This window comes from Anomaloglossus baeobatrachus, chromosome 1 (genome assembly GCF_048569485.1).
Source record: "Anomaloglossus baeobatrachus isolate aAnoBae1 chromosome 1, aAnoBae1.hap1, whole genome shotgun sequence".
NCBI lineage: Eukaryota > Metazoa > Chordata > Amphibia > Anura > Aromobatidae > Anomaloglossus > Anomaloglossus baeobatrachus.
In genome coordinates, this window is record NC_134353.1 from 753943163 (window position 1) to 754231520 (window position 288358).

Genomic DNA, 288358 nt, shown 5'->3' on the forward strand with positions numbered 1-288358 from the left:
CGAGAGTGAGCGAAGCACTCTGCTAAGAGTCTGCACTGGATGAAGCCCCGACAAGAAGACCGTCCAGGGCAAAAGATCACTGCCAATCCCTAGAGGTGCAGGACCCTAATCACAGCTGCCCCAATGAGAATACTCGAGGGGCCGTGGCTAACCCCAAGGGAAGAGCCACGAATTGGACCACTCCGATTGCAAAACGTAGCCAATGCTGGTGTGAAACTGCGACTGACATCTGCAGATAGGCATCTCTGATGCCGATGGCTGCTAGGGAATCTCCTTGGGTTCTTGATTGATCCGGTGAAAAAGCACACGGAACAAGACCGAGACTCCATGTGAAAACGCCACACCTGACCATGCTTGAAAAGCTAAAGATCCAGGTCGGAAGGCACCGCCCTCTTCGGGGACTAGGAATAGATTTAAGCAAAAATCTCAGAACCGTTCCCAGTCGGGAACCGGTACAATTACTCCATTGGCCTGCAAGAAAAGCCACGGCCTGTGAGAAGGCGGCGGCCTTGGAGCCGGGGGGAGTTGACAGAAAATATCTGTTTGGCGGGTGGATAGAATTCCATCCTGTAGCCATGGGGGATAAAATCCCGCCCCCACTGAACGGAGACGTGTTAAAACCATACGTCGCCAAGTGGAGAGAGCCTGCCACCGACCAAGGAGGTTGTTGGCGTGGCTAGATAGCTCGGAGGAAGCTGACTCAGTGGCAGCATCTCCTGCGGTCTTCTGAAGACGCAGCTTCGAGCGCCATTTGGGTCTATGAACCTTGGCCGAGCTAGAGGACGAGGCCGAGGGCTTAGAGAACGATCAGATGGAGGAACGGAAACAACCGAAACCTCAACTGATTCCTGCCCTGGACCGGTTCCCTGGTTTAGGTTTGTGGCAAGGAAGAACTCTCCCCGCCAAGAGCTTCCTTAATTTCATCCAGTTAGTTCCGAAGAGACTGGTCCCACAAAAGGGAGCCCAGCAAGGAACTTCTATAGAGGCATCTGCCTTCCATTTCCGAAGCCACAGGAGCCTGCGGATAGCGAGGAAAGTAGCCAAGGCCACCGCCGTGCGGTGTCCAGCATGGCAGACATGGCATAGGATGAAAGGACTGAAGTCTGGAAGTTCAGGCAACCTTTTCAGGCATAGAGTCCCTGTGAGGGAATGCATCTCCTCTAGAGAAGCAGAGAAGGCTACAAAAAAACCGCACTGCTGTAAAGCTGAGGAGAACGAAGCTCCTGCCGCCCCCATACAGATTTGGCCAGAAGGACAACCGGGCGGACCGCAAAACCTTAAGTGAGGAGCCATCAGCCACTGACCTAACGGTCCGGGCTGAGCCACCTGAGGTGAATGAGCCCACTTCTTGACCACCAGTGGTGGAGAGGGAAAAAACAGTCCTAAGAATCACGCTTCATGGGAAGCGACTGTCAGAGCGGACCCTGGGCTTGGTCACAGTGGCCTGAAAACTGGAGTGGTTAAGGAACACACATTGTGTTCTCCTAGGCAAGGTAACTCCGGCGGATTGAGGTCCAGTACAAAATTAATGTACCGTGGGATCCTTATAGAGGTGCCGTCAGCCACTGATACAACTATCCGGGCTGAAAGTCTAGACACCGGAGGGACCACCCTTGGCGAATGAGCTCACTCCTTGACCACCTCTGATGGGAGGGGGAAACAGGCAGCAGAACCCCGCTTTGGGGTCTGACAGGACAGGCTGTGGGCTTGGACACAGTGGGCTGAAAACTGGAGTGGTTAAGGAACACACTCCTTGTCCTGTTAAAGGTATACTGATGCCTTTCTGCCAGCGGGGAATACTCCCCTGATACAGGCGGATGGAGGTCCAGTACAAGTATAATGGACGCAATCCAATCATTAGCATCTGCGTCACCTACGGACGGATCAATGGTACATAAAGTAGCGTCCGAGCCCCTGGTAGAGACATCCTCCTCGTCCAGTGAGTCAGCTAATCAGAAGTAATCAGAGCTGCGGGACGGGGAGGACAGGGGACCCTGCGTCTCCCTGTCAGGAGGACGGGGTCTGAGACCAGAAGGAGAGTCCTCTGTGAGCTTTGCTGAGCGAGCTGTAGCAGAAAACGCCCTGAGCAGGGGGCTGCATGCTCAGCAGATGCCGGGACAGCCGACCCCTGGAAATAGGATTCCAGCCAAACCAGGGGTCAGCCACCGAAGCCGGAGCAGCTGGAGGGACCACTAATGAGCCTCCAAGCTGAGGGGCCACAGTGGTTATGAGCTCGGTACAGCCGTACGAGACTACCTGCAGTGGATAATAAAAACAGCCTGCAGCCTCGCTCTGTGAGACATGCTGCAGAGGTGGGGGCTCTGTCTAGAATGGCCCCCAGCATATATTAAACAGATAAAATAAGCAGCTGCACAGACCGGAGGTTGTGGCTGCCAGATCGTTTAAACAGACATGTCTGTGCCCTCTAGCCCTCAGCCCAGGCCCCCACTTGTCACAATGTGGAATCTCTGTGCCTATGCAGGCACAGAGAACGCTGAGAAAATGGCAACCGGAGCGAGGCGAGGGGGCGGGGCCTACTCTGAGAGCGGGCAAATGAGGTATACAGGGGAGGGAATCCTTTCTCAGTGAGGAGTGTCCCATCCCTGTGCTGCGCAGCCGCTGGGCGGAGCCACACTGTCCCTCTGCCTGACTGACATGCAGAGGCAGTGGAAACCGAAACTAGGCCTCAGGCAAAGCCGGGGCCTAGAGTAAAACATGCTCCAGCAGGATCCTGAAAAAGGGCTGCGGATGGAGACCGGTCTCCTGCAAAGCAGTGAGAACCGTGTTGGCTCCCACTTCAAACCAGAGCCTCTCAGAGGATGTGAAGGAGCGCGGCATGTGAAGGCTCCAGCCTTGTAAAGTTAACCTTAACAGCACCGCCGACACAGTGGGGTGAGAAGGGACATGCCGGGAGTCCAGACTGGACCCGCTTTTCTTCCAAATCTTTGATCCAGAAGGAAAAATCAAAAATCAAAATCAGAGAATGCATGTGTGTGTGACCTCCTGAAACACAAAGCATTGAACTGGCTAGGACTGGCTAGCAGGGGGTGTATATGCTAGGAGGGAGGAGCTACAGGTTTTGGGTGTAGTACTTTGTGTGTCCTCTGGAGGCAGTAGCTATACACCCATGGTCTGGGTCTCCCATAGGAACGTTAAAGAAAAATGTTTTTATATTTCTAATGTCAGTGCAGAGTGGGGGCTTGTTTTTTTTTTAAAAAGACATTATGACATTTCCAGTGATACCTTTATACCTTTTTTACAGTCTACTTTTTGTGATCGCGTTTTACTCCTCTTTATTGGCTGTATTACAAGAAAAAAAAACTTCCATAAAAATTCTGAAAGATTTTCCAGGTTACTGTGACGTCACGTTTGCATAGTAGTTCCCTTGTCTGCCACTCTCTTGACAAGGTGTCTGTCACTGCAGTGGTCATGCTGACAATAGGCTCCCTTGCTGCCCAACTCAAGGGAACTGTCAATGGCAGTGACACCCCATCAACAGAGCGGAGGGGGGGGGGGGCTTAAGAAAAAGTTGACATGACATCACAGGAACCAGGGGAATAGTCATCAGAGGTTGTCACAGGGCAGAATAGGCAGCAACTACCTGCCAGTAAGTTCTTACCCCTAGAGGAAGAATATGCCAAATCGCAGATATCTCCCTGAAACAGGTTACAAGCAGCAATGGGCACACATGATGGCTGTATAACATCACCAATCACACGTGTGTGTCAACCACACAAGGTCACTTCAGCAATTGCATAATTATTCTTTTGATGCTGTACAAAGTTATTGTTTCAAAGCACCAAGAAAAGATTAAATGGTTTGCACGGACGGATAATGGCTAATCAACACTTGTAAAATGGTTAGACAGGACTAAAGTGTCTACAAATGTCCTGCCACACTATCAGTTTTGTTTCCCATTCATTATGTTACAATAAAAGGGCACATTTTACAAAGGTGCTGAGCACAGAACAGGTCAGTTTGGTAGCTCCATTCCAATACACTACCTGGTGTAACAGCCACATGACTTGTGGGATGCGTTTTCCTTATGACTCGTGTTGTACTTCAATTTGACCGATCTTTGTTTCAGTGACGAGCACGGGAGATTGCTTCATTTTTTTTTAGTAATTTGGGACCTTTTTCTTTTATCAAAATAGGAAACATTTGCTTTTACAAAATTAGTGCAGCACAAGGAAATAATAAAGACGCCATAATGCAACAGGGAACATTTAGAAAATGAAAAGCCAGAGTAGACTGTTTACTCCTTTTATTAACCCTTTATAAGTTTCTTAGAAGACCAGTTTGTGGGGATACATTCCGTTTGACAGATAAAACATGGAGCGCAGGTATCCACGAAGCTGGGGCTCTTTCTTGATGACCGTCAGGAGCTGCGAGTCAACAAACTTCTGGTCTGCTTTGCGCTGTTGTGTAACTGCGTATTTCTAAAAGGAGCAAAGAAAACAAGAGTCACATTATTCTGAAAGCATTTTTGTAGTCTATACAGCTATGAAGGATGCTTACACTTTCAGACGTCAACTTATAATTAAAGCATAACGACAGCGTTTTTTTTAAATTTTGTTTTCATTGCAGAGCTGGCGTGGCGCTTTAAATGCAAAGTCCCCTGTCACCACTTACACTCACTTTCTGGCGGCTCGCCACTGCGCCCACCTGTAACAAGGAATTTGTGACTTGCCGCCGGCTCCAGTGTTTGCTGGAGCCCGCCATAGGTCGAAACTCAGATGTCTATGAGAGCGTCGTTCTTGCTCTCAGACTTGCATTGGGAGTTTGTGACATAACTTCAGACTTTTGACCAGTTACAGTCACAAGAAGGCGCCGCGGGACCTGAGTGGTGATGAAAAAAATATGAAAACGCCGGAGGGAGAGTAGAGAAACCGGGGCAGGTGACTTGCATTTAACCTTAGTCAGGCTGCATAATTTTACAACGTTAACAGCGACCCCTTATCTCGGAAGGGGGTGGAGATATTTTATTGAAATTTGGCCAATATATTCTGGACCAAAACTGCAGAGATGTCACAAAATTTCAGCCCTCTACGGCTTTTGGTAAAAAAAAAAAAAAAAAAAAAAAAAATGTATTGCAATTTTAAAACGGAATAGTTACAATTGTACCTACTCAGCCGGACGAAGGTTAAAGCGCCACTCCAACGAGGAAATAAAAAAAAAAAAAAAAAAAAACAACCAACAACATGTTGAAGTGGTGCTTTAAGATCAAACTGCAATGAGATTTCATCTATAGCACCATGATGCTACATAAATAATCAGGGACCAACATATGCTAAAAGCCCATTGTATTCTCAGATTTTACACTTAACATTACTAAACAAGATTAACAAAATAGAAAAGGTAAAAGAACAAAACTTAAATAGCACAGGTCGTAACATTAAAGGGAAACAAAGCTCAAATACTGACATTTCAGAGACACGCAAAGACAAATTGGTGTGAGCAGAAATGCTTGAACATTAAGAAAAGAAACAACTTTTTAAAAGAGAACCTGTCTTGTAAAAACTGCTAATAACCTGCAGATATGGTGTATTAACCTGCAGATTAACTGGGTTCTAAAACTGCCCGGCCATAACCCTGAGAATCTCACTACTTTGAGGAAATAAATTTTATTCCTCCTGGGAGCCTATGGCTATCAGACAAGAGTGTGTCCAGTCACTCAGTATATACTGAACAGTGGCAGAGAATGGTAGTCAGTGCCGGGGTGTGGTTGCAGCCACCACTCACTGTGTACGGAGCGGTGACTAAGGCTGTGACTGACTGAAAGCTGAAGGCTGCTGGAAAGAACGAAGTCCATTTTTTTCAGGTAGCTGGGCTTTCAGTGCAGAGGCTGCATAACGTTAGAATGCTATTCACCTGCAGCTTAAGGCTATGTGCCAATGCTGCGGAAAATTTGCCACGATTTTTTTGCGGAAATTCAGCTGATTTTTTTAAAAATCCGCAGTACAGCGAGTTCCCAACCATTTCTATGGCATTTTGGAACTGCTGTCCCCATGCTGCGTTTTTTTCCGCAGCGGAAATAATGCAGATTTCCCTGCGGAAAAATCTGCAGCCTGTCAAATATTCCTGCGGATTTTTCCGCACGATCCTATACTTACCTGCCTTGATTGAAGACACAATAGTCCCCTCCTCCGGTGAAGAGGAGCACAGTGGAGCCAGGAGTGGGCGGGGCCTGCACTAGCTCCGGTCATGTGACAGCAGAAGCTAGTTCAGGCCTGCCCACCTTATCCTGCAAAGTGCAGACACACACGGCTGGAAAGTGAAGTGCTGCGTGATGGAGGCAAGTATGAACTCACCGATCACTCCAGCACTTGTTCTGTATTGAGGATGACGTGCCGAAGCCATGGTACTGTATCCTCAATGCAGAATGACTGCAGCATATCCGCAGGACATTCCGCAATTCATTCGCAGCATGTAAACAGACAAAGTTGTGCTGCGGATTTCTGGGAGCTCCTGCGGAATGTCGTGCAGATATATGCGCAGGACACTTTCCCCATGGGCATATAGCCGAATAATTTTTATTTTACATAACCAGATCCCTTTAAAACCCTTGATTAAGGGAAATCTTACAGCATTCCAAGCAAAGGGCTTTGTAAACCAATAGAACTTTGCAAGAAGTGTAATGTTACAGAGCTCTAGTAACGGCAATCTAAGGGGAGACTTTTCATTCTGGTATTTAGTGGTGGCCTGAACCGTACAAAGAGCTTTTGTTACATCCTTGATTAGCAGTTACTTACTTCCTTCTCTGTGTCAAAGATCTCTCCCTCCTGGTGTTTGGGTTTTCTCAGCTTCTTCTTCTTGAAGTAGGAGTCCGTTAAGTGTTTTGGGACCTTGACTTTGGAGATATCAATTTTAGTAGATGTGGCAATGACAAATTTCTGGTGAGCTCTTCTGAGAGGAACTCTGTTGATGGTCAGAGGACCTAATTTAAGACAAAGGAATATATAAAAGTTAAAGAAAAATATAGTCTCAGACTCCAGACTGCCATTTCTTATGTCACTCTTAAACTGCGCTGAGAAAGATATGCCAAATTCATTCAAAGGTGCATGTCTCTAAATGAATTTGGCGGATGTGCTTTGCCATGGACCAATCTCATGTGAAGTCCAATAACCTTGAGAAGATACCCAGGAAAGCGTAAAAACGTTGAGTCGCAACCTTTCTCAGTGATTATTGGCTGCAATATTTCAAGCAGTTTTAAGCCAGTATTCTGACTATAACTGTTTGATGAATCGGGGCAAAGAATTTGGAGTGCAAGACTTTATAAAACTTAACATCATGTTTAAAGCTATGTTCACACGCGTCATCTTTGACAGTGCATCTTAAAATACACCAAAACCGCACCGCATCAAAAACGCATTTTGCCCAGTACAATCTTAAGTAAAATCTATTGACTGGAAGGGCTCAAAAAAACTCTGTAAAAATGCAAAAAGAATGGACATGCTGCATCTTCAAAAACGCAGCCAAGATGCAGTGTGGACAGCAAAATAAAATCTCAGACTTTGCTGGGAGAAGGAAATGCATGCATTTTGGCGCATCTTTGTGACCTCAAAAACGCACCAAAAGATGCCCTGGGTGAACTTAGCCTAAAGGGTATAATATTTTGAGTTGGACACATCAAGATAAGTAGTGTCAATCTAAGGCTAGGTTCACACTTCCGTTAAATTATATCAGTCACAATCCGCTGCTCTGGTAAACAACGGAATCCGTTTAGCGGATTCCGTTGTTCCCATAGACTTGTATGAGCGGTGGATTGTGACTAATGCTGCATTGCACCCTCCGCCTGACTGATCAGTCGTGGAACGACTGACCGCGGGGCGGAAGGAACGCAGCCTGTAACGTTTTTTGAGCAGCGCAATCCGTAGGATTTCGCTGCGCATGCTCTCTGGCTCCCTGCACCCGTAACCAGGATACACATCGGGTTACCAAGCAATGCGCTTTGGTTAGTTACCCGATATTTACACTGGTTACGTGTGCAGGGAGCCAGCGCTAAGCGGTGCACGCTGGTAACCAGTGTAAATATCGGGTAACCAAGTAAAAAGGGCTTTGCTTTTAGTTACCCGATATTTACCCTGGATACGTGTGCAGGGAAGCCGACACTTCCCCGCTCAGCTCCGCCCCCTCCTGCACTCGGCATGTACACACACACACCTGTCCCCAGCCCTGCAGTCCCCACGGCACTGACGTCCTCAGCGCCACGGCCCCGCTTGGCTCCACCCACCTCGAACTCCGCCCCCTCGCGCTCCGCCCCCCGCACATAACGGAGTCCGACAATGAATTCTGTTCTTTGTCATCCGTTGTACAACGCATCAGTCACATGCGTTAAGCAAGGCAAGTGACTGATGCAAAACAACGGAAATGTGAACCTAGCCTTACTTAGAACATGGAGCTGTGCTGTTCAGTGCATACTACATGACACAACGTAAGGCCTATCTGCCCAATGAAAAATGTTCTCTTTACCCAGGATTTATTACATTTATTTTTAGCCGAATTCATCTGTTTGTTGAGTGAAGTGCACCCTGCCACACTTACCTGATACCAAGAGAAGACCAGTCTGAAGTTGCTTCAGGAAGACAACACGCTGCAAGAAGAAAAATATATTTAGTCTTTTTTCCCTTTAATCCAGCAGGAGTGTCTTGTGAATTCTGAGCTAGGAAACATACATCCATTACTTTATAAGGTTAGGTTGGTGTAACAGAGAAGAGCGTGGCCTTACAATAAGACAAGGGGACAAATGGCACTACAAGTCCAATATCATGCATGAACAAACAAAAATTCTGGAATCGCTACTCCCACCACCTACTACATGAAATTATTGTTTACTTATATTGCACCAACATATTCTGCAGTGTCCGGCCATACCACAGCCGAACATCCCAACTGGCGTCACAAACTCTTTATTTTTCTTTCTCCCTTTTTTAATTATTTTTACTCCCCATTACAAAAAGCCTGTTGCTCGTGCCTGGTACGGCCACATCACCGCTGAGCCACCGCCGTGACATCACAGGCCTCCAGGGCGGCACATCAGAGTCAGCCTTCATCAACACTGCTGGATGAATGGCTTTCAGCCCATCCACCAGGTTTCCTTTAAAATAAGACTGTCAATACTATTTTTGGCTCCAGAAGATGTGCTAGGGATTATTTTTGGGGAAACATGGTATGTATTTCCATTACCACTAAGTGTGATCTGAACAGTAGGTGAGATAACAAGATGTATTATCTCATCATGATACACACTATTGGTACATTTGCAGAAACTGAGAAAGTTGCTGGCTGAGACATGGTTGGTGCCTTATCTCAGGGAGAACAACGTGATAAGCCGTCTGAAGTCGGACATGAGTGATCGCCATCTCTCCCATCCATTAGTCGGTGCTCCCATATACATAGATTTTCAGCCGAACATGACGATATTAGTGGGTTCATCTGACATTAGTCTAATGTGTATGTGGGCCCTATATCAAGGAGATGAGTAATAAAAAATACAATTTATCTCCTTACACAATGCTGTTCACCTATTCCCTCAGCTGCACACAGCATTAGCAATAAGACTTGACATGCCAGAAGTTCAATTTCACGTCAAGGCTTATTTTAAAAGTGTACGTCATAGCACAATGTTCTGCTGCCGCATAAAGGTTTGTTTTACCAGTACATCTCCATCCATCAGCTCATCCGCAGATTGAACACCTGAGGACAAGCTTGTTCATGCAGCAGTAAGGCTATGTTCACACAGCGCTTTTTTGGTAAGTTTTTTTCCTGACCAAAACCTGATCTTGTGGCAGGAAATCTCATTTGAGTCATCTGCGTTTTTTAGTGGCGTTTTTGCTGCAGATTTGCTGCTTTTTTCCTACAAAATGGGTTGTATCAATGAAAAAATGCAGCAAATCTGCAGCAAAGAACTGACAGGCTCATTCTTTAAAAACCTGACCAAAAACAGGTATTTGACAAAACAGTCAGGAAAAAAAACCCTGTGTTTGTGTGTGAGCATGAGATTTCAGAAATCTCAGACCTTGCTGGGACTGTAAAAAGCAGCTTTTTATTATCACGGATTTGTATAAAACCAAGGCAAATCTACAGATAAAAAAAGCAAAATCTTACCAAAAAGCCCTGTGTGAACATAGCCTAATAGTCTAGTTTTAAAATGTATGTTGTCCACTTAGGGCCACTTCAATTCCATCCTCCACTCCTATCCCTGTGCCCTTTTCTACAAAGCTGCCATATATGCGTCTAGTACTAATTTATAGTTTCCGAACAGTCCATTTACATCTGAGAAGGTACTTGCCTTTCCCCTGTGACGTCCTTGAAGAAGAATCAGCACGGTCCCAGGGGTGATGGTGGAGCGCAGATTGCGCTTGTGCTCGCTGAAGGCTTTCTTCCCGTGGTTCAGAAGCTTACGTGGAACGTCTTCGGTAGGATAGTAGCGGGGCTGAGAGTTGGTAAAAATCAGAGGCAAAGTCATTAGAAGACCTCACAAAACATGCAGTTTGTGTCACATAATGTATTCAGACCTTACCATTTTGCGAAGTTTAACCACGCGTGTTCCGCCATTCTTATCTCCACCAACTGTCTTAGACACGGTAGCACGTGGCCTCTCCCGCTGCTTCTTCTCAATCTAAAACAGTATAATATGGGCAAAATATAATCAATATTACATGACTCAAAAATGAAACCACATTAAGGTGGCTTACAGGCAGAGTTCCTTACCTTAGTCTCAGGGGCCTTGTACTTGCGCTTGTACAGCGCTTTCCTTGCAATCATTGCAGATCGAGAATACTTCCCAATTCCGCGTACCAGTACTGGGTTGCGGCTGCCATGATGCTTCCTGACCTTCTTCACAGCCTGTTCTTCTGCCATCTGTAAGAAATAAGCTGGTTAGGAAGTATTGGAAATAGAAGCTAAAAGCGATAACGAAAAATCATGAGGGTGGAGAGATTCATAGTGCCCCTCTGGGCATAGGAGGCGAGTGGTGGTCTGACACCCGGTACTGCCACTAGTCATCTACTAATACCTTAGCTCCGGCAATGGCCAGTTGGAAATACTGAACAGAACGCTGTTCAATGTACAATGGCTGATGCCTGCATTTATTGCACTCACATGTGCTGCGGAAGTAATAGCCGTATTTTACACACGTGATCATCAGTCTCCATTGGGGCTCACAGTTTAAATTCCCTATCAATAGGTCTTTGGAGTGTAGGAGGAAACTAAAGAACCCGAAGTAAACCTACATAAACACAGGGAGAACATACATACCCCATGCAGATCAGCTCATTGTTTACATCCTGCCACTACCAGCAAGTGAACATTGGGGGTCAGACCCTCACCCATCGGGTAATGATTGGTTACCAAAACCAAAAGCTTTGAGAATGTTTTCACCAAATTTGTTAAACTTAATTTTTTCATAAGAATAATTTTTTTGCAGTTTTAAGTCAGTTTACTTAAAAAAAAAATGTTGCCCACCGGAACAAAATTTTTACTCATTTATTGAATAAGTCATAACTTGAAGCCGCAATGATTGGCACCTTTATCCTCGACACTATGGAGCAGCAGTGCGCAGGCTCAACGTCGCGCCATTCATTCCCTACGGAGCTGCTGAGCACGGCGCTCCTCTCAGAACACATCTCACCTGCCAAACTTACTAATGGGGATAAGAGGTCCCTGATCTGCGGATGGCTGCGGCCCCCAACGATCAGCACGTTACCACCCAGCCTGCAGACAACTTGAGCTCCCTGGATAAGACCTTTAACGTCAAAGCTACACAGAAAGCACCACAAGGAATAAACTAACAAAAATGAAACCGATGGATGAAAAACAATAAGCAAGAAACACAGGTCATAGAGTAACAACAGAATTACAGGAATAACCCTCCCCAGACGGGAGGGTGAACACCACTGATCATATCACCTGGGGGGAGGGGGCAACCTACACCCCAGAGCCTACACCGGCAGGGGCAACCTACACCGGCAGGGGCAACCTACACCGGCAGGGGCAACCTACACCGGCAGGGGCAACCTACACCGGCAGGGGCAACCTACACCCCAGAGCCAACCTACACCGGCAGGGGCAACCTACACCCCAGAGCCAACCTACACCGGCAGGGGCAACCTACACCCCAGAGCCAACCTACACCGGCAGGGGCAACCTACACCCCAGAGCCTACACCGGCAGGGGCAACCTACACCCCAGAGCCTACACCGGCAGGGGCAACCTACACTATCAGTACACTGATGGTGGGCAACCTACACCCAGCACCTACACAGACCAGGGCAACCTACACCATCAGTATACTGATGGGGGCAAGCTACAACCCAGAGCCTACACCGTCAGTACACTGATACAGGCAAGCTATAGCACAGAACTTACACCAATGGGTGCCATTAGGCTCCGGCGCCCAATACACCAGGAGAATGGCCGCGGACCCCACACACAGAGGCCAGACTCTCAGCTCTGCTTCCTCTGATCCACAGCCAATACCGACAGTTCCGGCCATGACGAGGCTGCAGCCTGCAGAGGGAGGCACGCACCGCTCGGCATGTACTCAGCCCCAGGCAGGGACACACTCGTCACACCGGCCATATTGTGCCCGCAGTGCAGCTCCGTTATCTGCTAACAGCACCGAGTATCCTGGGAAGGTGACGCGCGACCCCCGGGGCCGGATTACATCAGATTCATCTAGCAGGGCCCGCTCCATCCACAGAACATCCGCCATTCTTACCTTGGCTGAAAGGAAAAAGGGTTAACATCCGGGAAATGGCAGTATAAGAAACCGCCGTTTACGTCACTTCCGGAGCGCAGGATTCTGGGAGATGTAGTTCTAACGCCTGCTCTGCACTCTATACGACTTGCCGCCCGCCTCTGACGTCACGTCACCGCGACGTTGCCGGAGGAGTTAGTTCCTTCAGACGATGTTTTTGTAAATGACTCGTTAGGCCTCGAATCTTGGTCGCATTTCGGGAGAGACGGGCACACACCTGGCCCGGGTTCTGGCTTTCATCCATGCTGCCGGTTTACGCTGACTTCTGTAGTTTCTTCATGGCCGTTGCCGTACGCAGTCACACCACATAGCATTGCCCGGCCCGCTGTGTTACTTCTGTCATTCTGAGAAAAGTTACCGGAGGGCTGTCTGTGGCGGCGCGGCCTGATGACGTCATTGGTGGCCGCCCGGGTGGTGGTGGAGCTGCTGCTGGAGGCCTGCATCTGATCTCCACCCGATACTGTCTGCGCTGGGAGTAGCGCCGTTGTGTGGAGGCCCCGGATCACAGCAGCCAGAGGAGCCTGCAGCTGTACAATGACATCCAGGAGGTGAGACTGCTGCTACATTTAAAGGGGTCCTCCTGACGTGGGGGGCTCCACCTCATGACTGCTCAGGGGGGCTGGGGTCAGGGCTGACATCTACAGCCTTCTATTTGGGGTTGCCCCTAGCAACTAGTCTAGCTCAGATTACTCAGGTCTGGATAAAAGCGTCCGGATATCCTGATAGTATTCACATTCCGGTATTGCTCAGTAATGGTGACATCGGTGTGTGACCTGGTCCATAGTCCTCCTCATCTGTGCCTCTGCGTTTGCTCCCCCGGTCCGCTGCAATGTCATTGTCGTGTGACATCCCTCCAGGCTGGATTCGTGGGATGTTGGGAGGCAGCAGCGAGTCACAGGGCTCCATCCAGCGGCTATGGACCACTGAGGAAGCTGAGGGACCAGGTCCGGCAAATTCCCCCCAACCGTAGTATTCATATTTATGAGGCGTGGGGACAAACCCCGAAAATATATATTTAACGTTTAACCCATTAGAGCTCTGACATGTAGTGTGTGTGTCCACGCTGTCAGTTTCCCATTCATTCCTAAAGACTTGTGTCCGTACATCTGAGAGCAGACACTTGACAGGAGCGCGATGGCTGTGTAATAAGATGCATCACTACCTTCTAATAGACTGTTATTTATACATTACTAAGATGTCTGTTTGCTGTCAGTGACTGGAAACATTTGCCTTGACTTTCTCAGGGTGTGTTCACGCTATGTCCCCCGAGTGGAGCAGCATGGTGGCTCAGTGGGTAGCAATGTTGCTTTGCAGCTTTTGGATCCTTGGTTGAAAGCTCCTCAAGGATTATCAACATCTGTAAGAAGTTTGTGTGGGTTTCCTCCAGGTTCTTTGCTTTCTTCCCACACTCCAAAGACATACTGATAGTGAATTTAGATTGTGAGCCCCAATGGGGACAGGGATGATAATATTTGTAAAGTGCTTCAGACTGATGGTGTTACAGTGCCTTGAAAAGTATTCACACCCCATGAGCTTTTCCACATTTTTTCACGTTACACCCACAAAGTTAAATGTATTTTATTAGGATTTTATGTGATATCCGAGCACTAAGTAGCATGTATTTGTGAAGTATAAAGGAGATGATACTTGGTTTTCTAAATATTGTAAAAATATAAATTGGAAAATTGCGGCATGCATTAGTATTCAGCCCCCAAGTAAATACTTTGTAGGTCCACCTTTTGCTGCAGCTACTGCTGCTAGTCTTTTTGAGGCATGTCTACCATGTTTGCACATTTACAGGCTGACATTTTTGCACATTCTTCCTTGCATAGTATCTCTAGGTCAGTGAGATTGAATGGAGGCGTCTGTGAACTGCAATTTTCAAGTCTTGTCACAGATTTTGATTGGGCTTTAGGTCTGGACTGTACTGGGCCATTTACACATGAATACACTTTGATCTAAAGCATTCATTAGAACTATGCCAATATGTTTAGGTCATTCCCCTGGTGGAAGGTGAGTCTACACCCCAGTCTTAAAGGGAACCTGTCAGGTGCAATATGCACCCAGAACCACAAGCAGTTCTGGGTGCATATTGCTAGTCCCTGCCTAACCCTCCCTGTACACACTAGCATAGATAAAGAGATATTTAGAAAAAGTATTTCTAAAGATCTTTTACTGTATGCTAATGAGTGCAGGGGCTAGTCCTAAGGGTATTGCTTCCCTTGCTAGTCGGCACCATTAGCATTTTAGTACGCCCCTGTGAGCGTGCTAACATGCTGATGAAAGCACAGCATCAGAGGATGTTCTCACCCACCTCTCCGTAGCCATCGCCGCCCGACGCTGGATTTCGGCTCAGTGCACATAATCCCAGACTTTCGGTCATGCGCACTGCTTCAGTTTGAAGCCAGGATGCGTACACCCGGCTTCATAGTGCGCATGACTGAAACTCCGGGGTCATACGCAATGAACCGAAATTCAATGTCGTGCGGCCATGGCAGCGGAGAGGTAAGTGTGATCATCATCTGACACTGCGCATTCATTAGTATGCCCACAGGGATGTACCAACATGCTAATGGGACCGACTAGCAAGGGAACCAACGTCCTTGGGACTAGTCTCCCCGCTCATTAGCATACAATATAAGATCTTTAGAAATACTTTTTCTAAAGATCCTTATCTAGGCTAGTGTATACAGGGACAATTAAGGCCTCTTTACACACTGCAACATCGCAAACGACATCACTGTAACGTCACCGGTTTTGTGACGTAATAGCGACCTCCCCAGCGACATTGCAGTGTGTGAAACACATCAGCGACCTGACCCCTGCTGTGAAGTTGCTGATCGCTACAAATCGTTCAGGACCATTCTTTGGTCCTTTGTTTCCCGCTGTGCAGCAAAGTCTCAGTGTGTAAAGGGGACTTAAATGTGCAGGCAGCAGGAGCCGGCTTCTGCGGACAATGGTAACCACGGTAAACATCGGGTAACCAAGAAGCCCTGTCCTTGGTTACCCGATATTTACCTTCGTTACCAGCCTCCGCCGCTCTCACTGTCAGTGCCGGCTCCTGCTCCTTGCACGTGTAGCAGAGTACACATCGGGTAATTAACCCCATGTGTGCTGTAACTAGGAGAGCAAGGAGCCAGCGCTAAGCAGTGTGCGCTGCTCCCTGCTCTCTGGACATGTAGCTACAGCACACATCGGGTAATTAACCCGATGTGTGCTGTAACTAGGAGAGCAGAGAGCCAGCGCTAAGCAGTGTGCGCGGCTCCTGCTCTGTGCACATGTAGCTGCAGCACACATTGGGTAATTAACCCGATGTGTACTGTAGCTAGGAGAGCAGGGAGCCAGCGCTAAGCGGTGTGCGCTGCTCTCTGCACGTGTAGCTGCGTGCGCTGGTAACCAAGGTAAATATCGGGTTGGTTACCCGATATTTACCTTAGTTACCAAGCGCAGCATCGCTTCAGTGCGTCGCAGCTGGCTGGGGGCTGGTCACTGGTTTCTGGTGACAGCTCACCAGCAACCCGTGTAGCGATGCTCCAGCGATCCCTGCCAGGTCAGGTTGCTGGTGGGATCGCTGGAGCGTCTGACTGTGTGACCTCTCACCAGCAACCTCCTAGCAACTTACCAGCGATCCCTATCAGGGTGGGATCGCTGAAAGTCTCAGTGTGTAAAGGGGCCTTTAGGCAGGGATTGGCAATATGTACCCAGAACTGCTTGTGGTTCTGGGTGCATATTGGACCTGACAGTTTCCCTTTTAGGCCCTGTCCGCACGTGTTTTTTTTTTTTTTTTTTCTTGCGGTTTGGTTGCTTTTTAAACTGCACCGTGCCAGTGACAAAATGCATGCATTTTGCTTCCCCAGCAAAGTCTATGAGAAATCATAATTTCCATGTGTACATTTTTTTTTTTTTTTTAAGGCAGTGTTTTGTTTGACAAATATTTGTCAAAATCGTTGCCTAAAAAAAGCAGCATGTCACTTCTTCATTGCGTTTTGGTTGCATTTTCCACCCATTGACTTCTCAATCTCAAAATGCACTGATTAAAATGCGGCAAAAACGCATTGAAAATGCATTCTTACCACTTTTTTTTGTCATTTTTTACATTTGTCAAAACGCTGCAGTTTAAATATTAAGCCAGAACACAGACGTGCGGACATAGCCTAAGACTTTTGTAGCCTCTAACTGTTTTTTTTTCTCCAGAATTTTCCAGTTTTTAGCTTCATCCATCTTCCCATGAACTCTGACTAACTTACCTTCCTTGCTGTAGAAATGCATCCCCTCAGCATGATGCTGCCACCATCATGTCTGACTTTGGGGATGGTGTTTTAAGGGTGATGTGCAGTGTTGTTTTCTGCCACACATAGAACTTTGTGAGCTAAATGCAAAACAATACTTTGGTCTCATCTGACCAGAGCTCCTTCTTCCATATGCTAGCTGTGTCCCCTACATAAAAATTCACGGTGAGTTTCACTATCAGCACGGTGGTTAAATTATAGCAAATCTTATTTACACTCTGTAAAATTTATCTTCAGTGCGGATTTGAAAACAAGCATCTGGATACAGGTTATTTATGAACGTGATAAAATATGCTGCTTTATTAAAAACAGTATCCATTAGGCTGCATTCACACATCCTCATATCACAGACGGACTCAACAGTCTCATAGGCGTATAAGACTGTCCAGTTGGGGTCAGGAGACTCGCAGTTAGAACGTTCCGTGTGACGCCCGCATATCGTGCGATCGCACGAGCGATCGTACCCGCCCCCGCCGTTTGTGCGTCACGGGCAATTAGTTGCCCGTGGCGCACAGTCGTTAATCCCGTCACACGCACTTACCTCCCGGACGACCTCGCTGTGGGCGGCGAACATCCTCTTCCTGAAGCTGGATGGACGTTCGGCGTCACAGCGACGTCACACAGCCGCCGGCCAATAGACGCGGAGGGGCGGAGATGAGCGGAACGTAAACATCCCGCCCACCTCCTTCCTTACGCGTTGCCGGCGGGACACAGGTAAGCTGTCTTAATCGTTCCCGGGATGTCACACGGAGCGATGTGTGCTGCCTCGGGAACAATGAACAACCGGCGCACAGAAGAAGAAACGACTTTGAAAATGAGCGACGTGTCAACGAGCAACGATAAGGTGAGTATTTTTGCTCTTTCACAGTCGTTCGGAGCTGTCACACGCTACGATATATCAAACGATGCCGGATGTGCGTCACTTACGACGTGACCCCGCCGACATATCGCCCGATATATCGTACCGTGTGACGCCCGCATTAGTCCTTGCATCATCACCAATATGCAGACAGTGGCACAAGGTCGTGTGAACGCGGCTTTAAGTATCTACACTTTTATTTACAAGGAGATTCAGTGGCATCCTGGTGCTCTATGTATTACATGGGCCACGTATTGCTTCATTTTCCGAGCACTGCCCTTCACAGTGCAATTTACCATGTGATAACAAGTTGGCCAGACCTGTTGTGATCGCCCAGTTTTTAGATGTTATGTCTTTGGCATCTTGGTCTCTTTTAGGACAAGCATCCACTCCCTTTTCTGCCCCCCTCCCGAGACGTGCAGAGGGGCGGCTGCCTGGGATGGAGAATAACTGTAAGGCATTTGGGGCAGCCTTTTCCTGTCTGTGGTCAGCTTACTACTAGTTGCGCTGTTATTTCTTACGTGTCTGCAGAGAGGATGGGTCTGCCTGACTCTGATAAAGCAATAAAGACAGTTTTTGTTTTGGTTCGATTGGATATTCGGTGCCTTGAAGAAGTATTCATATCCCATGAACATTTGCACATTTTTTCATATGACACCCACAAAGTTAAATGTATTTTATTTGGATTTTACTGTCAATAAGTAGCACATTTTTTGTGAAGTGTAAAGGAAATAATACATGGCTTTCTAAATATTTTAATAATATAAATCTTATAATTGCGACATGAATTTTGTATTCAGTCACCTATAGTCTAAGGGTACCCACACATCAGCGTATTTCTGCCGCACTCGCAGATCCGGCATAAGGGCAGTACAGTACTTTACAGTTCACTGGCAAGCTCCAGGCACATAGGGTCATGTGACCGGAGCATGTGACAGCATGTGACCGGGGCTTGCCGCACTGTCTGTGAACTGTAAAGTACTGTATTGCCCTTATGCTGGATCTGCGGGTGTGGCAGAAAAACGCTGATGTGTGGGTACCCTAATAGATACCCCCCAAATAACATCCTGAGTGACCAATTACCTATGGTAGTCCTCTAATTAGTAAATTGAGTCCATCTGTGTGTAATCTATTTCCATTATAACTCCAGCCGTTCTGTGGAGGCCTCAGAGATTTCTTTCAGAACATTAAGGATCAAATATCATGAAAAGCAAGGAACACACCATACAGGTCAGGGATAAAGTTGTGGAGGAAAATAAAGCATGGTTAGGTTATAAAAAGGTAGGCCAAGACCTTAACATCTAATGGAGCTCTGTTCAATCCATCATCCAAAAGTGGAAGGAGTAAGGCACAGCTACAAACCTTCCATTCCATGGTCGTCCACCTGAACTGACATCCCAAGCAAGGACGGCACTAATCAGAGAAGCCAAGAGACCCATGGTCACTTTGGATGAGCTATTGAGATCCACAGCCCAGGTGGGAGAATCTGTCCACAGAACAACTATTGGTCGTGTACTTCCCAAATGTGGCTTTTATGGAAGAGTGGTAAGAAGAAAGCCATTTTTGATAGCAAGCTTGCAGTTTGCAAAAAGCCATGTAGGGAATACAGCTCGTATGTGGAAGAAGGTTCTCTGGTCAGATTATACTAAAATAGAACTTTTTGACCTAAATGCAAAATGCTATGTGTGGCGAAAAATTGACACTACACATCACGCTGAAAACACTATCCCTACCATCAGACATGGTGGTGGCAGCATAATGCTGTGGAAATGCTTTTCTTTATCACGGACAGGGAAGATGGGTGTGACTGAGTTTATGGGTGGAAGATGGAGCTAAATACAGGGCAATCCTGGAGGAAAACCTGTTAGAGGCTGCAAAAAACTTGAGACTGGGGCTTAGATTCACCTTCCAGCAGCGCAGCAACCCTAAACATCCTGCCAGAGCTACAATGGATGGTTTAGATTAAGCCTAATTATGTGTGTGAATATCCCAGTCACCATCCAGACCATTGAAAATCTGTGACAAAACCTGAAAATTGCTGTTCACAGATGCCTCCATTCAAAGTAACTGACCTCAACATACTGTGGAAAGAATGAGCAAAAATGTCAACGTCTAGATGTGCAAATCTGGCTGAGATATAACCCAAAAGACTTGCAGCAGTGATTGCGGTGAAAGGTGGTCCTTCAAAGTATTGATCCCGGGGGTCTGAATACAAATGTATGTCCCAATTTTCAGATAGATATTTAGAAAACTATACAGCCTTTCCTTTACACTTAACAAATACTTGCCACTTAGTGTTGTTATATATCACATAAAATCCTATTCAAATTTGTGGGTGTAACGTGAAAAAAGGGGAAGTTCACGGGGTCTGAATACTTCAAGGCACTGTACTTCCCTGAATATGAGGCAAATGGAGTGGAAATTTATTGCTCCACTTTCACTTTTTATAAAAAAAAAAAAAAAAAACTTGTCCTCGCCATGTCACTAAGGCCTAAGCCACACGGCGAGAAAATCGGTGCCAGTGGACTGCGATAAAACATCGCATTCCACTCGGACCAATTCTAGCCTGTGTGTCAGCGCACATGAGTGATTATTTTCTCCGCCCTAATTGGACAGAGAAAACAATCGCAGCATGCTGCGGGTGTAATGCAAGACTCTTTTCTCTCGCACCCATTCAAGTGTATGGGGCGAGAGCAAAATCGCACTGCACTCGCAGTACACCAGTGTACCATGAGTGCAGGGAGAGAATGGCAATAGCCGGCTACGGAGGAGAGAGGGAGAGAAATCCCTCCCTCCCCTCTGCAGCACCTGCCCGCCCCTCCGCAGCACTGGCCCGCCCCCTGCAGCTGAGGTCCGCTCGCACAATCGGACCTCTGTCGCAGGGATACTAGCATGACACTCGGCTCTGCTGTGCTGCCAGCGCGAGCAGAGTGTCATGCGAGCATCGCACTAGTGCCCCGTGTGGCCCTGGCCTTACACTTTGAATTTAACCCCTATAGAAATGTATAGGCCCATACTTCACCCAAGGGTCTCGAATTTTCTGCTGCTATCTGAGTATCCCACGCCTCAGAGAGATAAAAGACTGTGGACATATTGTTTCTATATGAAATAGGACCCTATAAGAACTTGGAAGGATTCCCTAAAGTTTGGACTCTGCCATATTTTCATCCCATAACCTGCAATGTTCATGTGCTTTACCTCCACCTGCTTTGGATTTTAGAGCAGGGCACTGAGAGTTTTTCCTTTTCTTACTTTATCTGTTAGGTGAATTGTGCTTGAGACTGTGGGCCTGAATACTCTATTAGGGCGTATGATGCTTTTATGAATGCAGCGATTTGGGTGCTAAAATTTTGACCCAAATCCGTGCGTTCATAAAATGAGCATGTCAATTAATTTGTGCGCTATGGATGCAGCTCCCACTCTGTCTATGGTGGGGGCAGCAGCCATAGCGCATGAAATCGTTTTTTTTAACAAAAAAAACCTGCATGCATTACGCAGTGTTTCTGCAGCGATTTGAAGCGCACATGTGCTGTCAAATCGCTGCAGAATATTTAGCAGTTACGTGCGCATGAGCCCTTAATCTGGTGTAAAACTACACAAAATATATGCACAGCTAGAAGTTGTACAAATGTGGTTTCACTGTTTGTTCTTTTTATACCAGTCCTGGCCATCTTTGTCAATGTTGGCAGAGCTGTAGTGGGATAGAGCATGGCACAGTGGCGTAAATTATGCCAGAAACGTACCCCAAGTACAAAAGACTGCCCAACACCTCCAAACAGAACAAGACAAGTGTGAATAGGAGCAGGCTGAGAATTCAGTATAATAAAAAAAAAACCAGCAGCAATCTGAAATGCTATAATATGCAAACAATTAATATAACCCGATTAAAGGCATATTAGGTTACGGTCCTACCAAAGGGATACGCCTTGTCGCTGGGTTCCCATGAGTTGTCCAATTTGTGCCCTATCTCATTTTTTAAACAGTTTCAATAGCAGTAATGCAGATCCAAACTCCTATATTCCATGTTTGAATGTTATACTATTTCGGAGAAATGTTCTTCAGTTCGTGTTTGGAGTAATACTTGCATGGATATTGTAATAAGTGCCTCATTAACTAAGAGGTGCACACTTAATGGATCAGGTGCTTCTTACTCCAGTGGTGCTTTCTTTAAGATGGGTGGATAAAACACCAGTCTGAAAGGTAAGGTGTGGCGTTTTTTTATTTTTGTATTAATAATAGTGATTATGAAATCAAGTATTTTTAAAAAAAAATTAAATTCACTGTTTATTTAGTTTTTATTTAATTCTAGTTTTACTGAAACACCAGGTGCTGCCATCTTGGATTTGCTGTGTGTAACGACAATTACTCACCTCAAATACGGCAGCTCTCAGTGCATAAGAGACTGTTGTCGGGCTGCGACCCTATACTTAACACAGAGACAGCGTCTGCTGTGAGGTGACCATACCCACTGGGCTGTCCAGATCACAGCAGAGGGAGGAGATTGCTGCCATCTTTGTGGCGCTCACAGCGTATGCTGTGTGCTGCACTTTCCCCCTATCTGCCGGGATGTGTGAGTACCTGTTCCAGGCTGCCGCTCACCCCGCTCTTGTGTGCTCACCTTGGGCCTCTGCTCCTAGCAGCTCAGTGGGGTGTAGTATACTGAGGAGCGTGGTAAAGAGCGGAGCGTAGTATACATTAGGGCGTAGTATACAGTGGCGCACTATGCCAGCGGTCGTCGGTGATACTTTGAACATTAGGATCACTTTGAGGTCACCAATAAAATGGCTTCGCACTTTGATCCTAAACTTTAGGAAACTTGGAAACACCCAGGTTGGGAGGGGGAGCTGTGACATCACACACAGGAGAGCAGATTCTGACCACTTTTACTGCAGTTGTAATGTGAGCTAGTTCTACAGTAGGATTTCAGCATCTGCTCCCCCTATTGTTTAAGAGTGGAAAATATCAAACTTTTAATATATTTTTTTTATATTTTGCTCAATTAAAAACAATATTTAAACAAAGCATTAATACTTTTATAGTTTTCGTTATTGAAAATGTAAAAAAAAACCCCCAAAAAACCCGACACCTTCCCTTTAAAGGGAACCTGACAGCTGATACATTCTGGCTGCATGATTTCAGTCATGTATGTTTGAGTCTGAAACCCTGGGGTGTTTCAGAGAAAAACCAAGCTTTACAAGAGCCTAAAGGGACAGGATGGTCTCTAGTGTCCTCCCCCTGCCACTGCCCCAGTGTGATAGGTATCTCCCTGTGTGTATATGGAGAGCGCTGTCACTCCAGGGTAGCAGGCAGGGGGACGACGACACTAGAGACCGTCCTGACCAAACAGTCCAGGGGTTATTAAATTATGTCTTTCTCTGAAACGCTGCAGTATTTCAGAATTAACTTACATGGCTGAAGTCATACGACCAGCGTCTGATGCATGCTGCAGATTGATCGGGCAGCATGTGTCAGCTTCTCTATATTGATATGGACACGTCCTGTGTATTCAAATTAGCCAAGAACATGATGTCTGCTTCCCACCTGGCTTTATTATGGTACATTTTCACCACACCATTATCTTCTATTTGCATTCCTTGGAACGCTCGTCTCCAAATAATCCTGCAGTAGAAACAGGCTGCAGTGCTGACCACTGAGGAAAACACTCGTATTATAGAGTGATATAATCTTTTTAGTTTTCTAAAAGGATCATTGTTCTCACCAACACTTTATATGTAAACTACGGTATGTAATGGTGGCAGTCTATTCATACATAATGATCTATCGTTGATCGTTCTGTGCACGTTAAATGTGATCAGCTTGTCTAAACAGGCAGTTAAATAAGTGCAGATGGGCAAATGTAGCTGATCGGTGGCCTTTTAACATCTGTGGGGTAGTGTGATTCCGGCCTTCGTGTCTGCTGTCTCTATAAGGGTGCTTTCACATTAGTGGTATTTCGGATCTGCCGGTTCCATCACAACTCCAGTACAGTGCAATACAGTTCAATGGCATCACAGCAAGCTCCGGTCACATGACAGCATGTGACAGGAGCTTGCCACGATGCCATCGAACTGTATTGTACTGTACTGGAGTTATAACAGATCCGGAAGAGCGGCGAAATGCCGCTAATGTGAAAGCACCCTTAGAGGTGAGCAGACCCATGGAAGTTCGGTTTGACTTGTTTCTGTTGTTGGCAGCGCATGCGCATTGACACAGTAATTTGGTCTTCATTAAAATTTTGCCGGAGTCTACACATGCGCGAACTGCGATCTCCAGTGCCATTTTATTGAAGACACTGCAGAGAAGACTATAAGTGGCAGTGGGGTGTGCGCAGATGTGTGTTAAAAAAAATGGCCGATGCCTCTCATGATCTTCACCGCGATTTCTTCAATAAAATAGCGGCAGATATCATGGTTTGCGCATGCACGGACTCCGGCACCATTTTAATGAAGACCACATCACTGTGTCAATGGGCATGCACCACCAACAACAACAATCACAGCGCAATATTCAAATAAAGAAGGTAGGGGGAAAGCCTGGAGGACGGCGGAGAAGGAACAAATGCCGAGAACCTGACCCATAAAGTCCCGCCCCATCAATCAAAGTACAGTGCTTTTCTGCAACTTTGCTTAACCCCTTCACGACAATGGACGGATCTTTCCGTCATGGATCGTGTCCCGGTAAGCCCCGCCCCCTGCCGCGGGCAGGCGGCGTGGATCGGCACACATATCAGCTGTTTTCAACAGCTGTCATGTGTACCTACATGTTCCGAGTGGAATCGCATTCCACCCGGAACATTAACCCCTTAGATCTCGCTGCCAAAGTCTGGCAGCGAGATCTATATGCACGCGGCCATGTTTTCTACTTACCGCCGCCCACTCCGGACGTCACGTGAGTGATCACGTGACGTTCGGTGGTTGCCATCGTAGCACAGGGTCATGTGATGACGCCTGCTGCTATGATGTTTCACTTTCATTCTTCCTCGGCACGGAGCAGAGGAAAAAAGAAAGTGACTATTTCTGCTGTTTACAGCGGTATAGCTGTGATCAGCAGATAGCGATCAGCAATCGGATTGCTGATCGCTATAGCCCTCTAGGGGGACTAGTAAAATAAAATAAAAAAAGTAAAAAAGTTTTAAAAAATTAAAAAAAAAAACAAAAACACCTAAAAGTTCAAATCACCCCCCTTTCCCCCCATTGAAAATTAAAGGGTTAAAAAATAAATAAATATACACATATTTGGTATCGCCGCGTTCAGAAATGCCCGATCTATCAAAATATAAAATAAATTAATCTGATTGGTAAACGGCGTAGTGGCAAAAAAATTCCAAACGCCAAAATTACGTTTTTTGGTCGCCGCAAGTTTTACGTAAAATGCAATAACAGGCGATCAAAACGTAGCATCTGCTAGATCCCAAAAAATAAGAACGCTACTTGTTTCGGAAAATGGCGCAAAACGTGCGCCACTTTTATTGGACAAACTTGTGAATTTTTTTAACCCCTTAGATACAAGTAAATCTATACATGTTTGGTGTCTACAAACTCGCACCGACCTCAGGCATCATACCTACACATCAGTTTTACCATATAGTGAACACCGTGAATAAAACATCCCAAAAACTATTGTGCCATCACACTTTTTTGCAATTTTTCCACACTTACAGGTGTGCCTGGATTCAGCATCTTACTGCTAGTATTTCACTACCTTTTAGTTCATATCGCAAAATCCTGGTGGTTGGTCCTCTTTAACTTTTTTTATGCATTAGGGCCTTTGTCTCTTTTTGATCCAATTTTGAATTGAAATAGTGTAAGCCCAGCCCTCACGAGGCAGATTCTTTGGTTATTGCTTTTTAAGCGGTTTTCTTAATGACCTAAAGTGAATATAAAAAGTCTACATACCCATGTTAAAATGCAGGTTTTTGACAAGTTAAAAAAAAAAAAATTTCATAACTTTGGCCACCTTTTTGATTTCTGTACAATTCAGCAGAATGACGAGCTAAAACCTTTACATGTGGAAAAAGAAAAGTAAATGAAATAATGTGGTTGCATAAATATACACAACCTTTAAGTTAAAATTTTGCTGTCATAAATTCAAGGGTTTCTTCAACATTCAGTCTTTTTGGAATCAGCAGCGAACATCTAGAATTTGCAATTTTTGCCCACTGCGACTCACAATAGTGCTCCAAGTCTGTCACATTGTGAAGACATCTGCTGTGTACGGAGCCCTCTTCAATTCACCCATGGATTTTCAATGTAATTTAGGTCTAGGCTCATGGTGTAGCTTTTTTTTTTCTGTATTGATTTCGAGGTATGCTGAAAGGTAAAATTCATCTTCCGCTTGTTAGCTTGAAGGTTTTGTTGCAAAATTGACTGATATTTGGCACTGATCATTATTCCCTCCACCTTTTACTAAAGTCCCATTTCCTATTGCTGAAAAAAATTGCCAAAGTTTAACCCTGCTTCCACCATGCTTCACTGTGGTTATGGTGATGTCTTGGTGATGCGCAATATTGGGTTATGCATCTGTCAAAGGTATCCCAAGACTTTTGCATAATGCCTCGTGTGGCTCGATGACTTCATCTACTTAGGTCTATTTAAGCCTCACTAAGGGTACCTTCACACTTAGCGATGCAGCAGCGATCCGACCAGCGATCTGACCTGGTCAGGATCGCTGCTGCATCGCTACATGGTCGCTGGTGAGCTGTCAAACAGGCAGATCTCACCAGCGACCAGTGACCAGCCCCCAGCCAGCAGCGACGTGCAAGCGACGCTGCGCTTGCACGGAGCCGCCGTCTGGAAGCTGCGGAGACTGGTAACTAAGGTAAACATCGGGTATGGTTACCCGATGTTTACATTAGTTACCAGTGTGAGCAGGGAGCAGGGAGCCGCGCACACTGAGCGCTGGCTCCTTGCTCTCCTAGCTACAGTACACATCGGGTTAATTAACCCGATGTGTAATGCAGCTACATGTGCAGAGAGCAGGGAGCCGCGCACACTGCTTAGCGCTGGCTCCTTGCTCTCCTAGCTGCTGTACACATCGGGTTAATTAACCCGATGTGTACAGCAGCTACATGTGCAGAGAGCCGGAGCCGGCAGCACAGGCAGCGTGAGAGCTGCAGAGGCTGGTAACTAAGGTAAATATCGGGTAACCACCTTGGTTACCCGATGTTTATCTTGGATACAGCTTACCTCAGCTGTCAGACGCCGGCTCCTGCTCCCTGCTCGCTTCATTTGTCGCTCTCTTGCTGTCACACACAGCTATCTGTGTGTCACAGCAGGAGAGCGGCTTTGAAGAAAACGAACCAGGGCTGTGTGTAACGAGCAGCGATCTCGCAGCAGGGGCCAGATCGCTGCTCAGTGTCACACACAGCGAGATCGCTAATGAGGTCACTGCTGCGTCACAAAAAGCGTGACTCAGCAGCGATCTCGGCAGCGAGCTCGCTGTGTGTGAAGCACCCCTAAGACCCACTTAATTTTAGGATTAAGGCTCTAGTGTCCTGTGACACTAAATGTGCTCCACCATTTGTGCTTCTACATGCAAATAGTCTATGATCCTTGCATACCTTCAGCTCAGCAGGTTAACCCTGTCATGTCTGGATTAACTCACTGGTTGCAGTAAACAATTTATTGCTGGACTCTATTCATATTATTAAATACAGCAATTCCAGTTAGATAGAAATATAGAAAGTGGTAGTCATGGGATATAAGTACTTAAATTCCTGTATAGTTATATTGCATATGTCCACACATCAAAGTGTATTTAAAAAGGAGAGGAAAGTGGACAATTATGCCATAAAAATTCAAATTTTTATTAAATTCATTAAAAGTTACACACAAAAGGACAGACAAAAACAGTAAGTGTGGGGACCGTGGTCCAAGATCACACAAGAATATAAGGTAAATCAAGATAATTTATAAATAGGCAATACAGTGCACAAAGATTATGTCATGACCGTACAATGTGTAGAACAAAAAACACCATTATACAAAGTGGCTGGTGCAGCAGCAAATGGGGCAGAGGAAGCCCTGCATTCATCCTTGCTGGATTTCATTTAAAGGGAACCAAACATCAGGATTTTCATGTATAAGGTGCAGCCAGTGCAGTACTGGCACTATCAGGCACAGTGTGTACATATCATCAGGGGGCAGCTCGGGTGTTTAGGCAGTGAAATCCAATTTTATAAAGTTTGAAAAATCAAGCACTTTTTGATTGTCGTGTGCACCTCTCTCCTAATGTCCGGGCGTGTTAAGCACTTGTATCCCCGCCCCCCCCTTGTTCCTCCCACTCTCTGGTTGTATTCAAATTTCTCTCTTCAGAAACATGGTGCCGGAGTTGGCACCTGCGCATAGCGCTTATCTCCACTGGCTGCACCTTATACATGAAAATCCTGATGTTTGGTTCCCTTTTAATGTGCACTACTGGCCCTGAGATTCTTGAGAGTGCTCTGTTCTCACTTCCCACATTTGTTCCTTCCTGCTGCACCAACACCTGGGAATTACGAATTACCCACCTGACCTGAAGCTTCGTGGATCCACCCCACCAGGTGAGCTTTAGGCTGCGGCCACATTGTCTTAAATGCGAGTGCATCGCATGACACTAGGCTCCCACTCTGCATGAGTGTTATGCCACTGTGTAGCCACTGTAATACGATCCTGCGATCACAGCACAGCACAGCCGCGGAGAGCAGGGCGGGCACTGCGGAGGGGAGGGATTATCTCTCCATTTCCTCCAATATCAGCTGATGCGATTCTCGCGCTGCACTCTGCTGTAATGCGAGTGCAATGTGATGTTTCTCTCGCACCCATAGACTTGAATGGATGCGAGTTAAAGCGAATCAGATTCCACCCGCAGCATGCTGCAATGGTTTTCTTGGTCTGATTAGGACAAAAAAAAAAAAAAATCGCTCATGGGACCACATGGGTCTGGGTGGAATGCGTTTTTTTGTTTTTTTTTTATCGCATGGGACACGCTCCGTTTTACTCGCCATGTGTGCTCAGCCTAACAGTTTGCTTTGCATCAAAAATACCTTTTGGAATTATGGGCAAAAAGTTAATCCATGGTTTCATTTGATGCTTTTGGTAAACTTTTATAGGCTTTGGCAAAACATTGCCAGTCTTGCATGTTTTTCTTGGTAAGAAAAGGCTTCCGTCGTGCCATCCTACCCCCCAGACATGTGAAGAATACAGGAGGTTGTTGTCACATGCAGTATAGATCCAGTACCTGCCAGAAATTTCTGCAGCTCCTTCAATGTTGTTTTATCCCTCTTGGCAACCTCCCAGACCAATATTTTCTTTCTTGTTTCATCAATTTCTGAGGGACCTCTAGTTGAGGATGATTTTATTGTTATGCCAAATTTAAGTCACAGCTGATGAGTCTTTACAGTGTTCCATATACCTAATACCTTGGACATTTTTTTTTTTTTTTTTTACTCTTCTCCTGACTGGTAACTTTAAACAATAAGATCCCTTTGCTGTGTTGTGAGCTGTTTACAGACTATGGCTTTTGATGTAAAATGCAACTAAGAAAGTGCCCAAAAAAATCCTACTAGAATAGCTAAACTTTCGATGGGGTTAATCAGAATCGCTGTGTATGATGGCCGCTGCGTTCTAGACGTCATCCCTCCTACAGAGATGTGAGTGTACTCCGCAGGAGAATGCAGTGCTCTGTGCCCACAATCAGAGTTCTGGGCGCTGTGGAATTTCAATGTGTCCCCCCCCAACGAGAATACTCGTCTCTGCAAGCATAAATTGACATGCTGCAGCTCGGATAGCGGTGCCATGTCAGTTTACGCTGCGGAAAAAGTACTGTGGGCAGGATATTTTTATAAATCCCATTCACTGTGCTTGTACTGTACAACGCAGCGTTTTGGACGCAGTAAAAACACGATGCATCCGAAGCGCTGCTGTTTCTGATCTTGGGCACATATCCTCACAGGTAAAGCTGCATGTTAGCAGCCTTGGAGGGAGCACAGTTCGAACTACAGTACCAATCTTCAGGAGCACACAGCTCCTCTGTCTCCCTGCTTCCTGATTTGCCAGGGGGTGAGGTGCACTCTTAAAGATTGACAGTGAAGCTGTATCATGGGGCAACTCCTTTTTAAAGAGACTGTGTAGCGTTTCAGTCTACATTATAGCTGGTTTAAATCATGCAGCCATGATGCCACTCACGCTACCCTTGGTTTGGGCAACATAAACCATGTGATAGATTCCATCTGAAAGGCGTTATTTAACTTTTTTTTTTTTTTTTTTTTTTTAAATTGTACAATTCATCCTTTAGGAAGACTATAAATTTTTGATTGGTGGGGATCTAACAGTGTAACTCCAGCCTGGTACCACAGACTTAAGGGTACTTTACACGCTGCGATATCGCTAACGATATATCGTCGGGGTCACGTAGTTAGTGACGCACATCCGGCGCCGTTAGCGACATCGCAGCGTGTGACACCAATCAGCGACGATCAACGAGCGCAACAACGTGATAAATCGTTGCTCGTTGACACGTTGTTCATTTCCTTTATATCGTTGCTGCTGCAGGTACGATGTTGTTCGTCATTCCTGCGGCAGCACACCTCGCTATGTGTGACACCGCAGGAACGACCAACATCTCCTTACCTGCGTCCACCGGCAATGGTGAAGGAAGGAGGTGGGCGGCATGTTCCGGCCGCTCATCTCCGCCCCTCCTCTGCTATTGGACGGTTGCCGTGTGACGCCGCACGAACCGCCCCCTTAGAAAGGAGGCGGTTCGCTGGTCACAGCGACGTTGCAGAACAGGTATGTGCGTGTGACGCTGCTGTAGCGATAATATTCGATCACCACATATCGCACCAACGACGGGGGCGGGTGCTATCGCGCTCGACATCGCTAGCGATGTCGCAGCGTGTAAAGCACCCTTTAGACTGGCTGTAATGGACAGGCTAGAGGAAAGCCGCTCAAAATACAGGACCTTTTTAGAACCCTGAAATCCTTTAACCCCTATACAAAGATTTGGAATTACACAGGGCCCCGGTGATCACTACCTGTGGAAGGCTGCAGTCCGATGAGAGTAGTAGTCAGGCAGGGTCAAACCAGGAATTGCAGAACAGGGACAGAATCAGGCAGGCAAGGACGTTATTAGGAAACCAAGCAGAGGTCAAATCCGGGACTGGCGGCAAGGTACAGAAACGGCAGGCAGGAGGGTAGTCAGAAAACAAGCAGAAGTCCAAACACAGGGGGTCACTAAGCAAACCACACACACAGGGAGCCAGGTAACAGGAAAACAGAACTATCTCTGGCAGTGGTCAGCAGATAGGAGAGAAATTAAGAAGGGTGTAGTGTCTTCCGATTGGCTGAGGCTGAATGAGGGTAACTTCATCTGGAAGACACACGCCACTTACAGTCAGCCAGTGGTACTACAGATTCCAGGGAAACCCAGCCTAGTGGATGAGCGAAGCCTGCGTCCACCAGAGTCACTGGCACCGACTCTTCTCCTATCACCAGCACTATCCATGGTGGGAACATGGCGTCACCTGGTGATTGAGGCAGAAGTCGCAGGAGTAGACTCCGGTGGGGATGTGACAATCAACACTCTGCGATCAACTGTTTATTAAAGTTAAAATGACTAGGCGGAAGTTGAAATTCTAGCATTAGGCGTACAGAGCTGTGCTGGGCCAAGGAGGGCCACATCACTCCAGAGTGGGTCCTTCAAACAACTGATTGTCGGGTGTTCATATCTAAGGCCTGGTTGCCATTACATTTTAGCAACACCTTCGCTCCGTCAGGGCTTACGTCTGAAGCCTTGTAAAATGGTCATGTTGGCGAATATGCCTGAATTCTAATTTTCAAGATTTCAAACAGAAGCCCCGATGGATACATTGACATGGCTAAAATCTGATATGATCACGGCATCCTCATTTGGAAAAGATATTGGATTAATGTGAGAAAAGCACCGCACCCTGAGCTTACTGTGCATGGTTTGTAGTGTGTTACATTTACCATAGACATAGGCTTTTTGGGTGACGCAATCTTTATATAGGCAGACTAGATATTCTGTGTTTGCACAAAACTGTATTTTTGCTGTACAAAGTTTGCCATGATGAGTCTTAGCTGTGTAAGGCCCTGTACGCACACTGCGTTTTTACCCGCGGTTTTGCTGCAGAAATTTCTTGAGAAATGTTTGTAATCTTTCTGCAGACATTTCCCAGCAAAACCTATGGGAAAAAAAAATAGCTGTGCGCACACTGTGTTTTTTTTTTTTTCCTCAAGAAAATTCTTTTTGCAGAATTTCTTGAGAAAATTTCTTAAGAAAATGTGCATGTCACTTCTTTTCTGCAGGTACCTGCAGTATTTCACTCCATTCACTGTAATGTAATCGCGAAATACCGCAGGTAGCAAATGATGTGCGGTATACCCCCGGTATAGCCGCGGTTTACCTGCGGTAATGTTAATCACTGCCTGCGATTTGCAGGGAAGTGATGTCATTATGACAGGAAGAGGAAGCGGAGCAGAGCATAAACACACACATCACACTCCCTGGACGCTGCACGGAAGCACTTCTGTGTGACCTCCGGGTGCCTGTGCAGTCTGTGTCCCGCTCCAGCCCCGCGGCTGCTCGCACAGCAGTGTCAGTGTTTGGCCGCCCTGCAGTATCAGCAGCTTCTCACACTGCAGTGCTGGCATCTGCGGGGATGACGAGCGCTGCTGTCAGGAGCTTAGATGAGATCATTACCTGCTGGGACGATCTCCTGCTCTACTGACGTCAGCGCTGTCACTGCCTTCTATGCCCGTCTAATGGGCGGCCCGAGACTGTCAGTAGCGGTGACGTCACGGGCTCTTGCGATCCTGCTGAGAACGTGGCGGGCATAGAAGGCAGTGACAGCGCTGACGTCAGCAGTGCAGGAGATCGTCACTGCAGGCAATGATCTCATCTAACCTCCTGAAGTCAGCGCTGGTCATCCCCTGCAGTGACCTGGGCTGACCTATTGATGTTAGCTCAGGTCACTGCATTGCTCTCCCAGCCAATGGGGAACATTCTGTTCTTCATTGACTGGGACAGTGACTATGGTATGGATCATCAGGGGACCCCCTTATTGGATTACGCCGTTCCTCGAATTGATTGTTTTTTTTTTCAATAAATTGGTGAAAGAGGGAATGTTTTGGGGAGTGTTTTTTCAAATAAAACTTTTTTTGTTGTCTATTTTTTATTTCTTACTGACTGGGTTGGTGATGTCGGGTATCTGATAGACGCTTGACATCACTAACCCCAGGGCCTGATGCCAGGTGACATTACACATCTGGCATCAACCCCATATATTACCCCGTTTGCCACCGCACCAGGGCAACAGGATGAGTTGGGGCGAAGCACCAGGATTGGCACATCTAATGGATGCGCCAATTCTGGGGCCGCTGTGGCCTGCTATTTTTTGGCTGTGCAGTGTCCAATAACAGTGCACCTCCTTAGTCTGAGAATACCAGACCCATCTGTCCGCTTTACCTTGGCTGGTGATCCAATTTGGGGGGGGACCCCACGTTTTTTGTATTAAAGGGAACCTGTTACCTAGAATATGCGTTCTGACAGGGGCGGCACCTTGCCCTATGGACGTCTGCATATTTCCGTGGTATCACGCCCCTGTGGGCGTAATCCAAGGAGCGACGTCCCCATGTCTCATTCTATCCTGCGCGCATTGCAGCAGGCTTCTCTTCCGGGTTCTCCTTGTCAGTTTCAGACGCACTGTGCATGCGCAGTGCATGTCTTAAGCCGGCGTGTAAACACCTGGAAAAGAAGTTTGCTGCAATGCTCGCAGAATAGGGGCGTGATACCACGGAAATATGCAGACGTCCATAGGGCAAGGCGCCGCCCCTGTGTCCACATTCCCTGCTATGTACATACGAGATATGAAGGTAATAAAACTTTTATTACTTTCATATTATACAGTTTTATAACACAGGGATAGGTAGAGAGTAGAGTTGAGCGTGGTTTGCGGTTCTCCAGTTCGCGGTTAGAGTGATTTTGGGGGCTGTTCTAGATCGAACTAGAACTCGAGCTTTTTGCTAAAGCTCAATAGTTCTGGTTACGTTCGAGAACGGTTCTAGCAGCAAAAAGCCAAGCTAATTACTAGCTGGCTTTCCGCTGTAATAGTGTAAGTCACTCTGTGACTCACACTATTATGAAATTTCAGCGTATAGTGTGCGGGAACAGCGCATTCAGATCACTGCTGCTGGGATAATGGCGATCACCATTTTTTTTTTTTTTGTCCTTGTCTTCCTTCCCTAAGCGCGCACGTGTAGTGGGGCGGGCCAGCATGTCAGCCAATCCTAGACACACACACAGCTAAGTGGACTTTTAGCCAGAGAAGCAACGGCATGTGTGATAGGATGTCCATGTCACATGTCCCTGCATTATAAATACGGGCATCTGCCCGTCTGGACGCCATTATCTGCCTTCTGCGTCTGGGTGTCAGTCACCGCTGGCATAGCTCCTGTCTCCGATACTGCTGTGTACGCTCTATACACAGCGCTATACAGAATAGGGATAGAAGTTTCTTTCAGCTCTTGTAAGGGCTAATTACAACAGGCTCAGAGCCATAGGTGACAGTCAGGTCCGTGGAAACAGATTTTAACAGCTACACAAGATAACAGCGTCTGCGTAGCTAAGGTCAGTGACTTCCTCGCTGCATTTCCCCATTAGGAGGGATATAAAGTCAGGCTTCCTTTCCTTTACCCAGACCCACAAACCTGCCACTGTACCCTCCTGCCCTTTGCACGCTCAAGCTCATTGTTGCTAAGCCATTATACTAGCAAACACTGAGGAAACTTAGTGGCATCCTAAAAGTGGCTGTTGGACTTCCATTATTGTCCCACTGGTGCAAAGCTATTTGCAGCACGTCTGCATTGCGCACTCAAACTCATTGTTACTAAGCCATTATACTAGCAAACACTGAGTAAACTTAATGGCATCCAAAAAGTGGCTGTTGTACTCCATTTGTGCCCCACTGGTGCCAAGCTATTTCTAGCACCTCTGCATTACACCCTCATGCACATTTTGCAACGCTATTTTTCAGGGCTGTGGAGTCGGAGTCGGAGTCGGAGCTCATTTTGGTGGAGTCGGAGTCGGAGTCGGTATAAAATGCACCGACTCCGACTCCTAAAATATATAATAAATTGGGGACAGGAGTGCAATGCAGAATGTGCTGAATATTTTACTAAATAACAACATTTAGTATAATGCTTATATTTAAGTGAAAAATTTATTGTAGTACAATGTGAACATCAGACATTTAATTGTTTTTATGATACAATAATCAAGATATTTGGATAGAACATAAAATATTTATTGGAATACAACTTTAGAACACAAAAAAACTAATAAATTGTAAATATGTAATATATATAATATATATATATATATATATATACAGTGTATATACACACACAAGATATATATGTAATCTACTGTATATTACATAGTGTATTACATATTTACAATTTATTACAGTTTTTTGTGTTCTAAAGTTGTATCCAATAAATATATTTTATGTTCTATCCAAATATCTTGATTATTGTATCATAAAAATTATTAAATGTCTGATGTTCACATACACATATTCATGTACTACAATAAATTTTTCACCTAACTATAAGCAATATATGTAGGAGCCGGAGCCGGAGCCGGAGTCGGAGCCGGAGTCGGAGCCGGAGTCGGAGCCGGAGCCGGAGTCGGAGTCGGAGCCGGAGTCGGAGCCGGAGCCGGAGCCGGAGTCGGAGTCGGAGCCGGAGTCGGAGTCGGAGCCGGAGTCGGAGTCGGTGCAAGAGAATTTGAGGAGTCGGAGTCGGAGTCGAAGGTTTGGCTTACCGACTCCACAGCCCTGCTATTTTTATAGCAAATTCAGGGAATTCCTTGCTGCATTTCATTATTAGGAGGGATAGAAACTGAGGCTTCCTTTACTGTCCTGGTACGCACAGAACACGGCCACTGTACCTACCTGCCCACTTTTGCCACGCTATTTAATTTGCCCAAAGAGCTGACACTTTTTCTGCCATCCTAAAATTCTCTGGAATACTAAGTTAGTGTTCCTTTGCTGCCAAGCAAGGTACAACACATGTGCATTCTACAGTCTTTTCCATTTCTGGAACGCAATTATTAACTGCAGGTAGTCCAGCCAATCTGTTAAGAAGATGCAGGCATGGATATAATGTTGCCTTCATCCAATGGTGGTTCTCTCGATGTCTGACAGCTCAACAATACCATCTGTTTCCACTTCCAAAACAAGTGACGACCGGCCAATCACACTCCCGCTTACGGGTAAAGGGGTGGAAGTTCATCATGAAAAAGCATGTGTGACTGCTGTCCCCACAGTCACAGAAGATGAAGAGCATGCAGATGCACTTGATGGGGCAGGCGGTGGTTGCACAGCCCCGATAGGCCGCATAGTAGCACAGTGAAATTCCCTTTGCGACTTATGCTTCATTTTAAGTCTTGTATTTGGTGGGATCCACAGTATGCAGCAAAACCACGCAACATGAAAAGCACTGTTTGCAGTTGGGTTCATAAATGATTCTTTCACTTTCCCAAAACAAACAATAAGAACCATGCATTAAATTGAAATAATAGAACAATCTATTCAGTTGCCTACTGCTTGCTAAGCCCTCTGCGTAGCAGCAGTAATTGTGTCTGTTTGTGTGTGTGTGCGAAGACAACTTACTAGTGGCGCATCATAAGAGCTTCCCAGTTATCTACCTAAACATAGACAAAACACATCACCCACCCTGAATACCCTTGTTAGCTGAAGCCTCACAGATAAGGCAGATGATAACAGTGTGAATGCAAACCACACAGCTCTGCAACACAGTCATGAAATCTTGAAAAGCAACATTCAATGCAAACATGTGTCGCTGTCCCTCTATGATTTAAACTGTACTTGACAATTTGACAGTGCAGAGGCAGCAAGTGTGATTGTCTATATAGTCGTCCTACCCAGAACAGATATGTGTTTTCATAATAAAACAAAGTGTTGCGTGCATGCATTACTGTCTGGGCGCAGCCTACCGTACCTGGGTAATGTGATGTCCATTTGCCATAAATACAGACTTTACGCTCCTATCATGGTTAACAGTATAGACAGCACCGGAAGAATGTTGGTCTGTGGCACAGGATGCTGCTCACTGGCGTTACGGTACTCCTCACCAAACTCCAAAATGACTCCCCTCACAATTGAACAAAGTGTTTCCGCGGTTGCTCCTTCCTGTGTGCTGATTTACCCCAGCCGCAGCCTAACTCCAGTGTTTCGCCAACTGAGTATGCTCTGCCTGACTGTGTCATTCCTGAGGCAAAGTCTTCATTTTGGGCTACAGCACATGCTCGTTTGGACTGTGCCTGAGTCATTCTGCGACCTGCGGCTCAACACACTTACACAGGGCCCTGGGGCTTGACTCACTCTCGGGAGGCCACTAAAACTAACTGCAGCCAACATCAGCCCCAGGTGTCCCCTTACACTGCAGTGGCGGTCCCCACTGACCGCAATACCGAGAGTGGCGTCACGAAAATACATAGAAAGAAGCAACCTAAGTGTGACCAGACTCTTCCTCCACGTGGAGTCCCTGAAGGTAATGCACCAACACAACACCTGTGGGGCTTCACACTGACTGAGAAAAGCCTCTTTGCACAGGTACTTGCACTCCGTGCCGGGTCTAAGTCCTGTGTTGTGCCTAGACAGCATGCTGAAGCGGATAGTCTTTTTTTCAGAAACTGTATTTCATGCTACTGAGCATGCTCAGGCACTTACTGCATCAGAGGCTAGGTCGGGTAATTAACTCTTTGGCCCTGCCCCTGATGTGGGGGGCCCATATAGACCACAGGGCATCAGGTGTCCTGACAATTTGGCCAGGCTACTCCCAACAGGCTTGCAGAGGGCCGCCCCTATGACTTGTCACCTCATTGTTGTTGGTCAGACGATGACTGTTGAGGTGTTTCGGTTGTGGCAGCCATGAGGTCATCATTCAAGTGGCGGTTCAAAATAGGATGCTAGTTATGCCACTCATGACGTGTCACTCTGCTTTTGTCTCCAGGAGGTGCATTGTGGTCCACCCTGGTTTCGGGCGGACCCAGGTTATAAAAGGGGCTGGAGCCAAGAAGAAGGTGCCCAGTCTTCTATTATGCTCCGAAAGAGCACACCTCCATGTGTTGAACCCATTGCGGCTTTAGGCCAGAGGCAGGGATAGGTCATCTATGCAGGCCGCCACCACAGTTGGTAACGCAGAACGGTTAAGACCAGCTCCTGTCCTACCAATCCTGCTTGTGCAGCCTAGTGGCATTAACAGGCCTGCTGCTGCTGATGCGCCTGCTGTCCACAGGTGTGTCCTCTACGCACACGGACAGCGTAACCAATGGCCCCTGTGTGTTTAACAGGGAGTTCCGGGGCTGGGTGGTCGTGTGGACCCTGTCACGCTAATGGGGCTCCCAGTCTCCAGATCCGAGTGGCGTCTAACTCCGTTCAGGCTACTATTTGTTTCAGAGTCAACCTGCTCTGTATCCTCCACCTAACCTTCCAGTTGCCAACCTCTCCTTTTCCATCTGTGAGCATGGTGGACACCGAATGGCGATTGGGATATCTACCTTTCTCTTTCTTTTTTTCTTAATATTTTTTATATAGCAGTAACATAGTATATACCACCTTATCCAAATCTGCCAGTCCCACCATACCAGATGTTGTTTCTTCAGCAAATGTTAATGTTGCTTAATCACCAAACCCACGGACACACAGTTTTTTACCCTTTCCAACACACCTGTTCCCCTTTCCACCAGCATCTGTCCTTTTTCAACTCCGTTTGTATATGACCAAAAATGGAACTCTGCAGAGACACCGTACTCAACGCCGTCTCAGCACAGCAGCCAGCCCTCGGTCCCTCAGTTGTGTGGACAAGTAAGGGTATGTGCGCACTAGGCGTTTTTTTTCACGCTGCGTTTTTATGTGCGTTTTTGTCTCAAAAAACGCACCCGCGGCTAAAAAAACGCGGCAAAAACGCATGCGTTTTTGCCGCGATTTGGTGCGTTTTTTGCTGCGTTTTTGCTCACTGCGTTTTTAATCAGTGCACAATGCCATTAAAGATTGTTGATGAAAGAAAAAAAAAAAAAGTGTGTCATTTCCTTCTTCAAAATGTTCATTGTATGCAGGAGAGCAGACAGCAGCTGCAGAACTACAAGGCTCAGCATCCTCCATTCACTAGTGTATGCAGGAGAGCAGACAGAAGCTGCAGAACTACAAGGCTCAGCATCCTCCATCCAGGACTGTATGCAGTTTTTTGCCCAAAAAGAAAAAAAAAAATGACGTGGGCTTCGCCATATTTTTGTATACTAGCCGGGTACAGCAGGCAGGTACGGGCTGCCCCCAACCCCCAGCTGCCTATTTGTACCCGGCTGGGAACCAAAAATATAGAGAAGCCCTTTTTTTTTTAATTATTTCATGAATTTCATGAAATAATTAAAAAAAAAAAATATGACGTGGGCTTCGCCTAATTTTTGAGTCCAGCCGGGTACAACTAGGCAGCTGGGGATTGGAATCCACAGTGAAGGGGCCCAAGCTTTCTGGGCACCCCCACTGCGAATTGCAGTCCGCAGCCACCCCAGAAAATGGCGCTTTCATAGAAGCGCCATCTTCTGGCGCTGTATCCAACTCTTCCAGCTGCCCTGAAGCCGGATGGCTAGCTAGGTAATAATGGAGTTAGGGCTAGCTGTATATTATCAGCTAGCCCTAAGCCCGAAATTCATGGTGTCACGCCAATATTAGACATGGCCACCATGAATTTCTAGTAATGATAAAAAAAAAAAAAAAACCACAGCACACATAAAAATATTTTTATTAGAAATAAAACACAACACAATTAGTGACTCCATCTTTATTGAAATAAAGAACCCCCCTCCGCAGTAATCCTGGGTCAGGGTCCCGCGCCGTCCAATCCGGATCCAATATCATCTGATCGGTTTGCTGGAAGGCAAAGCTATCAGATGATGTGTCAGGATCAAGTGCCTGAATCCCATCACACATCAGCTGATTGTATAAAAGCCGATTATACAATCAGCAGATGCATCAGTAGAAAAAAAAAAAATAATACTCACTTATGTGCTGTGCTGATTACCGGCAGCTCCTGCAGCGATCGATTGGACAGGAGTCTGATCCCATCCGATCGCTGCAGGAGCTGCCGGTAATCAGCTGATGAAGTCCCCGGACGGCAGGATCAGCTGATAGCTGGCCGGGCGCGAAAAAGCCGGCGAGACTACGATCAGCTGATGCGTCAGGTGACTGCATCAGGTGATCCACCGCCAGGTCCTGCAAGCAAGGTCCTGCCCCGGGGAGACTGCACACAGCCAGAGCGGCGGTGCCGGGAGGAGATGGGAGCGGGCATGGCACCGGGACCCTGCAGACAGGTGAGTATATATGACATTTCTTTTTTTCTACTGTTCACTTTGGTTTTCGCCGCTGCCTCCACCTCCCGCCCAGACATGGCGCCGCACGGAGCTGACATGCACAGGACGGGAGGTGGACGCAGCGGTGACGGTATCGGGAGGATTCATGCTTCTGTGTTTACCAACAGAAGGAATCCTCTTCCTGTACACGTCACTGTAGTACCCACCCCTTGCGTTTATAGCTGCGTTTTTAGTCATAGAAACGCGGCTTTATGCGTTTTTCATTGCGTTTTTAACATCTCATTGAATTCAATGAGTGGAAAACGCAGAAATAATTGCCATGCTAAAAAAAAAACGCTGTGTGCGGACAGCACTTATGAAAACCCATTGACATTGCTGGGGAAGCAATGTCACTGCGTTTTCAGCACAAAAACGCGGTAAAAAACGCCACTAAAAACGCAGCAAAAACGCCTAGTGCGCACATACCCTAAGACCATTTCCTCCTATCGATGAAAAAGCGTTGAGATTCACTCTGTGCACCACTAGTGTTTAGTGGAAAAGCAGATGTAAGATTGCGTAACACCTTCTGCTGATACTCCTGCATACGTTCGTCCCTTTCTATGGCAGGAGCAAGCCAGTAGTCAGCATGACTTGGAATTCGTACAATCCGAGGGTCATGTTGTAGGTAGTGCAGCAAGAAGGCGCTCATGTGTCTTGAGAATCCAGGAGGACCAAGTCCTTGGTGTGTTGGTGGCGGAGAGGTGAGAATTGTGCCTCCTTCCTCTGTCCTCTCCCCACAACCTCGCACATCCAAAATGTGAGCAAGCTCTCACTAATCGGCTGAGTCTTCCATGCCCATCGCCTGTTCGTCCTCCATTTCTTCCTGGGCTCCTGCATCTTCCTCAACTGTTTTGCTGATACTATGCTCCCTTGATAATCCCTCTCCCCCACCGTACCATGACTGCCGCCAAGGTACCGCTGACCGTCTGGACCTTGTAGATCTTGTTATCCCTTCCGCATATGACTCCTCCAGTACTTCCTCCCTTCCTCTTGGACCAACACCTGACTCCGAATAATACTTACAGTGTGCTCCATCATGTAGATGACCAAAATTTTCACGCTGAGAATGTCATCGCCAGTGTTAAACATCAGCGTCGACATTTGTAAACTGTGTAGAACGGTGCATATGTCCTTGATCTGACACCACTCCAGCAGCGTGATCTGCACCACCTCTGGATCAAGTTAGCCCAGGGTATGCGTCATAACGTATATCAGCTGGGCTCTGCGGTGCTGCCACAGACGCTGCAACATGTGCAGATTAAAATTCCTGCGTGTCGGAACATCGCATTTCTGACGTTTAACCGCCACACCTTAAGACTTCAAGAGCGATGAAAGTTGTTGAGCTACTGGGTGCGAACAATGGAAGTGAGTACATAGTGAGCGTGCCCGCTGTACAAGGCCATGTAGGCCGGGATGTTGTTTTAAAAATTGCTGGAGAATCAGATTAAACACGTGAGCCATACAAGTCACGTGTGTCACATTGGCCTGACGAAGGCACGCTGCCATGTTTGCATCATTGCCGCACACGGCTGTTAAGTCACCACCGTAGTCCGCTACGTCAATTTGTACTCCTGTCGCAAGGTGACAACGTGTTCCTTTCGTGCATAGTGCTGATGATGGGAGAAGAGTCGACGCCAGCGGCGCAGGTGGACACAGGTTATGCTCACCCACTGGGATGCGTTACCTTGACAAATGCAGAACCAATGGCTGAATGCAGGTGGTGGGTATCTCACAGATTAATTACCATCATTCAGCTACAACCAATGGGAAGACACAACACCCTTTTTTAGGCCCCTGTCTGAAGACCACTGCCAGACATAGCTATGAACCTCTGGTTACTGTTACCCCCAGTTTAGTTTTATGAGTTTATGTGCTTGTTACCTGACTACTTTTCCTGCTTCCTGTTTAGGTACCTCGTTGGCCGATTTGCATTTCACCTCTGCTTGTTTTCTGATTAAGTCCTGTCCCTCCCATTCTGTTCCTCTTCCTCAATTAATGTTTGACCCTGCATGACTACTATTCTCTGGAACTGCAGCCTTCCACAGGTATTGATCAACTTGGGCCCTGGGTCATTCAACATCACTGTATAGGGATTAAAGGGTTTCAGGGTTCTGGGGGTCCAGCTTGGTAAGTGGGTTCCCTCTAGCCTATCCTTTACAGCCCATCTGAGTGTGTCGATCTAGTCAGGCGTTACGCCGTGCCCTTGACAGAAGGACATGAAGGGCCGGGATAGTGTTTTAAAAATTTCTGGAGATTCGGATTCAACACGTGAGCCATACAAGGCACGTGTGTCACATTGCCCTGAAGAAGGGCCACAGACTGTTTAGCATCATTGTCGCACCCAGCATTCCCTGGCTGCTGATTGAGTGGAGACAACCATTGATGAAAGTCGGTCTCACTCTACAGAGCTAACCGTCCACAACTTCTCAGCAGTGTCTCACATTTCCCCTACATTTCAGAGTAAACATTTGACCGCCTGATGGCCTTGAGCTCTGCTGCCAGCATAGTAAGGAGGTGTGTGAGATTCCTTGGGCGCAGTTACAAGGAAGGGTGGCCTGACCACACAGGGTTTGGGCTGAGGTGCAGGAACAACACGAGGTTGATGAGGCAGAAGCAGTGGAGGAACTTGGACATACAGAGGAAGGATTGAAACACACAAATCGTGGGGACGGAAAGACTTATACAGCAGACACTTCTCCATCTATCACCATAGTTACCCAGTGCCCAGTCAGCGACATGTAACGCCCCTGTCCATGCTTACTGTTCCAAGTATCTGTGGTGAAATGCACCCTGTCACACACAGAGTTTCTCAAGCGGTGATGTTGTGTGCGACATGCTGTGTTAGCACGGGCACCCCTTTCTTGAAAAAGGAGTGGCAAATGGCCATCGGCTCTTGGGGCACTGCAATGGGCATAAGGTCTCGAAAATCCTCGGTGACAAAAGGGTGTAAAGGCAGCCTTTCTGTAGCCAACAAGTTTGAGATGCTGAAACTAAACCTTAGGCATGTCATGCACTTCGAAAAAACAGCGAGGGGACTCCAACCACAGTCTCCCTCGTTGCCACTAATTGGGCCACACACCCCACTTGACTGGCATCAGTTGATGCCCCTTTTCAAAATGAAAAAGATGCTTTGCATGAAGCACTCTTAAAAATATGCGTGCCTTTCGCCTCCCCTGGATGACCCAGGGGAAGAAAAGTCCTCTGAGAGCCATGTCCACATTGTCAGTGGACAGACACGTGTGATTATCTGCCAGCAGACCCCCAGCAGCACTGAAGACAGGTTCTGAGAGAACGCTGGCTGCAGGACACGACAAGATCCCCAAGGCGTACGTGGCGAGCTCAGGCAATTTATCCAGATTGGAAGCCTAAAATGAGCAGGGCTCAAGTTGCACAGTAATGGCATCGATGTTTCCTTGCATATACTCATATATCTGTGTCTCCTCCTCTTTTTCCTTGTCCAGCTCTTTTTTTGTTTTCGCATGAGTATATGTCCTTGTCACTTTCCCATGTGTTTGTGTTGTGTTGTGAGTTGTTTGTCACCTTTTGGACACCTTTTGAGGGTGTTTTCTAGGTGTTTTTATGTGTTTGTGATTGCCTGCCATTGTTTTCCATGAGGTTCGAGGTGGTTCGCCGAACCGGTTCGCCGAACCGGTTCGCTGAAGCGAACTCGAACGAGACCTCCGTTCGGCGAACCGAACTCGAGCCGAACCACGGCCGCTTAGCTCATCTCTAGTAGAGCGGTGTAATTGGGGCACACATGCGTCTGCTGATAGGTCAGAACGCATATTTTAGGTGACAGGTTCCCTTTAAATTATTTAATGTAAAATAACAGCATGGGGTGCCCTCTGTTTTGGATTACCAGCCAAGGTAAAGCTGCCAGCTGTGGTCTGCAGGCTGCAGCCGTCTGCTTTTTCTCTATAGCTGGCTACAAAAGATATGGGGGACCTCACGTAGTGTTTTTTTTTTTTTGTTTTTTTTTCTTTTAATTATTTTTTGGCTAAATACAAGGCTAAGCACTCTTTAGTGCCACATGACAGTCACTAAAGCGTGCCAGCTTAGAATATGCAGGGAGGTGGAACATTATATAGGTCTTTCTCATCTATTATCTATCTATCTTTTCATCTATCCATCTTTCTCTCTATCCATTATCTGTCTGTCTATTTATCGATTATCTATCTATTATCTATATTATTTATTGCAGTAACAGCATTAAAAAAGCAGGGACCAACCTGCGGAAAAACCGCGGCAAAAACGCACGCGTTTTTCCTGCGGTTTTGGTGCGGTTTTTTTACCGCAGGTGCGGTAATCTTCAACTCCCAGAAGTTTTTCAAGAAATCTTGAGAAAAATCACCTTTCTAGTGCGCACATAGCCTAAAGCAGCAATTCTCCACAAGAGGGCGCCCTGTGTCTGATAGAGGCATCACCATTGTACAGTTATCACTGCTGCATTCTGCACTACATTATATGTTATTTTTTCAGAGCTCTGATCTGTTCCCCATCTCTGTGCACTGGTCATCAGACCTTGTCCCTAGCATATATATATATATATATATATATATATATATATATATATATATATATATATATATATATATATATATATATATATATATATATATATATATATATATATATATATATATATATATATATATATATATGATATCTGTATCTTTTATTTATGCTATCTGACCTTCATGCAAAGAAAAAAACTGCATGCATCCAGCTGTGCTGTCCTGTAAAGGGTTAATGGTAGTATTATCACTGATAATCCCTTTTGTATTGAAGAAAGGACTGTTACCAGCTAATTGTTTTAGGTCCGATTTTTAATACCTTTTAAACAAGTGATACTTTTACCTTTTCAGTTAGCCACATAAAAGGATGTCCATTGCATGACCCCTCTAGGCCCCTGCTTCGTAGGAAAGAGATCTTGAGTTAGGCTAAGTTCACACTTCCATTGTTTTGCATTAGTCACATGCGTTGCTTGACGCATGTGACTGATGCGTTGTACAACGGATGACAACGGTGACAAAGAATTTCTTTGTCGGACTCCGTTGTGTGCGGGGGGCGGAGTTCGGGGGGCGGAGCTGAGGACGTCAGTCCCGCGGTCTGCATGGCTGGGGACAGGTGAGTGTGAGTGAGTGTGTGAGTGTGTGAGTGTGTGAGTGTGTGAGTGTGTGAGTGTGTGTCTACATGCGTGTGTACATGCAGAGTGCGGGAGGGGGAGGAGCGCGAGGGGGCGGAGCCGAGCGGGGCCGTGGAGCTGAGGACGTCAGTGCCGCGGGGACTGCAGGGCTGGGGACAAGTGAGTGTGTGTGAGTGTGAGTGTGTGTGTGTGTGTGTGTACACATGCGGAGTGTGGGGGGGGCGGAGCTGAGTGGTGAAGTGTCGGCCTCCTTGCACACTGTATCCAGGGTAAATATCGGGTAACTAAAAGCAAAGCACTTTTTGCTTGGTTACCCGATATTTATCTTGGTTACCAGCGTACACCGCTTAGCGCGGGCTCCCTGCACCCGTAACCACTGTAAATATCGGGTAACTAACCAAAGCGCATTGCTTGGTTACCCGATGTTTATCCTGGTTACGGGGGCGGGGAGCCGGATCGCGCTGCTCAAAAAAACGTTATATGCTGCATTGCTCCCGCCCGGCGGTCAGTTAAAAAACGACTGACCGCGACGCAGCGGATGCAACGCAGCATCATCAGTCACAATCCGTCACTAAGGCTAAGTTCACACATCCTGTGTTTTGCATCAGTCACAATCCGTCGCCTTGGGGAATTACGGTAACCTGCAAAATATTTTGCAGGAATCCTGTATTTCCCCATAGACTTCTATTAGCGACGGATTGCGACTGATGACCCTGCGTTGCATCCGCTGCGTCGCGGTCCGTCGTTTTTGACTGACCGCCGAGCGGGTAGCAACGCAGAATGTAACGTTTTTCGGGCCGTCAAAATTAACGCGCCGCGCAGGAATCCGTCGCCATCCGTCAAGCTTGTAATGCATGTCTATGGTGCTGGATTCCGTCGTAATCCGTCTTACAACGGAATCCAGCGCAGGATTCCGTCATGCTCTACTGAGCATGCCCAGCATGCTTGGCACGCCCACTGGGCTGTCCCAAACACAGACGGATCATGACTGATCCGTCAAAAAACGGACGCACAGCGGATGTAACGGACGCAACTGATCCGTTTTTTCACAGGATTCCTGTGAAATGAATCCTGTGAAAAACACATCAGTTGCATCAGTTGACATCTTGAAAATGACTGATCCGTTGCTGACGGACCTGACGGATTGAAAACACAGGATGTGTGAACTTAGCCTAATAGAAGTCTATGGGGAAAAACAGGATTCCTGCAAAATATTTTGCAGGATACCGTAATTCCTCAAGGCGACGGATTGTGACTGATGCAAAACAACGGAAGTGTGAACTTAGCCTAAGGGACCCTCTCCATGATGTTCTATGCACAGTGCACTTGTACAATTTTATGCCTGACAGATCAAGCTCCTTTACCCAAAACATGAAGTTAAGTAATGCAGAAAGTTTCTACTTCCCAAATCTGCAGCAACCTGCCATTTAAAATGAGTTTTCCGTGTTATTAGAAAATGGACCAATAATAAGTCACTACTTGCCCATTTATTCCAGCACCACATCCCTGATGATCCCCGCTGGCCTCTGTTTACCTTGGTGATGTGATGAATTCCCATGTACCCTTTGTGTCGGCTGCAACCAATCGCTGGTCTCAGTGGTCTGTGCTGTATACCACTGAGGCCAGTTGCTGCATCGGTCACGTAGGGTATATGTATGGGGGACAGGTGATTACAGACTTTAGCTATTTTATTACTAATTTTTAGCTTCGGATCATTTTAAGTAACAATGAAATCCCCGTTAGACACTCTCACAGCACCGTATCACATGGCTGAGTGCTATCCGATGTCTTATTAGATGGCACTCACTCCATCACTCCAGTGTTATACTAAGGCCCGTTTCACACGTCAGTGAAAAACACTGACGTTTTTCACTGGCGTGTAAAACACGCACATGTCCCTCCGTGTGCCGTGAATCACGGCACACGTGGGTTGTCGAAGTGCAATCCGGGCTACGTTCTCCGTGGCCCGTGATTGCATTTAGAAATCAACTCACCTGTGCGCGCTCCCGCTCTCCATGGTGCTGATCGCTCCCACGGTGCAGCATCCGGCCGTCGCTGACCCCCGCAGCAGCTGCTTCCGGGTCGGCTGTGTCGTGCATAATGAATATGCACGACAGTAATGAGCCGGCTCAGAAGCAGCCGGCAGAACGGGCTGCAGAGAGCGTCGCTGGAGCCGGGTGAGTAAAAATGATTTTTATTTTAAAAGCACGTTTTTTTCTGGAACGTGTCTCACGGATCACACGACTGCGTGGTCCGGGTCCGTGGGACATCAATGATGCCAGAAAAAAATGGACATGTCTCCGTGCGGCAATCACGCACACGCGGGTACGCCGTACGGAGACACGTGCAGTGAAAAATCACTGATGTGTGAGCAGACCCATTCATTATAATGTGTCTGCACATGTCAGTGATTCTGGTACGTTTAAAAAAGAAAGCACAAACGTACCAGAATCACTGACGTGTGAAAGGGTCCTAAGGGACACTGCAGATCTGCATCTTTCTTTTTTTTTTTTTTCTTTTTCAATGCCACTTCGGCGTTAGAAAAAATATCAGCATGCTGCAAGTGGCTCCCAAATTGGATCACGTGCACCCATAGAAGTCTATAGGTGTATGGGAAACATTGAACTGCACTTGGATGTCAACAGTGTAATCTGATTTACGTGGACACAGACAATGGAGAAGATGGAATTATGTTCTGTGACTTCTCACTTGTGCTCTGATTCTCTCATGTGAGGGAATTGGATCACAGTAAGGTAACACTCGTCTCGCACTGATCAGGGTTTGAGTCGAGTGTATATAACATCTCTCACATGAGAGAATCTATGGCTTTGTGACAGAGCCCTTAAAGGGAACCTGTCAGGTGCAATATGCTCCCTGGACCATGAGCAGTTCTGCCTAATCCCTAATCCCTGCCTAACTGTCCCTGTATACACCAACATAGATACTGTAAAGAGATCTTTTTAACAAAAGTATTTCTAAATATCTTTTATCTTATGCTAATGAGGCCAGCGACTAATCCCAAGGGCGTTATGTCCCCTGACTAGCTGCCCTCTTAGCATGGGTGTGTACTAACATGCTATTCAATTCAGCATCGCCAGCAATGACGCGCGTACCTCTGTTCGCTTTGATCGCGCTTCTGAATGACTGGAACTTCCTGTCGTGCAGTATGAAGCCGGGTGTACGCGTCCCAACTTGAGGTCTACTGCACATGACCGCAAGTGCCCGGCATTCAGAAGCGCATTGACAGCGAACACAGGTACGAGCGTCTCCGCTGGTGACGCTGCATTGAGTAGCATGTTAGTACACCCCAGTGGGCGGGCCACACGGGGCACTAGTGCGATGCTCGGCTCGCGCTGGCAGCACAGCAGGAGCCGAGTGTCATACGAGTCTGCCTGCATCTGAGGTCCGATCATGTGAGCAGACCTCTGCTGGGGGGAGGGGCCGGCTCTCAGGAGGGGAGGGAGGGATTTCTCGCCCTCTCTCCTCCGTAGTCGCCTATTGCCATTCTCACACTGCACTGGCAGTACACCGGTGTACCGCGAGTGCAGTGCGATTTTCCTCTTGCCCCATTCACTTGAATGGGTGCGAGAGACAGAGTCTCAGCTTACAATCGCAGCATGCTGCGATTGTTTTCTCGGTCCGATTAGGGCTGAGAAAATAATCGCTCATGTGTGCTGACACACAGGCTAGAATTGGTCCGAGGGGAATGCGATGTTTTATCGCACTCCACTCGCACCGATTTTCTCGCCGTGTGGCTTAGGCCTAAGAGAGCGGCTAGTCTGAGGATATAACACCCTTAGGACTAGTCCCTGGTCTCATAAGCATAAAACAAGATCTTTAGAAATATTGTTTGTAAAGATCTGTTTATCAAAGCTAGTGTATACAGGGACGGTTAGGCAGGAATTATCAATATGCATCCAGAACTGCTCGTGGTTCTAGGTGCATATTGCACCTGACAAGTTCCTTTTTAAGGAGTAAGTTGGTTTTCTACTTTGTTTTTTTCCTATTAATAGAAGACGCTTAACGGGAACCTATTATGTTGTACATGCATTCCTATCTGGGGGAATTATGTTATAGAGACGGAGGAGATTGATGTAGAGTTAAAACACAAACAAAAACAAAATCTTTATTTGACCTCCATTTAAACACTGCATATTTGATTCCGAACTTGTATTAACCTCTACTTTAAAAAGGCCTTGTTGTAGGGACCCCAACGTAGAGAAATACTTTGGCGTAGTGTTGGGGCTCTATTGCATTGATCAATTCAGTAGCTAAATTTCTCTTTATTCATATATTCATGGCAGTAATGCAGATTCCATTTTTCACATTTCATTCTTACATATAGCTATTGAATTTTTCATGTCAGTATTCACACAGCAGTTTCTGCTATTACATGTATTCCCCTTGCATAGTCACTGGTGTGCATACCTTATCTCCCCATAGTGATGTTTTTTAGGTTTTTTGCACCCAGTTCAGACATAGAATGGAGTTCCAAACGTTATTCCTTAATGTTGTTGTAGGCCGATACATGGGCTTGATACTAGCAAACTTTTTTTTCTTCTTTTTTTTGGGGCATTGATCTGGTCTATTCGTCTGTGGATCCTGGCCTACCATTGCTGTTAATGGGGTTGGCTAGTTTATCCTTATTTTAATAAATGTGTGGAGGACATAACTTTTTGTCATTTACTAATATGTAAGTTTTACAGGTCCCCCTCCTATTCGTACAACTCCTTATCTCATAATGGCTGATGGTGGAGGAGCAGTGACCAGACCTGTCCATCAGCTCTTGGAAATTGGAAAATGCCTTACATGGGAAAGCTGGTTTCCAATTGGAGAAGGTGGATGGACAGGTCATATGCTCCTCCCGCAGCAGCCATTATGGGGTCTGTGAAGAAGGCCACACCAAGAAGTGCAGGAGGAGAATCTGTCACATACTGCTCTGTCAAAAATTAAAGCAGGCTTTACACTCTACGACATCGTTAATGAATTATCGTTGGGGTCACGTTGTTTGTGACGCACATCCGGTCAATAGTTTGCCGCAGAGAGGTCGTCCTAAAACAAAAAATCGTTTACCTCTCATTAGCGATGTTGTTTTTTTTCCTACGGCAGCACACATCGCTATGTGTGACACCGCAGGAGCGACGAACATCTCCTTACCTGCCTCCACCGGCTATGCGGAAGGAAGGAGGTGGGCGGGATGTTACGTCCCGCTCATCTCCGCTTCTATTGGACCGCTGCCGTGTGACGTCGCTGTGATGCCGCACGACCCGCCCCCTTAGGAAGGAGGCGGGTTGCCGTCCAGAGCGACGTCGCCGGACAGGTAAGTCTGTGTGACGGGGGTAAGCGAGGTTGTGCTCGAACGGCAGCGATTTGCCCGTGTCGTACAACCGACGGGGGCAGGTAGAATCGCTTGTGATCTCGCTATCGAGATCGCAGCGTATAAAGCCCGCTTAAGAGACCACTGCACAGTTTTATAAAAATCAGCTTCTCTACATGTCTGACAGTCATTCCATTCCACTAACAGTTGAATTCCAACCAGAGTACACCTCATTCTACTTAATGTGCTTCTGATTAGGTGATGACCTGTTCCGAATCTTTACAATCCTTTTGCAATTGGACAAGCTAGATGGCAAAACAAGTGCTACTAATATCCCAAAAGTAATAGGAATGAAAAAATAACTTAAAGAAGTTGTCCAGTTACCAAAACTGATTTTTTTTTTTCTGATAAATCTTGCTAATATGTGCCCCTCAACACATCTATTATGTTTTTTCAGCAAAATTACCTTTCATTGTGCACTAGCAGCACATGCTCATTGCTGGCTCCAGCTCTGATGGGGTTAATGTCTCCTCTGACTTCCTGTGTTCAGTTCCTACAAGTCCCAGAATTCTTTGTGGCTCTAGGGCGGTGTCTGGCTTATCTAACACACCCATTGTGTCTAATACACCCACTCTGCTCCCACCCAAACCCTCCTTCCTGCCTCTTCCCAGTGGATGTGCACTGAGATCAATTACACAGAGACAGCAGCAGCTCTACACAGCCAGGGGAAGAAAGTGTGTGTGTGTGCGCGTATATACAGTGTGTGTATATACCGTGTGTGTGCGTATATACAGTGTGTGTGCGTATATACAGTTTGTGTGTATATACAGTGTGTGTGCGCGTATATACAGTGTGTGAGTGAGTGTGTATGTGTGTGTGTATGTCATACTCACCTGTCTGCAGGGTCCCGGTGCCATGCCCGCTTGCAGCCCCTGTCTCGGTCCCGCCGCTTCGGCTGTGTGCAGTCTCCCCGGGGCACGCACGAAGCTTGCAGAACCTGGCGGTGGATCACCTGATGCAGTCACCTGACGCATCAGCTGATCGTAGTCTCGCCGGCTTTTTCGCGCCCGGCCGACTATCAGCTGATCCTGCCGTCAGGGGACTTCATCAGCTGATTACCGGCCGCTCCTGCAGTGATGGGCCAGGATCAGACTCCGCTGCAGGAGCGGCCGGTAATCAGCACAGACGTGAGTATTTATTTATTTATTTTTTTTTCTACTGATGCATCAGCTGATTGTATAATCGGCTTTTATACAATCAGCTGATGTGTGATGTGATTCACGTAGTTTAACCTGACACGTCATCTGATCGCTTTGCCTTCCAGCAAACTGATCAGATGATATTGGATCCGGATTGGACGGCGCAGGACCCTAACCCAGGATTACTGCGGAGGGGGGTTTATTTCAATAAAGATGGAGTCACTAATTGTGTTTGTGTTTTATTTCTAATAAAAATATTTTTCTGTGTGTTGTGTTTTTTTTTTTATCTTTATCATTACTAGAAATTCATGGTGGCCATGTCTAATATTGGCGTGACACCATGAATTTCGGGCTTAGGGCTAGCTGATAATATACAGCTAGCCCTAACTCCATTATTACCCGGCTAGCCACCCAGCATCAGGGCAGCTGGAAGAGTTGGATACAGCGCCAGAAGATGGCGCTTCTATGAAAGCGCCATTTTCTGGGGTGGCTGCGGACTGCAATTCGCAGTGGGGGTGCCCAGAAAGCTTGGGCACCCTTCACTGTGGATTCCAATCCCCAGCTGCCTAGTTGTACCCGGCTGGACACCAAAATTAGGTGAAGCTCACGTCATTTTTTTTTTAAATTATCTCATGAAATAATTAAAAAAAAAAAAAGGGCTTCTCTATATTTTTGGTTCCCAGCCGGGTACAAATAGGCAGCTGGGGGTTGGGGGCAGCCCGTACCTGCCTGCTTTACCCGGCTAGCATACAAAAATATGGCGAAGCCCATGTCATTCTTTTTTTTCTTTTTGGGTAAAAAACTGCATACAGTCCTGGATGGAGGATGCTGAGCCTTGTAGTTCTGCAGCTTCTGTCTGCTCTCCTGCATACACTAGTGAATGGAGGATGCTGAGCCTTGTAGTCCTGCAGCTGCTGTCTGCTCTCCTGCATACACTAGTGAATGGAGGATGCTGAGCCTTGTAGTCCTGCAGCTGCTGTCTGCTCTCCTGCATACACTAGTGAATGGAGGATGCTGAGCCTTGTAGTCCTGCAGCTGCTGTCTGCTCTCCTGCATACACTAGTGAATGGAGGATGCTGAGCCTTGTAGTCCTGCAGCTGCTGTCTGCTCTCCTGCATATACTAGTGAATAGAGGATGCTGAGCCTTGTAGTCCTGCAGCTGCTGTCTGCTCTTTTGCATACACTAGTGAATGGAGGATGCTGAGCCTTGTAGTCCTGCAGCTGCTGTCTGCTCTCCTGCATACACTAGTGAATGGAGGATGCTGAGCCTTGTAGTCCTGCAGCTGCTGTCTGCTCTCCTGCATACACTAGTGAATGGAGGATGCTGAGCCTTGTAGTCCTGCAGCTGCTGTCTGCTCTCCTGCATACACTAGTGAATGGAGGATGCTGAGCCTTGTAGTCCTGCAGCTGCTGTCTGCTCTCCTGCATACACTAGTGAATGGAGGATGCTGAGCCTTGTAGTCCTGCAGCTGCTGTCTGCTCTCCTGCATACACTAGTGAATGGAGGATGCTGAGCCTTGTAGTCCTGCAGCTGCTGTCTGCTCTCCTGCATACACTAGTGAATGGAGGATGCTGAGCCTTGTAGTTCTGCAGCTGCTGTCTGCTCTCCTCCATTTACTAGTGTATGCAGGAGAGCAGACAGCAGCTGCAGAACTACAAGGCTCAGCATCCTCCATTCACTAGTGTAAGCAGGAGAGAAGACAGCAGCTGCATAACTACAAGGCTCAGCATACTCCATCCCGGACTGTATGCAGTTTTTTGCCAAAAAAGAAAAAAAAAATGACGTGGGCTTCGCCATATTTTTGTATGCTAGCCGGGTACAGCAGGCAGGTACGGGCTGCCCCCAACCCCCAGCTGCCTATTTGTACCCGGCTGGGAACCAAAAATATAGAGAAGCCCTTTTTTTTTTTTTAATTATTTCATGAATTTCATGAAATAATTTAAAAAAAAAATGACGTGAGCTTCGCAAATTTTGGTGTCCAGCCGGGTACAACTAGGCAGCTGGGGATTGGAATCCACAGTGAAGGGTGCCCAAGCTTTCTGGGCACCCCCACTGCGAATTGCAATCCGCAGCCAGCCCAGAAAATGGCGCTTTCATAGAAGCGCCATCTTCTGGCGCTGTATCCAACTCTTCCAGCTGCCCTGATGCCGGGTGGCTAGCCGGGTAATAATGGAGTTAGGGCTAGCTGTATATTATCAGCTAGCCCTAAGCCCGAAATTCATGGTGTCACGCCAATATTAGACATGGCCACCATGAATTTCTAGTAATGATAAAAAAAAAAAAAAAACACAACACACAGAAAAATATTTTTATTAGAAATAAAACACAACACAATTAGTGACTCCATCTTTATTGAAATAAACCCCCCTCCGCAGTAATCCTGGGTTAGGGTCCCGCGCCGTCCAATCCGGATCCAATATCATCTGATCGGTTTGCTGTAAGGCAAAGCGATCAGATGATGTGTCAGGTTAAACTACGTGAATCACATCACACATCAGCTGATTGTATAATCGGCTTTTATACAATCAGCTGATGCATCAGTCGAAAAAAAAAATATATAAATACATACTCACTTACGTGCTGATTACCGGCAGCTCCTGCAGCGATCGATTGGACAGGAGTATGATCCTGTCCCATCGCTGCAGGAGCTGCCGGTAATCAGCTGATGAAGTCCCCTGACGGCAGGAGCAGCTGATAGCCGGCCGGGCGCAAAAAAGCCGGCAACACCGCGAGAATCGATGAGCTGATCCACCGCCAGGTCCTGCAAGCTTCGTACGTGCCCCGGGGAGACTACACACAGCCACAGCGGCGGTACCGAGACAGGGGCTGGGAGCGGACATGGCACCGTGACCCTGCAGACAGGTGAGTATGACATTTTTTTTTTCTACTGTTCACTTTGGTTTTCGCCGCTGCCTCCACCTCCCGCCCAGACATGGCGCCGCACGGAGCTGACATGGCACCGGGCGGGTTGTGGACGCAGCGGTGACGGTACCGGGAGGATTCATGCTTCTGTGTTTACCAACAGAAGGAATCCTCTTCCTGTACACGTCACTGTAGTACCCACCCCTTGCGTTTATAGCTGCGTTTTTAGTCATAGAAACGCAGCTATATGCGTTTTTCATTGCGTTGTTGAACATCTCATTGAATTCAATGGGTGAAAAACGCAGTGAAAAACGCAGAAATAATTGACATGCTGCATTTTTGTGGTCAACACAAAAACGCAGCTACAAAAAAACGCTGTCTGCGGACAGCACTTCTGAAAACCCATAGACATTGCTGGGGAAGCAATGTCACTGCGTTTTCAGCACAAAAATGTGGTAAAAAACGCCGCAAAAAACGCAGCAAAAACGCCTAGTGCGCACAATGGCATAGACTTTACTCGGGAAGCAAAGTCATGCAGTTTTCTGAGTAAAAACGCACCAGAAAAACTGTGTGAACTTACCCTTAGTTGGTGACATGCAGCATCGCAGGTGACAGAGCAGAGCAAGTTGGTGACATGCTCTGCTCTGACACATAGTGTGCTGCATGTCACTGTATCCACTCTGGTACTTGTTGTGCAGGTGAGAGTGTATACAGTTGGTACTATGCAGTAGAAATCACAGAGTGGAGACAGATAGTGACATGTAGCATCCGGTCACCAGCACAACAAGTCCCAGAATGGAGACAGTGACATGCAGCACACTATGTGTCAGAGCAGAGCATGTCACTGTCTCCACTGTGGGACTTGTTGTGCAGGTGACCGGATGCTACATGTCACTGTCTCCACTGTGGGACTTGTTGTGCAGGTGACAGAGTGGAGCAGATTGGTCCCATGCAGCGTCCGGTCACCTGTGCTGCTGGGGGGAGTATATGACCACACTGCCGACACCGCCCGCTCTCCTGACAGCTGAGCACAGCGGGCGGGTGGACAGTATGATCACATACTTGCGTGACAGGGGGGATTTCAGTGGAGGAAACCCCCCCTGTACTCCACACTGGAGCCCGTACCTCCCACAGCTGAATGCTGGTAAGCGCACGCTCTGCCTTCACCGCTCCACACACTGGCGTCCTCCGGATCCTCCCCTCGATGCTGGGCTGTGACGTCAGGTAGTCACCGCCCACAGCCCAGTCAATCACTGTGAGTGGCGCCGGCATCCTGTGACGTACCCGTTTTGTTTGAGAGCCCGGAAATGCCGGGACGTCAGAGGATGCCGGCGGCCACAGCTCCAGGGGGTCATGTGACTGGCACTGAGGGTGCAGGATAGCGCCGCTCAGTGCCAGAAATGGAAACAGAAGCCAATGCAGAAGATGCAGACAATGGTAAGTGAGAATCATTGGGGAAAAAAAAAAAATGGGTGAACCACCCCTTTAACCATGCCAAAGAAGTTGAAAAGAAAAGTCTTGAGTGAGGAATGGAAGGGCTTAATTCTGGCTTTATAAGCAGAAGGATACAGTGAGCGTCATGTTGCCTCCATTACAACAAGGTCAAGCAGCAGAAGACTTTGGGGACAACAAAGCTACAGACCGGCAGAGGCCGAAAGCGACTCTCCACTGACCGGGATGACTTTTATCTTATTCAAATGTCACTCAGCAACCGCAGGATGACATCAAATGACCTACAAAAGGAATAGCAAATGGCAGCTGGGGTGAGGTGCATGGCAAGAACAGTCATGTAAAGCTAGAAAAAAGTCTTTCATCAATGAGAAGCAAAAGGAGAGCCAGGCTGAAGTTTGCCAAAGACCATGAGGATTGGATCATAGAGGACTGGAGTAAGGTAATCTTCTCTGATGAGTCTAATTTTCAGCTTTGTCCAACACCTGGTTGTCTAATGGTTGAACGGAGACTTGGAGAGGCGGACAAGCCACAGTGTATTGCACCCACTGTGAAATTTGGTGGAGGTTTGGTGATAATCTGGGGATGCTCTAGCTAGGCTAGAATTGGGCAGATTAAACTTTGCGAAGGACGTATGACTCAAACATACAAGGTTATCTGGAAAAACAATTGCTTCCTTCTGATCAAGCAATGTTCCCCCAACTGTGAGGACTGTTTTTTTCAGCAGGACAATGCGCCATGCCACAAAGCTAGGTCAATCAATGTGTGGATGAAGGACCACCACATCAAAACCCTGTCTTGGCCAGCCCAATCTCCAGACCTGAACCCCATTGAAAACCTCTGTAACGTAATCAAGAGGAAGATGGATAGTCACAAGCCATCAAACAAAGAACAACTGCTTACATTTTTGCGCCATGAGTGTCATAAGGTCACCCAAAAGCAGTGTGAAAGACTGGTGGAAAGCATGCCAAGACGCATGAAAGCTGTGTTTCTAAATGATTATGAACTTGCTTTCTTTGCATTATTTGAGGTCTGAAAGCAATGCATTTTTTTGTTATTTTGACAATTTCTCATTTTCAGAAAATAAATACAAACTTAATTGCTTGGAAATTTGGAGACGTTGTCAGTAGTTTATAGAATAAAAGAATACATTTACATTTTACTCAAAAATATACAGAAAAACTGAAAATTTTGCAGTTGTCTCTTAATTTTTGTAAGAGCTGTATATTAGTAAGTGCCACAAAATTCCATCCCCCATCTCATCTGTAATAATATAAGTAAAGTTGCCAAGCCCTTTGATCTCTGACTTGATTTGTGGAAAACATTTATTATAACTTTTATTGTTTTCAATGAAATTCCTGGTTATTCTGGGCTCATCGGTTGGGGGGGTGGTCCTAATCAGTGATTGACAGCTGGTCAAAAATAAAAGCTGTCACTCACTAAATAGGTCTGCCCACTGGACTCTTAAACCTATAAAGGGCAGGGATTTGTGTTCGGCAAATACAATATATACTGAATCTTTTCTCTTATAGCTATATATTAATATTCTTAGGCACCTGCTCTATAACAGTCCGCAGAGAGATCAGACACTGAGCATGACAGATTCCCTTCTAATGGCACTCTCCATATAATGGGAGACCTTAGCAGCACACCGTCACCAAGCTCTCCCTTCATCAGGTGCAGGTCAGAGTTCACAGATCAATCTCTTATCACAACTTCTACAGTAAGTGCTTGTTCAGGTATTTGGTCATCTTTGGGATCGCTGCTACATCACTACATAGTCGCTAGTGAGCTGTCAAACAGGCAGATCTCACCTGCGACCAGTGACCAGCCCCCAGCCAGCAGCGACGTGCAAGCGACGCTGCGCTTGCACGGAGCCGGCGTCTGGAAGCTGCGGACACTGGTAACTAAGGTAAACATCGGGTATGGTTACCTGATGTTTACCTTAGTTACCAGCTCACACCGCTTAACTTAGCGTGTGCAGGGAGCAGGAGCCGGCACTGGCAGCGTGAGAGCTGCGGAGGCTGGTAACGAAGGTAAATATCGGGTAACCACCTTGGTTACCCGATGTTTACCTTGGTTACAGCTTACCGCAGGCTGTCAGACGCCGGCTCCTGCTCCCTTCACATTCAGGATTGTTGCTCTCTCGCTGTCACACACAGCGATGTGCGCTTATCAGCGGGAGAGCAACAATAAAAAAACGAACCAGGGCTGTGTGTAATGAGCAGCGATCTCACAGCAGGGGCCAGATCGCTGCTCAGTGTCACACGCAGCGAGATCGCTAATGAGGTCACAAAAAACGTGACTCAGCAGCGATCTCAGTAGCGATCTCGCTGTGTGTGAAGTACCCCTAATGTGCAGGTCTGGAAATCTGAATCGCTTACAGAATAAACGATGCTCTGAATATTAGGGCAGATCTATTTACAGTGATCGATTTGATACCACTAGTGACACAGTGGCTCATGTGATGAATGTCAAAGATAAATGGAAGGTAAATAGTTGATGTTCCTCACACTCGCCCAGGATAGTAATGGCTAAAAAATGAAGAGAAAAAATAAAGACGACTGGCCAGTGTGACTGCTTTGGCTGCAGAGAGAACCAGGCACTAAGGTGCACCTGCTGGTGAAAGAGCATCTGTAGGGGGAAATGGCCGATTGGTTGGAGAGGTAGCTACTACTCTAACTGCGCTACTGAGTGACACTTACAACTAGTGTCTTGCAATTTTCGTTTCGGACAAACAAAATCAACTTCAACTTTATAGCCTCACATTCTCTCAATGGAAAGATCTTCAATTCCTAACGATGGGCTTGTAGTAAGAATGAACACACGTTACTTCTTTTGATGGTTCATTAATGTTGTAGAGATGCCGGTCTCATATATCTTAAAGGAGTTGTCCGACATTAGCTTAACAAAAAATTTTGAGTTTATCTGTGCTGTATTGTCATATTAATCACCCCATCATTGTTATTTTTTGTTTTCTAACTTTTGTTCCTCTTGAATTATCCCTTTATTCTCTGCAGCTTCTTGTTTACATTCAGATCCAGCAAACATGACCACTTCCTGTGCAAAACCTCAGTCAGATCTGCCACCACCCACCCCACTGTCCAGCCTCACCTCCTGCCCGCCCCCTGCACACACATTCCCTGTCAGTATTCTTCCCCAGCACCTGACCTGGTATCACTACAGCATTGCAAATAACAGCCCCACATCGGGCTCTGCACCGTACACATATGTTCTGCACCGCACACATATGGCTCTGTACCGCACACGCACACATATGGCTCTGTACCGCACACGCACACATATGGCTCTGCACACGCACACATATGGCTCTGCACACGCACACATATGGCTCTGCACACGCACACACATGGCTCTGCACACGCACACATATGGCTCTGTACCTCACACGCACACATATGGCTCTGCACCGCACACGCACACATATGGCTCTGCACACGCACACATATGGCTCTGCACCGTACACGCACACATATGGCTCTGCACACGCACACATATGGCTCTGCACTGCACACGCACACATATGGCTCTGCACCGCACACGCACACATGGCTCTGCACCGCACACATATGGCTCTGCACCGCACACGCACACATATGGCTCTGTACCTCACACGCACACATATGGCTCTGCACCGCACACGCACACATATGGCTCTGCACACGCACACATATGGCTCTGCACCGCACACGCACACATATGGCTCTGTACCGCACACGCACACATATGGCTCTGCACCGCACACATATGGCTCTGCACCGCACACGCACACATATGGCTCTGCACCGTACACGCACACACATGGCTCTGCACCGCACACATATGGCTCTGTACCTCACACGCACACATATGGCTCTGCAACCCCCCCATCCCCATCCCCATCGGGAACACATGTAGGGAGTACATACTCACCTGTCCTCGGTCCCCGCCGCTCCTGCACGTTCGCGCGCTGTCTGTGCTCTCTTCAGCACAGTAGTGACGTCACCGCTGTGCTGAAGAGAGCACAGACAGCCGGAGTGCTTCTCATCAGCACTTTCAAATGTACCGGCATCGGTGATCTGTGATGCCGGTACATTTGAATGTGTGATCCTGAGCAGGGGGCCCGGTGCTGGAGCTGAAACCACGGAAGCTGCCGCCAGGCCCCGCCCCCAGGTCACAGACCCCACAGCAGTGCAGGGGGAGGTTACTGGAGAGTAACAGAGGTGCGGCGGAATGTGTGGGAGGGTGCAGGGAAGGGGGCGGGGCTCATCACACTGTACAGCCCAGCAGGGAGGTGACATGCTGTTCCACATTTGCATGTCAACATGGCCCTGCCCATGTTGACATGAAATGACCGGAAGCAGCAAAATCGCGGCAGGAGCAGTCACATGACCGCTCTGAGCCGGGGGAGAGGGGCTGACAGCAGGGCAGGTAAGTGGTCTCTATCTACTTACCTGCCCCAATGTAGCCCAATAGGGAAATAAAAAAAAAAATGTCAAAGAAGCCGCGGATAACCCCTTTAAGACCTAACTTTTTTTCTTTTACCATCCTAACAGTTTGCACCACTTTCATGATAATCCAATGGTATTAATGCTGTTCAATCTCCTTCTGTTACAGATGGTTCCACCCCAATATCACTGGTGTAGAGGCAGAAAACCTTCTATTGACCCGCGGTGTTGATGGCAGCTTTTTGGCTCGGCCCAGTAAGAGTAACCCGGGAGATTTCACACTGTCTGTAAGGTAAGGGGGCTTTATGTGTTTGCCATCTGTCAACGTGACAAGAAGTTGTAATCGACTTCAGTATCTAAATTTAGATTGGAAATAAGAATGAAATGGGTGTTATTACTGGAATAGTTATTGGAGGCTCTTGGTTTGATTGAGTCACATAATTAACCCCCTAAGAACTAAAGCGGGCTTTACACGCTGCGACATCGCTAATGCGGAGTCGTTGGGGTCACGGATTTTGTGACACACATCCGGCCGCATTAGCGATGCCGTTGCGTGTGACACCGATAAGCGATTTTGCATCGTTGCAAAAACGTGCAAAATCGCTAATCGGCGACATGGGGGTCCATTCTTAAAAATCGTTACTGCAGCAGTAACTAAGTTGTTCCTCGTTCCTGCGGCAGCACACATCGCTGCGTGTGACGCCGCAGGAACGAGGAAGCTCTCCTTACCTGCCTCCCGGCCGCTATGAGGAAGGAAGGAGGTGGGCGGGATGTTACGTCCCGCTCATCTCAGCCCCTCCGCTGCTATTGGGCGGCGGTTCAGTGACGCTTCAGTGACGTCCCTGTGACGCCGCACGGACCGCCCCCTTAGAAAGGAGGCGGTTCGCCCGTCACAGCGACGTCGCCGGACAGGTAAGTATGTGTGACGGCTGTTATGCGGCACGGGCAGCGATTTGCCCGTGTCGCGCAACAGATGGGGGCGGGTACCCACACTAGCAATATCTGGACCGATATCGCAGTGTGTAAAGTAGCCTTAAGCCAATTTTATACTTTTTTTGCATTTCTGACCACTGTCACTTTCACAGGTTATGACTCTGGAACTCCTCTACAGATCCCGGTGATTCTGACAGTTTTTTCATGACATATTGTAGTTCAGGATAGTTATAAATATAGGATGATATTATTTTCTTTAATTTGTGAAAAAATCTGAAATTTGATGAAAAGTTTGAAAATTTCTCAATTTTCAAACTTTAATTTTTATGCCATTTTAAACCAGACAGTTATGTCACACAAAATAGTTAATAAATCACATTTCCCACATGTCTACTTTACATCAGTGCAATTTTTGACACAACATCTTTTGGGGGTTAGGAAGTTTGAAGGGTTCAAAGTTCATCAGCAATTTTCATCAGCAATTTCCAATTTTTTTTTTTCAAACAAAATTTACAAAACCATTTTTTTTTTTTTTTGGAACCACATCACATTTGAAGTGACTTTGAGAGGTGTAGATGACAGAAAATACCCAAAAGTAACACCATTCTAAAAACTGCACTTCTCAAATTACTGACAACCACATCTAAGAAGTTTATTAACCCTTCAGGCGGCTTCACATGACCTAAAGAGATGTGGAATGAAAAAAAATAAAAATGATCATTTTACCTAAAAATGTTGCTCTAGCCCCAATTTATTCAAGAAGAAATAACACAACAAAGTGGAACTGAAAATTTGTTACACAATTTCTTCTGAGCGCGCTGATACCCCACATGTGGTCAGAAACCTGTGTTTGGCCAAACTGGAGGGCTCAGGACAGAAGGAGCAATATTTTAATTTTGGAACACAAATTTGACTGAAATAGATTTGCCTGAGCCATGTTGCATTTGCCAGGCCCCTAAGGTAACTACACATCTGAAACCTCCCACTAGTGACCCAATTTTGGAAACTAGACCCCTCAAGGATTTTATCTAGGGCTATAGTGGGCATTTTGAACCCACTGGTACTTCACAGAATTTGATAACATTAGGCTGTAATATTGACAATTTTCATTTTGTTTCACAAAAATGTTGCTTTAGCACCAAATTTCTCACTTTTTCTAGAGGGAATGACAAAAAGTGTACCCCGCAGTTTGTTATCCAATTCCTTATGAGCGCAGTGATACTCCACATGTGGCCAAAACACTCTGTTTGGACAAACAGTAGGGCTCGGAATTGAAGACGCACCATTTGAATTTTGGAAAAGTTGACATAGGTACACCATGTCGCATTTGCAGGGCCCTTAGGGTACCTATATAGCAGAAACCCCCACAAATGACCCCATTTTGGAAACTAGACCCCTTAAGGATTTTATTCAGGGGTATAGTGAGCATTTTGAATCTACAGGTGCTTCTCAAAAATGTTGCTGTAGCACCAAATTTCTCACTTTTAGGCTATGTGCCCATGATGTGACACCACTTCTAGTATACAGTGCCAGCCCTCCTGTGGAGATGCAAGTGTTGTACACAGGAGAACACAGCTGCCCGTGCCCACGATTCAGGTTCAGGCTGCTGCGGACTTTAGCTCTATTCTCCCCACGAAGAACACTCTCGTCTCCACAGCATAAATTGACATGCTGAGGCTCAGGAAGCAGCGCCACAGGTCAGTTTATCCTGCAGAGAAAAGAAGCACAATGGGCAGGAGATTTCTAAAATCCTTCCACTGCGCTTGTATTGCACAACTCAGCAAAAACACTCTGTGTCCCAAAAGCAGAAAACCCTAATCGTGGGCCCGCAGCCTAAAAAGCTAGGATGGATGGATGTTAAACACATATATAATGTCCCAAATATAAAACAACGTGGGGTTCCCCCATGTTTGATAGCCTGCTAGGGTAAAGCAGACCGCTGCAGACCACAGACTGCTTCACCTTGACATGTAATCCAAAATTTATGGCATCCCAGGCCGTTGTGTTTTTTAAAATTTTATTTTAAATAAAAAAACAAATGTGGGGTCCTCCCCAAATTAGATTAACAGCCAAGGTGAAGCTGGCAGCTGTGGTCTGGTATTCTCAGGGTGGGGAGAGCCATGGTTATTTGACCCTTCCCAGGCTAAAAATAGCAGGCCACAGCCACCCCAGAAGTGGCGCATCCATTAGATGTGCCAACCCTTGCGATTCGCCCCAGCTCATCCTCTTGCCCTGGCGTGGTGGCAAACGGGGTAATATAAGGGGTTGATACCAGCAGTAATATCACCTGGCATCAAGCCCAGCAATTAGTGATGTCACGGTGTCTATGAGATACCCAACATAGCTAACTGTCAGTAATTAAAAAAAAAAAGACAAAAAAAATTTCTTATTTGAAAAAATGCTCCCCAACACATTCTCTCTTTCACCAATTTATTCAAAAGAAAAAAAAAATCCTAATTAGAGGTTCCATGACGATTCTGGACCTTCCAGAATATGGGGGGCACACTCAGGGGACGTATCCCCCATTTTCTGGAAGTGCAGACTTTCCATATGCGGAGTGTGGGTGCAGTGATACTCCACCCACTCTCTCTCTGGGTCCACAGCATGGCAGTATGAGCTGTAGGAAGCTCATCGTCACTGAACGCAGGAAGGCGGCCAACAGCTGCTCTGCACATGCGGCTACCATCTTTTGAGGAGGAGGAGGGGGGGTTATCGCTGCACCAGGTTATTGGGACACCAGGGAACACTGGGGAGGTTTATAGGGGGTGACCTGGCTGGACCTGGGGAGGAGTTTTCTGTTGCATGTGACATGTCACATGCAACAGAAATCAGAGGAGGATGAATACAGCCTGCGCATCACTAGTGTGGATGCCATCTTGGAAGATCAAGAGGAGGTCGGGGGGGCATTTTGACACCAAGAGACCGGAGGAAACAGGGGTGTAGAGATTTATCTCACATCTGACATGTTTGATCATGCCAGGTGGGAGATGAATGATTTTTTACCGGCGTCGACGTTTACTGTAACATGATCCTCTTTATACGGTGTATACCGATGATCACGTGACCAGGGACTGTAAAAACGTCCGGAATCATGTTCTCCAGGGTCTCAGACACCCCTGGTAGCTGAAATCTCTGAGATTTTGCAACGCTGAGGGGCGATATTCACTTTTTTTTTTTTATTTCCACCGTTTTAAATGGCGGAGCGGAATAAGTACCCTTTAATATCGCCGGTTTAACGCTGACCTCTGGACACATTAGAGATGCTGGATCTGTGGTTATCAGATGGATCCATTTTAAAATGGGCTATCTTCATTAACCTTTTTTTTTTTTTTTTTTCTGTACCTCATGGGATTATGCTATTGATGCACATCCCCTGCTTTTAGTTGGTTTGTTTCTTTTGTATATGCTTTTATTAGATATTATTGTTAGTTTCGCTATTGATAAATTATATTATCACATTTCTAATGTTTCTGTATGTGGCCAGACACACTGTACACGTATAATATATCTTGCTGATTGATTATAGTGTGGATATATCTTATATTGAAGGCTTGTATCTCTCTTTAGGAGGAATGGGGCAGTGACACACATTAAGATCCAGAACACAGGTGATTACTACGATTTGTATGGAGGGGAAAAATTTGCTACGCTTGCTGAGTTGGTTCAGTATTACATGGAACACCACGGACAACTTAAGGAAAAAAATGGGGACGTTATCGAACTGAAATATCCTTTAAACTGTGCTGATCCCACTTCTGAGAGGTGAGTGTACTGTGATGACAGAATTAGATCAGTATAATGTATACCAATAGATGCCAGTGTGCATGTTTCTACTGACCAATGCTTATGGCAAGGGCACTAAGGGGCCTTCATCAGTTTGCACCAGAAATCTGGTGTCAATGTATTTGAAATGCTGCACATTTGTTGGTCAACTGATAATTTTTGACATTTTTAACACCAAAGCGTTCCAGAAAAAAAACATACCTGCTGTGGTTTTGGCAGCATGATTCGTCTGACAGGTTACCGTTAATTTATTTGGTTCATCTTTTATTTTTTTTTCCTTGTACGCTCTTTATCAAGACTGGTATAAATACTCCCAGTTTTGATGAATGGGCCCCTGTGGCTTGTGCATTATGGAATACAGTCAGAGGATTAGATTACAGCAGTCATTACTTGTTTGGTCTATATGTCCGCAGGTTGTACAGAGGTTGTCATGCAGTATGACAGTTATTCAGGCTGATTTTAATGTGTGATGGATGGGAGCTCAGCATCTGGAACTTCCACCAATTCTTATAATCAGAGTCCTGGGACAGCATTGAGGAGCTTTATTCAGTGTTAATGACTGTATGGTGACCCCTTCATTACTTACCTCTTGAGATGGGCGACCATTAAAATGCTTGGGTGCTCGTTACTCCAGTCGAAACAGTTCAGACACTCTGAAAGGGCTCAAGTCGAGTAACGAGTGTAATGGAAGTCAATGATTGGGCAGTTCGTCTCACTGCCCATGTACAGCCAGCCATAAATAGAGCAATTCCGGGGGGAAGGATGGCAGGGGTTTTTTCTCTTTTTCACACACTACATCCAAAAATGTTGCTTTACCCTTAGAGACTGCGAGTGGCTCTCAATGGGGTGCCGGATACTATCACACAGTGAAGCGAGCCTGTGTGTTGGTCATTGGTTCACAGATGAAATCCGAGAACCACGATGCTCGATCGAGTACCGAAAAGTGGCGAGTATTCTCGTCCATCATTAGGTGCCTGTCTTTTGTCTTCTATGTGACGCAATGTGAGATACAGAGTGTAAGATATTGGTATATCCATAATTCTATATTTTCTCATTGATCTATCCTAGAAGCCATACATATAACATCCCTGTTGCGTTTGTAGATAAATCCATGCAGAATATTATTCCGTTTTCTGTTTGCCATTTAGGTGGTTTCACGGTCATCTCTCAGGAAAGGAGGCTGAGAAGTTGCTAACTGAGAAGGGCAAACATGGAAGTTTTCTGGTGCGTGAGAGCCAGAGTCACCCTGGAGATTTCGTCTTGTCTGTTCGCACGGGTGATGACAAAGGAGAAAGCAACGATGGCAAGTCTAAAGTGACGCATGTCATGATAAGGTGCCAGGTAATCTACTTTCAGAAACCTTTGACTTTTATTGTATTGATATGGGCAGAAAAGAAGAACATTGTTTTATAGGAGAGATTATGCTTGTATCTGATTTTATTATTATTATTTATTATTATAGCGACATTTATTGGCGCTTTACAAGTGAAAGAGGGTGTACATACAACAATCATTAACAGTACAAAACAGACTGGTATAGGAGGAGAGAGGACCCTGATAAATTTGCAAAGTGCAGTGAATACAATTGTGTTCAATCTGAAGGAATCATACCGCCCATCCAACGATCTCTACAGTAAATGGTCCCTGCGTGCAGGCAAGAAAAGATGTTGCTACAGGGCAACGCTCTGTTCAAAAGGTAGCATACCTTACAACCAGCGAAGGTTTCCTATGGGGACTTAATAAAAAAAACAAAACAAAACACAACTTTTACAAAATGTAAGAAAAACAATCGTTTTAATCACCCCCAATTTTCCTAATACATTAGTAATGAAATAAAAAAATAAAAATACACCTATTTGCTAGCACCAAGTCTGTAAAAGTTTGATCTATCAGAATATAAAATTACTCAAGTGTCATATAGTCATATATATTGTCATATTACCAGCATTGCACTATTTCAGTCTTCTCACCTTAGAAAAAACACGTCTGAGAGGAGGTCACATTTATATGTATAAATAAATGTGTGGTCAATATAAAGGACTGGCACTTGAATGACCATTTAATCTGCCCAATTTTTGCCCAATATCTAGAGTCAGGTAATCTTCTCTGATGAGTCTAATTTTCAGCTTTCCCCAATATCTGGTCATTTAATGGTTAGATGGAGACCTAGAGAGGCGTACAAGCCACAGTGTCTTGCACTCACTGTGAAATTTGGTGGTGGATCGGTGATGATCTGGGGATGCTTCAGCAAGCCTGGAACTGGGCAGATTAAACTTTGCGAATGAAGTATGAATCCAGCTGCATACAAGGTTATCTTTTAAAAGCAGTTGCTTCCTTCTGCTTAGGCAATGTTCCCCTACTCTGAGGACTGGATTTTCCAGCAGGACAATGTGCCATGCCACACAGCTAGGTCAATCAATATGTGGATGAAAGACCACAACATCAAAACCCTGTCATGGCCAGCCCAATCTCCAGACCTGAACCCTATTGAAAACCTCTGGAATGTAATCAAAAGGAAGATGGATAGTCTCAAGCCATCAAACAAAGAATATCTGCTTACATTTTTGCACCAGGAGTGGCATAAGGTCACCCAAAAGCTGTCAAAAAGACTGGTGGAAAGCATGCCAAGACGCATGAAAGCTGTGATAAAAATCATGGCTATTCCACAAAATGCTGATTTCTGAACTTTTCCTGAGTTAAATCTTTAGTATTGTTTCTAAATGATTATGAACTTGTTTTCTTGGCATTATTTGAGGTCTGAAAGCAATGCATTTCTTTGTTATTTTGACCAGTTCTCATTTTTAGAAAATAAAAACAAAATTTATTGCTTGGAAATTCAGAGACATGTTGTCAGTAGTTTATACAATAAAAAAATAATTTACATTTTACACTGTGTGTGTGTGTGTGTGTGTGTGTGTGTGTGTGTGTGTGTGTGTGTCCGGGATTGGCATCTACACCGTCGCAGCTAAAGCCACAAAATTTTGCACACTCATACGTCTGCACCCCGAGAGCGTCATAGGCTATGTTGTGAGGCGAAATTTTAACCCCGCGCGTTCCAATTTACCAATCAATTTTGCCCCTATCTACATAATGGGGGAAAAAGTGAATCGAAAAGTGTATCCGCACAGTCTCATTTACAATCAGGAAATTTTGCACAGACACCTCATGTGACCCACGGAACGTCGTAGACTATGTTTTGACAGGAAAATTTAACCTCGCACTTTACAGTTACTATCCAAAAAACATGCTTCCATTAAAGTAAATAGAGCCTGGAACTACAGGTTATTAGTAGGAGCTGTAATTGGTTTCTATAGGAACAAAACACATTCATAGTATAAGAAGCTTATATGTGAGATAATAAGATGTCGGTGGGGAGACTGAGAGAGACAGACCGACCCAGAGAGACAGACAGACAGACAGACAGACCGACCCAGAGAGACAGACAGACCGACCCAGAGAGACAGACAGACCGACCCAGAGAGACAGACAGACCGACCCAGAGAGACAGACAGACCGACCCAGAGAGACAGACAGACCGACCCAGAGAGACAGACAGACCGACCCAGAGAGACAGACAGACCGACCCAGAGAGACAGACTGACGGGGAAAGAGACAGAGCCAGAGAGACTGACGGGGAAAGAGACAGACCCAGAGAGACTGACGGGGAAAGAGACAGACCCAGAGAGACTGACGGGGAAAGAGACAGACCCAGAGAGACTGACGGGGAAAGAGACCGATCCAGAGAGACTGACGGGGAAAGAGACAGACAGAGCACATTATTTGGCCAATTTAGTTAAATCTGTGTGGAATATCTGTGGTGTTGAAATATATGTTGTGAAATGCTTCTATTAGCTTAGTTTTTGCCTTTTAATAATTACATTCCTATCTTTGTTTTGTGGTTTTTGTGTACAGAATAAATTTTTGTTAATACATTCTATTTTGGTAACAACAGTTATTAACCCAGGCGTAGACGGGTAGTACAGCTAGTATACCTATAAAGAGAGAAATCAGAAAAACTGAAACTTTTGCAGTGGTCTCTTAATTTTTGTCAGAGCTGTATGTACCTTAAAATGGTTACAATAAAATCTACACAAAACGTGACAGAAAAAAATAAAAAAACCTTAGGTTTCCAAAGTTCAAAAAGTTTTAACTAGTAAAATTTGAATAATGTAAAATAAAATAAATAAAAAAAATAAAAAAAAAATCAAGTTTGCCAAGTTATGACTGTTGTAAGAAGAAGAAAAAAAAATAAAAAAGGAGGGGAAAAAAAGCACATTAAAGCGAATTCACCAGTTCATGGGGTTAAAAGTATTCCAATGAAGTGGTAAACGAAGCAGATCCCTGTTCTCCTAATAGTTGGTGTTGCACGCTAGGACTCGCACCTATCATATATTACATATACTGTCTACATGCCTTACATGTTCTTGATCAGATTAGGTCTATATATTATTGTGGCTCTTAGGAGTGGCATAATATGACAAGGTGGCCCACAGGTGACAGTATGTTGTGCCTCCTTGGTCTGTACTGATCCATTGTAACGGCTTTGTGTTTCCTGTAATTGTACAATAGAAAAATAATAAAATACAATAGCAATCCATTAGGCACGAAACATAATCTCAAATGGAGGAAACCACGGGAATAACAATAAGAATGAACCGTGGAAAAGGATGCAAACCACAGGCAGCATTCAAAGACAGGAGGACAAAGGTGGCTAATATGCAAAAAATAACAAGTATTTATTAAATGGTGAACATATCATTACAAGAAAATATCGTGGAGAAGATAGAAAGGCATGACATCAAGCTGGCACAGTAGATTATACAACAATTAATGCAAAAGACTGCACAGGTAGCTGAAAGGATAAAATGCAATACAGTAACAGCATAAATACATGATCAATCCAAAAACATACCCAGTGCAGCCTATTTGACAAGGAGTAAAAAGATAAAGTGCCAGTAGTGCAGAGGACAGAGGTCTGGATACCCCCCTAGGAAGGGTAACGCGCGTTTCGCGTGTAAAGGGTAGCACGCTTCGTCAGACCGTGCTACCCGAAGCGTGCTACCCTTTACACGCGAAACGCGCGTTACCCTTCCTAGGGGGGTATCCAGACCTCTGTCCTCTGCACTACTGGCACTTTATCTTTTTACTCCTTGTCAAATAGGCTGCACTGGGTATGTTTTTGGATTGATCATGTATTTATGCTGTTACTGTATTGCATTTTATCCTTTCAGCTACCTGTGCAGTCTTTTGCATTAATTGTTGTATAATCTACTGTGCCAGCTTGATGTCATGCCTTTCTATCTTCTCCACGATATTTTCTTGTAATGATGTGTTCACCATTTAATAAATACTTGTTATTTTTTGCATATTAGCCACCTTTGTCCTGTCTTTGAATAGAAAAATAATGTAATCTAGTGGTTGCAATTTCTATGACGTGCATTATGAAATATCCTCCCATACTTCCCCCTTATACAAATACACAAAAATATATAAAAAAATATTTCAGGTGGAACTCGTACATCCTAATACCAGCTAGCCCATCATCACAGAAGTGTTATTAGTGTGAGGTATATTTGGATCAGTGTTGAAATCTCTTAACAAACATTACATTCTGTGAAATTTCAAAGTCACAGAATATCCTGAGCTCTTGTGCATTTCTCATAAACTTTCATTTATATCTCGCACAATGCAAACAGTGAAATCTGCATAAGATTTTTGCAGTGGAATCTTCAGTATGTGAACATGGCCCTACCCTAATGCCGGCGTCATACGGTACGATATATCGGGCGATATGTCGGCGGGGTCACGTCGTAAGTGACGCACATCCGGCTTCGTTTGATATATCGTAGCGTGTGACAGCTACGAGCGACGGTGAACAAGCAAAAATACCTTAACGTTGCTCGTTGACACGTCGCTCATTTTCAAAAAGTCGTTTCTTTTTCTGTGTGCCGGTTGTTCATCGTTCCCGGGGCAGCACACATCGCTCCGTGTAACACCTCGGGAACGATGAACACAGCTTACCTGCGTCCCGCCGGCAATGCGGAAGGAAGAAGGTGGGCGGGATGTTTATGTCCCGCTTATCTCCTCCCCTCCGCTTCTATTGGTCGGCCGCTGTGTGATGTCGCTGTGACTCCGAACGTCCCACCCCCTTCAGGAAGAGGATGTTCGCCGCCCACAGCGAAGTCGTGCGGGAGGTAAGTGCGTGTGACAGGGGGTTAACGACTTTGTGCGGCACGGGCAACTAATTGCCCGTGACGCACAAACGACGGGGGCGGGTACGATCGCTCGTGCGATTGCACGATAGATCGTACCGTGTGACGCCGGCATTAGTATGGTGACTTGTCTGTGTACAGCTTATTTGACCATATCAAAGCTGCACTTACCTTTTGATGTGGTTATTAGTAATGATGAGCGAGCACAAAAGTGCTTGGGTGCTCATTACTCGAATTGAGCAGGTTGTATGCTCTGACACTCGAGTAACGAGTACTATGGAAGTCCATTATTGAGCAGTCTGGCTCTTCGCCTGCATACAGCCAGCCATAAAGAGTAGAGATTAGTGGTTCCGTGGAGGTTCGGTTCGCCGGCAGCCAAGGAGCCGAGCTTCCACTGGCTCAAGCTTGACCCGAACCCCAGAGCAAGTAAGTGATTGGAGTGTGAGTCTCCGTCTACAAACAGCCAGCCATAAGCTGCTCACTTCCCGGGGGAGGGTGGGCGGACTTTTTCAAACTATTTTTTTGGTTTGCACGCTACATCTAATCGTGCTGATGTTACCCCCAGTATGAGCCGTTCAAGCACTGCAAGTGGCTCCCACACCAAGCGTACCTGAGCACAGCATTACGTGCGAGAGTGAAGTTCGCACATAAAGCATTCACACCCCGAACCTTGATTTTTCTTTTTTTTTTTTTTTTTTTAAGTTGGTGTTCGGTTCGAAAATTGAACCTCAGGTTCGCTCATCTCTAATAAAGAGAGAATTTCCAAACACAGCATCTGTACACATTGGTTCTCACTGGGAGTAAAAATCATTCAGAGACTAGGGTTGCCTTCTCCCACTATTCACTGAAATGATCCGGCTCCCAGTTTCTCTAGCAAATGAATACTGACAGTCTGCACCCAATCACTGACCTCGCACAGAGGGGTGGGCATGGAAGGGGGTGAATATGCATGAGGCATTTACATACACTTTTGACTTTGCAGAAAGTAATAAATATGCCTTAAAACATTTTCTGAGCATCAAAAATTCAAATAGAAGTGGACTCCTACGCTGTCGTAAGAAGATAGTCAGCAGTAATGGTTAAACGTGATTTTACTACGCATTTCAGAGATCACATCTCCTTCCTCAGATAAATCACACATGTACCTGAGGAAGGAGATGTGATCTCTGAATCTCTGAAACGCATAATAAAATCACGTTTAACCATTATGGCTGCCATCTTCTTACGACAGCGCAGGAGTCCACTTCTATTTGATCTTTTGACACTCGCTCCTCGTGGTGTCTGCTGCAGCCGTAACCTACACACTTTCAATAGCAGTTGGGACTATTTTCACAGCTGTATCAGGTGAGCACATCTGATATTTTACCTACAAAGGTTTGTAACGTTAGTACCCTATTAGCGCCTTTTGTCTTTTCAGTCTTTTTCACATTAAGACATTTTCTCTCTCTCTCATTATTCTGGCTTTTGGCAATATAAATAATTTTGATAATCCTGATTGACCTAAAATGGGAAAGATGTATTTTGATTTAATGTCAGATAGTGAGAAAAATATGCATGTGTCTTTATAGATAGTGTATGTAAACTTCAGGTTTCAACTGTACGTGGGGCCAGGTATAGGAAAGTGCAGTCTGCTAGGTATAAATGCTACAGCCCTATAGTAAGAATAAAGTATATGCATCTTTCTGCAAGCAGAGTTTTACCCAGTGCAGCAAAGAATGATGTGAACAGAGCCGTTAAGGGAATCTGTTAGCAGGTTTTTGCAATGTAAGCTGAGGACAGCATGCTGCAATGGTTAAAAAAAGAAAAAAATATTTTGCTTATCTGTGTATGAGCTATTGATTACATAAGCTAAAAGGTTATTACCTTGTGATTAGCATTAAAGGACTAGAAAGTAATGTGCCATGTTGTTTGGCACTCTCTCTACTGTGATTGACACCTCACAGTCAATGCACAATCTCTGTTGAGAGGCTGGTATGGGCAGGGATAGCTCCCAGCTCTGCTACACTCAATTCTTTGGTAATGTCAGAACAGCTGCACACAGTAATCTAAGTTAAACATGGTTAGTTTCAGAATCTCTTTGCCTACAACATGCTGCTCTCAGATGAAGTATTATAAAGCTGCTGACAGATTCCCTTCTAAGCTGTTGATGTATAGGAAGGAAGCCTTATTTTAATTTGAAGCTCCTATCACATTTCCCTTTCTAACTACTTGTAATGAAAATTTGGTTGTGGCCATAAGCTGACTTTGTTATAACTTGGTGCATTACGCCTTTTCTTTTTCCATTTGCCATATGTGCACTTTATTCTGCTATTGTGTGAATCTACTATCAGCCGAGCGGCTTTCATCTTGCTGATATAAGAATCTTTGCTCACAACACTAGGGTTCATTACGATTTAATAAGAAGCTGAAAAAAAGTGATTTAATCATATGGAAAATGCCGAGGCATTTCCAGTAAACATTAATTTGCAGATCTTGTCCTAGAGGTATGCTAGTAATCACGATGTCAGCAGACATTTTTCTATATCTAGAATTTTTCCGATGTCCTAGTTCTGTCTGTCAGGCTCCAGAGTTGGACCGGCGAGCCCTAGAGAATGCGATCCCGAGTAAGGATCCCATCCCCCATAGATGAATTGACACAATAGGATGTGCCGTTAGTGAAATGTCTTCAATTTGTGCACATGCTGCTCGCAATTGATATGTTTTGTATTTTATTAGCTGCATAAGGAGTAGGAGATTTCTTCTCTTGTTGGATTATATGAGAGAGAATCTGGATACTTAGAACCCAAACACTGACTATTATAGGTCCGTGTCACCAACTTGGTTATGCCACGTTCAAATGAGGGGTCTGCTGCCCACTTGATTCTCAAGACCACATAGGGGTTCCAATTCACAACCAATCTGTGCTCTCCTGATGTATTCAACAGCACAAATCGACACTGTTAAGTCAGGCCAGGAACTCCGTGGTTTGGCCTGGTATTGAGACCGTAACACTGAGTGTAAAATATGGACACTATTTCTGTTGTTTGAATTTAGCCTAACATGTTATGGTGTTTACAAAGCGTTCTGGACTGAAGATGAGCATTGCCGTTGATAGCTTATGCGATCCTGGTCTTTGTGCGTTCATATCCTGTTGTTGGTGAACTTCTGTGGACTGTTTGGTGTGTTGTGGAAATGCTCTTGTCTGATTATTTCCTCCCTTCCTTTCATTTCCTCCTGATCACGTAATGTCTATACCTCCTGTAAGTGATTTGCTGTGAGTTTGAGTTTTGGTTTTTCCCAGTCTTTTTATTTGTGTGGGATTAAGCACTCCTGTCCTGGCCCTCTCCTGGGTGAAAGAGGTGGGGCACTAAGCCAGGGTTGTTAAGGAGCTAGGGTAAGGAAGGTGGCCTATACATTGTCACTTTCAGGATCCGGGTCAGCGAGGGTGTCTCTAGCCTGAGGGCCAGTTTAGGATCCCCTGTTCCTAGTGATCCCATAACACCCTGTGAGAGTGAGGATGTGCAAAATCACCGGTGTTCTGAGCCTCTTGGCCGAACCAAGGAATCACCAAGCACCATAATTAGAATTCTTGATTACACTTAAGAACAGGACAGAAATTATAAAACTAAAGGTGCATTTTGTTTTTAATCTGTAATGACTTATGTCAAATAAAAGACTATGTGCTTACTTTACTGTCAGATGCAGAAGTGCTTAAATACAGTCCTGGCTAAAAGTGTTGGCACCCTTGAAATTGTTCCCAAAAACTAAGTATTTTTCCCAGAATATTACTGCAGTTATACTTGTTTTGTTATACACGGTTTTTCCTTTGTGCAAATTTGAACACCACAAAAACAGAGGGGAAAAAAATGCAAATTGAACATAATTTCAAACAAAACCCTCAAAATGGGCCAGATAAAATTCTTGGAATCTTTCCAAAATTGTGGGTAAACAACCTTGTTGTCAGGCATATGATGCTCATTCAAACTCACCTGTGGCAAGTCACAGGTGTGGGCAATATGAAAATCACACCTGAAACCAGATATAAATGGAGAAGTTGACTCAATCTTTTCATTGTGTGTCTGTGTCTGCCACACTAAGTATGGAGAAGAGTCCCGTCTAAGGACTTGAGAACCAAAATTGTTGAAAAATTTCAACAATCTCAAGGTTACAAGTTTATCTCCAGTGATTTTGATGTTCCTTTGTCTACAGTGAGCAACATAATCAAGATGTTTACAACCAATGGCACTGTAGCTAATCTCCTTGGACATGGTTGGCAAAGAAAAATTAATGAAAGGTTGTAACACAGGATAATCTGGATGGGGGAATAGAGGCCCTAATCAAGTTCAAAAGAAATTCAAGCTATCCTGCAGGCAAAGGGGGCATCTGTGGCAGCGTGAAATATCTGTCGACATTTGAATAAAATGAACTGAAGTGGTATGACAGGACACCCAGGGAGACCCCACTACTGACACAGAGACATAAAAAAGCTAGACTACAGTTTGCCACAATGTATGTGAGTAAGCCAAAATACTTCTGAGAAAGAGTCTTGTGGACAAATGAGACCAGGATAGAGCTTTCTGGTAAAGCAAATCATTTTGTTTACTGAAAACGGATTGAGGCCTTTTAAAGAAAAGAACACCTTACTACAGTCAAAGATGGTGGAAGTTCAAAGATGTTTTGGGCTTGTTTTGCTGCCTCTGGCACTAGATGGCTTGACTATGCAAGGCATCACGAAACCTGAAATTACCTATGAATTTTGGGTCGCTATGTAGTGCCCAATGTCAGAAAGCTGAGTTTGCGTCCTACTTCATGGGTCTTCCAGCAGGACAATTATCAATGTAGCCATGCACTCCAACGTAGTGACATGAACTACTTTAGTATGAAAAGCAGCAAATCCAATTTAAAGACATTTCTCTCATCAACATTCACCTTCATCAGTTAACTGGTAAATATAGAACTCAATATATCTAATATATAACACAAAAATCATGTCATAGATCAGAACAGGATTTTATGAAAATGGCATGTATGATCCTTTTACAAAGTGAATATTTTTCACACATAGGCTAAATAAAAGGCAAAGCAGGGGTAGAGAAAAGGAAAAGATAATTGAGATGAAAGAGAATGGAAAATAAACAGAATACAAAACAAGATAAAAAATAAGAATAAAAGGAAAAGCAGGACAATGACCCCAAACTTACTTCAAGAAGCCCCTAGAAATGGATGGAAACAAAGTGCTCAAGAGTTTTGACATGGCAGCAATGAGTCCGACTCTAAATGCCATTGAATAACTGTGAAGAGAGAATGAAAATTAATGTTGGGAGAAGGCACCCATCAAATATGAGACCTTGAGCAGTTTGCAAAAGAAGAGTCCAAAATTCCAGTCGGAAGGCGTAAGAAGCTTGTTGATGATTATAGGAAGCGATTGATTAAAGTTTTTTATTCCAAAGGGTGTGCAACTAAATATTAGGCTATGTTCACATTTCCGTTTTTTTGCATCAGTCACCTGCGTTGCTTGACGCTTGTGACTGATGCGTTGTACAACGGGTGACAAGAATTGTCATGAGAAAGCAGATTCCGTTGGTGAGATGCTTTCAGTATAAAAACGAGAGACAGAGAGCGATCAGCTGATCGCTTTCAAAAGCCGGCCGCCCGGAGGTCAGCTGATCGCTGTCAAAAGCCAGCGGCCGGCTTTTGAGAGCGATCAGCTGATCTCCCGGCAGCCGGCTTTTGAGAGCGATCAGCTGATCGCTCACAGAAGCTGGCCAATCAGCTGATCGCTCTTAGAAGCCGGCCGATCAGCTGATCGCTCACAGAAGCCAGCTGATCAGCTGATCGCTGAGAGAGAGAGAGACAGAGAGAGAGAGAGAGAGATTTGAATGATAAAACACAAGATCTGAGCTTGCGCAGTGAAAATAAAAGGATTGCGCTGCTCACAAAACGTTATATGCTGTGTTCCTGCCGCCTAACGGTCAGTCGGGCGGCAGATGCAACGCAAGGGCATCAGTTGCAATCCGCCACTCATAAGTCTATGGGACACAACGGAATCCGCCAAAAGGATTACATTGTTTATCAGAGTGGCGGATTGTGACTGATCCTAAGCAATGGAAATGTGAACATAGCCTTAACTGGCGGGTGCCAACAAGTTTGTCTTGTAGAATTTTATGTCCATTTTGTATATTTTTTTTTTCCTTTCTATTGTTCCGATACACACAAAGGAAATAAAGGTGTATAACAAAATGTGTATTTGCAATAACTTTCTAGGAGAACAATTTCAAGAGTGCCAACACTTTCGTCCATAACTGTATGTATCAGTCCTTATCTGTACCATTTATGATTAATAATTTTTTTTTTTTTTTTTTTTTAAATCCTAATTTTATGGCTTTTAGTCCTGGGCTATAACTCTGTGCCCTTGTAAATTTACAGAACTGGCTTAAAACCCCTTCAATCTAGGAGTAGCCAATCTGGTGTCTGACACAGCCAGAGTCCCTAGCTGGTTTTCAGCGAGCTCTGCCAATAGTACAGCTAGCAGAGCCTTTCTTAGAGTGCACAGTAGTTACGTCCTAGGATAGGAGTTAGCTTCTGACATCCCAATCAACTTTCTCCAGCCCATTGATGTCTATGCAGCAGTTAGCTTCTCACCTCACTCATTCTCCCACATTCGGGTCCTGACAAGCTGCTCTTATCAGTCCTGTAGAATCAACATTGAACTTTTTTTTTTAAAAAAAATGGAGTCATTGAATTGGAAGTAGTAGGGATTAATTTATATGCAGCAGGTTTGTCAGGAGTTTTATGACTGTTCTTTTCACTTGATTTATGCTTGTTTTTGAGAACTTTCCCATTCAAACATATGGAACTACTGTATTTTTCGGACTATATGACGCACTTTATTCTCCCCAAATTTTGGGGGAAAGTGGGGGGTGCGTCTTATAGTCCGATGGCTGCGGTGCGGTGGTGGTGGAGCGGATGAAGGCGGGTGCAGTGGTGGTGGAGCAGGTCATCAGAGGCAGGATCAGGCTGTAGGAGCGATACCCTGACCACGTGGGCCCGCTCATTTGATATGCACGCCCATCATCCCGCCCATCATCTCTCAGCCCTGAAGCCGGCGCTGACAGGTGGGCGGGATGATGGGCGAGGGGTGCACGCATACTAAAGAGTCGGCCCGCGTGATCACCCAAGGCAACTACAGCCTGCAGTGATCATGTGCGGCTGTATTCACTGCCCCCCTGTGCACCATCATCAGCGCGGGGGGCAGTGAATAAGTACGGTATACTCACCGTTCCCCTGCAGCATCGCGGAGTCCTCTTATCTGCCGGCCAGCTGATCTTTGTAAAGCGGTGAGCACAGCGATGACGTCATCGCTGTACACACGGCTCCACACAGGTCAGCTGGCAAGACGGACAGTAAGCGAGCGATGCTGCGTGGAGTGAAGAGACATGAGTATACAGCGGGAGTCCTCCAGCTGTTACCGCAAATCCGGCCGTAGCTGAAGTGACCGCGAGATCCGCGGTGACTTCAGTCAGGTGATGTGCGGTGACAGGTGGAGTCACCGTGGATCCCGGCGGCTCACTTCACTTGCAGCCTTACCCTCACAGAGAGCGGTCGTGTACTATGGCTGCTCTCTGTGATTGTCAGATGTAGCAGAGCTGGATGCGTCGTGTGACATCGTGTGGATTACATCGGACCTGTTTTAGGGGTTAATAAAGTGGTGAAAGAGGCTGTTTTTTGTCTTTTATTTCAAATAAAGGATTTTTGGGGTGTTTGTGTTTATTCTCTTTCACTTACAGCTTAGTGGTGAGGGGGGTGTCTCATAGACGCCTGCCATCACTAAGCTAGGACTTAGTGGCAGCTATGGGCTGCTGCCATTAACTCCTTATTACCCCGATTGCCACCACATCAGGGCAATCGGCATGAGCAGGGAAAAGTCCCAGGACTGTCGCATCTAATGGATGCGGCAATTCTGGGCTGCTGCTTGCTAATATTTTTAGGCTTGGGGGGCTCCCAATAACGTAAGTCTCCCCAGCCTGAGAAAAAAAAAAGTGGTATCATTTAAAAAAAAAAAAAAAAAATCAGATACCTCTTATAGTGCATTGTTTTATGTAAGTTTGTGGTACAACAAGTCACTCTCAGAATTGTGATACTGTTTATTTTCAGGACCTGAAATATGATGTTGGTGGCGGAGAGAAATTTGATTCCTTGACAGATCTGGTGGAGCATTATAAGAAGAACCCAATGGTTGAAACACTAGGAACCGTTCTGCAGCTCAAGCAGGTACTAAAGAAAAATGCATAGCCTAATGTGGGAGGAAAGATGTTGAACATTACATTTGTTGGAAATGTGGTCATCTACTACTTTTATATTGATCAGCTACGGCGGCTGTACAGAGTGAAAACCCACAGCTACATACACTTTGTTGTAGCAGCTGTCGTGTGCTGCTGATATGCAGTAATCCGCTGTGGTCACCGAATAGTGTATGGAGCTGTGGTATTCCATGCCGATCACCTCGTAACATCAAGCCATTGAAGCTCATGATTGGTTGGAGTGCAAGGTATCTGACCCTACCAATCCTGATATAGGTTAGGTCATCAATATAATAGCATTAGACAACCCCTTTAACCCATGCTGCAATTTCAACAAGAGTCTCCTATGCACATAATAACCCATGGTATTGCTTTATTTCAGCCTCTGAATACCACACGTATAAATGCAGCAGAAATTGAGAGCCGAGTGAAGGAGCTGAGCAAACCTGCTGAAACTGCTGATAAATTTAAGCAGGGCTTTTGGGAAGAGTTTGAGGTATGGATGGAAATAGCCTATCTATGTTTTTAGTTTTGTGATTGTTCAATTATATTTTTTTTAAATTAATCTGTGAGCTTTTATGGGGTTAGGGGAGTTTACACTTTACTGATTAGATTAGGCAATCAGATATACTATTGTGGAGGCATCTTAAAAGGGTGAAATAGATGTGTTCCATCACCAGCACATGGATGATAGTCATCCATGTTCCTCAATCCACCTTCGTACACAGAAGATAAATCACTCTGCAGGTAATGATGCTCCACAACCAAATCCATCACTAATCCGAAAGGTTTGAACAAAAAAGTTAAAACAAAAAACCCACTCCCATCATAATCCAGGAAACTGCAGTGTTGTCCCAGATTATCTCGTCCTTTTTTTTTTTTTTTTGCTTTTAGCCTCATTGCATAAAATTTAGTATTTTCACTTTATGGATGAAGTGTTGGAGACTACTATCGATTTGACTGTGGAACATTTATTAAAGTGAACCGTCAGGTGCAATATGCATCCAGAACCACGAGCAGTTCTGGATGTATATTGCTAATCCCTGCCTAACTGTCCCAGGCTTTAGTAGCATACATAGAGATATATTTATAAAAAGTATTTCTAAAGATCTTTTATAATATACTAATGAGCGCAGAGACTAGCCGTTATTTCCCTTGGCTAGTCGGCCCCTTAGCATGAAAGCACGCCCCTGTGGGCAGTGTCATAGGCATGGTCGCTCTCACCTCTACTGCCACTGCTGATTTTTGGTTCAGTGCTTACGATCAGAACGTCCCTGGACTTAGTCATTCTCACTGCACCAGTTTGAAGCCGGGACGCATACACACGGCTTCATAGTACGCATAGTACAATGATCATGCGCACTGTCAAAATCCAGCGTGGGGGAGGTGGCAGTAGAGGTGAGAGTGACCATGCCTCTGACGCTCCGCATTCATTAATATGCTGGCACGCCCACATGCTGAGGGGGCCGACTAGCCAAGGGAAGTAAAGCCCTTGCGACTAATCGCTGACCTCATTAGCATATAATGAAGCATCTTTCGAAATACTTTTTCTAAAGGTCTCTTTATGTATGCTACTAGATAAAGGGACAGTTAGGGTACCTTCACACTTACCGATGCAGCAGCGATCCGACCAGCGATCTGACCTGGTCAGGATCGCTGCTGCATCGCTACATGGTCGCTGGTGAGCTGTCAAACAGGCAGATCTCACCAGCGACCAGTGAACAGCCCCCAGCCAGCAGCGACGTGCAAGCGACGCTGCGCTTGCACGGAGCCGGCGTCTGGAAGCTGCGGACACTGGTAACTAAGGTAAACATCGGGTATGGTTACCCGATGTTTACATTAGTTACCAGCGTACACCGCTTAGCTGTGTGTGCAGGGAGCAGGGAGCCGCGCACACTGAGCGCTGGCTCCTTGCTCTCCTAGCTACAGTACACATCGGGTTAATTAACCCGATGTGTAATGCAGCTACATGTGCAGAGAGCAGGGAGCCGCGCACACTGCTTAGCGCTGGCTCCTTGCTCTCCTAGCTACAGTACACATCGGGTTAATTAACCCGATGTGTACAGCAGCTACATGTGCAGAGAGCCGGAGCCGGCAGCACAGGCAGCGTGAGAGCTGCGGAGGCTGGTAACTAAGGTAAATATCGGGTAACCACCTTGGTTACCCGATGTTTATCTTAGTTACCAGCCTCCGCAGCTGCCAGACGCCGGCTCCTGCTCCCTGCTCGCTTCATTTGTCGCTCTCTCGCTGTCGCACACAGCGATCTGTGTGTCACAGCGGGAGAGCGCCTTTGAAGAAAACGAACCAGGGCTGTGTGTAACGAGCAGCGATCTCGCAGCAGGGGCCAGATCGCTGCTCAGTGTCACACACAGCGAGATCGCTAATGAGGTCACTGCTGCGTCACAAAAAGCGTGACTCAGCAGCGATCTCGGCAGCGAGCTCGCTGTGTGTGAAGCACCCCTTAGGCAGGGATTAGCAGTATGTACCCAGAACTGCTCGTGGTGCTGGGTGTATATTGCACCTGACAGGTTCCCTTTAAATGCCTCTAAAAGATTAATATACAGCAGTGTCTTCATCAGGAAGGGTGCGGCGCTGATTTCCTTACATGGCATGTAGCTATCCTTCACTTGTCCCCTTCTTTAGCATAGTCATGATACTTTCCAGACTTGCATGCATCATGGTTGACTCCGGCTGATCAAATGTCATCAGCACCACTCTGATTTAGGGGTGCGTGTTGCTGTAAAACTTTAACAACTACACTCACAAGTCTTACCATCAAAGTTTATAACGCTGGTCAAACTTGTTCCTTTCTGTTGATACTGCAAGGTAAAGCAGCACATTGACTTCTTTTCTTTTTCTTTCTATTTTCACAAGCATTTCTCAGAGTTGCAGTTTTTCTGTCATTGAAGTCAATAGAAAAATCAATGGGAGGGAAAAAACCCAACCAAACAAAAAACCCTTACTCATAGGCACGCTGCGTCATCCTGTAAAACTAAGGCATCAATATGTGAATGGAAAAATCATAAATCTGCACTGACGCCATCTTTAGTAGATGTCAAGCATTACTGGTAATAAGTTATCTTTAGAAGAAACAATAGTGTATGGTGATATCTGCTGGGATCTAGGTACTTTGCTGAAAGTGTAACATCAGCAGTACCAGCAAACTGTCAGCTATTCATCACCTATGCAATGGTGCATGCGTTAGTATTAATTAATATTGCAGAGGTGATCTATAGCTGATTGTAGTAAGACTGTTTGCTGTAATGCTGTCCTTGCAGAAGTTACACACTTGGCTGTAAATACCTAGATAACAACAGATTAAAAGCTATTGGAAATGTTAAATGAAGGCGCGTGCATTTGCTAATTATTTTGCACAGATGTGTACATTTATGGTTATTGATAGTCATTTCTTGGCGATTTGCTTACTTTGCGTCCTATTTTACTCTGGCTCATTTTTTCTTTGTACTGTGGCATTGCAGCATTCTGTCTGTAAGAAAGCTCCGCATTGCCTGTATTATACTGTCTCATGCTGCAGTGTCGGAGGCAAGGTATAGTGCTGCATAATGAGAACTTTTGGAGTAAAAAGGCTAGACCTAAATGACCATGACTCTGTTAATTCGGAATTAACAGCTGCAAACAGATGGCCAAGGCATCACTTTGCCTGGCTTGTAAGCGCTGCTAATTCCTATTAATTATACACCGCACAGAAGGTAAATATATGTGATGCAAGGATGTCACGTAATGGCTGTATGTAAAGGGCTTAATTTTATCAGGAGGTGAAACCAGTTACTTAATAGAGAATTGTAATTAGCTGTAAAAAGAAAACTGTGAAAATAATGCATAAGGTAAGAAAGAACCTCAAGATGTAAAGCAAGGGAATTAAAGGGCTATCCACCTGAGACTATAAATCTTCTAATACAGGATGGGCCATAAGTATGGATACACACTGATAAAGTGCAAGTGGTTGCTGATATCACCTTACTGTTTGTGCCATATTAGTACATGGGAGGGGCCAAACATTTGAGGCCGGGTGACGCCCATGGAGGCCATCTGCAAAGCTACCATTTTGAATTCAACTTTACTTTTTTCAATGGGAATGGGTCATGTGACACATCAGACACAGAAATGAAAAACAATGGTGTGCTCATTTTTAACTTAGCTTTATTCATTATCGAGTTATTGACACGTTTGTGACATGGAGCAATGACAGTAAACAACTAAAGGATGTGCTCAAAGTGCTGCCCATTGTGTTGAATTGTCAGCGCGATTCTCTTCTCCTACTCTTGACACACCGAGAGCAAATGCTGCAGATCCAGGATGTGGGGCACCTGAAACACCGGATACAGGAGGCCTGAGGTAGCATTTCTTCTGCTGTATTGCTCTCGGTGTGTCAAGAGTGGGAGAAGAGAATTGCCACAAACGGTAAGGTGAGATTGGCAACCACTTCCATTTTTATCAGGGTGTATCCATACTTATGGCCCACCCTGTAGAACCACCATGTTGGCTATGCTTAGTTTCTGTTATCTTGGGTCTAGTTTTTACTGTCTATAGAGTTTATATGATCTTACCATTGGCCACCATTACAAAACCAAGTGTTGCAGGACAAAACCACCAAAGAAGAATTAAAAAAAATAATTTATTGAAAATTATTTAAAGGGAACCAACCATCAGGATTTTCGTGTATAAGGTGCAGCCAGTGCAGTACTGGCACTATCATGCACAGTGTGTACATACCATCAGGGGGCAGCTCGGGTGTTTAGGCAGTGAAATCCAACTTTATAAAGTTTGAATTTTCGTGCACTTTTTGATTGACGTGTGCACCTCTGCAGATAATGTCCGGGCGGGTTATGCAGGAGTTCCCCGCCCCCCCACCAGCCTGTTCCTCCCTCTCTCCTGATGTCCGGGCGGGTTATGCAGGAGTTCCCCGCCCCCCCGCGCTGCCTGTTCCTCCCTCCCTCCCTCCGGCTGAATGTAAAATGCTAATCTTCAGAAACATGGCGCCGGAGTGGGCCTCTGCGCATAGCGCTTATCTCCGGCGCCATGTTTCTGCAGCCCGCATTACACAGCTTGGTGTCTGCAGAACAGCTGATCGGAGGATGCGATCAGCTGTAGCTATGATGACGTGGCGCCTCAGGACACCGGGCCAGGACAGGAGCTTGCCAGCGACATCGGGGGTCAGGTGAGGTAAGTTCACAATGGACTCACATGACCCCGTGACGGCAGTGCTGCGAGACCCGGTCACGGTAGTGATATCGGGTGGCACTGTCTTCACGGGGTCAGGTGAATGAAATTACTAGCACCTGTGATGTCATTGCCCCAGCAGGCACGCACACATTATACACACACATACACACACTATATATATACACACACACACCCACACTGCTGTGTGTGCGCCCCTGCGTTGACCTGGGCTCACCTTCTGAGTTCCAGGTCACTGCAGGAAAGCACTCACAGCTGTGTGTGTATAATGTGTGTACGCACATGTGTGTATATAATGTGTGTACCCACATGTCTGTGTATAATGTGTGTACGCACATGTGTGTATATAATGTGTGTACGCACATGTCTGTGTATAATGTGTGTACGCACATGTGTGTGTATAATGTGTGTACGCACATGTGTGTGTATAATGTGTGTACGCACATGTGTGTGTATAATGTGTGTACGCACATGTGTGTGTATAATGTGTGTACGCACATGTGTGTATGCATAATGTGTGTACGCACATGTGTGTATGCATAATGTGTGTACGCACATGTGTGTATGCATAATGTGTCTACGCACATGTGTGTACGCATAATGTGTGTATGCATAATGTGTGTATGCAAATGTGTGTATGCACATGTGTGTATGCATAATGTGTGTATGCACATGTGTGTATGCATAATGTGTGTATGCACATGTGTGTATGCACATGTGTGTATATAATGTGTGTATATAATGTGTGTATGCACATGTGTGTGTATATAATGTGTGTATGCACATGTGTGTGTATATAATGTGTGTATGCACATGTGTGTGTGTGTGTATAGTGTGTGTGTATGTGTATAAATGTGTGTGTATATAATGTGTGTGTGCGCGCACGTCTGTATAATGTGTGTGTGCGCGAAAAATTCATTATACAACCGCAAGTAGTAGCAGCAGCATAGGTGGCGAGGACGCCGCAGGCAGCGGGGATAGGTAAGCTCTATGAATACTCCACCTCCTCCTACTTCTCCATCATCATTCTCCTCCTCCATCATTATTATCCTCCTCCTCCTCCATCATTATTATTCTCCTCCTCCTCCTCCTCCTCCTCCATCATTATTATCCTATTATACACACACACACACACACACACACACACACACTATATACACACACACTATATACACAGACACTATACACACACACACACACACACACACACACACACTATATACACACACACACTATATACACACACACTATACACACACACACACTATACACACACACAATACACACACACTACACACACACTATACACACACACACAATACACACACACACACACTATACACACACACACACACACAAACACTATACACACACACTATACACACACACTATACACACTATACACACACACACACACTATACACACACACACTATACACACACACACTATACACACACACACTATACACACACACACTATACACACACACACTATACACACACACACACACACACTATACACACACACACTATATACACACACACACACACTATACACACACACTATACACACACACTATATACACACACACACACACACACACTATATACACACACACATTATACACACACACACGCGCACACACATTATACACACACACACACACGCGCACACACTATATACACACGCGCACACACTATATACACACGCGCACACACTATATACACACACACTATACACACACACACACTATACACACACACACACACACATATATACACACACACACGTGCACACGCACATTATACAAGCGCGCACACACACATACACACGCGCACACACATACACACGCGCGCGCACACACATACACACGCGCATACACACATTATACACACGTGCATACACACATTATACACACATGTGCATACACACATTATACACACATGTGCATACACACATTATGCATACACACATTATGCATACACACATTATATACACACATGTGCATACACACATTATATACACACATGTGCATACACACATTATATACACACATGTGCGTACACACATTATATACACACATGTGCGTACACACATTATACACACACATGTGCGTACACACATGTGCGTACACACATACACACACGTGCGTACACACATTATACACACACGTGCGTACACACATTATACACACACATGTGCGTACACACATTATACACACACATGTGCGTACACACATTATATACACACATGTGCGTACACACATTATACACACATGTGCGTACACACATGTGCGTACACACATACACACACGTGCGTACACACATTATACACACACATGTGCGTACACACATTATACACACACATGTGCGTACACACATTATACACACACATGTGCGTACACACATTATACACAGACATGTGCGTACACACATTATACACACACAGCTGTGAGTGCTTTCCTGCAGTGACCTGGAACTCAGAAGGTGAGCCCAGGTCAACGCAGGGGCGCACACACAGCAGTGTGTGTGTGTATATATATATATAGTGTGTGTATAATGTGTGCGTGCCTGCTGGGGCAATGACATCACAGGTGCTAGTAATTTCATTCACCTGACCCCGTGAAGACAGTGCCACCCGATATCACTACCGTGACCGGGTCTCGCAGCACTGCCGTCACGGGGTCATGTGAGTCCATTGTGAACTTACCTCACCTGACCCCCGATGTCGCTGGCAAGCTCCTGTCCTGGCCCGGTGTCCTGAGGCGCCACGTCATCATAGCTACAGCTGATCGCATCCTCCGATCAGCTGTTCTGCAGACACCAAGCTGTGTAATGCGGGCTGCAGAAACATGGCGCCGGAGATGAGCGCTATGCGCAGAGGCCCACTCCGGCGCCATGTTTCTGAAGATTAGCATTTTACATTCAGCCGGAGGGAGGGAGGGAGGAACAGGCAGCGCGGGGGGGCGGGGAACTCCTGCATAACCCGCCCGGACATCAGGAGAGAGGGAGGAACAGGCTGGTGGGGGGGCGGGGAACTCCTGCATAACCCGCCCGGACATTATCTGCAGAGGTGCACACGTCAATCAAAAAGTGCACGAAAATTCAAACTTTATAAAGTTGGATTTCACTGCCTAAACACCCGAGCTGCCCCCTGATGGTATGTACACACTGTGCATGATAGTGCCAGTACTGCACTGGCTGCAGCTTATACACGAAAATCCTGATGGTTGGTTCCCTTTAAAATAAATATAACATAAATCAAAGAATAGAGGTAAAAAATAAAGAGGAAACTTATCCTAGGTGGAGAAAATCCAGAAAGGAAAGTATAGGCAGTTCAACCATAAAGTGCAGTGAAATAGATAACTCCTTGTTATACGAGGCATCAAGTGCGAAAACAATTAACACAATGTGGGCTACCAAATGCTGAAAAATTACCTATAGTAAAGTGCACAGTGCATAGCTCCCACACAACTCGACGTGCGTTTCGCTGAATGCTTTATCAAGGGAAGTTATCAATTAACCACCATGGTATGTTAAGTCACCGCCTCGGAATCCTAGTGCTCTTGGTTCCCACATTTATTATAGAGTAGCTAGGTGTGTACCACTGATCAGTAGTCCCACAAATGAAGCGTCCAATGGGGAAAACCCACCCAAGCTAGGAGACAAAATGTGGGTCACGAATACAAACTCTAAAAAACACATTTTGTATTTCTCGTAAGGTTAATTATTACCGGCAAAAAGCTTGAAAGAGCATTTCACGTACATTGTTGTTTTGTGTACGTGGTAATAAGTGCTTTGCATTACATTAGCGCAGCGTATCCAACACTAGGAGACCTATATGAAAAACAATAGAATATACTTTTCTCCATATAGTGTATTAGGAATACCATTTTTTTTAATACAGTTCCTTTCTCGCCTTTTCATTGGGGGACACAGACATTGGGTTATATGGTGTCTCCAGGGGAGGCGTGACACTAGGTTTGAAAAAAGTGTTAGCTCCTCCTCCCACAGCATATAACCCCAGCTAGGCGGGAACTAGCTCAGTTTTTTTCCTAGTGTCAGCAGGGAGGCTGACATGTCTGGACTGAGCTCCACCAGAGGTGCCTCAGGTCAGCTTATTTTTACTTTTTATTTTGTTTTTCTTTTCTTATTCATTCTATTTTTGATGGGGGGAACGGGGGTGGCAAGGCACCCTGGTATTGCCCCTGTGTACGGGTAGAGGAAACCTGACGTGCACAAGCAGTCAGTCTTCCCTCGCGCCCAAGTGGTCGGGTCTGCGTACCCCTCCAGGCTCTTTGGAAGCACCTCACACCAAGGTATCTCCAGAGGGCTAGCAGAGCCGAGGATCTGCTTCAGCCTTGAGCCGAAGATGCGTCCCCGAGATCCCCGCATCCCAGGACCGACGCATCTTCAGACTGAGCCAGGAGCAGGTAGGGAGACGACGAGTCATCTGTCCCCTGCATCCAAACCGCCGCCTGAAAAGGCGCAGGTGGGGCGATGCAGGCCGTGATCCCAGGGAAGCATCATTAATTTAGCTCCCGGCTTCGGCCTTCATTCTAGCAACGCCCCCTCCACTGCTCTAGAAGCCGCTCCCTCAAGTGGGCCGTCTCTCCCCTCCATGCTGCCAGAGAACACGACGCCATTACATGTGGGGAGCAGACATGGGTGAGATCGCCTCCTTGGCTCTGCGATTCTGCATCACTATATACCGCTCTGCTCAGTGGTATATCGCTGTCTTTCTAGCGGTGTGTGTCTGCTGGCTAGCGGTGTATATCAGCTTTTAGCAGTATATACTAACTGTGCCTGTAGGTATATACCGACTGTTTGACAGGGTGTGTTCGTTTACTCGGTATATACCGGCTCTGCATAGCAGTCATTTATAATACTCCTAGCAGTTCCTCACCCACAGCAGTCCCTTTATAATACTGCTAGAGGCTTACTGTACTTATTGTGGAGCTGTTGCTGACATGCGTAACCGCAAGGGTGATAAAGCTTCCCAGGCATCCTCTACGGACCTCTACTATGCTTGTACCACCTGTGGACGCTCGTTTTCTAATGGCCGAAGCTATCCACTATGCCGGGGCTGCGATGCCCCTACTACCGTGTCACAACAGCCTCCGCTGCCGGACCAGGAGGTCGTGCAGTCTGTGGATTTGGCTGCGGCCACTATCCAGGCAGTACCCCAGTCTGATGACGTTATTCCTGCCTGGGCTCTTCTAATGTCTAAGAGGTTAGATGACCTGGCCGCTCAGATATCCCAGCCTTCCACAGGCTCCCGCAGCCTCCCCCTGGCTCAGCTCCCCCAGGAGAGCCTGCCTTCGTCTGGTGTCTCGTTCCCAGTACGTAAAAAGGCTCCAAAAGGCGCCATTGCGACCGTTACGTCTCGTCCGACTCAGACGATGATCAGTCTGACTCAGGCTCTGTGACCTTTAGTAGTCACGATTCCCAAGACTCTGACTCTGACTCTGGTTCAGATGTCCCTTCTGAGTCTAGACATATGGAAGACACATTTAATTTTGGCTGTCAATCACTCTCGATTTCTGATAAGCCTTCGGACCCGACTTCTCAGTCGGCAATCAAGCGGGCCAAGAAGCCTCTTAAGTCCTTTGCCCAGGATCCGATTTTTCATCAAATCATATCTTAACGGTGGGATCACCCTGATAGGAGGTTTAATAAAAAAATCCTCCTCTTCATTCGCTTATCCCTTTCCATCGGAACTGGTTAAGCTCTGGTCAGTACCCCCCGTTGTGGATCCGCCAGTATCCAGGCTGGCTAAACACACGGTTATGTCTGTCTCAGACACCGCGTCTCTCAAGGACTCGTCCGACCGCGCAGTTGATGCTGCGGTCAAATCTATTTTCCAGGCTTCGGGCTCCTCTCTGCGCCCCCTGTTTGCCTTGACATGGGTGGCGAGAGCTATGAGAGTGTGGAGTAGGAACTTGCGCAAGTTGCTTCGCTCTTGCAATATTCCTTCAGAGGCTCCTGAGATCTTTGATTTGTTCTCTCTCGCCTCTAATTGTTTTTTTCACGGCTCCTTAGATGCAGCTAGTTTGTCAGCCCTAACGGCAGCCAACACTGTTTTTTCCCGCAGAGTCCTGTGGCTAAAGATATGGAACGCGGACAGTGCCTCCAAGAAGTCCCTGTCCACACTCCCCTTCCAGGGTCTTCGTCTGTTTGGAGAATCCCTGGACAAGCTTATATCTGAGACGACGGGTGGTAAAAGTACCATTCTACCACAAACGTGGCCTGTATCCAAAAATTTTAAAAAGTCTTCTCGGCGCAGGCAGTCCTTTCGGCCCGCCCCCCAAAAACCATCACAGGGGTCGTCGCAACGCTAAGATCGGGGATCCGGTCCCTCAAGGGACTCTTCCTGGCATTCCCACTCCAGGCAATCTAAACCCAAGGGACCTCGCCCCGCGAAGGCCCCTTCAGCATGACGCCGGGTACCCCTCAGAGCTGACTCCTGTTGGAGGGCGGCTTCTGCTTTTTTTGGGATATCTGGCTAGACCATACTCCCGATGCTTGGGTTCGAGAAATCGTCACCTCAGGTTACAAGATCGATTTCCATTCCCTACCGGCCAACAGGTTTCTCCATTCTTGGCTTCCAAGTCCACAACGCAAAGCCAGGCCTTATGTCAGGCCATAGCCTCTGTGCAAAAAGTAAACGTTGTCATTCCAGTGCCCCTGGAACAGCGCGGTAAAGGTTTCTATTCAAACCTCTTTGTCGTCCCCAAAAAAGATGGCTCTGTCCGTCCTATCCTGGACCTCAAAAGGCTAAACAGGTCCGTACGGATTCGGACCTTCCGAATGGAATCCTTGCGAGCCGTACTAGCTGCTATGGAACCGGGAGAATTCCTAGCTTCCATAGACATTCAAGATGCTTATTACACATTCCCATATGTGTATCACATCAACGGTTCCTTCGTTTTGCCGTAGGACACCGTCATTTCCAATTCAGGGCCCTTCCCTTTGGACTGGCTACTGCGCCTCGGGTATTCACAAAGGTCATGGCAGCCGTCATGTCCATTTTACACTCCAGAGGCGTCCTGGTCGTTTCCTATTTGGACGACCTACTTATCAAAGGGAGCTCTCTTCAAGTTTGCTCAGAAAGCGTGCAAATTTGCCCAGACACACTCTCAAGGCTAGGGTGGCTTCTCAACTTCAACAAGTCATCCCTCATTCCTCATCAGCGCATCACCTTTTTAAGTATGCTGATAGACACGGTTCAGGTCCGGGGTTTTTCTTCCAGAAGATAAGAGGTCTTCCCTGATCCGGGCCGCCCAATCCCTCCGTTCCCGCCATTACACATCCCTCCGGAGTGGGATGAGAGTGTTAGGCAAGATGGTAGCAGTCATGGAAGCCGTGTCGTTTGCCCAATCCATTTGCGCCCTCTACAACTGGATCTTCTGTCCTCTTGGGACAAGAATCCAGCCTCTCTAGACCGGTCAGTCCGCTTATCTTGGACTGCCCTCAACTCCCTCGTCTGGTGGACTCAGGTCTCATCCCTATCTCAGGGGAAGTCCTTCCGCCCTGTCCACTGGCACGTAGTCACGACAGATGCCAGCCTGTTAGGCTGGGGGGCGGTGTTTCTCTACCACACTGCTCACGGACGCTGGTCTCACCCCGAGCGATCCCTTCATATCAACGTTCTGGAGATCAGGGCCATATTTGTGGCCCTTCAGACCTTTCAACCCTTGCTTCTGGGCCTCCTGGTTGGATCCAGTCAGACAATGCTACGGCTGTGGCTTACGTCAACCGTCAGGGAGGAACTCGCAGCAGGGCAGCGATGAAAGAAGTCTCCAGGATTCTTCTTTGGGCAGAGATGCACATTCCCATTATTTCAGCTGTCCATATTCCGGGGATAGACAACTGGGCCGCAGACTTTCTCAGCAGGCAAGGTATAGCGGCAGGGGAATGGTCCCTCTACGACGAGGTGTTCCATCAGATCACTCTTCGGTGGGGGCTCCCAGATGTGGACCTCATGGCGTCTCGGCTAAACGCCAAAGTACATCCCTTCATATCCCGGTCGAGAGACCCGCTAGCGCTCGGCTCTGACGCTCTAGTCCTCCCGTGGTCGCAGTTTCGCCTGCCATACGTTTTCCTTCCGTTCCCTCTCATTCCGAGAGTAATCAGGAAAATCAAAGCGGAGGGAATCCCGGTGATCCTCGTGGCCCCGGACTGGCCCAGAAGAGCCTGGTTTCCAGAGCTCCTCCACCTTCTCGGCGACACTCCCTGGCGTCTTCCCGACCGCTCGGATCTTCTGTCGCAAGGTCCAATATTCCACCAGAATACAGGACAGCTGCATTTGACGGCGTGGCGCTTGAATCCTTGATTCTAGCCAAATCGCGTCTTTCTTCCAGGGTAGTTCATACCATGCTTTAATGCTCGCAAGCCTTCCTCCGCCAGCATTTATCACAGGACCTGGAAGACCTATCTGTCCTGGTGTGACCGTCATAATCGGTCGCCCCTTACCTTTTCAATCCCTAATGTTCTTGCCTTTTTGCAAGACGGTATGGACTCGGGTCTTGCTCTCAATACCCTTAAAGGACAAGTTTCCGCCTTGTCAATTTTTTTCCAGAAGCAGCTGGCTTCTCGCCCTCAGGTCCGTACCTTTCTGCAAGGGGTGGCGCATTTGGTCCCCCCTTATCGTCACCCCTTAGATCCCTGGAATCTGAATTTGGTTCTCGGAGCTCTTCAGCTTCCTCCTTTCGAACCCTTGAGAGAAATTTCTCTTTAACGGCTGTCTTGGAAAGTTATCTTTTTAGTCGCTATTGCCTCTATCAGGCGAGTGTCCGAACTGGCAGCTCTGTCCTGTCGCTCGCCCTACAATGATATTCCATCATGATAAGCTGGTCCTTCGGCCTTCCCCCGCCTTCCTTACGAAGGTCGTATCCTCTTTCCACCTGAACGAGGACATTGTGTTGCCGTCATTCTGCCCGGCCCCGGTCCACTCCTTTGAGAAAGCCCTTCACACTCTCTCGATCTTGTCAGGGCTCTGCGTATCTACATCTCCAGAACAGCGCCGTTGCGCAAGTCCGATGCCCTTTTCGTCCTCTCAGAAGGACACAAAAAGGGCGACCGGGCTTCCAAATCCACGATTTCTCGATGGATCAGGACTGCCATCTGTGAAACTTACAAAGCACGAGGTGTCGTTCCCCCTCAATCTGTGCAGATCCACTCTACACGAGCAGTGGGTGCCTCCTGGGCTATCCGCCATCAGGCTTCGGCGGCCCAACTTTACAAGGCCGCTACCTGGTCCAGTGTGCACACGTTTACAAAATTCTACAGAGTGCATACGCATGCCTCCACGGATGCTGCTCTTGGAAGACAAGTACTTCAGGCGGCAGTGGCCCATTTATAAGTGGCCACTGCTCGATTTTTTTGACAGTGTTTTGATATGTGTTCACTGCAGTTTCAGTTGTTAGTCAGCTCTTAGGCTGATGTTCTACACTGTTAATAGTTCAGTTCCCACGCAGGGACTGCTTTGGGACGTCCCAATGTCTGTGTCCCCCAATGAAAAGGCGAGAAAGAAAGGACATTTTTGTGTACTCACCGTAAAATGGCTTTCTTGGAGCCTTTCATTGGGGGACACAGCTCCCGCCCTTGTGGTTTTGGTTGTCCTTCTCCTACTGCTTTTACAACAAACTGAGCTAGTTCCCGCCTAGCTGGGGTTATATGCTGTGGGAGAAGGAGCTAACACTTTTTTTAAACCTAGTGTCACGCCTCCCCTGGAGACACCATATAACCCAATGTCTGTGTCCCCCAATGAAAGGCTCCAAGAAAGACATTTTACGGTGAGTACACAAAAATGTCCTTTTTTGATTTAGGCCCATAGCCAGTTATATAAAAGTCGCCCACCCCCCCCAACCATGCAAGCTGCCTTTTCCAAACATTTGTGAAATAATAGTCACTGAAGAGCTCACTGAATTCAATTTCGAGTGTGGTCCTGTAATAGGTCACCATCATTGTGACAAGTCAGTTTGTAGAATATTTACGAGGAAAGGAATTTCATGAAAAGTGGTTTCTAAACACTTCTACTTTCCAATAATATCAAAGTGACAAAGCACATATTGTTACAGAGCGGAGTCATCAATTTCTCCAGGGCATGGTAGATAAAAGTCACCAACGCTCTGCTAACTCAACAATTGCAAAGGCTAAACCTCTTCTGATGTTAACATCAACACAAAAACTTTGCCCTGGAAGCTTCATGGCATAGGTTAGTATGGCTGAGCAGCTATATACAAGCCTTACATCATCAAGCACAATGCCAAATGTCCATAGAGTGCTATTCTAAAATCCCTAATGATTGATCCCAAGCCCCTTAGTTCCAGGGAAATCTTAATGCTTCAGGCATTTTTGACAGTTTATGGCTTTTAGTTTTGTGGGAACAGTTTGGAGGAGGCCTTTTCTGTTATCCATGACTGTTTTCCAGTGCACAAAGCAAGGTCCACAAAGGTTGGTTGAGTTTGCTGTGGAAGAATGACTGGTTTACACAGATGATGACTTCAAACCATCACACTTTTTGGGCTGAACGAGAGCTAAAATTGTGAGCCAGGTCCTCTCGTTCAACATCAGTGTCTGACCTCACAAATGCTCTTCTGGAGGAAATTCTCCCACAGACTCACCATAAAATCTTGTAGAAAACCTTGTCAAAAGACTGGCAGATGATTTAGCTGCAAACGAAGGGCCATCTCCATATTTCTCCAACGTCTATGGATTTAAAATAAGGTGTCAAAAAAGCTACAGAAGGTGTAATGTGTAGATGTCCCAATACTTTTCCCCATTATAGTGCGTTTTGTTCTGTCGAGAAAATAAGAGCGCAATTATTGAATTCCCATACAATTGAATAACATTCACTGGAACTTTCACACTGAGATGCCTTTGTCTGAAGGTGCAGAAGTTGTCAGTCTCCTTTTTATATTTGTAAATTATACCCTGGTGATTCATTATTTGTCCGGTTGCCTCATCATCAGATTGATCTTAGCCGGTACTTTGTGGTCATTTTGAGGACACATACTGGCGATTGCGCTCCTAGACAAGAACAGTTACTAACACATCTTATGATAACTAGATTGGGGCAGGTCACAATAAAGAAATGAAATCAGCCAGGTGATCATTGTCGCATTTTCTTTTACACTGTTAGTGCCAAATAATTTGAGCTGCAGCTGGTTATGCTGTAAATGATCAAAACAAGCATTGCTTATCTGCTTAAGCCCCTGTCCAGTGCTTCCTCTTTTTTTGGCCCATCCCTCCCACCGGTCTTTACTGGCATGGCTACAGCATTGATTGCCCATCTACAGCACATTACCACTGCAGCCGGTCGTTGATTTCAACAGTGATTACATGGTGGATGACACAAAACTGTGATCGACTGCAACGTACTTTGAAATTTTTGAAATTCTACAGCATAACCTTATATATATGTGTGTGTGTGTGTGTGTGTATGTATATGTATATAATATGTGTATATATATATATATATATATATATATATATATATATATATATATATATATAATATATTTGTATATATGATACAGGACCACCCATTAAAAGCAACAATGGGAGAAGGGAAGGGAAAATCCAGCTCATCCACCGACTCAATGTGGATGTCCAGAAGGGGCGGGGCCTCAGCCAACATAGCTGATACCAGGAAGCGACATTATTTTTCTGTTGAGCTGTAGGGGGAAAAAGCGCAATAGGGTCTTACCCGGTATGAGGGTAGAGAGACAGAAAGAGGTACACTCACCTGGTAGGGTTGTGCAAGTCACAACTCCTTATGATCGCATGTGAGTGCCTTTTTGTGGTTTAGCAGCGGCCCCGGAATGCAGTATATAAAATATAGGTCAGGTAAAGAGAAAACCGGTTTAAATGCCGCGCTAAAAACCACTGATGTTGTAGATGAAAAAGATTTCCTTTATTTCATAATTCTACGCGTTTCAGAGACATCTCCGTCTCCTTCCTCAGGAAAATAAATCATATTACAAAAAAGGGGCAACAGAGCCTATATAAAGGAAGACCAGTAGCCACATATATGTATATAATTATGTGGCTACTGGTCTTCCTTTATATAGGCTCTGTTGCCCCTTTTTTGTAATATGATTTATTTTCCTGAGGAAGGAGACGGAGATGTCTCTGAAACGCGTAGAATTATGAAATAAAGGAATTATTTTTCTGTTGGCTGAGGCCCCACCCCTCCTGGGCACATGGGTATGACATCAGCACAGGTCCTTCTAGTCACATAGTATAACGATTCTATAATAGAATTAGTATAAATGACGGGGAGGACAGACAGGCAGGGGGGCGTGAATCACTATGAATACCCATCCCAGGTATCAGCTGATCGGCAGCTGTTGACACTCAAAAAAGATGCTCATTTTACAAACTTTCCTTGCTTGTGTTTCAAAACCTATACATCATATCTGACCACTAAAGGTATGTAGAGAATCAGCCTGATAGTGGCAGTATGGCACTGGTTTAGGTTATACAGTGGAACCTTGGTTTAAGAGTAACTTGGTTTGAGAGTGTTTTGCAAGACAAGCAAAGCTTTTTACAAATTTGTAACTTGGTTTAAGAGCAATGCTTTCCAATAAGAGCAAATATTCACATTGCACACGTCTGGATCTGTCTTTCACCGCGCTCTGACCTGCTCTGGAGGTAACTTTCTGTACATATGTACTGTATATTGTATACAGTATACCATTGTACAGTACAATATATACTATATAGCATGTCTATCAATTTGCATTTGTGGATACAGTATCGTACTCTTTCTGCTAACCAGTACAGCACATTGCTTATACTGTACCTCCTGCACACCAATTTTATTGTAAGCTAAAGTGCAGTTTAATTTATTTTAGATGTTTTTTTTACTGTACAGTACAGTGTTTTGTATTAGTCTACTGTAATAATTTTAAGTGAATACAGTCCATTATTTTGTATTACTGTAATAAGTTTCTACAAAATACAGCAAATATTTTTGGGTTGTGGAACGAATTGACTGTATCTCAATTATTTCCTATGGGAAAAGTTGCTTTGATATAAGAGTAACTTGGTTTAAGAGCACACTCCCGGAACCAATTATACTCATAATCCAAGGTTCCACTGTATATGAAAATCCTGGTGATTGGTGCGCATTAAAGGGATCTGCTCCAGTGCAACTGTCACTCGAGAAGCTGCTCATTGTACTACAAACTTCACTTTCTTGGATTTCAAAACCTAAACACCCGAGCTGATCAATAATGGAATGTAGATAAGCAGCCTGATAGTTCCAGTATAGCACTGGCTTTAGCTTATATATGAAAATCCTGGTGATTAGTTCCCTTTAAAGTACTTTGATCTGCCCTCAGCAGGGTAGGTAAAAGTGTACATGCGCAATAGAGCCCTTTGGAGTTATACAGCGTGGCCTGGGCTCTTGTATACAGCATTCTAAAATGCTGTATATAAGACCTAACTGGTGGTGGCCACAGTGATTTTATCAAAACTACACAAAGCCGCCCAGTAAGTGACAGATCACTGGAATCAGGATCTCTGCCCCTACGTTATGCTGCTCTCACATGATGTGGCAAAAACCTGGTGACAGATTCCCCTTAAATAACGGTTCTGTAGTGCATTTTTTTTACTCCACATGTATGAGCAGTTGCGTAGTTTTTTCTTTCCTATGTAGCAGATTAGTGGTTGTGTAATGCTGCATCCCTGTACTCCTTGCTCCCCCGCAGGGACACACTCTGATTCACCTCCGCTGGGTCCTTCCACGCTGCCCGGTGTCCCTGCGTCTCCTTGACGTGGGATTCTCTTCCCCCCTCGCCTCCCGGAGTTTGTGCGCTCGCCACAGGACCTTCGGGAGCACTCCTAAGGTGTGCATGTGCTTCTCTTAAAGGGCCAGGACGCCACTCTTAGGAAGTGCCTCTCAGTTTATCACTGGATGGTACTGAGTATTTAAGAGAAGCTACCACTAGGGGAGATTCCTGTTCAACACCATCAGTTTAGTCAGGTGATTTCTGTCTAGTCAGTTGTCAGGTCACCCTGTCTGTCCTGTCCTGTCCCACTTGTATCTGTCCAGTCCTGTACCCAGTCCCTGCCATCTGCCCTGCTAGTGACTTTGCCTGTCCATCCTATTCTGTTGGTGTTAAAGACTTTGCCTGTTTTTCCTGCCTGTGTTGTCTGCCTTAAGCCACCCTGGTGGTCAATGCCTGCACTTGAGACTCAGTCCTGCCTGCTCCTGTGTCCACTCCTGTCCTGGGGGGTCAGCTGCCACAGTCCCTGTCCTCTATCCCACATTAGAGTGGGCCCCCGTGTGATCCAGTGGCTCCACTTCAGCTCACTGCAGTACCATCTCCGGCGGCGAGCGTTACAGCTTGAACAGGCTATAGACTCCACTGACTTTGTTTTTTTGCCTCAACCTAAACTTTGCCCTGTCGTGGAAGTTCCCCGACTGAAAAAACCTGTCCACTTGGCTCCCTGTTTCCAGAGACCTTTTGTTTTTCTGAATTCTGTTTCCACTCTTGTTCTTTAACCTGTGGTGCATCTCCAAGCTTTCATCTGATGCCCTGGGAAGTCTTCATCGGTGTCGTGCGGGGATGGAATGCCCCAACCCGAACCTGGACACTTTGTTCTGTGGTGCATCTCTAAGCTCCCATCCACTGCCCCCTGAAACCTTTGTCTGTCTCGTGCATGGAAATCCCCATCCGATGCCCTCTGAAGCCTTCATCGGTGTTGTGCGTGGATGGAATGCTCCAACGCAAACCTGAACACTTAATTCTTGAACCTGTGGTGCATCTCCAAGATCCGATGCCCTGTGAAGCCTTTGTTGGTGTCGTGCATGGAATTCCCCATCCGATGTCCTCTGAAGCCTTCATCAGTGTCGTACACGGATGGAATGCTCTAACCCGAACCTGGCATTCTGTGCCTCAACCTGTGGTTCATCTCCAAGCTCCCAGCCTATGCCTCCTAAAGCTCTTGTTGGTGTCGTGTGTGGATAGAATGCCCCAGTCTAAACTCGGATTCCTCGTTTCTGATCTTGTGGGAGATACCTATTCGGAAAAGTTCTCCTTTGTTTTATCCTGTTTTTCTTGTCTGTTTTCTCTAGGTTTTGCCTTGGATCCGTGTGATTTTGTCTTGCCAGCCTGTCCTGATTTCCGCCTGTCTTCTGGCTACCATTGACTTTGTGGAGAGAAAGCCTCCATGAGTCCTAAAGAAGAGGGGGCGTAAAGGGGGGGTACTGTAATGCTGCATCCCTGCACTCCTTGCTCTCCTGCAGGGACACGCTCTGATTGCTGCGGCTGGGTCCTTCCATGCTGCTCGTCGTCCCTGCCTCTCATCCACGTGGGCTTTTCATCCCCCCCGCCTCTTGGAGTCTGTGCGTGTGTCACAGGACCTTCGGCGAGGGACCGCACACCGCTGGCCTTCTCTTAAAGGGCAAGCGCACCACTCCTAGAAAGTGCCTCTTAGCCTATTGCTGAGAGGCACTGGGTATTTAAGGCAAGCTCCCAATATGGGAGTTACCTGTTCAACAAAATAGTTTAGTCAGTTGATTTCTGTCTAGTCAGTTGTCAGGTCACTCTGTCCATCCCGTCCTTTCCCACATGTACCTGCCCAGTCCTGTACCTAGTCCCAGCCTGTCCTGCTTGTTAGCAACTGTTTCCAGTCCTGTTCCTGCCTATACCTGGCTACCAGGCTGTCCTGCCTGTTGGCACATGGTTCCAGCCCTATCCCTGCCCGTATCTGGCTACCAGCTTATTTTGCCTGTTGGCACCTGGTTCCAGTCCTGTCCCGCCCGTACTTGCTGCCTGTCTATCTTGCCTTGTTGGTACTAGTGACTTTGCTTGTCCATCCTGCCATGTTGGTGCTAGAGACTTTGCCTGTCCATCCTGCATGAGTTGTCTGCCTTGAACCACCCTGGTGGTCCCTGTCTGTACTTGAGACTCAGTCCTGCCTGCTTCTGTGTCTGCCCCTGTCCTGGGGGTCAGCTGCCACAGTCCCGGTCCTCTACCCCACATTAGAGTAGGCCCGGGGTCTCCATTTCTGCTCGCCACAGTACCATTCCCCGGCGGCGAGTGTTGCAGGTTGTTGCGGAATTTCTACCAATGCCGACCATTTACTTCTAATGTAAAGTGCTATCCTGGCAAGCTTGGAGGTGAAGGATCCAAATTCAGTTCTTGCGGGAGGATTAATGAGTCTACTAAAATGGTTTTCAGAATAATGCCATGAGCTCACAATGCAACAGCTCTGTTTGCCTCTTCCCTTGACAAATACAATCTGAAGGTTATTCCATGCTGTGTGCAATCATTCACTACTTAATAGAAGGACACTAAAAATATCTATATGCAAACCGTTCTATCTGTCTGTTACATTGTGGAGACCTCATACTGTCAAGAATCTGCTCCTCCATCACCGATTACCGTGTTATGTAACTCTTGAAAGTTAGTTTGGAAGAGTTCTGCACAGTATTTGTCTTTTTAATAAGAACTTATTGCTTTAATATTTCATATCGCCATGTTAGCATCCACAAATAAAATGCATTGCTTTTTATATGAGGTTATTAAAATATATTTTCCTGGGTGTTGAAATGCGTGTCCTTGAAATACAGTGCCGCGGATAATGGGATGCTCAGGTTATTTCCGCCTCTGCTTCTCCATGTAGGAATCAGTGGCATACCATCCACAAGAGGGGTGTATATTTTAAGACCGCTTTGACAGCAGACCTCATTGTAACTCTGACTGACAGGTAATTGCTCAGTCTGGGAGATGTAGCTGCTGGGGAGGAAGCACAGAACAGCTGCTTTAAATGACAAAGATAAATGTTTTTCTATTTCTTTTACAAAAATGAAACTTATTTTTTTTTTATTACTTTTTTTTTCCTGTTCCTAGACTTTGCAACAGCAAGAATGCAAACTGCTATACAGTCGTAAAGAGGGGCAAAGACCCGAAAACAAGAATAAAAACCGTTACAAGAATATCTTACCTTGTAAGTACAGGTTACTTTTTCTCTTTATAGGACTTGGCAATACTCCGGTTTCTAGAGGCTATCTAAGTAGCCGTGAAGGTGGTTGTCCACTACTATGAAATTGATGTTGTTCCTTTAGGATAGGTCATAATTATTGGATAAGAGGAGGTCACACCTCTACCCATCAGCTTTTAACAGCTCTGGAAGTGGTTGTATACATTGTATGGAGTGGCTGATGCCAATTACTGCAGATCATGCTCCTCAATCCCGCTAGGCAACAGCCACATGGTCCTGTGATTTGATAGATGTGGCGCTGTGCAAATAATCTAATGGGGGAAGGAACCATGTGGCTGCTATATAGAGAGAGAGCAGATTTATGAGTGTGGTCGGAGCTCTAATGTGCAAATGCACTTTAGCTTTGTCAGAAAAGGAAGTATGGGACTATAACATGCACTTTTTAGAAAGAAAAACATCTTGCTAAAAAGTGTGTGCGTTTTATAGTCTGTATGAAACTTTCTGTGCTTGAGAAGAACACTGACATAGTATCCTTCCCAATGAAAAAGAAACTGCTCTCTCTCCTGCCCGACTCTGATCTAAGATCAGTGCAGGGAAAGAATGAAGGCTACCAGGACCTTGACAGATGCTGCACGTCCTTAGTAGCTGTAGGTTCTTTCACCTTACTAGCTGGAGGACCTTTCAGGTCATGTAATTGGTCACATGCCTGAAAGCAACTTCAAAATGTGGTATTATATATGATGTGTGTTTATAGATGAGTTGTGTGTGGTTTTTTTTTTTTATGTTTTAGCTTAGTGATTGATGATGTAGCTGACCTGAGTCTTGTAGTATCAAAATTTCAGTGAGTCAGAAGTTTACATACATCAAATACACTGTTGACTTGGAAATTTCCCAGAAATTGATGTCATGGCTTCTGACTCCTAATTGACTCTATTTCAATTACTTGAAGGTGTACATTTAGCAGAACTTGTAGGACTACCTTCAAGGACTATTTGCCTCTTTTCTTGTCATCATGAGAAATTACAAACAAATTGGCCAAGATTTCAGTAAAAGAATTATGGATCTCCACAGGCCTGAATCAAACAAGGGAGTAAGTTCCAAACACCAAGTTTTTCTGATCAAACTACAATCTGATATGTGTAACTCCTTAGGACCACGTAACTTTCATGCATACTATTCTGGAAGGAGACATGTTCTGCTTATTGAGATCAATATATTTTACTTTGCTTCAATTGATTGGTATTTTTTGCCCTAAGTGACCGCCTGAAGATGCTGGAGAAGATGGGTGCAAATGTATTCTATACCAACAATATAATGTGTCCTATAGTTTGTAGTTGCAAGTGCAATACTATAATATATCCACTGGTGTAATGAAATAAAAATGGGCAGAATGTTTGCCAATAATGACCATTGGTTATGTATGGTTGAAAAAGCCAAATAATCGTGAAGTTTAGGGGTTTCAGCATCATGTGGGGTTATATAGCTGCAGGAGGGACTGGTGTACTTGACAAAATGCATGTCATGACAATGAAGCCACCTCTCAAGACGACAGAAATGAAATAAAATGTTGGTTGAAGATGGGTTTTCCAAATAGACAATGACTTCAAGCGTAGATCCAAAGTTGTGATAAAGTGGCTGGAGGACAACAAGGTGAAGGTACTGGAGTGGCCATCACAAAGCCCTGACCTCCACCCCAACAAAAATTTATGGGCAGAAGTGAAAACGTGTGCAAGCAAGGAGGCCTACAAATCTGTTCTGTTAGGAGGATTGGACCTAAATTCCAGCAACTTATTGTGAGATGCTTGTGGAAGACGACCTGAAATGTGTGAGCCAAGATATGCTGCTAAATACTAACCACTTGTATGTAAACTTCTGAGCCATTGGGAATGTGATGAAAGACCTACAAGATTAAATAAACCATTGTCTCTGGTATTACTCTATTTCACATTCCTGAAATGGAGTAATGATGCAAACTAATCTTGTACACTTATAGTGTATGTGAACTTATGAGTGACTATATGTAGAAAGATGCTATTTGAATAACCTCTTTATATATCTTCTTAGTAGATTATCGCGAGCAAAATGTACATGACAAAACTTGACAATCCTATAATGTATGTAATGTGAACAACGTCCAATATATCTATTGTTAGAAACAAGCCCCCATTGGCCCTCATGGCTTATTGGTTTTCTTCTAAACAGTTGATCACACAAGGGTTGTCCTTCATGATGGAGATCCTAACGAGCAGGTTTCTGATTACATCAATGCCAATACCATAATGGTGAGTAGTGTTCTTCCATATAAGTTGCACGTTGTCCTTTCTTACCATAGTGGGAATCCTATGAGTCTGTAATAATGTTCACATTTCATACATTACTTTGCAGCCTGAATTTGAAACAAAATGCAACAATTTAAAACCGAAGAAGCGCTATATCGCTACTCAGGGCTGCCTGCAAAACACCATCAATGATTTCTGGAGAATGGTTTTCCAAGAAAACTCCAGAGTTATCGTCATGACAACTAAGGAGGTAGAACGAGGCAAGGTGAGTCCGAAATAAGTCCCAATCGGTTCCCCTGATTCCTAGTTTATAATATCAATTTAATTTTTTTTTCTTGCATTACCATGAAACCTGTTGCACCTAAGCTCAAATATTGTATGGCCTTTTTTGTGCATTATAAACAAGATTCTTAATATACAAAGTCACCATAAGGTTTTGTTAATTAACCATTTAATAACCATTTTATAGACTTTTGCCTCTCAACATTTATATGACCATATTGTAAATGTACAGGGTTTTTTTCTCACGTGTTACTGTTTTTACGATTTACATTTTACTTAAATGACCTATTGAAAGAATTGTTGGGGTTAATAGTCATGTGGATATCTAATTTTATCTTTTTTTTTTTTTCTTTATTATTATTATGATGTAAAAATATATTTAATATGAAAAAGAAAGCTGTTGCTTTTTCAAGTAAGGGACGAGGAGGAGCTTTATATATATTTTCTCTTATTGTGTTTGTTTGTTTTTTTTTTCTTTTTCCTAATGTGCCCTAGGCATCCATAGGAGCCTAAGGTTCAGATACGTATAACACCCTATAGTGACACAGGTCACTGACAGAGCTGATCTGAGCCTGCGAGTATCCAGCAGCTCTGCTTTGCCAGGCAGATGCACGCTGATCATGTGATTATTGGGTCCAGTAGTATCAACGGAGATCAGCAATGACAGCCGGGAGCCCAACTTCCTTTTAGATTACAAAAGCTTTATTCTGCACTGTAAATTTACGATGACAAGGAATTAAAGAGGTTTTCTCATAAACAAAGTTCATTTTAACCAATAGATCGTGGAATAATAATAGGTTCCCAATTAGATGTGATTAAAAAGTAGAATTTTGGTACTCCCACGTAAAATCTGCTTATCGTTAGTCTTCATCGGGGGACACAGAACTCTGGATAGTCTGCTGCCACCTGGAGGATGTCACTGATATTACATAGAAGTAAAAATTAGCTCCTCCCTAACAGACTATACCTTGCCTTCTGGCATTGGTCTCCTCAATTTGGTCTTCTCAGTTTAGTTGGAAAGCAGGATGAGAAGCAAAAAGATAAGAAATATCAAAAAGAATAGCATAAATACACGCCCAATCACGCAAAGGGGTGGTAGTTGTGTCCCCTAATGAAGACTAATGAGAAACAGATTTTATGGTTAATACCAAACATCTACTTTTCTGGGTCGCTTCACTGTGGGGACACAGAACCCTGGGACGTCCAGAAGCTGTTCCTGGGGTGGAAAGAACACAAACTAATGAACATTCTGTTAATATTATAGAGCTTACTAGTGTAGCTCAAGTGGAAGCTTGATTAACTGCCACCTGCAAAACCTTCCTGCGCAAACGTGGATCAACAGAAGCAAAGGTATAGACCCTGCAAAATTTGGAAAAGTTATCCAGTGATGCCCAGGTAGCTGCCTTACAGAGCTGCAGGGCCGAGGCTTGATAACAAACCGCCCAAGAATCCCCCACCGCTCTAGTAGAATGCACCCTGACATTAAACGGGGAACCCTGTCCTTGATTTATAAGTTTCAGTAATGGTTGCTTTAATCCAGCAAGAGATGGTCGTTTTGGAATGGCTGACCCCTACGAGGCACATTTGGTAGAACAAATAAGCAATTGGACCGCCTTAAAGGGGCAGTGGTTGACAAATACTGCACTGGCCTAACCACATCCAGATTGTGTAGTCTTTTCTTCTATTGAGACAAAAAGAGAGCAAGGCATTGCACAGACCTTAAGCCAGAACTTTCATCAGATGAGTCCTGAGAAACCCCACATTGTTTAGATCTCATTTTAGGACGCATGATCATTTTTGTTAATCTCGTGAACTGGCTGTAGGATTCATTTTATCCAATACCGCTCGGGTGCTTACACATAATGCAAGGTGTTTTTGTTCTAGTGGGCCCACAAAACGGGTTTCGGACGTGTGCGCCGACTGGGCCCATGGCTATATTGGGGCAGATGGAGTCACTGTGCTCTGTCGTGCACCATTTTTGAAGGTATATGGTTTCTGGAGGCGGACACCCAGACATAGTATACTGCGTGGCAGGTGACAAAACAGATAACAGATTCTTCCTTTGAACTAAAAGAAGATATCTATGAGAAAGCATAACTGGAACATGATGTAAACTTGGCCTCTGCTGAATCATCCGATTTGTTTTTTTGTTTGCTTTTTCCATCTTCATGCAGTGAAATTAATGCTGCATTGTATGTTTTCAGAGTAAATGTGTAAAGTATTGGCCTGAAGAGCACGCACTAAAGGAGTATGGTGTCATGCGGGTGAGAAATGTCAAAGAGACACCAGCTCATGACTACATATTAAGAGAGCTTAAACTTTCAAAAGTAGGGCAAGTAAGTATTTGTATTAGTTTGTTCTTTTTACTTATACTATACTATCATTCTTATATACATACTTGCAGGTGTATGGCAATTTTTAGTTTATTTCACTCTATCATTTGGTGAATTTTTCTAATTCTCCCATCAATCACCAGCCTGTTGTAGAATCACAAGACTTAATACGACCAAAAAATGGGTTGTGGTGTTGTTTTTTTTCTTATTATTATTCATGTGCTGTAATTAAGGGTCTGTAATGCATTTGTATCTGTTATTTTATCGTAATGTTTTCCCAAGACCCTTTAGTCTCTGTGTGTATTGCAATCATTGCAGTCTTAACAATAATTTCATGCTTTGTGTGCTCTAGGGTAATACTGAAAGAACTGTGTGGCAATACCATTTCAAAACCTGGCCAGATCATGGAGTGCCTACAGATCCTGGTGGTGTCTTAGACTTTTTAGAAGAAGTTCATCACAAGCAAGATAGTATACCTGAACCTGGGCCTGTAGTTGTTCATTGCAGGTAATTTGCATCTAAAGCTTTTCGTCCTTTTATTAAAAAACAAACACACAAAAAAATGCAAAAAATGGAACCTAACAAATTATCCCAACATAGGCTCAAAAGAAAGCCATGATTGAAGGATTAGATTATCCAGGCTTTGTTTTTCATGGGGAAGCCTTATTTGATCAGGTACTGTAGGAAATTTTAATTTATGAAATTGAACCTGCTATTACATATGGAAGTAGTAGTATGGCTGCATAGGTACATGTCACCCATATACAAATTATAACTTTTTCTGGGGTATTCAATTTGCTAGTTATGATAGAAGCGATATGTCAGTGGAAGTGCAAGTGTTAGTGTAGTTGAACTGCTTCTTTGAGTTATATTTGACTCCGATCTGTCCTTCGCTCCCCACATTCTTTCACTCGCTCGTTCATGTCACCACCACCTCAAAAACATTCGACCTTTCTTACCGTTGACTCTGCAAAAACTCTTAGGCCTAAGGCACACGGCATGAAAATCGGAGCGAGTGGAATGCGATAAAACATTGCATTCCACTCAGACCAATATTAACACTCTGCTCCCGCTGTGCTACCAGCGAGAGCCGAGTATCATGCGAGGATCGCAGTAGTCCCCAAGTGGCCCCGGCTTTACTGTCGCTCTTATTCATTCATTCTCACCTGGATTACTGTAATTCTTTACTAATTGGTCTCCCTGTTACTAAACTCTTCCCTCTCCAATCCATTCTGAATGCTGCAGCCAGGATAATTTTCCTCTCCAACCGTTTCACTGATGCCTCTGCTCTGTACCAGTCATTGCACTGTTTGCCTATCCGCTGCAGAGTCCAATATAAACTTATCACTCTCATCCACAAAGCTCTCCACAGATCTGCACCACCCTAAATCTCCTCTCTCGTGCCCTCCATTCTGCTAATGACCGAAGACTGACATCCTCAATAATTCTAACCTCCTACTCCCGTCTTCAAGATTTCTCACGAGCTGTGCAAATGCTCTGGAGCACACTACCAAGAACAATTCGATTAATTCCCAACATCCACACCTTTAAACGGGCCCTAAAAATGCATTTCTTTAGACTAGCCTATTACCTCACCTCCCTGATCTAATCTAGTCCCTTTCTGCCCTTCATAAAATTTACTTCCAATTCTTGTCCCCTGTATCTTCTGATTGCATTCCTCCTCATGTACTTTTTTACACTCTGTATGTATAAATTCTGCCTGACGACCGGTCCGCACAGCTGGTTTTGAATCCCCTCTTCAATCGATGGCTGGTCCATACATGACAAGCTTCTCTCCCTCGACACCCCCCCCCCGCCGCCCAAATCATTCACCTTTTGTGCCTCCACTATTCCCTTATAGACTGTAAGTCTACGAGCAGGGTCCTCACTCCTCTTGGTATCTGAATTTTGTTATTTTGTAATGTCTCATTGTCTGTACGTGTCCCCTCTGAATTGTAAAGTGCTGCTGAATATGTTGGCGCTATATAAATAAAAATTGTTGTTACTATTATTATTGAAACGCCCTCAATGAACATATAACTTCTATGGTAGATTTCTCATGACTACCATATTGGATCACCGCTAAAAAGGTATCATTTTTTGGGGGGAACAAGCACCTATACAGACAAATTACTTCATTCATATGTGAAAACATGTTGACAGGTTCCCTTTTAAAGATGCTGGAATATTTATTTTAAAGGTGTTGAAATGATTGAAAAATTAATATTTGTAAAATATAACATAGCCTTACAGGGGTTGCGTGGTTTCATAGTTAACTGTCTCAACAGCTTGACTGGCTTTATAATATCCAAATTAAAGGGAATCTGTCACCACATGCTGTCTGGAAGATAACTCCGCCTCCAGAGTTTATGTTAAATAAAAGGGACATTACCAGTGTGATGGCCGCTATCTGCTCTCACTGCAGAGCTGTGTGTGATTTATTTGGGCTCTTTTTCACCTGCGTCCGCTTCCGATGCGGGAGCATTGGAAGCGATATGCTAATGACTCGGGTGGCAGCCGAGGGTCATGTGACTGTGATGCGATCTTGAGATCACATCACAGGTGTGGAGAAGATGGAGGGAGCACTTTCTCCCCATCTCCTCCACTGTCTGTCTCTGCGTGCACTGCACTGCAGTCACATAACATGCGAGTGCAGTGCGATTTTACACACATGTGAGCCGAGACTCGGTGCAAAACGCAGCATGCTGCGATTGCACCGAGAGCCTGATTCGTGTGGAGAAAAAAACAGGACAGAGGAAACTGTCTCATTGATTGATTAACACTGGTGCGAGTGCAGTCAAATTTTTTTATCGGATCGCACTCGTACCAGGAAATTGCGAGTGCCTAGCAAGAGAAAGAAAGAGAAAAAGAGCCCTAACTGACACATCTGCTGGTTCCTCTCAGCTTCTGCCTCCAGCTTGCAGGCAGACAGTGTTGTAACATTGTGCACTGAAGCAGAGCTCACTGAGCTGCAAAATATGTGTTTGTAAGAAGACAAATTTAATTTCTCTTGTTCTGCATCAGTTACTTGTCCCACTCTGGTAATTCCCCTTTTAGTTAATATAATCTCTGGAGGTGGAGTTATCTTCCAGGCAGCATCCGCCCCATAGCCTGGAAGAGCTCATTTACATAAAGTGATTAACACATGATTTTTCCACAACAAATCATCTAATGTGAGACCCAAAGATAAGACTATTGTCAGAATTCTATAACTTGTATGCCCATATTAACAGTGTAAAAAGGTGAAAGTGGTGACAGATTCGCTTTAATGCTTCTTTTCCATCTCATGGCTTCTACACCCAGTTACTGGACTTTGCTCCTGTAGGGTCTCCCTTCACATGAACTCTGAGCCCAGTGATTGGCTGTAGCAGAATTGTGCTGCAACTTGTCATCAAAGTGTACCTGGGGTTCCGTGCATCCTGATTGCCTCTTGATAATAAGAAGCCTCTGCCTTTTTATCCTAAATAATTTCATAGCTGATAAGGAAATGGGGAAAAAAACACAGGCTAACCTATAAAGGGAATCTGTCAGCTGATTTTTGCTACCTTATCTGAAAGCAGCATGTTGTAGACAAAGATCTTGAATCCAAAGATGTATCACTTAGATTACTGAGTGCAGCCATTCTGACACAATCAAAATTTTTAGATTTTGTCATGTAGCACAGCTGAGAGCTGTTCCTGCCCATACCAGGCTATCTATAGAGATTGTACATTGACGTGTCAATCAAAGGGGGGGCTTGCCGACCCGCCATGCACTTGACATTGTAGTCCGAGCAAAGAAAAGTCCTGCAGCTTAAACAAACAAATATAGCACATAAACAACAGATCAGACCTTGCCAAAACAGGCATCCCTGAAGTCTATATTTTAACCCTTACAGCATGTTGTCTTCAGCTTACATAGCAAAAACTTGCTGACAGATTTCCATGTTGACCCAGAAGAAGGCAAAAACCCCATAAGGCAGATGGTAATTACCCAGATTCTTGACTGAAGATGCTGTTCCTCATGCCCTCCTGCTGCTGATTAACAGCTTTCACCCTATACTTTGCATAAAAAGTATGCTGTTAATTAATTTTAGCAGTCGGGGGGAGTATCAGCTCATGTATATTGAAGACTCCTGAGCACACTGATCGGTGTCTCCATCATTACGTTATGCTGCCCTCAGGACAGCATAAAAATGGTGGCAGTTTACCTTTTAAGATGGCTTTTCTTTTAGCTATTTTTACTTGATCTGTAGTGACACTTTTATGAATACCTTTACACTGGGAGTGATGAATTGTATACATGTGACAGAAAGAATAGAACATGCCGCTCTGGCTGTGCGGTGTTGGCTGGAGGTAATTCTCTGCTCGGATTGTACCTGACATATATTCCGAGTGCAGTAGTGGCAGACTATCATTTTGGCATCTACTCTATAATAAATGTGTATTTATGTGCTGCCAGCTGGAATGTGTTGCCATTCGGCCTACACAATAAAGGCAGTGTTCTCATACTTTGGGACTCTTTTCTCACTGCGCTGTCGTTTTCTTTATTAACAGTGCAGGAATAGGACGAACAGGCACTTTTATTGTGATTGATATTCTCATCGATGTCATCCGCGAAAAAGGTAGGTATGGAAGTCGCTCTTATCTGCAGCTACCAGGGATTTGGACAAGAGACCTGAGCATATGGTTCTAGAGATATGAGGATATTGTATATTCGTTGCTATCATGTCGCGCAGAATCTTTCATCATAATTTTAACCCTTGTCCAGGAAAAACTGACGAGTCATTGTCAGATTTGTCACTATTGAATTGCAGTCATATATAGCAGATTAAGGCTATGTGCCCATGTAGCGTATTTCCATGCAGTTATGCTGCATTCTGCACCGCAGGGTAACTGCATGCGTCCTATGTCCCCAGCACAGTCTATGAATATTGTGCCTAATCCATGACCATGTGGCGTATTAGAACGCAGCGCTTTGGCTACTGCCGAAGCGCTGCGTTCTAAAAAGCAACATGTCACTTCTTTCTTGCGCTTTGTATGCAGGTCCCGCTCTGTCTATGGGAGAGGCTGCATCCAGAGCGCATGAAATCTGCTTTTCATTACGGATTGTTTCGGCAGCGATTTGAAGCACACGTGTGCTGTTTAAATCGCTGCAGAAATTTCTGCAGGGGCAGAACGCAATGTGGGAACATAGCCTAAGAACGTTCTTCAGGCACATCATCAATGTATTAGATCTCTCATTTCCCTTGACTAACTAGCACAAATCCCTGTAGCACCTGAACATTTTACTGCTCTCTACAGTCTTCATAGTACCAACTCTGTGATGGGGTGTGTGACCGAGTACACAGGGATGGCGGACTGGTGACCAATCAAAGAAACTTTGTGTCACTTGGAAAGTATTCCGCAGAACATTACCTTTATTCCCCAGAGTTTATAATACAGCAACAATGACTAAAGCAAGAAATCCAGTGACGCCAACCAGATATCAAGTGCCACATACAGTAATCCATAAAAAAAAAATCCAGCAGAGAAAACAAGGCAGGTGTCCATTTATAGGTGGCAGATGATCTCCAATTGTCTATGCAGTGGTACCAGGATGTGGCAGTAGATCCTAGCCCTTCCAAAGCTCAAAACACAGCTACAAGAGCCATACACTTGTCTTTTCACTGTTACCTTGTTCATTTCCTGACAGGGTTTTGTATTTGACAAGCCGCCTGCAGAGAGGAACAATGGCACCCACTGCCCCTCCCCCACACCACACCACTTGATGCATAACAAGGAATGCTAATGGAAGGGATGATTGCATTATTGTCCTTGATAGGCAAACTGGGGATGGCACACTGTCAAAATGTCCAGTAATGGGGTCCCCTGAATGCTTAGGGCAGTAGTTTATTTTGTACAGTACTATATTCTGAGAAAACTATGACCACTTTTGTTAGTACACTGCTCTGAAAAATGAAGAAAACCCATCCGAAATATCGTCAGGGTCACATCGTTAGTGACGCACATCCGGCGCCGGTAACGACATCGCAACATGTAAATCCTAGATGCGCCGATAAACGATCGCAAAAGCGCCGAAAATCGGTGATATGTGTAGCGTCGGTCATTTTCATAACGTCGGGTCGACCGCAGGTACGATTTTGTTTGTCGCTCCTGCGGCAGCACACATCGCTGTGTGTAAACCCTCAGGAGCGACAAACATCTCCTTACCTGCGTCCCGACGGCAATGCGGAAGGGAGAAGGTGGGCGGAATGTTATGTCCCGCTCATCTCCGCCCCTCCGCTTGTATTGGCCGGCCGATTAGTGACGTTGCGGTGACGTCACTGTGACGCCAAACGCACCTCCCCCTTGAAGGAGGGATAGTTCGGCAGACACAGCGATGTCGCCGAGCAGGTATGTGCGTTTGACGCTGCCTTAGCGATAATGTTAGCTTCGGCAGCAATCGCCACATATCGTATATCGTATGTGCGACGGGGCGGCTAGCATGGGCTAGCGATGTCGCAACGTGCAAAGTACCCCTTAAATCTAACATCAAATCTCGAACGAAAGATTTAAGCTGAAAATCTTTGTTGATCACAATAGAACAAAATGACGTCTCAACAGTGAATGGAAACTAGCTTCCTCAATGAACCTGGGGTTGAGTTCCAAATCATCCCATAAATCATAGAAAAAAGTGAAATCACGGGTAGATCCAATTTGTTTGAATTTAGTCAGGATAACTCATAATGTAACTCTGTAGTATGTAATCCTGCAACATGCCTTTTATGCATTCCTCACAATGCCTCGGCATGGTTTTTATGAGACGGCTGATGGTATCCTGGGGATCACCTTTCAGAACTGTAGTAGGGCATCGGTAAGCTCCTGGACAGTTTGTGGTGCTACTTTGTGGCATTGTATGTACAGGTATCTAATGTCCCAGAGGTTCTCGGTTGGATTTAGGGTTGGGGAATGTGAGGGCCGCTCAATGGGATGAATGCCTTCATCATCCAGTAGCTACCTGCATTCTCTGCTATCATGTCCTTGCATTGTTTTGCACCAGCAGGAACTCCGGGTCATTGCTCCAGTGTAAGATTTGCAAGTGACTCTGGAGAGTTCATCCCGGTACTCAACACATGAAGGTTTTGCAACCTTCCAAGGATATGACCATCACTGACTCATTGCCAACATTGTTATATTGGATGATGATGCAGGCATCATAATATTCACCACGGCATCTCCAGACTGTTTAATATGTCATGGTGTTCAGTGCTAGTGATGGACCTACCAATTCTGGTGTTGTCTGGCACATGCCAGTCGATCTGCATGGTGAGCTTAGCATAGTTTTGCATGAGAAACATGAAACTGGAACATTAACTGATTTGTGTAAAGTTCTATTAAAAAAAATGTAGGGCAGCAGTGGTCTTGACCGATGTCTGTGGGCGCAGCCTAAGTGTTCCATTAAAAAAAACAAAAAAAAAAACAGCAATTTATATACATTGGAGTTCAAGATTAGAAAACACACAATTTCCTAATGTTAAGGCCATTGTGTAGTTCCATGTGATTATGTCCTAACATGAGTAAACTAGCAGTATTTTAAGATTATATCCTAAATTGAATTTATTCCAAAGCACATAATAAAAATGTAAATGAGATAAATGAAAAAGAACCCTGATACAAATTATAGAACACTTTCACATACCTGCAAGTTATTGGTGTTTATCTGGCACCTGGTGCTAATTTCCTTAATTATCTGACAAACCCAATTTAACTGGCAGCCTAACTTTACAATCTACACTGACTTTGTAAAAATGATGTGCCATTCCAAAGTGACTGAAACTCCCTGGCAGCAGGTTGTCCAGATGAAGGCTAAAGGGGTGACCCTATCAGCCATAGCAAGAGAAGTTGGTCGTCCAACGCAGAGAATCTCCATGAGTAAAGCCTGCTTTACACATTACAATATATCTTACGATGTGTCGGCGGGGTCACGTCGTAAGTGACGCACATCCGGCATCGTAAGGTACATTGTAGTGTGTAACAGCTACGTGCGATTGCGTATGAACGGTAAAACGTTCATCGCACGCACGTCGTTCATTCCTCATGAATTGAAAGTCAGGTTGTTTATCATACCCGGGGTAGCACACATCGCAGTGTGTGACACCCCGGGAACGATGAATAGATCTTGCCTGCGTCCTGTGGCTTCTGGCCAGCAATGCGGAAGGAAGGAGGTGGGCGGGATGTTTACGTCCCGCTCATCTCCGCCCCTCCGCTTCTACTGGACGGCTGCCGCGTGACGTCTATGTGACGCTGAACGTCCCTCCCACTTCAGGAAGTGGACGTTTGCCGCCCACATCGAGGTCGAATGGACGGGTAAGTACATGTGACGGGGGTGAATCGTTTGTCCGGAACATTCAACAAAATTGAACATGCCGCACATACGATGGGGGCGGTTACGATCGCATACGATATCGTATGCAGAATTGTAACATGTAAAGCAGGCTTTATCGTTTCAACACTGCAGCTGGAATTGCTCGCCAATTCAGCACTCAACAGGGTTAGGATCTGCCTCATCATACAGTGTCACAATGTTTAAGAGCATTTGGACTGAAAGCCCACTCTGCAGTGACCAAACCTCTCATTAGCCGAAAGACTCACTAGACTCTCCTTTGGTGAAGAGCATGTTGTGTGGATAGAGAAGAAGTGGTCCATAGTTTATATTAGCAATGAAAGCAAGTTTAATTTATTTGGGCAGCAAACTGGGGAAAGACTGACGCCAAAGTGTGTTATGAAGTCAGTGAAAGGTGGTGAAGGAAATATTGTCATAGTTTGGGGAATGTGATCTACAGCAGGAGTTGGACCTCTCATCAGCTACATGGCAGAGTGAATGCAAGTGTGTATCTAAACCTTCTTCAACAACACTTGGTTCCTTACTCGTGTTGATCACTCAGTCAGCCAGCAATTTTCATGCAGGACAATGCCCCCTGTCATACTGCAAAACTGGTAAGGCTGCTTTCACACATCCGGTTTTTGCAGTGTGGCACAATACAGCGCTCTGCAGAAAAAACGCAACCGGTTTTTTGTTTTTTTTGCCGCTGGGTGCGTTTTGTCCCGCATAGACTTGCATTAGCGCCGTATTGTGCCGCATGGCCTTGTGTTGCGTCCGTTTTTTGCCGGATGCGGCATATTTAGCCCATGCGGCGGCCGGATGGAACGTTGCGATGCGGCGCGATTTACAATGAAAGCCTATGGACGCCGGATGCGGCGTCCTGCGGCAAAAACCGCATCCGGCCGCCAGATGCGTTTTTTTGCACTGGGCATGCTCAGTATCAAGCCGCATCCGTCAAAAAACGGACGGGCCGCATGTGAAAAACGTATGCAACAGATCCGTTTTTTTCGCCGCATTCATTGCATAGGTTTTTGAGCTGGTTTAATCCGCACTGCTAAAACCCGGATGTGTGAAAGCAGCCTTAAGCAGTTCCTTGAAACAGAAACCATGAAATGGCCAGCCCAGAGTCCTGATCTAAACCCAATTGGAAACCTCTGGAAAATCCTTGGTGACAAAGTTATGGCCAAGAAACCCACAACAGTCAAATAACTGTGGATGAGACTGCAAGAAGAGTGGACCAAAATCACACCAGAGCAGTGTGCGAGACTATTGATGTTTTGTGGCTGCAAATATGCGGACTTCATTCAAAGCAAAGGCCTGTACACTTCTACTGATTGGTGACTGTTGTTACCTTCAGAAAATTTACTTATAATCTTTCTCTGTGCTACAGTCATTGTTGTTTTCTAATTACGATCATCAGATTTTGGGCAAAATGAAGTTTTTATGTTGATAAACTTTGGATTGATTCTAAAACACTCTTCTAGTGGCATGGTGTACCCCTTACAAAAAACCTTCACATGTTGATCAATGTAAATTACAGTATTTGTGAAAAAAGCAAGTGATCATACATTGTTCTCTAATTTTGATCCCCAGTGTATTACACTTGATGTCCATTTTCACTTTATATGTAGAAACTGAAAGCTAGAAAAGATCGGCTCTGCTCAGCACTGGGAATTTATGTTTTCTATCCGGGCTAGGAAGTTCTCTTTGAGTTAAACACCTCCAGCACAAATCTCCTGTTCTGATTATTTTCTGCTGTCAGTGTAGGTAAGATGTATCAGTCTGGAGTGCGGGATGGGTAATGCACAAAGGCTTGCCGAGAATAGAACAGTTATATGCACTTCACAGCTGTGACCACGGTTAGTTCTGCAGGGATATTTTATAATGGGAACACTGCGGAAAGTTACAGGGTGAAGAGATGCTTAAAAATAGAAAACCATTTCAAACCAAGGTTGCTGAGTTCCATTGATAGTTGTGATTTTATTTTTCATTCTTTTAATGTTCAGTACAAGCATTGCCAGTTTTGCAATTTCTCAATGTGTAAATATCGTTTCAGGTGAGTGTTCAGAATTGGCTGCCCTGTTTTATCCACTATTTTTGATCACTATATGAGCTTATATTCTTCATTTTTAAGCAGTTTCCCCATTGCAGGGTCTAGACACGAGAAGCTGCATCCGTTTCTCTGTGTCTTTGCTTTGGTCTGCCACCAGCTCCTGCTCCCTCGCCTCTCTAGCAACCTCTGTAGGCAGCAGCTGTAATCTGATCCCTCAGTGAAAACAGATCTGAAGATAGATTTGAATTTTTTTCTGCAGGAAAACGAGGAGAAAAAAAAGACATTTTTCTCTAATAGGATAAATTCTAACTAATGTTGGTGCAAATTGATTTGCAGGACCCAGTCCAGTGGTCACAGTGGTAATCTCTGGCCACTGGATGGGTGCCCTGACAGCTGCCTCCTATCTCCCGCCATCTGTGGCTCTTCTTTTGATTAATAAGACCTGGTGTGATGTTGTCTTTGCGGTGTGACGTACATGTGATATTGGGCCAGGCCGGCTAATCAAAACAAGTGTCGCAGATGCGGGGAGATGGATGGTGGTTCTCAGGGCTCCCGTTCAGAGATGAGATTGCTGATCTGATGTTTCTTATTTTGTAGTGTTGACTTCTATAAAAAATTAAATGTTAATTAATTTTTAAGTATTAAGATAAGCTAAAAGTACTGCATATTAAAAGTAGGTAGGCTTATATTATTATAGTTAGTTAATAGCTTTCTGCTAGGCTCTGGTTATATTTGTATCTGCTGCCTTTCATACATTTCGCTTTATTTGATGGTATTAATAGGGCTGCATGCTGCAATCAATATTCTTCCATTCATCAAACATTGAAGACCATGATGAACCCTATTATAAATCAATAGTATCTTTTGGGCATTCGTCTTATTTGCTGTATGACAGATCCAGCATTGAGCATTCTATTTAGAATGCTGCCTCCTATTATTCTAATTTATTGATCTTTACCTAGGTGTTGATTGTGATATTGATGTCCCTAAAACTATTCAGATGGTAAGATCCCAGAGGTCAGGAATGGTTCAGACAGAAGCACAATACAGGTTTATATATATGGCTGTACAGCATTATATAGAAACTTTACAACGCAGAATTGAAGAAGAGCAGGTAAGTCATGTCATTGTGTGTTTCCAGTGTATATTTCTAATGCAAATGTATTTCACTATACTTGTGAGAATCCGACAAGGATTGAGAATTTGGTGACACCAGCTGACTGTAATATTCTTATTAGAACGTGCTGACACATCCCTACTGATGATTCTCTGCTCTCATAAGAAGGAAGACTCTCACAGAGGCATGCTCACGTCTCTAACGTCTCTATTTGTGAACCGTGTGTGTGTGTGTGTGTGTGTGTGTGTGTGTGTGTGTACTGGTAGTCCGGGGGAGGGACAAAAGTTGTTAGTGAAACAAGCATTCAGTCAGTGGCTATTAATAATTACAGTAGCTGTATCACTTCTTGCCAGTTTATTAGCTGAATGAGCATTTTTATCAGAAACGTCACCCCTTGACCAAGTGTGATCATTAGTTTACAATGTATTTATGTCCTATCGTACAAATAGCTTCTAAAAAATGTTCCAGCTTCAAATGAGCATTATTAAATGGTCAGTTAGACAGTAGATCGCTGTCATAAATAGGGTTTTGCTTTCTGAACACTTATTAGAATGGCAAACACCCCACCTGTGGGCTTGTACTCCAAATATTTGATCTCTAGACTTTATCAGCTACCGTGATTCCCTTAAGGCCCCCATACACATTACATAGCTGTTGGCCAAACAGTGCTTCAGCCAACTGCCTGACCCTTCCATACACAAGGGAATTCATTCTGCCAAGTGCTTCTGTGTTCTCTGAGAAAGCCGCGGACAGACATCTCTGTAGGCAACTCCTCTCCAGGAGAACAAAGTAATTGGCAGTCGGAAATGCCAATCAACAGCTGTCCCAACAATCAGTTAGCCGGTGCACCCGTACGCATTGGAATGATGACCGAACCTATCGATATTGGTGAGTGGGTCCAACATTAGTCTAATTTATTTGAGGGGCTTTACAATCAAGGCATTCAGTGAAACAATGTAACATTTTCTTCAGTTGTTAAAGGGGTCATCTTTTAGTCATTATTTTTCCAGCATAGTGTCATACATACAAGAGTAGCTTTGCCTGGTACTGTATTTCAGCCTCATCCACTTGAGTAAGTTAAGTTACAAAGCCAGGCTCTGCTAGATTCAAGATCAGTCTAAATGGCACTGTGCCTGGGTAAGCAGTAAAGGTCAGTGGTGCTAGAGGGAGTTTTGTCGCTCTGGCCATGTGCAGATCCGTGTAAGCTCCAGGATCAAACTGCTATAATGAAATGTCAGGTACTCATGTACAACCCCTTCATTTGTAGTTCCTGCTGTTTTTTCAGTACTTCTTACTGTAGCTGCTGTAGACAGCAATGAACCTATTATTGTTAGCAGTGCAAGCCTGTCCTAGAAGGGTACACTTGGATATTCTCTAGCATTTCATTGTAGCATTTAAAACGTATATTTTTTTATGTTTGCAGTAAGACAGTTTAAGGTGCGTTTACACTGCATTAATATCAGGAATGAGCATTCCTAAGGACTAGAGATTAGGCTGCTTTCACACTACGTTTTTTTAACATCCGTCATGAACGTTTTTTTAACGCAAAAACTGATCCAGTGCTAATGCGTTTTCATTTCAATGCATTTGCAATGGACTCGCGTCAACATGCGTTAACCTGCGTTTGCATGCGTTATAGTGAGGATCCAGCGAGTTGCAGTTTTTTAACATTTTTCAAAAACGCTACTTGTAGCGTTTTTGAGCTGCGTCCAAATACTGCAAATTGCTGGATCCTGACTATACTGCATGCAAACGCAGGTGAACGCTGGCATGCTGATAGACAGGATCCTGCTTGCTCTACTGAGCATGCACAGAAACCAGCCTTGGGTGATCAGTCTCTCTCCCTCTCTCTCCCCCTCCCTCTCTGTCTCTCCCCTCTCTCTCTCTCTCCCCCCCCCCCCCGCCTGAGAGCTGCGGACACTCGTAACCAAGATAGATATCGGGTAACCAAGGAAAGCGCTTCTCTTAGTTACCCGATGTTTACTTTGGTTACGTGTGCAGGGAGCCCGGCTCCTAGCATCTGCAGACGCTGGTAACAAAGATAAATATCGGGTATCCAAGCAAGTTACCCGATGTTTACCTTAGACTGGGAGCCGGCTCGTAATCATCACGTTCAGTTCCACTGACTCCCGATCACATGACTCCAATGCCCGCCCATAAACTTTAAGTGGCAGGATCCTGCAAAATAACACATGCGTTTGCATGCGTTTTTTTGCTGTAAAAGCAGGATCCGCTTTTACAGCAAAAAAACATTCATGACGCATGTTAAAAAAACGTAGTGTGAAAGCAGCCTTAGCGGATTGCTTCACACAACCTGTGGACAGGCTGTGGACAGGCAAAGAGCGAATTTCCTTACCCTCTGGGATCCAGGCATGACGTGACTAGCCGGGTTGGAGAGACTCCACCTGCATGAGGCACCAATGATGCCAGGCCGGTAGATCCAATGCCTTGCTTGGAACCCGGAAGCTTAGGAACTTTGTGCAGCTCCTGTAGATCAATGCCTTGCAAAGCAATCCACCCAACTTCACTGGGAGTGTTTGTTTCCTGATACCCATGCAGTGTTAGGCAGGCTGCCAGTCACCTGATGACCAAGCTGTAGGGGACACCTGGGTGTTGACTACACTTTTGTCTAAATGTCTGCAGTGAGTCAATGACAACAAAAGGAAAGAGTAAATGGAGTGCAAGTACAGATTTAAGTTTATGACAACACCATGCATTATATTGACTTGCCACTGTATTTCTCAAGATCATGCATCTCATTTGGTCTCTGTGCACTGTCGCCCACCCACTTTGCACATCTGTAGCCTCAGGGAATCACATGGCCAACCGAATGGCATCTTTAGCATAGCAATGAACTGGCCCTATGTAATATGCAATTAACCTTTCTTTATGGCACCTCGTTTGGGATTCCTTTTGGATTGGTGACAATTATTTATGGGGCGACCCCCTTCTCCAAGAGGTACTCCAGACTCCACTACAGTCACCCACGGCTTTACCTCTGGGAACAAACCAACTGTAATCTAATATAGCGACATTACGTACTGGCTCCAATCCTACAAATACAGAGGCTGTGGTTATGGTTATGTCTGGACAACGATGAATATTCACAAAGCAAATTTAATTATGTTATCACTCAGTATAAACAATTGAATATAGAAATATTTGAATGTATTCCATTACTGAAATGTTTTGAGCTGTTTTATTTTTCAAGATTTTTTTTTTTAATTCCCTTTTTTTGGTTTGTAGAAAAGTAAGAGAAAAGGACACGAGTACACGAATATCAAATACTCCCTCTCTGAGCAGACAGCGGGAGATCAGAGCCCACTCCCACCCTGTACCCCCACACCATTACCAACGCCTACACTTCCAGAGTAAGTAAAAATTTTTATAGTGTCATTTTATAATCATTTGTTTTGTGTGTTTTACATGAGGAATTACACCGATGACCATTGTATTATACTATCCTGCTTTTTTTTCTTTTAAGTTGTATCCTGCACTAAAAACCTTTGCAATCTTGTACTTTTGTTTCCGATTAGCTCATTACCTTTCCGCTCTCCATAGACTTTTTTTAGGCAGCTGGTATAATTTCCTCCATCGCTGCACACAAAACTCAGCACAGATTTCAACAGTTTTGAGAGTGAATAATTAGTTCAGGAGATAAATAGTGACTGGTAAACAAGGGAAGAGGTATATTTCTATAATAAAAAGTGTAGTTACTGTTTAAAGAGTACTCTCACCTGTATTTGGCTTCTCTCTATATGCTTAACAAAACAATGGGCAGCCATAGATGGATGATTTTACTAAATATAGTGTATGGAAAAAAAATGTCCTGAAGTGTCTTTTATGCCAGGTAAAAATCTTGTCCGAACTTCCAAGTTGTTGGGTCTCCACATGTAGAGTGGGATGACACAACCCTACATGGCATCCCTCACTGTGAAAGTGCAAAATTTTGCATGATATTGCGAGATGTCACCCTTTGAACTAAACCAGCAGTTGTGCATCATTTACTAAGTAGTTACTGTTCTTAATCCTTGACTTTCTACTGAAAAGCTAATAAAGATGTTCTCAGTATCTGGTGGTAGCCAAATCCTATGTTGTGGTCCTCTGCCTACCGTGAGAACCTTTCCTTTTTGCATTTTTCCTGCACAGAAGGGTTCCTTGACGTCCTCTTTGCAGGGAACTACAGAACCACATGAATGGAGCTGGGCTTCAGTTCCCTATACAATGGATGGGAGAAACTAAAAAGGGTGGAGCACATTATTCTGAGAACCAGTAAAGCTGCCAGCCCCTTGCTGATCGGGAAGGTTTGACATATAGTTACTTAGGTTGAAAAAAGACCTAGGTCCATCTAGTTCAACCTTCCATGTTGAAGTCATATGCCTATTTTTAATGGTAGGAAACTCCCTTTAATTATGCCGATGGCCAACAGGTAGAAATATGGCTTCAGGCTTTAGGGCAATATGATACAAAAGAAATACATTGAGACTTTAAAGAGGCTTTTAATGGTAAGAAGAGTTTGTATTAAAAGGCTACTCCGATGAGATAAAAAATTATTCTACAGTCCACGTCCTCAAATTATAAAGATGAGATCCACAGTGCTGTTCCTATTTGCTCACGGTATCTGTAATTCAGTGTGAAGCTGTAGCTGCTCCACCTCCCTTCTGGGAAGTTACATCACACATCAAGGGCCTGCTCCATGCTGTTAGTAACAGCCCTTTTCCTGATATTTGTTTCCTTGGAGTCCGAGAACAGGGGACGTAATAAGAGCATGTCTACACCCCCTGTTTTCGGACTGCAGGGAAGATATTGGGGGGGGGAGCAGACTGTTATGAACAGCATTGAACAGGCCCTCTGATGTGTGACGTAATGTCCCAAAAGGGAGTGGGAGCAGCTCCAGCTTCACACTGAATTACAGGTAGTGTAAGAATATAGGAGCAGCACTGTGGATCTCCTCTTTTATAGTTTGACGGTATGGAATTTTTTTTTCTTTGTCGCTCCATTGGGAGACCCAGACAATTGGGTGTATAGCTATTGCCTCTGGAGGCCACACAAAGTATTACACTTAAAAGTGTAAGGCCCCTCCCCTTCTGGCTATACACCCCCAGTGGGATCACTGGCTCACCAGTTTTGTGCTTTGTGCGAAGGAGGCAACACATCCACGCATAGCTCCACTTTTTAGTCAGCAGCAGCTGCTGACTATGTCGGATGGAAGAAAAGAGGACACACATAGTGTCCCCAGCATGCTCCCTTCTCACCCCACTGTATGTCGGAGGTGTTTGTAAGGTTGAGGTACCCATTGCGGGTACGGCGGCAGGAGCCCACATGCTGATTCCTTCCCCATCCCTTTTTACAGGGCTCTGGGTGAAGTGGGATTTACCGGTCTCCAGGCACTGAGACCGTGCTCCATCTACAGCCCCTGGAGAAGATGCTGGATGGAGCGGAGTACATCAGGGACATGGCCCTGCTTCCTCAAGGTACTCTGTGTCCCCGTGCATTTGGCGCTCACACCGCAGCATGCTGGGTGTTGTAGTGCGCCGGGGGACATCAGCGCTGCGGCGCCTGTGCCATGGCCTCATTCAGCTTTGCTGAAGCAGGCTCACTTATGGGAATTGGTCGCGCCGGCCGCTGGGACTGCGGCGCGGCTGGCACTTGTAGTGCGCCGGGGACTTCAGCGCGGCCTGCGCTTTTACGGCGGCCGCGCTGATAACTAGAGTCCCCGGCTTTTGCGGCCTGCTTCCGTTCGTTCCCGCCCCCAGACCTGCCAGTCAGGAGAGGGGCGGGACACTGGCCACTTCCAGGAATCGCTCGCGCCGGCCGCTGGCAGCGGCGCGGCTGGCACTTGTGGTGCGCCGGGGACTTCAGCGCGGCCCGCGCTTTTACGGCGGCCGCGCTGATAACTAGAGTCCCCGGCTTTTGCGGCCTGCTTCCGTTCGTTCCCGCCCCCAGACCTGCCAGTCAGGAGAGGGGCGGGACGCTGGCCACTTCTATGAATCGGTCGCGCCGGCCGCTGGAACTGCGGCGCGGCTGGCACTTGTGGTGCGCCGGGGACTTCAGCGCGGCCCGCGCTTTTACGGCGGCCGCGCTGATAACTAGAGTCCCCGGCTTTTGCGGCCTGCTTCCGTTCGTTCCCGCCCCCAGACCTGCCAGTCAGGAGAGGGGCGGGACGCTGGCCACTTCTATGAATCGGTCGCGCCGGCCGCTGGAACTGCGGCGCGGCTGGCACTTGTGGTGCGCCGGGGACTTCAGCGCGGCCCGCGCTTTTACGGCGGCCGCGCTGTTAACTCGAGTCCCCGGCTTCTGGGCCTAGTCTCCCTTCGTTACCGCCCACAGCCCTGACAGTCAGGGTAGGGGCGTGACGCTGCATAGAGCAGAGCTGAGAGCTGGAGTATGTTTTGCATACTCCACCCCTCTCACTGTGTGCACTGTGAATCCGGATTCCCGCACTTTCTCAGGCACGCCCACGGCTTCCTTCTCTACAAGGACACCGGCAGCCATTAGTGTCAGTTTCTGTACGATACAGAGACAAGTGTGGAAGACCCTGGCATTCTGATAGTCACACAATCGCTGCAACAGGCGTTAAGCAGCACCTGTGGTGCTAACCCCACTAGTGCAGAAGTGCACTTATAGATATGCTTGTACTATATACATTGCACTGTTTGCTCGCACGTTGTATATACCCTCCTGGATTATGCGGAGGAGTTATCAGCATATTCTCTGTGTAAAACAAAGGTGCAGAACCACATGTTTTTCTATACAGCTGGTACAGCATGTACGGCTACACGGCCGGCAGGTTACATAGACTCCCATTGTATGCACTAATGGCCAGGGGATGAGGACGGTGTCTGCAGTATTTACTGACAGATTTTCTGAGACTATGGCTATGATACTAGAAGCCTAGCAGTCCGGACATGTCTCTCACAATATGGGCACTGTTGAATCATTGATCCATGGCCCCCCTCAGTGTGAATAACTAACAGCTCCGGGAATGTCACACGCATCCCAGAGTCACGGCTCTGCACGGACGTCAGTCCCAGACAGCCTAAGTGGGCTCGCTATGAGCGGCCTCGGTTTCATCAGGGTCCTAACAGAAGGACTCGCTGTGTAATGAGGCGGAAGTAGCGGCTCAGGATTCTGATCCTGAGACCGCTCTCAATCTGGATACACCTGATTGTGACGCCATAGTAAATAATCTTATAGCGTCCATCTATAGAATGTGGGTTATTTCTCACAGCTCCTCCAGTGGAGGAGTCAGCTTCACGTTTTTTTCTGGACACTCTGCCTTCAGAGAGGCAGTCCAGGAACACCACGCTTATCCAGATATGCGCTTCTCCAAACGGCTTAGGATTCACGTTATCCCTGTCCCCTGACTTGGTCAAGGACTGGACCCAATGTCCCGAGCGGCATCCTCCAATCTCCAGGCTTGTAGCTAGATCCATAGTTGCAGTGGGAGATGGAACTGCAAACTCAAAGATGCCACTGACAGACAGATGGATCTCTGGTCGAAAGCCATCTATGAGGCTGTCGGCGCACCGTTGGCTCCGGCATTCTCTCCCTTGGGGCACTCCAAGCTATTTCAGCTTGTCTTACACAGATTGACACGGTTACACGTACATCTGTGCCGCAGGTGGCATCCTTAACCTCTCAAATGTCTGCATTTGTTTCTTACGCGATTCAGGTTGTCCTGGACTCTGCGAACCGTGCGGCGGTAGCCTCCGCTACTCCGTGTTTTTAAGCAGAGCCTGGTCTGATCGTTAAGTGAATGGAAGGCAGATTCTGCTTCCAAAAAAAGGTTGCCTAACCAGTTGCCTTTTTCTGCTGACCGACTGTTTGGTGAGCGTTGGATGTAACCATCAAACAGTCCAGGGGTAAGGATTCATCCTTTCCTCAGCCCGGACACAACAAACCCCAACAGAGGTCGGGGTTTTCGGCCTTTTCGAGGCTCGGGCAGGTCCCATTTTTCCTCGTCCAATGTGGACTCAAAAGGATCAGAGGAGCTAAGATTCTTAGCGGGCTCAGTCTCGCCCAAAAAAGCGTCAGTCTGAAAACCCGCTTCCAAGGCGGCTTCCTCATGACTTGCGGCCTCGGTCGGTAGCAGGCTCTCCCGCCTTGGCGATATTTAGCTGCCATAGGTCAATGACCATTGAGTGTGAGACATTCTGTCTCACGGGTACAGGATAGAGCTCACTTCTCGTCCTCCAACTCGATTCTTCAGAATTTCTCCACCTCCCGGCCGGGCCGCTGCTCTTCTGCAAACAGGGTGCACTCTATAGGCAGAAAGAGTGATGACCCCCGTTCCTCTTCAGGAACAAGGTCACGGTTTTTACCCCAAATTCTTTGCGGTACCTATAACAACGGGCCGTTCCGTCCCGTTCTGGATCTAAAAATGCTCAGCAAGCTCGTGGACACCAGGCGGTTCCGGATGGAATCCCTCCGCCATGTCATCGCCTCAAGGTCCCAAGGATATTTCCTAGCATCATTAGGCATCAAGGATGCTTATCCACACGTGCCGATTGATCCAGAGCACTAGCGTTTCTACGCTTCGTTATAGGAGACGAACACCCTCTGTTCGTAGCTCTACCTTCCGGCTAGCGACAGTCCAACTGGTCTTCGCCAAGGTCAGGGCAGCAGTAGTCACAGTCCTGCACTCTCAGGGTCACTCTGTGGTCCCGTATTTAGACGATCTACTTGTCAAGGCACTCTCTTAGGAAACATGCCAACACTGCCCGAACGTTGCGCTGGAGACTCTCTAGAGTTTTGGGTGGATCATCAACTTTTTAAAGTCAGATCCGACCCCGACCCTATCGATAACATATCTAGGCATAGAGTTTCTTACTCTCTCAGCGATAGTGAAGCTGCCGCTAGACAAACAGCATTCACTACGGGCTGCAAGCTCTTCTTTAAGAACCAGTCGCACACATTGAGACGCCTCATGCACTTCCTACGTAAGATGGTAGCAATGGAGGCAGTTCCTTTCGCGCAGTTTTACTGCGTCCACTACGATGGGACATTCTCCGCCAATGGGACGAGGAGTCGACGTCCCTCAACAGAGTCGTCGTTCTTTCTCAGGCGGCCAAGGAATCTCTACGGTGGTGGCTTCTTCTCACCTCTTGGTCAAAAAGAAGGTCCTTCCTATCCCCGTCCTGGGCGATAGTTACGACAGACGCGAGTCTATCAGGGTGGGGAGCAGTTTTTCTCCACTACAGCGCTCAGGGTACGTGGACTCAGCAAGAGTCCACTCTTCAGATCAATGTTCTTGAACACAGAGCAGTGTATCTTGCCCTACAATCCTTCCAACAGCGGCTGGAAAGCAAGCATATCCGACTTCAGTCGGACAGCTCCACAGCGGTGGCATACATCAACCACCAAGGTAGAACGCGCAACCGGCAAGCCTTCCAGGAAGTCCGGCAGGTTCTGATGTGGGTGGAAGACACGGCATCCACCATATCCACAATTCACATCCCAAGTGTGGAAACTAGGAAGCTGACTTCCTAAGTCGCTGAGGTGTGGCCGAAAGAGTATGGTCTCCTCACCCGGACGGGTTTCAGGAGATCTGGCGCCGCTGACAGAGGCCGGACGTCGATCTAATGGCGTCACGGCACAACAACAATGTGCCAGCTTCATGGCACGGTTTCACAATCATCGAGCTCTGGCGGCAAACGCCTTAGTTCAGCATTGGTCGCAGTTCCAGCTACCTTAGGTGCCACCTCTGGCATTGTTGCCCAGAGTACTGCGCTAGATCAAGACCGACTGCGGCCGCGCCATCCTCGTCGCTACAAATTGGCCGAGGATGTTGTGGTACTCGGTTCTGTGGTGCCTCACGGTAGGCTAACCGGGGGCACTACCAGACCAATCAGACTGGCTGTCTCAAGGGCCATTCTTCCATTTGAATTCTACGGCCCTCAACCGGATGGTGTGGCATTGAGTCCTGGAACCTAGTGTCGTCAGGATTACCTCAGGACGTGGTTGCCACCATGAGACAGGCTAGCATACCAACGTCCGCCAAGATTGACCACAGGACGTGGAAGATGTTCTTATCTCGGTGCTCGGCGCAGGGTGTTTCTCCCTGGCCGGTTGCATCGTCTATGTTTCCTTCCTTCCTGCAATCTAGGTAGGAAAATGGGTTGTCGCTCAGTTCCCTTTAGGGACAAGTCTCAGCGCTATCTGTATTTTTTCAGAAACGACGACTTCCTCAGGTACGCACGTTCCTACGGGGAGTTTGTCTTCTCAGCACTCCGTACAAGCGGCCGTTAGAGCCCTGAGATCTGAACAAGGTTCTAATTGCTCTCCAGATGCCGCCTTTCGAGCCTTTGAAGGATGTCTCCCTTCCCGTTTTTCACGGGAAGTGGCCTTCTAGTAACGGTCTTGTCTCTTAGGAGAGTTTCCGAGCTAGCAACGCTCTCATACAATCTCCCTTCCTGGTCCTTCACCAGGACAGGGTAGTTCTGCGTCCGGTTCCGGAATTTCTCCCTAAGGTGGTATCCCATTTTCATATCAATCAGGATATCACCTCACCTTCTTTGTGTCCTCGTCCAGTCCATCAATTTCAGAAAGATTTGCATCTGTTGGTTCTGGTGAGAGCACTCAGGTTCTACTTCCCGCATGGCGCTCCTGCGCCACCCGGATGCACTCTTTGTCCTTGTCGCTGGTCGGCGTAAACAGTCGCAAGCTTCCAGATCCACCCTTGCTCGGGGGCTCGAGGAACCAATTCTTGAAACCTACAGTTCTACTGGGCTTCTGGTTCTCTCAAGGCCGAAGGCCCATTCTACCAGAGCCGTGGGTGCATCCTGGGCATTACGGCACCAGGCTACGGCTCAGCAGGTGTGTCAGGCACCCACCTGGTCGAGTCTACTTACTTTTACCAAGCATTATCAGATGTATACCTACGCTTCGGCAGACGCCAGCCTAGGTAGATAAGTCATTCAGGCGGCGGTTGGCCACCTGTAGGAGAGGGCCGTTTGACGGCCCTATCATGAGGTATTCTTTTACCCACCCAGGGATTGCTTTTGGACATCCCAATTGTCTGGGTCTCCCAATGGAGCGACAAAGAAGAAGGGAATTTTGTTTACTTACCGTAAATTCCTTTTCTTCTAGCTCCAATTGGGAGACCCAGCACCCGCCCTGTTTTCTCGGGGTTTTTCTGTTTTTTCGGGTACACATGTTGTTCATGTGGTATGGTTCAGTTCTCCGATGTTTCCTCGGATTGAATTGGTCTTTAAACCAGTTATTGGCTTTCCTCCTTCTTGCTTTGGCACTAAAACTGGTGAGCCAGTGATCCCACTGGGGGTGTATAGCCAGAAGGGGAGGGGCCTTACACTTTTAAGTGTAATACTTTGTGTGGCCTCCAGAGGCAATAGCTATACACCCAATTGTCTGGGTCTCCCAATTGGAGCTAGAAGAAAAGGAATTTACGGTAAGTAAACAAAATTCCCTTCTTTTTAGCACCTCGGAATACCCCCCTTTAACTATTACCGCATCCAACGCTGCCTATCTGCCACTGTTCTGGTATTTTTAATTTTTTTTTTGATAGGCTACGTTGGTCACAAGTAAATCAGACATCAATTCTCCAACCAATCAACGGCTGTGCCAATGTAGAAGGAACAAGCTGTTGAACGCCGTGATTGGCTGCAGTTGTGTGCTTTTTAGTTGTAAAGTTACCAATGCAGTCTGTAAACATTCATGGGAGCAGCACCATAGAGGCAGCGCTGGACCTTAGGATGGTGAGTAACATCTTTATTTTTACTAGGCGCAGGCCAATAGGCTGGAAAACACTATTCCTAAAAAAGCCTTTTACATTTTATTAATATAAAATGTGACCCAACAAGCATCGGTTGTTGTTTGAGCAAAAAACAGCTAATTGATAAAAAGGTCCAATGTAGACTGGTGACAATCTTGCAGGTTACTATATGTTCTCCACATCAATTAACTGCAGAATACAAACCTGGCATATACCGTATTTTTCGGACTATAGGACGCACTGCCCCCCCCCCCCCCAAATGTTGGGGTAAAGTGGGGGGTGCGTCTCATAGTCTGAATGTAGGGCTGCAGGGAATGAGGGTGCTGCGGTGGAGTGGGTCATCGGTGGCACGAGCGGCTGTATTCACTGCCCCCCCGTGCATCATAATCAGCGCGGGGTGCAGTGAATCAGTACACTCACCGGCCACGATCCCTGCACCACCGCGATGTCCTCCTGTCTGTGTCGGCGGTGGCTGTGTGGACACTAGCGGTGCGCACAGCGATGACGTCATCGTTGTGCGCATGTGTCCACATGCAGCTGGCACAGACAGGAGTACATCGCGGTGCTGCAAGGATCATGGCTGGCTCCACACTGCGGCGCTGCTGCTGGCACAGACTGGAGGAGGAGCAATGCTGCAGGGAGTGAGGTAAGGTGAGTATGAACGTTTTTTTTTTTGTACCACAGGATGCGGGCTGTATACCAGGATGGGGGTATATCGCAGGATGGGGGTGTATAGCAGGATGAGGGCATATAGTAGGATGTGGTTTATTATGAGCAGGATGGGGGTATATTATAAGCAGGATGGGAGGTATATGAGCAGGATGGGGGTATATGAGCAGGATGGGGGTATATGAGCAGGATGGGGGTATATGAGCAGGATGGGGGTATATGGCAGGATGGGGGTATATTATGAGCAGGATGGGGGTATATTATGAGCAGGATGGGGGTATAGGAGCAGGTTGGAGGTATATAGCAGGATGGGGCCATATGCCAGGATGGGGCCATATGCCAGGATGGAGTATATAGCAGGATGCGGCCATATGCCAGGATGACGGTATATAGCAGGATGGGGGGGCTATACCAGGATGAGGGACATATACAAGGCAGGAGGCTCATTACCAAGATGGGGTACCTTAGTAGAGAATTTGGGGACATTACCCCCATAAGTGTCAGCAGCAGATCCTCGCCCCATAACCGTGTGTCATGACAACATTTTTTGCTTAAATTTTTATTTTCCTTCTCTAAAACCAGGGTGTGTCTTATGGTCCGGTGCTTCTTATAGTCCGAAAAATACGGTAATCTTGATGTGAGCAGATTGGCTTTATTAATGGACAACCTAACTGTGTCCCTGTAGTTCAATAAAATAAAAAATGTATCTATAGTGAGCACATGGAACACAAAAACATGACTATTGAAGGCTAAAGTGGTATTCTGGTTTAGAAAACCCAAATTTGGATATTCTAAATAAATAGATGTGTCTCCTCTTCAGGACTCTCATTTATTAGACAGACAAAGCAGTGAGGGCCTCTATATCCTTTAAAAGGGAATCTGTTAGTAGGATCAACCTGCTTAAGCCGTCTAAAGGCCCCGTCACACTAAGCAACATCGCTAGCAACATCGCTAGCAACATCGCTGCTAACGAACAACTTTTGTGACGTTGCTAGCGATGTTGCTGTGTGTGACATCCAGCAACAACCTGGCCCCTGCTGTGAGGTCGTTGGTTGTTGCTGAATGTCCTGGGCCATTTTTTAGTTGTTGCTCTCCCGCTGTGAAGCACAGATCGCTGTGTGTGACAGCGAGACAGCAACAACTAAATGTGCAGGCAGCAGGAGCCGGCTTCTGCGGAGGCTGGTAACCACAGTAAACATCGGGTAACCAAGAAGCCCTGTCCTTGGTTACCCGATATTTACCTTCGTTACCAGCCTCCGCCACTCTCACTGTCAGTGCCGGCTCCTGCTCTGTGCACATGTAGCTGCAGGACACATCGGGTTAATTAACCCGATGTGTGCTGTAGCTAGGAGAGCAGGGAGCCAGCGCTAAGCATTGTGCGCTGCTCCCTGCTCTGTGCACATTTAGCTGCAGTACACATCGGGTAATTAACCCGATGTGTGCTGTAACTAGGAGAGCAGGGAGCCAGCGCTCAGTGTGCGCTGCTCCCTGTTCTCTGCACGTGTAGCTCCGTGCGCTGGTAACCAAGGTAAATATCGGGTTGGTTACCCGATATTTACCTTAGTTACCAAGCGCAGCATCTTCCACGCGGCGCTGGGGGCTGGTCACTGGTTGCTGGTGAGCTCACCAGCAACTCGTGTAGCCACGCTCCAGCGATCCCTGCCAGGTCAGGTTGCTGGTGGGATCGCTCCAGCAACCTCCTAGCAACTTACCAGCGATCCCTATCGTTGTTGGGATCGCTGGTAAGTTGCTTAGTGTGACTGGACCTTTAGTGTGCATGTAGGTTATAGGAAGTTGGATAAAGTGATATCTTGACTTCTGCAATCTGAATCCAGATTAAGGCCCTGTGCGCACTGGAAAATGGAATTTTCTTAAGAAAATTCCGCAGGGTCTGAAAGATTACCGCACCCGCGGTAAAAAAACGCGGCAAACCGCACCTGAAAACTGCATGCCGTTTGCTGCGGTATTGTTCGCGGTATTGTCACGTGCGGGTTGGTACGTGCGCTTTAATGCTTTCAATGCAATAAAGCACATTGAAAAAAAAAAAAGGTAATTTCCTTCTGAGATAAAGAGCCAGATAGAGGAATAAATAGAATAGATAGAAAAAGGGATAGATAGAGTCCCTGTGAGCACATGCTGCATTTCTCCCGAGCGGTTATGTGAGTTCACATTACCGGCCGTGGGAAATGCCCTGTGGTTACCTCTGCAGGCTCGTTGCGAGGCTGCATTCAGCCTGTGTCTGTGTCACTCGCTTCTGGATGCAAGCAGCGCAAGACGTGGATTACACCGGAGCTGTGGGTTTCGTGGGGGAGGGTTAATAAAGGTTAAAGAGGAGGCTTTTTTGTGTTTTATTTAAAATAAAGGATTTTTCGGTGTGTGTGTTTTTGCACTTTACTTACGGGTTGATCATGTAAGCTGTCTCATAGACGCTGCCATGATCAAGCCTGGAGTTAATGGCGGCGATGCGCTGCCATTAACTCGTTATTACCTGGATAGCCTGCGCATCACGGCATCTGGAAGAGCCAGGGACACTCCGGGACTGCCGCATAATGCATGCGACAGTCCCGGGGCAGCTGCGGCTGATATTCTCGGCTGCAGGAGGAGGGGGGACATTAACCCTGCTGTGTGTTTGCCTCGGCTGGAAGGTAAAAATACGGCGGAGCCCACTTGTTTTTTTTTTCTATATTTCCGTTTGATTTGTATGTGTATTCTATATGTCTGTCTGTGTGTGAGTGATGTGTGTGTGTGTGTGTTCTATGTCTGTGTGTGAGTGTGATGTGTGTGTGTTTACTCTCTGCTCCGCTTCTTCTTCCTGTAATGACATCACATCACTTCCCTGCAGTATTTCACGATTACATTGCAGTCAATGGAGGGAAATCCCGCAGGGACCTGCGGAAAAGAAGTGACATGCAATTGTTTTTGCTGCGGGAATCCCGCAGCAAAACATGCAGCTGTCAAATTCCGCATAGTGCGCACGGCATTTTTTTTTTCCCATAGGTTTTGCTGGTGAATCACTGCAGAGATGTTATGAACATTTTCTGCAGTGAAACATGCAGCCAAACCGCAGGAAATCCGTGGGAAAAACCGGCAAGTGCACACAGGGCCTAATGCACATTTTTTTTCTAAACAGTGCTTCAGCTTCCATCTTACAGCCTCTGTGAGGGAAAGGGCAGGGCAGTTGAGATGACAGCACTGTGAGAGGTCAACTGCTGCTGCAGATGTGTTTTGTAATGAGACAATTCTGCTCTACTGTATTAGTCTGCTTTCCTGATCTCATTGCACAACTGAGCCTGATTACAGCTGTCAGTCAATACATGTCTCACACTAGTAACACCCCCTTTTATTTAAAATAAGCTCTGTAGACCGATTCTCAAAGTGAGATCATACATCTTAAAGGGGTTGTCCAGGCTTGTGTATAAAGACTGCAGTCACTCTTATGTGACCTGCAAACTTGTGAATCCTACAAAGCCGTCCATAATCTGTCTCCTCCGTATATCTCGGAACTAATCTCTCGCTACACTCCAAAACGTAATCTCCGGTCCTCCCAAGAGCTCCTTCTCTCCTCCTCTCTCATTCGCTCCTCATAAAACCGCCTCCAAGACTTCTCCCGAGCATCCCCAGTCTTCTGGAATTCGCTGCCTCAACACGTCAGACTATCTGCTACACTTGCAAGCTTCAAACGGAACTTGAAAATTCATCTGTTCAGGAATGCTTATAATCTTCAATGACCTCACTGCTTCACCACCACCACCGTGCGGAGCTGCCGCCTCACCACCGTGCGGAGCTGCCGCCTCACCACCGTGCGGAGCCGCCGCCCAACCTACACCCCACCTACGATCTCCTCCCCAAAATTCTATAGAATGTAAGCCCGCAAGGGCAGGGCCCTCTTCCCTCTGTACTAGTCTGTTTACTGTAAGTTGTATCTGTATTCTGTATGTAACCCCCTTCTCATGTACAGCACCATGGAATCAATGGTGCTCTATAAATAAATAATAATAGTGCTGTGAGGATTTTCCTGGAGTAGTTGGGTGCATGAATGCAATTTGTGTACATGCTTTCACGAGCAGGCGAGATGTATGCAGTGTTGCTAAATACAAGTTAATTAAGTGAGGCCAGAGACGTATAGTCAAAGTGTGTCCGGAAGTTTCCAAATCGCATATTTGTGGTCTGTGAGGATTCACAAGTCTGAGGTCACAGTGCGGCTGAAGACTTGAAACCCCAGCCAGGACAACCCCTTTAACAGCTCATTTACATATTAAGAAAAATATGGATTGGATTTCTCTGGGATAAGATTGCAGATCATTTTATTCAACTTCCTGCATGTCCATATAGTCTGGTTAGGAGGGTGCGTCCTACTGAAAGAGTCCCTTTATTACATAAACTGCTCATTGATTTCAGTGGGGACTTCACAATTTTTTTTCTTTTCATTATTTTGCTTAATCTTTATGAAGTAATGCTGGGTCATTTTGGTACTTGCCTGGGTTTGGTCTTTAAGCCTATTTGACTATTTCAAATTTCTTACACTGGGTTTGCTAAATCTTCAAAAAAGGGTTTTACAAAAGGAAGGAAAAGCCAGTCACTTTGTAGTCGATTAGTTGTATGGAAAGGCCTTGTGACCTTTGCACAGCGTTTGATATATCGCCTCATTGTGTGAAGTTCTCTTCTATATTTCTTTTTGGTGGCTAAATGGTAATTGTAGCAGAGAAAACTGCAAAGGCTAGAAACTTTATTCAAATCTGGAAAAGAAAGTGAATAGTGAAGGACAACATTTTGGAACAGCAGGTTCCTTGTAATCAGCCCTTTCAGGTTTTTTCCTTCTCTTGGGTTATTACGATATACAGTTAGGTCCAGAAATATTTGGACAGTGACACAATTTTCGCGAGTTGGGCTCTGCCTGCCACCACATTGGATTTGAAATGAAACCTCTACAACAGAATTCAAATGCAGATTGTAACGTTTAATTTGAAGGTTTGAACAAAAATATCTGATAGAAATTGTAGGAATTGTACACATTTCTTTACAAACACTCCACATTTTAGGAGGTCAAAAGTAATTGGACAAATAAACCAAATCCAAACAAAATATTTTTATTTTCAATATTTTGTTGCAAATCCTTTCGAGGCAATCACTGCCTTAAGTCTGGAACCCATGGACATCACCAAACGCTGGGTTTCCTCCTTCTTAATGCTTTGCCAGGCCTTTACAGCCGCAGCCTTCAGGTCTTGCTTGTTTGTGGGTCTTTCCGTCTTAAGTCTGGATTTGAGCAAGTGAAATGCATGCTCAATTGGGTTAAGATCTGGTGATTGACTTGGCCATTGCAGAATGTTCCACTTTTTTGCACTCATGAACTCCTGGGTAGCTTTGGCTGTATGTTTGGGGTCATTTTCGATCTGTACTATGAAGCGCCGTCCGATCAACTTTGCGGCATTTGGCTGAATCTGGGCTGAAAGTATATCCCGGTACACTTCAGAATTCATCCGGCTACTCTTGTCTGCTGTTTTGTCATCAATAAACACAAGTGACCCAGTGCCATTGAAAGCCATACATGCCCATGCCATCACGTTGCCTCCACCATGTTTTACAGAGGATGTGGTGTGCCTTGGATCATGTGCCGTTCCCTTTCTTCTCCAAACTTTTTTCTTCCCATCATTCTGGTACAGGTTGATCTTTGTCTCATCTGTCCATAGAATACTTTTCCAGAACTGAGCTGGCTTCATGAGGTGTTTTTCAGCAAATTTAACTCTGGCCTGTCTATTTTTGGAATTGATGAATGGTTTGCATCTAGATGTGAACCCTTTGTATTTACTTTCATGGAGTTTTCTCTTTACTGTTGACTTAGAGACAGATACACCTACTTCACTGAGAGTGTTCTGGACTTCAGTTGATGTTGTGAACGGGTTCTTCTTCACCAAAGAAAGTATGCGGCGATCATCCACCACTGTTGTCATCCATGGACGCCCAGGCCTTTTTGAGTTCCCAAGCTCACCAGTCAATTCCTTTTTTCTCAGAATGTACCCGACTGTTGATTTTGCTACTCCAAGCATGTCTGCTATCTCTCTGATGGATTTTTTCTTTTTTTTCAGCCTCAGGATGTTCTGCTTCACCTCAATTGAGAGTTCCTTAGACCGCATGTTTTCTGGTCACAGCAACAGCTTCCAAATGCAAAACCACACACCTGTAATCAACCCCAGACCTTTTAACTACTTCATTGATTACAGGTTAACGAGGGAGACGCCTTCAGAGTTAATTACAGCCCTTAGAGTCCCTTGTCCAATTACTTTTGGTCCCTTGAAAAAGAGGAGGCTATGCATTACAGAGCTATGATTCCTAAACCCTTTCTCCGATTTGGATGTGAAAACTCTCATATTGCAGCTGGGAGTGTGCACTTTCAGCCCATATTATATATATATAATTGTATTTCTGAACATGTTTTTGTAAACAGCTAAAATAACAAAACTTGTGTCACTGTCCAAATATTTCTGGACCTAACTGTATACTGAAATATTATTTTTTAATAACTGGTTTCTCCACTTGAAGGAGTCAAAATGAGGCTGAACCGAATAATCGTTATAATAAATATGCACCAATTATACAGCTCTCCTGTTGTAACTGTTAAAGTAGCTTCTAAATTATATACCGTATTTTTCGCTTTATAAGACGCACCCCCAAATTTGGTGAAGGACAAGAGAAATTTTTTTTTTTAATGTTAAATGGGGTCCATCTTATAATGCCAGTGTCCGTCTAACAAATCTTATAGGGTATATGTCCCTCATAGCTCCCCATCCTAAAATTAGCCCCCCTTAATCTGGATATGGCCCCCTTATATTGAATATAGCCCCCTTGTGCTGGGACACGTCCCCCTGTGCTGCCCATGGCCCCTATAGATGGCACACCTCCCCTGTGTTTGATATGGCCCCCATACTGCTGCCCCTGGTCACTATAGATGGCACAACTCCCCTGTGTTAGATATGCCCCCCATACTGCTGCCCATAATAAAATAAAACACTCTTTCCTTACCTTCTCAGCGCTGTCCCTCCTCGTGTCTCCCTCCTTGCAGTTGAGCTCCGGCTTCCTCCACTTTCTGATTCTTGCTGCCGGTCATGTGATCGGCACGGCAGAGTGATATCATCTCTGCGTGCCTGATCACAGACAGCAGCAGGAGACTGGGAGATCAGCGCTGGAGGTAAGTAAAGCTTTTTTTATTTTACTATGGGCAGCAGCATGGGGCGATATTTAACACAGGGGGGATCATGTGCGATCAAATGGGAGCGCAGGCAGATATAATATGCCCCGCTGACCCAGCCCATCAGCGCGATGCAGTTTCAGCACCATGCTGATGGACAGCGGCTGTGCATATTATATGAGCGGGAGCAGGAGATCAAAGGCTGCCTCCCGCAGCTTCACCAGCTCCCAGCACCGCTCCAGAGCGGACCCTGCACTATATCATATATATATTACACACACCCCCGTATATTCGGTTTATAGGACGCACCCCCTACTTTCCCCCAAAATTTGGGGGAAGAAAAGAGCACCTTACAAAGCGAAAAATACGGTGTATGTATGTATGTATGTATGTATGTATGTATGTATATGTGTATATATATTATGTGTGTGTGTGTGTGTGTGTGTGTGTGTGTGTGTGTGTATGTGTATATATATAATATATATACAGTTAGGTCCAGAAATATTTGGACAGTGACACAAGTTTTGTTATTTTAGCTGTTTACAAAAACATGTTCAGAAATACAATTATATATATAATATGGGCTGAAAGTGCACACTCCCAGCTGCAATATGAGAGTTTTCACATCCAAATCGGAGAAAGGGTTTAGGAATCATAGCTCTGTAATGCATAGCCTCCTCTTTTTAAAGGGACCAAAAGTAATTGGACAAGGGACTCTAAGGGCTGCAATTAACTTTGAAGGCGTCTCCCTCGTTAACCTGTAATCAATGAAGTAGTTAAAAGGTCTTGGGTTGATTACAGGTGTGTGGTTTTGCATTTGGAAGCTGTTCCTGTGACCAGAAAACATGCGGTCTAAGGAACTCTCAATTGAGGTGAAGCAGAACATCCTGAGGCTGAAAAAAAAGAAAAAATCCATCAGAGAGATAGCAGACATGCTTGGAGTAGCAAAATCAACAGTCGAGTACATTCTGAGAAAAAAGGAATTGACTGGTGAGCTTGGGAACTCAAAAAGGCCTGGGCGTCCACGGATGACAACAGTGGTGGATGATCACCGCATACTTTCTTTGGTGAAGAAGAACCCGTTCACAACATCAACTGAAGTCCAGAACACTCTCAGTGAAGTAGGTGTATCTGTCTCTAAGTCAACAGTAAAGAGAAGACTCCATGAAAGTAAATACAAAGGGTTCACATCTAGATGCAAACCAATTCCAAAAATAGACAGGCCAGAGTTAAATTTGCTGAAAAACACCTCATGAAGCCAGCTCAGTTCTGGAAAGTATTCTATGGACAGATGAAACAAAGATCAACCTGTACCAGAATGATGAAGAAAAAAGTTTGGAGAAGAAAGGGAACGGCACATGATCCAAGGCACACCACATCCTCTGTAAAACATGGTGGAGGCAACGTGATGGCATGGGCATGCATGGCTTTCAATGGCACTGGGTCACTTGTGTTTATTGATGACATAACAGCAGACAAGAGTAGCCGGATGAATTCTGAAGTGTACCAGGATATACTTTCAGCCCAGATTCAGCCAAATGCCGCAAAGTTGATCGGACGGCACTTCATAGTACAGATGGACAATGACCCCAAGCATACAGCCAAAGCTACCCAGGAGTTCATGAGTGCAAAAAAGTGGAACATTCTGCAATGGCCAAGTCAATCACCAGATCTTAACCCAATTGAGCATGCATTTCACTTGCTCAAATCCAGACTTAAGACGGAAAGACCCACAAACAAGCAAGACCTGAAGGCTGCGGCTGTAAAGGCCTGGCAAAGCATTAAGAAGGAGGAAACCCAGCGTTTGGGGATGTCCATGGGTTCCAGACTTAAGGCAGTGATTGCCTGCAAAGGATTCGCAACAAAATATTGAAAATAAAAATATTTTGTTTGGGTTTGGTTTATTTGTCCAATTACTTTTGACCTCCTAAAATGTGGAGTGTTTGTAAAGAAATGTGTACAATTCCTACAATTTCTATCAGGTATTTAAATGTTACAATCTGCACTTGAATTCTGTTGTAGAGGTTTCATTTCAAATCCAATGTGGTGGCATGCAGAGCCCAACTCGCGAAAATTGTGTCACTGTCCAAATATTTCTGGACCTAACTGTATATAGATAGATAGATTATAAATATATTAATATTTTTTTATTGCTGTTGGTTTTAAGGATGACTTTTTTTCCCCACTTGCTGTAGTTCTGGTTTTGGAAAGCAGAAAAAATACGATTCTATGGTATCACTGCTCTTGAAGAATGCGAAATGAGGCTGGGAAGCCTTTCAGATGATAATTAGCACAAGCTCCATACTGTGAAAGTGGCCCAATTGTTCTTTATAGGAGAAAATAAGGTTTATATATTCTATTTCAGCTGGGAAGCAATAAGAGAAGAGAAGCAAAACCTGATTGTTATGTTGTCTAGTGTGCATATGTGCCTATTAGTAGGCCCATAGCAAACCGATTGGAACAGAGCCTGAAAACAGAGCTTTCTAAAAACTGAGATATTCTCCATTATTTGTAAAGGTTTTTGTTTTTTGTTTTTTTTTATTAATTAATACAAATGGTTGTGTCAAAAAGACTCCCATATAGAAGATTTGATGACTGTGCCCACTTAGATTTAGAGATACATGATTTATATACAGGGAAAAGACCATAATGAAATGATGCAGAAACAAGAGAAAAAGACTGGGAATCACAAAAAGGTGCAACCCCCCCTCCCCCCCCCCAAAAAAAACCCAACAAAAAACAAACAACTTGATTCTGATCAGCAGCACTTACACCAGATAAAGAAATGTCATATATCAAAGGACAGATCTTCTTTAAGTTTCATTGTAAGGGTTCTATCTTTCATATTGCTTTACCTTCTCAATAAGGGAACTATAGCATGGGAGACGGTCTGGGGGACTGCTTTTTTTGTGATTAATTGGGGGTCTTTGATCAAAGCGGGTACAACTGCTAGCTTGGTTATCGCTTAAAGCATGATCGTCATTTTAATTTTTATTTTTATTTCCTAAATCAATAGTACACATCAAAATAAGCAACTTTGTAATATATCTTATCAGACAAATTGGATTCTTTCTCATCCTGGAGTGATCTTTCATTCTCAAAAATCTTAAATCTTTAGTAAAATCTGTATTCAGTGAAGACAGATTTTTAAATTGCCGATATAGGAGATGACAGTTTTTATAAGATTCTATTCAGAGAGGAGGGGAGAGGGGGAGGGAGCATCTCTGCCTCTCCTCCCTTTTACTATAATATAATCTTGTCAGTAGTAACAGTCATCTCTTTTCTCAGTAATCTAAAAATCTCGATTCACTGAAGACATGTTTTACCAGAGAATTGAGAAGTTTGAGAATGAATGATGCGTCCAGGAGGACAAAAAAACCCAAATCTGTCTGATAAGCAATTTTGTAATATATATCTTTATTTTCATGTGTATTGATTTAGGAAATAAAAATTACGACGACGGTTAGGCTTTAAGTGACTGGTTGATGATGGATGTAATTCTCTCTCCGCTGGCTCATGCAACTAGGGGACCTTCCGTAAATTATGTCAAATGCCCAAATGTCTGATCTATCACACTTCTTAACTGAAAAAGTCTTCCTTCTAAAACAAAAACATTTTTTACTCCTCTCCTGACCAGTATTGCTCCTGTGATATAGACGACTTATCTCTTAGCAGTTACGTGACATTGTTGTGTCACGCAACTTCCATAGCAGAATCTGATGGAATACTGAAAGGCTGCAGACAATTATCAGATACTGATTGGCTGCAGCGGTCCCCTGTCATAATAATGACGTGTCGTGAGGGACAGTCTATATCGTAGAAGCAGCAGCGGTCTAGGGCAGTTTTAGTTTTTAATTTATGTGGGGCATTTGGGTTTTCCAGTTCTGGACAACCCCTCTGAGTCTCAAGTCTTCCCTTCTGCAGCAGAATTCAAAAGTTATTCACATTACAAAAGAGTTTATCAAGTCCGTCTGAAGAAATATACACCGCAGGCTTAGTATAAGATGCTGTTCTGCCCTATTTAGGTGGATCCCCTGACAATTAGGATTAAACAGTGACTTAATTTGCCTTGAAATGAAGGGATGCTCGTGTGTTTTCATCTCTGCAACCTTCAGAATTAAAAAAAACAGCCTCATGTATAGACTTGAAACTTCTTATTCAGATGTATACGTGAACATACTTATTTTTCTTTATCATCTTCATGTACAGTACTATCTATATAATCAGTAATATCATGGATGATTTGGTAATTACTAGAACAGCTTAATAACTTGAGGCAATTTTCACAAATGACAGATCTGCAGCAGGCATAGATATCTGTACTGGTAAATGAGTAGGGCTTGAAATGATGTCTGGAAGCTTAATCTGGTAATTATGAACATGATTTCAGATTGATTTTAAGACCCCGGAGGTCTGTTGCAGCCATAATACAGTCATGGCAGAAAGTGCTGACACCCTTGAAATTGTTCCAGAAAATGGAGTATCTCCAACAGATAATTATTACAATTACAAATTTTTGTTGATTTATATATGTTTATTTCCTTTGTGTGTATTGGAACGACACGCAAAAGATAAATTGGACAAAATTTCACACAAAACCTCAAAAATGGACCCTAGAAAATTGTTAGCACCCTCAACTTAATATTTGGTTGCACATTCTTTGGAATAAATAACTGCAGTCTATTACTTCCCTTAACCATCAACAAGCTTCTTACACTTCTCAACTGGAATTTTGGCCCACCCCTGTCTTTTGCAAATTACTCCAGGTCTCATTTTCGAAGGGTGCCTTCTCCAAATATTTCTGACCCTGGGCACTACATTGTGACAAAAATTAATTTGGTAATCTTCAGATTTCATGTTGCCTTGCACACGGTCAAGGCCCCAAGTGCCAGAGGCAGCAAAACTATCCAAAACATCTTTGAACCTCCACTATATTTGACTGTAGGTACTGGGTTATTCTCTTTGTAGGCCTTATTCTGTTTTGAGTACACAGTAGAATGATGTGCTTTACCAAAAAGCTCTCTCTTGGTCTCATCTGTTCACAAAATGTTTTCCCAGAAGGATTTTGGCTTGCTCACATACATTTTGGTAAACTGTAGCCTAGGTTGTTTATGTCTCTGTCAGCAGTGGGGTCCTCCAGGGTCTCCCTCCTATAGTGTTTCATTTCATTCAAAATAATAGTTCGCGCTGACACTGGTGCACTCTGAACCTGAAGGAGAGCTTGAATTTCTTTGGAACTTGATTGGGGCTGCAAACCCACCATCCATACTATCGTGTGTTTCGACCTTTCATCAATTTTTCTCTGCCATCCACATCCAGGGTGATTAGCCTACAGTGCTGTGCGTTGTATTCTTAATTATTTTGCGCACTGTGGACAAAGTAACATCAAGGTTTCTAGAGATTGTTGATATCTTCCAACAATTTTGGTTCTCAAGTGCCTAGACCGTTCTTTTCTCCACTTTTTGTTCTCCATGCTTAGTGTCGCACACACAGACATACAATGCATATATTGAGTCAACTTTTTCCCTTTTTATCTGGTTTAAAGTGTGATTTTCATATTGCCCACATGTTACTTGTCATAGTTGAGTTTGAATGAGCATCACATGCTTGAAGCAAAGTTGTTTACCCACAGTTTTGAAAAAGTAAAAACTATTTTGTGTGGCCCATTTTTGGGGTTTTGTGTGAAATTATGTGCAATTTGCCTTTATCTCAGTTCGTTTTATAAACATGTGTATAACAAAACATGTGTAATTGCAATAATTTTTTGGGAGAAATACTTTATTTTCTGGCTAATTTCAAGGGTGTCAACACTTTCGGCCATGACTGTATATCTAACTACCTGTTACTCTGAGACAATATTTTACAGATACATTGTTTTTGTATAGTTACTATCTTTTGCTGTTTGATGACTATATACATCTCTAATTCTCCTGTTTTATAGCATGCGAGATGATGCTAGCCGTGTCTATGAAAATGTGAGCCTTATGCAACAGCAAAAAAGCTTCAGATGAAGTGAAACACTGCATCTCCACTGCAGATTGGTAATGTACCAGTCGCTTTTTTTTATTTTTTTTTTCCCCCAGTTATTGTCTTTATTTCAAATTGTAGTAATATACTTCACTTTATATTTATATTAACATTTGTTAGCAGCTGAAAATTTACCAGAATTTGTTCTTTTTCACACTAACAATCCTGTTAAGAGGTGTACGGTGAATGGAAGGCTTTCAGCATTTATAAGAACAGTGTGGATACTTTTTAAATCAGTGGTATAATGTAAAAAGAACTTGGCACACCAAATATAAATAAAGGTTTTAATTGTGGCAATCCAAAATCATGCTTATGACCTACGGATTGCTTGTGTATGAAAGGAAGAGAGTAAATACTGAGCGAGAAATTACCTCTTCCAGGAACAGGCATGCACAATTAGGTTGACGTCAGTTCAATGACTTGGATGTTGAAGAATATTCCTTTAATATTAATATTAGGTTACTTCTGTGGAATGATTTGGTCATTATCCATCTGACTGAGTATAATCACAATATATAGCTCTATACACTTCAGAATTCAATCTGCTACATCTATTATTAGTAGTTTCATCCTCATAATCCTCTATCCTCATCATCCTCCTCATCCTCCATCCTCCTCATCGTCTATCCTCCATCCTCATAATCCTCCATCATATAAACACCAATAATGCAGTTACATTGGAAGCCATTCATCCTCCATGTCTGACAAATGTGGTACTTCAGATCATGGGTTCTTTTTTTTCCTCTTTTAGGGCATATGCCTACGATCAGGACTCACTGCGGGGTCACATGTCTCTTCCGCAGGAGAATACAAGAGACTGCAGCTGCTCGTACCCTCGATCAGAGTTTAGTGCGCTGTAGTCTCTTGCTTGTGTTCTACCTACGTGTGTTCTCCCTACCTAGTGATTCGTTTACGTTGGTCTGCCCATGAAAATCGGTATTCAAACAACCGCTGATTGGTAACAGTTTCCCAATGAGTCCATGTAAACTGACTCTTAGGCGGGCTTTACACGTTGCGACATCGCAAGCCGATGCTGCGATGTCGCACGCGATAGTCCCCGCCCCCGTCGCAGGTACAATATCTTGTGAAAGCTGGCGTAGCGAAAATTATCGCTACGCCGGCTTCACATGCACTCACCTGCCCTGCGACCGTCGCTCTGGCCGGTGACCCACCTCCTTATTAAGGGGGCGGGTCGTGCGGCGTCACTGCGACGTCACACGGCAGGCGGCCAATAGGAGCGGAGGGGCGGAGATGAGCAGGATGTAAACATCCCGCCCACCTCCTTCCTTCCGCATAACCTACGGAAGCCGCGGTGACGCCGGTAGGAGATGTTCCTCGCTCGTGCGACTTAACACACAGCGATGTGTGCTGCCGCAGGAGCGAGGAACAACATCGGACCGTCGCGTCAGCATAATTATGGATTACGCCGACGCTGCACCGATGATACGATTACGACGCTTTTGCGCTCGTTAATCGTATCATCTAGGCTTTACACACTGCGATGTCGCATGCGATGCCGGATGTGCGTCACTTTCAATTTGACCCCACCGACATCGCACCTGCGATGTCATAGTGTGCAAAGTCCGCCTAACTCTTCCAGGTCTTCCACACCTTTTTGAGCCTCATACTGCTCCCATGAATAGTTACTACTTGCTTTTATGTCTAATTACACTTTTTTGCAAAATAATATGGCTGTCAACTATAATCTGCTAATACACTTCTTTGTAAACTGTAAGTCTAGACTTCAATCACATCTTGATGACTTTGTTTAAAATCCATAGTATTGGTGTATAGAAGCTAAATTGTTGTACACTAGAAATTATTTTTTGGTAGATGCTATACATTATATAATATTTTAGATGTGCTTGATATTGTGTGTGTATAGATATAATCTATTTGTTAGAACACGTTTTTTTTTTTGTTTTTTTTTTTCTGCTTTTTAACATTACCTAATTCTTCAAGACCTTGAAACAACACAAAACAGAAACAAAAAAGGATAATGGCATATATAGTATTTGCCCCTAATTTTATCTAATTTCTAGTCCTCCCGATGTTATATTTGTGCCAGATTGTTCGGCTTTACTGTATAGAAATGCACTAAAGTACTTGTACCGGTTGTGCTTGTGGTGTTAATTGACTTTCTTTCTTTCCTACAGAATCTAATTTTGAGAAAAGGCAAATGAATGTGAAGAAGATTGGGGAGAAATATGATCTGGCTTTACCCCTTTAAATAATTGGTGTGAAATCCTTGCACAGTTAAATTTACTAAATATTGAAGAAGTTTTGGAAAACCTGAGTCCGTTCTGTATTGCAAACATTTAGAACCGGTTCACTCTCTTCACAATGAAGCATTTTTCTCTCTATAACTTGATCCTGAAGAGCTTATTGGAAAGGGCATGAAGCTGATCCATTCTTTCTTCCATCAGAGCGCCCCCGGTGTTCAGTTATGTTAATAACACACTTGGTACACCTCTTACATTAGCAACCTATAGTGATAAGGTGAATGCCTACATTTTCATGGGAACAGTTTCTCTCCACAGTACGGATTGTGTCCATGGCCATTGCCCATATATACGTTGTCTCCATAACTGCGTAGTCCTTCATATGGATCCTTAGTTTATTGTGGATATGCTTTTAATGTGAATATCTGCAGTCTTCACATTCACACAATATAATATTATGGTGCTTTCTTTTTCTGTCTTGACTTAAGAGACTTTTTTAGAAGATCAGGGAGCCCGATGAGAGTATTGTATGGACAAAAAGTTTATGCCTAGTGCCAATTGTAACGTAGGTATTAGGATGTACTTGATGCCGATGTATCCCAATGTTCTGTCTCGATCACCACACAGGTATGTCAGGTGTAGAGATACAATGAAAGCATTGACATGCACTTTACAATGGTCAAAACCTGTTTTGCATTTTGAGACTGGCAAAGCTGTCATGCCCCTTTTATCTCACTTCTGATTGTCTAACCAGTGGGGAAGAAGGCCTTGTATCACCCACTACTTAAATCCTGGTTTTCTGTAAAATGCCTCATAGTGCACAAGCAGTGTTTTAGTAGTAAGGGACACTTCTTATTCCCATGGCAGGTCCTCCATTAACCATTTTCTTAAAGTGCCTTTACAGTCACAGTCTACCTTCAGTCAGAAAGCATTTAAGTGAGGCCTGATCTCGTCCCTCCACACTGTCGCCCCACAAGATGGATATTACGCTCTTCAAATGATTTTTTTTTTCTACAAGTGCTTCATTGTGTTCCAAGTTGTCATTTTAAGGTGTTTGCCAAAGACGTCTGCATTCTCTTAATTTTTTTTTTTTTTTTTTTTTAAATTCCATGCACGCAAGCCCCTTTCATCACATATGTCCCAGTGGTCATTTTTGTGAAACTCCTCTGAATTTAATAACCTCGTTATGTAACTAATTCACAGAGCACTCTCTTTTTTCAGCCACTGCTGCTTTTGTTGCAATTTTGCCTTTTTTTTTTTTTTTGCTTTGCTCTTCCAGGCAGGCTACGGGACATTAGCCCAGTGTCCTACATGAACTTCCCAATTCCACATTCTGTAACCGGTTTACCAATGCCAAGCAAAAGATGGACTCAAAAATATCAACCATCTGTTGTGCTCGATGTTGCTAGTTTAGTTCAGTGACTGCAAATGGTTGATAGTTCCTCATATGCAGACTATACTGATATTTTTTGCATTGTGTACACTTTGCAACCTCATTTTTATGTAGTGGGGCAAATTACATGTATATTCACACAATTTAAGCCATAACCATTTTATTGAATGTTGGAAAGGCTCTTGATACTTTGTATTTAAGCAGATTTAACCATTTTTGACGCAGGAACTGATTTGTTAATTTTTATTTTTTTTTATTGCTTGTTAGCAATTTGCAAAATGTTTCCTTTATTAGGTGCACAGTACAGGTGGTATCACTAATTTCTATTAAGAGGAATATGCCATGTAAAAATGTTATTAATCTTCAGATATGTGGTTAATCACGTTCTGACGTTGTGCGGCCAACGTACTGAGTGCCACGCTGCTGGGAGGAAATGATCTTTAACCCTCCGGGCAGCCTTGGCCTTTCAGTCATAGTGACACGCAGTCATGGCTCTGTGCATAGTGAGCGGCAGCTGTCACCGCACCCTGGTATAGAGTGACAGCCGGCTGTGTACTAATGCAATACTGAGCCAGCTGTCAGTCATTTCTGGAGGCTGCACCGCAATGGATGAAAGCCCCAGTCTGCTGTATATTTCCTCCTGGCAGTGGGGCTCTCAACGAGGCGGCCGCATGGCATGAGAACGCTATTAACCTCATATGTGCAGGTCGAAGAAGCACTCCCATCACACTCGGTAGAAAAGCAAAATGAGCAATTGTCAGTACACAGTACTATAAAATATGATATGATGATTGCAATATATTAAGAGGATAAAAGTTTTGATGGGTGTGCTTCTTTCATAGTGTTTTTTTTTCCTTGACAAGTTCCTTTTAAATTGATGGATGCTTTCTATAAGTTGTCTTTTTATGGTGTTAGCACGTCTCTTCTCTCGAGAAGATAATGAGTATATCAGAATGGTAATGCCCTATAAGGGAAAGCATAATCACACATAATAAGTAATGGGTATAATTTGTACGTTTTTGTTATAACACAGTTACTACAAGTGCCCAATATATTTGACCAACTCTTATATTACCACTGGGCATAATTGGGACAGTTAATTGATTTTTTTTACCCTGCAAACTAGGCCAAAATCATGTGTGTTCCCAAAATGACAAACCGTTTTTCTAGCTGGAACAGCTAATAAGTATTGAAAAGCACTATACTTTAATATCGAGGTTTTTATATTATTTGCTTCTTCATGAAAAACCTGAGTAGTAGATCGGCTATCTCTCATTTTACAGAAGTTTTTCCAATGTTAAGGTGTCAAACTTCCCTGACAGCCAGTAGATTGCTTTTAAATCGTGTTTTGCCAAAAATGAATTCTATTGCTTTTCGTGCATTGGGATGATTTGTCAAAGGAAGTGAATAATATATAGTGAAAAATGAGGAGTGGGTGATCTATATTTTACCCTCGTAATGATGTGACGCAGCCACTTAAAGTCCAGTAGAATTAGACAAGCTAGCTAGTTTTTTTAAGTCGACACTGGGGTTTTATGTTCACCATTGGGAGGGGAATAAAGATGGGTTTTAAAACTTAGAGTACCGAGTTATCTAGTACACTTTTTGTCATATATTTATACATTTACAACAGCTGTTTTTTTTTTTATTTGTTTTTTTTTTTTGTTTCTTCTTTTTTTGGTACTGCATTTATGTTTTTTATTTTTATGACCAAAACCTCAAGATAAGATGGTGAACAGTATAAAAATGTGTATGACTTTTTATTACTATGTCATATATAGGCATCAATGCTTTATTCTAGCAACTTGCTATATTTTGTACTTTAAGACATAACAAATTGGCATGTGGGTAACCAAAACCAATGGAGTATGGGCTGCTTTCTTGGCATTCTGATAAATGGTGGTTCTATATATACATCACTGACTGGGCTGAAGAAGAGGTATATGTACACAAAATGGATAACTTTATGGTGAATGTATTCTTTGTCACATGTGACTTTCAGTAAACAGCACATGCCAAAAACTAAAGGGTAGGTTGACCTTGTATCTACATTTTATAGTTGACATATATAATCTACATAATAAATTGAACTGCTTTATACATAGATTGTACTACATACCTGGTACTGATAAATCACAGCCTGTATTGTAGTCCAGAGCTTTATGCTGGATGGTACTGGAATTATTTGTGTATCAATGGCCATACACACGGCATCTTTGCTGAGGTCCCATAGTGTCATTCAATGTGGTTTTCAGTCTTAGATGTTTTTCTTTGACATTAATTTATGGTAAACTGTCTCTTGCAATGACTGTACTCCCAAAAATTGTAACCACCAAAGCAGTATAGGTATATATAGGTTATTTCCTATCCTAAATTGGGGTCAAATTGCTTCTATTCTTCATAATATAAGATATGCTTAGTGACAGTTATTTTTTTTTCTTATCATTTTTCCGTTGTACAATATATGAACTAAAACTTGAAATATGCCAGTACACGCCTGTATGTGATGCATTGATTTTAAGGAGATAGTTCTCTTTATAGAAAAGAGTCTCATGAGTTGGTAGATTAATGGCACATAATACTGTCTGGAAATCAGTTTACTATTTCACTTACTTAAATGAAAAGAACTTTCACGTTTCAACATCAACTATGTCTTTAAATGCTTTTAGAAAATGAGACTTTGTTATCGGCAGAATTTGGACTTCTGATTCTGTAAGGAAGCATTGGTAGACCTTGTACTTGTAAATCTGTTGTGCATAAGCATTTGTGCGTGTGGGCTGTTATATATCCACCAATGGACCTTCAAATAGTCATCTATAAAATGCCTTAAAATGGTTCTACAGGAAAAGAAATAATGAATTAAAATGTTATAAATAAATTTCAAAATACCTTTTAACTAGCAATTCACACTTGTTTTGTCTGGAATACATTAATATGGCTGCCATCTTGTTACAGTGACAGGATCCTATCCTAGAATGTTAAAGGGCTTATCCGAGACATTAACACTGATGATATATCTTTAGGATAGGTTATCACTGTCTGGTGGGGTTGCTGATCATTAGTTCCCGACAACGGCGGTGGACGGAGCTAATCAGTTGTGAAACTGCACAGCTCCGTCAACGCTATAGCGTCTGAGTACTGCACATCCACACCTTATTCATTTGAGTATGCAGTGGATATCCAGAACCCAGTTGTGCCCACTAAATAGTTTCGTCGTTTTTGCAGCTCTGCAAGTGAGTAGTTCCGGCCGCCGGTTCCGGGAACAGCTGATTGGTGGGAGTGCCAAGTTTTGTATCCTCAAAGATCAGACACTGATGACCTATTTTAAGGATAGATCCTCAATATTGACGTCCTGGACAACCACTTTTAATGAGACAGGTGCCTATGAGCATATGCAGTTGGAAGGTCTGTTGCTGTAGCTGGAGATATCCTATACCATGTACAATCAAGCAGCTACTCTAAAAGATTGGGTAGGCCACAGTATAATCAGTCTCATCTTAAATCAGTACCACTGGTATGTCCGGTTTTAAATTTGGTTATTTACTGGGAGTTTACTTTCCCAAAACATTAAGTGATTGGAGGAGCGCCCTACTGCACATGCTCACATTTCAATAAGACGCCAGCCGTGTAGAAATACTGCAGCAGTTACCTCCCTAGACAAATCAAGTTTAATTTGCTAATTAAAGGTATTTAGGAATTTATTTATAATGATATTTTCTTTTCTATATTCCTTTTCCTATTCACAGAGAACCACTTTTAGGAAGCAAATGTTCAGAACTCAATAGGCAGATCATTATATTTAGGGCTTGTCAAGCATCTGTATTACTGTTTAAGTCACTGCTATCACATTATATTACTGAATAGAAAGTTAATTAATTATTTATATCAGTTGTGGGCTGAATTGACTAATACCATGTCCATTTTAAAAAGCAGTATACATTGTATGATTTCTATATTTGTGTGCTAGTTGTTGTTGCTACATCCATGCCAGTTTAGTATTTTTCTCTACACAGACACCAGGTCCGTTTTCGCTGCGGACACAGTAGTCATGGGATTTCTAGAAGTCCCATCCACTGTGCTTGTACTGTACAACGCAGCGTTTTGGATGCAGCTGAAATATGCTGCATCCAAAGCACTGCAAACACTGATCGTGAGCATGCACCCTAACAGATGAGAACTTAGGCTTCGAATAATCAGATTTGTGAGAAGTTGTCATTAGCTTATGGGCAGCAAGATATTTCACCATTAATTGGCAACCCATTACATGTCCCTCACTGGGGGGCTATCTTGTGCATTGGGTGGATTCCTGTTATAGAATTTGATACTTCTGACTATATTTTTATAATATAGTAGCCTAATGTAAAAGTAGAATAGTATAGAGTAGAAGTATATCCTATTCTTGAAAGATATTATCCTCAAAAAACATTCAGGTCTGTTCACATTCCCTTCTTATGACCAACCACAGTACATTTACTTTTTACTACTAATTATATACTTGAGGCTCTTTTATCTTAGTGCTTTGTGTTGGTGAAAGATGGCAGTAATAGCTTTATTGACTGGGATTGTAAAATTTATTTGTATCAAGTCACAAGGATAATTACAGCTGAAAGTGCTATCCTTGTGGCAATATAATCAGCCATGACGTACAGCTGTAATTTATTTGTTTTACAGCAAAGTAGTTATGAAAAGGTTCCATCATAGACTCTTCAGATTTGTAGGAATATCTAAATACCGGGCTGGTCTTTTATCTGTTTCCAAGACTCGCAACATTTTTGCTGTAATATAAGTGGAGCATGGTTTGTAGGTGATCCCTCGTACCATATCTAGCACAGGAGCCAGTTTAATAATTAAGATAGAAATGTACTGTGACTCTTACATTGAGACTGCCAAAAGAAATTGTCACTTAAATAATTTTTAACATGAACGAGCTACAAGGTGACTGCTGTACCAGTTGGCCAAGATGTCCTCAAAGATAATAGTTTTTAAGGCAGAATCTGAGAAGAAAATATTTTACTGTACCGAAATTACTTCTTAATTAAAATCTGTAGTATTTTTCTTCACCATACGCTCTGGACAGTTTTTGTTCAGTTTTAGTTTTTAACATTTGTTGACACATTTTCAGTGACCTGCACTACACACATATAAAAATCATTTACATGCATGTACAGTTTGGGTGTAACACGTTGGAAAGCTTAAGGGAAGCTGTCACGTTGAATATTAATCTGCAAATATCGGGTTAATCTGCCGGTTAATAGCATTAAGAAGGTGCCTGACCGCCATGCTGAAAGTGCAGCAACCAGGAGAAAATTAACTTTTTCTCCTAGGAGCTGCTGGCTTTCAGTGATACAAGCTTGCTGACATGGCAACAGTCACTGTCCACAGCATTTTGAGTGGTGGCTGTAAATACACCCGGCACTCTTACGGACAGATGACTTAGCTCATTTTGCAAAGATGCACCGCAGAGCCATCAAAGTGCCAGGGCTGCTAACAACCTTCTCTCTGTGAGTGGTAACTGTAGCTGTGCCAGCATGTTAGTGACTGAAAGCCAGCAGCTACTGGGAAGAATAAAGTTAATTTTCTCTCAGGTGCCGCTCTTTCATTACTACAGGCGGACACCATCCTATGTCTATAAACCTGCAGATTAACCCTATATGTTCAGGTTACTATTGCTTTTCAATGAGTTAGATTCCCTTTAAAGCGTAAACTACACTTTAACCTAGATTGGTGGGAGAACTTTAATCTGACCCTCCTCCCCAAAGAAAGTCAAGCTGTCATACTATGTGTAATTAATTACTAAGGTGCCCTTTCATGCTTAGATAATGCATACAATTCAGCAATTTCTGCTCACGCAACACTTCGCTATAGATTCTGAAATAATTGAAATGTGTATTGGGTAAGCGTTGAGATGATTCTAAAAAAAAAAAAGTTTAATTGTGCACATTATCAAAGTATGTAAAAGGGGTTTCTGGGATATTACAGTAATTCAGCATTAATGTTAATAAGATTTTAAACAAGTAGTGTCCATTATTTTTGCTCTTTGCCTTCTCCATGAATGGGATTTCACTATTCCTGACGGCCTGATTTATCTCTTGTCGCTATCACTGGTAGGAGTGGAAGAGCCTGGAATCAGAGATACAACTTGCAGGGGCAAAATGTGCAGGAGGAGAAATGTATTGCATTAATTCAGAAAATGTGTAAACTGGAGATGCTGCTTATTATAAAATAGAACGGGAAAAGTGGTAAGCTGGGAAAACAACACGACAGGGACTTTATGCTGATTTTTTTTTTTAACTTGGATTTTGTGGTTGGAAACAACTGTTAAAAAGTGCCTAAACACTAACAGGTAGGTAGTTGCTAACTATCCGCCTGGTGTGCACGGTGACGTTCTTTGCCGGCACAAAGAGGTCACAGACTGCTCCTGTCAGAAATTCAGCTGCCTCTGCTGATGCCCTGTCAACAGAGCTACGTTTTTTTCTCCGCTATGCTCTGTTGACTGGCCATGACTGCCAACATCCTGCTGATTAACAGCCGGGTCCTAGCTGCCTAAGTCGAGGAGCCAACTGTCAATCAGCATGACATCTGCAGTAGTCCTGCCCGGTCACCAAAGCAAGATGGATCGAGAAGCCACCTTTTTTTACCAAAAGAAGCAGTTGAGTGCCCTGTTAGGAACTAATTGCCTGTAAATGCTTAGGCACATTTTATTTTTAAACAAAGTCCCGGATGTCCACTTTAAGATTCCATAGATCCTGATTGGCAATTTTCATACTCAAAAATGGAGTTGATTGGGAAAACTGATCTGATTTTTCATACATACCTTTCAGAAGATTACGTTTATGTTCTCTGTGATCTTGGACCACAACTGATTTATAGAACACTTGAGCTCCTTCTAGTAGATTCTTACTAGATAAAGCTAATCTATTGTTTTCTCAAGTGTCTCTTACAAGTTTATTTTTTAGTGGATTTTGCCTTAAATGTACATTTTGTTATTTCTTATTGCTCTTCTTTTGGTATCTAATGAGCACTGATCTGTGCACTGGGTTGAAGTCTACCTACACAGTTCTGTTACTAAAAACTATAAAACCTTCAGAAAATTGATGCAATGAAGAACTAACTGAAAAGCACTTCATTTTTACAGATTGATCATGCTTCTGTAGGCTGAGCCTCTAGCATCTCTCTATGTATGCCATGTGAGTTTAGAAGTGGAGGCAGGAATCCTTCCAGACACTGATCTTTACTTGAAACTATCTTTTACTAGATATAAGAAACTTGCTCTTACTCTGAACAGATAACTAACAATAATGTTCAATATATTCGTTTTGGTGCCACAAATGTCTTTGTCCAGTTTCTAAGGTCCCAAAAACCTCAAGTGGACGTTGTGGTTCAATAGCGGCAAATTTTTAATTGTAGTCTTTCTCTTATGTACTATGATTTTCTTAAGACAATGTAATGTATCATGCAAGAGTTTAGCAGATGGTTTTGGCTATGAAGAATGACTTTTCCTTTACTAGTGTTAATTCATGATCTTTATTTCTTAATATGTGTCAAACTGAAATGTTTCAACCTGGGGCGACTTAGGTATATGCCCAAACGGTTCATTCAGTCATAGAAAATAAGCAGATACAAATGCCACATTCAAGCAAACAACAAAACTGGTTTGTCACAAAAAATGACAGATGAAAAATGTATACAGTATATCCATCAACTTTTAAGAATTTTTTTTATGACTTATGAAGTATTGTACCAGAGTATTAGTTGAATTGTAATATTGATAATTGCTATCCTTTAAAAGGAATACATTTGAGATGTCATCAATGTCATCTGATGTGAACTGTGTAAATGTTAATAATGACAAACTCCATGTTTATTACATTTACTGTTAAAACAGAAAAAAGATGAAAAATTATTGCCTTTTTGACCACATCTATTATGTAATCCATGTACAATTGTCAAACAATGTGACATTAAAGAATAGTTTACATATAGAAATATTGGTGTCTGATTTTTCTAGTTTTTAAAGGGGTTGTCCAGGTTTTTTTAAAATTGAATGTGTGTATCTAGGTTGCAGAATGCTGACACTTTGTAATATACTCACTGTCTGCATTCTGCACTGATGCCTGGATACTAAAGTTTGGCATGTGACCAGCCTAACCTCTGATTCTGGAGGAGCTGCTTTCTAGTGTTAGTGACTAGTGTGACTAGTGTTTCCGTGTCCAAACTAGTTGTAACTTCACAACTGATGATGCCCAGTGTCTAGTAGATCCTCCTCCCTGTAAGTCTGCTTCTATCTCTTACTGCCTTCACATTGTTCTGAACGCCTCCTTGGCTGTCATGATCTCTGACATCCAGCCTCTGGCTGGGTATCAGAGAAGACAGTGATTTTTACTATATACAGCAGATTCCTCTTTATGCCACAAGTGAACAGACAATTGTAGATTCAAGCTCCTTAAGAGAATAGCACAAGTAAAAAGAGAAATAAAGTTGTTTTTTTATTGAGATATATACTGTATATGTATGTGTATGTATACATATTTGGTATCAACATGTCAAGAAAAGTCTGTATGAAAAAAATATATATACACGCACAGTGTGATGCCTGACTTAGACCCAAAGCCTGGACAGTCAATTGAAGTGCTAATTGGGCCCCCTCCACAAAATAAAAAATATTCAGAGGACTAAGCGGGGTCACAGTACATAGACATAGTCAGGGCTTAGTTGTGAGATACGCAAAAAAAAGCCCTTCACGGACTATTAAAGGTGGAGTAATTTTGTGCAAGTTAAATTCTGTTAATGTTTTCCCACACTATGATATCCCTTTAACCCCTTTATGACCGGCCAATTTTGCGCATTCATTTTTTTTTTTTCGATATTCTTCCGAGAGACGTAACTTTTTTATTTTTTTTTTATTTTTCAGTCAATATGGTCATGTGAGGGCTCGTTTTTTGCAGAACGAGCTGTACGTTTTAAATGAATCCATGATTTTTACCATATAGTATACTGGAAAATGGCAAAAAAAATTCCAAATGCGGAAAAATTGCAAAATAAGTGCGATAGATTATTGTTTTTGATATATTTTATTCACTGTGTTCACTATATGGTAAAACTGATGTGTCGGTGTGATGCCTCATGTCGATGTGAGTTCCTAGACACCAAACGTGAATAGGTTTACTTTTATCTAAGGGGTTAAAAAAAATCAGACGTTTGTCCGAAAAGAGTGTCTTACGTTTTACGCCATATTCTGTGACCCATTGCGTTCTCAATTTTCGGGATCCATGGCTCAGTGATGGCTTATTTTTTGCGTCTTGAGCTGACGTTTTTAACCATACCACTTTTGCGCAGATGCTACTTTTGTATCGTGTGTTGCTGCATTTAGCGCAAAATTTGTGGCGACCAAAAAACATAATTTTGGCGTGACCCTGTGCTACCGTGACACCTACTGGAAATCACGTGATCACGTCACGTGACTAATGGTATTGGGCGGTAAGTAAACGTTTACCACGATTATAATGGCGCTGTCACTTATTGACAGTGCCATTTAAGGGGTTAATCAGCACGGGCGGATAACTATTCCGCTCGTACTTAGCAGGCACACATGTCAGCTGTATAAATCAGCTGAGATGTGCGCCGATCTTCCTCTGCTGCCGGCAGCAGTAGTCTGAAATTAACACTATGACCTCTAGGACGTAATTTTATCGCCCGCGGTCGTTAAAGGGTTAATGACCATAAATTATGGTGAACGAGAGAGGTTTATTCTGATTTCAAGTCAGATAGTGAGAAAAACCTGCACATGTGTCTTTTTAAATAGTGTACACTATGTAAACTTCTGGTTTCATCTGTCTACCAGGGGTAATGTAGGGGAACATGCGACAGCTCTATGACCACAGTGGATCTGATGTGAGGTGAGGTGTAGGTGATTGGGACTGCACTTTCCAGGGTCACTGCTCTGTGACTTCCAATGCTGGAATGAATGATAAAAGTCTGAGCTGCGTAGATTACTAACAGCCAATAAGTGTGTAGTGGGTGGGATGGCAGAGGGTGGTATTAGCTCTGACTGTGAGGTTAGAGAGAAAAAAAAAAAAAAAAGACAGGCAGCTGCCTAGTCTGAAGAGCAGCATGTAAACAAAATGGATGCAAGCAATGAAGTGAGATTCAGGAGGAATGAAAGGTAGACATAACCCCCCCCCCCCCCCCCCAAAAAAAAAAGAACAACAAACATTTATAGGGTGTTATATATTTCAATACAGCACAGCTTAACTTTTTTTTTAATTATTATTGTGGTGTGACAATATCGTTAAAGTCTAAATAGCATTCCAGCTTCATGGAAATATATTGTTGCACTTGCCTTGAATTTTTGATGTTGCTACAAAGACAAGCATTGTAAAGAGGACCAATGCGTTGTGAGAAAAAAAAACACCATAAAACCTGGTAGTAGATAAAATTGTTAGATGTCTCCAAATTATAATTAATAAATCATGATTTTGTTCAGTATTGGAGAAGATCCTCTTCTCCAAGAGATGCTGAATGTGAGGGGACACTGATTCTGTGTATCATCTGTATAATGTAGTAAAATGAAGCTTTATGTGCATATCTGGCTTCTTTTCCCAACTCGCTGATTTCCAGAATATAATGGTAGAATTCAGTAAAAGTAAATCAACTAAATGCCATGTGGACAAAAATTTAACTTTCCTCCTCCAAGGAACCTACACTAAAGGCTGCTTTACACGCTGCGATCTCGCTAGCTAGATCGTTATCATGCGTACCCGCCCCACCGTTTGTGCGTCACAGGCAAATCGCTGCCCGTAGCGCACAAAATCGCGCGAACCAGTCACACTAATTACCTGCCCTTCGACGTTGCTGTGACCGGCGAACCACCTACTTTCTAAGGGGGCAGTTAGTGCGACGTCACTAAGCGGCCGCCCAATAGAAGCGGAGGGGTGCAGATGAGCGGGACGTAAGATCCCACCCACCTCCTTCCTTCCTCATTGCTGGCGGCTGCAGGTAAGGAGATAGTCCTCATTCCTGCGGTGTCACACATAGTGATGTGTGCTGCCACAGGAACGACGAACAACATTGTAACTGCAGCAGCAACGATAATTGGGAATAGGGAGGCATGTCACCGATTAGCGATTTTGAACGTTTTTGCGACGATTCAAAATCGCTCATAGGTGTCACACGCAACGACATCGCTAACGCGGCCGGATGTGAGTCACAAATTCCGTGACCCCAACGACATCGCTTTAGCGATGTCGTAGCGTGTAAAGCGGCCTTTAACCTCTAACTGAACATTGTGGGGTTTTTTTGTAATGCTTTGAGACGTTCCTGTGTATAATGCAGCAAACATAAAGGATACCATTGCTTGTAAAGAGCTAATTTGCAAAAAAGGGAATCTGCTACTGTAACCAGATTGCAATTGCTGTTTCTAGCCTCCTACTGCTGCTTGATGGAACACAGCAATCTTGCATTTCCTACTATCTAAAACATCCATCACGTCCCTTGTGTATTAAGACTGTAACCATGTCTCCCCTGTTTATGTGCTGCACCCTGCCTGTCTTTCCCCAGATAGTGGCATCTCCCAGCAAAGGAGGAAGTCTCAAACTATTGCCAAACAATGAGGCAGCAGAGAGCACTGATTTAAACATTTTTTTTTTATCTAGTTTTTTTAATTATACACTACAGTTCAAACGTTTAGGGTCACTTAGATATTTCCTTATTTCTTTGTCGCTCCATTGGGAGACCCAGACCATTGGGTGTATAGGCTATGCCTCCGGAGGCCGCACAAAGTATTACACTAAAAGTGTAAAGCCCCTCCCCTTCTGCCTATACACCCCCCGTGCTCCCACGGGCTCCTCAGTTTTTTTGCTTTGTGCGAAGGAGGCAGTCATGCACGCACAGCTCCACAGATTAGTCAGCAGCAGCTGCTGACTATGTCGGATGGAAGAAAAGTGGGCCCATATAGGGCCCCCAGCATGCTCCCTTCTCACCCCACTCTTGTCGGCGGTGTTGTTAAGGTTGAGGTATCCATTGCGGGTACGGAGGCTGGAGCCCACATGCTGTTTTCCTTCCCCATCCCCCTTAGGGCTCTGGGCGAAGTGGGATCCTATCGGTCTCCAGGCACTGAGGCCGTGCTCCATCCACAGCTCCCGAGGATTCTGCTGGATAGGAGCCGAGTATCGTTCAGGGACATGGCCCTGCTACTTGGAGGTACTCTGTGTCCCCGTGGGGACCGCGCACAGCAACACTCCAGCATTGCTGGGTGTGCTAGTGCTCCGGGGACCGCGGCGCTGACCGGGTTAAATGTGCCATTACACACTGCAGCGTCGCTGAGTGTGTTTGTGTATGGGGACTACCGCGCTGACCGCCGCTGCCATGGTTAACACTGCGGCGCGGCTGGGACTTGTAGTGCGCCGGGGACTTCCGCGCCGGCCGCGCTTATACGGCGGCCGCGCTTATTACTCGAGTCCCCGGCTTTTGCGGCCTAGTCTCTTTTCCTCCCACCCCCAGCCCTGACAGGCAGGGGAAGGGCGGGACGCTGTACAGGACGAGCAGCAATGAGGGATGGAGCATGCTTTGCATACTCCACCCCCTCACTGTGCACAGTGGGGCACCAGTTCCCGCACTTTCTGGGTCACGCCCACGGCTCCCTCCTCTCCTCAGGACACCGGCAGCCATTCCTGTCAGCTCCTCGGACGCTGCAGAGGGGGACAAATTCTGGGAGACCCAGGCAGGGATTCGGGTGGCCTCAACCGCTTTAAGCGGGTGGTAAGCAGCACCTGTGGTGCTAGCCCCATTGTGCAGAAGTGTAATTATAAATTATATGTTTATGGTATATACTTTACACTGTATGGTGCACAGTTGATTTCTGGCTATATACCCTATTGTGTTGCTCAGGGAAGACAATAGCATGGCGCCCACAAAAGGCAGGGGTGCCAAAACACAGGCTTACTATGCTGCCTGCGCCGCATGTACGACGCCGCTACCGGCAGGTTCCACTGACCCTCATTGTGTGCACTGCTCGGCCCCTGCTGCACTTACTCAGCCGGAGCCTCTGCTAAGGGGGGCCCAGGGGGAACCACCTGCTGACACTGTCCAGGTGACGGGGACGGAGTTTGCAGTCTTTACGGGTAAACTCTCTGAGACTATGGCTAAGATACTAGAAGCCTTGCAGTCCAGACCGGTATCTCAGCACAGGGACACTGTTGAATCATTGTTCCCTGGCCCCCCCTCATTTGGACCAACAATGTCCCCCCGGGGTGTCTCATAGATCCCAGGCTGAGGGCTCTGACACAGACCCCAGTCCCAGACCGACTAAGCGAGCTCGCTGGGAAATTCCCTCGACATCATCATATTGTTCAGGGTCTCAGCGGGGGGAATCTTTGGTTGATGAAGCGGAGACAGCTGATCAGGATTCTGATCCTGAGGCTGCTCTCAATCTTGATACTCCTGACGGAGACGCCATAGTGAACGATCTCATTGCGCCCATCAATCGAATGTTGGATATTTCTCCCTCAGCTCCTCCGGCGGAGGAGTCAGCTTCTCAGCAGGAGAAATTCCGTTTCAGGTTTCCCAAGCGTACACCGAGTATGTTTCTGGACCACTCTGATTTCAGAGAGGCAGTCCAGAATCACCATGATTGTCCAGATAAGCGTTTTTCTAAGCGCCTTAAGGATACACGTTATCCCTTTCCCCCTGACGTGGTCAAAGGTTGGACTCAGTGTCCCAAGGTGGATCCTCCAATCTCCAGACTGGCGGCTAGATCCATACTTGCAGTGGAAGATGGGGCTTCACTCAAAGATGCCACTGACAGGCAGATGGAGCTCTGGTTGAAATCCATCTATGAAGCTATCGGCGCTTCTTTTGCCCCAGCGTTCGCAGCCGTATGGGCGCTACAAGCTATCTCAGCAGGTCAAGCGCAAATTGACGCAGCCACACGCACGTCCGCGCCACAGGTGGCGTCCATAACCTCTCAGACGTCGGCATTTGCGTCTTACGCTATTAATGCTGTCCTGGACTCTGCGAGCCGTACGGCGGTTGCATCCGCCAATTCGGTGGTACTCCGCAGGGCCTTGTGGCTACGGGAATGGAAGGCAGATTCTGCTTCCAAAAAGCGCTTAACCAGTTTGCCAATTTCTGGCGACCGATTGTTTGGCGAGCGTTTGGATGAAATCATCAAACAATCCAAGGGAAAGGATACATCCTTACCCCAGCCCAAACCGAACATACCCCAACAGAGGAGGGGGCAGTCGAGGTTTCGGTCCTTTCGGGGCGCAGGCAGGTCCCAATTCTCCTCGTCCAAAAGGCCTCAGAAAGATCAAAGGAACTCTGATTCATGGCGGTCTAAGTCACGTCCTAAAAAGACCACCGGAGGTGCCGCTACCAAAGCGGCTTCCTCATGACTTTCGGCCTCCTCAATCCGCATCCTCGGTCGGTGGCAGGCTCTCCCGCTTTTGCGACACCTGGCTGCCACGGGTAAAAGACCGTTGGGTGAGAGACATTCTGTCTCACGGTTACAAGATAGAGTTCACCTCTCGTCCCCCGATTCGATTCTTCAGGTCATCCCCGCCTCCCGAGCGAGCCGAGGCTCTTCTGCAGGCGCTGGGCACTCTGAAGGCAGAAGGAGTGGTGGTCCCTGTTCCTCTTCAGCAACAGGGTCACGGTTTTTACTCCAACCTGTTTGTGGTCCCAAAGAAGGACGGGTCTTTCCGTCCTGTCCTGGACCTGAAACTGCTCAACAAACACGTAAAGACCAGGCGGTTCCGGATGGAATCCCTCCGCTCCGTCATCGCCTCAATGTCCCAAGGAGATTTCCTTGCATCGATCGATATCAAAGATGCTTATCTCCACGTACCGATTGCTCCAGAGCACCAGCGCTTCTTGCGCTTCGCCATAGGAGACGAACACCTGCAGTTCGTGGCACTGCCGTTCGGCCTGGCAACAGCCCCACGGGTTTTCACCAAGGTTATGGCTACTGTAGTAGCGGTCCTCCACTCTCAGGGTCACTCGGTGATCCCTTACTTGGACGATCTGCTGATCAAGGCACCCTCTCAAGAGGCATGCCAACACAGCCTCGACGCTACTCTGGAGACTCTCCAGAGTTTCGGGTGGATCATCAATTTTCCAAAGTCAAATCTGACACCGGCCCAATCGCTGACATATCTTGGCATGGAGTTTCATACCCTCTCAGCGATAGTGAAGCTTCCGCTGATCAAGCAGCGTTCACTACAGAAAGGGGTGCAATCTCTCCTTCAAGGTCAGGCACACCCCTTGAGGCGCCTCATGCACTTCCTGGGGAAGATGGTGGCAGCAATGGAGGCAGTCCCTTTCGCGCAGTTTCACCTGCGTCCTCTTCAATGGGACATCCTACGCAAATGGGACAGGAAGCCGACGTCCCTCGACAGGAACGTCTCCCTCTCTCAGGCGACCAAAGCTTCCCTTCGGTGGTGGCTTCTTCCCACTTCATTATCGAAGGGGAAATCCTTCCTACCCCCATCCTGGGAGGTGGTCACGACGGACGCGAGTCTGTCAGGGTGGGGAGCGGTCTTTCTCCACCACAGGGCTCAGGGTACGTGGACCCAGCAAGAGTCCTCACTTCAGATTAATGTTCTGGAAATACGGGCAGTGTATCTTGCCCTGAAAGCGTTCCAGCAGTGGCTGGAAGGCAAGCAGATCCGAATTCAGTCGGACAATTCCACAGCGGTGGCATACATCAACCACCAAGGCGGCACACGCAGTCGGCAAGCCTTCCAGGAAGTCCGGCGGATTTTGATGTGGGTGGAAGCCACGGCCTCCACCATCTCTGCAGTTCACATCCCAGGCGTGGAAAACTGGGAAGCAGATTATCTCAGTCGCCATGGCATGGACGCAGGGGAATGGTCCCTTCACCCGGACGTGTTTCAGGAGATCTGTTGCCGCTGGGGGGTGCCGGACGTCGACCTCATGGCGTCCCGGCACAACAACAAGGTACCGACGTTCATGGCACGGTCTCAAGATCCCAGAGCTATCGCAGCAGACGCCTTAGTTCAGGATTGGTCGCAGTTTCAGCTCCCTTATGTGTTTCCTCCGCTGGCACTGTTGCCCAGAGTGTTACGCAAGATCAGGGCCGACTGCCGCCGCGTCATCCTCGTCGCTCCAGACTGGCCGAGGAGGTCGTGGTACCCGGATCTGTGGCATCTCACGGTCGGCCAACCGTGGGCACTACCAGACCGACCAGACTTGCTGTCTCAAGGGCCGTTTTTCCATCTGAATTCTGCGGCCCTCAACCTGACTGTGTGGCCATTGAGTCCTGGATCCTAGCGTCTTCAGGATTATCTCAAGAGGTCATTGCCACTATGAGACAGGCTAGGAAACCAACGTCCGCCAAGATCTACCACAGGACGTGGAAAATTTTCCTGTCGTGGTGCTCTGCTCAGGGTTTTTCTCCCTGGCCTTTTGCCTTGCCCACTTTTCTGTCCTTCCTTCAATCTGGACTGGAAAAGGGTTTGTCGCTCGGCTCCCTTAAGGGACAAGTCTCAGCGCTCTCTGTGTTTTTCCAGAAGCGCCTAGCCAGACTTCCACAGGTACGCACGTTCCTGCAGGGGGTTTGTCACATCGTTCCTCCTTACAAGCCGCCGTTAGAACCCTGGGATCTGAACAGGGTGCTGATGGTTCTTCAGAAACCACCATTTGAGCCAATGAGGGATATTTCTCTCTCACGCCTTTCGCAGAAAGTGGTTTTCCTAGTAGCAGTCACTTCTCTTCGGAGAGTGTCTGAGCTAGCAGCGTTGTCGTGCAAAGCCCCTTTCCTGCAGGGTGGATAAAAATCTTGATTTTTTTAAAAAAAATCAAAAAAATCAGATTTTTTTGATTTAAATCAGATTTTTTTGATTTAAATCATTTGATTTAAATCAGATTTTTTAATCAAGTTGTACACAAGCAAAACTTTGTCTTTTTGCAAATCTAATTGTTTTACACAAAAATATTAAAACAGTTGATTATGAAACCTAATAATTTTTATTTGCACTATTAGGCTATGTGCCCACGCTACAGGATTTACCGCGGATTTACCGCGGATTTTGCCGCGGATTTACCGCGGATTTGCCGAAAATCTGCAGCAGCAGCACTTCCAAGCCATTTCAATGGCATTTTGGAAATGCTGTGCCCATGCTGCGGATTTTTCCGCGGCGGATTTGCCGCGGATTTTGATCCGGAAAAATCTGCAGCATGTCAATTGTTTGGTGCAGATTTGGTCCGGATTTTTGGTTTTGAATGGGGGAAAAAAAAAAAAATGAAATCCGCGGCAAATCCGCGGGTGCGGATTTGCCGCGAAAGTCGCGGATTTTCAGGCAGAAAAATCCGCAGGGACATTCTATCGTGGGCACATAGCCTTAAACACTCAGAATTGAACTACAGAGAGTAAGTACTTTTTAACAATAGCCTATCTCTAACGTTTGAAGTAAGCAAACATCTTCAGTGAATACATCAGTCCTTTAAGCCTACTGTTTATTTAGGACTTTTAATAGGAAAACCAGTTGTCCTGCTTTAGCAGTTCCTAAGCGGTTTCGGACTGTTGTGTGCACAAAACCAAATGAAGAAAACAATCTCTCTACTCCTGCGGATGAAGCCGATGCAGTCAGTAGCTGAGTAGCTAGATTTATTATCTTTGCTGGAAGAACAAGTGATTGCGACTTCCACCAGTCCAGTGGTTTTAGTTCATTAACGACGTTATCTGCAAACATGTATTTTTGAAATGGTGCAGATTCACACTTCAATTTCAGCACAGTTGCCACAATGTCATGGTTAGTATTGGCGAGCCACTCCATTGCAGAGTTGATTTCCGCCTCAGATAATTTTTTCCCTCTGTAGATGGGATGCGAGATATTGGCTAAATAGTGTTCTTCTTTTAATGCTTGGTCCTTGCGGTGCTGTATTGCAACCTTTACATTGTTTGAGAGGTTCAAGAGATCTAGAGAACCTTCTAAATCTTTCCAAACTTCTGTGGCATCAGCTATGGTTGCAGTATCTTTCTGCATTTTATCCAACGCAATCGATATTGGCTTTAACCTTTCCAAAAGGTCCTCGGCATTTCTCTTCACACCAAGATTTAATACTTTGCTTCGTATATTACCATCAATTTTATCCCGATGTGTTTCGCAAATGGACAGTAATTTTGACCAGTTGTTAATAAACAGTTCCAAGCAGTCAGCCAAGGTATTCCATCTAACATCTTGTGGTAGAACCAACTTCAGTCCTCCCATTTCCTTGTAGGTTGCATGTGCAAAATGATTATTGCGGAAATATTTAACAATTTCTATAACATGTTCCTTGACACCCAAAATATGCAGGTCTTTTGCCAAAAGATGCAACAAATGGGCAGAACAACCGTATGTAATGACATTTGTGTCATCCTGTGCCAGTTCCGCTCGCATTTTTGCCACATTGCTTGCGTTATCAGTAACTAAGCTCCTTACTTTACATCCAAACTGTTCTTGGCATTGGTGAATTGAGTTCTTAGCAATTTCAAGTAAATATTCAGCAGTATGTGAATTTCCAGATGTGTCGATTGTGTCTGTAAGGTAAGTTTCACCATCTTCTGTTGTGACACAAGTGCAAATTATGGGGTCGTTGTGGATGTTGCTCCAACCATCCAAGCTCATGTTAACAACCTTGTCTTTCAAATATTTTGTACAAGCCGCTCTTTCTATGTCGTATACAGCCTGAAGATGTTTTCCTGAGATATCAAATCTACTTGGTGGTTTGTAGCCTGGTCTAATTCCTTCGATCATTTGTACAAACAATGGGTGCTCAACTAGTCGGAGAGAAGAATTGGTTGCAAATATGAATTTAGCAATTAATTCATCAAAATGTTCTTTCTGGCTCGTCGTAGTCTTTAAGATGAATTTTTCTACACTTTGTTGCACGCAAAGTTTTTTTTTTGGGCTGCTTTGTTGAAGTTGTACCCAGATATTGATTGTCACGTGCAGCACAAGCCATATTTGACCCTGAAAGCACAGAAATTAAAAATATAAATCGACTGCGTATTTGAAGAAATATAACGAAAATATTGAAACAAACTTTTTGAACAATGTAATGGTCCTCGTCCTATAAGGGCTGTCTCAAAAGTTATGCTACTCAAGTTTTCCGGTGAGGTTGCTGTAATACTGGTAACTAATATCAGAGCCTCAGCAACTGAAAAAAATTATGTCACAAAAGTTTTAAAAATGTTTTTTTTTTTTTTTAAAATGGTCAATTTGGCAGACTTCAAAAGTGAATTGCAGCCTACAATAAAAAAAAAATAAGCGTATACACACTTTATTTTTACTTAAAGGACATGTGCACCTTTATTTTTTAAGGTGCAGCCAGTCACAGTGTGCACATGTCCTCCCCCCGCAGCTCTCTTACCTCCGGTGTCAGCGCTGCGGGGATCCTTGGCTTCGTTCTGCCCGTCCGCGAGCGCGCCTCCATTCATTTCAATGGAGCGTGCGGCCCACTGACGTCACGCCGCTGGATCACTGCGAGTAGGCCGCAACCGGAGGACGGGAGGCGGACGGTCAAAACGAAGCCACGGATCTCAGCGCTGCGGGGATCGGAGGTAAGAGCGCTGCGGGGGGGGACATGTGCACCTTAAAAAAATAAAGGTGCACATGTCCTTTAGCGTTAATTTTCTGTGAAATATTGCCTTAACATAAATTTAAATTCTATACTCCAGAACTACCAGTGCTAGAAATTTTTCTTTTCATAGACTTTAACCATCCCAGTAAAATGTCTGTTAAAAAAATAGGTTGTAAATTAATTGCCAGACTTACCACTAGTACTAGGCTCCTGGTGCATAAGAAGCTGTGGGGGTTCATTGACATTAGTTGTATCACTATCAACATCTTCATTTCCCTTCTGGTTGCAGTTTTCATAATATGATTTCAAACGGCAAACAAGTCCTTGGATATCCTTTTGACAGTATTTGCACTTTGCTCTTGCACCTTTCTTTCCAAGATCTGCTGCTGGCATCTCAACAAAATGAACCCAAATAGGGTCTCTCTTACGACCTGCTGCCATGGCAGGCTCACACAGATCACTTATGAAGTTTGATTGTTACTACAGCCTGAGCCAAGCACTGCTGATGTTACTACAGCCTGAGCCAAGTACTGCTGACTATCCAACAAGTTTGGGCATGTCAACTGAATGCAGGGAAAAAGAAACTAAACCAAAACTGAAACCAAGCTAGAAGTGTGGAATTAAAGGGGCAGTATGAACAAAATGTGGAGGCTATTAATAGTTTATACAATTAAGACATGCTGCTTTTAAACACCTACCTATTGCCATATAGTAAAACAAAAAAGATTTTTACTTACTTTGGGGTCCCCCCCTCACCCTGGCGTTAGATCGTTGCCCCTAGTTTCGTCCGTGTAACTATGGGCGCACATGCACACTGCTCTCACTTCTCATTTTAATCGTGATTTATATTAAAAAAAACCCTTTTGATTTAAATCAGTGATTTAAATCATGATTAAAATCATGATTTAAATCGATCCGATTTAAATAGAAAAAAATCTTTTGATTTAAATCGTGATTTAAATCATGATTTAAATCGGCGTGATTTAAATCAATCCACCCTGCTTTCCTGGTGTTTCACCAGGACAAGGTGGTTCTGCGTCCGGTTCCGGAATTTCTCCCTAAGGTGGTATCCCCCTTTCATCTCAATCAGGATATCTCCTTACCCTCTTTTTGTCCTCATCCAGTTCACCAATGTGAAAAGGATTTGCACTTGTTAGATCTGGTGAGAGCACTCAGACTCTACATTTCTCGTACGGCGCCCCTGCGCCGCTCGGATGCACTCTTTGTCCTTGTCGCTGGCCAGCGTAAAGGGTCACAGGCTTCCAAATCAACCCTGGCTCGGTGGATCAAGGAGCCAATTCTCGAAGCTTACCGTTCTGCTGGGCTTCCGGTTCCCTCAGGGCTGAAGGCCCATTCTACCAGAGCCGTGGGTGCGTCCTGGGCTTTGCGGCACCAGGCTACGGCTCAGCAGGTGTGTCAGGCGGCTACCTGGTCGAGCCTGCACACTTTCACGAAACTATCAGGTGCATACCTATGCTTCGGCGGATGCCAGCCTAGGTAGGCGAGTCCTTCAGGCGGCGGTTGCCCACCTGTAGGAAGGGGCCGTTTTACGACTCTATTACGAGGTATTATTTTACCCACCCAGGGACTGCTTTTGGACGTCCCAATGGTCTGGGTCTCCCAATGGAGCGACAAAGAAGGGAATTTTGTTTACTTACCGTAAATTCCTTTTCTTCTAGCTCCAATTGGGAGACCCAGCACCCGCCCCTGTTTTTTTGTGTACACATGTTGTTCATGTTGAATGGTTTCAGTTCTCCGATATTCCTTCGGATTGAATTTACTTTAAACCAGTTTATAATTTTTTCCTCCTTCTTGCTTTTGCACCAAAACTGAGGAGCCCGTGGGAGCACGGGGGGTGTATAGGCAGAAGGGGAGGGGCTTTACACTTTTAGTGTAATACTTTGTGCGGCCTCCGGAGGCATAGCCTATACACCCAATGGTCTGGGTCTCCCAATTGGAGCTAGAAGAAAAGGAATTTACGGTAAGTAAACAAAATTCCCTTCTTTTGAAAGAAAAGCACATTTTTTTTCAATGAAGCTAACATTAAACAGAAATATACTCTATACATTGTTAATGTGGTAAAGAACTATTCTAGCTGCAAACGTCTGGTTTTGAATGCAATATCTACAGAGGTGTATAGAGGCCCATTTCCAACAACCACCACCAAGTGTTCTAATGGTAAATTGTGTTTGCTAACTGTGTTAGAAGGCTAATGGATGTTTAAAAATCCCTTGAAAACCCTTGTGCAAGTATGTTAGCATAGCTAAAAACAGTTTTTCTGATTAGAGAAGCTATAAAACTGACCTTCCTTTGAGATAGTTGAGAATCTGGAGCATTACATTTGTTGCTTCCATTAAACTCTCAAAATGGCCAGAAAAATAGAACTTTCATGTGCAACTCAACATTGTTTTCTCGTTCTTAGAAATGAAGGATATTCCATGCGAGAAATTGCCAAGAAACTGAGGATTTCCTACAACTGTGTGTACTACTCCCTTCAGAGGGGACGACAAACAGGCTCCAACCAGAGTAGAAGGAGAAGTGGGAGGCCCCTGCACAACTGAGCAACAAGACAAGTACATTAGAGTCTCTAGTTTGAGAAATCGACGCCTCACAGGTCCTCAACTGGCAGCTTTAAATAGTACCCGCAAAACGCCAGTGTCAACGTCTACAAAGAAGGGAAGAATCGGCACATCCAAGAATAAAATTTTGCTGCAATTAATTGCTGAAAAGAGAGCATTCTTTGACTAAAGCAAAGTTAGAAGGAGAAAATTATTATTTCAAGTAAAAATCATTATTTCTAACATAGTCAATGTGTCGACTATATTTTCTATTCATTATGCAACTCATTTGATAAATGTATAATTTTTCATGGAAATTGTCTGGGTGACCCCAAACTTTTGAACTGTAGTGTATACTTTTACACCATGAGGTTTTCCAGGATATAATGTGTGAGATATATAGAGATAGATAGATAGATTTATTTATATTTTTAAGAAACATTTTTATTTTGGAGTCTTTTTACATCATGAGGTTTTCCAAGAGGGGACAGGTTATCTTTAAGATCTTCGGATCTTTAATGGTTAAAGAAATTCAATCCTACAGTGCCTACAACTTGTCATGTTTTAAAGATTTTGCAAAAAGGAAAAAAACCTTTCCACCAGCGTAATAATCTTTACAATGTTATGGAAATTCTGAATATGTAATATGTTGTTTTTTAACAATAATCTTCTAGCACACTACAGGTAATGTACGAGTGCATTTCAATAAATTAAATATCATTAAAAATGTTATTTATTTCAGTAATTCAATACAAAAAATAAAACACATATGAAGTCATTACAAACAAAGTGATCTATTTCAAGTGTTTTTCTGTTAATGTTGTTGATTATGGCTTACAGCCAATGAGAACCCAAAAGTCATTATCTCAGAAAATTAGAATAATTACCACAAAACACCTGCAAAGGCATCTTAAGCATTTAAAATGGTCCCTAGTCTAGTTCATTAGACTACACAATCATGGGGAAGACAGCTGACTTGACAGATGTCCAGAAGGCAGTCACTGACACACTCCATAAGGTGGATAAGCCACAAAAGGTCATTGCTAAAGAAGTTGGCTGTTCACAGAGTGCTGTATCCAAGCATCTTAATGGAAAGTTGAGTGGAAAGAAAAAATGTGGTAGAAAAAGGTGCAGAAGCAACCAGGATCACAACAGCCTTGATAGGATTAAGAAAAGGTCATTCAAAAATTTGGGGGAGCTTCACAAGAAGTGGAGTGCTGCTGGAGTGAGTGCTTCAAGAGCCACCACACACAAACGTATCCAGGACATGAGCTACAACTGTCGCATTCCTTGTGTCAAGCCACTCATGACCAAAAGACAACACCAGGAGCTTCTTACATGAGCTAAGAAAAGAAAAAAAAGAACTGGACTGTTGCTCAGTGGTCCAAGGTGTTGTTTTCAGATGAAAGTAAATTTTGCATCTCATTTGGAAATCAAGGTCCCAGGGTCTGGAGGAATAGTGGAGAGGCACACAATCCAAGCTGCTTGAGGTCTAGTGTGAAGTTTCCACAATTAATGATGGTTTGGGGAGTCTTGTCATCTGCTTGTGTAGGTATTCTGTGTTTTTATCAAGACCAAAATGAACACAGCCATCTACCAGGAAACTTTAGAGCAATTCATGCTTCTCTCTGCCAACAAGCTTTTTGGAGATGAAGATTAACTTGGCACCTGTCCACACTGCCAGAAGTACCAATACCTGGTTTAATAACCACAGTATCACAGTGCTTGATTGGCCAGCAAACTTACCTGACCTAAACCCCATAGAGAATCTATAGGGTATTGTCAAGAGGAAGATGAGACCAAGTATTGAGTGCATGAACTGTACAGACTTTTTAGTCGGCGCCAACATTTCTGAGTTTAAAATCATTTTTTCAGTTGCTCATTTATAGTATTCTAATTTTCTGAGTGACTTTTGGGTTGTCATTGGCTGTAAGCCATAATCATCAACATTAACAGAAATAAACCCTTGAAATAGATCACTCTGTAATGACTATATACTATACTAGCTGTTCTCAGCTAGCGAATGCTCGGCTCAAGGGTATACAGCTCACCTCCCTGGTATATAGCTCCCCCAAAGGTACACAGCAGTCCTTCCCCCAAAGGTTATACAGCTCTCCTCCCAAGTGTAAACCACTCCCTCCCCTCAAGGGTATACAGCTCCCCCCCAAGGGTATACAGGTTCCCTCCTCTTCAAGGGTATATAGCTCTCCTCTCCAAGGGTATACAGCTCTCCTCCCCCACAAGGGTATACAGCTCTCCTCCCCCACAAGGGTATACAGCTCTCCTCCCCCACAAGGGTATACAGCTCTCCCCCAAGAGTATACAGCTCACCTCCCTGGTATATAGCTCCCCCCAAAAGTATACAGCTCTCATCCTCAAGGGTATACTGCTCTCCTCCCCCCAATTGTATACAGCTCACCTTCCTGGTATATACAGTACAGACCAAAAGTTTGGACACACCTCATTCAAAGAGTTTTCTTTATTTTCATGACTCTAAAAATTGTAGATTCACATTGAAGACATCAAAACTATGAATGAAAACATGTGGAATGAAATGCTTAAAGTGTGAAACAACTGAAAATGTGTCTTATATTCTAGGTTCTTCAAAGTAGCCACCTTTTGCTTTGATTACTGCTTTGCACACTCTTGGCATTCTCTTGATGGCTTCTTGAAGTAGTCATCGGAAATGGTTTTCCAACAGTCTTGAAGGAGTTCCCAGAAATGCTTAGCACTTGTTGGCTCTTTTGCCTTCACTCTGCGGTCCAGCTTACCCCAAACCATCTCGATTGGGTTCAGGTCTGGTGACTGTGGACGCCAGGTCATCTGGCGTAGCACCCCATCACTCTCCTTCTTAGTGAAATAGCCCTTACACAGCCTGGAGGTGTGTTTGGGGTCATTGTCCTGTTGAAAAATGAATGATAGTCTAACTAAACGCAAACCGGATGAAATAGTATGCCGCTGCAAGATGCTGTGGTAGCAATGCTGGTTTAGTATCCCTTCAATTTTGTATAAATTCCTAACAATGTCACCAGCAAAGCACCCCCACACCGTCGTACTTCCTCCTCCATGCTTCACGGTGGGAACCAGCCATGTAGAGTCCATCCGTTCACCTTTTCTACAAAGACACGGTGGTTGGATCCAAAGATCTCAAATTTGGACTCATCAGACCAAAGCACAGATTTCCACTGGTCTAATGTCCATTCCTTGTGTTCTTTAGCCCAAACAAGTCTCTTCTGCTTGTTGCCTGTCCTTAGCAGTGGTTTCCTAGCAGCTATTTTACCATGAAGGCCTGCTGCACAAAGTCTCCTCTTAATAGTTGTTCTAGAGATGAGAAGGTGTGTCCAAACTTTTGGTCTGTACTGTAGCTCTCCCCCAAAGGTATACAACTCTCATCCTCAAGGGTATACAGCTCTCCTCCCCCCAAGGGTATACAGCTCTCCTCCCCCCAAGGGTATACAGCTCTTCTCCCCCCAAGGGTATACAGCTCTCCTCCCCCCAAGGGTATAAAGCTCTCCTCCCCAAGGGTATACAGCTCCCCCCCCCCCACAAGGGTATACAGCTCTCCCCCCAAAGGTATACAGCTCTCCCCCCCCCCAAGAGTATACAGCTCACCTCCCTGGTATATAGCTCCCCCAAAGGTATACAGCTGTCCTTCCCCCAAGGATATACAGATGTCCTTCTCCCAAAGAGTATACAGCTCTCCCATCAAGGTTATACAGGTCCCCGCCCCCCAAGGTGTGATACAAATGGGATGAGTATGTGTGTGTGTCTGGACTCAGTGATTATGGAAGTCATGCTGCCTAGAATCAAGTAGCAGAAAATCTAACCTCAAGTAACTTTTGAAGACCATGCCATGGTCACGAGGAGTATATTCGTAAAAAACAACATACTGCGCATGTCTTCATGTGGAGAACACGAGCCAGAAGTAGTAACTGTACAGCTGCAAGCCTGATCTGTTATATAACAATGATGTAGTTTAATTCTACTGCGCAGCTTCGACAAAGAGATACGTGGTTATGTGTATAAAATGCGGGGGCTGAGTCAGCGAGTCAGGGAAAACTTTCCAGAAGCCACTAGTGGACGCACTTCTTTTGTGATGCAGATACCAAAGTATGTTCCTTCTCGCTGACAGTGTCCCTCCAATTGAGAAGTGATGCTACAATACTTACTAACGAATTGATGCTTATTTCTCGATATACTATGATTTACATTAATTGAATCAATAGAACAGGGTAATATTACTTCTGCCATTCCATAATTGAACATTATCCTGATGTAAATCACAGTAAATTGTTACATTATTTTCTTACCATAAATCTATTCAGTGTGCCTAATTTGTATATTAGTGAGCGCTACGTAAGTAAGGGCATATCCGTCCTGTCACTTTGACGTGGTAAGACACAAGGGTATACAGCTCTTCTCCCAAGGGTATACAGCTCCCCTCTCCTCAAGGGTATACAGCTTTCCTACCAAGGGTATACAGCTCGCCTCCCTGGTATACAGCTCTCCCCCAAAGGTATACAGCTCTCCTCCCAAGGGTATACAGCTCCCCTCCCCCCAATGGTGTTGAGCTGTCCTTCCCTCCCCCCCCTCAAAGGCTTTCCCGGCGGGATGGCGGTGTAACGGTTTATCACCATGACACTACACTGCAAACTTGAATATTGGCGGGTTTCCCGGCGGGTGCACGGAGCTTGGGAATGCAGCCAGGAGCAGGCAGTCGGATTCACCGGAGAGGAGGCGTGGCAGGAGAGGAAGAGGCAGTGGCAGCGCATGCGAGATTATGTGTGGGACAGCTCGGCTGTGATGATGTCACATTGAGGGGCGGGATTAGCAAGTAACCACAAGTAATCACAACGGGTCTTATATATATATAGATACGTTTTCTTTTTTGTATTGAATTACTGAAAAATTAAGTTTTTGATGACATTTTAATTTATTGAGATGTACTTGTATATTGCTAAACTGGTTTATTACAACATACTTTTAGAAGAATGGTGTTTTAGGGAGTATGCATGGAAAAACTCCTTAACTTTTTCCTATTTTGTTTTTGAGGAGATAACCGTTGGTCATTTGTCAGCATATATAATAAGAAGGAAGTTTTCTATCTTTTAATGCCAATTTAAAATTGACAGCCCAAATTGGAAAAAAAAATAGCGGATGTGAAAAAAACAAATATTTTTTTCCTGAGATCATTTTTATAAATCCTTTAAGCTGTTGATAGGAACTGGTAAAGGAACAGCTTGAGCATCTTCCCTTCATCCTAGATAGAATTTCTACCAGGCACAGAATCTTAGTCTCCTTAGAATTGCAGTGTTTCCTAATATACAAGCACACTGAAAAAAAGTGTTTACGCTCCTCCATATGTTGCATGTTTTTCTTTGTATGCAAATAACCTCTTCACAGAAGAGTAAGGACTCTAGTGCCACCTGTTGGAAGTAGCAAACATAAAAAGCAATATCGACCCTTACTTGCCCTATGACTTTAGGGGGTTTTGTCCTTCATCAATGCAAAGAACAGGTTGGCTGGGTGAGAGATCTTTTGAGTGTCTCTAAAGGATAAAGTTTCTCCTTTATAAGCTTGTGATTATTTTTTTGCTGACTTTCTATAATATCAATCTTTCAAAAAAGGATTATGTTGCCATTTTTATATGGGCATTCAAATTTGGAAAACCAACCTCATCAGATCCAAGAGGTCCATTATTATTAATGAATACAAATATGCTATCAGCTCACCACACTTGCTGCAGTTCCATAGTAGTAGATTCAGCACACGGATGGTTAGAAGTCTCTGGGTAGATATAAAGTACAAATCCAGCGCAATCTCATGAAATAGTAAAAATATATATATTTTCTTCTTTATTCATAAATTTCCATAAAAGCCAAAGGGTACATGCAGCATAAAATTATTAGATGCCCATGTCAGAGCGACGCGTTTCAACAAACTGTCTTAGTCATGGTCTGAACCAAGACTCCCCAAATCCTTCTTTAAGAAGGTTGTCCACCCCAAGTAATTGCTCACCTGTGAGGTAGGCTTACTAGGGGTTAACATACAAGAAAAACAGACACATTCTAAAAACACATGCAAGCATATAGATACCATATCTATTAGTGAAAGAGTGTAAAAATATATCAGGAATCATGGTAATATTCAAGGGGAAAAAATAGTCAAATTATTAGAATAATTTTAATCTAATTATTCATTATTAATATTTTCTTATTTTTATTTTTTTTTAACTGTTTTCTCACTTGAAACTATTCACATTATGGACATATTGACCGTATTATAACCGAATATAGAGAAAGAGAGAAGAGTGCAGCAATGCAAAAAAGATTAAAAAAATTCAACAATGTAGAATTAAATCCTGTCTGCTATTGAGGCCATGGGGGTATCTACTTTCCAGGGTGAAGATCCAGAAGGTCTCTCGGTTGAGAAGTTTCCTCCTGTGATCTCCACCCCGTAATGGTTTGATGACTTTTTCAATTCCCATAACTTCCATGCTATTTAAACTACCACCATGGGCATCGCTGAAATGTTTTGAAACCGCAGATGCGGCTAATGCTCTAGGGTTCCCAGCATCTAAAATATTACTCCTAGTCCTCACTTTAAGTGGCCCACTAGTACAACCTATATATTGAATGTCGCATAGTGTGCAGACTATTGAATATACCACATATTCGGTGTTACAATTGATGTAATTTTTAATCAAAAATTCTTTTTTGTTGTAACTAGAGAAAAAAAACTTTTATTACTTTTGACATATCTACAAGTTTTGCATCGGTTCGTACCACACCTATAGAAGCCATCTGCATTCAACCATGTCTTCTTATTAGTACCTTCTATATAGAGACTTGGTGAGAGCAGGTTGGCTAGAGTAGGCACTCTTTTTGCAAAGCAATGTGGACCGTTACTTAAGATTCCTTTTTAGTTTTTGATCCTCATTCAAAACTAGTAGATATTTATTTATTATTTCAACGATCTTTGTATATTGCAGACTATAATTTGGTGTAAAAACTACATTCCTATTCTTGATATTTTTATGCTTATTATCATTAGCAAACTGACCGTAATGAAACTGACCGTAAGTTCATTACGGTCAGTTTCAACCATTAAGGATTTTGCCCTGTTTAAACAGGTGGGGTAACCTCTATATAATAATTGTTCATATACCATCTTTTCTTGTTTCTTATATTCCTCTGTTTCAGTGCAGTTACGCTTAATGCGGGTTAGTTCACCCACAGGGATATTTTTTATAGTATGCGGCATGTGGCAGGAGGAGGCTTTTAGAATTAAATTAGTCGCAGTCAGTTTTATGAATGGTGTAACAATGACCTTATCGTTTTTTATTTTTAAAGATATATCCAAAAAAATTACATCATTAGAATTTGAATATGATGTAAATTTGAGGTTGAAATCATTGTTATTGATATAGCACAGAAAATCAACAATATCCGTGTCGGAGCCTACCCAGATGATCAACAGATCATCCAGGTATCTCCCATACCACAATAGATTATGACTGAAAAGATTCTACTCACTATAAAGCATGTCCTCCTCCCACCTAGCCATCACTAAATTCGCCAAAGACGGTGACAAGTGAGCTCCCATGCTCACGCCGCGTCTTTGCAAGAAAAATCTCCCATTGAAGTAAAAATACTTCAATAGGAATTCAACTGCAGAGATCAAAAATGTTTTCAAGTTATCCTCATACTGACTAAATTTATTAAGATGGTCTGCCAAGCAACGTAGAGCTACATGATGTGGAATAGAAGGATATAAAGAAATTACATCACAACCAAGCCATCGTTACGATGACTTCCATGGGAAACAATCAAGTGCCTTTACCACCTCCTTGGTATCTTTTTAGAAACCAGGGATTTCATTTATCAAGGGTTGTAAATAGTGGTCCACCCACCCCCCAAGATTCTCCCCCAATGACCCGATTCCCGAAACAATCGGTCTCATTGGGGGAGGAAAAACATTTTTGTGTATCTTTAGGAGTGAGTGGTAAATGGACAAAACCAGATTAGATACATATAAGTAATACCTCATTTTTCCATCAATCACTCCCATAGCCAAACCCTCTTCCAAGAGCTTGTACAAAAGAGAGTTAAAATTATTAGTGGGGTTACATTTAATCTCTAAATATGTATCAACATCTTCCAAATCCTGGAGGTTGAGTTTTTCATACTATCCAGCATTTAGAAGAACTATTGCTCCCCCCTTATCTGCCTTCCTAATAATTAAATCCTTATTATTTTGTAATTCTTGTGAGGCAAATACGTTCCCCTCTATTCAAATTATCACTGTTTGTTTTCAAGTTGTTTTTTAAAACAATAAGATCGCTAACTACCAATTCTTGGAATACATTAAGTGCTTTTGGGCGTGACTTGATCGGGTAAAAACTGGGATTGCTGGTAGAAAACAGCATGTTAGTTTTGCTAGCATCCTCCATAGCAATCGACTCACCTCTAAGCTGTCTGAGACACTGCAAGTATTTTTGTTCATTAAATAGTGGATAGCTATTATTAATAAATTCATTACTTACATCGTACAATGTTTCAGAATCATCACAAGCAATCTCATTGTTATCAAAATGGCATTTCAATGTGATATTACGTGAGAATTTAACATCTAAAATTGTCTGAAAGATGTCACAGTCCACGGTAGGGCAAAAACCAAGTCCTTTTGAAAGAAGGGAGATCTGTTCTTCTGATAGAATGTAGCTGGATAAATTCCATATAGGAAGGTTTAACTCATTAAAGTCACTGTCCTGGAATATTATCGATCTTTTCTTATGCTTCCTCCCACCGCGCTTTCTGCGGTTTTTTGGCAGGGGTCCGTTTTTATTCTTATTTTTATTTTTGTAATTTTTTTTGATCTTGTAGATAAATTGTTGTATTCCTGTGGCGGAATGGAGTTATCTGAGGTTCCCTCAGATGTAGCAAAAGAGAAATTATATACCGAGGAGTTGGAATCATCAAAACTCACTCTATTACCATTGTTATAGTGATTTTTCTTGAGGATTGGGCGAGGTATTTTTGCCTAATTATATACCTCATCACGTGCATAGTCATTAGAGTCTCTGGTAAATTTTCTTTTCTTTAGATCCATAATGTTGGTTTCAAGCTTATTCAATTTTACTTGGATCTTATCATATGTATTTTTATATTCCTCTTGTGAAGTGTAGCCCATGAGGGATTCCCGGATTTTCTTTATATTATCCTTCAAAATAGACAGTTCATTCTCTTCCTGCTTTACAATAAGGCTCATCAATTTTAGCGAACAATCACTTAAAATCCCATTCCATCTTTTAATGAACTCATTATTGTAGGGACATGTGGGGAGTTTTTTAATCTGAAGTCCCCTCGGTATCATATCCTTCTCAATTTAAGTTTTTAAAGAAGTTGCATCCCACCAGATTTTCATTTCTTTGGTTAAATTAATCTCCAGATCCCATTGTAGTTTGTGCATGGAGTCCATTTCAGCAGGGATCATATTCCTGTTGCTATTAAAGATTTGTAGACGAGGAAAACGGGTTGTAAATCCGCGCCAAGGACTCAGAGGATTCAATGGAGATTTATGCTTCTTTTATTGGCATGCACATGTCTACGCGTTTCAGGAGTCACAGCTCCCTTCGTCAGGACAGCAAGCAAGGAACATCAAATCTCATTTGATGTTCCTTGCTTGCTGTCCTGACGAAGGGAGCTGTGACTCCTGAAACGCGTAGACATGTGCATGCCAATAAAAGAAGCATAAATCTCCATTGAATCCTCTGAGTCCTTGGCGCGGATTTACAACCCGTTTTCCTCGTCTACTTTCTGTTATCAGCCAAATTTGGGACTGCTTCCGGACTTGGATTCTTACATGCGTGCATAGTGGTTGTGACTGGCACAACCATTATAGGTGAGTGTAACACTTTCTTTCACCCTCCCATCACCTGGGTAAGACCCTATTGTGCTTTCTCTTCCACAGCCCTTTTATCTATTAAAGATTTGTGCAATTTTTAAAAGTCTATCATTATACTCCTCTCCCTCCAACACATGATTCCTTTGATTGTCAGTCATTATAAGGGCTTAATTGTCATAGAATTGTAGTGATAGCTGGGAGCACGATAAAACTTCCAAGATAAATGAATACAAATGTGGTATCAGCTCAACAGAGCATTAGCCGCATCTGCGGTTTCAAAACATTTCAGTGATGCCCATGGTGGTAGTTTAAATAGCATGGAAGTTATGGCGATTGAAAAAGTCATCAAACTATTACAGGGTGGAGATCACAGGAGGAAACTTCTCAACCGAGAGACCTTCTGGATCTTCGCCCTGGAAAGTAGATACCCCCATGGCCTCAATAGCAGACAGGATTTAATTCTACATTATTGAATTTTTTAATCTTTTTTGCATTGCTGCACTCTTCTCTTTTTCTCTATATTCGGTTATAATACGGTCACTATGTCCATAATGTGAATAGTTTCAAGTGAGAAAATAGTCAAAAATAAAAAATAAAAATAAGAAAATATAAATAATGAATAATTAGATTAAAATTATTGTAATAATTTGATTATTTTTTCCCCTTGAATATTACCATGTTTCCTGATATATTTTTACACTCTTTCACTAATAGATATGGTATCTATATACTTGCATGTGTTTTTATAATGTGTCTGTTTTTCTTGTATGTTAACCCCTAGTAAGCCTACCTCACAGGTGAGCAATTACTTTGGGGTGGACAACCTTCTTAAAGAAGGATTTGGTCAGTCTTTGTTCAGACCATGACTAAGACAGTTTGTTGAAACGCGTCGCTCTGACCTGGGCATCTAATAATTTTATGCTACATGTACCCTTTGGATTTTATGGAAATTTATGAATAAAGAAGAAAATATATATTTTTACTATTTCATGAGATTGCGCTGGATTTGCCCATTATTATTATTGGTAGTTTCACTATTAAATAATTTATCCAGTTTTTATTGTGAAATTTGCAATAAAATCCTTTGTTCAGTAAACGCCTATTTCTTGGGCAATACACCCTTATCACCTGTGTCAAATATTGCCCACCCCATTAGGGTACTTTAACACATGCTGATTTTGAGATTTTGAAAGCCAAAGCTAGGAGTCGGTTGAGAAAAAAAAAAACTCCTAGTGAACTTTGATTTCAGCTTCAGACTTTCACCGTCTGTAGAGAAATAACCTTGCTGACAGTAAGTAGCTGACAATTATATCCTATAAAAAATAATCCGTTCAAATGGTCACACAGAGGTTCCTTCCTTGGTTCCTTGGAGTATCGAGTCTGCCTAATTTACTCCTGAAGTGCTATGAGAGTTCATGAAGGAGCTCACAAGTGGAAAAATAATTCAAAACCTTCAGATCTCTCTAGATGAGACTTTTGATGTGCCTTAACGGAGAATAGCAGTCTATCTTATTGTAAAGTCTGTCTAGTACGCCAGAAAAGCAGCAAAACATGGTAGTAGATGTTTGATGATGTGTGAATTTTCTATGGCTTCATCATTGCAGGAAGAAACTAGTGAGGCCACATCTCAAACCATTTGTGGCTTCGAGAATAAAGGGGACAAGATCGCATTAGGGGACCATTAGTAAGGGTTATTCAAGAAGACAATGGTCAATATTCATCATTTGCGTTTTCTTAAGCCACTTTTCTTTTTTTGTCTTGTGGTATTAGGTGACATTTATTGTGCCAAATTCTCAAACGCACCTGGTTCATGAATTTTGCAGAACGTTAAATATGGGTTTTGATTCTGTCATTAAAAACCTTTGACTTTTTAAGCAAAATGTTGCAAAAATATGCAATGGGGTAGAGTTGCGGCAAATATTCCCCCTTTTTTTTTGCTTTTGTTTTATTTGTCTAATAATGTGTTTTTTGTATAAAGCTCTGAAAATTTAGCACGGAACTGTTTATGTGGAAGTTGTCTAATATTTGGATATGGATATTCAGTGCGAGTAATGGAGACATCTGTTGACATTTTTATATAATAAGTACTGTTTCTCTCCTTGTTAATTGTTCATAGATGTCAATACATGTTTCATGATGTGGAGATGTCTTTTTCAAATGGATAAAATTTGATTTACAAAAAAATTTGCAGTTCATGTATCAGTCACAAACATCAGAAATCACTAAACTCCAAAATGGAAAAAAAAAGCGAGCGCATATAAAAAAAAGGTTCAAATAGAATAATAAATTCGGTTCAAACAAAGCACAATACTAGACAAAAAACAGGCACAAAAGCAATGATGAATCAGGCCAATGCTTGAAAAACGAAAAAAAAAAAAAGCCTTTAGCCATTCAGTGTAAACTATAGATTAGAATTTTCAATGTCATTTATTAACTTAAAAACAGAAACTGGTTATAGAGACACTATTAATTTTGAGTTGAAGCTGAATTTCCCACTAAAGCAGTGTATATGTAGTATTCCGAGAACCTCAGTTATGCAAAGTATAGTAATCTGGTGAAATAGAGCATTAAATTTAAAGCAACCTCTTCAGGGGCCGCTTAGGGCAAGCTGACTTTTCAATGACCTTTTAGTCTTTAATGATTTTGGTAGGAAGAACATACTGCAACTAAACCCAATTTGTTACAATTCACACTTCTTTATTATAGTGTATCCGGTTTACAGTATTTTATTCTGGAGCACTTAAGGCTTATTCCCACTGCTAGTATTCATGACCTATATTTAGTGAAGTTTTGAAGATTGGCCTGTCAATTCCACCTTGGCACCACCATAGCAAGCAAAGTTTTAGTAGCAGTCATCTGTTACACAATTCAAAGGTTGTCGACTTAGAAAAGGTTGAGCATATGCAGATGCTGAACTAGTAGTTACTGAGAGGATTCACTTAGGACATGTTTACCCGTGGTGCACAATACGCGTTGTGATAGGGTTACTCACTTTGCTTGCTTCTTAGATGTAAGGACAAGACCACTTTCTCTTAACAAAAGTCTTGCAGGTTTAGTTGACCTCACATAAACCTCTTTCCACCAACATAACACAAAGCCTCTTCCGGCTTAACAAAAAACATACAAAGTTCGTTTTACTTGCGGTATGCCCATTCAGGTTCTGATATACTTCTCCAGTTTTCCAGTGGAGCTATATCCGCCTCCACTCACTGACCCCAGCAAGTATACACACCCCTTTTCAGAGGTACCTTCTGGAGGAATAGCAAACCTCCATACACTGACCCTGGTCAGACAAAGTGAACCTTCTCTTCACTCAGAGGATCACTTCAAGAGGCTTCATAACCTTTTATACACAGTCCCAGTCAGGACAATCTGATCTTTCACTCTCTGAGGATTCCTTCCTGAAGACATCTCAGTCTCTCCACACAGACCTTGTGGCAAGCAAACAGTCTCCACCTTAACAGATTAGTCACACCAATGAGCGGAGGTATGTGAATAGCCAAACCCGCAATCTCTCCAGTTATCCAAAGAACTTGGCCCTGGTACACCCTAACAAGACTCGTGGCACTACAAATCCCTGAACGGACATCCAGGTTTACATTACTTGTCATACATACTGGCCTCCATGTTACAGTGTGTTATTGATATGTTTTTCTGTGCCTCTTTGCAGCATTTTTCACCCAAAATGCATCACTGCTCCAATATATGTGCGCAAACATAAACCGCTCGTGCATGAGATTTTATTATTATTATTATTATTTATTATTATAGCGCCATTTATTCCATGGCGCTTTACAAGTGAAAGAGGGTATACGTACAACAATCATTAACAGTACAAGACAGACTGGTATAGGAGGAGAGAGGAACCTGCCCGCGAGGGCTCACAGTCTACAGGGAATGGGTGATGGTACAATAGGTGAGGACAGAGCTGGTTGCGCAGTGGTCTACTGGGCTGAGGGCTATTGTAGGTTGTAGGCTTGTTGGAAGAGGTGGGTCTTGAGGTTCCTCTTGAAGCTTTCCACGGTAGTGGAGAGTCTGATGTGCTGAGGTAGAGCATTCCAGAGTATGGGGGATGCACGGGAGAAATCTTGTACACGATTGTGGGAAGAGGAAATAAGAGAGGAGCAGAGAAGGAGATCTTGTGAGGATCTAAGGTTGCGTGCAGGTAGGTACTGGGAGACTAGGTCACAGATGTAGGGAGGAGACAGGTTGTGCATGGCTTTGTATGTCATGGTTAATGTTTTGAACTGGAGTCGTTGGGCGATGGGAAGCCAGTGAAGGGATTGGCAGAGTGGCGAGGCTGGGGAGTAGCGAGGGGAGAGGTGGATTAAGCGGGCTGCAGAGTTTAGGATAGATTGGAGGGGTGCAAGAGTGTTGGAAGGGAGGCCATAGAGCAGGAGGTTGCAGTAGTCGAGGCGGGAGATGATGAGGGCATGCACTAATGTTTTTGAAGATTCTTGGTTAAGAAAAGCACGGATCCGGGAGATATTTTTGAGTTGTAATCGGCATGAGTTGAAGAGGGCTTGGATGTGTGGCTTGAAGGATAGAGCAGAGTCGAGGGTTACTCCAAGGCAACGAGCTTGTGAGACTGGGGTGAGTGAGCAACCATCAAGTTTGATGGAAAGGCTTGTTGGAGGAGGTGAGTGAGGAGGAGGAAAGACAATAAACTCTGTTTTGTCCATGTTAAGTTTTAGGAATCGTGCAGAGAAGAAGGATGAAATAGCAGACAAACATTGTGGTATTTTGGTTAGTAGAGAGGTAATGTCAGGTCCAGAGAGGTAGATCTGTGTGTCATCGGCATAGAGATGATACTGGAAGCCGTGGGACTCTATGAGCTGTCCCAAGCCGAAGGTATAGATGGAGAACAGCAGGGGTCCAAGAACTGAGCCTTGAGGGACACCGACAGATAGGGGGCGAGCTGAGGAAGTGGTGTGAGAATGGGAGACGCTGAAAGTTCGGTCGGTTAGGTATGAGGAGATCCAAGATAGATCCAAGATTTAAGAAATATCACTGATTATTCTAGTACTGTAAAATGCTTAATCTCTGTATTATACTACAGATGGCACTATGTACTTAATACTGCACAGTGAACCAGTTGTGACCCAAAAATATTTGGGGTTGAATAGGTTACCAATGTCTTATTGGTGAAGGTACAATCAGACATTGTTGACCAACTGAGTAATTCTGGCCAGTGGCGGCAGCTATTCCAGTTGCTGCTGCTGGGCAGAACTACGTAGTTTCAGAGCTCTATATCACAGCTCCATCAACGGAATAGTGGCTTGGGCCAGGTTCTGCACATCTGGGTACTACATTTCCCAGCCGCGGCTCCTAAACACTTGACAAAGTTGTGTGGTGCAGCTCCGCATCTGAGCAGTTTCGACCAGCAACGGCAAAGGAAACAGCTCATCAGTGAAGGTACCGGTTGTCGCACTCTCATCAAACAGACATTGATTACATTGATTATCTATTCTAGGGATAGGTCTTCAGTTGTAAAGTCCCGGATAACCCCTTTAAGAGAGTAAGCAAATTTATTTTTTAAAGCTCACAATTGCCAGTGGATAGTTAGAAAGACAAGGTTTTGCTTTATTATAATTTATTACAGAGCAAGGCTAAATTGCCGCGGCTCAAAAACATATTGTATTTTCACTGCGCATTCATTTGAAGAAGATAAGCTACGTTTTACAATGCTACTGTGTTTTTCCAAAAATAAGACTGTCTTATACTTTTTTTTGAGCCCTCAAAAAAGTGCTAGGGTTTATTCTTGGATAGGTGTTATATTTGGGGAAAAACAGTTGGGGGTAAGTTTACCGCCCCAAAAAAGCAGACCCCCCTTCCCAGGAGAATCATTCTTACCAGACCCTCGCCGTCGCCCCCAGGTCGTCTTGTGATCTTCAGCGTGCACACCCAGCAGGTATGCTTCACAGTGGTCTTCCCCTGCTTCTGGCCGACACACTCACATACATCAGAACACACACACACACACACACTCACTCTCTCTCTCTCTCTCTCTCTCTCTCTCTCTCTCATATTCACTCACTCTCACACACACACACACACACACCCACCACATCCAGCAATACCGATTGCTTCTGACCAGTAAGGGAAGATGGGATGCAGTGGAGTAGAACGCATCGTTTTGTTCCATCGCAAGTTCTCTATGCATTCCACCGCATTGCATCCCAGATTCCCCTGCCAGCCAGAAGCAATTGATATCGCTGGATATGGTGAGTGAGTGTCTGATCTGGTGTGTGCGTGTACGTGCGCAATATCTGATGTGTGGGTGTGATCTGAATGTGTGCGTGATCTAATGTGTGTGGGTGTGCTATCTGATATGTGTGGTTGTGTGTTCCACTACAGGTCCTCCCGTTTGGCGTCTAGTGAGTATGATTGGGGTCTTCTTTATTCTCTCTTTTGGGGGTGTCTGCTTTCAATAATGAAGTGTCCTGCAGTATTCTTTAACTTTTTTAGCTGCATGGACACTTCATTATTAAACCGCGACTAGGGCTTATTTTTGGAGTAGGGCTTATATTTAAGCCTTATGCCAAAAAGGCTGAAAATTGCTGGTAGGGCTTATTTTTGGGGGAGGCCTTATTTTTGGAAAAATATGGTAGCATATTGCATGAGATTTTAAAAAAAATCTCATGCACATGCTGCAAATTAGATCCACAGCACAAATTGAGAGATGTTGTACGTTTGAGATCTGCAATTCGTCAATTTATGTTGCAGATAGGTGTGAATTTCACTCTTTGCAATGCAAAGTTTGAAATATGTGGCTACTGTGCTCATTTATCTCAATAATATTGCTATGAGAACCAGAGCCGGTTTTATACAGATTGGGGCCCGGGGTGAAATTCAAGGTGGGGGCCCAAAATCCTGAAATGGCAACATGAAACACAGTCAGCTCACCCTTAAAACCAATGCCGGTGGCTATGCCTTAATCATGGTTATCTTGAAATGTTCCAACAACAACAATGTTAAGTTAGGTTTACACGAGCATATAAAACATCAGATTTTCATCCACAAAAGTGAGACAATTGTTTTCTCAATTGCCTTTTGTGTACAATCTATTTGTGTTGGGTTTTTTTTTACTCGGCAGCTATTAATCACTTACAGAACTATTTACAGTTTCCTATGTTACAGAATTTCAATATATCAGTCAAAAATGTATACTATTCTGTGGTTCTATGGTTTGTGGTTCCACCAAAAATAAGGTCGTATAAATCCCTAACTCTAACACTTGAAGTACCGATGCTCTGGGTCACTTTGCAGATATAACAGAAAGTGCAGCCACAAGATCACTGCAGCCAAGTGCGAAGACTGAGAGGGACCTCTGGAGCATTGATGCTGGAGCCGTGGCGGATTTATAATTTCAAGTTCATTTATTTTAGGATAGTTCAGATGGTGCATAAGTTGGCCAAATCAAGTTCCAAAGAAATTCAAGCTGTCCTGTAGGCTCAGGGTGCGTTTGTGTCAGCACAAACTGTCGACATTTGAATCAAATGAAATGCTATGCCATGAAGGAGACCCAGGAGGACCCCACTGCTGACACAGAGACATAAAAGAGCTAGACTGTAGGTTACCAAAATATATGTAAGTCAAAATCCTTCTTTAAAGCGTCTCGTGGACATATGAGATCATGATAGAGCTTTCTGGTAAAACGCATGATTCTACTGTTTACCAAAAATTGAATGAGGCCTACAAAGAAAAGAACACAGTATCTACAGTCAAATATGGTGGAGATTAAAAGATGTTTTGGATTTACTTTGCTGCCTTTGCACTGGGTACTTTGTGTGGAAGGCATCATGAAATCTGAAGATTACCAAAGGATTATAGGTCGCAATGTAGTGGCTAGTGTTAGAAAGCTGGGTTTGCGTCCTAGGTCATGGGTCTACCAGCAGGACAATGACCCCAAACTTTCAGTGGCATGTAAAAGTTTGGGCACCCCTGATCAAAATTGTTGTTATTGTGAACCTATAAGCAAGTTGATGAAATAATCTCTAAAAGGCATAAAGTTAAAGATGACACATTTCCTTTTTTAGGCAACAAGAAAATTATTTTAATCTTTTTACATTTAAAGAATTACAAAAAGGAACATGGGCTGATGGAACAGTTTGGGCACCCTTGGAGATTTGTTTGGTAAGATAACTTTGACCAAGGTTTCAGACCTTAATTAGCCTGTTGGGGTTATGGATTGTTCACTATCATCACTACGAATGGCCATGTGATGTAACTTTCACAACTTTATAAAAAACCAGTCTCATCTACCGTTGTGCCAAAAAACATCATCCATGGTTTCTTCTAAGCAGCTGCTTAGCACTCTGAAAATGAAAATGGTGTTAGCCCACAATGCAGGAAAAGGCTTTAAGAAGATAGCAAAGCGTTTTCAAGTTGCCCTTTCTTCCGTTCAAAATGTAATTAAGAAATTTTAGCAAATAGTGGAGGTCAAGATAAGGTCTGGAAGAGCAAGCAAAATTTCTGTGAGAGCTGCTCATAGGGTTGCTAGAGAGGCAAATCAGAATCCCTGCTTGACTGCAAAAGACGTTCAGGAAGATTTAGCAGACTCTGGAGTAGAGGTGAGCGATGATCGAGGTTCACCAATTTCATGTTCGAGAGATTTTGGGGGTGCTCGAGATCGAACTCGAACGCGAGCTTTTTGCTAAAAGCTCGACAACTTGAGTTACGTTCAAGAATGGTTCGACCAGCAAAAAGCCTAGATAGTTACTAGCTGGCTTTTCAATTTCACTGTAATAGTGGCAGTCACTCTGTGATTTACACTATTATCAAATTTCAGCGTATAGTGTGCGGGGGGGGGGGCGCGTTTAGATCAGAGCAGCTGGGATAATGGCGATCGCCATTTTTTTTTCCCTAAACGCGCGTGCAGTGGGGCGGGCCAGCATGTCAGCCAATCACAGACACACACACAGCTAAGTGGACTTTTTTGCCAGACAAGCAAGGGCATGTGTCATAGGCTGTGAATGTCACATGTCCTTGCATTATAAATACGTCCATTTTCCCTCACGGCGCCATTATCTGCCTTCTGCGTGTAGGTGACAGTCACCACTCACGCAGCTCCTGTCGCCGCTCCTGCTGTGTACGCTATACACACAGCGCTCTACAGATTCGGGACAGAAGTTTATTTCAACCCTTTTCAGGGCTGATTTCCTGGGGCTCAGAGCCATAGGTGACAGGAAGGTCCGTGGAAACGCTGTATACAGATTCAGATAACAGCGTCTGTGTATCTAAGCTCAGGGAATTCCTTGCTGAATTTCACCATTAGGAGGGATAGAAAGTGAGGCTTACTTTCCTGTCCACTGACCCAGAGAACCCGGCCACTGTACCCACCTGCCCACTTTTGCCACGCTATTTTTTATAGCAAACAGTGCTGAAACTTAGTAGCATCCAAAAATTGGCTGCAATACTCCATTGTTGTCCCATTGCTGCCAAGTAAGTCCCACCACCTCTGCATTCAACCCTCATGCACATTTTGCTACGCTATTTCTATAGCAAACAGTGCTGAAAATTAGTGGCATCCAAAAAGTGTCTGCTATACTAATTTAGTGTCCCACTGGTGCCAAGCAAGTCCGAGCACCTCTGCATTCAACCCTCATGCACATTTTGCTACGCTATTTTTATAGAAAACAGTGCTGCCAGTTTTAGGGCCATAGTTGCATTGTCAGGGATAGTCAGTGTTGGTTCTTCAGCTGTCAATAAATCTAGACCACCTCTGCAATCTACACCACCTCTCAATTTTTGCTACCACATTTTAAGTGACTAATCTTGTTGCTAACAAAATGAGTGGCAAAAGGACAGATGCTGGTGGAAAGAGGAACAGGTGTGTTGGAAAAGGAAAAAAAGTTTTTGTCCGTGGGGAAGGTGGCAAAGCTACATTAACCCCTTCAGCCCTAAGCCTATTTTGACCCTAAAGACCAGGCCATTTTTTGCAATTCTGACCAATGTCACTTTATGAGGTTATAACTCTGGAACGCTTCAGCGGATCCCGGTGATTCTGAGATTGTTTTTTCGTGACATATTGGGCTTCATGTTAGTGGTAAATTTAGGCCGATATTTTTTGCATTTCTTTGTGAAAAAAATGGAAATTTCACGAAAATTTTGAAAATTTTGTAATTTTCAAACTTTGAATTTTTATGCTCTAAAACCAACGAGACATATGACACAAAATAATTAATAAATAACATTTCCCACATGTCTACTTTACCTCAGAACAATTTTGGGAAAAAAAAAAAAAATTTAAGGAAGTTATAGGGGTTCAAAGTTTATGAGCAATTTCTCATTTTTACAACAAAATTTACAAAGCCACTTTTTTTAGGGACCACATCACATTTGAAGCAATTTTGAAAGGTCTACATGACACAAAACACCCAAAAGTGACACCATTCCAAAAACGGCACCCCTCAGGCTACTCAAAACCACATTCAAGAAGGTTATTAACCCTTCAGGTGCTTCACAGTAACTAAAGCAATGTGGAAGGAAAAAATGAACATTTTACTTTTTGCAACAAAAATGTTAATTTAGCCTCAAATATTGCATATGCACAAGGGTAGCAGGATTAAATGAACCCCCAAAATTTGTTGGGCAATTTCTACTGAACACGCAGATACCTCATATGTGGCGAAAAACCACTGTTTGGGCGCACGGCAGGACTCGGAAGGGAAGGAGCGCCATTTGACTTTTTTGAACAGAAAATTAGCTGGAATAGTTAGCCTCACCATGTTGCGTTTGGAGAGCCCCTGAGGTGCCGAAACAGTGAAGCTCCCCCACATGTGACCCCATTTTGGAAACTAGACCCCTCATGGAATTTATCTAGATGTTTATTGAGCACTTTGAGCCTCTGGGGGCTTCACAAAAGTTAATAGAGTTGAGCTGTGAAAATAAAAAAAAAATTTTTTACCACAAAATTGTTACTTCAACCAGGTAGCTTTTTTTTTCACAAGGGTATCAGGAAAAATTGCACCATAAAATGTATTGTGCAATTTCTCCTTAGTACACAGACACTTCATATGTGGTAGAAATAAAATGTTTGGGCGCACAGCAGGGCTCGGAAGGCAAGGAGCGTCATTTGACGTTTCAAACGCAAAATTGTCTGGGATAATTAGCGTATTCCATGTTGCGTTTGAAGACCCCCTGAAGTGCCGAAACAGTGGAGCTCCCCCACATGTGACCCCATTTTGGAAACTAGACCCCCATGGCATAGAAAAAAAAACAGCGGAAGATGGGGGGGGGCGGCAGATGGGGCGGAAGCAGATGGGGGGCAGCGGCATATAAAGGGAGCATCTGTGATTGTGAGACGGCGGCTGGGATAGGGTGGGGGCGGATGGGAGAGGACGCAGTGGATGCAGGAGCGGCAGACGATGGGGGGAGGGGGCGGGTGGGGGGGATGGGTGGGAAGGGGAGTGGGAGGTGAGATTGGGGATAGTTACCCTACAGGATGGATCTAGGCAGCTGGATCACAGGAGATGAAGGAGGCAGCAGATCGGGGAGGGTGAGAAGTGGGGGAGGGAGCGCAGCGCAGATCACGGAGGAGACAGGTGAGCAGAGCACAGATCACGGAGGAGACAGGTGAGCAGAGCACAGATCACGGGGGTGAGAGGTGAGGGAGAGCGGACAGCAGATCACGGGGGTGACAGGTGAGGGAGCACAGATCACGGGGGTGACAGGTGAGGGAGCACAGATCACGGGGGTGAGAGGTGAGGGAGCACAGATCACGGGGGAGACAGGTGAGCAGAGCGCAGATCACGGGGGTGAGAGGTGGAGGGAGAGTGGACAGCAGATCACGGGGGTGACAGGGGAGGGAGCACAGATCACGGCGGTGACAGGGGAGGGAGCGCACATCACGGCGGTGACAGGGGAGGGAGTGCACATCACGGCGGTGACAGGGGAGGGAGCGCACATCACGGCGGTGACAGGGGAGGGAGCGCACATCACGGCGGTGACAGGGTAGGGAGCGCACATCACGGCGGTGACAGGGGAGGGGGCGCACATCACGGCGGTGACAGGGGAGGGGGCGGGTAGCTGACCACGGGGGTGAGAGTTGGGGGGAGCGTGCAGCACATCACGGAGGGGAGGGGGCGAGCAGCACATCACGGAGGGGAGGGGGCGAGCAGCACATCACGGAGGGGAGGGGAGGGGGCGAGCAGCACATCACGGAGGGGAGGGGAGGGGGCGAGCAGCACATCACGGAGGGGAGGGGAGGGGGCGAGCAGCACATCATGGAGGGGAGGGGAGGGGAGGGGGCGAGCAGCACATCACGGAGGGGAGGGGGCGAGCAGCACATCACGGAGGGGAGGGGAGGGGGCGAGCAGCACATCACGGAGGGGAGGGGAGGGGGCGAGCAGCACATCACGGAGGGGAGGGGAGGGGGCGAGCAGCACATCATGGAGGGGAGGGGAGGGGAGGGGGCGAGCAGCACATCACGGAGGGGAGGGGGCGAGCAGCACATCACGGAGGGGAGGGGAGGGGGGCGAGCAGCACATCACGGAGGGGAGGGGAGGGGAGGGGAGGGGGCGAGCAGCACATCACAGAGGGGAGGGGGCGAGCACCAATCACGAGGGGGAGGGGCCGGGCAGCAGATCGGAGGGAGCGGTGGCACTATGACAGATGGAGCAGGACAGGGTGCATGATCCCAGTCCTCCTCCATCTGTCATAGTGCCACCGCTCCCTCCGATCTGCTGCACGGAGGTAAAGGGCCGGGCAGCAGATTGGGGGGAGCTGTGGCAGACGGAGGGAGGTGTGGGGGTGAGGGTGCGGGCAGGAGATCGGGGAGACAGGTGGCAGATCGCGGAGGGCAGCGGCGGCGGATCGGGACGCTTTTCGTACAGTGCAATGGCAGCGCGGCAACTTCCGGGTCCCATGCTCCGGTCTCATAACAGCATGGGACCGGAGCTTGTCGCCCTGCCATTGCACTGTGTACACTCACTGTGTGTGCTGGCGTGCTGCAGGGACGATGACGGGGGCGGTCACCGGCAACAGGTCCACTGTGATTGGAGAAATCGGTCACAAGGCCGATCTCTCCAATCAGAGCATTGGAGCTGGGGGAGGGTGATCCAGTGAGGTCACCCAGCTCCAGCCAATGGCCAGTGCTACAGCTGCACTGGCCAGGGCTGGATTTTAATGTTTCAGTCATTTTAAATGGCTGGAACATTACAGTGGCTGTGATTGGTTGAGCGGCGTTCGTCAGCCAATCACAGCCTCCGTAGGTCCGGGGAGGAGGCACCACCCCTCCTAAGGTCAGGAACAGGTCCCCTCCTCTCCGAATCTGTGGTTTTTGTTAACATATTGCAGTCACCGGAGGCTCCGGTGCCGCGATTCCGCCATGACGGAAAGATCCGTCCTTGGTCGTTAAGGCCCAGGGCACAAGGACGGATCTTTCCGTCCATGGTCGTGAAGGGGTTAACATCTGCTGAAGATAAGCCATCTTCCAGGAAAAGTAAGATGTCTACTACTTTCCGTGGACAATCCGACGTGCTCCCTTTTTTACGGACCCGAACAACTGTAAGAAAGGTAGATGGTGCACAAAAAAGAACATGCTTGAATGGATCTCAAGTGCTCCACAAGTGCCCTCTCCTCCACCTCAACTACCACATAAAAAACCAGTTCTCTGAGTTGTCATCCCAATCACACTTGCCACTTGCTTTCTCCCAGCTCTCAAGTCTCCACCCGCCCTGCACAGTATGGTGTAACAGAGATGGCTGAGTCTGCAGAGCTGTTCAGTCACACTATAGCCTAGGAATCAGAGGTCTGCTCCCAAGCTACAGTGAGTACAGACCAGGAAATGTTCTGCAGTGATGCCCAGAAGCTTTGTGACTCAGATTCAGGCCCTGATGACCAAGTTTATGAGCATAATGTAGACCCTCATTCACAAACTGTAACACCTGTTGGTGTAGACAATGAGGAACATACTGATGACAATGAGACGCAGCTACCAGATTGGGATGACAACTTAAATATTCGGTCAGGGCAGGAAGAGGCTAGGTCTGAGGGCGAGGGGAGTGCAAAAACGCTTGATGATGACGTTCTAGATCCCACTTACTGTCAACCCATAGTCAGGCACTTGAGGAGGTCAACAGAGGTGGTGGAGGAGGATGCAACTGACGACGAAGTTACCTTGCGCCTTCCTGGACAGAGTCGGAGTACTGGTAGCACATCTACAACTGCATCCTCAGCCACCACTCTGCCTCTGAGCACAAGTCGGGGTGGCTCTGCAGGTTGCATGTCCTCTAAGCCTTGCCTAGCCTGGTTGTTTTTTGACCCTGCAAAGGATCTCCCAAATCATGTGATCTGTAAAATTTGTCATGAATCTATAAGTAGAGACAAAAAGCTCACCAGTTTGGCAACGTCTTCCATGAATCATCACATGAATACCAAGCATAATTCCCAGTGGAAAGCTCACTGTGCTGCAATGCGGCCTAGCGTAGCGGGCCAATCACCGCCTGCCCCTTCCAGTGCATCCGCGCGCTCTTCATCTTCTATGACTGTGGGGACAGCTGTCAGACCTGGTTTTCCACGCACACCTTCCACCACTGTAACCGCAACAGGCAGTTTGCTTGGTAGGTCGTCAGTTGGCTTGGAAGGGGAAACTGGTGCGGGTGTACAGCTGTCTCAGACATCGATGGCACCAACGTTGGATGAAGGCAACATCATGTCTCCGCCTGCACTTTCCTCACAAACCTGCATTTTTCCAGGGACACACTACTCACCACCATCTACACACAGCAGCCAGATCTCTGTCCCTCAGATGTGGACAAATAAAAGGCCATTTCCTGCGACCCATGACAAAGCTAAGAGTTTGACTTTATCCCTCTGTAAGCTCTTGGCTACCGAAATGCTGCGTTTCCGCCTGGTGGACACACAGGATTTTTGAGACCTTATGTCCGGCGCTGTGCCCCAGTACCAGATGCCCAGTCGCCACTACTTCTCCAAGAAAAGTGTGCCTGCGCTACACCAGCATGTTGCACACAACATCACCACTTCCTTGACAAACTCTGTGTGTGAACGGGGGCATTTCACCACCGATACTTGCACCAGTAAGCATGGACAGGGGCGTTACATGTCGCTGACTGGGCACTGGGTAACTATGGTGATAGATGGAGAAGGGTCTGCTGAACAAGTCTTGCCGTCCCCACGACTTGTGCGTCAATCCTCTGTATGTATAAGTTCTGTATGTATAAGTTCTTCCAGCGCTTCTGCCTCCTCAACCTCATCTGGGTACTCCACCTCCGCTCCAAGCCTGCCTGGTCAGGCCACCAGCGTTGTAACTGCACACAAGGAATCATGCACACCTCCTTACTATGCTGGCAGCAGAGCGCAACGGCATCAGGCGGTCTTTAGCTTGAAATGTCTTGGAAATAAGAGTCACACAGCAGCTGAGTTGTGGGCAGCTCTGCGGTCCGAGTTTCATAAATGGTTGTCTCCACTCAACCTGCAGCCAGGTAAGGCCGTGTGTGAACCTGGGTGCGGCCCTTTGCCTGGGCAAGGTGACATGTGACTTGTATGGCTCACGTGTTGAACCTTGTTGTCCAGCAATTTTTAACACACTATCCCGGCCTAGATGGCCTTCTGCACAGGGCACGAAAACTGTCTGCTCACTTCCGCCGTTCAACTGCCGCAGCTGACCGACTTGCATCGCTCCAGAAGTCTTACGGCCTGAAATGCGATGTGCCGACACGCTGGGATTCGACTCTCCACATGTTACAGCGACTGTGGCAGCACCGCCAAGCACTGGTGCAATACGTCATGACGTATAGCCTGGGCCAACGAGATGCAGAGGTGGGGCAGATCACCCCGATGGAGTGGTCTCAGATCAAGGACCTATGCACCCTTCTGCACAGTTTCGACATGGCGATGAATATGTTTAGCGCTGACAATGCCATTATCAGCATGACAATTCCAGTCATTTTCATGCTGTTGCACACGCTAAACACCATTCGGAGTCAGGGGGTGGTTCAACAGGAAGGGGAGGAAGTACATGAGGATTGTTATGCGCAAGGTGTCAGAGTTCCGGGTTTTCCAGTTTTCTTTTTAAAGAGCTTGCCCTTTGTTAACATGGAGTTTTCTGTTCTGTTGCCCTACTTCCTGTCCATCTGTTTAAAAGCCGCCCCTAAAGCTTAGTCCAGTGCCTGAGTATATTGCTTCCTGTGTACTCCTGCCCTGCTGCTCTCATCTCCTGATTGCTGTTTGGATTCAGTGGAAACACCTGACACCAGCTCTGGACTTCACCTCTCATCCAACTGTGCTCGGACTCTGTCTGCTGTCTCTGGACGGCATTTCTGCCTGGTCCCTTCCATTCATATCCACCCTAGGACTCTCATCACGTACGGACATTTTCTGGACTATATCTGCTGCCCTTTGTGTCCCGGCTGCTGTGCATTTAGGCCTTCTGGGGTGATTGCCGGACAGCCCCTGTATAGGAGTTCGCTCTTGGTGGTCTCCCTGGGGGAGTCCGGTGTGCAGCCTGGGAATTCCCTTTTGCTCTGAACCCAGCAGGTATTTACTGTGTTTATGTTCCACTGTGTATATACTGTTCTGTGTGCATTTTGTAGTTACATATTACTGTGTATATCTTTGTTCTGTTTACATTTTGCAGTTACATATTACTGTGTATATCTTTGTTCTGTTTACATATTGCGGTTACTTATTATTTTGTATTTTCTGTTCTGTGCACATTTTGCGGTTACATATTGTAAAACGTCTTTTGCACCAAGAACTCGTCTCTGGTTGTCATTGCCCTAACGCAATCGAAATCCTCAGTACATACAGTAGTATTACACAAGGGATGACAACATCACCAAGGTCCAGATTTTCATCATCACCAAGGTGGCAGGCATGAGACGGTGGGGGAGAGGGATTAACAAGGGCGCATGGTAGCAGGCAAAATGTTGAGGAAGGTGCACGAGAACATGAAGAAATGGAGGACGAACTGTCCATGGACATGGAAGGCTCAGCAGATGAGGGAGATTTTGGTCAAATTTCAGTTGAAAGAGGTTGGGGGGAGATGTCAGAGGAAGAAAGAACGGTTAGCACCTCTATGCCACAAACACAGCGTGGACTTTGTCTGCATGGCTGCGCAAGACACATGAGCGCCTTCTTGCTCCACTACCTCCAACATGACCCTCGTATTGTCAAAATTAGAAGTGATGATGACTACTGGCTTGCCACACTATTAGATCCCTGGTACAAGTCCAAATTTTGTGACATAATTCCAGCCATAGAAAGGGACGCACGTATGCAGGAGTAACAGCAGAAGCTGTTACTCAATCTTAGCTCGGCTTTTCCACCAAACACCAGTGGTGCACGGAGTGAATCTCCCAGTTGTAACTTGACAAACATGGGACGGTCTCACCATCAACAGTCTAACCGTACCAGCAGCACCGTATCTGTTGCTGGTAACAGCAATTTTATTGAATCGTTTCATAATTTTTTTAGATCATCCTTTGCAAGGCCAACAGAGACAAGAAGCTGACACATAGTCAACGGCTGCAGAGGATGATACAGGAGTATCTCCAAATGAACATCGATGCCATGACTTTGCAACTGGAGCCTTGCTCACTTTTGGCTTCAAATCTTGAAAAATGGCCAGAGCTCTCCACTTACGAATTGGAGATCTTGTCGTGTCCAGCTGCCAGCATTGTCTTAGAATGTGTCTTCAGTGCTGCTGGGTGTGTGCTGACAGATAAGCACATGCGTTTGTCCAGTGACAATGTGGACAGACTAATGTTCATCAAGATGAACAAGTCATGGATCCGCAAGGACTTTACTACCCCTGTGTCATCCTGGGGAGAGTAAAGGCTTGTGGATTTGGAATGTGCTTGATGCAAATGTACCTGTCAAGTTTGCAACTGGGGCACAAGTGCTGCCACTGAAGGGGGTGTCTGTGTGGCCCAATTTTGGGAATAAAAAGGGAGACTCTGCTTGGAGTAACCCTTGCAGTGTTTTTAAAAATGATCCAAGATGAACAGATCTGGGATCAGCAAAGACTTTGCTAGACCTTCCCCGGTGTCATCCTGGGGACAGTTAAGTATGGCGTATTTTTGAATGTGCTTGATGCAAATCAACACATCCAGTTTGCAACTGGGACACAAGTGATGCCACTGAAGTGGTGTGTGTGGCCCAATTTTTGGAAAAAAGTGAGACTCTGCTTGGAGTCAGCTTGTTGTGTTTTTAAAAATGAGCCAAGATGACCAAGTCCTAATTTAGCAAGGACTTTGCTACCTACCCCGGTGTCGTCCTGGGGACAGTTAAGGCTGGCGTATTTTTTAATGTACTTGATGCAAATCAAAACATCCTGTTTGCAACTAGGGCACAAGTGATGCCACTGAAGTGATGTCTGTGTGGCCCAATTTTTGGAAAATAGGGAGACTCTGCTTAGAGTCCCCTTGCTGTGTTTTTAAAAATGAGCCAAGATGAACTAGTCATGGTTCAGCAAAGACTTTGCTACCTAACCCAGTGTCATCCTGGGGACAGTTAAGGCTGGCGTATTTTGGGATGTGCTTGATGCAAATCTACCTGTCAAGTTTGCAACTGGGGCACAAGTGATGCTACTGAAGGCGTGTCTCTGTGGCCCAATTTTGGGAAAAAAGGGAGACTCTGCTTGGAGTCTCCTTGCTGTGTTTTACATGAGTTTATAAGGGCATGCCATGCCTATATCTGTGTCTCTTCCTCTTTTTCCTCGTCCAGCTGTTTAGTTTTCACATGGATATTTGTCTTTGTCACTTTCCCATGTGTTTGCGTTGTCTTGGGAGTTGTTTGTCCCCTTTTGGACACCTTTGAGGGTGTTTTCCAGGTGTTTTTAGGTGTTTGTGATTGCCTCCTAATGTTTTCAATGGGGTTCGAGAGGTTCGTCGAATGGTTCGTCGAACGGGGCACCGTTCGACGAACCGAACTCGAACTCTAGGGGGTGGCTCATCTCTACTCTGGAGTTGTGGTACATTGTTCTACTGTTCAGAGACACTAGTGCAAACATGGTCTAAATGGAAGAGTCATCAAAAGAAAACCTCTTCTGCATACTCACCAAAAAATTCTGTGTCAGAAATATGCAAAAGAACATCTAAACAAGCCTGATGCATTTTGGAAACAAGCCATGTGAAATGATGAGAATGAAATAGAACTCTTTGGCCACAATGATGAAAGGTATGTGTGGAGAAAATAGGGCACATCATTTCAGGAAAATAATATCTTGCCAACCATTAAACATAGGAGTTGATCAAATATGCTTTGCAGTTGTGTTGCAGCCAATGGCACAGGGAACATTTCATAGATAGAGGGAAGCATGGATTTAATGAAATTCAACAAATGCTTGATGCAAACATAACACCATCTGTAAAAAAGCTGAAGTTTAAAATAGGATGGCGTCTACAAATGGATAATAATACTAAACAGATCAAAATCCACAATAGACTAACTTAAAAGGCGCAAGCTGAAGGTTTTAAAATGGCCCTCAAAGTCCCCTGATCTGAACATCATTGAAAATCTGTCGCTAGACCTCAAAAGAGCAGTGCATGCAAGATGCCCCAGGAATCTCACAGAGCAAGAAGACTTTTCCAAGGAGGAATGGATGAAAATCCCTCAAAAAAGAATGGAAAAAATCTTGTTTGGCTTGAAGAGTGTTTACAAGCTGTGATACTTATCAAAGGGGGAGCTACTAGGTACTGACCATGCAGGGTGCTTAAACTTTTCCATTGGTCAATTTTCCTTTTTTGTTAATGTTAAAATGTAAAAGATGAAAATATATATTTTTTTTTCCTAAAATACAAAGAAAATCTGTCATCTTTAACTTTATATTAACACAGTTGACTAAATGGCCCCAAATACTGATGGAAATAGAATATATATTTAATGGATAAATACAAATATCAATATATCCCTATATTTAAAATAATTTTATTAATTAAAATAAAAATATAACAAGGCAAAAAAGGGTCAGAATTATAAAAATGACAATAAATACACTGCTCAAAAAATTAAAGGGAACACTCAAATAACACATCCTAGATCTGAATGAATTAAATATTCTCATTGAATACTTTGTTCCGTACAAAGTTTGTGCTGACAACAAAATCACACAAAAATCATTAAATAGAAATCAAATGTTTTAACCAATGGAGGCCTGGATTTGAAGACACACACAAAATGAAAGTGGAAATAAGTCAAAATGAAAATCAAAACAAGTCAAAATGAGGCACAGTATTGTGTGTGGCCTCCACGTGCTTGTATGACCTCCCTACATCGCCTGGGCATGCTCCTTATGAGGTTGCGGATGGTCTCCTGAGGGATCTTCTCCCAGACCTGGACTTAAAGCATCCACCAACTCCTGGACAGTCTGTGGTGCAATGTGACGTTGCTAGATGGAATGAGACATGATGTCCCAGATGTGCTCAATTGGATTCAGGTCTGGTGAAAGGGTGGGCCAGTCCATAGCTTCAACGCCTTCATCTTGCAGGAACTGCTGACACACTACAGCAACATGAGGTTTGGCATTGTCCTGCATTAGGAGGAGCCCAGGGCCAACCGCACCAGCATATAGCCTCACAAGGGGTCTGAGGATTTCATCTTGGTACCTCATGGCAGTCAGGCTACCTCTGGCGAGCACATGGAGGGCTGTGCGGTCCTCCAAAGAAATGCCATCCCACACCATTACTGACCCACTGCCAAACTGGTCATGCTGAAGGATGTTGCAGGCAGCAGATCGCTCTCCACGACGTCTCCAGACTCTGTCACGTCTGTCACATGTGCTCAGTGGGAACTGCTTTCATCTGTGAAAAACACAGGGTGCCAGTGGCAAATTTGCCAATCCTGGTGTTCTGTGGCAAATGCCAAGCGTCCTGCATGGTGTTGGGCAGTGAGCAAAACCACCATCTGTGGATGTCGGGCCCTCATGCCATCCTCATGGAGTCGGTTTCTAACCGTTTGTGCAAACACATGCACATTTGTGGCCTGCTGGAGGTAATTTTGCAGGGCTCTGGTAGTGCTCCTCCTGTTCCTCCTTGCACAAAGGCGGAGATAGCGGTCCTGCTGCTGGGTTGTTGCCCTCCTACGGCCTACTAGCCTGTCTCCTGGTAGTGCCTCCATCCTCTGGACACTACGCCGACAGACACAGCAAGCCTTCTTGCCACAGCTCGTATTGATGTGCCGTTCTGGATGAGCTGCACTACCTGTGCCACTTGTGTGGGTTGTAGAGTCCGTCTCATGCAACCACAAGTGTGAGAGCACAACCAACATTCAAAAGTGATCAAACCATCAGCCCGAAAGCATTGGTACTGAGATGTCGTCTGTGGTCCCCACCTGCAGAAACACTCCTTTATTGAATGTGTCTTGATAATTGCCAATAATTTCTTTCTGATGTCTATTCCATTTACACAACAGCATGTGAAATTGATTGTCAATCAGTGTTGCTTCCTAAGTGGACAGTTTGATTTCACAGAAGTTTGATTAACTTAGAGTTCTATTTGGTTGGTTAAGTGTTCCCTTTAATTTTTTGAGCAGTGTATGTTACTGAATACAAAAACCAATGAGTAAAAAAGGTTGCATATCCAAACAGTTATACATAATCTAATATATAGAGCTGAGTGTATGTGTGTGTGTGTATGTATGTATGTATGTATGTATGTATCTATGTGTGTGTGTGTATGTCCGCTAAAGGAATCTGCACTGTCGCATTTACAATCACAAAATTTTGCACAGACACCCCATGTGACTCAAGGAACGTCATAGACTATGTTTTGACAAGAAAATTTAACCCCGCGCTTTACAGTTACTCTCCAAAAAACATGCCTCCATAAAAGTGAATGGAGCTGCGAGCTACAGGCTATTAATAGGAGCTATGATTGTTTGCTATAGGAACAAAGGACATTCATAGTATAAGAAGCTTATGTGTGAGATAATATGATGTCGGTGGAGAGACGGATAGAGAGAGAGACAGACTGAGAGACAGACAGACAGGCACAGACAGAGAAAGAGGTGCACAGGGAAAGAGACAGAGATAAATAGACACAGAGACTGATAGGAAAAAAAAGCCAGATAGACAGAGAGAAACAGACCGAAAGACACACGGGGAAAGAGACAGAGACAGACAGGGAAAGAGAGATAGACAGACAAGGAAAGAGACAAACGGGGAAAGAGACAGAGAGACAGACAAAGACAGATGGGGAAAGAGACAGACAGGGAAAGAGACAAAGAGACAAGGAAATAGACAGATGGGGAAAGAGATAGACGGGAAAAGAGACAGGGAAAGAGATAGACGGGCAAAGAGACAGACGTGAAAAGAGACAGACAGAGAGACAGACATAGACAGAAAGGGAAGGCGATGGGGAAAGAGACAGACAAGGAAAGAGACAGACAGAGACAAAGACAGACGAGGAAAGAAACAGATAGGGAAAGAGACAGACTGGGAAAGAGCCAAACGGGGAAAGAGATAGATGGGGAAAGAGACAGAGAGACAGACAAAGACAGACAGGGAAAGACGTGGAAAGAGACAGACATGGAAAGAGACAGACGTGGAAAGAGACAGACAGCAAAAGAGACAGACAGAGAGACAGACAAAGACACACAGGGAAAGACTGGGGAAAGAGACAGACCTAGAAAGAGACAGACAGAAAAAGCGACAGACAGCAAAAGAGACAGACAAAGACAGACCCGGAAAGAGACAGACCCGGAAAGAGACAGACCGCAAAAGAGACAGACCGCAAAAGAGACAGACAGAGAGACAGACAAAGACAAGCAGGGAAAGACTAGGAAAGAGACAGACCAGGAAAGAGACGGACCGGGGGAAAGAGACGGACCAGGGGAAAGAGACAGACCAGGGAAAGAGACAGACCAGGGAAAGAGACAGACCAGGGAAAGAGACAGACAGAGAGACAAAGACAGACGGGAAAAAGACAGACTGGGACAGAGACAGATGAGGAAAGAGACACACCTGGAAAGAGACACACCTGGAAAGAGACAGATGGGGAAATAGACAGATCTGGAAAAAGACAGACCTGGAAAGAGACACACCTGGAAAGAGACAGACAGCAAAAGAGACAAAGAAAGACAGGAAAAGAGACAGACTGTGGAAAGAGACAGACGGGGAAAGAGACAGACGGGGAAAGAGACAGACGGGGAAAGAGACAGACCTGGAAAGAGACAGACCGCAAAAGAGACAGACAGAGAGACAGACAAAGACAAACAGGGAAAGACTGGGAAAGAGACAGACCGGGAAAGAGACGGACCGGGGGAAAGAGACAGACCAGGGAAAGAGACAGACCAGGGAAAGAGACAGACAGAGAGACAAAGACAGATGGGGAAAAAGACAGATGGGGAAAGAGACAGACGAGGAAAGAGACACACCTGGAAAGAGACACACCTAGAAAGAGACAGATGGGGAAATAGACAGATCTGGAAAGAGACAGACCTGGAATGAGACACACCTGGAAAGAGACAGACAGGGAAATAGACAGACAGCAATAGAGACAAAGACAGACAGGGAAAGACACAGACTGCACAGACCGGGGAAAGAGACAGACGGGGAAAGAGACATACCTGGAAAGAGACAGACCTGGAAAGAGTCAGACGTGGAAAGAGACAGACTGGGAAAGAGACAGACAGACAGACACAGAGAGGAAGAGAGACACACATAGAGATAGAGACAGACAGAGAGAGACAGACACAAAGATAGAGACAGACAGAGAGCTAGACACAGACAGACACACAGAGACAGACAGGGAAAGAGAGAGACAGACAGACAGAGACTGTGAGAGAGACAGAGAGACAGTTACTATCCCGGGCAACACCCAGGTACTACAGCTAGTCTAATATATAAAGCTGAGTGTATGTGTTTGTCCGCTAAAAGAATCCGCACCATTGCATTTACAATCACGAAATTTTGCATAGACACCCCATGTGACTAAGAGAACGTCATAGACTATGTTTTGATGGGAAAATTTAATCCCGAGCTTTACAGTTACTCTCCAAAAAACCTGTCTCCATTAAAGTCAATGGAGCTGCGAGCTATAGGTTATTAATAAGCTGTGAGTGATTACTATAGGAACAATATAAATTGTTAGTATAAGACTCTTATGTATGAGGTAATAAGATGTCGGTGGGAAGACGGATAGAGAGAAAGAGAGACAGAGACAGAGTAAGAGGCAGACAGGGAAAGGCAAAGAGACAGACAGACAGGCAAAGAGACAGACAGACAGGGAAAGAGACAGAGAGGCAGTCAAAGAGACAGAGGCAGACAGAGACAGACAGGGAAAGAGACAGAGAGAGATACAGACAGTCAAAGAAACAGAGGCAGACAGACAGACACCGACAGACAGGGAAAGAGACAGGCAGGTAGGGAAACAGACAAAAACGGGGAAAGAGACAGAGACAGGGAAAGACACAGAGACAGATGAGGAAAGAGACAGAGGGGGAAAGAGACAGACCTGGAACGAGACAGGCAGGGAAAAAGACTGACAGACAGACACAGAGAGAGACAGACAGACAGACAGAGATAGAGAGACACAGACAGACAGACATGGATAGAGACAGAGACACACATGGATAGAGACAGACACAGACAGACAGAGACAGACAGACACACAGAGACACACACACACAGACAGACATACAGACACACAGATAGATAGAGACAAACAGACAGAGACAGACAGATACAAACAGAAAGAGACTGGGAGACAGAGAGACAGTTACTATCCCGGGCAATGCTCGAGTACTACAGCTAGTATACAGTGTGTTTACCCATATCCTGTCTACTGCCATTAACTTGAGAATGGCAGCAGCTATACGCATAGAAGTGTTGTCTTGGTATAGTAAAGTAGCCATGAGCTATACAATGAAATCACCTATAGCGCCACCTGGTGGAAAACAATGGAGTTAGCATTTTTATCCTGACAACGGAACGAGATAGAGAAAAAAAGTGAATTACAAAGTTGCAGAGAATCATCAATCGACACCTTGCATACAGAAATGCTATGATATGAAACCCATGACTGCCCCCCCAAAAAAGCATTGAATACTGGTCATGCATATGGCGCTCATTTAACTTTAATGCTCAAAGTGGCCACCGTCAGCTGCAATGCACATCTAGATTCTGGACAGCATACTGTATCTTACTGCACGTTGTGCAATATGGTAGGTGAAACGTTTGCAGGGCCGCCACTAGGAATTTCAGGGCCCCATACTGGCGAAATTTGGAAAAAGAGAGAGAGGGAGAGAGAGAATATATAATATATCATGCGTGTATATATATATATATATATATATATATATATATATATATATATATATATATACACATACTAGCTGTACTACCCGGCTTCGCCCGGGTTAATAACTGTTGTTAACAAAAAAGAATGTATTAACATTCCCGGGGTAGAATGTATAAATAGAATGTATTAACGCCCGGGAAAGTAACTGTCTCTCTGTTTCCCTCCCCGTCTCTGTCTGTCTCCCCCTCTGTATATGTCTCTGTCTCTCTCTCTGTCTGTCTCTTTCACTGTCTGTCTCTGACTGTCTCTGTTTCTTTCTCCATCTGTCTCAATCTCTTTCCCTGTCTGTGGCTTTCCCGCTTTCCCTCTGTCTCTTTCCCTGTGTCTGTCTCTTTGTCTGTCTCTTTACCTGTCTTTGTCTGTCTCTTACCCTGTCTGTCTCTTTCCCTCTCTTTCCCTGTCTGTCTGTTTCCCTGTGTCTGTCTCTGTCTCTTTGTCTGTGTCTGTCTGTTTACCTGTCTGTGTCTGTCTCTTAACCTGTCTCTCTGTTTCCCTCTCTTTCCCTGTCTGTCTCTTTCCCTGTCAGTCTGTCTCTTTGTCTGTGTCTGTCTCTTTGTGTCTGTCTCTTACCCTGTCTATGTCTGTTTCTTACCCTGTCTGTGTCTGCCTCTTTCCCAGGCTGCATTGTGACACACCAACATTCCATTTAAGGGCGTGGCTGCGCATTCTTCTGAAGTTCTGGCTGCACTGTGGCTCCCAGCTCAATTCGCTTTAATGGAGGCAGGTTTTTTGGTGAATAACTGTAAAGCGCGGGTTTAAAATTTCCCCTCAAAACATAGACTATGACGCTCTCGGGGTCCAGAAGTGTGAGTGTGAAAAATTTTGTGGCTGTAGCTGCGACGGTGCAGATGCCAATCCCGGACATACATACACACACACACACACACACATACATACACACATTCAGCTTTATATATCATATATATATCTATATATATATATATATATATATATATATACAGTTAGGTCCGGAAATATTTGGACAGTGACACAATTTTCGCGAGTTGGGCTCTGCATGCCACCACATTGGATTTGAAATGAAATCTCTACAACAGAATTCAAGTGCAGATTGTAACGTTTAATTTGAAGGTTTGAACAAAAATATCTGATAGAAATTGTAGGAATTGTACACATTTCTTTACAAACACTCCACATTTTAGGAGGTCAAAAGTAATTGGACAAATAAACCAAACCCAAAAAAAATATTTTTATTTTCAATATTTTGTTGCGAATCCTTGAAGCAACGGCATGTGTGATAGGATGTCCATGTCACATGTCCCTGCATTATAAAAACGGACATTTTCCTCCAGCACGCCATTGTCTGGCTTCTGCGTCCTTGGTGTCAGACATCACTGGCGCAGCTCTGTCCTGAGTCCTATCGCCGATACAGCTGTATGTGCTCCATACACAGCGCTGGACAGCTTAGGGAGAGCACTTTCTATCAGTCCTTTTAAGGGCTCGTACCGGCAGGGTCAGAGCCATAGGTGACAGGTCCTGAAAACAGAGACAGCGTCTGTGTAGCTAAGGTCAGGGATTTCCTCGCTGCATTTCCCCATTAGGAGGGAATAGAAAGGCAGGCTTCCATTCCTCTACCCAGAGCCCCACAATCCTGGCACTGTACCCTCCTGTCCTCTGCACACTCCAACTCATTATAACTAAGCCATTATACTAGCAAATACTGAGTGTACCTAGTGGCATCCTAAACGTGGCTATTGGACTTTTGTATAGTCCCACTAGTGCAAAGATATTTGCAGCACGTCTGCCTGCATTGCACACTCAAACTCATTGTAACTAAGCCATTATACTAGCAAACACTGATTGAACCTAGTGGCATCCTAAACGTGGCTATTGGACTTCTGTATAGTCCCACTAGTGCAAAGATATTTGCAGCACGTCTGCCTGCATTGCACACTCCAACTCATTATAACTAAGCCATTATACTAGCAAACACTGAGTGTACCTAGTGGCATCCTAAACGTGGCTATTGGACTTTTGTATAGTCCCACTAGTGCAAAGATATTTGCAGCACGTCTGCCTGCATTGCACACTCAAACTCATTATAACTAAGCCATTATACTAGCAAACACTGAGTGTACCTAGTGGCATCCTAAACGTGGCTATTGGACTTTTGTATAGTCCCACTAGTGCACAGATATTTGCAGCACGTCTGCCTGCATTGCACACTCAAACTCATTGTTACTTACTAAGACGTTATAATACCAAAAATTGAGTAAACTTAGTGGCATCATAGAACTGGCTGTTGTATTCCATTAGTGCCCCACTGGTGGAAATCTATTTCTAGCACCTGTGCAGGATACCCTCCTGCTCTGTTTTTAATAAGCTATAATGATAGCAAAAAATACTGCCATTTAGTGGCATCATAGAACTGGCTGTTGTATTCCATTAGTGCCACACTGGTGGCAAGCTATTTCTAGCACCTGTGCAGGACACCCTCCTGCTCTGTTTTTAATAAGCTATAATGATAGCAAAAAATACTGCCATTTAGTGGCATCATAGAACTGGCTGTTGTATTCCATTAGTGCCCCACTGGTGGCAAGCTATTTCTAGCACCTGTGCAGGACACCCTCCTGCTCTGTTTTTAATAAGCTATAATGATAGCAAAAAATACTGCCATTTAGTGGCATCATAGAACTGGCTGTTGTATTCCATTAGTACCCCACTGGTGGCAAGCTATTTCTAGCATCTGTGCAGGACACCCTCCTGCTCTGTTTTTAATAAGCTATAATGATAGCAAAAAATAGTGCCATTTAGTGGCATCATAGAACTGGTTGTTGTATTCCATTAGTGCCCCACTGGTGGCAATCTATTTCTAGCACCTGTGCAGGACACCCTCCTGCTCTGTTTTTAATAAGCTATAATGATAGCAAAAAATACTGCCATTTAGTGGCATACAAAAAGTGGCTGTTGGACTCCTTTATTGTGCCACTTGTGCCAAGCAATCTCAAGCACCTCTGCATTCTACCCTCATGCACATTTAGCTATGCTAATTTTATAGCAAACTCAGGGAATTCCTTGCTGCATTTGATCATTAGGAGGGATAGAAAGTGAGGCTTCTTTTACTGTCCTGGTACCCACAGAACACGGCCACTGTACCCATCTGTCCACTTTTGCCACGCTATTTAATTTGCCCAAAGAGCTGACTCTTTTTCTGCCATCCTAAAATTGTCTGGAATACTAAGTTAGTGTTCCTTTGCTGCCAAGCAAGGTACAACACATGTGCATTCTACACTCCTTTCCATTTCTGGAATGCAATTATTAACTGCAGGTAGTCCAGCCAATCTGTGACGAAGGTGCAGGCGTGGATATAATGTAGCCTGCATCCAATGATGGTTCTCTCGATGTCTGACAGCTCAACAATACCTTCTGTTACCACTTCCAAAACAAGTGATGACCTGCCAATCACACTCCCTGTTGCGGGTAAAGGAGTGGAAGTTCATCATGAAAAACCATGTGTGACTGCTGTCCCCACAGTCACAGAGGATGAAGAGCACGCAGATGCACTTGATGGGGCAGGCGGTGGTTGCACAGGCACGCTAGGCCGCATTGTAGCACAGTGAAATTCACATTGCGACTTATGCTTCATTTTAAGTTGTGTACAGGGTGGGCTCCCCAGTATGCAGCAAAACCAGGCAACAGGAAAAGGACTCTAGGCAGTTGGGTTGATAAATGATTGTTTAACTTTACCAAAAAAAACAATAAGAACCATGCATACAATTTAAATAATTGAACAATCTATTCTGTTGCCTACTACCTGCTAATCCCTCTGCGTAGCAGTAATTGTGTGTTTGTGTTTGTGCGTGTGTGTGTGTGTGTGCGAACACGACTTACCAGTGCCGCATCACAAGAGCTTCCAAGTTATCTACCTAAACATAGACAAAACACATTACCCCCCCGAATACCCTTGTTAGCTGAAGCCTCACAGATAATGCAGATGATAACAGTGTGAATGCAAACCACACAGCTCTGCAACACAGTCATGGAAATCTTGAAAAGCAACAGTCAATGCAAACATGTGTTGCTGTCCCTCTATGATTTAAACTGTACGTGACAATTTGACAGTGCAGAGGCAGCAAGTCTTATTGTCTATATAGTTGGCCTACCCAGAACAGATATGTGTTTTGCTAATAAAACAAAGTGTTGCGTGCCCGCATTATTGTCTGGGCACAGCCTACCGTACCCGGGTACTGTGATGTCCAGTTTCCAGAAATACAGACTTTACGCTCCTCTTACGGTAAACAGTATAGACAGCACTGTAAGAATGTTGGTCTGTGGCACAGGATGTTGCTCACTGGCATTACGGGGCTCATCATCAAAGTACAACATGACTCCCCTCACAATTGAACAAAGTGTTTCCGCGGTGGCTCCTTGCTGTAACACACACCTTTAGCTTTTCCTTCTGTTCATAGACAGCATCTCCAAGTCCACATCCGAAGAGCAATTTGATATTGCTATAGTGACCAAACCAAGGCAGATCCAAAAAAACAGCAGCCCCTTGTGTGTAGTCTACAACAATGCATGCAATGGCAAATAAGCATGTTGCATTGACAGTGGCTAAAGCTGAGCAATACACCTTCACGCTATCAATTCATATCCATGTGACACTTCAAGGAGGAACTACTCAAAGGTGTGAGTTTTTTCCTTCTACTTACAGATTGTTGACAAATCTTACAGATTCCATGACTTGGGTGATCCTTTGCAATGTCCAAAAATTCACAGGCTAGGCAAGGCTTACAGCCCATGCGACCTGCATAGCCAACACGACTTCTGCTCAGAGTCAAAGTTGTGGTCCAGGATTCAGTTGTTGACGTGCTTCCAGTACTTTGTCGCTGGCCAGGAAGACGCAACGTAACCTCGTCGTCAGTAGCATCCTCCTCCACCTCCTCTGCTGACCTCATCGACTGGCTGACTTTGGTTTGACAGTAAGTGTGGTCTCCAACCTCATCAATAACCCTGTGTGTTTTCATTCCCCTCGTCCTGAGTCCGAGAAAACCTCTTCCTGCCCTGACAGAATAGTAAAGTTGTCATTCCAATCAGGTATCTGTGCTCCTCATCATGTTCCCCATTGTCTCCACCAGGAGGATTGACTTTTTGGAAATGAGGGTGTAGATTAGGCTCAGCACCTTCTTCATCGGGGCCTGGATCCCACTCACAAAGCTTCTGGCCATCTGCGCAGATCATTTCCCCTGTCTCATGGAACTCGCTACCTCAACACGTCAGATTATCTGCTACACCCGCAAGCTTCAAACTGAATCTGAAAACTCATCTGTTCAGAAATGACTATAACCTTCAATGACACCACCACCATACGTACTTGACGCTCAACCTACACCACTCCTACTGTCTCCTCCCAAAAATCCTTTAGAATGTAATCCCGCAAGGGCAGGTCCCTCTTCCCTCTGTACCAGTCTGTCTATAATTACTTGTATATGTATTCTGTATGTAACCCCCTTCTCATGTACAGCACCATGGAATCAATGGTGCTCTATAAATCAATAATAATAAAAATAATAATAACTTCCTTGTCTGTACTTATTGCAGCTTTGGAGCAGACCTCTGATTCCCAGGCTATAGTGCGACTGAACAGCTATGCAAACTCAACCATCTCTGTTACCCCATACTCAGCAGGGCTGGTGGAAACTTGAGAGCTGTTAGGAAGCAAGTGCGATTGGATTGACACCACAGAGGAATGGAGTATTTGGGATCTTGAAATTGGGGTGGAGGAGAGGCCACTTTATGGAGCACTTGAGATCCATTGAAGCAGCTGCTGTTTTGGCCTCATCTACATTTGTTAGCGATGGTTGTGTCCGTGAAAAAAAGGATCATAGATTATCTATGGGAAGAAGTACACCTGTTCTTTTGGATGGTATTTGTTGTTACAAAACCTGTAACCTGAAGCCTGCTGTGGTTTCATTTGCGCCCAGGCGTCAGCTGCCATTTAGGGCTGGGCCTTGGGTTGTCCAGCTGGCTGCTTTCTCCTCCACGTCTAAGTGTGGAGAGGCAGCTAGTGCGCATGCGTGTGCCGATTTACCCCAGCCGCAGCCTAACTACAGTGTTTCGCCTAGTGAGTATGCTCAGCCTGACTGTGCCATTGCTGAGGCTAAGTCTTCATTTCAGGATACAGCGCATGCTCCCACACTTAGTGCAAAAAGCCTCTTTGCACAGGTACTTGCACTCCGTGCCGGGTCTAGGTCCTGTGTTGTGCCTAGACACCATAAAGCTGATAGTCTTTTTTCAGACACTGTATTTCATGCTACTGAGCATGCTCAGGCACTTACTGCATCAGAGACTATGTCCGGTAATGAACTCTTTGGCCCTGCCCCTGATGTGGGGGTCCCATATAGACCACAGGGCATCAGGTGTCCTGACAATGTGGCCAGGCCACTCCCAAATGGCTTGCAGAGGCCCGCCCCTATGACTTGTCACCGCATTATTGATGGTCAGACGATGACTGGTGAGGTGTTTGGGTCATGGCAGCCATGAGGTCATCATTGAAGTTGCGGTTCCAAATAGGACGCTAGTTATGCCACTCATGACGTGTCACTCTGCTTTTGTCTCCAGGAGGTGCATTGTGGTTCACCCTGGTTTGGGGCGGACCCAGGTTATAAAAGGGGCTGGAGCCAACAAGGAGGTGCGCAGTCTTCTATTATGCTCCGAAAGAGCACACCTCCATGTGTTGAACCCATTGCGGCTTTAGGCCAGAGGTAGGCAGGGATAGGGTGTCGATGCAGGCCACCACCACAGTTGGTAACGCAGAACGGTTAAGACCAGCTCCTGTCCTACCAGTCCTGCTTGTGCAGCCCAGTGGCATTAACAGGCCTGCTGCTGCTGATGCACCTGCTGTCCACAGGTGTGGCCCCTACGCACACGGTCAGCGTACTCAATGGCCCCTGTGTTGTTAACAGTGAGTTCCTGGGCTGAGTGGGCATGTGGACCCTGTGACGCTAACAGGGCTCCCAGTCTCCAGATCCGAATGGCGTCTAACTCGGTTCGGGCTACTATTAGTTTCATAGCCACACAGCTCTGTATCCTCCACCAAACCTTCCAGTTGCCAACCTCTCCTTTTCCATCTGGGAGCACGGTGAACACTGACTGCTGATGGGGATATATACCTTTCTCTTTCTTTTCTTAATAATTTTCGGTATATAGCGGTAACATAGTATATACCACCTTATCTAAATCTGCCAGTCCCACTGTAACAGATGGTGTTTCTTCAGCAAATGTTACTGTTGCTTAACCACCAAATCCACGGACCAAAACTTTTTTCCCCTTTCCAACACACCTGTTCCCCTTTCCACCAGCATCTGTCCTTTTTCAACTCATTTTGTATATGACCAAAAGAGTTGTAGGGACACCGTACTCAACGCCATCTCAGCACAGCAGCCAGCCCTCGGTCCCTCAGATGTGGACAAGTAAAAGACCATTTCCTCCTATCCATGACAAAGCGTTGAGATTCACTCTGTGCAGCACTGGTGTTTAGTGGAAAAGCAGATCTAAGATTGCGTACCACCTTCTGCAGATACTCCTGTATACGTGCGTCCATTTCTATGACAGGAATTATTTTGCCAAATTTTGTCTTGTACCGGGGATCTAACAGTGTGGCAACCCAGTAGTCAGGATTACTTTGAATTCGTACAATCCGAGGGTCATGTTGTAGGTAGTGCAGCAAGAAGGCGCTCATGTGTCTTGTGCATCCAGGAGGACCAAGTCCTTGGTGTGTTGGTCCTCCTTCCTCTGCCCTCTCCCCACAACCTCGCACAACCGAAATGTGAGCAATCTCTCACTCATCTGCTGAGTCTTCCATGCCCATCGCCAGTTCGTCCTCCACTTCTTCATGGGCTCCTGCACCTTCCTCAACACTTTTTGCTGATACTATGCGCCCTTGTTATTCCCTCTCCCTCACCATGACTGCCGCCTAGGTGCCGCTGACCATCTGGACCTCGTAGATCTTGTTATCACTTCCGCATATGACTCCTCCTGTACTTCCTCCCCTTCCTCTTGTCCCAACACCTGACTCCGAATAATAATTACAGTGTGCTCCATCATGTAGATGACCCGAATTGTCACGCTGAGAATGGCATCGCCAGTGCTAAACATCTTCGTCGACATTTGTAAACTGTGTAGAAGGGTGCATAGGTCCTTGATCTGACACCACTCCAGCAGCGTGATCTGCACCACCTCTGGATCAAGTTATCCCAGGCTATATGTCATAACGTATTGCAGCAGGGTTCGGCGGTGCTGCCACAAACGCTGCAACATGTGCAGATTAAAATTCCTGCGTGTCGGCACATCGCATTTCAGGCGTTTAACCACCAGACCTAAAGACTTCTGTAGCGACGAAAGTTGTTGAGCTGCTGTGTGCGCACGATGGAAGTGAGCACATAGCGAGCGTGCCCTGTGCACAAGGCCATGTAGACCGGGATGGTGTTTTAAAAATTGCTGGAGAATTAGGTTCAACACGTGAGCCATACAAGGCACGTGTGTCACATTGCCCTGACGATGGCCCGCAGCCAGGTTTGCATCATTGCCGCACACGGCTGTTAAGTCACCAACGGAGTCCGCTCTGTCAATTTGTACTCCGGTCGCCAGGTGACAACGTGTTCCTTTCATGCATAGTGCTGATGATGGGAGAGAAGTCGATGCCAGCGGCGCAGGTGGACGCAGGTTATGCTCACCCACTGGGCTGCATTACCTTGACAGATGCAGAATCTCTGGCTGAATGTAGCTGCTGGGTATCTCACAGATGAAGTACCACCACTCAGCTACAACCAATGGGAAGACACCACACCCTTTTTTATGCCCATCCTGTCTGCAGACCACTGCCAGACATAGCTATGAACCTCTGGTTACTTTTACCCCCAGTTCAGTTTTATGATTTTGTGTGCTTGTTACCTGACTACTTTTCCTACTTGCTGTTTATGTACCTTGTTGGCCGATCTGCATTTCACCTCTGCTTGTTTTCTGATTAAGTCCTGGCCGTCCCATTCTGTTCCTGTTCCTCAATTAATGTTTTGACCCTGCCTGACTACTATTCTCTGGAACTGCAGCCTTACACAGGTATTGATCAACTTGGGCCCTGTGTAATTCCTAATCCCTGTATAGGGGTTAAAGGGTTTCAGGGTTCTAGGGGTCCTGCTTGGTGAGTGGCTTCCCTCTAGCCTATCATTTACAGCCCATCTGAGTATGTGGATCAAGGAAGGCGTTACACCGTGCTCTCTGCAGAAGGCCATGTGGGCCAGGATAGTGCTTTAAAAATTGCTGGACAACCAGGTTCAACACGTGAGCCACACAAGGCACGTCTGTCACATTGTCACAGTGAAGGACCGCACCCATGTTTGCATCATTGTCGCACCCGGCCTTCCCTGGCTGCTGGTTGAGTGGAGACAACCATTGATGAAACTCGGTCTCCAGAGCTAACCGTCCACAACTTCTCAGCGGTGTGACTCACATTTCCCATACATTTCAAAGTAAACCTTTGACCGCCTGATGGCATTGAGCTCTCCTGCCAGCATAGTAAGGAGGTGTGTGGTATTCCTTGTGCGCAGTTACAAGGAAGGGTGGCCTGACCACACAGGGTTTGGGCCAAGGTGGAGGACCCACACGAGGTTGAAGAGGCAGAAGCAGTGTATTAACTTCTACATACAGAAGGATTGACACAACTCGTGGGGACGGCAAGACTTGTACAGCAGACCCTTCTCCATCTCTCCCCACAGTAACCCATTGCCCAGTCAGCGACATGTAACGCCCTTGTCCATGCTTACTGGGCCAATTATCTGTGGTGAAATGCACCCTGTCACACAGAGTTTCTCAAGGAATCAGTGATGTTTAGTGCGACATGCTGGTGTAGCGTGTGCACGCCTTTGTTGGAGAAGGAGTGGCGCCTGGGCATCGGCTCTTGGGGCACTGCGATGAGCATAAGGTCTTGAAAAGCCTCGGTTAAAAAGGTTGGAAAGGCAGCATTTTGGTAGCCAACAGTTTCCAGATGCTGAAAGTCAACCTCTAAGCCATGTCATGCCCTTCTAAAAGCATGTAAAACACAGCGAGGGGACTCCAACCACAGTCTCCCTCGTTTCCACTAACTGGGCCACACACACCCCACTTGACTGGCATCAGTTGACCCCCATTTTCAAGCTTACAAAGATGCTTTGCATGAAGCACTCTCAAAAATATGCGTGCCTTTCGCCTCCCCTGGCTGACCCAGGGGAAGAAAAGTCCTCTGAGAGCCATGACTTGTTCATCTTGGTTCTTTTTTCAAAAGCAAGGGGGACTCCAACCACAGTCTCCCTCGTTTCCACTAACTGGGCCACACACACCCCACTTGACTGGCATCAGTTGACCCCCATTTTCAAGCTTACAAAGATGCTTTGCATGAAGCACTCTCAAAAATACGCGTGCCTTTCGCCAACCCTGGCTGACCCAGGGGAAGAAAAGTCCTCTGAGAGCCATGACTTGTTCATCTTGGTTCTTTTTTCAAAAGCGAGGGGACTCCAACCACAGTCTCCCTCGTTTCCACTAACTGGGCCACACACACCCCACTTGACTGGCATCAGTTGACCCCCATTTTCAAGCTTACAAAGATGCTTTGCATGAAGCACTCTCAAAAATACGCGTACCTTTCGCCTCCCCTGGATGACCCAGGGGAAGAAAAGTCCTCTGAGAGCCATGTCCACATTGTCAGTGGACAGACACGTGTGCTTATCTGCCAGCAGAACCCCAGCAGCACTGAAGACAGATTCCGAGAGAACGCTGGCTGCAAGACACGACAAGATCCCCAAGGCGTACGTGGCAAGCTCAGGCAATTTATCCAGATTGGAAGCCTAAAATGAGCAGGGCTCAAGTTGCACAGTAATGGCATCGATGTTTCCTTGCATATACTCATATATCTGTGTCTCCTCCTCTTTTTCCTTGTCCAGCTGTTTTGTTTTCGCATGAGTATATGTCCTTGTCACTTTCCCATGTGTTTGTGTTGTGTTGTGAGTTGTTTGTCACCTTTTGGACACCTTTGAGGGTGTTTTCTAGGTGTTTTTATGTGTTTGTGAATGCCTGCCATTGTTTCCTATGCGGTTCGAGTTCGGTTCGTCGAACGTTCGACGAACCGAACTCGAACGGGACCCCCGTTCGGCGAACCGACCTCGAGCCGAACCGCGACCGGTTCGCTCATCTCTACTCCTGGGTAGCTTTGGCTGTATGCTTGGGGTCATTGTCCATCTGTACTATGAAGCGCCGTCCGATCAACTTTGCGGCATTTGGCTGAATCTGGGCTGAAAGTATATCCCGGTACACTTCAGAATTCATCTGGCTACTCTTGTCTGCTGTTATGTCATCAATAAACACAAGTGACCCAGTGCCATTGAAAGCCATGCATGCCCATGCCATCACGTTGCCTCCACCATGTTTTACAGAGGATGTGGTGTGCCTTGGATCATGTGCCGTTCCCTTTCTTCTCCAAACTTTTTTCTTCCCATCATTCTGGTACAGGTTGATCTTTGTCTCATCTGTCCATAGAATACTTTTCCAGAACTGAGCTGGCTTCATGAGGTGTTTTTCAGCAAATTTAACTCTGGCCTGTCTATTTTTGGAATTGATGAATGGTTTGCATCTAGATGTGAACCCTTTGTATTTACTTTCATGGAGTCTTCTCTTTACTGTTGACTTAGAGACAGATATACCTACTTCACTGAGAGTGTTCTGGACTTCAGTTGATGTTGTGAGCGGGTTCTTCTTCACCAAAGAAAGTATGCGGCGGTCATCCACCACTGTTGTCATCCGTGGACGCCCAGGCCTTTTTGAGTTCCCAAGCTCACCAGTCAATTCCTTTTTGCTCAGAATGTACCCGACTGTTGATTTTGCTACTCCAAGCATGTCTGCTATCTCTCTGATGGATTTTTTCTTTTTTTTCAGCCTCAGGATGTTCTGCTTCACCTCAATTGAGAGTTCCTTAGACCGCATGTTGTCTGGTCACAGCAACAGCTTCCAAATGCAAAACCACACACCTGTAATCAACCCCAGACCTTTTAACTACTTCATTGATTACAGGTTAACGAGGGAGACGCCTTCAGAGTTAATTGCAGCCCTTAGAGTCCCTTGTCCAATTACTTTTGGTCCCTTGAAAAAGAGGAGGCTATGCATTACAGAGCTATGATTCCTAAACCCTTTCTCCGATTTGGATGTGAAAACTCTCATATTGCAGCTGGGAGTGTGCACTTTCAGCCCATATTATATATATAATTGTATTTCTGAACATGTTTTTGTAAACAGCTAAAATAACAAAACTTGTGTCCCTGTCCAAATATTTCTGGACCTAACTATATATATATTGCAATTATTATTATTTATCCCTCTCCTGGGCGCATGTGGGTATATATGTTACCAGCTTGGTTTCTGCCCCTCCTGGTAAATACATATGTCCTCCTTCTGGTATATATGTCCCATCCTGGGGGCCTTCTGGTATATATAATATATATCCCCCTCCTGGGTTCATGCGGGTAAATATGTTACCAGCTTGAGCACGGACAGAGCTGGCGGTGGCACGGACAACACTAGAGGGGCACAAACAGGACTAGATGACATGAACAGGACTGAGGGAGCACAGACAGCACTTGGGGGTGTGGCACACAGCACTGGAGGGAGGGTGGCTCACAGCAGCGGGAGGCAGGAGGCTCACAGCACTAGGAGGCAGGAGTCTCACAGCACCGGGAGGAAGGAGGCTCACAGCCCCGAGAGGCATGAGGCTCACAGCACCGGGAGGCAGGAGGCTCACAGCAGGGAGGCAGGAGGCCCACAGCAGGGAGGCAGGAGGCTCATAGGAGAGAAACAGGAGGCTCACAGCAGAGAGGCAGGAGGCTCACAGCAGAGGGAGGCTCACAGCAGAGAGGCAGGATGCTCACAGCAGAGGGAGGCTCACAGCAGAGAGGCAGGAGGCTCACAGCAGAGAGGCAAGAGGCTCACAGCAGGGAGGCAGGAGGCTCACAGCAGAGAGGCAGGAGGCTCACAGCAGAGAGCGGCTCACAGCAGAGGGAGGCTCCATCAGGAGAGGCAAGAGGCTCACAGAAGAGAGGCAGGAGGTTCACAGTAGAGAGGCAGGAGGCTCACAGCAGGGAGGCACGAGGCTCACAGCAGAGAGGCAGGAGGCTCACAGCAGAGAGTGGCTCACAGCAGAGGGAGGCTCCAGCAGAGAAGCAGGAGGCTCACAGCAGAGAGGCAGGAAGCTCACAGCAGAGAGGCAGGAGGCTCACAGCAGGGAGGCAGGAGGCTCACAGCAGAGAGGCAGGAGGCTCACAGCAGAGAGGCAGGAGGCTCACAGCAGGGAGGCAGGAGGCTCGCAGCAGAGAGTGGCTCACAGCAGAGGGAGGCTCCAGCAGAGAAGCAGGAGGCTCACAGCAGAGAGGCAGGAGGCTCACAGCAGAGAGGCAGGAGGCTCACAGTAGAGAGGCAGGAGGCTCACAGCAGGGAGGCAGGAGGCTCACAGCAGAGAGGCAGTAGGCTCACAGCAGAGAGGCAGGAGGCTCACAGCAGAGAGGCAGGAGGCTCACAGCAGAGAGGCAGGAGGCTCACAGCAGGGAGGCAGGAGGCTCGCAGCAGGGAGGCAGGAGGCTCACAGTAGGGAGGCATGAGACCACGGGTCGGAGGTTCCCCACCCCTGATATAGCTGAAGCAAGGCAGGGGCTGGGGTCGGTGTACTTGCAGTCAGAGGGCTTGCGGTCGGCGGACTTGTGGTCAGTGGGCTTGCAGTCAGCGGGTTTGTGGTCAGCGAGTCTGCAGTCGATGGGTTGGCGGGCCTGCGGGCGGCCCCAGGCAGAGATTAGCAGGCCCCCCTCGCCTGGGATCAGCGGGTGGGTCTCCCCACCACCTCACTTCCTGGCGATCATCTTCAGCTTATAGCGCTTACCTGTCCCCGCTGGCTGCAGCGTCTTCGCCACCTCTGCGTTGTCCGCAGTACTGTGATGAGGTGCAGAGTGATGACCTCATCACATTGGGCTGTGGGATGACGCGCCGCCTCCCTGCTCTACTCGCTTCCGGCCACATGGATAATTTGCATGCGATGCCCTAGGAGGGCTTCACCTGCAATTTAGCCGTGTCTGCAGTGGCAGAAACAACACGGCTGGGCCCCTCTGCTGTGGCTGTGACTGGGGCCCAGTGAAGAGAAGGGGCCCGGTGAAGAGAAGTGGCCCGTCCTGGGGCTTAGCAAACCCAAGTAATTACCCCGGACCTGGCCTGGCCCCCTCTCTTCACGGGGCCCGATACACCAGGCACAGTAGTAATGCCCTGATGGCGGCCCTGCATGTTTGCACAAGCATCTGTGATACGTTGTCGTAAGTCCTGCAATGTTGGTGGAGGGGTTGCATACACCTGCTGTTTGATGTGACCTCACAGAAAGAAGTCCAATGGAGTCAGGTCAGGTGAGCGTGGAGGCCACTCCACGCTGCCACCATACCCAATGACTTGTAGGAAGGTCTCCATGAGGTATTGCTTCACATCCGCAGCCTTGTGAGAGTTTTACACGTTCTAATCATAGCACTTCTGTATGCAAGGTGTCAATTCGTATTGAATTGATGATGCCCTACAACTTTGTAATTCACTTTTTTTCTCTATCTCGTTCCGTTTTCGAGATAAAAATGCTAACTCCGTTGTTTTGCACCAGGTGGCGCTATAGGTGGTTTCATTGCATAGCGCATGGATACTTTACTATACCTAGACACCACTTCTATTCCTATAGCAGTTCTCAAGTTAATGGCGGTGGACAGGATATGGGTGAACACACTTTATGTCCAAAAAATCAGAAGTATCATGTAGTTAATTATAGTACCTGGCCACATATGTAATATATTAGTGTATATAAATAGTAAAGTGCATAAAATAAATGACAATAAATGACAATAAAATATAATTTAATACCTGGCCTGTGATAAAATATATTGGTACAGATACAGTTAGGTCCAGAAATATTTGGACAGTGACACAAGTTTTGTTATTTTAGCTGTTTACAAAACATGTTCAGAAATACAATTATATATATAATATGGGCTTAAAGTGCACACTCCCAGCTACAATATGAGAGTTTTCACATCCAAATCAGAGAAAGGGTTTAGGAATCATAGCTCTGTAATGCATAGCCTCCTCTTTTTCAAGGGACCAAAAGTAATTGGACAAGGAACTCTAAGGGCTGCAATTAACTCTGAAGGTGTCTCCCTTGTTAACCTGTAATCAATGAAGTAGTTAAAAGGTCTGGGGTTGATTACAGGTGTGTGGTTTTGCATTTGGAAGCTGTTGCTGTGACCAGACAACATGCAGTCTAAGGAACTCTCAATTGAGGTGAAGCAGAACATCCTGAGGCTGAAAAAAAAGAAAAAATCCATCAGAGAGATAGCAGACATGCTTGGAGTAGCAAAATCAACAGTCGGGTACATTCTGAGAAAAAAGGAATTGACTGGTGAGCTTGGGAACTCAAAAAGGCCTGGGCATCCACGGATGACAACAGTGGTGGATGATCGCCGCATACTTTCTTTGGTGAAGAAGAACCCGTTCACAACATCAACTGAAGGCCAGAACACTCTCAGTGAAGTAGGTGTATCTGTCTCTAAGTCAACACTAAAGAGAAGACTCCATGAAAGTAAATACAAAGGGTTCATATCTAGATACAAACCATTCATCAATTCCAAAAATAGACAGGCCAGAGTTAAATTTGCTGAAAAACACCTCATGAAGCCAGCTCAGTTCTGGAAAAGTATTCTATGGACAGATGAGACAAAAATCAACCTGTACCAGAATGATGGGAAGAAAAAAGTTTGGAGAAGAAAGGGAAAGGCACATGATCCAAGGCACACCACATCCTCTGTAAAACATGGTGGAGGCAACGTGATGGCATGGGCATGCATGGCTTTCAATGGCACTGGGTCACTTGTGTTTATTGATGACATAACAGCAGACAAGAGTAGCCGGATGAATTCTGAAGTGTACCGGGATATACTTTCAGCCCAGATTCAGCCAAATGCCACAAAGTTGATCGGACGGCGCTTCATAGTACAGATGGACAATGACCCCAAGCATACAGCCAAAGCTATCCAGGAGTTCATGAGTGCAAAAAAGTGGAACATTCTGCAATGGCCAAGTCAATCACCAGATCTTAACCCAATTGAGCATGCATTTCACTTGCTCAAATCCAGACTTAAGACGGAAAGACCCACAAACAAGCAAGACCAGAAGGCTGCGGCTGTAAAGGCCTGGCAAAGCATTAAGAAGGAGGAAACCCAGCGTTTGGTGATGTCCATGGGTTCCAGACTTATGGCAGTGATTGCCTCCAAAGGATTCGCAACAAAATATTGAAAATAAAAATATTTTGTTTGGGTTTGGTTTATTTGTCCAATTACTTTTGACCTCCTAAAATGTGGAGTGTTTGTAAAGAAATGTGTACAATTCCTACAATTTCTATCTGATATTTTTGTTCAAACCTTCAAATTAAACGTTACAATCTGCACTTGAATTCTGTTGTAGAGGTTTCATTTCAAGTTCAATGTGGTGGCATGCAGAGCCCAACTCGCAAAAATTGTGTCACTGTCCAAATATATCTGGACCTAACTGTAGATAGTAAAGTCCATTAGATAAGTAGCAAACTATAGAAAGTGCAATGTGCAATAGCATCTATAAAGTCAATGTTTTTTTGGGGGGGGCAGTCATGGGTTTCATATCATAGCATTTCTGTATGCAAGGTGTCGATTGATGATGCTCTGCAACTTTGTAATTCACTTTTTTTCTCTATCTCGTTCCGTTGTCGAGATAAAAATGCTAACTCCATTGTTTTCCATCAGGTGGCGCTATAGGTGGTTTCATTGCATAGCTTATGGCTTCTTTACTATACCTAGACACCACTTCTATGCCTATAGCTGCTGCAGTTCTCAAGTTAATGGCGGTGGACAGGATATGGGTGAACACACTGTATGTCCAAAAAATCAGAAGTATCATGTAGTTAATTATAGTACCTGGCCACATATGTAATATATTAGTGTATATAAATAGTAAAGTGCATAAAATGGATGACAATAAATGACAAAAAAATATTATTTAATACCTGGCCAGTGATAAAATATATTGGTACAGATAGATAGTAAAGTCCATTAGATAAGTAGCAAACTATAGAAATTGCAATGTGCAATAGCACCTATAAAGTCTCTGAGTGCAACATCTATCATATAAAGTGACTGGACTGTATATATACATATATATATAGACAGTGTAATATGCTAATCTATGGAGCCATAATGAATGTTAAGCATACTATAATCAAGTTTATGCCAAAATGTGACCTGAATAGGGATTTTGTCCAGCCCATTTTGGGGATTTTGTGTGAAATAATGTCCAATTTGACTTTTCTTCTCTGTTTTTGTGTTCCAATAGAGTTAAAGGAAATAAATGCTTTTAACAAAATATGTGTAACTGCAATAACTTTCTAGGAGAAATACTTCACTTTCTGGAACAATTTCAAGGTTGCCAACACTTTTGGCCATGACTGTGTATGTGTTTTATGTATGTACTGTATGTATGTATATATATTAAACACACACACCCACATATATATATATATCCAGTGTATATAAAGTATACACAAAATATACTGTATACACAGATAAATATTCAGTTTACACATATTTACATACATATACAGTATATGTGTGTAAGGTAGAGAGTGCAAGAGAGACGCACCAGGAGGAAAGAGGATGCATGTCACACTGAAGTGCATTCACTGTACACTGCATGGAAGGGCAGCAGTAGCAAGGGACCCCCATTTTGGATGGGACTCTAAGCGACTGTCCAGTCTGCCCTCAACACCGGCCTTGGTGGGAACGCCACTGCATTTACGTCCATTGTGGAAATGCTAGTTGGGAACATAACCCAAGAAGTGCATATCTTGTCCTTGCACAGGGGGCTTGGCCAGACATCGTTTCATTAAAAATTTTAAGAGAAACATGCATAAAGGTCAACTTAAGAAATAAGTCTTTATTAATGCGCCAACATTTATTTCTTACCCAAACTATCAAGTGACAATTTTAAAGGATTGATTTTATGTGATTTTGTATTATATGATGATTGTAAACGTTTTCTTTATTTGTAGTATTTTTGGTTTTGAATGGTACAGTTTTTTAAAAGATATAAGCTACAATCTATAATCTCAAGGCGCTTAGCAGGTAAAATTGAAGGCTTATTGTACAATCTCTCAGTTGAATTATTGGTCTATACAGTATCTCTGTGTAAGAAATAAAAAAACAAAGATATTGGAAGAAAGTGGTAGCATTGCTGAATTTTAAAAGCATTCTGCCTAATTTGAGAGAAAAAATAATGAAGGATCGCAAAAAGCTGTCCATCAGGGGTGTGGGTGGCGTTGCACAGAGCTTAACATTCAGAGAAGTGCTAGATCTGCAGCAGATAAAAGTTTTTAATACAAACTGCAGTACCCAGTAAAGTGATATATTGTAGAAATCAGGATCTCTGTCCATACATTAGAGCTCTCAGAAGCACCTGATTACAGGTATCTTTTAAAAAAAAAATAAAAAAATACTTTGAGAGTAAAATATAGTGCAAAACAGGAACACTTCTAGAGGCACACAGAGTTCATACAGCTACTGTACATACCGTGTTGTTCCCAAAATAAGACACTGTCTTATACTTTTTTTGCACTAGGGCTTATTATTGGGTAGGTATTATGTTTGGGGAAACTCAGTTGGGGGTAAGGATGTGTACCGCCCCGTGCTCGGCTGCAGCCGAGCCGCTCGGATCTGGGCTCGTTGGTGGGTGGCTCGAGCTCCTCCGGACCCGGGGTCACTTCGCTCTGAAAGGATGCTAGCGCTACGTAGGTGGGTGGTAGGTAGGTGTACGGCCGGAGCCGTGTTTGAGTTTGTGACGCCACCTATGGGATGTGGTGAAGGTGTGGACACCACCGCTGCGGTTACGGGGCACCTGGGGGGATGGTTATGCAGGAAGATGTTAACCCCTCCGTTGGCAGGGATGATGGCCCCGGGACCCGTTGGGGCGAGCTGGGTGGTGCAGGGTGGTGCGCGGCCAGATGGCACTGTTGTACTCACTGTGATTGACACACACAAGTCTCTGGTAAACAAAGTTGATGGTGGTCAGTACCCGCAGCCAGCTGCGTCTGGTCCCCCATCCGGTTCGGTGGTCTTTTCCTTTTTCCTGCACCATGTAGTGTATGTGTAGACTGCCTGCGCTTCAGCGACGGGAGTCCGCTCCCCGGCTGTATGTATGTCGGGAAAGCCCGTTTGCCCGCAGACGCTGGCCCGTGGGATCTCTCTGCCTGTGTGGTGGCTTTCTATCCCCCTCGGTGGGCTGTTGTCTTCAGTCGGAACTTGGGTGGGAAAGGACCTATAGTCCAGACCTCAATCAGTGAATTAACTCAGTCCAGTGGCTTCTGGACCTCGTTTCAGGGTTTGAGTACCCCCCCTGTGTGCTCCGGTTTCCAGTCGGTTCCCCGGGTCGGTACCGGCGGGCCACTACCCTGTCCTGGTCCACCATGGTTCCACCGAGCCGTCTTCCCATCTCTTGCAGGCTAAGCCACCGTCTGCCTCCTAGCCAAGGTACCAGGGCTATGACCCTGGCACCTGTCAGTTTGACACAGGCCCGTACCACGGGCCTGACCTCCTTACTCCTCAACACTCCTGACTGAACTGACTGACAACTGACTGACCTTTTTTCTGCCTCAGGCCCTCTGAACTACTCGGTGGGCATGACAACCGCCTGACTCCGCCCCCCCTGGTGTGTCTATTAAGCACTGAGGGAGGTGACTAGGGTTTATGTGTTTGGCTGATGTTACCTAATGTGGGACTGGTGTTGTGCGGGGCGCTATCTGTGACTACCTGGCTAGTCCAGGGCATCACACTCCCCCTTGGTTAACTACAGACCGTCTGCGGGCTGTCCGACCACCACCGTTTATTTTGCTGAACTGAAAAAGATAAAAATAAAACATTACAAGTATAATGACATATTTACAATCACGGAGGTTTCCGTTTCTTCCCTTGACGGAGGCATTTGGCTTAAACGTTGCAAACATGTAAAACATTTTTATTAACTGGGAACGGGACAGGACCGGGTCCTTTCAGTTGCCCACCCAAACAAACCTGAACCTTGATGCTGCCTCTAAAAACAGGTCAGCACCCCTTTTCCCCAGTCCAGGAATCAGGTTCGGGTGTTGCCCAAACGGGCCAGGTACAAAGTTCCATACCCGGCAGTCTCTCAGGGGCCCCACATCCAGGGGACCCCTGACCCGGAGGGTAGTCACTGGTTGCAATGGTGATCATAGTATCATAGTATCATAGTTTTTAAGGTTGAAGGGAGACTCTAAGTCCATCTAGTTCAACCCGTAGCCTAACATGTTGATCCAGAGGAAGGCAAAAAAACCCCAATGTGGCAAACAAGTTCCAATGGGGAAAAAATGTCCTTCCTGACTCCACATCCGGCAATCAGACTAGTTCCCTGGATCAATACCCTGTCATAAAATCTAATATACATAACTGGTAATATTAAATTTTTCAAGAAAGGCGTCCAGGCTCTGCTTAAATGTTAGTAGTGAATCACTCATTACAACATCATGCGGCAGAGAGTTCCACAGTCTCACTGCTCGTACAGTAAAGAATCCTCGTCTGTGATTATGATTACACCTTCTTTCCTCAAGACGTAGCGGATGCCCCCGTGTTCCAGTCGCAGGCCTAGGTGTAAAGAGATCTTTGGAAAGGTCTCTGTACTGTCCCCTCATATATTTATACATTGTGATTAGATCCCCCTAAGCCTTCGTTTTTCCAAACTAAATAACCCCAAGTTTAATAACCTGTCTTGGTATTGCAGCCCACCCATTCCTCTAATAATCTTGGTGGCTCTTCTCTGCACCCTCTCCAGTTCAGCTATGTCCTTCTTATATATCGGTGACCAGAATTGTACACAGTATTCTAAGTACGGTCGCACTAGTGACTTGTACAGAGGTAGAACTATATTTTTTTCATGAACACTTATACCTCTTTTAATACATCCCATTATTTTATTAGCCCTGGCAGCAGTTGCCTGACACTGGCCACTAAAGTGAAGTTTACCATCCACCCATACACCCAAGTCTTTTTCTGTGTCTGTTTTACCCAGTGTTCTACAATTAAGTACATAATCATAAATGTTATTTCCTCTACCCAAGTGCATGACCTTAGATTTATCTACATTAAACTTCAATTGCCACTTCTCAGCCCAATCCTCCAATTTACATAAATCTCCCTGTAATATAAAATTATCCTCCTCTGTATTGATTACCCTGCAGAGTTTAGTATCATCTGCAAATATTGAAATTCTACTCCGCATGCCCCCAACAAGGTCATTTATAAATATGTTGAAAAGAAGCGGGCCCAATACTGACCCCTGTGGTACCCCACTATGAACTGAGACCCAGTCCGAGTACGTACCATTAATAACCACCCTTTGTTTCCTATCACTGAGCCAATTTTTAACCCAGTTACACATATTTTCCCCTATCCCCATTATTCTCATTTTATGTACCAACCTTTTGTGTGGCACCGTATCAAAAGCTTTTGAAAAGTCCATATACACAACATCTACTGCATTTCCCTGGTCCAGGCTTGAACTTACCTCTTCTTAGAAGCTGATCAAATTAGTTTGACAGGATCAATCCCTCATAAACCCATGTTGATACTCTGTCATAAGGTTATTTTTCTTGAGATACTCCAGTATAGCATCTCTCAAGAAACCCTCAAGGATTTTACCAACCGTAGAGGTTAAACTTACCGGCCTATAATTTCCCGGCTCAGTTTTTGTCCCCTTTTTGAATATTGGCACCACATTTGCTATGCGCCAGTCCTGCGGTACCGACCCTGTTATTAAGGAATCTGAGAAGATTAAAAATAATGGTCTATCTATCACAGAACTCAATTCCTGTAGTACTCTGGGGTGTATGCCATCCGGGCCCGGAGATTTGTCAACCTTAGTGATTTCGAGGCGGCGGCGTACTTCCTGCTGGGTTAAGCAGGTAATATTCAAGGGTGAATTTATGGTATCACTGGTCATGTCATCTGCCATGGCATTTTCTTGTATAAAAACCGTAGAAAAAAATTCATTCAGCAGGTTGGCTTTACCCTCATCCCCTTCCACCATTTCACCAAGACTATTTTTAAGGGGGCCAACACTATCGCTTTTCAGTTTTTTACTGTTTATGTAGTTAAAGAATATTTTAGGGATGGGACCTCGGCCTCCTCTGCTGCAGGCCCTTCCTCCAACCAGCCTCCCCGGAGGACCTGAAAGGGTGGTCCGGGATTATTTACAAGCCCAAAAGTTATTGGGTGGCCTGCAAGTTCTCAGCCTTGTTCATATAAACGGGGTAAAGAATGGGAAAATCAACAAAGTCCCAACGGGGACGGGCAGTATGTTAGCCGAAGACCGCTACCTTAACACTCCTCTTCGAATGAGGTGAGAGTCTCGGGTGATTGGCACTCATTCACACACATATATACATAATCAACCTGTTGCACCCATAGATGGCAGTTTCCCTGTATCTAAGCAGGGGCTGACCTAGATTAGGGCGCGTGGACCTTCTTGGTGCTATGCTTTCTGGTGGAGGTAATGGGGGAGAGGGGACAACTGGTCCCTCTTCCCGAGTGTCCGGTATGGTGGGTAGAGACCTGCGGGGGCATGATGTAGGTGCATCCCTGGGCGCTTGCTCGAGTGGCTCACTGGCGGACATCTCCGGCTCCATTCCTTCCACGGGTTGTGGGAACATTATTACAGGAACAATCACCGCGCCGTTCTACGTAGACCAATCAGCTGGAAAGTCACCCATCACTGTATGGATCACCCCTCTTTTCTCCTCCACGCTTGGCATGGGCACGAGGACCTCTTCTACCAGTCTCAGGGGACCCGGGCATCTCTTCAGGTGGTCCCTGGAAACAGTGGCCATAGTTTTTCCCTGGTCGCGACTAATCAAATAGGTCTTCTCGTTCTCCCGTCCAGTTGGCTGTATGATGTAGGGGGTCCTTTCCCACTGATCGTCGCGCTTATGTGTTCTCCCTTTGCGCTTCAGCACCACATCCCCAGGTCCAAAAAGGGGCAGCCTGAGCCCGCTTGTTGAAGCGCTGCTCTTGCTTTTCTCGAGTTTGACGCAGATTCCTTTCCACGTACTCTTGGATCCGTCAGTACTGCGTCTGTCGCTTGGCATCCCAGTTGGCAGTGGGAGGAAGAGTTTCGGGCACCTCTATGTCCATTTTTATGTCCACAGGCAGCCGCCCCGGCCGGGCTCTCATCAGGTATGCAGGTGTTCACTTGGTGGAGCTGCAGGGGATGTTGTTGTACATGTCCACCAAATCGGGCAGCTTCTCCGGCCACAGATTCTGTTCTTCCAGGGGTAGTGTCTTTAGGGGGTTAAGGACCAGATGGTTCATTTTCTCGCACATCCCATTAGTTTGGGCATTGTAGGCCATGGTCCGGATCTTCTTGCATCCGTACAAGTGGCAGAACTCCTGGAAAACCTCCGTTTCAAAGGCCGGGCCCTGATCTGTGAGCACCTTCTCCGGGTAGCCATGCGGTCGACAAAAGTAGGCCTGGAAGGCCCTGGCTGCAATGCGACCTGTCAAATCTTTAACGGGGACAACCACCATGAATCTTGAGTAGTGGTCCACAATGGTCAGGGCGTAGGTATACCCGCTCCGGCTGGGCGTAAGCTTGACATGGTTCAGGGCGACCAACTCCAATAGCTGGTGGGCGACAATTGGCTCTAGCGGGGCCTTCTGACTTGTTTTGTCCCGTCTTCTCAGCGTACAGGGACCACACTCTCGGCACCAGGCTTCCACGGACTCCCGCATCCCACTCCAGTAAAACCGCTCCCTTAGCAGCATTTCCAGCTTCTTCTAGCCGAAGTGTCCTGCGCCTTTATGGTAGGCCTGCAGGACCTTGGGTACGCATGCCTGGGGCACCACCAGCTGGCGAACTTTCTCATGGGTCTTCGGGTTGATCAATCCCCTATACAGCATCCCTTGATGTAGGTACAGACGGTCTCTCTCTTTCCACAACCGCTGAGCTTCAGAGGGGGTGTGGGATTCATCCTGGAAGAACCCTGGGCAATCATTGTTTTGACCAGCTGCACTGCAGGTTCCTGATCCTGGGCTTCTTGCCACCCCTGGCTAGGCATCGGGTCAAGGTTCACCTGCTGCTGGCTAATGCAGGGCTTATCACCTCGTGGCCGATGGAAAGTGGGTGGCTCGATCTCCTCCAGGCTGCCTTCCTTCATCCCTTCATCGGGCAAATGTGGCATTCGAGACAGCGCATCCGCATTGGTGTTCTTGTGGCCAGCGCTGTACTTGATGGTGAAGTCGTAATTGGACAGTCAAGCCATCCACTGCTGCTCTAGGACACCCAGCTTAGCCGTATCCAGATGGGTTAATGGGTTGTTGTCCGTGTAGGCAGTGAACTTCGCCGCCGTGAGGTAATGCTTAAACCTTTCTGTTATCGCCCACATGAGGGCCAAGAACTCGAGCTTGAAAGAGCTGTAATTCTTGGGGTTCCTTTCTGTAGGCCGGAGCTTCCTGCTGGCATAGGCAATCACCTTCTCCTTTCCATCTTGTACCTGGGACAGGACCGCACCCAGGCCCACATTGCTGGCGTCGGTGTAGAGGATGAACGGGAGGCCGTAATCAGGATAAGCCAAGATTTCTTCCCCTGTCAGGGCCAACTTCAGTTGTTGGAAGGACTCCTCGTGCTTCTCACCCCAGGCAAACGGGAGTCCAGGAGATCTTCCATTCTTGGTCTGTCCCACAAGGAGGTCTTGCATGTGCATAGTGCCATGTGCTCAGCCTCTCACCCTCCCGTCCTGTGCACTCAGGCCTGTGTGCTCGGCTCTAGCATCGCAGAGGAGACATAAGAGGAGAATGAAACCAGCGTTGATTGGCCACACATTAACCCCTTAGTGTCCGGATGCTGCCTCCATCTTACAGGAGGGCGTTAGGCAGGAAATTGTGCTGCACTGAGCTTCCAGGGGCAACTAAGCAGCAGTTATTTATATCTGAGCTAAGTGTGTTTATGTCTAATATATATCACCATATATCTAATGTATTAGGGACTTCGATGTTCAGTGTATGTGTGCTGTATATGTCCAGTGTGTGAGTGCTGTATAGAAGGTGTGAGTGCTGTATAGAAGGTGTGAGTGTTGTATACAAGGTGTGAGTGTTGTATACAAGGTATGAGTGCTGTATAAAAGGTGTGAGTGCTGTATAAAAGGTGTGAGTGCTGTATAAAAGGTGTGAGTGCTGTATAGAAAGTGTGAGTGCTGTATAGAAGGTGTGAGTGTTGTATAGAAGGTGTGAGTGCTGTATAGAAGGTGTGAGTGCTGTATACAGGGTGTCAGTGCTGTATACAGAATGTGAGTGCTGTGTATGGCTTGTGTGAGTGCTGTATATGGCGTGTGTGAATGCTGTATAAAGGGTGTGAGTGCTGTATACAGTATGTGAGTGCTGTATACAGTGTGTCCCTTGTGTGAGTGCTGTGTAAGGCATGTGAATGCTGTATACGGTATGTGAGTGTTGTATACAGCGTATCGCATGTGAGTGCTGTGTATGGCGTGTGAGTGCTGTATACAGTATGTGAGTGCTGTATACAGCATGTCGCGTGTGTGAGTGCTGTATACGATGTGAGTGCTCTATACGATATGTGAGTGCTCTATACGATATGCGAGTGCTGTGTACAGCATGTCGCATGTGAGTGCTGTGTACAGGGTGTGAGTGCTGTGTACAGGGTGTGAGTCCTGTGTACGGCATACAGTATGTCCAATGCATATGTACTGTATATGGCCAGTGTGTGTCGTGTGCAGTATACAATATGACCAGTGTGTCAAGACTGTGTGCAGTATACGGTCAGTGTGTCATAGCTGTGTGTAGTATATGGTCAGTTTGTCATGGCTGTGTGCGGTATACAGTCAGTGTATCATTGCTGTGTGTGGTATATGGCCAGTGTGTCTGATCGGCCGGGGTCCGGCACCTGGCACTTTCGCCAATTTACTGTTTATTAGGGAACCTGTCAGGTGCAATATGCATGCAGGAACATGAGCAGTTCTGGGTGCATTTTGCTAATCCCTGCCTGTCAGTCCATGTATACACTAGCATGGATAAAGAGATCTATAGAAAACGTATTTCTAAAGATTGTATTGTATGCTAATGAGAGAGGGGACTAGTCCCAAGGGCGTTAAGTCCCATGCTAGTCAGCCTCATTAGCATGTTAATACACCCCTGTGGGCCTCTGTGGGCATGCTATCATGCTAATGAATACGAAGCATTAGAGGATGATGTCACTCACCTCCCGGCTGATGTTGCCGCCCGATGCTGGATTTCGGCTAAGTGGGCATGACTCTCGAGGTTCGGTCATGTGCACTATTTCATTTTGAAGCCAGGAGCGTACACCCGGCTTCATAGTGCACATGACTAAAACTCCGGGATCATGCGCACTGAGACGAAATCCAGCTTCAGGTGGCGATGGCAGCATTGCATGATGAAACATCTTTAGAAATACTTTTTCTATAGATCCCTTTATCTATGCTAGTGTATACAGGGACAGTTAGGCCAGAGTCACACTTGCGAGTGCCTCGCGTGTAACTCGCGCGTGTCTCTCATTGAATCATGCGGCACAGACTCGCACTCTCCTGACAGGAGCGGGTCGGTTGCATGTATGTCTATACAGCTGAGATGCTCCTGTCCTGAGAGTGTGAGTCCATGCCGGGTGATTCAATGAGAGACTCGCGCGAGTTACACGCGAGGCACTGGCAAGTGTGACTCTGGCCTTAGGCAGGAATTAGCAATATGCACCCAGAACTGCCCGTGGTTCTGGTGCATATCGCACCTGACAATTTCCCTTTAAATATTGACGGCAGCAGCAGCAGACGGCTAAAAGGCTCACTTCCAGATCTGCTTTGTCTTCTGATAGTGACCGCGGCCAGGTACTGTAGATCTGTTCCCACGCTAATCAATGAGGCGGATGTGCAGTACTTGGCATAATTGTGCTCACATGATCCTCCACTCTTGCCACTGGCATGGGAGAATCCTAAAAGTGTGCAGAGCATGCTTTGTGAGAATTCAGAAGCCTGCAGTCACCTAGAGTGACTGCAGACTTTCATCATAAAATATTAAAATTAAGCTTTGTAGCCCAATGTTAACGTATAATATACTCACTGTCAGGATTCAGCTCAACTCTCTGTTTCCAGCAGTCATCACATTGCCGCACACAGCTGCAGTGGGGAGGGCCAGCGCTGCGGAGGGGAGTGCCGGAATTTTTCTCCCTCACTCCTCTATTGCCAGCTGATGTGGGATTCGCACAGCAGTCGCGGTACACTGGTGTAACGTGAGTGTAGTGCAATGTTTCTCTCGCCCCATAGATTTGTATGGGTGCGAGTGAAACAGGCTCGCATCACACTCACAGCATACTGCAACTGTTTTCTCAGTTCGATTAGGGCTGGGAAAACAATTGCTTATGGGAGCGGGCACATAGAGTAATATTGGTCCAAGTAGAATGCGATGTTATCACATTTCACTCGCTCCGTTTTTTTTTCTTCCTGTGCATGCTAGGCCTTAGGAAGAGCAGCTCGTCTGCACATAACTAAATGTGCAAATCATATATGAATGAGCAGCCACATGACGACTACCCAAACCGCGGGGCGGTGGGGGGGGGTGGCGCTAAACAGGATTCTTGCCCCGGGTGCCAGAAAGCCTAGATACACCTCTGCATTATGTGTCTTTCTGCCATTATAACGACAGAAAAGACTGATATGAAGTGTACAAGCACTGTAAAATCACCAGAGCTCTACGCTGTGAAAAGCAGTAGAGAGTGGCACTAGAGTGATCATGTGACTGCCTCATGTAGGTTGAAGCTATGGATCCTGGGTAAATTTATGTATTTTCCCTCCTTCAGTGTTTTTGCAGTACGCAAAAAAATGGAAGGCCCACGGATGACAAACGGATGACATACGGACAGTATACAGAACGGAAACGGATGCCACACGGATGCATCTGTGAAAAAAACTGACCTTTTTTTTGCGGACCTCAAAAAACGGATTGGTCGTGTGAATGTAGCCTTATTCTGATCTGCCGTTTATAAACAGCAGGTAGAAATAAGTGAATAGCGCCCCCCAGCGTCAGAAAATCTCCGGGGTTTCAGGGGGTAGCTGAGACCCTGGAGATCATGATTCAGGCCGGTTTTTCCGGTCCCCGCTCACGTGATCACCGGTATACACCGTATACCGATGATCACGTTACAGTAAATTACAGCGCCGGTAATAAATTATTTATCTCCCATTTGGCATGAACAAACATGTCAGATGGGAGATAAATCTCCTCCTCGTCCCCTCCGGTCTCCCAGTGTCGCCAAAGTGCCCCCCGACCTCCTCCCGGAAATCCAAGATGGCCGCACGCACAGCAGCGCGCCAGCCGCATTCACCCTACTCCTCTCATTTCTGTCGCATGTGCCATGACACATGCGACAGAAAACTCCTCCCCAGGCCCTGCCAGGTCACCCCCTATAGCCCCACTGGTGTTCCCCAGTGTCCCACGGTACCTGTGCAGCGTTGATCCCCCGTGGCCCCCTCCTTCACAATAGACGCTGCCGCATGCACACAGCGGCTGTCAGCTCAGCTTCCTGTGTTCAGACACAGTGAGTGGCGGTAACCATGTATCTGTAAGCTACTGCAATGCCCTGCTCATGAGGTAAGAAACATAGTTGATCAGGAGAGCTATACTACATTTCCAAATGGAGGTATTTGATTTTATAGTTGCCCTGCTAAACGACTACCAAACATGAGAGTCTGTTATACGCCACAAGAAAACATGTCTAAATATAGAGCTCTGTTGTTTAGTATTCATTCAGCTGGATAACTGGACTTAACACTAGAACTACTGGACTCGTGACACCTGTATAGAAATACATGGTGCAAAGTAGTCAAAATGACTACCTCAGTAGTTTTAGTGTTAAAGGGGTATTCCATCTCCAAGATCCTATCCCCAATATATAGTAGGTGGAATAGCAATAATATCAGCAAATACCAATATTTGGAAATGTACTGTAGAATAATTCTCCTGATTAGGCATGCCCTTACCTCATGAGCAGGGCATTGCTGCTTCGGTAGCAACAGTTACGACATGGACGACATGGCTGCTGTGGATTCGGGGAGAGTGGGTGCAGATTTATTGCAACCGAGCCGCTCGGGTCCGGACCTTCAGTGGGTGGCTCGAGGGTCTCCGAACCCGGGGGTCCTGTGGTCACTCCGACCAAAAAGGGGCTGGCGGTTTGGGGACATAGGTGTACGGCCGGAGCCATGTTTTAAATTCGTGACACCACCCACGGGATGTGGTGAAGGTGGACACCACCGCTGCAGTTACAGGGCACCCGGGGGAGATGGTATGCAGCAACTTGTTAACCCCTCCGTGGGCAGGGATGGTGGCCCCGGGACCTGTTGGGGGTGCTTTGGCGGTGCAGGGAGATGGGCAGCCGGAGGGCTCTGGTGTACTCACTATTAGGGTGGAAACACATCTATGCGAGTAAAATCGGTCCGACTGGGCTAAAAAAACTCGGCTGATTTTAGTTCACGTTAGGTGCGAGTGCAACGCAAGTGCGATGCTATTTCTGAATAAATTAATGATTTTACTAGCGTGTGTAATGCGTGTGTAATGCGTGTGTAATGCGTGTGTAATGCGTATTTTTTACTATGTCATCTGCCATTCAGCGCTGACAGCAGACACAGACAGCCATGTAGCAGAGCTGAATGGCAGATGACAGCAGACACAGACAGAGCCGCACAATCAGAATGAACTCGGGTTAACTTCCCCCGACTTCATTGTCATGCTGCGGCTCTGTCTGTGCCGCGTCCTGATTAGCGGTCACCAGTGAAGGACTCACCGGTGACCACTAATCCCCCGAGTGACTGAAGTTAGCAGCCCTCTCTCATACTCACCGATCCCCGGCGCCGCGCTGCACAGCATTCACACTGCTCCGGCGGTTTTTACTATTTTGAAAAAGCCGGCCGCTCATTAAACAATCTCGTATTCCCTGCTTTCCCCGCCCACAGGCGCCTATGATTGGTTGCAGTGAGACACGCCCACACTCTGAGTGACAGGTGTCTCACTGCACCCAATCACAGCAGCCGGTGGGCGGGTCTATACTGTGCAGTGAAATAAATAAATAATTAAAAAAAATGGCGTGCGGTCCCCCCCAATTTTAATACCAGCCAGATAAAGCCATACGGCTGAAGGCTGGTATTCTCAGGATGGGGAGCTCCACGTTATGGGGAGCCCCCCAGCCTAACAAAAGGGAATACGAGATTATTTAATGAGCGGCCGGCTTTTTCAAAATAGTAAAAGCCGCCGCAGCAGTGAGAATGCCATGCAGCGCCGCGCCGGGGATCGGGGATCGGTGAGTATGAGAGAGGAGGGGAAAATGACCGACAGACTGTGAGAGAGGGACAGAGATAGTGACGGACTGACAGAGAGAGAATAGAGACCGAGAGGGAGAGACCGACTGACAGAGAATAGTGATTGACAGACATTGGGAGACATCGCTCGTTTCCAGTGTTTTAGGAAACATGCGAGAAATGTATTTAGAAAATCGGATGTCACTAGGATGGTGTGAGTGCCGTCCCGTGACATCCGATTTTTTACACGCTCCCATAGACTTGCATTGGAGAAACTCGCAGTAGAAACTCGCAAAAAAGCAGCATGCTGCGATTTTTTTCTCAGTCCGATTCGGACTGAGAAAAAAATCGCAGATGAGAGCTGAATCATTCACTAACATGTGTCCGATTCCTATGCAAGATTTTCTCGCATTGCTCTACTGCGAGAAACTCGCAAGTGAGAAGCAGCCCTTAGAATGAAACACTCGAGTCTCTGGTAAACCAAGGTGATGGTGGTCGGTGCCCGCAGCCGGCTGCAGTCGGGTTCCCCCACCCGGTTGGTGGTCTCTGCCTTTCTCCTGCACCTGTTTGAGATGTTGGACTACCTCCACTTGCAGCATCAGGAGTCCGCTCCCCAGCTTGTGGATGTCGGAAGAGCCCGTTTGCCCACAGACGCTGGCCCGTGGGATCTCTGAGCCTTGGCGGTGGCTTTCTATCCTTCTCATTGGGCTGTTGTCTTCTATGATGGACTTTGGGTGGGAAAAGACCTAAAGTCCAGACCGCAATCAGTTAATTAACTCAGTCCAGTAGTTTCTAGACCTCGTTTCAGAGTCTGAGTACCCCCTCTTGTGCTCCGGTTTCCAGTCGGTTTCCCGGGTCGGTAGCGGTGGGCCACTACCCTGTCCCGGTCCACGACGGTTCCACCGAGCCATCTTCCCGGTTCCTGCAGACAGAGGCCTCCGTATGCCTCCTAGCCAAAAGTGCCCGGGCTCCAACCCCTGTAAAAATAAATCAATAGCGCAATCTAAGAGCACCCGATGTATTAGTGTTAGATTAGTGTAGTTAGAAGTTGCTCACCTGCTTTGGTTGTGCGCCCTCGCACAACCTCGGTGATGAGCGTGTAATTCCTCTGGATATGAGGGGCTGTGGTAACTGGAGTTATCTGATCCTTTTGGCTGGATGGAGCTGGAGGTTTACCGCTGATGGCTCCTGGTTCACCGACTCCTTTGATCCTGGAGCTTTCAGGTCGGCTCTCCGTCCACCCGCTGGATTATTCAAAGTGAACTGATAGATTCTGTGATCCTCAGCAGCTCTTTGCCGGATTCCCCTTCAGGAGCAGGCAATGTAGATAATAGTGATGAAACCGGTCTTTGAGCGCTAATGATGGATCAGATTCTAAATGTTCTTTTGAAGATTAGGCTTTATTGTTAAAAAGATAAAGCTCTTGTTATCACTTCACAACGCGTTTCAGCAAGATCCCCTTGCTTTCCTCAGGTGCTCCAACCCCGGCACCTGTCAGTCTGTCGCAGGCCTGACCTACAGGCCTGACCTCCTCCACTCCACTTTCAAAACAAACTGTTTACTTTTTCCTGCCTCAGGCTCTCTGAACTCCTCGGTGGGCATGCCAACCACCTGGCTCCGCCCCCTCCTGTGTCCATCAAGCACTGAGCGAGGTGACTAGGGTTTAATGTAGTTGGCTGGTGTTACCTAGTGAGGGAACTGGTGTTGTGCGGGGCGCTATCTGTGACTACCTGGCTTGTCCTTGTTGAAAGAGTGAATGTTTTGGGGAATGTTTTTTCAAATAAATTTTTTTTGTCTATTTGTTTTGTTAGTACTGACAGTTTGTGATGTTGGGTATCTGATAGACGCCATCACATCACAAACTGCTGGGCTTGATGTCAGGTGACCTTACAGCTAGTATCAACCCCATTTATTACCCCGTTTGTCACTGCACAAGGGCACAGAATGAGCTGGGGTGAAGCGCCAGGATTGGCGCATCTAGTGGATGCGCCTCTTCTGGGGCGCCTGCGGCCTGCTATTTTTAGGCTGTGAAGGGCCAATAACTATGGACGTTCCCACCCTGAGAATACCAGACCACAGCCGTCTGCTTTACCTTGGCTGGTGATCCAATTTGGGGGGACCCTACTTTTTTTTGCAATTATTATTATTTATAAAATAATTATAAAAAAGAGCCTGGGGTGACCTCCACATTGGATCACCAACCACAGTAAAGCTGCCAGCTGTGGTTTTCAGGCTACAGCCGTCTGCTTTACCCTAGCTGGCTATCAAAAATGGGAGGACCCCACGTCATTTATTTTTTTTTTACTATTTTTTTTAAATAAAAAAAATTAATGGGCTTCCCTGTATTTTGATTGCTAGCCAAGGCAACGGCAGGCAGATGGGGGTGGCAACCCGTAGCTGTCTGCTTTATCTGCACTGAGAATCAAAAATACCATGGAGCGCTACGTCATTTTTTTTAATGATTTATTTTTACTGCACTGTGATGTCAGGCAATCAAAATACAGGGAAGCCCATTTTTTTTTAGTTATTTAAAAAAATATTTAAAAAAAAATATATGGGCTCCCGCTGCATTTTTTGTATTGCTAGTTAAGGGTAATCCAAGCAGCTACTGGCTAACCCCCACTGCTTGGTGTTACCTTCACTGGCAATGGAAAATCCAGGGAAACATTTTTTATTTTTTTTGCCAAAAAAAAAAAAATGACGTGGGCTTTGCCATATTTTTGTATGCTAGCCAGGTACAGCAGGCAGGTATGGGCTGCCCCCAACCCCCAGCTGCCTATTTGTACCCGGCTGGGAACTAAAAATATAGGGAAGCCCCTTTTTTAATTATTTCATGAATATCATGAAATAATTAAAAAAAAACGACGTGGGCTTTGCTCCATTTTTGTGTCCAGCCGTTTACAACTGGGCAGTTGGGGATTGGAATCCGTAGCACAGGTTAGCCCGAGCTTTCTGGGCGCCTCTGCTGCGAATTGCAGTCCGCAGCCGCCCCAGAAAATGGCGCTTTCATAGGAGCGCCATCATCTGGCGCTGTATCCAACTTCTCCAGCAGCCCTGAAGCCGCGTAGCTTGCTGGGTAATGATGAGTTAATACTAGCTTTGTTTTACTAGCTAGAATTAAATCAGAGATTCTTAATGTCAGGCAAATTTGACCCGGTCATTAAGAATCTCCAATAAAGGGTTCAAAAAAGACACTACACAGAGAAAAAATACTTTAATAGAAATAAATACACAGACACATTAGAGACTCCATGTTTATTACTCCCTGTCAACCCTCCACAATCCTGCTCTTCTGTCTTCTTTCCCCTTCAACCCATGCAGCTCTGCTACATCAGACAGCACTGCATGGGAAGAAGACGCTGCTGCTCCGTGCAGTAATCACTCAGTGTGTGACCAGAGGCTGCAAGCGGTGACGTCACCGCTGACAGACGGGCTTCTATAGTAACGATGCTCCGATCACGTGATTCCCGGTGACGCTATTTACCGGCTGGGACAGCCAGTCCCTGCATGTGGGCTGACTCTGTAAAGAGCGCCGACATGCATGGACGGGGAAGCCCATCATGTGCCAGAGCATCTCACTGGTAAAAGGACATGCTCAAACGAGCACCGCTTACCGGAGAGATGCACTGACAGGACCTAGCATGACATCATAGTCATGTGACCAGTCTGTAGCCAATGAGATAATAGACACGTGACTGGTCACATGGCTATTTTGACATCACAGAAGGTCCTATCATCAGTGCTAGTTACCGGGAGGACGTATCGATTATCGGAAGGAAAAGCGGTGGGAGACAGAGTGCAGGACGCGTCGCGGGGATCTGTAGTGTTATGGCAATGTTTATTAACTGTATGTGTACATGTATAATGTGTTTTTATGTGTTTGTGTTTGCCTCCCATTGTTTTCAATGAGGCTCGAGAGGTTCGTCGAACGGTTCGTCGAACCGAACTCGAACAAGGACTCCGTTCGACGATCCGAGCCGAACTCGAGCCTTCAGATGCTCGCTCATCACTAACAATAACATTAATTCTAAGTAAATACCTTCTATATCAGGCGCATATCTGACTATTAAGTCATCTATTTCTTGGCTTATACTATTAGGAATTAATTTCTTAAAAATGAGGTTTCTACCAATTTGACTTTTATATGCAAAATACTGTGGCTTTCATTCATTTGTCTCCAGCAGTTAAAGCTTTGCATATTAGCATGGCTTCTGAAGCAGGACCATTGTGTGGTTGCCTATGACAAGCACTTGTGACGTTTACAGGTGTGCATTAAGCGCTATTGTGTAAAACGAGAGCAAATTATACCATTGTCATGTGTAATGTGTGTGAGAGGCTGAAGTTGACAGAAGATTTAATAAAATGCAATAATTACATCCCGATACCCCGCATGGCTTACATCGCTGTCAATATTTATTACACTTTGTGAAGTTGTAAGCGGAGGCTGAATAATTATGTAGTAATGCTTTAGAGATTCTGTAGGATTTTAAAACCAAATCTCCATGGATACAGGTCCCTGAAATCCTCTGTTGCTATGGTAGCGTTATTGTGAACTGACACATTGGTTATTGTACCAAATTGACATGGAGGAATGTGAAAGGCAGCAATGTAGGACTGGTAAGGAGGAGCCATCAAGTGGAAACCACGCAAAACATAAACCTACCAGTCTCCTCTAACAGTCAGACTGGAAGGGTACACATGCCAACATTATTATGGTATGTGTTCTGTATACAATCACTCTACTGACTGTACTTTTATATAAAAGAGCCAAGAGGCTCCGGAAGACAGATGACCGATGACAACGATGTGGTCGAGTTAAATTTTTTTCACTTTTTATTTCATTGCAGCCACTTGGTAAATTAAAAAAAACAACATTTTTTTCTCATTAATGTACACTCTGCACCCCATCTTCACAGAAAAAACAGAAATGTAGAAATTTTTGCAAATTTGTTACACTAAAAAAACTGAAATATCACATTGTCATAAGTATTCAGACCCTTTGCTCAGCATTGAGTAGAATAACCCTTTTGAGCTAGTACAGCCAAGAGTCTTCTTGGGAATGATGCAACAAGTTTTTCACACCTGGATTTGGGGAACCTCTGCCATTCTTCCTTGTAGATGTTCTCCAGTTTCGTCAGGTTGGATGGTGAACGTTGTTGAATAGACATATTCAGGTCTCTCCAGAAATGCTCAATTGCGTTTAGGTCAGGGCTGGCTGGGCCAGTAAGGAATGGTCACAGAGTTGTTCTGAAGCTACTCCTTTGTTATTTTAGCTGTGTGCTTAACGTCATTGTCTTGTTGGAAGGTGAACTTTCGGCCAAGTCTGAGGTCCAGAGCACTCTGAAAGAGGTTTTGTTCCAGGATATCTCTGTACTTGGCCGCATCCATAGTTCCTTCAATTGCAACCAGTCATCCTGTCCCTGGAGAAGAAAAACACCCCCATAGCATGTTTCACTGTTGTGATTGTATTGGGCAGGTGATGAGCAGTAAATTAAGCCAAAAAAGGAAATAGAACTCCATTGCTAACTAGACATTAATATAGCAACACTCACCATATCAAAACTATTAGCCAATAAATAGAGTCTGCATAGGACTGAACAAATATAAAAAAACCCTCTATGGTTAAGAATTTTAAATTTTATTTTAATAAAGCCTCCTTAGAGCAATACCTTTCTCGAGGGATAACCCCTAGGGGCCTTAGAATCCAGGTTTTTCCCTCATTTGAGGTGTCTGATGACATTTTTAAAAAAAGATGGGAGGAGGCCTGTAGTTTGTGTTCTAGAACTCCTTATTGGTCTCGACAAGAAGAAACTAGAGTCCCTTGAAACTGAAATCGAACAAGTAAACGCCGAAATTAGATTAAAGATGTCCAAAGAGTCCATTGATGTTTTTGAGAAAGATATACAAAAGGAAACTGCACAATGGGAGAGTGATATAAAGCAGTTTAAACAAAAAAAAATTCCAGCGGGATATTACTGATCATGAAACTAACAATGTATTCAGGTGGCATCATTTGAGGCGATTTGGTTCAAGATCGAGATTCAGATTCATACAAAGAAACAGCTCATTTTCCTATGATGATCCCTCGAGAAGTCCTCACCCTAATTTAGACCATATACAATCTGGTGATACTTCTGAGAGAACTGTGATAGGTGGAATGATGACATGCAACTCTTCAAAGAGAAAAGCAAATTATCCGAATGATGGCACAAAGGATTTTGGCCCTAAGGATAACCTTAAGGTAATTAACCTTTTGGATAGAATACTTACTCAGGAGCAGCTTGAGGTCTTATAGTTAGGATTATCTTTTTCACCAGTGGCTATATTTGACAGATTCACGGCCATAAAAAATGTCCAGCTGTTCTGTCGTAAGCTTCTTTAAAAAAAATATTTTGCCAAAGATAGGGATGAGGTAGATCTGATCACTCTATCTACACAGGATAGAGAGGTTGTTGAACTTTGTTTGAAGTTTGCGATAACATTTACGGTCATTCAGTTGCCTGCATGCCTGATTTTCAAATTTCACAGTGGACCACAATACCACATTGCCCCCCTTGTCGGCCTGTTTCACCACAATGTCCCTCATTTTAGATAACTTATCAATTGCCTTCCGCTGACCCCGATTCAAGTTATCATGTGATCTAATTTCTGGAAGTTTTCTTAAATCCTGAATAACTAATTTAGTAAAGAGATCTATTGTGGGACAGGACGACAAAGGGGGGAAAACTGTGGATTTCTTTTTGACAGACTGTGGAAATTTAGCCAAAGTCAGGCCTTCCTGCTCAGCCAACAGGGATTCCAAAAAGTTCAATTATAGTTAAAAAGGACAAAATGGGGAGCCCATGTGCGGCACATGGGTTCCCTATTTTGTCCCTTGTAACTATAATTTTTATGTCCTTTACAATAAAGCTTGCAAAAGATTTTATATTATTCCGGAACCTGGATTTTTTTTTTTTTTCTTCTATTTGATCCCTGCACTGCCAGAGTGTTATCCTTGCATGCCGGACCTTGCCACAGCTGAAATGGATCATCTTTTTTTCCAAAAACCCTTGTAGCGGTGTTCCATTACTTTAATGTCCTGGTGAAACCACTCGCCTTGTTCATCGCTTACATCCCCAAGATTTTGAGGGAAGAAATCTAAATGTGAATGAAAAAAGTGAATTTTCAGAGATATGAGACATCCAAGACACTGGTATGCATTCAGCAGTTCCTCAACACCTTCAACATATTCTATTATATTTTTTTTTTCCTAGGTAGTTTTCACATATTTACTTGAAGCTTTTCCAAGATCTCAATTCCTTATCATTAACAGTTTCTTCAAACACATCATCTCTTGTAAGCCCTCTGAATCTGAGGACCAACAAATACCCCTTCCTTCAGTTTTGCTAGGGAAATGCTGGAGAATTTCTGTGAAATGTACTGGAACCCTTGTGAATTTGTCTTTGCCATGGTTTTCACAAAGTTTTTAATCAATCCCAACTTTATATGTAGTGGAGGAAGAAAGATTTTTGTTGGAGCAACTAAAGGATTATGCTGAACATTGTCTCTACCTGGAGCATAAATGTTTCTCTGTCCCTAATCACGAAGAACATAATGCTCTACTGTATTTCTACTGTCCCAGAAACACAAGAAGCAACAATATTTTGTGAAACCTTCTTGCATTCCCATTAGCAGACCAATCACTTTCAAATCTCCACAGATATTCCATTGATGATGCTTATATTGTATAGCATCCAAAACAACTGACAGAGTTTCATAATTTTCCTTTAGATGACATGAGTGAGCAATAGGGATTGATGGTTTCATATTTCCATTGTGAAGCAACACTGCTTTCAATCTTCTCTGGGAAGAGTCAATAAACAATCACCAATCTGCAACAAAATACTCTTGATTCAGTTCTTCAAAGAGGCCATTCACATTGTTACAGTACACCATTGGTACACCAACTGTGAAAAATTGTGTTAAAGTGTTACTTCTGTTTCGGTGGTAACACACTTTGACATCATCATGAAGAAGATTCTTCTGTTTCAATCTAGATGCAAGAAGTTCAGTTTTATCTTTTGACAATGAAATGTCTCTGATGAAATCATTTAATTCATGTTGAGTAAAGCGTTCTTGCTGCTCGACAGCTCCATCAGGTACATAATTATCTTGGAATTTTTATTGAAACTCTTTAAAATTAGTAACAATTATACCTTTAGCACAGTAGGGCAATGAAAGACAAAAATGAGTCCCTCCTAACAGGGGAGGGGTAGGTGCAGGCACACAACACCATCTGTACTGGTCAGATAGAAATAGCCACATCAAATTGCACTGACAGCCACATGTTATTAGGACCTGTCAAAAACCGCCACTCATAGAGTGTCTCCAGAGTACACTCCACGTAGCTAACTAGTGTAACAGAGGTCAATCAGCTATCTATTAAAGCTTATAATTACAATTTGTAGTTACTCTGAATAGTAGATTTCTATTGAAACAATGCCTAGTAGGGTGAGTCCATGAGGGAGGGCATCGCCACTGCACTGAATGCAGAGTATATAATTAGAGTAATCACTGCAGTAGTAGCACCCTGCCCCAAGCTCATCCGTTCTGCTAGAGGGCAGACACATTAACAGGAAAATCCAGGCAATACAAGAGGAGATGAAAACAGTACATTACAAATAATACAAGTAAACAGACCTGACAGATGGAGTGTAAGCTTGCCCATAGCCACCGCACCTCGACGCGTTTCACTAACTGCTTCTTCGGGAGGCAGGTGTACAGCTGTGATGTCCAGAGGTCTATTTATATCCAAAGTTATCCAGGGAATAGCAGCTGATAGCATTTTAGGGGAACACGTGTGTTTCTAGCGCGGACGCTGCCATGACACATGGATATGATGTAATGACCCAGCGCTTGTTCCGGTCTCGGTGTGGAGCCGTCAGTCATGGAGGCCATGGCAACACGATGCCACGGCCACCGCGCATGCGCAGCCCCACACCGCTCGGCCGTACTGAAGCGCTGGGAATCCACTGTCAGACTTTGCCGCGCTGCACACGTGTAACACAATAATATCGCTAACAAAGAGAGTTTTATAAAAAACAGATGGTAGCGTTCGCCATACCACTAGTCCCAGGAGGTCTCATGATCACAAAAAGACCAACTAGTCAGTGAGTCCTAAAGATGTATATACAGTCAGGGCCAGAAATATTTGGACAGTGACACAAGTTTTGTTATTTTAGCTGTTTACAAAAACATGTTCAGAAATACAATTATATATATAATATGGGCTGAAAGTGCACACTCCCAGCTGCAATATGAGAGTTTTCACATCCAAATCGGAGAAAGGGTTTAGGAATCATAGCTCTGTAATGCATAGCCTCCTCTTTTTCAAGGGACCAAAAGTAATTGGACAAGGGACTCTAAGGGCTGCAATTAACTCTGAAGGCGTCTCCCTCGTTAACCTGTAATCAATGAAGTAGTTAAAAGGTCTGGGGTTGATTACAGGTGTGTGGTTTTGCATTTGGAAGCTGTTGCTGTGACCAGACAACATGCGCTCTAAGGAACTCTCAATTGAGGTGAAGCAGAACATCCTGAGGCTGAAAAAAAAGAAAAAATCCATCAGAGAGATAGCAGACATGCTTGGAGTAGCAAAATCAACAGTCGGGTACATTCTGAGAAAAAAGGAATTGACTGGTGAGCTTGGGAACTCAAAAAGGCCTGGGCGTCCACGGATGACAACAGTGGTGGATGATCGCCGCATACTTTCTTTGGTGAAGAAGAACCCGTTCACAACATCAACTGAAGTCCAGAACACTCTCAGTGAAGTAGGTGTATCTGTCTCTAAGTCAACAGTAAAGAGAAGACTCCATGAAAGTAAATACAAAGGGTTCACATCTAGATGCAAACCATTCATCAATTCCAAAAATAGACAGGCCAGAGTTAAATTTGCTGAAAAACACCTCATGAAGCCAGCTCAGTTCTGGAAAAGTATTCTATGGACAGATGAGACAAAGATCAACCTGTACCAGAATGATGGGAAGAAAAAAGTTTGGAGAAGAAAGGGAACGGCACATGATCCAAGGCACACCACATCCTCTGTAAAACATGGTGGAGGCAACGTGATGGCATGAGCATGCATGGCTTTCAATGGCACTGGGTCACTTGTGTTTATTGATGACATAACAGCAGACAAGAGTAGCCGGATGAATTCTGAAGTGTACCGGGATATACTTTCAGCCCAGATTCAGCCAAATGCCGCAAAGTTGATTGGACGGCGCTTCATAGTACAGATGGACAATGACCCCAAGCATACAGCAAAAGCTACCCAGGAGTTCATGAGTGCAAAAAAGTGGAACATTCTGCAATGGCCAAGTCAATCACCAGATCTTAACCCAATTGAGCATGCATTTCACTTGCTCAAATCCAGACTTAAGACGGAAAGACCCACAAACAAGCAAGACCTGAAGGCTGCGGCTGTAAAGGCCTGGCAAAGCATTAAGATGGAGGAAACCCAGCGTTTGGTGATGTCCATGGGTTCCAGACTTAAGGCAGTGATTGCCTCCAAAGGATTCGCAACAAAATATTGAAAATAAAAATATTTTGTTTGGGTTTGGTTTATTTGTCCAATTACTTTTGACCTCCTAAAATGTGGAGTGTTTGTAAAGAAATGTGTACAATTCCTACAATTTCTATCTGATATTTTTGTTCAAACCTTCAAATTAAACGTTACAATCTGCACTTGAATTCTGTTGTAGAGATTTCATTTCAAATCCAATGTGGTGGCATGCAGAGCCCAACTCGCGAAAATTGTGTCACTGTCCAAATATTTCTGGACCTAACTGTAGGTATGGACTGTATACGAGATTTTATCATACCAATGCAGGAAAATATACATTAACAGGAGTTCTCCATCCCATGCACACCTGCATTGGTGGTGCATTCAAGATCATGTCAACCAAATATACCACATATTATAAATATTGATGGTCGTGTCGCCTATCCATGGGTCAGCAAGGCCACCACAATGCTCACTGCATCTGATCATATCTTTGACAGGAGCATACTTATATGTGCACATAATTATAAACCAAGACTAGATCAATATTATATTGTCCTTGTTGGCCATATATCGGCTGACTGATGCTAAAGGCATCACTGAATTATCAATGATGATCCTCAGGATTGCATTCCCATATCCAATATTTCTGCTGCTTGTTCATCCATGTCAAAGATAAATTCATCCTTTATTATCCAGACCTCATATATGGACATCTTCAGTGTCTCCTCCTCTTCACAAGGATAATGAAATTTAAAGGCTCTACAAGCTAAACAGAGGAGAAGGGATAATGTTAGTACACCTTAAGAAAACTTACAGTATTAATCCCATAATGGATAGATGTAATATAAAGGTTAATTCGTTATATTAAAATAACTAAAAACAATAATAATGCAAAAGTCTCCAGACAAAGATCAGTGCCATACCTAGAGGAAGGCATTAAAGCCGAAATTCTCATTTAATCCACCTGGGGATACTGTACCTAACCGGTATATCCATCGGCTCTCAAGCCGGGCCAAGGATTTCCTATATCACCACCCCGTATATCCACTTTAATCTGATCGATGGCTTTGGCCATAAAAAGTCTAGAGTCTGAGTTGTGAAACTCCTTAAAGTGGCGGGGGATGGTTTTTAATTTCTCATAATCAGAGGCTTCCTTGGAGTTTTTAATATCCCGGACGTGTTCACCCACCCGGGTCTTGAGTTCCCGGGTGGTCATGCCAATATAAAACAAATTACAAGGGCATGAGGCTTGATAGACAACCGCTTTGGAAGTGCCGCTAAGATATAACCTAATATCATATTCTTTGTCATCCCTAGTGCCCCTAAACGTCTTGGCCTTGAGCATGTTTGCACATGCCTTGCACAGGCCACAGGGGAAGAAACCCACCACTCCAGTTCCTGTTCTACCATTATTCCCTTTGCCATAGTGACTATGCACGAGATGATCTTTTATATTCCTGGCCCTACGTGCTGTCATGAGGGGATGTGATGACAAATTTCTACTCAGAATTGGATCGGTCTTGAGAATATCCCAATGCTTACTGAGAATCTCTCCTATATCCTTCCAGCGGTTATTATACGTAGTAATTAACCGTATTTCATTTTCCTTCTGAACTCTAGGTTCAAAATAATTGGGATACAGGAGGGATTCCCAGGTACGTACTCTTGCCCTATCAAAACCACGCCTTATCATTCTTCTACTATACCCCCTGCGCAAGAACCTCTCCGTTAAGTCTTTCGCCTGTTCAGAAAAAACCCCTTCAGTAGAGCATATCCTCCTGGCCCTCAAAAACTGGGCCACGGGGATACCTCTAATTGTTGCCGGGGTGCCACGGGGATACCTCTAATTGTTGCTGGGGTGTGAGAAGATTTTGCGTGCAAAAAGGCGTTAGTGGCCGTGGGCTTCCTGTATATTTCCGTACTCCGCATACCCCGATCCATAACTTTGATTTTTATGTCCAGAAAATCTATCTCCTGGCCACATTTGTATGTAAGAAAAACATTGATAGGGTTTTTATTGAGTCTGTCTATAAACCCAGCTAGCTCATTTGGGGGCCCCTCCCACAGAAACCAGATGTCGTCGATATACCTCATCCAGTTGTGTACCCTACTGATGTCGACATCTGGCTCTGTGAGGAAGATCTGTCTCTCCCAGGCCCCCAAAAACAAATTTGCATAGGCCGGGGCAGAAGCCGCCCCCATGGCAGTGCCCCGCCTCTGGATATAGACAGACCCGCCAAAAGTAAATACATTGTGTGTTAACACATATTCTAACAAAGTGAGTAGCAGTTCCACCAGAGCTCCGTCAAGATTACTAGCGTTCAAGAACCAAGCCACGGCCTTGAGACCATCATGGTGGCCAATGGACGTGTACAAGCTCTCCACGTCCATGGTCACCATGGTGGTCCCCGTCTCCAAAGTAATATTATCCAACCTCCTGAGGGCCTCCGTAGTGTCTTCTATGTACGATGGCAGGGAAGCGGCCAGAGGCTTCAAATAAAAATCTAACATCTGGCACACTCCCTCACATAACCCATCCATACCCGACACTATGGGGCATCCAGGAGGATTGGTATAATTTTTATGCAGCTTGGAGATCAAGTAAAAGGTGGGCATCCTGGGGTGCCTGACCAACAGGCAATCAAAAAGCTTTTTTGGAATAATGCCATTAGTACACGCTTTTTCCAGGATCCCCACTAATTCAATCTGAAACTCTTGTGTAGGATCAGTATATAGTTTTTATAACAAGTTTGATTCCCCAGCTGTCTAATGGCCTCTCTCTCATACATGGTATTCGGCCAGATGACAAGGTTGCCACCCTTGTCAGCTGGCTTAAACTGAACGTCCTTCCACTCTTTCATCTCGTCTAGAGCCCTGCGTTCCCGCAAGCTCAAATTGGAGAATCTGTTAGGTTTTTGGTTCAATCCCTCAATGTCCTTCGTGACCATCCTGACAAATATATCAAGTGCAGGACATAAACTGAGTGAAGGGAACTTCTTTGATTTAGAGTAGAGATGAACTGGGAACTTACTTATGTGGGCTCCTTCTGACTCCTCCGCTAGGGCCTCTAGTACTTCTACCGCCTCTTCCTCCCTTTCCACTTCGGTGGGCCCCCCTGTGGTGGATTGGGTAAAGATACATTTAAAGAATAATTTCCGAGCGAAAAGATGTATGTCCTTAATGGTCGTAAAGGTATCCAACTGCATGGTAGGAGCAAAGGACAAACCCCTCTCAAGCAGCTGAATCTGGACATCAGATAACATATGGTGAGAAAGATTGGTTACCTTAAATTGGTCTGTCCTCTCCTTTACTGTCTGAAAGAGGGGGGCCGTTCGTCTAACACCACCTGATCTGGTGGTGACCGATGGTGACTCGTCCTCTGTTTGGTCGGCTTCACTAGCTGTAGTCGCTGACGAAAAAGATCCTGCTTTGGATCTACCCCTCTTGGATGGCCCTGTTTTAAACTGCCATTCTAAAGATTTTCTTATTAGCATAATCAGATACATCATGCTGATATTTCTTGGACTTCGTTGTACTAATTTCTTTTTCCCATTTTTGCATGTCCTTCTCTACTTCTTCAAAGAATTTTTTAACAGTATCTGGAGGGAGATCCTTACGTATATTAACGACTAATTCCGCCATTTCCGCATCTAATGTTGTAAGGGCGACCTTCTTTTTGTCAATTATAATCTGCAAAAAAGATTTTGAGCAGATGGTCGCTGCCTCTTCCAAATGTTAACGTAACTTTCCTCCTCCAAAGGGAAGGATGGGAATGTTTGTATTCTGAGACCTCTAGGGATGATGTTGTTACTTAAATAATTTTCTAAAGAAAGGTTAGTCCACCACATTTTCATCTTCTTATGGACACAGTCCCTATATGTGACACATAATTCTTTGTTGTCAGGAGACGTTTGCTGTAAAAGGAAGGAGGAATCACACTTAAAGAGATCCACCGCCGTACTACGCCAGGCTGCTTCTTTGCTTTTGAAATCCATTTGGAGTGGTGGTAGAAAACGTCCTGTAAAGATACAGGGTAATATCAATCTAACGAACCACATACACTACATCTTAACAACCATTGGACAGCATCATATCCATAGATAACCACTGAGTAACTCCTTCTCAAGAAATTACTAGAATGCCAGCGTCATTAAAATAGAATTTTTATTGAAACTCTTTAAAATTAGTAACAATTATACCTTTAGCACAGTAGGGCAATGAAAGACATAAATGAGTCCCTCCTAACAGGGGAGGGGTAGGTGCGGGCACACAACACCATCTGTACTGGTCAGATAGAAATAGCCACATCAGATTGCACTGCCAGCCACATGTTATTAGGACCTGTCAAAAACCGCCACTCATAGTGTCTCCAGAGTACACTCCACGTAGCTAACTAGTGTAACAGAGGTCAATGTTTCAATAGAAATATACTATTCAGAGTAACTACAAATTGTAATTATAAGCTTTAATAGATAGCTGATTGACCTCTGTTACACTAGTTTTCTACGTGGAATGTACTCTGGAGACACTCTATGAGTGGCGGTTTTTGACAGATCCTAATAACATGTGGCTGGCAGTGCAATTTGATGTGGCTATTTCTATCTGACCAGTACAGATGGTGTTGTGTGCCCGCACCTACCCCTCCCCTGTTAGGAGGGACTCATTTATGTCTTTCATTGCCCTACTGTGCTAAAGGTATAATTGTTACTAATTTTAAAGAGTTTCAATAAAAATTCTATTTTAATGACGCTGGCATTCTAGTAATTTCTTGAGAAGGAGTTACACAGTGGTTATCTATGGATATAATGTTGCCCAATGGTTGTTAAGATGTGGTATATGTTGTTCGTTACATAATTATCTTGACTTGAGGTCTCCATGTCTTCACCAGTAGCTTCAGCTTTATAGTATTCATATTCTACTTCCTTTTCATCCAATCCAGACAGCGGTGGTACAGGAACTGGCAAGGTACCATCATGTGGAAGTGGCCTAATTGCAGATTCAAGTTCAGGGTAATTAATCTTACGTTTGTTCTTTGTAGAAAAGCCCTTCAGTTTGACAAAACAAAAGTAGCTGTCATCACTATGATTTTTGGGTTCTCTCCAAATCATGGGAACAGCAAGTGGCATAACCACTTTCCTCATATTCAACCAATCACGAAGACCATTTGAACAACTTGAGCATATCACATCAGGGGCCCAGCTTTTGTCTTGATCACCAAGCGGACACCTAAAGAATATCTGGTACATCTTTTTAATATCATGAGTGATATTAATTAGTGATATATTACTTGGCCTTTTGGTGTAAAAGAACCACACACATAGCAGAATCTGTTCGGATGATTGATACACTGTCGGGGCATTTTTGTCCTTTAATTCAGATCAAACAGTAAAGTAAGTTCAGTTCAATGGTGGTGACAAACTTAAAAAAAAATATGCGATGACCTGACCGACTATATGTAGATATTTCCCCAGAGATGACAGATGCCTTCTATCTCCCTGTGACAGCGCTCAGATCCCTGTAGAGAAGGCAAAACCGATTTTTGGAATCAGCACATCAAACTCCATAAAGCAGATATACTACCTTTTGGTGAAGATTTTTTTTTTGTGTTGACCAGTGTAATAAATATCAATAAAAAGTTAAAATATATTTATTGAAACCGGTTAAGGATCAGTGTCAGACTGGCCCACCTGGACACCGGATGATGCTCTGATGCACCCCTGAGCCAGAGATATAGGGGACCTGACGGTAACTGATCCGCAGTCGTTAATATGGCTGTCGACTTTTGAATGACTGCGCTTAATTTGAAGCAGCAAGAGAAGGTCTCGTGCCGTCATGGGATCATAGGATGTAAGATTTTTTTTCATATATACACTGTGTGCAGAATTATTAGGCAAGTTGTATTTTAGAGGATTTTTTTTATTATTGATCAACAACTATGTTCTCAATCAACCCAAAAGACTAAGTTTAATATTTTGAAAGTTGGAGTGGTTTTTTTTAGATTTGACTATCTTAGGAGGATATCTGTTTGTGCAGGTAACTATTACTGTGCAGAATTATTAGGCAACTTAATAAAAACCAAATATATTTCCATCTCACTTGTTTCTTTTTACCAGGTAAACCAATATAACGGCACAAAATTTAGAAATAAACATTTCTGACATGCAAAAACAAAACCCAAGAAAATTAGTAACCAATGTAGCCACCTTTCTTTATGATGACACTCAACAGCCTACTGCAGCACCCTGGGGTTTGCTACCCCAGTGGTCTGCAGGATCCTAAGGCTTTCTGGAACGCCCTCTGCCGACAATGCACACCTCACACACAGGTAGGGGCACATTCCCTGAGAACTGGGCGCAGCATGTAGAGGGTTAACAGTGGTAAGATGTGAGATCCAATCCCTTAGCTGTTAGCTTGGGGAAGGGGCGTGGCTAGTGGGAAGCAACAGGGGTTGCTAGGCAGAGTAGGCAGAGGAAAAACGATGGTTGAAGGAGTGACAGTCGAAAGGAGTCAGTGAGTGAGAAAGATGTAAGGATTGTGAGGAGACCCCAAAGGGCGACTAGGAGGTAGTAGCCTGAGGGTAGACAGAAGATCCCAGGTGCTATGCACGACGGGGTACTGGACCCCAGAGTAGACGACAGCTCCAGGCGGTCTGCTGATCCAGCCGTGTGTGGTGACTTCCAGGGTACCACACCACCCATAGGCTCAGGGACACAGCCTTATGTTTAGGACCCGGGAGAGGGCACATAGAAGTAGCCTACCCCACAAGGGACCACGAGGCCTGTCATACTGAGCCTGGAAAAACAAAGGAGCGGGGCACCGCAGGGCACCAACAGCTTCAGGCAAGGGGACCATCAGCTCTGCATGTGCATGGAGGGCTCAACTGGGTCTGAAGTCAGAACTAGGACAAAGTAAAGTCGGTTGACCAGCCGTACCAAACTGCACTTGCAACATCCAGTGAGTAACTACCGGTTAATCTGCAGTAACTGTGTCATGTCTATTACTGGCGCACCACAAGGCGCAGCACACGTACATGGGACTTAAGCCCCTACTGGCAGAGAGCGCAAACACACATGCTGCTATACCATCTGTCCCTAAAACCACTGCATCGGCAGGACATCTTATTACCGCAACCCGCCAGTGGCTTCATGAGTGAAATACAAAATAACCCTGTTACCGAGCGCCCCCAGGTCACGGAACCGGGCACAGCCACCTGTGATGGTGATCCCCATTATCCACCACCCGGAACCGAGTATCCCAAGGGCCTGGGGCATGGCACTACCATCCATAGATTCTGTCAGTTGCTTGATCTGTTTATGATCAACATTGCGTGCAGCAGCCACCACAGCCTCCCAGACACTGTTCCGAGAGGTGTACTGTTTTCCCTCACTGTAGATCTTACATTTTATGAGGGACCACAGGTTCTCTATGGGATTCAGATCAGGTGAACAAGGGACCATGCCATTATTTTTTCATCTTTTAGACCTTTACTGGCCAGCCACGCTGTAGAGTAGTTGGATGCATGTGATAGAGCATTGTCCTGCATGAAAATCATGTTTTTCTTGAACGATACCAACTTCTTCCTGTACCACTGCTTGAAGCAGTTGTTTTCCAGAAACTGGCAGTAGGTCTGGTAGTTGAGCTTCACTCCATCCTCAACCCAAAAAGGTCCCACAAGTTCAGAGTGGAGCTCTCTGCCCTTTACTGATCCAGCCTCTGGCCCATCCATCTGGCCCATCAAGAGTCACTCTCATTTCATCAGTCCATAAAACCTTTGAAAAATCAGTCTTAAGATATTTCTTGGCCCAGTCTTGACGTTTTATCTTTTATGTTTCTTGTTCAAAGGTGTTCGATTTTTAGCCTTCCTTACCTTGGCCATGTCCCTGAGTATGGCCCACCTTGTTCTTTTTGATACTCCAGTAACGTTGCAGCTCTGAAATATGGCCAAACTGGTGGCATCTTGACAGCTTCACGCTTGGTTTTCCTCAATTCATGGGCAGTTATTTTGTGCCTTTTTTGCCCAACACGCTTCTTGCGACCCTGCTGGCTATTTTCCATGAAACGCTTGATTGTTCGTTGATCATGCTTTAAAAATTTGGCAATTTCAAGACTGCTGCATCCCTCTGCAAGACAGCTCACAATTCTGGACTTTTCAGAGCCCGTCAAATCTCTCTTCTGACCCATTTTGCCAAAGGAAAGGAAGTTGCCTAATAATTAAGCACACCTTATATAGGGTGTTGATGTCATTACACCACACTCCTCCTCATTACAGAGATGCACATCACCTGATTTACTTAATTGGTAGTTGGCTCTCAAGCCTATAGAGCTTGGAGTAGGACAACAAGTATAAAAAGTATCATGTGATCAAAATACTCATTTGCCTAATAATTCTGCACACAGTGTATATGTACTGTATGTATGTGTATATATATATATATATATATATATATATATATATATATATATATATACATATATATATATATATATTATCTTCGTAGATTCTTCAAGATTGAGGAACATAGGGGCTCAGGGCAGAGGATATTTAATAATGACCCACATCCTGTAATAAAAGGGTCTCAGATGGTTAACATTATGAAATAAAGCTGTCAGAATATTTTACATACATATATATATTTATATATAAATATATATATATATACATACATATATATATAGATATATACACATACATATACATATGTATGTATGTATATATATATATATATATATATATATATATATACACACACACACATATATATATATATATATATATGTGATTTTTTTTATTTTTAATGGGATTGTTTGTGTACAAAAACTTTTTCAATAGAAATATGTTTTAATATTAATTATTAGGTGTGCAATGACACATACTATGTAGCTTTTCTTTTACTTTTTTTGCGATAACATCATCATCGCGGTGTTCCGTACATGTGATGTCACACCACACCAGTTAATCAAAAGAGGAACCACAAATTCCGTCGGTTAAGAGGCTGTTCTTAGGGCTTCCGTCCAGTGGGCACAGATTACTGACATTCCCGCTGGAGCAAATGCTGAGAATCCATTTGCATCAATTCTATTGCATACCTATATTGTATAGATGTAAAACGCATACCCAAAACATCTTTAGGGTGGTTGGTTAGGAGGTTACACTCACAGCATTCTTTGGAAAATTGTCACTGTCGTTTTTTAACCAAAGCCAAAAGACAATTCAACATAATGGAGAATTACTTGTTGAAATTTCCTAGTTTTGACAAAACTGAAAAATAAATGTGCATACATCAACCTGTATCAAAAACTGTAGTGGAGTTATAAATACAAACAAACCTGTGCATGAAACCAGCCATAGATGAAAAATATAATTTTCATATGTTCATTAATAACACTTCAGTACAATAACACCAGGGTAGCATTAACCAAGATTGCAGCCCAAAATTTCTGATTATGGCAATTCCATGTTTCTTTTGACTCATATATAACTGCTTTGGAAACACACTGTAATTATTGAACACAACATTCGCATACCATATGCGTGTAGGTGTATGATAGGGCGACAACAACATCTTTCATGTAGACAAACAAATGAAATAAACTCTATGACTCAATAATAGTGACTAAAGGTAGAAAAAAGTCTTAGGGGTACTTTGCACGTTGCGACATCACTAGCACCGGCTAGCGATGCCGAGCGCGATAGTAACCGACCCCGTCGCACATGCGATATCTTGTGATAGCTGCCGTTGCGAACATTATCGCTATGGCAGCTTCACACGCACTTACCTGCCCTGCGACGTCGCTCTGGCCGGAGACCCGCCTCCCTCCTAAGGGAGCGGGTCGTGCGGTGTCACAGCGACGTCACACGGCAGGCATCCAATAGAAGCGGAGGGGCGGAGATGAGCGGGACGTAAATCCCACCCACCTCCTTCCTTCCGCATAGCCGGTGGAGGCAGGTAAGGAGATATTCCTCGCTCCTGCAGCTTCACACACAGCGATGTGTGCTGCCGCAGGAACGAGGAACAACATCGCATCTCCTATTGGTGCGACATTATGAAAATGACCGACGCTACACAGATCACCGATTTTCGACACTTTTGCGATCGTTTATCAGCGCATCTAGGCTTTACACATTGCAACATTATTACCGGCGCCGGATGTGCGTCACTTTCGATTTGACCCCGACGATATCGCAGTAGCAATGTCGCAGCGTGCAAAGTACCCCTTAGTTTAGAGGGGCAGAGATGGACATCATATGCTTTGTTCTCTCATTGAGATGGCCATAAACCTAACTGGTCTTTTGTGTATAATAACAGATGCATGAGCTATTAAAATCGTTAAGTGCCATAGTTATTTCCAGGTTAATTATCTGATGTATTCCCTAATGAATTTTAATAGACAGGAATGTTGAGGTTCTCGCACAAAGCTGTGGCTTCACATTCCTTTCCAACTAATTATCCCAACAACACTGAAGTGATAAGTGCATTTAGTGTAAATTACCAAGGAAGAGCAGAAATCCTTTCCAGGCATGCTGAAAACAGGCTGATGTTCTAGTTCTTATTCTACATTATATTTTTTCCGGCAAGGAGTTAATTTAGTTCCGTTTGTTTCTGTGCCATATTCCTTTTGTGCTTCTTATGTTTCAATAGGGTTAATGATGTTGTTAAGCAGTGCAATACAATTGTCCAATAAATAGTGCCCTATAGTGCCTAATTCCCCATAAAAGAACCTCTTACCTCCTCCTCAGGGTGGTTCTGATTCCGTCCTTACTTCATTATGTCCCATGTATAATGCACTAGAACCTAGTGAGATCAGCAGCGCTGGTGTTTGTATATTTAGAGAGACATTGGCCCTGATTCATCATTGCCTTTGCACTTGTTTCTTCTGTCTAGTTTTGTACCTTTTGTTTTGCACCCAATTCATTATTCTATTTGCACTGTTTTTGAAGTCTTATTTTATATGTTGAGACTGCCTTGATGATATCACTATCATGTGACCGTGATGTCATCGTCAGAAGGGCTGAAGAGGGGACGCAAAGGTGGCATGTGTGTGCGTGCGTTTGTGTCAAGAATGTATGGGCTTCTGTTGGTATATATATTAACTCCTTCCCGACATGCAGCACTAGTCGGTAGGGGGTGTATGGAGTGGGCTCACGGGATGTGTTCACCCCATACCTGGCAGGTAACGAATGTGTATTACAGCCAGGAACTACAATTAATAATCGATAACCTGCCATGCTATTATTAACTTGTTAAATGCCGCTGTGAAACTCTGACATTGGGGGGGTGCCATTTTAAGCACCCGTCAGCGCACCCAAGACATTATCACGGGTCACTGATGGGTTGCTATGACAGCGGAGGTTCTGCTGAAGACATCCGTGCTTGCCGCAGCAGCACTACTTTGGAACCCTGCTTATAGCCAAGCTTCCAAGGACATTATGCTTTTTACTATATGCAGCAATGCTATGACATTGCTATATTTCCACAAGTGATCAGACGATCAAAGCTTCATGTCCTCTAAGGGGACTATTACAAACAGTACAAAGTTTTTTTAAAAAAAGGTGAAAAATTAAAAAAACAAAAGTTCAAATCACCTTCCTTATGCCCATTAAAAATAAAGCTAAAATAATACTAATAAAAAAACACATCTATCAAAATATAAAAATAAGTAATATGATTGGTAAACACTGTAAACAAAAAAAATGATATGGAAAAGGGATCTGTTAACAGGTTGCTACTTAGCCATCCGTTTTTCTTGCATTTGTAAAGGATCTGGGGGGTTTTTCTTACTGGATCAGTTTCAAATGGAGGATAAATAGCAATCTGTTAACGGATCTGTTTTCCATAGACTCCTATGTTAACAAAATTGGATCCTGCAGAAAAAATGAATTATTTAAAAATGAACAAGAACAACATTTTTGTCAGCTGGTTGCTGCTAGTTCTATTCTAATATATGATTCCTGGACATGTGAACTTAGCCTTAATGCAGCCTTAATGTTCGAGTGTCTTGGTGCAATTTGTTAGCATGTAAGGCCCTACTTTGTCTAAAACAGGCCCTTTTTGTCAAACAGAGGTATCTGTGGTGCCAGATGTACTTGTCAGCCACTTATTTGTCAGGCCAAATGTTCATATTATGGGCAATCGGTCAGCAGGTTTTCGGTATGTAATTTTCGAGCACCATAATATAGGGGCTGATTCCCTGATTATATGGATGCGTTACTTACTGTGCTGGAGATTAAAAATTGCATGATAGTTTGGCAAGCGCAGGGCAGTCAAACCACATCCTCAGCACTGATTAGCAGCTTTCTGTCACTATACAATGTACACAGAAAGCTGTAGTGCGGGCAGGGCTATACACAGCTCAACAACTGAGCTCTGCAGAAGACAAAACTGAGACCATCATAACTGATACACACAGTAAACTAAGGGATACATGGCTGAAATCAGTCTCTGTCGTCTCTGTCCCTACATCTCGCTGCTGTCAGATTTGATAACAAAAACTTGCTGACAGATTCACTTTAATAGAGAGCCTGAACAAGATGTCTTTAGTTTCTCTAACTGTTTTACTGTGTTGTTTCTTTAAATATAAGATGAAAAATGATAGTAATAACCAGCAAGAGATTGACAGTTTTTTAACAATCTGTTTAGACAGGCAGACAATACGTGATAAGTGATTTGTAACAGATCATTCAGTTCGCATTGGCTGCCATTATTCTCGGCAGTGCGAGTCATGTTGTTAAAGGGTTGGCGGCTTAGAGGGAGGATGGTACATGCAATTCTAAGCGCAACCCAGAGTCCACTGTGCTATGGATGAATTATAGCATCTAAGAAGCTAGAGAGCTGGACTGACAACTACAGACTTCAGTATAATGCGGTTCAAATTAACAGGGCACAAATGGTCAGTGTTACTTGTACACTCATTTTTCTACAAACAACCATTGGGTCAAGGCAACACGCTTAACCAGTGCAGTTAACTGCTGACACCAACACGCTTAACTAGCAACGTTACCCGCTAATATTACTCTGTAGTGGAGTGAGCAAAGAGATACCGCTATAATTATTAAATAGAGAATAGTAAGAGAAGTGCCTAAGAGAACCTCACACAACAAGGCAAGAAAAGACTGAGCGGCATCCATATATTACCTAAGCACCGCCCAGTCTCAGCTCACGCCAAATCAGCATAGCTGATGTCCAACGGCCAATCCAGGGAAGCCACGTCTTCGGGGAAACTGACATCCAATGGCCAATCTGAAGATGCGCACTCGCCCGCTTTCCACATTTACCGTAGACCCTGCGGGCTACACAGCCACCAGTAACAGAGCAGAAGATTGGGTTAAATACTGAGAACGGCGCCGAGGCGGAGCTGAACCCCCAGAATGGGTCTCGGGCAACCGAGAGACAGGAGGCACCCTGAGTTTGAACCCTGACTCTGACCCGAGAAGGAGAACACCTCTGGAGTATAGCCGTAACACCTGTTTACACAGGACAATATGCTGCCAAGAATGATTCTTTTTTGCCGCACAAAGGTTTTCACCCCATGAATGAGCGTTTTGCTCTAACATTGGGTGAACTCCAGTCTGTTTTGAGCGCAAGAATATTGTGAAACAAATGTTTCTAGGAACGCTTGTACAAGATAATATTTCTGGGTATATGCACCTTACCTCAATTTCAGTGTATTCACTGATGCACTCAATATTTTCCATATTTTTCGAATTATAAGACGCACTTTTTTCGCCCCAAATGTTGGGGGAAAGTTGGGGGTGCGTCTTATGGTCTGAATATAGGGCTGCGGCCGGGAATGAGGGTACTGCGGTGGAGCGGGCTATCGGGGGCATGAGCAGGCTGTAGCAGCGCATGGGCCTGCTCATTACATATACACACCCATCCTCCCGCCCATCATCCCTCAGCGCTGAAGCCGGCGCTGACAGGTGGGTGTGGTGATGGGCGGGGGGTGTGCGCATAATTAACAGCCGGCCGTGATCACCCCAGGCAACTACAGCCTGGAGTGATCATGTGTGGTTGTATTCACTGCCCCCCGAGCATCATTATCATGCGGGGGGCAGTGAATAAGTACGGTACACTCACCGGCCACTTCCATGCAGCATCGCAATCTCCTCCAGTCTGCTGGTCAGCTGATCTGTGTAGAGAGCGATGAGCACAGCGATGACATCATCGCTGTGCACGCCGCTAGTCTCCACGCAAGTCAGCTGACAGGCAGACAGGAGAACGAGCGATGCTGCAGGGAAGTGACCGGTGACGGCTCCACACAGATCAGCGGCGCTGCTGCCACCACAGACAGGGTAGGAGCGATGCTGCATGGAGCGACGAAAGGTGAGTATAAACGTTTTTTGTGTGATACAGGATACATGCCATATAGCAGGGTGAGGGTATATAACAGCATGGGGCCATATAGCAGGATGGGGTTATATAGCAGGATGGGGCCATATAGCAGGATGGCAGTGTCACAGGGTCCTTCTCCCATATCACACGATCAACAGAGCAAGCGATGGCTGTTCAATCCAATAAGCGATATATAAAATGTCCAGTTTCTCTCTGAGAAGCCACAGCTTCATCCAGAGGTTCAATCCTTCTTCTTCAAGTTCTCCAAGCAGACTGACTCTTCCCCCCAGGTAAGCAGAGAGTTTACAGTAGGTGGATCTCACGCCCCCTCCCCCGACTTAGGAACAAAAAGCTGGCAGGGGAGGAATTAAACCTGCAAATGGGACAATGTACACATAAGGAATACAGAATGGTCAGTGAACCACACCCAAACATTAACCCACACAAAATGGTACACAATCCACAATATTCCACCATCACAACCTCTCCCTCCTTCTGAATAAGTGAGTATGCCATGAGGTCTACACAGATCTCTGGCCATCTCACGTAAGTCCATGTTGCTCAGCTGTGGATAGTCTATGGTTCTTCTTGTCGGGACAGTACATCAGCGTTCTTGTGTTGGCTTCCACGCTAGTATTGGATGAAGAAGCTGTAAATAGTCCCTTGTACAGCAGTAGGGTTGGAAGGACAAGCTTTCCTTTGTGTCCTCCTTCACTCAAACTGTGTTTACTGCACCCACAAATCGACATTGTAAATCTCCCACATCATTTCCAAGGAGAATATCTGCAGGCAGGCTGCCTGTCACAAAATCCAATGACTCTGTCTATCCAGCACAACCTCCTGTAAGTGCTTACTTTGATGGTGAGAGGAACTCAGGGCTGTGGCTCGCATCCCATAAACCCCTAGTGGCCGACCACGAGTGTCTGAGTCATTCCTCAATCGAATAGTAGGGCAAGTGTTTTGCAAATGCCCAGGCTGCCCACATCGATAACATCTCCTCTGTGTCAGACTCCTTCTAATGTGCATTATGGAGAAGGCAGTAGGAGAACCTGGTGACAAAGGCTGGAGGCCATACACTCTAACAGGGCCATGTATGGTGCAGGGGTCAGTGGTATACTCCTGTGGAGGTGGTGGTAACTCTTTCACAGGTGGGATGGAATGCACAAAATGCACCGGACGAGATGGAGGTGCATGGGGGTCCCTCCGAGTCCTTGCGGGACAACTGGATTGCAGGTGCCCAGTTTGCCCGCACCCATAACATCTCCTCTCTGTGATTCCCCCAGGGTGTGGTCAGAACTGTTGGGGCCCAGGATTGTGAGCCGTGGTCGTCATCGGCCTGTGGCTGGTTGGAGGAGCAGATATAATTGGAGAGGGCAGGGGAGAAGAAGCAGGCTGTGTCTTATTGTCCAGAGCCCCCTTCATTGTGGTCGGATAGTAAGGGACTCATCAGCTAGGGCTGCAGCTCCATCCAAGGTGCATGGCGTGCGCTCTCTGACCCATTCCCGTATTCCTGAGGGACACTTGCACAGAAATTGTTCTATAAGAAATACCTGTATAACGTCTTCCACAGTGAAGGCGTCTTCCCGCCATCTCCGACATGCCTGGGACATCTTATGGGCATACATCCTAAACGATCCCCCCGTGCTGCATGGGAAGTCTCGGAACTGTGCCCTATGTGAGTCTGGGGTGATGGCATGGTAATCCAGGATAGTCCACTTTACAATGTTTTAATCCCGGTTCCGCTGTGAGTCAATGGTGCAATAAGCCTCTGCCAGGCTTCCGTTCAGAAGTCCCACTATCAAACGCATCGAGCCAGAGTGGGGAACCTCCATCATGACACACTGTTGCTCAAAGTCCTTGAAGAACCCATCCACATCTCTGGAAGCCTCATCAAATGGCTTGGAGTCCGCCCGGGTGATCCGCACAGGCTCCTGGGTTGCTGGGTTTACACTCCAACTCACATTACTCCCTCTGTCAGACTCCATTGCTTCTTGTCTCCTCTGTGCTCGGCAAGCAGCCTGCTCCTTATATTCCTGAGATACACCGGGGCCAAGAGCTGCCATCTCTTCTTCCAACCACACCACCCACTGGCTTTTTGGGCCAGGGATCCCCGTCCTCAGTGTTTGTCCATCAGACATCTGGGACGAGGTGGACTGGCTCTCACCCACAAGTAGATCAATTAAGGCTTCTTTACTCAGTCCCTGGTAGCTCAGGCCCAGATCTTTGGCTCTCTCCTTTAGACTGGAAGCAGTCCAGTTTCTGTACTCACTCTGTGAGTGGATCTCCATTAGGCTGCGCTTTGTTGATCCCACTGCTGCCACCAGTTGTCACGGGGTCCTTCTCCCATATCACACGATCAACAGAGTGAGCGATGGCTTTTCAATCCAATAAGCGATAAACAAAATGTTCAGTTTCTCTCTGAGAAGCCACAGCTTCTCCCAGAGGTTCAATCTTCTTCTTCAAGTTCTCTAAGCAGATTGACTCTACCCCCCAGGTAAGCAGAGAGTTTACAGTAGGTGGATCTCACGCCCCATCCCCCGACTTAGGAACAAAAGCTGGCAGGGGAGGAATTAAACCTGCAAATGGGACAATGTACACATAAGGAATACAGAATGGTCAGTGAACCACACCCAAACATTAACCCACATAAAATTGTACACAATCCACAATATTCCACCATCACAGGCAGTATATAGCAGGATGGGATTATATGGCAGGATGAGGGCATATTCCAGGATGGCAGTATATAGCAGGATGGGAGTATATAGCAGGATGGGGGTATATACCAGGATGGCAGTATATAGCAGGATGTGGGTATATAGCAGGATGAGGGCATATACCAGGATGGGGTACCTTAGCAGAGAATTTGGGGACATTACCCCCATAACAGTTTCAGCAGCAGATCCTCGCCCCATAACAATGTGTCATGACCACATTTTTTGCTTAAAATTTTATTTTCCTATTTTCCTCCTCTAAAACCAGGGTGCGTCTTATGGTCCGGTGCGTTTTATAGTCCGAAAAATACGGTATTTACTTGATTCATCTTTCAATGCATTTTCTAGCTCTTTGCAGATCTCTTTCTACTCTGCAGACAACATCTATTTATAGACAAATTTAAACCTTCCTTCCACATTTTAACATGCCATAGAGCTAAGCAGAAGAGATTTCTGTATACTCAGTCTTACCATTCCACAGGACAGGAAAAGAAAATACAATTAAGACACAAACCTCACAATGAAAACTGGGTAGAAGAATTCTAACAACCAAGCAGAAATTTGGTTGTAAAAGTCAAAAAAGGTAACTGTCTTGATTGTCATCAGTTTCCCCTAGGGATACTCTGCTTTATAGTGATATAATATCAACCTCTGCAGAAGGGGTTTACTAAGGTGGAGCTGTATTTATGGTCCAACACCATCGGAAACCAATTATGAATACTGTGTTTAACCCTTTCACCCCCCCAGTCTGTTTTCAGCTTCCTGACCATGCCAATTTTTAAAATTCTGACCAATGTCATTTTAAGAGGTTATGAGTCTGGAACTTCAATGGATCCCAGTAATTCTAAGTTCATTTTTTATGGTATATTGTTCTTCATGTTAGTAGAAAATTAAGGGTGAGTTTTTTCATTTATTTGTGAAAATTCCTGAAATTTGGTGAAAATTTCACAATTTTCAAACTTTTAATCTTTATACCCTTAAACCAGAGAGTTATGTCACACAAAATAGATAATAAAGAACATCTACCATATATTTATTTAACATCAGCATCATTTTTGAACCATAATTTTTTAGGAAGTTAGAAGAGTTAAAGTTAAGTTTATCGGCAATTTCTCATTTTTACAACAGAATTTACAAAATTTATTAGGGACCACATCACATTTGAAGTGACTTTGAGAAGTCTAGGTGACAGAAAATACCCAATAGTGACACCATTCTAAAAACTGCACCCCTAAATCTGCTCGAATCCATGTTCAAGAAGTTTATTAACCCTTCAAGTACTTCAGAGGAACTAAAGCAACATGAAAGGAAATAATTAAATATTTTCCTTCTACTACAAAAATATTATATATATATATATATATATATATATATATATATATATTCATTTTTAAAAGGGGTAATGGGAGAAAGTGAACCATACAATCTGTTGTGCAATTTCTCTTAAGTATGCCATTACCCTATTTGTGGTCTAAAACTACTTTTCAGGCACAGTACAAAGCTCAGAAATGAAGCAGTGCCATATTAGACTTCACATTTCGCTGGAATGGTTTGTGGATGCTTTGTCACATTGGCAGAGCCCCTAAGGTACCAGGACAGCATAATTCCCCCATAATCGACACCATCTTATAAATTACACCCCTCAATGAATCAATTTAGGGGTGCAGTGATGTCACACGTTGTTTGGCTCTAAACTCGCCTAGTGTCATGGTGGCATCAGATGTCACTCAGAATTAAGACTCTGACATTCCTCACTATGTTTTCTCTGGTGCTTCTGAGCTGCACAAACAGGCTCTGGCGTCGACCAGCTGTGTGCTCATTAATGATTGGACTAGCAGGAGTTAATTTCTGCTAGTCAGCTGGTTACCTTTTGGATCACATGTTGCAGGAGACCTATCACAGTTACTCCCTGGCTTTATAAGATGGAGGAATTTGTCTTCTGATGCCAACTATACCTTTTTGTTAAACCTGTCCATGTGCTGTTGTGTTCCAGTAACTGCTGGTTTACTGCGTGTTGCTTGTTGTGCTGCGGAGTTCCTCCTGTCATATGATTATTTCCTCCCTGTTCATTGTTTTCCTCCTTATCATTTGTTGTCTCTAAACTCTTTTTGGCATGCTGTATGATAGAGTTTTGGTTTTCCATTTGTCTATCACTGTTGGTGTTAACACAGCCCTGTCATGGGCACTCTCCCTGGGGTAAGGAGGAAGCCCATATTAGATCAGGGCTGGTCAGAGCAGGGTCAGGGTGGCGGCTCAGACATCCTTACCATCAGAGGTAATGCTGAGATAATGGATAACCAGGGCCCCCCCAATCTGAGGGCCAGTCTATGACCCCAGTCCCCACTTGTTTATACATATATTCTTTTCCTTTTTTGTTTCTTCACTATTTGACTAGTTGATATGCTTGAGTTTGATCCCTATTTATTATCTGGTGCCCTCCTACATACATCGATATAAATAGAATTTCTACCATTGGGTGGTGACAAAAAAAATAATCATATTTTTAGCACAAAATGTTTTGTTTTAGCCCCAGAAAAATGGGTAAAATGGTCACTCAATTTCATCTGAACGTGGCAATACCCCATATGTGTTTGGGCAGTACTGCTTAGCCAAATGTGGATATTCAGGAGGGAAGGAAGGAGTGCTATTTGATTTTTTGAGTAGAAAATGTTGTATAATAGTTTGCGGACTCCATATACAGAGCCCCTAAGTGGCGCAAGAGCAGAATCCACCCCAAGTGACCCCATGTTGGAAATTACAACTCTCTAGGAATTGATCTACAGGTGTAACACTGATTTTGGCTCCATGGGTGTTTTCCAGAAACAAGCAGCAATGGATGTTGATGAGTGAAAATTGCAAATCTGCCATTGTACTGCCCAGTATGCTGTAGTGCCAAGTACATTGTTGTGCCCAGTATGTTGTAGTGCCCATACATTGTGCCCAGCTTGTGGTTCTAGAGACCTGCACCCTGTAAATTAAGCAAGCTCGCCTCATTAAAGAACTGCCAAACATGTGGGAGCTATATGTGGTTTAGGCATACTGTGAGACTCAGAAGGGAGAAGGCAGTTTGGAATTGTAAGAGCAGATTTTCCAAGATTTCTTAGGTAGGGTGAGGGGGAATCATAGCACTTTTCTAGAGCTATTGTGCTACCAGTAATGTGGAAGTGTGACGCCCTGGCAAAACCAGGTTGTCACAAACAGTTTACATCCTCCTTGTTACCATCAGAAACCCACACTTAGGCATAACACACAGCCATTAAACCCTAGCCACCCCCCCATGACAATAGGGACACACCAGTGGGTGGGATCAGGCAGATGAGAACGCTCACCTAGGGGTCCTGAGGTGTCAGAGGCGGGAACACAACAGTCAAGTGGAGGAGGTGAAGGAGAACGGAGGAGTTTTGACAGTTGAAGTGTGGAAAACTGACAGCAGTATAGTCCGGGGTAGTAGCCCTTGGATTACCCGGCTAGGTGGCAGACAGTGAACAGGGCCACAGGCGATGGAGATCCGGTCACGGCAGACCTAAAGTGGACCGGGGCTGGGTTGTAGCCCGCCAGTACCGAGAGCGGGAATCCGGTCTGGAGGCCGTGCACAGTCGGGGTCCCTTGACCCTAGGGCGAGGAAGGTTGCAAGCCCCTCTCCAATTAACCAGCCGGGGACAAGGTTCCAGACTTTGTCCCATTACCTGCCCAGATAGAGCGAAATGGAAGCCCAACGCGGGGGATAGTGTGTCCGTCAGAACCCACTGAAATCCCAAGGGTCAGCTTTCGCAGGCCACAGCTCCCAACACATACAGAACTGGGAGTGGACTTCGTTCCATGCAAAGTCGTCCAGAAGGAAAGACAAACACAAAGTGCAGGAGGAAGGGATCCCTGTTCATTAACCTGGGTGCGGGACCCAAATGCACCCTCCTAAGGCAGCCGGCCAATGGCAACTTTGTTTACTACTGGACTTGTGGGAAATTACTGAACTACACCATTGTCCCCCTGTCAAGTCCGGCGCGTCACCTCCAGCAGCCATCACTCCCGTGTTCAACCCTCAGGTCCCGAGACTACACCTCCCCTACCCGTGGAGGGGATCCCACCTTGCTGCCCTGCTCCATCAGCCCCGGGCGTCCCATCACCAGGCAGCGGCGGTGCCACCATCCCTCACTGCAACCCACGGGTGGCGTCACAACAACTCCCCTGTAAATATCCCCTTTCCGATGGTTGTGAGGACGGGCAGTCGTGAGAGCCCAGGTCCGGTCACTATTCGAGCCGTAGCAGTAACACGGATCCGAGCAGGCCCCCGAGAGAGGGAAGCGGCAGCGTCCCCCGCCCGCAACAGAAGCACCCTATATTTCAGTTTACAGATGACGGACCAGAGTGGGGATTTGTTTTTTAATTCATTGAGTAGGTGTGATTACAAAGATACCAGATTTATAACTTTTTTTTAACAAAAAAAAGTTTTTTGAACTGCTTTATTTTGATAGCTATAATCATTCTATATTTCTGCTGAAAGAGTAAAGTGAGGGTTTGTTTTTAGCGTGATGAGTTGATGTTTTTATTGGTACCATTTTCAGGCACATAAGGTTTTTTGATTGCTTTCTATTCTGTTTTTTGGGATGGCAGAGTGATCATAAAACAGCAATTCAGTATTTTTTTTATGCCACTCACCATGTGGCAAAATTAATAAAACAGGTTTATTTTTCGGGTCAGTAAGATTACAGCGATACCACATTCATATCTTTTTTATGTTTTGCTGCATTTGCACAATAAAAACAATTTTATAGAAAAAAAGAAATGTTTTTGCATCGCTATATTCTGAGAGCCATAGCTTTTTTAATTTTCTGCAGACAGAGATGTGTAAGGGCTTATATTTTGTGGGACAAGATGACATTTCCAGCTATACCATTTTAATTCAAATGCTATTTTTATATTGCATTTTATTACTCTTTTTTTTTTTTGGTGTTATAATGAAAAAGCACAGTTTTTGGCATGTTTTTTTCATTTTTATTTTTTTGTTCACTGAAGGGGTTAACTAGTGTGACAGTTTTTATAGAGCAGATCGTTCTGAACGTGACAATACAAAATATGTTTACTTTTTTTGTTTTATATGAATATATGCATTTATTGATATTTTTAATTTTTTGTGAATTTTTTAAAAATATTTTTACAATTTATTAAAGCTTTTTTATTTTACTTTTTAACCTAGCCCTAAAATTGAACGTCAACTTTCCCTGCTCTGATCGCTGATCTAATACTCTGCAATGCTTTTACATTGCCTGACATTAGAGCAGTGAATAGCACACAGGCAAGTCAGGACCTCTCAGGCCACCGTTCCTGGGTGAATCCCCCTCCCATTTTTCAGCCCAGAGTCATCATGGAGACTATTTGCGCAACGCAATCGCAACTTCTGTCAATATTGAAAGCGGCATCAGAGGAGCTAAACACTCATGATCGATGCTAGCAGTGATCATGGGCGTTACAGCAAGGTGTCAGCTATGATACATAGCTGACACCCGCTGATGATTTCGCCAGCGCTGCACGTGAGCCAGCGTGATCGTACCTTGGTTTGTGAGAGCACCTGAAGGATTTTAAAGAGAATATCCTATACTTTGTTAAATGAGTAACAAAAACATGCCTAAATACTAACGGGCATGTACTGTAGTTGCTAACTACCTGACTGTTGTGCCTTGCGCCATTGTTTGCCAGCAGAGTGGTTACAGACGGCTCCTGCTGACGATTTGGTGGCTTCTGCTGATGTAAGGTCAACAGAGCGGCTTCTTTTCTGCTCTGCTGTGTTTAAAGGGTGTAACTGCTGATGTCATGCTGATTGACAGCCGGCTCCCCGCTGCCTAAATGGAGGAGCATACATAGGTAAGGATTGTAGACCTCAGAGAGATCAACATTCAACACCGCGGAGACACCATCACGTGTTTCTCAACGCAGTGACACTAGAATAAGGCCCCCTGAGAAATTATGCAAAACAAGAATGCCGCGGAGACACCATCACATGTTTCTCAACGCTGGCAGGAAACTAGCCAGGTCTTTCACTGGGAAGGAACAACCACGGGAAGGGCAGTCTCCAGTCAAGAAAACCTCCTATACCAAAACATGGTATCCATCCACAGACAGCTATTTCGGGGTATTTTCCCCTCATCAGTGTGGAGTAGGAAACTGGCTAGTGGCCTTAAAAGTCCCCATGCTGCATTACATGGCGTTAAAATATGTGTGATATCATTCTCCCAGGATGTGTGTCCTCACCCTAACTTTCACATGGATTTGATAAATGATTAGGGAGTTGGTTTATTCATTTTTTCGAGATGGTCCTCAGTGCTGTTTTAGTTATACACCTATGAACACATAGCTTGGGGAGTTAGAAGTTTATATGTTTAGTATTACATTAGTTTTAAATTTTGAGATTTGTTTGAAACAGATTTTTTGGAAACCAGGTATTTTGCAGCAGTTTATGCCAGTCTTAAATAAAGTGTAACATTTGAAAGCCATGCCTACCTCTTCATTAATAATTTTTATTGGTCATTTATTTCCTAAAAGATCTAAAAATTTCCTTCCTTGTAAATGTACAATTTTGCTGATGATGAGCATGAAGGCAGTTGCTTGCCCTGGGCCACACGAGCACAGCATTACTCCACTACGGAGACTCTGGGTACTCGTGGGACGTTGGGTGGGGTGCATGACACTTACTGGTTTCTTCAGGCTGGTGTCCTTCCACTGGAAGTTGTCATTATAGACAGTCAAAAATGCGTGCAACACCAGAGCTCACTTAGCCAACCAGAAAGTTCAGTTTTATCTTCACACCATTATGACAGTCATTGCCTTCCTTTCATTTCCTTCCTCTCAGTGTGGGGTACAACCTCTCATTCTGTACACCTCTTCTAGCTTGGCTCTCATCCTCAAGCTCTAAGGTCTGTGTCTCCTTCCCCCTTCATCTGATTCTAGGCCCCGGTGACTCTCCAGCCACATGAATCTCTAAGCCTGCCGGTGTGTGCCATAAGCTCCAGACCTTTTGAGCATACTTCAGGGTTCCCTAACTGGCCCTAGCACCGAGGCCATGTCTTCTCAAACATGAACCCTATTCTAGACTGGCTTCTCTCGAGACATCCCAACCAACCTGCTTCTCACAACTGTCACTACCCCTTTAAAGCTATCTCATCCTTCCTGATGCTATCTCAACCCAACCACCAAGTGGCACCTCTAGTAACAGTCCCAATCTACTGTATCTGGAACTGGCACATAGCTAGCAGCATAATATATCAACTTAAACATATACTTTACATTGGAGGGCTCGACCACCTCCTAAAAGTGTGTGTCAGTCTTTTACCGAGCTAGTTGTTTTGCAAAACTGTCACAAATACATCAGAGTTTGTATCCTGTCTCTAATGGCTCTCTGTGTCCCATCCTTAGGGAAGAGTCAGATTAAATATGCTAATGATCCTTGGCTTCTGCTCTGCTGTGAGCGAGAGCTGAGTGTCATGCAACTGTGATTCGATCTTGTGATCGGATCACAGCTGTGGAGAAGAGGGAGTGATCTCTCCATCTCCTGCATTGTCAGCCTGTGTGTATGTCGCACACTACACTTGGATGACATCTGAGAGCAATCCGATATTTCACTCACACCTACAGACTTGTATGGGTGTGAGTGATTAGAGACTCACAAACTATTGTAGCATGCTGCCATTTTTTCCTCAGTCCGATTAGGGCTAAGGAAAAACTCGCAGATGTAAGCTGCTGTATTGTCTTAAATGAGGCTGAGTGCAATGCAAGAATTTCTTGCATTGTAGCCGTGCAAATCATCTGTTCGAATCATACGTCAGTGTGACTTTGCCCTTAGGAATAGAAGCAGAGAGGGGGTTGTGCTCACAGATATGAACATCCAATTACTCATAGAGGGGAGAGAAAGGCTGTAGAAAGGGATGAAAGCACATTAAGAACGCAGTATAGGAATAGCATTGTGTTAATACATAAGAGCTAATGAAGAAATCAGAACCTGGATACACACACTACACATTAAGCATGTATTACTGAAAAAGATGCTCCTGCAAGAAAAAAAAAAAGAAACTAGGCTGCAAATTTGCATATCAGGTGTTTTAAAAGTGAATGAAGAAATGAAGACGGTAGTCTGAAACTAGTGGAACATTTTTAACTTACAGAATCCACTATCATGTAAAAATAACTTTTCAATGTTGGTGGTGGCCATACTATTCAATTTATGCTGTATCATGTAATTGCTAATGACGTAAATGATCCAACTTACCAGTATTCTTACACATGATTTTCCATTTTAGTATAAAATTGCATGATCTGGGATTATCAGCTGTTCATGGAAAGAATTCTGTATTTATCAATGAATATTTACTTAATTCAGTACAAGAAATACTCTTTATTCCATTATCTGCTTAAGTGATGGATTGGAAGAAGCCTCCTCATTTGACAGGTAAACAGCAATATGAGAAGATATTTACAGTGGAAATGAGTATGCATGATTACTGTCATTAGCACTTCAGGAGCAGCATATGTAATCTTGTCAGATCATTAATTACATTTCCCATCATAAGAGCCAGGTGCAGACTATTATTTTCCAATTATAAAGTACCCCTGTCTGTGACCATGCTGGTAAAAGTTACACATTTTAACAATAACAATAGAAGTACAAAGTTACCAAACCCATCCAGGATAGCTCAAGTATTATCTACAGTTAGGTCCAGAAATATTTGGACAGTGACACAAGTTTAGTTATTTTAGCTGTTTACAAAAACATGTTCAGAAATACAATTATATATATAATATGGGCTGAAAGTGCACACTCCCAGCTGCAATATGAGAGTTTTCACATCCAAATCGGAGAAAGGGTTTAGGAATCATAGCTCTGTAATGCATAGCCTCCTCTTTTTCAAGGGACCAAAAGTAATTGGACAAGGGACTCTAAGGGCTGCAATTAACTCTGAAGGCGTCTCCCTCGTTAACCTGTAATCAATGAAGTAGTTAAAAGGTCTGGGGTTGATTACAGGTGTGTGGTTTTGCATTTGGAAGCTGTTGCTGTGACCAGACAACATGCGGTCTAAGGAACTCTCAATTGAGGTGTAGCAGAACATCCTGAGGCTAAAAAAAAAGAAAAAAATCCATCAGAGAGATAGCAGACATGCTTGGAGTAGCAAAATCAACAGTCGGGTACATTCTGAGAAAAAAGGAATTGACTGGTGAGCTTGGGAACTCAAAAAGGCCTGGGCGTCCATGGATGACAACAGTGGTGGATGATCGCCGCATACTTTCTTTGGTGAAGAAGAACCCATTCACAACATCAACTGAAGTCCAGAACACTCTTAGTGAAGTAGGTGTATCTGTCTCTAAGTCAACAGTAAAGAGAAGACTCCATGAAAGTAAATACAAAGGGTTCACATCTAGATGCAAACCATTCATCAATTCCAAAAATAGACAGGCCAGAGTTAAATTTGCTGAAAAACACCTCATGAAGCCAGCTCAGTTCTGGAAAAGTATTCTATGGACAGATGAGACAAAGATCAACCTGTACCAGAATGATGGGAAGAAAAAAGTTTGGAGAAGAAAGGGAACGGCACATGATCCAAGGCACACCACATCCTCTGTAAAACATGGTGGAGGCAACGTGATGGCATGGGCATGCATGGCTTTCAATGGCACTGGGTCACTTGTGTTTATTGATGACATAACAGCAGACAAGAGTAGCCGGATGAATTCTGAAGTGTACCGGGATATACTTTCAGCCCAGATTCAGCCAAATGCCGCAAAGTTGATCGGACGGCGCTTCATAGTACAGATGGACAATGACCCCAAGCATACAGCCAAAGCTACCCAGTAGTTCATGAGTGCAAAAAAGTGGAACATTCTGCAATGGCCAAGTCAATCACCAGATCTTAACCCAATTGAGCATGCATTTCACTTGCTCAAATCCAGACTTAAGATGGAAAGACCCACAAACAAGCAAGACCTGAAGGCTGCGACTGTAAAGGCCTGGCAAAGCATTAAGAAGGAGGAAACCCAGCATTTGGTGATGTCCATGGGTTCCAGACTTAAGGCAGTGATTGCCTCCAAAGGATTCGCAACAAAATATTGAAAATAAAAATATTTTGTTTGGGTTTGGTTTATTTGTCCAATTACTTTTGACCTCCTAAAATGTGGAGTGTTTGTAAAGAAATGTGTACAATTCCTACAATTTCTATCAGACATTTTTGTTCAAACCTTCAAATTAAACGTTACAATCTGCACTTGAATTCTGTTGTAGAGGTTTCATTTCAAATCCAATGTGGTGGCATGCAGAGCCCAACTTGCGAAAATTGTGTCACTGTCCAAATATTTCTGGACCTAACTGTATTTTGTATTGTGTCTAGTTTGGTCAAATTGTGGTTCACCTTATCTCTGTTGGAGCACTTGTTTTCTCTAACAGCCCACAAAGATGTAATGACGTGTGTTACAAAAGCTGAATATGTTTATCGAATTATTTGCTCTTTTAACTCAATGGAATGTGGATCCACAAATCAAAGGAAAGGGAGTAATTACCAGAAGAACACGCACAGCTGACGCTATGGACCGAAAATGTGGTGTGCCCATTGTCACGAAGATGGAAGATTTACTGATTGTATGCTCATTGTTTTGGTTTATGAACAGTAAGGCTAGTTTCACACTTGCGTTGGGTTGAATCCGCTGGGTCCGTTGCTGCGTCGTTTTGACGCAGTATTTATTTGTGTGGTGTCAACGGATGCAACGGATCCGTTATTTCACAGTAATCCGTTAGCTGATTCCTGTGAAATAACGGACCATTGCATACGTTTGGCGTCCGTTAGGCGTCCGTCTAACGGAATCCGTCGGCTCTGTTTTTTTTTTTTTTCATTTTTTTCATTCTGGGCATGCTCAGTAGAAATTAGCGGAATCCAGCAGCGGATTCCGTTGTTAAGCACTTAGCAACGGAATCCGCTAGCATAGGGAAACATTACAAATTTTAACTGAAGCAACGGAATCCGCTGGTCGGCGTCATTTTGACGCAAGCATTTAACATTACATGCAGCGTCGGCCAAAGGAAACAATGCAGGTACTTTTGGCACAATCCGTCATCAATGCAAGTCTATGGGAAACAGCGGATCCGTTAACGGATTCTGCTGTTTCCCAAGACAGCGGATTGCGCCAAAAAAAAAATAACGCAAGTGTGAAAGTACCCTTAATCAACAGTATTATGCCAAAAAAAGAATGCTATATGAACACATACTGTACCTCCCAACTTTTTAAGAAGAGAAAGAGGGACAAAGTATGCTGCACATTTTCACCACTCCCCTAGCCACACCCCCAAGCCACACCCATTTGGCAGTAAGGAGCGTTCAGCAGAAGCCTGGGACTGTTCATTCATTCACAGCAGCCAGAACATTCACACATTTATATAATCATCACTATGTGACATACTCCATTTTTGTGCATATATATAAGGCCATGTTCACACGTTTCAAATCCTGTGTTTTTTGTTTTCTCCAGGTGTCTGCACCAAACTACACAATAACAATCTTCTCTGATTATTCCATTTTTGCTGCTCTTTTTATACCTCTTCCCCATTTCATAAATTTTTAGGTGTTTTTACAGTACAGAAACGCTTTGATTCCAGACATAATAAAGTAACTGCAGTTTTATCCATGCATTTTTTAAGTTCCACATAGAAGCCTCTAGAGAAAAAAAACCCATCAAAACCGCAGAGTTCATGAAATCACATCCACAAGCAGCAAATAAAATGCAGCATTTACGCTACATGGAAGCACAGTCTAAATGTTCAAGCAAAGGGGAAGAGACATCATGAAATCCCCGCCCGCTGAGCGTCTAAAGACGCCGCTGAACCGTGCGCATATAATGTTCTTTTTCTCAATAGGCTTCTTTGTTAAGCCTGAAGACAAACGCAAGCGAAAAAAGTGCAGTTGCGTTTTTAAATGCAGAATCAAAGCTTTTCTGTAGTATTAAAATACATTAAAAACCTAGATTCACATCTGCTCCAAACATGTATGAAATATTGGGGAAAATGCATAAAAAAACACAGCAAACACGTAATAATCCGAAAGGATTGGTATTGCACTGTTTGGTGCGGAAACCTGCAGAAAAAAAGCAGGATTTACTCTACATGTGAACACGGCCTCAGTGATACATTTTTATTAAATTTTTTTATATTTTGTAATAGAGAAAAATAATCAATTGTGCCATCTTTTTACGCAATTTACTGATCCCTATAAATAATCTGATTGCTGTGTTGTGCGGATTGTTACGATTAGGGGCCCAGCCTGCAGATCAGCAGCCAGCTCCTCTCTATGAGAGAGGAGCTGCACTGTTCTGTGGCAGACCACACGGCCCCTATATGAGTTGGGGGGCTCGATGTCAGCGGCATCGGCCCCCCCCTCACCCATCATTCCATACACCAATGGTAAAGCATGGAGCGGGGCGTTCTGCTCCATGCTCCACCATTCTCCCCCTGTGCCTGTGCTCAACATCACAGTGCAGCCGAAAGCGGTGATGTCACCACTGTGCGACTGCAGCCCAGGCTCAGAATGCAGAGCACTGGGTGGGAGGACACTGACCAGATCTGCAGGGAAATAAGGAGAAAGGTGAGGATGGAGCAGCGGGGGAGCGAGGAGAGGTGAGGGCTTAGTGTTTTTTTTTTTAATCAGTGAGTACACGGTAGCCAGCAGCTTATGGGGGCTGCATTATACATAAAGATCTATGGGGCAGCATTACACATGGAGGTCTATGGGGCTGCATTACACATAGAGGTCTATGGGGCTGTATTATACATGGAGGACTATGGGGCCTGCATTACACATGGAGGACTATGGGGCTGCATTACACATAGAGGTCTATGGAGCTGCATTATACATGGAGGACTATGGTGCTTAAATTATACATGAAGGTCTATGGGGCCTGCATTACCCATGGAAGTCTATGGGGCTGCATTACACATGGAGATCTGTGGGTCTGCATTACACATGGAGGCCTATGGGGCTGCACTACACATGGAGGTCTATGGGACTGCATTACACATGGAGGTCTATGGGGCTGCACTACACATGGAGGTCTATGGGGCTGCATAATGTAATATGAAAGACACCTTATACATGGACTATAGCGGTGCATTGTACATGGAGGACTATGGGGCTGCATAATGCAAAATGAAATTCTATGGGGCTGCATTATAATACGTATAGGACTATGGAGACTGCATTATAATATATAGAAAACTATGGGGGCTACCTTATGCATGGACTATGGGGGTGCATTATAATATATGGAGGACTATGTGGTGCAGTATAATATATGAAGTTCTATGGGTTGAATTCTAATACATGGAGGACTATGGGAGTTGAATAATTGGAGGGTTATAAGGACTACTTCATACATGGAGGACTATGGGAAATATAATATTACAATACATTGAGGACTATGGGGGTGCATGCTAATATAAGAAGGGTTATGTTGGACCCTTTATACTATATGGAAGGCTATGTAGGGGCCATTATTGTATTTGGAGAACTATATACGAGGGGGGGGGGGACAAGACACAAGCATAGGATGGTAATTTTTTGTGCTGAGGGAAAAAGGCTCCTTCCCTCAGCACCCAACTTTCACATGCTCTGCTATACATCTTCTCTCAGCAAGTAGCTTTTCCATGCTCTTATAGCAGAACATAGGAAAGCTGGGTGCTGATAGAAAGAGGGATTTCAAATCATGGGAAACCTGGATACTGAGAGAGCCAAGTGTCAGCGTCATTATCCTGTACCCCAAGTGTCGGTGCCATTATCCCATACCCCGAGTGTTGGTGGAGGGGGGGCCCCGGTACAAACTTTTCACTGGGGCCCATCAAACTCTAGTTACGCCACTGCTACCAGCACATGTTCAACCTGCATATTACTCTATGAATTACATTGAACTGGACCCAACAATATCTGGAAAAATCAATAAGCTGATGATATGTATGCTGACAAGCTCTGGGCACTCGTGCTGCTGTACATGATGATAAAGTAGGTTGCTCTGATTAAAGAGGTTTTCCAAATATTGCAAATTATCCCTTATCCTTAGAAGTGAAGTTGCTGATTGCTGGGGGTTCAATTGTTGGAACCCAACGAGATTTCCGAGAATTGGATTTGCAGCACTGTCTTGAGTAGAGCGGAGGTTTGCACGTTTGGCCTCTACTCCAATCATTGTCAATGAGACAGCTGGAAATAGCCAGGCACTGTACTTGGGTTTTTCTATATGGAGAATAAACATGCTCATCTGTGCTCAATGTAAGACGGGTCTCTGCAAAACCACGTTTTTGGATACACTGCGCTTCCCATCGGATGGACTGCCTGTGACCAGCAATTAATTCACTATCATATAGATAGGGAATAACTTGCAATATTGGGAACTCTGTTTAACACTTCCATGTGAAACTGTTCAATTATAGAAAAGCAAAAAGAAATCCAGCAGTTGGATGATTGGTTTATTCTTATATGTCCATGATCTCCTGCAGCAAAGACTATCATGTATGCCCGGGATGTGTGATCTCATACAAGAGCATTGGCATGGTTTAGATGTTTTCCCTCCAGTAGTACTTCTTATCTAATAAAACTCTCCAGTGCGATAGAACCTGCATTTTACACAATGGATGTTTCTATGCATTTGTATTCTATTAAACATTACTTTCTTGTTGTTGACTTTTTGATCTGTAACCAAACAAAGCCCAGAAGAATAGTTCTGGAAATCAGCTGTCCTCCTACACATCGCCACAAACACTCTGCCCTTTTCTAGTCTGTGGGCAGCCAGATCATCAGGTTGCTTGAACTGTGTTTTCGTGCGCTCGGCATTTACCAACCCCCTGCTGCCTGGGCGCCCTCAAGCCCCCGCAAACACTCTTGCGTAAATGAGAGGGCAGACAGAGCTACAGACACAAGGCTGTCATTTTCGCAGCAGAATATATAATTATCAGGACCACCATGGTCATTCCCCACTGGGAGCATTTGAATATCTTCTTAAGAAAATGAGTAAATGATCTTACCATAGCAAATCCAAACTAAGGAATTTCCAAATTATTTAACCATCTCATCGCTGGTAGACTATTTTATGTCCATGTCCATTCTTTTCCATTTTTTGATAGGTTCAGCATTAGCAATTGAATAGCAGATTTATCCTTGTTGCAATCTATGTAGTTGAATCTTATAAAATAATCCCCTAATAGGTATTGATTCAGAGAAATGTAATAAAAATATATTTAAATCTCACATCAATGTCAATTAAAAAGTTATTCCATGCGCTGCAGTCTTTCAACAACCTTTATTCAGCATCCAAACAGAACCCGAACTCCGAACCTGGACACGAACTTTTGTGAAAATCTGTGTATGAGTTAGACTCTCGGACACTAGGTGTCTGGTACAAACTCTGAACTTTACAGTTCGGGTTCTATCATCCCTAATTATAGTTTGAAGTTTGTGGACTTGTGTCTTCTTTCAAACTTAAAACTATGGATCCGTAAACTATTTACTGGGGTGGGCAACCCATGATACAGCAAAACTTTGAGTAAGGAAAATGGCCAAACATCAAGCTTCCCAAAGAAACTCTTAGCTAAAGAACTTGGATAAAATGATTTTTATTATATATATAGTTATTCATTTATATAGCGCCATTAATTCCACAGCACTTTACATACATTAGCAACACTGTCCCCATTGGGGCTCACAATCTAGGTTCCCTATGAGAATGTTTTTGGAGTGTGGAAGGAGACCGGAGTACCCGGAGGAAACCCACACAAACATGTGGAGAACATACAAACTCCTTGCAGATGGTGTCCTTAGTGGAATTTGAACCCAGGATCCCAGCGCAGCAAGACTGCAGTGCTAACCACTGAGCCACCGTGCTGCCCAAATAGACTCGCATATACTCAGTCAATGCTGACCATGACCACTGTGCTCCACAACTCCGTAAGCCCAGATGTAGCCCAGATGTACTCAACACGTTACTATAATTTGCCTAATACTACACCCACCTATTGCGGTAGCAGAGAAGTTTATCTAGAATAAAGGAGTAAAGCCAAGATTAACAAAAATTCTAAATCTTCTATTCCTCCCACCCCGAAGGTAATTCAGCTAAGAAATTCTCGATATGGCATTGTGTACACTTTTCTACATTTGTAATTTCTTTTAAATACGGCTAGCTCAGAGAGCTGAGTCTGTTGGGCATTGATACAGTCCAGTGCTTATATTTGCTTGACTAACTTTTAATGCCAAAGAAAATACATTCATGTGCATGCTCCCACCTGGATCACTGTGGTGGGGTCTGAGCTCAGGTTTTAGTGATCTGGGTCTGGTCGAGAGGCAAGTAATGGTTCACCAACTGATGCATAGTACCACTGCCGACTTGCGGGAGGGCCCTCCATATGCGTCACTGATACCGGCACCCGGGGCTTTTATCGTCACTTGCTACTGTAAACATAGCAGAGATAATCTTCTCCCTTGTCACAGTAACTGCATCAGGATGGTGAGCTCTGTTAACTGGAGTGGTTTTCATCTCACCAGGTCAGGCGGCCCCCATGGATGGCATTGGATGAGATTCATATTTCCTCTCCCTTGCAGCTCTCATTCTCCTCTCACAAGATGGCTGTCCAAGCAGTACGCTACCATATACATTGGTATGAAAAAAAACTGAAGCTGTAAAAAGATTGTTTACATAAATGGGGCAGCATGTTTCCCATCATCTCACAGATCTATAAGAAATTTGCTCCAAAATCCACATCACAAAACTCTATGTGAACATACATTTAGGTTATGTTCCCCAGTTGCAGAAATTTCTGTAACTGAAAACTGGTTCCATTTATTTGATTAAGTTTATTTGGGTACTACTTTCTTTAACAAAATCTTCTTAAATATTCAACTTATGAACATAACCTTAAAAGGAATCTGTCAGCAGGATTTTGCTACCTCATCTGAGAACAGCATGATGTAGGCAAGAAGATTCTGAATCCAATGATGTATCACTTAAGGCCACTTTACACACAGAGATAAATCTGCAGGAAAACCTGTGGTTGAAGTGAAATTGTGGACAATCAGTGCCAGGTTTGTACAAGCTGTGTACAAATGGTACAATATGTCCATGATTTCACTGCAACCACAGATCTGCCAAAGATTTATCTCCGTGTGTAAAGTGGCCTTTAGATTACTAAGTGCAGCTGTTCTTATGCAATCTGATTTTTTTGGTTTAGTCATGTAACAGAGTCTCAAGTGTTGTGAATGTCATCCGAAGGGGTGATGGTTTGGAACTTCCTCTGGTGGTCAGGACTGGAGGTGAAGTTGACTGTGACTCAACAGGTGTGGGAGTTAATTGGGAGTTTGGGAGGCCCAATTGCAAATCAGCCTGGGTTATATAGTAGAGCAGTGTCTGCAGGTTGGGGCCAGTGATAGATGTTTATCCTCAGTCTCTGCATTGGCTTGGAGTTTGTCCTTCCATTTATCTTGTGCCTGTACCATTCAAGATAAGTTGCAAGTTCTTTGCTTTATTGCCTGATCCACACTTAAGCGTGGTTGTGTTTCTTTTCATTTTGCTTAAGGTCTGTTTTCTTGCAGGAGAAGAATTGTCTTTTTATTTTGATGAGCATGGGGGTTCCCCCTCTGCAGGCCCCACTGCAAGAAAAGGGAGATTCTCCCTGTTCTATTTGATTATTTGCACTTTTGTATTTCTTGTGTTTTTTTTGGTATTTTGTTTCTCCCATTATTTACAAGAGTACCTGATATAGTGGGGGAGAGTGCGTGTGATCTGAGTATTTTTTGCAGGGTTTTTTGCTGGCCGCAATCAGTTATCTGTCCTGTCCTATTCTATCTAGGAAGTCGGGCCTCGCCTTTGCTAATCTATATTTCATATCTGTGTATTGTGTTTTCTTACATCACCACTGGCTTTTTATGTTGGGGGCTTGCTATTCCTTTGGGGACTACTCTAAGGCAAAATAGGTTTCCTCATTTGTATCTGTAAGGTGTAGTAAGTTACTCCAGCTGTGACAAGGCGTCTAGGTGTGTTTCGGAACACTCCATGGCTACTTCTAGTGTGGTCTGATAGCCAGGGGATTGCGGTCAGCTCAGGTTACAACTACTTTTGTGTTTTTCTGCTGATGGAATTTTTGTGATCACCCATGGTGACCAGATCATAACACTCAAGGGTTGTCTCCGCCCACACCAGGCTCTCTATATAAAGATTGTACATTGACAGATATGTGTCAATCACAGCAGGGGGCTCATCAGACTGCTGTGCCTGTGAGTTTCTAGTCCTGTAATGATAAGAGTTCTTTTGCTTTAGCAAACAGCAAATAAACAAAAGATCGGACTGTGGCAAAACAGGCATACATGAATTTTCTGTGTTAACCCTTGCAGCATGCTGGCTTCAGCTGACATAGCAAAAACTTCATGACAGAGTCCCTTTAAAGGATAATGCAACTGGAGGAAAGTGCTAGTAGAACAATATAAAATACCTAAAAGTGTTATTCATATAAGTAATTCAACACGGCTAAAAGGGGAAATAAAGCATGTCTCAATGCAGCTGCACCTGCACCCTAGAGATATACCCAGCTGTTCAGCCCTTAATGGTTCCTGCACAGGCTGGAATATCCCAAGCCGCAACACTAGAAATCCAGAATTCTGACCTGTCTGCCTAAAAGACCGCTGAGCTTTTCTTCACACCTCCTGGGGAACCAGAGGGGAGGTTGCTACACACTATTAACCTAGATAGAAAAAGCGAGCAGTGATAGACAGAGACCTAAGATGAAGACACATAACATACAGTATGTGCACAATTGGAAAAGTGTAATGTACCTCGATTCGAATTCTTGAGTCTGTGGTTGGCGTTTCTGTCCACTGAATCACAGCAAATACACCGTTTCTTTGTGTGTTTAGTTTATGTTATCCTTGCTTTAGTTCTATTAGGATAAAAGATGTATTCATTTACTTGGTTGCCTGCCCAATCCCCTATTAGGTGTGGCTTTAAACACATTCCTTCTGCTGGTATTTGTTGCTGCTGATATTTTCATTTTGAAGTGCAGCCATACTGTTCTTAATTTCTGACAGTCAGTTGAAGATCAGCTATGATACCTGTCTTTGATGTTTATGTTCTCCACTCTGCACCTATTTTTCGTTTGTTGGTAGTAAGTAGATGGCACATTCTTTAGCAGTATACACCCTTTCTTGTATTTTGTTGTTTGTCTTAGTCACTCTGGAATCACTTTCTAGTTCAGCACACCTTCCCTTCTGTAGGTAATTTTCACTCTGCTCTACACTCTGGTTCCTTAGGGGGAACGTGAAGTGCTTGATGGCTGATCAGGCAGAGTAGGCCCGAGTCGCCATCATTTAGTCTGTGGTCAAGGCTATTCCAACTCCGGCAGCAACCATTAGGGACTATGGAGTTGGGATCTCTAGTCTGTAGAGGAAAAAGCAGGGTCAGTTGCAGTTTTTAAGTGTGTTACCTTTATCCCTTGTAAGATGCTATATGAAATTATCATTATCCCAAGCCTACTCCATTTTTGTGGGCTGAGAAACCATCATGAATGCTGTGGATGCTAAAGCCGCACAGTTATGATCCTTGTTCTTGGAGGTGGCACTCATTAGGCAGTAACAACAGTAGACACTAAAACACAGGGTCCCTGGGCAGGAACAATATATGGGCCCTTTGCAGTGCAACAGCCCATCATAATGCACAATTTCACCAGCTTTGGAGATGGACATAGACCCCTTCACATCTTTGGTCCCTGGGCAACTGCACAGGTTGCATCAATGATATGTCCACTTCTGCTTGAGACCATCCTCCATTTTTGTCATCTATCTTTCAATGTCTTTTTTGTAGGTGAGGTGTCCAGAACTGAACAGTGTCCAGATGTGGTCTCGCTAATTCTTTAAATAGTGGACTCACAATCTCGCTTTTTCCACTGGTTAAATAGTAAGTCTCGTTATGTAGTATAGCTTCCTTTTTGTTTTCCCTACTGCCTGATCACACTACGGTCCCATTTGAAGTTGTCACTAATCCGTACCCCTAATTTATCCTCCACAGGACAAAGAACTGCCAATGTGATACCCAGACTGATGAATATTTCTCCCTTACATCTGAAAACACTAACCACACTTTCAAATGTTCTGCCCATTTTTCAAGTAACGCTAAGTTAATTTTCTTGTTACAGACACCCCCAGGAATATCATCCATGTTACACACTTTCACTTACAAACAGGCAAGCCTTCCAGCAAATGAGCTGCATACCGGCAACACAATCCTATTGAAGAAGGCATCTCTGGGCTGCAAATTACTATTCAGCCCCAATATCATAACTAGAGTGACTGTCCCACCGGACATTCACATTAAGAGTCTACTGATCTTACACGGGAATGATATCTATAAATCAATTCTTCACCAAATAACTTTAGTCAGCTCTAAACATTTTTCTTTTACAACTGCTGCCGCAGACCATAGTCATCCGAGCTGACAGCTCAAATATTAAAAAGTCAATAAGCATTTTGCAAGCCAACTGTTGGCAGTAAAGGACTTTTTCTTCCTGCTGTCTAAAGCAATTTTTGTATAAATGTGGATTTTACCTTATTAGTTCCTTGCAGGCAATTACTGCGTTTGCTAAATTAAGCGTTACATTTAGTCACTTTATACAAAATAGGTACTAGAATGAAGTAAACTGGTGAAAGACAAAGAAAAGAATGGTCCACTTTTGTCCAGCATTGTCATGTGAATATATATTTTAAGGGAAACTTTCAGTTGGTTAATAACTCTAATGCCACTTTAAAGAGGACCTTTCACAACCTTTGACCTTATAAACTGTATAGTCCTGCACATAGTGACAGCACCATTTTTCATTAAACTTGGCATTTCATTTCTTTCACTTCATGTGTACATACTTCCAACTCATAATGATGATGTCCAAACATAAAAAGGCAGCATCATAGGAATGCAAAAGTAGACGTCCACAGTTCTGACCGAAATGAGACACCCATGGAAAAGGTTAGAGCTGTGCCAGAGTGGTCACATGAGACTTTCGATCTGAGTGCAATACGAAAAAACGTGACCTCTCACTTACACCAATGTTATTCTATGGGGCCGTGAACATGTCCAGTTTTTTACTTGGACCGAGTCTGTCCAAGGAAACAATTGCAGCATGCATGATTTCTTTCTGTAAATCAGATTGCACTCAGTCATGCAAGTCTATTGGTCCTTGAAAAACATTGGATTGCATTTGGATGATATACGAGTAGGGTCAAATTTTCACGGACTGACAAAATGGAGAAGATGAACATTTGTTTTTACATTTTCTCCTTATTCAACAAATTCGGATCACATTGATCAAACGCTGATCAGAGTGTGATTATCATATCGGAACAATTTTCTCCAATGAGAGAGAATAAGGTTTATCCACCTCCTCCTTGGTTACGGGTCCCTAACCGTTGGTGTTGCCAAGAACAAGCTAATCAAAATCCTAGGAACACTCTGCACCACACCCACCAGACACACCAGTAGATGGCCTGAGTGAAATAGGATCGCCCACTTCGGGGGTTGTTTAAGAGGAGGTAGGGGTCAGTTGGTTAGTGACTCTCAAGAGGAGAGGTCACGGGGCGGTGAAGTGTTGGAGGAGAGAGAGAGGAGGTCAGGAGCTGGGCTCCTTGAGACTACTAGGTGGCAGACGTTGGTCTGGACCTAGTAGGAGCTAGACCCCGGTCGCAGGGGATCGTGACAAGGGGCATGGACTGTCGAGTAGGACAGCCTGCGGCTTTGTGCTATCACCGGGCAGGGGCCAGGGCACAACGGGGTACGTGGACCCTAGGTGAGGACGAAGCTTCAGGTGTCCTGGCAATTTACCCAACGAGGACGAAGCCTTCAAGATCCGTTCTCCACCTGCTCCAAAATCGGGGTACTAGCGCAACGAGGGGGATAGGACTTTCCACTCACATGGTCCAGAAAATCCCAACCGTGAACCCTGAGAGCAAGCTCACCCAGTTAGCCACACTGGTGAGTGGAACCCGACCAGTTTCACACTGTAGGGACCAAATAGAGAAAGAGGTGCCAAGGCAAAGGTGACAGACTAACAGGCAACACCAATGAGCATGGGATCCAGGCGTGCTTCCTCCAAGTGGCAGCGGTGTCCAGAACGTTCGTTTACCACAGTTGTTGGTGTCAGTGTTGTTGGACTGAGTGAGTACATAAATGACCCCTTACTGTCCCAACGCCACCTCCCTGTCACCCTCATCGAGTGCCGGGGCATTTCCCCTACCCGTGGAAGGGTTAAACATCTGGCTGCCCACACCACCGTCACCGGGTACTCGCGAATGCAGCGGTGGTACTCCACCTTACCACACACCACAGGTGGCGTCACGAACTTCAAACATACTTCCCCGTGTAAATACCCCTCTTTTATTCCGAGCGGCCGCGCGACCCCGACCCCCGGGTACGGAGATCCCTCGAGCCACCGCGGATCCGGATCCGAGCAGCCCGGCTGCTGACGCGGGGGCGACACACTACTGACATTGAATAAATAAACACAAAATTCTCTACTGCGCTACCCAGGTGCAAGTGCTGTCAAGAGTAGAGATGAGCGAACCGGTCCCGGTTCGGCTCGAGGTCGGTTCGCCGAACGGAGGTCCCGTTCGAGTTCGGCTCGTCAAACGTTCGACGAACCGAACTCGAACTGCATAGGAAACAATGGCAGGCAATCCCAAACACAGAAAAACACCTAGAAAACACCCTCAAAGGTGTCCAAAAGGTGACAAACAACTCACAACACATGGGAAAGTGACAAGGACATATACTCATGCGAAAACAAAAGAGCTGGACAAGGAAAAAGAGGAGGAGACACAGATATAGGCATGGCACGCCCTTCTAAAATCATGTAAAACAACGCAAGGTGACTCCAAGCGGAGTCTCCCTTTTTTCCAAAAATTGGGCCACACAGACACCCCATCAGTGGCAGCACTTGTGCCCCAGTTGTACACTTCACAGCTAGATTTGCATCAAGCACATTCAAAAATACGCCATTCTTAACCGTCCCCAGGATGACACCGGGGTAGGTAGCTAAGTCTTTCCTGATCCCAGCTCTGTTCATCTTGGCTCCTTTTAAAAAACACAGCAAGCAAGGGTTACTCCAAGTGGAGTCTCCCTTTTTTTCCAAAAATTGGGCCCCACACACACCCACCCCTTCAGTGGCAGCACTTGTGCCCCAGTTGTACACTTCACAGCTAGATTTGCATCAAGCACATTCAAAAATGCGCCATACTTAACCGTCCCCAGGAGGACACCGGGGTAGGTAGCTAAGTCTTTCCTGATCCCAGCTCTGCTCATCTTGGCTTCTTTTAAAAACACAGCAAGCAAGGGTTACTCCAAGCGGAGTCTCCCTTTTTTTCCAAAAATTGTGCCCCACACACACCCACCCCTTCAGTGGCAGCACTTGTGCCCCAGTTGTACACTTCACAGCTAGATTTGCATCAAGCACATTCAAAAATGCGCCATACTTAACCGTCCCCAGGAGGACACCGGGGTAGGTAGCTAAGTCTTTCCTGATCCCAGCTCTGTTCATCTTGGCTTCTATTAAAATCACAGCAAGCAAGGGTTACTCCAAGCGGAGTCTCCCTTTTTTCCAAAAATTGGGCCACACACACACCCACCCCTTCAGTGGCAGCAGTTGTGCCCCAGTTGTACACTTCACAGCTAGATTTGCATCAAGCACATTCAAAAATACGCCATACTTAACTGTCCCCAGAAGGACACCGGGGTAGGTAGCTAAGTCTTTCCTGATCCCAGCTCTGTTCATCTTGGCTTCTTTTAAAAACACAGCAAGCAAGGGTTACTCCAAGCGGAGTCTCCCTTTTTTTCCAAAAATTGTGCCCCACACACACCCACCCATTCAGTGGCAGCACTTGTGCCCTAGTTGTACACTTCACAGCTAGATTTGCATCAAGCACATTCAAAAATACGCCATTCTTATCCGTCCCCAGGATGACACCGGGGTAGGTAGCAAAGTCTTTCCTGATCCCAGCTCTGTTCATCTTGGCTTCTTTTAAAAACAATGTAAGCAAGGGTTACTCCAAGCGGAGTCTCCCTTTTTTTCCAAAAATTGTGCCCCACACACACCCACCCATTCAGTGGCAGCACTTGTGCCCTAGTTGTACACTTCACAGCTAGATTTGCATCAAGCACATTCAAAAATACGCCATTCTTAACCGTCCCCAGCATGACACCGGGGTAGGTAGATAAAGTCTTTGCTGAACCATGACTTGTTCATCTTGGCTTCTTTTAAAAACAATGTAAGCAAGGGTTACTCCAAGCGGAGTCTCCCTTTTTTTCCAAAAATTGTGCCCCACACACACCCACCCATTCAGTGGCAGCACTTGTGCCCTAGTTGTACACTTCACAGCTAGATTTGCATCAAGCACATTCAAAAATACGCCATAATTAACCGTCCCCAGGATGACACCGGGGTAGGTAGCAAAGTCTTTCCTGACCCCAGCTCTGTTCATCTTGGCTTCTTTTAAAAACACAGCAAGCAAGGGTTACTCCAAGCGGAGTCTCCCTTTTTTCCCAAAAATTGTGCCCCACACACACCCACCCATTCAGTGGCAGCACTTGTGCCCTAGTTGTACACTTCACAGCTAGATTTGCATCAAGCACATTCAAAAATACGCCATAATTAACCGTCCCCAGCATGACACCAGGGTAGGTAGCAAAGTCTTTCCTGATCCCAGCTCTGTTCATCTTGGCTTCTTTTAAAAACAATGTAAGCAAGGTTTACTCCAAGCGGAGTCTCCCTTTTTTCCCAAAAATTGTGCCCCACACACACCCACCCATTCAGTGGCAGCACTTGTGCCCTAGTTGTACACTTCACAGCTAGATTTGCATCAAGCACATTCAAAAATACGCCATTCTTAACCGTCCCCAGCATGACACCGGGGTAGGTAGATAAAGTCTTTGCTGAACCATGACTTGTTCATCTTGGCTTCTTTTAAAAACAATGTAAGCAAGGGTTACTCCAAGCGGAGTCTCCCTTTTTTTCCAAAAATTGTGCCCCACACACACCCACCCATTCAGTGGCAGCACTTGTGCCCTAGTTGTACACTTCACAGCTAGATTTGCATCAAGCACATTCAAAAATACGCCATTCTTAACCGTCCCCAGCATGACACCGGGGTAGGTAGATAAAGTCTTTGCTGAACCATGACTTGTTCATCTTGGCTTCTTTTAAAAACAATGTAAGCAAGGGTTACTC

At 44.8% G+C, this 288358-nt stretch overlaps 2 protein-coding genes across 3 annotated transcripts; one reads left to right on the forward strand and one right to left on the reverse strand.

The window, feature by feature from the left end:
• Positions 1–4249: 4249 nt before the first annotated feature.
• Positions 4250–10889, reverse strand: RPL6 (ribosomal protein L6). The gene is made up of 6 exons (XM_075323946.1): positions 10714–10889; positions 10523–10621; positions 10292–10435; positions 8545–8593; positions 6753–6937; positions 4250–4439 (listed from the first exon to the last, which is right to left on the reverse strand). The coding sequence occupies exons 1-6, from the start codon at positions 10861–10863 to the stop codon at positions 4287–4289; spliced, it is 780 nt and encodes a 259-aa protein (XP_075180061.1). The 5' UTR covers positions 10864–10889; the 3' UTR covers positions 4250–4286.
• A 1915-nt stretch (positions 10890–12804) lies between these two features.
• Positions 12805–155732, forward strand: PTPN11 (protein tyrosine phosphatase non-receptor type 11). 2 transcript variants are annotated; one of them, XM_075323959.1, is made up of 16 exons: positions 12805–13308; positions 60931–61053; positions 65262–65456; positions 66626–66818; positions 79823–79939; positions 80351–80464; positions 102042–102138; positions 104335–104414; positions 104518–104676; positions 106898–107029; positions 107379–107533; positions 111562–111629; positions 118385–118536; positions 121786–121910; positions 144067–144166; positions 146309–155732. In XM_075323959.1, the coding sequence occupies exons 1-15, from the start codon at positions 13295–13297 to the stop codon at positions 144134–144136; spliced, it is 1794 nt and encodes a 597-aa protein (XP_075180074.1). In that variant the 5' UTR covers positions 12805–13294; the 3' UTR covers positions 144137–144166; positions 146309–155732. The 2 variants fall into 2 exon arrangements, with proteins under 2 accessions (XP_075180074.1, XP_075180084.1); XM_075323969.1 differs by lacking the exon at positions 144067–144166.
• The last annotated feature ends 132626 nt before the right edge of the window (positions 155733–288358 follow it).

Excerpts from the sequence above, each read along its gene's own strand:
- RPL6 (XM_075323946.1), bottom strand. The coding sequence starts at position 10,863 with ATGGCAGAAGAACAGGCTGTGAAGAAGGTCAGGAAGCATCATGGCAGC. Across the intron at positions 10,622-10,713 it reads ACAAGGCCCCTGAGACTAAG|ATTGAGAAGAAGCAGCGGGA; the intron begins GTAAGGAACTCT and ends ATACTGTTTTAG. Across the intron at positions 4,440-6,752 it reads TCTTTGACACAGAGAAGGAA|AAATACGCAGTTACACAACA; the intron begins GTAAGTAACTGC and ends TGCTCCTTTTAG.
- PTPN11 (XM_075323959.1), top strand. Across the intron at positions 104,415-104,517 it reads TCAATGCCAATACCATAATG|CCTGAATTTGAAACAAAATG; the intron begins GTGAGTAGTGTT and ends ATTACTTTGCAG. Across the intron at positions 118,537-121,785 it reads GCAGAATTGAAGAAGAGCAG|AAAAGTAAGAGAAAAGGACA; the intron begins GTAAGTCATGTC and ends TTTGGTTTGTAG.